At 39.8% G+C, this 250,859-nt stretch overlaps 2 protein-coding genes and 1 non-coding gene across 13 annotated transcripts; all 3 read left to right on the plus strand.

Annotated features, from left to right (window-relative positions):
- The first annotated feature begins 19,167 nt into the window (after positions 1-19,167).
- On the plus strand, positions 19,168-206,027 carry TBL1XR1 (TBL1X receptor 1). Of its 11 annotated transcripts, none has more exons than XM_031663566.1 (17): positions 19,168-19,600; positions 124,381-124,456; positions 143,588-143,706; positions 160,933-161,035; positions 172,067-172,212; positions 174,192-174,414; positions 175,301-175,433; positions 176,050-176,191; positions 178,668-178,731; positions 178,820-178,917; positions 180,031-180,091; positions 187,825-187,946; positions 188,105-188,179; positions 192,018-192,145; positions 193,231-193,396; positions 200,266-200,367; positions 201,232-206,027. In XM_031663566.1, the coding sequence occupies exons 4-17, from the start codon at positions 160,978-160,980 to the stop codon at positions 201,256-201,258; spliced, it is 1,545 nt and encodes a 514-aa protein (XP_031519426.1). In that variant the 5' UTR covers positions 19,168-19,600; positions 124,381-124,456; positions 143,588-143,706; positions 160,933-160,977; the 3' UTR covers positions 201,259-206,027. The 11 variants fall into 11 exon arrangements, with proteins under 11 accessions (XP_031519426.1, XP_031519424.1, XP_031519428.1 ...); XM_031663567.1 differs by lacking the exon at positions 19,168-19,600 and adding an exon at positions 20,232-20,381; XM_031663564.1 differs by lacking the exon at positions 143,588-143,706.
- On the plus strand, positions 94,971-95,074 carry LOC116273907. Its single transcript, XR_004182411.1, has one exon. It is a non-coding gene; the product is annotated as a U6 spliceosomal RNA (small nuclear RNA).
- LOC116273798 (putative 60S ribosomal protein L37a) lies at positions 115,361-115,770 on the plus strand. The gene has a single exon (XM_031663573.1). It carries the CDS (start codon positions 115,416-115,418, stop codon positions 115,692-115,694), a length of 279 nt encoding a protein of 92 aa, XP_031519433.1. The 5' UTR covers positions 115,361-115,415; the 3' UTR covers positions 115,695-115,770.
- Positions 206,028-250,859: the final 44,832 nt, after the last annotated feature.

The following is a 250,859-nucleotide window of genomic DNA, read 5'->3' on the forward strand; positions in this document are numbered from 1 at the left end:
TCTATTCCCCATTATTATTTCATGGACACCAGGGTTTTCTGTTAATAGAAAAGGAATCCACAGGCCAGACGAGGTGGCTCACGCCTGTAATCCCAGCACTTTGGGAGGCCAAGTTGGGTGGATCCCCTGAGATCAGGAATTCAAGATCAGCCAGACCAACATGGTGAAACCCTATCTCTACTAAAAATACAAAAAAAATGAGCCGGGTGTGATGGCGGGCGCCTGTAATCCCAGCTACTCAGGAGGTTGAGGCAGGAGAATCTCTTGAATCTGGGAGGTGGAGGTTGCAGTGAGTTGAGATCGTGCCATTGCACTCCAGCCTGGGCAAGAGCAAAACTCTGTCGTGGGGTCGGGGGGGTGGGGAAGGAATCTGCATAGCCTAGCTGTGCAAAAAGTGATCTGAATACTTCCTCTGCAAGGATGTATGTGCAGGAGTGTGTATGCACACACACGTGTGTGAAGAAGGTTGGCTGGCATGCGCCCCCACACCCAGTTAATTTTTGTTAGAGTGACAGGAGGTGAATGAAGGAAGGGTTAGTAGGAAACTTGCAACCTCTCTGGTCAAAGCAGACACAGACAAGGGATTCTGATTAGGGCTGAAAATCAGACCTGAGGTTCAAAGAGAGGAACTGCAAATTCAGTGAAAGCCTAGAAGAGGAAGGGGGAAGGCCAAGTGCAGGGAGAATAAGTGAGGAAGTACAGGCCAGAGAAAGTAGGACTGTTCAGATATCTGCACTGGAAGAGGTGACACGAAGTTCTGTCTCCAGGAAAATAGGTTGGCAAGATCCAGTTCAGAAGTAGGCTTCAGCCCTCTGGTTAGGATATAGGACAGGGCTTCCAACCACCCTCTGTCCGTGTGCTTCCTGGACTACAGGAAGGGCAACAGGAATGCCGTGATCAGGGAATCTAGGTAGAAGGAAGGCAGGGGAGGTGGTCCGGCCTCCCTCCTGGGGGCTTAGGATGAAATGTAACTGGATGGAGTAAGTACTGCTGGATAGATTTGAGGAAATATTTAGATTGGGAACAACCAAAACAAGTTTCAAATTCTGTTAGGCCCTGATGGTTTGGGGGAGAAAACACAGCCTGCAACAAGCTGGAAGCTTGCTTTGAGGTAGCTGAGAGCAGGGGAAGATTGGGCACATAAGGCCAGCAGAAGGGATTGGTACCTCAGTGACCACCAAGAAATTAGTCACTTAGGAGAACTAGGTCATTTTGGGTGAAGAATGACCTGGTTCATCATACCTTAGTGTATCTTTCTTGAGATCCCCACAAAATCAGAGAGCATTTGATTGGAGAAGGGTGGGAAGCAGTGGATTTCAAAAACTAGGATAATACATCAAGCCCTAGTGATGTGAAGAACGTGGAGAGGAAGTGTAGGTGGAAGCGAGTGAGTCATAAACAGTGGTTTGTGAACCTTCTGAAGACTGTCGACCACTTGGAATAGAACAAAGGCTGTGTACTGTTTCAACCCTTATTTCATATTGGCCCCCGCAAGTCATATTCTATAGCTCTGCAGGAACCTGATGTTTTTTTGCCCAAATTCTAAATGATTTATTTTATGAATGCTGAATCACAAAACTATGGTTGAAGAAAAGAACCTCCACATAAAAGAAATGAATCCCAGCAGGGTGTGGTAGCTCACGCCTATAATCCCAGCACTTTGGGAGGCCGAGGCAGGTGGATCACAAGGTCAGGAGATCGAGACCATCCTGGCTAACACGGTGAAACCCTGTCTCTACTAAAAATATAAAAAATTAGCCGGGCGTGGTGGCGGGCGCCTGTAGTCCCAGCTACTCGGGAGGCTGAGGCAGGAGAATGGCGTGAACCCAGGAGGTGGAGCTTGCAGTGAGCTTAGATCATGCCACTGCACTCCAGTCTGGGAGACACAGCGAGACTCCATCTCAAAAAAAAAAAAAGAAAGAAAAAGAAATGAATCCCTAACCTGTACCCTACATTTTTAATTTTCTCCCTCTTGTGTGTACCTGTGTGTGTGTGTGTGTATTATTATTATTGTGTTTTTGCTATTGATTAGGATCTATTCAGATATGTATTTTCATCACAAAACGCAAGGGGTTTTTGTTTTGTTTTTTTTTTTGAGGCGGGAGTCACTCTGTCGTCAGGCTGGAGTTCGGTGGCATGTTCAAGTCACTGCAACCTCTGCGCATCCCAGGCACTTCTCCTGCCTCCAGCGCCGATAATAGCTGGGATTACAACATCCACCATGCCCGGCTAATTTTTGTATTTTAGCAGAGATGAGTTTTCCACCATGTTGGCCAGGCCCAATCTCAAACTCGGCCTCGGGGCTGATCACCTTGGCCTCCCCAGAGTGCTGGGATTGCAGGCGTGAGCCTGCCATGCCACGGCAAACCACAGAGATTTGAGAAACTTTTAGGTCAAAACTTGAATTCAAATCCAAAGAAGCCAGCCCAGAGCCCTAAATACCATTCCTACTTTTTCTTGTAAAGAAATTTTTCAAATTCTCTGGCATATTTCTGTAAGTAATACAATACAATTTAATAAACTTTTGTTTTATAGTGGACCTTTGTTAACATCTGTATATGCTATTATGTGCCTCGTTTGATCAAATCAAGCTCATTTGAAGTGTTTATCCCGTCACAAGCTTGACCTGTCTCTGCCGATACAGTGTGAACTTTCCTTAACACTTAACTAGCTCAAATATTTCCTCTATAAATCCAGAATATAGGTATATAGATTTTTAAGTGCAAGACTATTCACTGTAAGAAACAATGTTTTGGCGAGGTGCAGTCGGCTCACACCTGTAATTCCAGCACTTTGGAGGGCCAAGGCAGGAAGATCATTTGAGCTCAGGAGTTTGAGACCAGCCTTGGCAGCATGGAGAAACTCACGCCTCTACAAAACAAACAAAAAATTAAGCCAGGCTTAGTGGCATGTACCTGTAGTCCCAGCTATTTGAGAGGAGGCTGAGGTTGGAGGGATCACCTGAGCCTGGGGAGGTGGAGGCTGCAGTGGTATGATTAAGCCTCTGCACTCCAGCCTAGGGACACAGTGAGATTCTGTCTCAAGAAAAAAGACAAAAAAGAAAGAAAACAATGCGGCGGTAGCGGTGGCTCAAGCCTGTAATCCCAGCACTTTGGGGAGGCCGGGGATGCGTGAGGATCCGAGGTCAGGGAGGTCGGGGACCATCCTGCTTAACATGGTGAAACCCGTCCTCTACTAAGAAATACAAAAATAGCCGGGTGAGGTGGCAGGCCTGTAGTCCCAGCTACTCCGGGGAGGCTGAGGCGGTCGTGAACCGGGAGGGCTTGCAGTGAGCTGAGATCCGGCCCTGCACTCCAGCCCTGAGAGCAAGCAGCGAGACTCCGTCTCAAAAAAAAAAGAAAACAATGCTTTACCACGTGTTAATTTAGGCTACAGAAATTGCTAGGGTACGGGGATGGATCTTACTCATTACTAATATTCTAATCTCACATTAAAAAAAAAACCTAACAGGCTGGGCGCGGTGGCTCACGCCTGTAATCCCAACACTTTGAGAGGCCGAGGCGGGTGGATCACAAGGTCAAGAGATCGAGACCATCCTGACCAACATGGTGAAACCCCGTCTCTACTAAAAATACAAAAATTAGCTGGGAGTGGTGGTGGACACCTGTAGTTCCAGCTACTCAGAAGGCTGAGGCAGGAGAATCACTTGAACCCGGAAGGCGGAGGCTGCAGTGAGCTGACATCACACCACTGCACTCCAACCTGGTGACAGAGTGAGACTCCGTCTCAAAATTAGTAAATAAAGAAATATATAAATAAATAAAATTAAAATTTTAAAAAAATTATAGTAAAAGGAATCCTAGGCCGGGCACAGTGGCTCACTCCTGTAATCCGAGCACTTTGGGAGGCCAAGGCGGGAGGATCACCTGAGCTTGGGAGTTCGAGACCAGCCTGACCAACATGGAGAAACCTCGTCTCTACTAAAAATACAAAATTAGCCCGGTGCGGTGGCGGGTGCCTGTAATCCCAGCTACTCGGGAGGCTGAGGCAGGAGAATCGCTTGAACCTGGGAGGTGGAAGTTGCAGTGAGCCAAAATCACGCCATTGCACTCCAGCCTGGGCAACAAGAGTGAAACTCCGTCTCAAAAAAAAAGAAAAAAGAAAACTCTTTTGTCCTTTGTCTTACACCAATAACCTTCCCCTGTATTCCATTACAAGTGGCCTCTCTGACACGTTAACTCACATTAAATGTATTGTAAAGTTCTTTTTTTTTTTTTTGAGACAGAGTTTCACTCTTGTTGCCCAGGCTAGAGTGTAATGGCGCAATCTCGGCTCACTGCAATCTCCGCCTCCCGGGTTCAAGTGATTCTCCTGCCTCAGCCTCCCGAGTAGCTGGGATTACAGGCGTGTGCCACCATGCTGGGCTAATTTTTGTATTTTTAGTAGAGACAGGGTTTCTCCATGTTGGTCAGGCTGGTCTTGAACTCCTGACCTCACGTGATCCACCCACCTCAGCCTCCCAAAGTGCTGGGATTATAGGCGTGAGCCACTGCACCCGGCCTTAATGTACTGTAAAGTTCTAATAAGTATTTGGAAGTCATGGCTTTCTGTCAATTCTCAGGTAAAGAAGTGTTTTATAAGTTCCCTCCCCTCCTCTCACCTCCTGGCCTTAAAGGCATTTCTTTTTGTTATTTAAGAATAGCTTTAGTGCTTAGTAGCTCAAATTTAAGGTGGGAAGAGAAGACTTTGGCCAGGCTGGTCTTGAACTCCTGACCTTAGATGATCTGCCCGCCTGACCTCAAAAAGTACTGGGATTACAGGCGTGAGTGAGCCACCACACCCGGTTTTACAACTGTGTATTCTTATTGCAAAGCCAGGCTCTGTAAAGATGGCATTTTATCTGAGAGTCAGGTTTACCAACAGGTAAAATTCTTCTTACTGAAGGCAAGCTCTTCCCGAAGACATTGAGATAATCCATTTTTGGCTACTAAGAGAGAGGTTGCTACTCCATTTTCCCTGGAATAGAGTAATGCTGGGTTTCATTGCTCTTCAATATTGTCTTGGACATCAGTTCCCAAATGGAATGTGGCATGAAACATAATTCTTGCAGAGTTGCTCATGCGTGCAGCTATGTGTGGCATAAAAATCCCCAGAGCAAACCTTCAGGTCGCCAAATAGTGTTAGTCCTAAAGTACCTCAGTGGAACATACCTCAAATTTCATGAAGCATCACCACAATCAGAACTTTATGCCCCTTTCCTCATCTGACTGCCTCTCTCATTGCTTGGGAGGCCCTACTTCAAGTTAAATGGCCAGCACTACAAGGGAGGGCAGGATTAGACTCAGGTAAAGTGGGGAGGTTTACAGATTATTTCTTTAGGGCAGAAATCAGCAACTCTAACCCATAGGCCAAATCCAATGGAAGCTGGAGCTCCGAATAACGTATATGTTTTTAAATGGATGGGGGAAGGGGAAGAGGGAGACAACAGAGAACGTGGCTTACAGAGCTTCAAATAGTTACCATCTGGCCCTTTACAGTAAAAGTTTGCTGGCCCCAGCTTCTGAGCCCTCACACCTCCCTTTCTCTGCCTCACGCCTCTTTAACCCCTCTTCATGCTCTCAGCTCCTGGTTTATTTACTCCACAATTAGAGGGAATCCTCCTACCCAAAGGCAAACCCATTGAACTGACAGCCTTTTCCCAGCTAGAGGGAGGGGCCGCTGTTCTGGTTCTTCTCCTTTTCCCCTGCTCACTTTCCCCTGACTATGGGGCCATGGAACAGAGCTGCCCTTCCCCAGGCACCCCGGCAGTGGGTATTGCAGTTCTCAGTGCCTGGGGGAAGGGGTTCCCATCAGCCAGGGGCTTCTGGAGACTCTTGTGTACCCTCTGCAAAAACATTGGAGAGCTCTGCTCCTTGGGTTAACCCCTTTGGGTTATGACACCTGTGGTCCTAAGAGAGGATTTATAAGAACTCTGGGCTCACCTTCGTGACCCATAATGCTCTCTGGATGCCAGCCCTTCAACAGTTTTCCTTCTCCCTTGCCAGGTTTGGATCTGTTTGTAGTATAGAGTGGTAGTTAAACGCATGACCTCATCTACCTAGAAAAATATCCACCTCTGACATTTACTAGCTAAGGAACCGTTGTCGTTTAATCCATGTGGGTTGGGTTTCCTCATCTGTGGAGAGGAGATAATAGTAGTCCCTACTTCATGGCCAGGTGTGGTAGTTCACACCTGTAATCCCTGCACGTTGGGAGGCCAAGGCAGGCAAATCACCTGAGGTTGACAGTTCAAGACCAGCCGGACCAACATGGAGAAACCCCGTCTCTACTAAAAATACAAAATTAGCTGGGGGTGGTAGTGCATGCCTGTAATCCCAGCTACTCGGGAGGCTGAGGCAGGAGAATAGCTTGCACCTGGGAGGCAGAGGTTGTGGTGAGCTGAGATCTTGTCATTTTATTCCAGCCTGGGCAACAAGAGCAAAACTCTGTCTCAAAAAAAAAAAAAAAACAAAAAAGTCCCTGCTCCAGGCTGCCCCGTGAGGTTTACATGAGTTAATCTGCATGAAAGTGTTTTGAACAAGTCCTAACACATAGTAAGTACTCAAGACAGTGCTAGCTCTCACTATTGTTTGGGGTTTTGAGGTTAAGCTATGTCCTGGCTGGTCTTGGCCCAGCTCTCCATATCCTTAGGCTATTATATAGCTCGAGGGGAGGTGAGCTCTCAAACTGAAGCCAGGCCACCCAATAAGGTAGGCAGAACTGTGAAACAGGTGAAATGTTAGGAGAGGTTTCCACTTCCCCTACTCTTTGTGTCTTCCTACAGAGAATAATGACTAAAAACACCTTGCTTTTGTATGGAGGTTATGATCTGCTTTCACAAACATTTAATTTGACACATGCAACAGCTCCAGTACATAGACATTACACGGCAGGCAACTGCAAATGTTGACTGAGGGAAATGAACTGTGGGCTGCCAATTTGCTGTATGATTGGGTGTGGTGTACCCTCTGCTCTCTGTTCTGATTGGTTGCATGGCATACAGAACTAGTCAGTAAGTATTTTGACGATCCACTCTGGAAATATGTTGTTAATGTTGTGCCTATTTTATCAGTGTGGAAACTGCGTTTCTCAGCCATTTGATGCCTAAGAACACACAACAGTGAAGGTAGTGTATCTAAAACCCAGTTTCTCTGGCCTATAATCTATCCCTGTGGCTGTTACACCTATTGCTAAATATGCACAAAATCAAGTTTGTTTTGTTCAGTGGCAATAATTAACTTAGTACTGGCATGCACTGTCTTCCTAGTTTGTTGCTCAGTGAAGACTCACAATATTAGAAGGCTATCTATAAAGGGGAGTGTCTTTGTTTTGTGTTGCTGTAACAGAACACCGGAAACTGGGTAATTTATAAAGAAAAGAGGTTAATTTAGCTCAGGATTCTGCAGGCTGGGAAATTCAAGAAGCATGGTGCCAGCATCTGCTGTTGAGGGCTTTCATGCTGCATCATAACGTGGAGAAAGGTCAAAGGAAAGTGGACACGGGGGAAGTAAAGCCCCGACGGGCATCTTTCTTTATAAAAACCTGTTCTTGAGAGAACTACTCCATTCCTCTCTCCAGGGAGAGCAAAAACTCACTCACTGCCCACAGAACAATGCAGAGCCATTCATCAGGAATCTACCCCCAAGAGCCAAGCACCTCCCACTAGACACCACCTTCCAACACAACCCATTGTGGATCAAATTTATAAACATGAGTTCTGGTGTGGACAAACCATATTCAAACCATAGCAAAGAGAAAGTTCTTATGCCCAGGAAGAGCTCTCTGCAGTCTTTGCGGGTTCCCCCTTTCCTCAGAGAACAAGTGATTTACAAGATTATAGGAAGGACGTGAGCGAGTACAAGCGCTCAGCAACTTTCCCTCTCTTTTTGAAGGAGCCTTGCCTCAGGACACATACTTTCTCTTGCCCTCTGCCCCTAGATAAGCAGTTTCCCTGGGAGGGAAGGGCTGCCTATGGCTAGGTAGGACAAGTTTAGTGGGAGGGAACTACCAGAAAGTCCAGCTGGGCATGATGGCTCATGCCTGTAATTCCAGAGCTTTAAGGGGCTGAGGTGGGCAGATCGTTTGAGCAGGAGTTCGAGACCAGCCTGGGCAACAAAGCAAGATCCCGTCTCTACAAAAAAATACAAAAATTAGATGGGTGTGGTGGTGCATGCCTGTAGTCCCACCTACTTGGGAGGCTGAGGTGGGAGAGTTTCTTGAGCCTAGAAGGCAGAGGTTGCAGTGAGCCGAGATCACGGCACTGAATTCCATCCTGAGTTACAGAATGAGACCCTTTCTCAAAACCAGGAAAAAAAAAAAAAAAAAAGTCCATTTGGTTGCATATCCAAACTTTGATCTTAAAAAAAAATTAAACACAAAAGATCAAGCAATAAAATAAAAACATTTTACCAAATAGAGACACAATTTACCAAACTGTGTTCCACAGAATGCAATCTTTGCATGATCTTGAAAGGTATGTCTTTAAGAAGTGTTCAATAGGCTGAGAAGATTTTTATTTATTTTTATTTTTTTGAGACAGAGTTTCACTCTTGTTGCCCAGGCTGGACTGCAATGGCGTGATCTCAGCTCACCGCAACCTCCGCCTCCAGAGTTCAAGGATTCTCCTGTCTTAGCTTTGTGGCTGATAAGATTTTTACAAAGCAAGATTTATCAGTCTTTTATATGCTAAAAAGCAGTGCAGACCTCTAGAAGGTGAATTTAACATTTATTAGCAGGATGTGGTGGTGCACAATCCCTGGGTGTTGTGGCCTGTAATCTCAGCTAAGCAGGAGGCTAAGGCAGGAGAATTGCTTGAACCCAGGAGGTGGAGGTTGCAGTGAGCCAAGATTGCACCACTGCACTCCAGCCTGGGCGACAAGAGGGAAACTTTCTCTTCAAAAACAACAACAACAAGGAAAATAAAAACACGTGACATTTCCCAAACATCCTTAATGTTGGAACCCTTTACTTCCAGAGGCACAGACTATGTGCCCATTATGAGTGGAACACAGTTTGGGAAATGCTGACATAAGAAAATGATAGTTGTTAGAATGGCTGTTACCTGACCAACAGATATTTGGGACAATCTCAGAAAGTGCATTTGGCTCACTTTCTAGAAGCTATAATAATATTGGGCGTGCGGTGGGGGTGGTTGCAACTGCAGAGCCAGCCACAGACATGAGCAATATACAATTAATTTATATAAGAACTGAAGGAGGAAAACATTTTTCAGGAGGAAAACAATACAAAGATTCAGGATAAAATGGAGTACTATACAAGTTGAGCTCAGTCATGTGTCTCAGCAATCTGGTAGGAGGGGTGCAAGTTCATATCATTTCCAAGCGGTGCAACCTGAATCTGTGGGCCTGAACTGTGGCAAGACCATCCCATGTGAAGGCAGGACCTTAGTGTTCCCACTGGCTGGCATGAGGAGGGTTCAGCACCTCTTAGCAGCTTTGAGAAAACTGCCCTGATGTCTGCATCTCCCGCCAGAACCCCTCAGGTCAATAAGCTACTCAGTCCACTGGAAAGGTGTCTGCTATAATCTGAATGTGTGTAACCTCCCAAAATCCATATGTTGAAATACTAATCGCCAAGGTGATGATATTAAGACTTGGAGCTCTCATGAATGGGATTAGTGCCTTTATAAAAGAAGCACGAGGGAGATTGCTTGCCCCTTTTATCATGTGAGGACACAGCAGAAAGGTGCCATCTATTAACCAGGAAATAGGCCCTGACTAGACACCGAATCTGCCAGTGCCTTGATCTTTGACCTCACAGCCTCCAGAACTAGAAGAAATAAATTTCTGTTATGTAGAAGTCACCTAGTTTATGTGCTTTGTGATAGCACTCCCAACTGACTAAGACAGCAACTCAGCTCACCTGGGCCAGTAAAATTATTTATTTAAGGCATTAGGATTTTTTTTTAGCCTTAGGAGAGCATAAAGTCAAAGAGATAAAACAAATCAAACCCATCACCTTACTGTATTTACTTATTTGTTTGTTTACTTGTCAGACAGGGTCTCTCTGCACCCAGGCTGGAGTGTAGTGGCGCAAACGTGGCTCACTATAACCTCGACCTCCCGGCTCCATTGATCCTCCCACCTCAGGCTCCCCAGTAGCTGGGACTACAGGCATGCACCACCACAGCCAGCTAATTTTAGTATTTTTTTGTAGAGATGGGATTTTGTCATGTTGCCCAGGCTGGTCTTGAATTCCTGGGCTCCAGTGATCTGCCCGCCTCGGCCTCTCAAAGTGCTGGGATTACAGGTGTAAGCCACTGTGTATGGCCACTACTGTTTTCACTTATGTTTAGAAATACTTGTGCATATTTGTATTTGGTATTTTAACTATTTGTAATCTTTTACATAATTTGACATTTTGGGATTTCTAAGAAGTTATCCTTGTGAAACCAGTTTAAAACACCTAAGTGAGAACTGTAATTTAGATTCGTGATTTTACGTGAAAATATATGAGAATTTTATGAAATCTGTAAACACTTTTGTAATGTTTAAGAGAACTTGATTCATAATATTTTATAATTTATCATATTTATGAGCATTACTTAACTACTTGTGATTCTTTTGTTTGTTGAGCAACTGAAGTATTTTAAAAAGACAGAATACATTAAATGAATTAATGTAGTTTAATAATTCAAGGAAATTTCATTAACCAAATTGCAAACATTCTCTTAAAAAAGAGTTAGATTTGTATCCTGAATTTCAAAGCTCAAAGGAAAACTAGGTTTTCAAATTTGTAATAAATGAAATGGAATTACTATATATTGTCTTCTTTGCCCACAAAACCCGTCTTCAAGAATACCCTATACCGGCTGGGTGGAGTGGTTCATACCTGTTATCCCAGCACTTTGGGAGGCCAATGTGGGTGGATCACCTGAGCTCAGGAGTTCAAGACCAGCCTGGCCCACATGGTGAAACCCTGTCTCTACCAAAAATACAAAAAAATTAGCCGGGCCTGGTGGTGTGTGCCTGTAGTCCCAGCTACTCAGGAGAATGAGGCAGGAGAATTGTTTGAACCCAGAAGGTTGAAGGTGCAGTGACCCGAGATCATGCCACTGTACTCCAGCCTTGGTGACAGAGTGAGACTCCCTCCGGCCCCCCCCGCCCCCCACAGAATACCCTATACCTGGGCCGGGCATGGTGGCTCACACCTGTAATCCCAGCATGTTGGGAGGCTGAGGCAGACAGATCACCTGAGGTCAGGAGTTTGAGACCAGCCTGGCCAACATGGTGAAATCTCGTCTCTACTAAAAATGCAAAAATTAGCTAGGTGTAGTGGCGGGCACCTGTAATCTTAGCTACTCGGGAGGCTGAGGCAGGAGACTTGCTTGTACCAGAGGGGGTGGATGTTGCAGTGAGCCGAGATTATGCCACTGCACTCCAGCTTGGGCAACAAGAGCGAAATTCCATCTCACACACACAAAAAAGAATACCCTATACCTAAATTGCCATGAGGCAGCAGGGGTAGTGATGGTGAGAGGGGTAGGGAGTGAGTGAGACAAAGGTCTTCCTTTCGTAATCAGTAGATACACTAATAGTATCAAAGCATGCAACAGATGGAATCCAACAGATTGATTGTAACTATGCCTGCATTCAGCAAACATTTTTCTAGATTCTAGCTTAAGATATGTGGGTCATATAAATGTGATTAAGATGTAGTTCTTCTCCTCAAACAGTTTCTCCTTTTTTCCATTTTGCATTTCTCTGCTCTTCTCATTCATTGAAGTACTTTTTAGCAAACACTTGAATTTTCCTGCCTTGATCTGCTTATTTTTATTCATTGGAAAAGCAGATACTACACTTGGCCTTGAGTTCAAATCCTTGTTTTGCCATTTGCAGCATGACCTTAGACAAACCACGTGTTCTTATTACTTCAGTTTCTTCATCAATCAAATAAAGATAATAATATTATTTACTCGTTATGGACTACATGTTTGTGCTTCTCCAGAATTCATATATGGAAACACTACCCCCAAATGGTATAGTATTAGGAGGTGGGGCCTTCAGAAGGTAATTAGATCACAGCCTACATGATGGGATTAGTAATCTTGTAAGAAGAGACATGAGAGAGCTTGCTTCCTGTCTTTCTGTTTTACACCACTTACACACAGCAAGAAAATGGTCAGCAGCACCCAGGAAGAGGCCCTCACCATAACTTGATCATGCTGGCATTTCGCTCTCAGACTTCCCAATTTCCAGAACTGTGAGAAATAAATGTGTGTTTTGTTTTTTTTTTTTTTTTTTGAGACGGAGTCTTGCTCTGTCGCCCAGGCTGGAGTGCAGTGGCCGGATCTCTGCTCACTGCAAGCTCCGCCTCCCGGGTTCACGCCATTCTCCGGCCTCAGCCTCCCGAGTAGCTGGGACTACAGGCGCCCACCACCTCGCCCGGCTAGTTTTTTGTATTTCTTAATAGAGACAGGGTTTCACCGTGTTAGCCAGGATAGTCTCGAACTCCTGACCTCGTGATCCGCCCGTCTCGGCCTCCCAAAGTGCTGGGATTACAGGCTTGAGCCACCGCGCCCGGCCTGTTTTGTTTTTGTTTGGTTTTTTGAGACGGAGTTTTGCTCTTGTTGCCCAGGCTAGAGTGCAATGGCGTGATCTCAGCTCACTGCAACCTCCGCCTTCCGGGTTCAAGCAATTCTCCTGCCTCAGCCTCCCACGTAGCTGGGATTACGGGCATGCACCACCATGCCCAGCTAATTTTTGTATTTTTAGTAGAGATGGGGTTTCGCCATGTTGGCCAGGCTGGTCTCAAACTCCTGACCTCAGGTGATCCGTCCACCTGGGCCTCCCAAAGTGCTGGGATTACAGGTGTGAGCCACTGCGCCTGGTCAAGTGTTTGTTCTTTAAGCCATCGAGTCTATGGTATTTTTGTTACAGCAATCTAAATTGACTGAGGCATTACCTTTTCAAGTTGTTGAGAAAATTAGAGACAATTACATATTAATATGCCTTGAAAAGGGTTGACAACATGCTTAATAAATGGTAGCAAATAACATTATGTAGTGGCTCATGCCTGTAATCCCAGCACTTTGGGAGGCGGAGGCGGGTGGATCACGAGGTCAGGAGATTGAGACCATCCTGGCTAACACGGTGAAACACCGTCTCTACTAAAAATACAAAAAATTAGCCGGGCGTGGTGGCAGGTGCCTGTAGACCCAGCTACTCGGGAGGCTGAGGCTGGAGAATGGCGGGAACCCAGGAAGCAGAGCTTGCAGTGAGCCAAGATGGTGCCACTGCACTCCAGCCTGGGTGACAGAGCGAGACTCCATCTCAAAACAAAACAAAACAAAACAAAAGCATTATCTATGGTTTCCGTCAATGTCCTTATGGTTAGAAAGTCAGCTTATGCTGACCCATGATTTCATATGTTTAGACTTTTTACTACATCAAGAGCAGAAGAGCACTGGAAAGAAAACATTTGAGGTAGGAGACAACTGAGGTGACAGAGAACTCAATGCTTTTTTACTTATATTCACTCTCTAGGTGATTGCATCCAGGCCCATGATTTCAAATATCATTGCTTTACTAATGAGTCTCAAAGTTTTATCTCCTGTTCCAGTAGCACCTCTGAACATCTGGCCACCTATTTAACATCATCATGAGGATGTATAATGGGCGCACCAAACGCTAAAACAAAACTCTTGATAGTCACCTCATAAACTAGGTCTTCTTCTAGCCTTTCCCATCTCAGTAAATGGCAATTCCATTCTTCTACTTGTTTGGTCTAAAATCTTGGAATAATTTTGTTGTTTTCTTTGTTTTTGAGATGGAGTTTCGCTCTTGTCACGCAGGCTGGAGTGCAATGGCGTGATCTTGGCTCACTGCAACCTCTGCCTCCCAGGTTCCCGCCATTCTCCAGCCTCAGCCTCCTGAGTAGCCAGGGTTACAAACGTGTGCCATGACACCTGGCTAATTTTTTTGTATTATTAGTAGAGATGGGGTTTCACCATGTTGACCAGGCTGGTCTCGAAATCCGGACCTCAGGTGATCCACCTGCCTTAGCCTTCCAAAGTGCTGGGATTTTTACTTGTGTGAGCCACTGTGCAGGGTCCCCACTTAAGCTTTTTAAAGTGTTGGGATTACAGGCGTGAGCCACCACACGCAGCCTCAGTTGGTCCTTTAAAATGAAAGGTGGTTCAAGTCACTTCTTTGCTCAAAGCCTCCCGGTGGCTTTCTATGACTTGAGAAGAAAAAGGCATCTTACTCCAGAATGCCAGTCACATAAGATAATACACTTTTACCTTGTTTAAGCCATATATATATATATATATATATTTTTTTTTTTTTTTTTTACAGCAGTCAAACAATAGCCTAATACAGACATATTTTTTGAAAGTCTGTTTGTGCTCCCAACCCTCACCCAATGTGGGACTGGAATGTAAGCCTCATGAAGAGTAGGGGCTGTTTTTGGTTCACTGAAACAGTGCCTGGCACACTACACATTCAATCAACACTGAATGAATGAGGAGCAAAACCATCAACATAATACTAGGCCTTGAGTGCTTCCCTGAGGAAGTATGTGGCTGGTCAGTATAAGTAAGTGATTATACGGTAACAAGCTGTGTGTGTGGTTGGTTTTCTGTTTTGACTGAATCACAATCGCAGGATACAACCTGCTATTTTCATTATCTGAGAGGCATAAATACTTGTAAGATAGTTGTATGTTTCTTTTGTAATTTAAATGAAGACTCTCAAGTAAAGTTTATTGTTGTCATACAAGCATGGAAAACTGTGACAAGGTTCACACTGATGAGGAAAGGTCACAAGCAACATGCTATGCATTGAAGGAGAAAAGCAGCTTGTGTACTGAGATCTCGAGATGTGTGGTTGGCATGCGCCTCATCTCGGAAGAACCACAGAGAATTGCACAAGGTAAGTCAAAATGAAACGGAAACATCACAGGGTATCAGCAAGATGCCTGGGGGTAAACGCTACAGATGTAAAGCCACTGAATTCCAGGGTGAGTAAAGAATATAAAATGAGTTATCGCACTAGGAGAATATTTTGGGTATCAAATGTCTTTTTTTTTTTTTTTTTTTTTTTGAGACGGAGTCTCGCTCTGTAGCCCAGGCTGGAGTGCAGTGGCCGGTTCTCAGCTCACTGCAAGCTCCGCCTCCCGGGTTTACGCCATTCTCCTGCCTCAGCCTTCCCGAGTAGCTGGGACTACAAGCGCCCGCCACCGCGCCCGGCTAGTTTTTTTTGTATTTTTTAGTAGAGACGGGGTTTCACTGTGTTCGCCAGGATGGTCTCGATCTCCTGACCTCGTGATCCGCCCGTCTCGGCCTCCCAAAGTGCTGGGATTACAGGCTTGAGCCACCGCGCCCGGCTCAAATGTCTTTTTTATACAGTTAAGTTTGTTTTAAATACTTTATGTAGATGAGCTAATGTAAACAATTGAAAACATCATGATGATTTAAAAATACATATAGTAATGAGACCCTGTAGTCCTGGGATTGAACCAGCTTAACTTTAAAAAATGTTTCATGTCTTGAGCAATGAAAGTTGCAAAGGTGTAGGCTATCTTGCCATGCCATACCCCTTTGGGAAAATATTACTGAAATAAAACAAGTCAGGATTTGTTTAGCCATTTTATAATACATATGTAACTTCTGATAACAGTTACTGGTATGAAATTTCTCTTCATTAAGTAATTAGCTAGAAAGTTCAAGAGATAACTTTTTTTTTTTTTTGGAATCAGAGTCTCGCTCTGTCTCCCAGGCTGGAGTGCAGGGGCGCGATCTTGGTTCACTGCAACCTTCCCCTCCAGGGTTCAAGTGATTCTCCTGCCTCAGCCTCCCAAGTAGCTGGGATTATAGGCACCCGCCACCACGCCCGACTAACATTTTGCGTTTTTAGTACAGACGAAGTTTCATCATGTTGGCCAGGCTGGTCTTGAACTCCTGACCTCAAGTGATCCGCCGGCCTCAGCCTCCCAAAGTGCTAGGATTACAGGTGTGAGCCACGGCATCCAGTAGAGAACTTCTTAATGTGTTCCTTTGCTTTGCAATTTGTTAATAACACAGTAATCTCTCCTTTCTAGAAACACATTAACATTTAATTCAAAGTGTAATGGGAGTTTTAGATTAGGACACAGTATTGAATATTAGTAACAACAGTTCCTTCTCTGTCCCTTCCTCATCCAGTGAGTCTAATCATTGCTTGTATTTTGGTGCAGCCCTGATCCTTTATGCTGGATATGTTGGGACAGCTAGGGGGTGATGGGACAATACATGTGATCTCTGAGTGATGGTTTATTTCTCTGAGTATTTAATGTTGAAGCCACACTGTTGTTTCAGATAGTTTCCAGAATATAAAATCAAAGGGATCAAAATGTGATGTGATTTAAAACCCCCTTTGCTGGAGGAATCAAGGCCTTTCCACATTTGGGTGCCCCCATTTTTTATGTTTGTTTGTTTAAAAGCACTCCAGGTCGCCGGGCATGGTGGCTCACACCTGCAATCCCAACACTGGGAGGCTGAGGCGGGTAGATCACCGGAGGTCAGGAGTTTGAGACCAGCCTGACCAACACGGAGAAACCCCATCTCTGCTAAAAATACAAATTAGCCGGGCGTGGTGGCACACGCCTGTAATCCCAACTACTCGGGAGGCTGAGGCAGGAGAATCACTTGAACCCGGGAGGCGGAGGTTGCAGTGAGCCGAGATTCCGCCATTGCACTCCAACCTGGGTGACAAGAGCGAAACGCCGTCTCAAAGAAAAAAAAAGTACTCCTGCTCTCTCTTCAATTAGTGTGATCCAACAGTGGTGAGTAAAGTACATTTTACTGCAATGAATTTATAAGTCCCCAGACTCGATGATCTTCATATTAAAATGCAGTCATTTATGCACAGAAATGTCTTGTAAACTATAGGGATATAAACAAATGCATGGATTATTATCATTGTTAGGAGGCTCAACTAACGCTGAACAACTTTAGGAGGCAGCTTGGTGTAGGGTATAAGAACTTCAGGCTGGAAGGCCTGATCCTATGAACCTGAAGGAGGGTGTCTCCTCCCTTGTGGAATAAGGGATAGAGGTCATTTAGGGGAAGGAGAAAGCGTGGGGTAGGCAGCTTTGAATATGACGCTTAAGAACTGTATGATTGAGAAGTCCTCATTCACTGAAAGTGGGGTTTGATTTTACGGTCACTGCTGTATGGAGAAGATCCGCCCGTGGTAGCACAATATGAAACTTAAAAAATAATCTAAGCCAATAGATATGTTTCATTGAGTGGCTCCACCGAGATGGTTTATTTATTGAAGACAGGGTATGTTTAGTGATATCTATGCCATTAATCAACTGAAAAAAAAAAAAAAGGAAGATACTATACTCTTCTCAATTCTGAAATAAAGTCTTCTGAAAGGTGTTAGTTTTGAGGTAAACAAGCCTCAGCTTTAGAAGCCTATTGAAATGCAAAACTTGCTTTGTGCGGTTTCCCTGTACACTCTGCATAGTGTTTTGGAAACCTGCAGTTATCTAAATTCCCATCAGGTGACATTGTTTAATCCAACATTCCCACTTTCATACATCAAAATAGCTCTAAGGCCACACCACTGATATGCTTTGAACTCTCTTTCTGGTGGTTGGAAGGGAGTTTCCAATCCCACTCCCTTTCCTCTGATGGTTTTCCTGCTCCCTGCCCCACTAGGTCATTCAGGAAAGGCCTCTGGCAGCTCCCCCAAGCAAGGGCTCCTGGGGGAAAGAGACATTGACCTTAGCCAAGAAACCACCTGTCTAATCACTGAACGTTTTAGGCCACCAGGAGTCCACACTGGTGCAAGTTACAAGTAATGTGTGTGTGTGTGTGTGTGTGTGTGTCGCAAAACTTTAGGCTTCTGATACTGAGAGGAAATGATAGTCGCTTTAAAGTGATCGCTACATCTATTTTCAAATATTGTGATGAGAGCAGGAAAACAGTACCCTTCACCTTTAAGAAAAAGCTGCAAATATTATTTTGCTTTGAAGGCAGTAATAACCGAAATAACAAAAAGGTTTCAAGTCGTATCTTAATTAAAAGGGTGGCTGCTTCTCCAGTCCTGAGCTTATATAGAGCTCTAAGAAGCGCCCCAGCCCATCTTTCTGAAAGTCTTAGAAAGATTACCACCCCATTTGCTTTAAAACCTGAAGTGCCTCCCTTCTTTAAAAACGACCCCCCTCAATCATACTGCCCACATTATCACTTATCAAAGGTACACTTTATAAACAGCCTTGCTGTGCTTCACACATGCAAAAAGTATACAAAGTGGATAAACTTCTACTGTGGATGCCACCGTGGAGGTATATGTTTAGTAAACATTTAGTTACATTATTTTATTTTTGTGAAATAAGAACTGATCCACCAAACCTTTCAAACAGACCCACCAGATGATAAATACCACCATATGCTTGATTCACAGTACATTTGGGCATAAACACTTCAATTACAGCTTTGTGTTTAGTATCAAAAATCCTTTCTTGTGTGCGTGTTTTCTCTCCAGATCCCGTGCTCTGGATCACATTTTGAAAGTCGCTTAATACAGATAAAGCACCTTTCCAGGTACGCTTCCGAGAACCATATGTATTTACGCACACAAAGGTGTGCACAGAGATTTTCACAAACAAATGTCCATATGATGCCGCGCCGCGCTCCCGCACATGCCCGCAGCGTGTGCGCCCAGCCCCCAGCGCCGCCGGGCCGCCCCCCGGACACGCGGAAGCCCGCGGCCTCCTTGGGAAACTTCGCCAGCGGCTCCACCCCGGCCACCGAGCGGGCCTCCCCGCCCCCACCCGTCTCGGGCCCAGCAGCCCACACCCGAGCACACTCAGGCCGGCCCGCGGCGGTGGGGGCGGGGCGGGGCGGGCGGCCCGGGGCCCCGAGGCGCCTTTGAGTGCCCGCGGGGCTCGCCTGATTTTTAAAAAGAATGCGCCGCACAGCCCAGCCCCCAGCGCCGCCGGAGCGGGCCGGGAGGCAGAGGAGCGCGGCCGCTGGAGCCCCCCCCCCCCCCGCCCCCGCCGCCGCCCCCCCCGCGTCCGCCCCGCGTCCCCGCCGCCGCCCCCTCCCCCGCGCACCCGCCCGCCCGCCGCGCACCCGCCCGCCCGCCGCCCGCCGGGGTTTGTTTTTCTGCTGGGCGGCCGCCGCCGCCGCCGCCGCCGCCGCGGGCCTCGCGAGCTCATTTGTGCCTGGCTGGTCCCCATTCCTCTCTCCCCAGTGTTGAGTGTCTGAGCCGTTGGCTGCTCCGAACCGTTTGGCTCTTTCCCTTAGTAACAGCTTTTACCTTCTGCCTCAATTCCTCTCCCCGCTCGCGCCCTTCCCCCGCGCGCCGCCTCCCCCCCGCCGCCGGCCGCGTGCGCCCCCGCCCCTCCCCCAGCGGCGGGAGCACCTCCGCTCGCCACCTGGGGACCCGCGCCGCGCTCCCCGCCCCCGCCCTCCCGGCGCCCATCCCCCGCGCCCTCCGCTCGCTGGGGTTATAATTGCCTCTCACCCCCCGGAGGGGTTATTTTGGGGGTGGTTGGAGGCGGTGGCGGCGGCGGCGAGGAGGGGAATTTCCTAGTGCCTCCATTCCCGGGAGGGGGGAGCGGCGTTGGAGGCCACCGTTTCCAGGTAAGCGCTGGGGGCCGGACCCCGGAGTGGGGGCGGTCGCGGGCCTGGGCGGGGGGCGCGGGCCAGAGGCGGCCGGGGGCGCTGGGCCGCGGGGGATGGGCGCGAGTGGAACATGCATTTTTCAACTTGGCCCTTGGGGGAACTGGGCTTGCGTGGGGGGAGGGAAGGCAGGGAGGGCACTTGGGGCGCCCCCATCCCCCCGTTTTCCTCTCTCAGGTTTCTTTGAAATGCTCACGTGCCTGCCCACCCCCTACCCTTTCCTGGTCTCGGGGGATCCTCACCCTAATTATGTTGTCCCCGAAAATGTGCACCTCGGCCTTCTCCCCCTCTTCCTCCCTTCGTGCATTTACACCCCCTTTTTGTGCGTGTGTGTATGAGGGGGGGGAGGCTTTTAGGAAAGGATTTGCAGCAAATTGAATCAAGGAGCCATCATGAGGCCGACTCCTTTATAGCCTATTTTTAGCAGAGGAGAAGGAGCTTTTCGGTGTATGCTATTTTGTGAAACCTCGGGCGGCAATGGAAATCTCCCCTCCCCAGGCGCGTCCCCGGCCCGGGCGCGGCGACCCCGGCCGGCGTGCTAGGGGCTGCGGGCGGCTGTTGGGGCCGCGCGTCCGGGGCGGGGGCGCCGGCCGGGGGAGGGGCGCGCGGCAGCCAGGCCTTGCTCCGGGACGTGTTTATTTGTAACTTAGTGCTTTCTATCGTCTTAAGGAGGTATTTGGTGGAGATTCTTTGAAGTTGGGTTCAGGAGTGTAGAATTGGCAAAGTTATTGTCAGCTTCCTGGTAAGTTTTGGGTGGCACAGAGTCACGTTATTTTCTGACAGTGTAAAGGCCACGTTGTGAGGGTGGTTTCTCGGTAACTTCCTCTTTGCAACCGATTTAATTTTTTGAACAGAAGCAGACTTTTATTTAAGTGGAATATTAATCTTAAATGGCAGCTCGAGGGAAGCCATCCATGCGTTAACGTGTTCAGTATTTTTGGAAGTTCTTAATTTGCTGAAACAGGCATCACTTCGCAGTGGTAACCGGGATTAAATTTAGGTTGTGAAAATGGTGTGTTTCATGTAAAATTTGGGTTGTGGCTTTGAAAAAATGCTCTCTTTGTTGGATTGTCTTAAGTGTCTCTAAGATAATTTGGTGATTACAAATGAGAAATGTTGGAAACTAATTAGAAATTAGGTGTTCTCAATGTCTGGAGTTTACTTAAAATCTTGGACTGTGCAGGCACCGGGGGTGAAGAGTTTTAGTACCTGTGTAATTTGCAGTTGACTTAGGAAAGTTTACTGTTCACTTTCTTGTTTTCCAAACAGGAACCGTATGCTGATCTAAACAAGCTTGTTAATAAAATGTAGTGGGTGAAAATGACAGGTTATTTTTAGTCTGAATTTTAAGACTGAATGGTTTCTCCACCCCCCACCTCATGTAATTAAGTGATCTTCTTCCCCCTCCTTTTTTTCCTAAAGGCTCCTTCTCCAATTTGGATAATAATAAGGCCCTCGTGGTGTCTTCATCCACTTACCTGAAACAACTTGGAATAAATAATTTCGATTACACGTTGAAGATAACAATGAGTGACTGTTTGGGTTTTCCAGTGTGATTCATTTTCATTTTTGTTAAAATAAGACCCATGCTACATTGATGTATTTTAGTAATGCTGACTTCCTGGGATTGTATGTTCTCACCATTTTAATAAGTTTATAGTCTGAGGCACCTTTGTCTCCCCGAAAACATGGTGTATGTTGGGTGGTGTCCTGGGAGTTGATGGCAAGCTTCCCAAATTGTTGAGAGTTCTAGAAATAGTTAGCATTTACCTGTGGGGGAGGGGCTGCAGGAAGAAACTATGCCTGAGAGCAGTTAGGCGTGTGATGTGTGATTAGGCTTCTTGCTATTAAATCCAGGTTTTCTTGTTTGGAATATTTTTTTTTTCAGCCCTATCCTGCACTGAGATGTACGTAATCACAATCATTAAATTCATAAGTAACTATTTTTTGACGTTTGAGTTGTTAGAATCAGACCTGCAGTACAGAAAAAATACTGAACTGTATGTGGGATGAAAACTACGTGCCTGGGAAAAGTTTTTCTTAGTGTTAAGGAACTCAATAAAGTGACATGTTAATGGCATAAAAATTGTTGCAAAGCTCACCGTCAGTTTATAAGACATTTTTCTTTTAACATATACCAGCTTTGGGTATTAATGTGGGAGACACTGGTGGTAAATGGAGTGGCCCCTTGCAGAGATGATGTTTTTGCGTTGGTTGCTTCAAGGAAGTGTTAAGCATTTTAGTACGTACGTCCAAGAATCTTTTTGATATTTGTATTCTCGACACCTAATTAAAGGTTTTGCATGATTATCATGACACCAGTCTCCCGAAAGAACTAGAGCTAACTGCTTCCTGTGTTCTAGGAGCCTTTCAAGCTAACATGTAGAAAGGGCAGAAGATAATATGAACATAGGGGTTACTGATAAAAGGAAATATATTAATAGACCTTTTGAACATCAACCTGTTGATTAAATCCATCAGTGCAGTATACATACAACCTTGTCAGACAAGTAGGTGACAAAGGAATCTCCCTTGTTTGTACAGTTTGTAGCAGTACTGTTACAAAGAATTTCTGACCTGACACATTTTGATGAAGTTGGTTGAAATAGTTTGTTGGGTTTGTTCAATTTTGGTGTCATTTATATAAAAAGAATAGAGAAGAATGAATGGTAGGAAGTCAGGGGAGAGGTATGGCAGAAACATTGGCATTCACTAGAACTTGTATTTTTCTAGTGCATGTGAATTGGACTCATTTCACAACATTTACAGTATAAGTCACTGAAATGCAAAAAAGGAAAGCAGCTAACATGAGACATTTATACTTTATGCTCAGACATTCTAGTGGTAGAGGAGGGCTAGGACTCTAGAGCTGTGTAGTAAAGAATTGTTGAGTATCGTTCAGTTTAGGTGCCACCAAGGTGGTATCTCATGCTCTGCCACCAATAGAAACCTGAAGTTAAAAAGAAAGGACTCTGTGAGAGAGCTGATACTGGAGAGATTTGGCTGTTTACCCCTGTGGGATTGGGTTCGGTAAGAGTGAAATTGATTGCCCTGTTACCATAGAGCCAGAGGAGAGGGACTAGGTGCTCAGGGCTATGCTCTAGGAGGTGTGAGGTGCTTTCTATGCCGTTTATACCCCAGGCTGATCCTATGAGGTAGGTAGTGTTGGGCTTTTTTTGTGGATGATGAAACAGAGGTGCAAATAAGTTAATTCACTTGTTCAGGGCCACAAAATGATTAAATGAACACTAGGATTCAAACCTGGGTCTGTCTTAGATGACTGAATCTGCGGAATTTTTCCCAGCTGTTTTGTTAGTCTTGATCTGTGTAGATACCCTTCCAAAACCTTGTGTTTCTGATCAAGTTTATGATCTATAGTTGAGCATCTGTACTAACTGGGTCAGGTGATTGCATGGTTAAATGAAATTCATAGAACTCATATCATTGTGTTGAACTCCCTAGCACTATTTAATAAGATGCAGTCCTGCTGGGCACGGTGGCTCACGCCTGTAATCCCAGCACTTTGGAAGGCTGAGGCGGGCAGATCACGAGGTCAAGAGATCGAGACCATCTTGGCCAACATGGTGGAACCCCGTCTTCTACGTCTCTACTAAAAATACAAAAATTAGCCAGGCATGGTGGCGGGTGCCAATAGTCCCAGCTACTCGGGAGCCTGAGGTGGGAGAATCTGGGAGAACCTGGGAGGTGGAGGTTGCAGTGAGCCAAGATCACGCTATTGCACTCCACCCTGGGCAATAGAGGGAGACACCCTCTCAAAAACAAACAAAAAACTAGTGTAGGAAAAATCATTGAAATCTTTGTGTTGTAGCATAGTGGTTACAGTGAGTTCAAACTCAGGCTCTATCCCTTACTAGCTGTGATGTTGGGGTAGTAGCTCCTCATGCATTTTATTTATTTTTTTAAATTTTTATTATATTTTATTTTTTTGAGATGGAGTTTTACTCTGTTGCCCAGGCTGGAGTGCAGTGGTGCGATCTCGGCTCATTGCAGCCTCCACCTCCTGGGGTCAGGTAATTCTCCTGCCTCAGCCTCCTGAGTAGCTGGGATTACAGGTGTCCGCCACCACTCCTGGCTAATTTTTGTATTTTTAGTAGAGGTGGAGTTTCACCATGTTGGCCAGGCTGGTCTCGAACTGCTGACCTTAGGTAATCTGCCCGCCTCGGCCTCCCAAAGTGCTGGGATTACAGGCATGAGCCACCACGCCCGGCCTTCATGTGTTTTAGTTTCTTCTGTGTAAGCGGACAGTCAACTTCATAGAGTTGAGAAGATTGAGTTAATATGTGTGAGGTACTTAGACCAGTGGTTGACATTCTAAGAACAATGGTTGACATTCTAAGCATCCTGTAAGTTTGAGTTGCTCCTGATAGGTTTGATTTTTGAAGTTTGTTTCTTTGTGTTACATTATATTTGCTTGTTATTTATTTTAGTAGGGGCATAATGTCACAGGAAGGATTTGATAGCTCCATTTCCTGAGTAACCTGTTTGAAGTAAACTTAGTTTTTTTACTCTTAAAGTTGTGGTTTAAGACTTACATATACTATGAATAATTTACATGATTGGTGTAGGTACAGTGGTGGATCTTTTGCATGCCTTTGTTGCCATTCTGTCATCTGGGATGGACTTCTTAAGCCTACTTGCACCAATTTAAACATGTTTCAACTTTCTTTTTTTTTTGAGACGGAGTCTCGCTCTGTCGCCCAGGCTGGAGTGCAATGGCGCCATCTCCTCTCACTGCAACCTCCGCCTCCTCGGTTCAAGATTCTCCTGCCTCTGCCTCTTGAGTAGCTGGGATCATAGGCGCGCGACACCACGCCCAGCTAATTTTTGTACTTTTAGTAGAGACGGGGTTTCACCATGTGGTCTCCATCTCTTGACCTCGTGATCCGCCCGCTTTGGCCTCCCAAAGTGCTGGGATTACAGGCGTGAGCCACCGCACCCAGCTTCAACTCTTTTTTTTTTGAGATAGTCTTGCCCTGTCGCCCAAGCTAGAGTGCAATGGCACGATCTTGGCTCACTGCAACCTCCACCTCCTGGGTTCAAGCGATTCCCCTGCCTCAGCCTCCCAAGTAGCTGGGATTATAGGTGTCCGCCACCACACCTGGCTAATTTCTTGTATCTTTAGTAGAGATAGGGTTTCACCATGTTGGCCAGGCTGGTCTTGAACTCCTGACCTCATCATGTTCCACCTGCCTCGGCCTTCCAAAGTGCTGGGATTACAGTCATGAGCCACCACGCCAGGCAAACTCTTTAAATAAAAAGGGAACTCTTTCAGGGCTTGGGTCCCGCAGAACCTAGGGTTTGCCTTTTAGGCTGTAGTGATTACTTTGAGTAGGTGGTTTTATTTTATTTTTTCTGACCTTTTACCTGTGTGTTCTTTTCATATTGTCAGCTGCTGTCAAGATAGTTGTCCTTGGAAGTACTGTTCCTCTATGAGCCTTGTCTTATGTTCACTTCCCATTTTTAACCATACTTAATTTAGCACTACTGTTTACTAATTGTCAAAGTTCTATGTATCAGGACTACACAGGTGCTTTGACAAGTACTGTGACAGTCTGAGTGCTGCTGCCCTGAATTTAACAGTGAGAAAATTGAGGCTTAGGTAGTGGGGGACAGAGCAGGAGTTTAGTCCCAGTTTGTGTGAATTCTAGGCCAGTGTTGTTACCTAGCAGTCTGTCTTCTCAATGAATGAATGGTTGTAGGTCTGGATTATTAAGTTTTTATTTGGTTGCCCTGAGCAACCTTTCTTACTCATTTTATCTTCTGTAACTACTGACAGTGTAATTTATTTAAAGTACTGGTTTCATGTTGTCAGTTCCCCTGCTGGAGAACCCATAATGGATTCTCTTTGCCAACTGGGCTGAATTTATATGCTTCAGTCTGGCTTTTAAGAAGGTTCCATTCTACCTATTCAGCTTTATTTCCCACTCTTCCCCAACTGGAATTCTTGCCGGCCTCTCAAATACTGTAGTTTTTGCCGTAGTCACTACTTTGCTTTTGTGCATGCTGTTCTTCCCTTTGTCCTTCTTATAGCCTAGTTGCAGTCCCCCTTCTTCCGTGAATCCTTTTCTGGCCATCCTGACTCAGGATATTTCTTCTCTGAGATTCCATTGCATTTAGTGAAGATCACAAATCCCATAACTGTTTATTTTTTTGTTGCCCCAACTACAATGTTACATTTCTTGAAGGGATGGACCTTTTTCCTTCTAGCATTTGGCAGAGTTCTTAATACCATTTTCGTGTTAAAATGGATTGTGAGGGCCTGTGTTAAAATGGGAGCAGCGACAGCCCTCTTCCAATGTCATGTGGCAGCATCTTCTTTTTGAGTTAGACCTTAAAAGATTTAGGTGTACTATAGTCACATTTAACTGTTCATTTGAATTTAATGCTGCCAGAGTTGCAAAGGAAGAAAAACTTGTTAGTTCTTAGAGTTAGATGAACATGGATGGTTTTGGCTGGGCACGGTGGCTCATGCCTGTAATCCCTGGACTTTGGGAGGCCCAGGCGGGTGGATCACTTGAGGTCGGGAGTTTGAGACCAGCCTGGCTAACATAAAACACGTCTCGGCCGGGCGCGGTGGCTCACGCCTGTAATCCTAGCACTTCGGGAGGCGGAGGCTGGTGGATCACCTGAGGTCAGGAGTTTGAGACAGCCTGATCAACATGGAGAAACCTCATCTCTACGAAAACAATACAAAATTAGCCAGGCGTGGTGGCACATGCCTTTAATCCCAGCTACTCAGGAGGCTGAGGCAGGAGAATTTCTTGAACCCAGGAGGCAGAGGTTGCAGTGAGCCGAGATCGTGCAATTGCACTCTAGCCTGGGCAACAGGAGCAAAACTCTGTCTCAAAAAAGCAACTACAACAACAACAACAACAAAACACGTCTCTACTAAAAATATAAAAAATTAGCTGGGAGTGGTGGCGCATGCCTGTCATCCCAGCTACTCAGGAGGCTGAGGCAGGAGACTCACTTGAACCTGGGAGGCAGAAGTTGCAGTGAGCTGATGTCGTGCCACTGTACTCCAGCCTGGGCAACAAGAGCAAAAACACGGTCTCAAAAAAAAAAAAAAAAAAAAAAGAAAATGGATGGTTTTGCCCTTTTAATTCTGGAATAGTAGCCACAGTATTGGGGGAAAACCTAGTCTAGTTAGAAATTGTGTCACAGTAAGTTGACTTTATCTGGTTATATATGTGTCAGGTAGTCAGGTATAATGATGCTTAAGATTTTGTACTTTTTTTTTTTTTTTTTTTTTTTGAGACAGAGTTTCACTCTTGTTGCCCAGGTTGGAGCGCAAGGGCACATTCTTGGCTCACCGAAACCTCCGCCTCCCAGGTTTAAGCGATTCTCCTGCCTCAGCCTCCTGAGTAGCTGGGATTACAGGCATCTGCTTACACGTCCAGCTAGGACTTTATTTTCTTAATCTGTTAGATTTTTTTCCCTTCTTATTTCCTCAGTAGTGTACCTAAGTTAAGATAGTGTTTTTAGATCTCATGGTTTTACAGCATTCTGACTGCACTGGAGTTTCATTTGAACCATTACTATTAATTTATTAACATTTAGTATAGGGCATATGTATTATACAATGTAAATGAGTTTAATTTACCAAAAGAATGTCTCTTAACCATCTCCCTTCAGTAAGTTTTTATGATAAGACTGTGCTGTATTGGTTCCAGCTAACCAGGGTAATTGACTATAAAGGCAACTAATTTGGTGTTACATCCTTTTGAAGTTTTAATTTTTTTTTTTTTTGAGATGGAGTCTTGCTCTGTCGCCCAGGCTGAATGCAATCTCGGCTCACTGCAGTCTCCGTCCCCCAGATTCAAGCAATTCTCCTGCCTGAGCCTCCCAAATAGCAGGGATTACAGGTGCCAGCCACCATGCCTGGCTAATTTTTTTGTAATTTTAGTAGAGATGGGGTTTTACCATGTTGGCTAGGCTGGTCTCGAACTCCTGACCTCAGGTAATCCACCCACCTCGGCCTCCCCAAGTGCTGGGACTATAGGCATGTGCCACCATGCCCAGCTAATTTTTGTATTTTTAGTAGAGATGGGATATCACCTTGTTGGCCAGGCTGGTCTTAAACTCTGGGTCTCGTGATCTGCCCGCCTCAGCTTCCCAGAGTGCACCCGGCCTGAAATTGTTATTTTTTATTTTTTGAGACAAAGGCTCACTATATTGCCTAAGCTGGAGTGCAGTGGCATCATCTTGGCTCACTGCAACCTCCACCGCCTGGGTTCAAGTGATTCTACTGCCTCAGCCTCCTGAGTAGCTGGGACTACAGGAACGTGCCACCCATGCCGGGCTAATTTTTTAATATTTTCAGTATAGATAGGGTTTCATTATGTTGGCCAGGCTGGTCTCCAACCCCTGACCTGGTGATCCACCCACCTCGGCCTCCCCAAGTGCTGGGATTACAGGTGTGAGCCACCGCACCTGGCTAAAATTTTTAATATTTATGTATGGAATGTAAGCTTTTCAGCATGATTTTCAATCAAACAAAATGAGTTAGATTGAAAGCTCTGCTTTCTGAGAGCTTAGATTTATAACTCGGAATTAATACAGACTGTAAGGGTCACGCTGGAAGGTTAATACATTTTAGTAAACATGGAGTGCCCAGATTCAGGAGATTTATATGAAATGAATAGGTTTGAGGGATAGGGAGGAGGAATACCTGTTGAACATTTAAACTGGGAAGCTTGCCACCTATTTTCCCCTTTATCGAAGGTTTTAGGAGGTAGAATTTAAAAACAGAAGAGGGAACAAGAGTCAGAGATGGTCATTCCAGTATCTTAATAGAGTAATTTCTTTTTTTTTTTGATGGAGGTTTGCTCTTGTTTCCCAGGCTGGAGTACAGTGGTGCAATTTCAGCTCACTGCAACCTCTGCCTTCCAGATTCAAGCAGTTCTCCTGCCTCAGCCTTCCGAGTAGCTGGGATTACAGGCATGTGCCACCATGCCCACCTAATTTAGTATTTTTAGTAGACGTGGAATTTCGCCATGTTGGCCAGGCTGGTTTGAACCTCTGACCTCAGGTGATCCACCTGCCTTGGCCTCCCAAAGTGCTGGTGGGATTACAGGCGTGAGCCACTGTGCCCGACCAGTAATTCTTTTTTATATGAAATTGTACTCTGGGCTGGGCGCGGTGGCTCACGCCTGTAATCCCAGCACTTTGGGAAGCCGAGGTGGGCGGATCACGAGGTCAGGAGGAGTTCGAGACCAGCCTGACCAACATGGTGAAACCCCATCTCTACTAAAAATACAAAAATTAGCCGGGCGTGGTGGCACGTGCCTGTAATCCCAAATACTCAGCAGGCTGTGGCAGGAGAATAGCCTGAACCCAGGAGGTGGAGGTTGCCGTGAGCGGAGATCGTGCCACTGCATTCCTGCCTGGGCAATAAAGCGTGAGACTTCCATCTCACACACACAAAAAGGAAATTGTACTCTGGAGTTTCAAGTTTTTTTTTTTTTTAAGTGTTTAAAATTTTTGATTACCTTAAAATGGTGGATTTTTTTTTTTTTAAACTTTTTAACAAACTAGATTATCAGTCTATTTGAGATCTTCAGTATTTTGTCTGAGATCTGATATGGAATCAATAAGTGCTTTTTTTCCTAGTACCTTTTGTGTTTCTCTTTTCTTTTCATTGTGTCTTTTTCAGCATAGTGGAGAGCAGGACATTGTAAAGAGCCAATCAGTGACTCAGTTTTTGAGTGGATGCTTTTGTTTTTTGTTCTTAGTTTGCATCTGCTTGAATGGGGTAGCATTTTAACATGGGTCTAATATTAAGCAAACAAGTATTTTTAAACCAATTCTTTGTAAAGCTAGGGTTACATGAGTAAATGTAGCTTCTATAAATGTGTGTTAAGATGATCAGATGAAATGTTACCTGAAGTTCTCTTATTTGTGCATATACTTGAATGAGTATACTCGATACTTCAGTTTCTTAAGATTCTAGGATTCTTTTTTTTTTTTTTTTTTTTTTTTGAGATGGAGTCTTTCTCTGTTGTCCAGCCTGGAGTGCAATAGCACAATCTTGGCTCACTGCAACCTCTGCCTCCCGGGTTCAAGCGATTCTCCCTGCCTCAGTCTCCTGAGCAGCTGGGATTACAGGTGCCCACCACCACACCTGCCTAATTTTTGTATTTTTAGTAGAGATAGGGTTTTGCCATGTTGGCCAGGCTAATCTCTAACTCCTGACTTTTTTTTTTTTTTTTTTTTTTTTTTTGAGACTGAGTCTGGCTCTGTGGCCCAGGCTGGAGTGCAGTGGCCGGATCTCAGCTCACTGCAAGCTCCGCCTCCGGTTTACTTATTCTTCCTCTGTTTCAGCCGCCGGAGTAGCTGGGACCGCCAGCTCGCTACCTCGGGCCCGCTGGGTTTTTGTATTTTGGCAGAGACGGGTTTCACCGTGGTTAGCTGTGATGGTCTCGACTTCCTGACCTTGTGATCCGGCTTCCGTCTCAGCCTCCTCCCAAAGTGCTGGGATTACAGGCTTGAGCCACCGCGCCCGGCTAACTCCTGACTTTTTAAGTGATCTGCCAGCCTCAGCCTCCCAAAGTGCTGAGATTACAGGCGTGAGCCACCGTGCCTGGCCAGGATTTCAATTTTATGAGTTTTAGGGGGATCGACGTGGAAGATTTTTTTAGAGTATTTAAGTACTAAAAATCTACAGCCTTTCATAGAATAATAGTCTGGAAAGTATGTGACATGAGCATAAGCAAACACCTTGTCAGTTGGGGTATAGTAATAGCATATTTTGGTGGTTACCTTCAATTGTGAATAGAACACAGTTTACAGGTTAGGGAGAGGTGTTTTATTCTTTTCCTTTAATTTGAACAGGCTCATTGGGAAGAGTATACACTAATCTTGTTACATTTTTGTTTAGTGGCTATCATATGTCATTAAACTCACAGTATAAGGCAATTGACTCATCTGCTTTGGGCTTCTGAAATAAGGTAATGAGAATAGATAATGAATTTCGTTATCCTTTTTTTCCTTTTTTTGCAATTACCTTTTTATGGGGTAGAACTTATTAAAAATAAGGATTTTAGGATACTATTTATAGCTGTAGCAGTGTTCCTTGGTATTCATTCATATAAAAATGTAACATGATACATGCTTAAGATTTTTCCCCTAGTAAAATGTTGGGTTTTCTTTAAATTACTGTACTTTGTCCTCTTTAGTAACTGATATACATTCGTAAAATTATAGACTGGGGTCAGGAGTACAGTCTGTTACTGTATTGTGTTCTTGTGCCAGAAAACCCCAGGTGTATCATGGGAATACATCTTTGACCTTGGACTTTCGTGAGTCCTGCTAGCAGAGGTCACTAGTATTGACACCTGGTGAGAGATGCCTTTGCGTGAATTGTTCTTTTATTTATTTATTTGTTTGTTTGTTTGTTTGTTTATTTGAGGCAGGGTCTTGCTTTGTCACCCAGGCTGGAATGCAGTGGTGTGAACATGACTCACTTTAGCTTCCAACTCCTGGGCTTAAGCAGTCCTCCCACCTCAGCCTCCTGAGTAGCTAGGACTACAGATAAGCAGCACCATGCCCAGCCAATTTATTTATTTTTAATTTTTTGTAGAGACAGGATCTCACTATGTTGCCCAGGCTGGTCTTGCACTCCTGGGCTCAAGCAGTCCTCCTGCCTCCCAAAGTGTTGGGATTATTGGTGTAAGCTGCTGCACCCAGCCAATGCTTCTTTTATATATTTATTTAGATTTGGTGTTTGATTTTTTGCTAATATTTAAAGGACCTTCTCAAAGATACTTTTAAATGAAAAGACAAAGGGTCAGAAAATACCATATGGTTGGCTGCTGTTTGTTTGTTTGTTTGGAGACAGTCTCGTTCTGTCACCCAGACTGGAGTGCATTGGTGTGATCTCAGATCACGGCGACCTCTGCCTCTTAGGTCCAAGTGGTGCTCCTGCCTCAGCCTCCCAAGTAGCTCGATTACAGGCTTGTGCCACCATGCTCGGCTAATTTTTTTGTACTTAAGTAGAAATGAGGTTTCGCCATGTTGGCCAGGCTGGTCTTGAACTTCTGACCTCAAGTGATCCACTCTCCTCAGCCTCCCAGAGTGCTGGAATTAGTGGCGTGAGCCACTGCCCCTGGCTGGTTGGCTGCTATTTTAACTTAAGGGATAGAAGACTGGAAAGGACACAAGCAATACAGTGTGTATGAGTATGTGTGTTTATATATGCTTGTCATGTGCTTAGAGTGACTAGAAAGCTGTGAAAGAGATTAATAACAATGGTGTTGGGGTGGGCAGATTATGTAGTCACATGTGGGAGAGACTTATTTTCATGTGTGATTTTTTGAACTGTTTATGTTTGTATTATTTTGAAAAAATAATAATTGAAAAATCGAAGCATCTGGTTAAGCTTTAAAAATCTTTATTTCTTTGGATTTGGATAGGATGGTCAAAAGAAAGGGGAAAACGATGTTAATTTCTCTTGTGCTTTTCAGTCAGTCCTTAAAGAGCTGAAACTGTTTATTTCTTTTTTTTTTTTTTTCCGAGACGGAGTCTCGCTCTGTGGCCCAGGCTGGAGTGCAGTGGCGCGATCTCAGCTCACTGCAAGCCCCGCCTCCCGGGTTCACGCCATTCTCCTGCCTCAGACTCCTGAGTAGTTAGACTACAGGCTCACACCTCGCCCCGCTAGTTTTTTATTTTTTTTAGTAGAGATTGCTCACCATGTTAGCCAGGATGGTCTCCATCTCCTGATCTCGTGGATCCGGGCCGGGTCTCGGGCCTCCCAAAGTGCTGATTACAGGCTTGAGCCATCACGCCCGGCCGGAAACTGTTTTGTTTCTGTAAACACTTTATTTTCTTTTTTTTTTTGAGACAGAGTCTCATTTGTCGCCTAGGTTGAGGCAGTATGCCGATCTCTCGCTCACTGCAAGCTCCTCCGGGCCCCGGTTCACGCCTATTCTCCCCTGCCCCTCAGCCTCCCCGAGAAGTGACCTCACAGAGCCTACAATCACACCAAGGGTTTTTGTATTTTTAGTAGAGACGGGTTTCACCGTAATCTCATCTCCTGACCTTTGTGATCCTCACTGCCTCCCAGTGCTGGGATTACAGGCATGAGCCACCGCACCCCGCCTGTAAACACGCATTTTCTATTTTTCCAGTTGGTGGCAGAATTAGAGAAGTCAAAGGATTAACAGTGTTGTTTCTTTGTTTCATGGACTATTAGACCAGTGATGAACCAGTGATGATTTTTTGACGGAGTCTCTGTGGCCCAGGCTGGATTAGTGGGACCTCGGCTCACTGCAAGCCCGCCTCTCCCGGTCTTCACCGCTCTCCTGCCTCAGCCTCCTGAGTAGCTGGGCACCCGCCACTGCGCTCAAGCACTTTTTTTTGTATTTTTAGCAGAGACGGGGTTTCACTGCGGTCTCGGGATCTCCTGGATCTTGTGATCCTCCCACCTCGGCCTCCCAAAGTGTTGGGATTACAGGCGTGAGCCACCGGGCCCGGCCGGATTTTTTTTTTTAAGCCACAGTCTTGCTCTGTCTTATCCAGTCTGGAGTGCGTGGTGCGATCTTGGCTTACTGCAGCCTCTGCCTCCAAGGTTCAAATGATTCTCCTGTCTCAGCCTCCCAAGTAGCTGAGAGTACAGATGTGCGCCACCATACCTGGCTAATTTTGTATTTTTAGTGCAGACGGGATTTCACCATATTGGACAAGCTGGTCTTGAACTCCTGACCTAAGGTGATCCACTGGCCTTGGCCTCCCAAAGTGCTGAGATTACAGGCGTGAGCCACTGTGCCTGGGAAACTGGTGAATTTTGAATCCTATCCAAGCCTGATACTTAGAAAATAATTTAGTGCAAACTTTAGGAGATTTTGGTTATCCAGAAGTACATACATTTTGTTTTATTTCAAAGGTATTGCTTTGCCAAGGGTTTGGACATTAGGTGAATATCGGGGTTCTCATAGTAGTTGATTTTAATAATTATAGTATTTGGCACAATGGAATTTGTGGAACTATGGCTTCTGATACTGCACAGATCCTCTCATGACTTACTTAGATGTATGTGTTATTGATGTCAAGATGACAGATACATTCGATTTTGATGCTATTTTTGGTTGCAGTTGGTGTCATTGGTAATTGTGTCACTTGCAGCTTTTCATTGGCTATTTAGTTTACCAGTAAAGGGGCTTGCCTTCTAGTTGTGCTTATTTTCAACTTCAGCTGGAGCAACCTTAGAGAAAGGGAGCACCTGTTTTTGTGCACAGAACTCTGCTCTACTGTGACTTGACACTAGCCTTCCTTTGAGGGCAGTGGCATGGCCCTCTTCTCAGCAGTAACAGGAGACGAGGTAGGAGAATCTTAGTCTCATTTTTGGCAGTGAATTCTCAGTATGTTACTGTGGTGAAGAGCTGGTCTCGAATTCCTGACTTCAGGTGAACCACTTGCCTCGGCCTCCCGAAGTGCTGGGATTACAGGCGTGAGCCACTGCTCCCGGCCGATTAGATGTTTCAAGAAAAAAAAAAAAAAAAAAGAAAAAGATTTGTACCTTTCTTAAAAATAAAGTTTTTTGGCCGGGTGCAGTGGCTCATGCCTGTAATCCCAGCACTTTGGAAGGCTGAGGTGGGTGGATCACCTGAGGTCAGGAGTTTGAGAAAAAAATTCACAGGATGTGGTGGCGGGTGCCTGTAATCCCAGCTATGGAGGCTGAGGCAGGAGAATCACTTGAACCTGGGAGGCGAAGGTTGCACTGAGCCAAGATGGTGCCACTGCACTCCAGTCTGGGTGAAAGAGTGAAACTCCGTCTCAAAAAAATTTTTGCTTTCTGGAATGGAATCTCTACTTTTCTCCAGGCAACACTGCTCTGGTTGACAACTGACAACTGCTTTGATCAGTCACTTCAAATATATGTGTTAAATTTTATACAAACGTTAACATAGATTCTCACTAAAAATCCATATGGCACAACACAGGGTATGTATACATGCAAAAATAACTGAAAGGTTTTCAGGAACTTATGCACACGTATTTTCTATACTCTTCATTTAAAAACATGCTTTTATAAACCTGAATGAATTTTATTACTTTTATTCAGCGAATTTAGAAAATACTCGTTCAAAGGAGTATAGAATTGTATTTTTCTACTTTTATGGATTTAGAGTCAGTCCTCGATGAGAAACATCGATGTTCTGAATGATAAAGCATGGATGAGTTACATTTATTGGTGCTAATGTCTTTAGGTCGTATTCTGAAGCTTTATGAGGATTCTGAAGTTCTGGTGCCTCGATTTTGTAAGGCATACATAAGAAGTAAGATACAAATGATAAGGAATTTTGATTGCTCTTAAAGGTAAATTTAGTTTTGGAGGGAAAAATCTGAACAGCTGTGGCTTAGGAACCCTGAATGCTTCTTAAAAAGGATGGTAATTAGAAACAGAAGAATGACCATTATATAAAGTTTCTTACATCCCATTAGAGAAGAAGTTTGGATAATTACATTGTTTTCAAAAAATTTACATGCTGTAACATGTTGCCTGCATGAAGTTACACTATTTGATTGAAGATTAAACATTAAGCCTCTTTCCGTGACAGTCTTAAAATTAACGTCCTCGCCTGTGGTGACCACTAGTCATCTGTTTCTAGCACAGGCTCTCCTTGATTGAGAGTTATTTGTTGCCTCATTTCACTAGGCAGATCCTTCCTTGAAGACAGGTGTCTGTCACCCATCTTGACCCTCAGCATCTGGTACAGTGCCTGGCACTCTTTAGCCTTTCCCTTGTTGAGTTGAATCCCATGAGGCTCTGACTGAGGTACAGGTTTGCTAGTACAATAGACTCTTGTTGCTGTTGTGGGTGATTCACATATACAAAACTGGAAAGGAGATACATCCAGTTTCACAAATTAATGGTGCTTTGGACTTACTGTGTTCCTGCTGTCAGAGTTTTTTTCTTCTTTTTTTTTTTTTTTTTTTGAGACAGAGTCTTGCTCTGTTGCCCAGGCTGGAGTGCAGTGATACGATCTCAGCTCACTGCAAGCTCTGCCTCCTGGGTTCATGCCATCCTCCTGCCTCAGCCTCCCAAGTAGCTGGGACTACAGGCACCTGCCACCACGCCTGGCTGATTTTTTTGTATATTTAGTAGAGATGGGGTTTCACTGTGCTAGCCAGGGTTGTCTTGCACTCGTGACCTCGTGATCCACCCGACTCGGCCTCCCAAAGTGCTGGAATTACAGGCGTGAGCCACCACTCCCAGCTGAATTTTTTTCTTTTTTTTTGAGACAGGATCTTACTCTGTCACCCAGGCTGGAGGGCAGTGGCACAGTCATCGCTCACTGAAGTCCTGACCTCCCTGGGCTCAGGTGATCCTCTCACCTCAGCCTCCTGTCTGGGACTACAGGTACATGCCACCATTCCCGGCTCATTTTTGTGTGTTTTGGTAGCGATGGGGTCTCACTATGTTGCCCAGACTGGTCTTGAACTCCTGGGCTCAAGTGATCCACCTGCTGTGGCTTCCCTAAACTGGTGGGATAACAGGCATGAGCCAGCGGGACTGGCTGTGCTGTAAGAATTTTGAGGGTCTACCCTGCTGTTTGGTTTTTGTCATCTGCAGAATCCTATTGGCTTGATAACAGTATAGTACTTCTAGGAGAAACAAGGAATATACTCAAAATGTGGGTAAAAGATTCAAAGACCTTGCTTGGCCTGACCGTAGCAGTTAAACCTGAATTGGGGTGTTGTTTGGACTTGCCCACTTCTTCCTGATATTTATGTACTCTGCAGTCTCTTTAGACCCTTCATCATGTGTTTCCTTTGTTTGTTTTTTTTCCCTAACTTGAACCCTTACTTTTACCTGATACTGAAATATGATTCTTGCCTGACTTTTTTTCTGATTCATGGTCTTGAATACCCAGTCCATACATCTACTGTTGCCCTTCTCTTTGACTGTGGTTTTCCCTCAGAGGTCAAAGGATGTGTACACTCTGTGCCCTTTGTCTCTTTAAACCAGTTGCACAAGTGATTCTGCGGCTCAGATTGGTTCTTTCCGACCTCCTCCTCTCCTGATCTGCTAGCATGGAATCTATCACGATCTAGTATGGGGACATCTTGTATTTTCCTATGTTTTCTTTTTTTTTTTTTGAGACGGAGTCTTGCTCTGTCGCCCAGACTGGAGTGCAGTGGCCGGATCTCAGCTCATTGCAAGCTCCACCTCCTGGGTTTACGCCATTCTCCCTCAGGCTGCCGAGTAGCTGGGATTACAGGCGCCCGCCACCTCGCCCGGCTAGTTTTTTTGTACTTTTTAGTAGACATGGGGTTTCACCGTGTTCGCCAGGATGGTCTCGATCTCCTGACCTCATGATCCGCCCGTCTCGGCCTCCCAAAGTGCTGGGATTACAGGCTTGAGCCACCGCGCCCGGCCATTTCCCTGTTTTCTACTGTTGAATGTAGGCTGGCAGGGGTGTTAGGTTTTTTTTTTTTTTTTTTTTTTTAAGGCAAAGTTTGGCTCTGTCACTCAGGCTGGAGTGCAGTGGCGTGCTCTTGGCTCACTGTAACCTCCACCTCCCAAGTTCAGGCGATTCTCGTGCCTCAGCCTCCTGAGTTGCTGGGATTACAGGAGTGTGCCACCACGCTTGGCCAATTTTTGTATTACTAGTAGGGATGGGGTTTCACCATGTTGGCCAGGCTGGTCTGGAACACCTGGCCTCAAGCGATCCACCTGCCTTGGCCTCCCAGAGTGCTGAGATTACACCTATGCCAGTTCAGGTTTTCATTTAATGACAATGAGTTGTGATAAGACAGAGTTGGAAAATATAGGAGGTTCAGTGTTGGAAGAAATAGGAGTAGGTGATGGCAACACTGAGTTGTCAGAGTGAGCTGGGGCAACATTCTCTACTTCTAGCTAACTGATGAAAATATCCAGGATAGCAGGTCTGGGGCCCGGTGCCATGGGTCATGCCTCTAATCCTAGCACTTGGTTGGATCACCTGAGGTCAGGAGTTCAAGATGAGGCTGGCCAACATGTTGAAACCCTGTCTCCACTAAAAATACAAAAAAATGCTGGGCGCGGTGGCTCAAGCCTGTAATCCCAGCACTTTGGGAAGCCGAGACGGGCAGATCACGAGGTCAGGAGATCGAGACCATCCTGGCTAACACGGTGAAACCCCTTCTCTACTAAGAAATACGAAAAACTAGCTGGGCGAGGTGGCAGGCGCGTATAGTCCCAGCTACTCGGGAGGCTGAGGCAGGAGAATCCCTTGAACCCAGGAGGTGGAGGTTGCAGTGAGCCGAGATCACGCCATCGCACTCCAGCCTGGTCAACGAGAGCAAAGCTCCGTCTCAAAAAAAAAAAAAATATCCAGGGTAATCTGAGATCTTGGATATTTAGAGACATATGATTGTGATGAGGGATCTTGGTAGATTTGATTCTGTTATCATTTGGAACTTTCCAGAGTAAAGGATGACGCCTTTGTCTTTGAGCCACTTTCTAGAAACCAATTTACTGTCAGAGAATATAGGATTTTCTTTTTTAAAACTTTGAACTTAAAATGATTGCAACAATATTTTAGCGATATTCTAAAAAATATTTAAAAATATAAGTTTTAGAAATTCGTTAGCAGATGAAAAAAACTCCAAGGATAGTAACATTTAAATGAGCAACATTTTCGTTTTCCTCTGAATGTTGTTAAAACAGACAAGGTACAATCAAATGGGGGGGGGGGAATGAACGTATTATGTGCTTTTCCCTTTTTTACCCTTTATCTACTTGTCTGTAGATTAAAGTAGGTATTTTTTTTTTTGAGACAGCGTCTCGCTCTGCCGCCCAGGCTGGAGTGCAGTGGCCGGATCTCAGCTCACTGCAAGCTCTGCCTCCCGGGTTTACGCCATTCTCCTGCCTCAGCCTCCCGAGTAGCTGGGACTACAGGCGCCCGCCACCTTGCCAGGCTTGTTTTTTTTTTTTTTTTTTTTTTTAGTAGAGACAGGGTTTCACTGTGTTAGCCAGGATGGTCTTGATCTCCTGACCTCGTGATCCGCCCGCCTCGGCCTCCCAAAGTGCTGGGATTACAGGCTTGAGCCACCGCGCCCGGCCCTAAAGTAGGTATTTTAATCTTTTGTATCTCTGGGCTCTGTTTCTTGTAGTGGGTAGCTTTTTTTGTTGTTATTTGTTTTGTTTTGAGACAGAGCAGGCTGGAGTACAGTGGTGCGATCTCAGCTCACTGCAACCTACGCCTCCGGAGTTCAGGCAATTCCCCTGCTCTAGTAGCTGGGATTACAGGCACGTGCCACCATGCCCGGGTAATTTTTTGTGTTTTAGTAGAGATGGGGTTTCACCATGTTGGTCAGGATGGTCTTGAATTCCTGACCCTCGTGATCGCCTGCCTTGAGCTCCCAAAGTGCTGAGATTACAGACATGAGCCACCCCGCCCAGCCTGTAGTGGGTGTGTTTTCTAATTCGTTGCTACTCTACTTGGTTTGTTCTCTTTTTTGTGTCAGCTATGCTGGTGAATCTGGCTGCCTTATTTATCTAGCCTCATTTGCGTTTCTTGCGTTTTCTTCCAGATGACTCGTGTATTTTGCTAGTAGATGTATTGGTTGGTTGGCTCCTTTGTTCTGACAAATCAACATAAAAGTGACTTGTTACAGTGAGAACTGGTAATGACAGGAACCATAACAGCATACTAATGGTCTTTGATAAATATGGTGAATGCACATGGTAGAATAATTTAAAGGCCTTGGTTGGAAGCCCTCCCAAGAGTAGTTTGCAAGTTTGAGGTCGGGTTTAGGAATAACTTCTGCAACCTTTAGCTTCACTCCTGGGAGAAACTTTGGATACATTTTACTTGCCTCTCTTGAGCTTCAGTTCCCATATTTGCAAAATGCCATGACTTATCTCTTAAGAATTTAGTTAGAATAAAATAGATACCATAAGTTAAAAGAATACTTGGTTGTGCTCCAACGTGTGTCTGTATCCGGAATAGGCTCATATGTAATTGGTAAATAGGAGAATTATGTCAGTACAACAAGGACATTGCTCTGGTTCATACGTGATTTTCCCCAACATATTCATGTTTTGCATCAGGTAACAATAGTCGAGCTCAAAGTGCATTAAGAGCTGAATGAAGCCATGGTGGCCACTTATGAATTCTTCCTGTTGGCCTAATTTGGCCATGTTTTTAGTCTTTGAAGTTTTTGGAAGGGCTTATTGTGCGATTCTCCCCCATCTCTTTGCAACTCCAAGTATTTTTGTGTGTGTGTGTGTGAGAGATGGAATTTTGCTCTTATTGCCCAGGCTGGAGTGTAATGGCATGATCTCGGCTCACTGCAACCTCCGCCTCCCAGGTTCAAGCAGTTCTCCTGCCTCCGCCTCCCGAGTAGCTGGGATTACAGGCACCTGCCATCATGCTCAGCCAAGTTTTGTATTTTTAGTAGAGACGGGGTTTCACTGTGTTAGCCAGGATGGTCTCGATCTCCTGATCTCAGGTGATCCACCAGCCTCGGCCTCCCAAAGTGCTGGGGTTATAGGTGTGAGCCACTGCACCTGGCTGGTAATCATGTTATAAAAGAAACCACAGCAGTTCCATGGGTGAAGAATATTTATACTGTACCCAATTTGATCCTGAAACCTTTTCAACAACTTGTCTTAAAATATTGACCCATCTCCTTTATTTTTCCAATTGATGGCTGGATTGCTGTATAATTAGGGGTTCTCCATGTTGGTCAAGCTGGTCTCGAACTCCTGACCTCAGGTGATCCGCCTGCCTTGGTCTCCCAAAGTGCCGGGATTACCCGCTTAGTAACTTTTCACCTGAAAGTTGTATCGTTATTAGGAACTTAATATTAAACATTTTTATTCACATTGCTTTTGTTAATATTTTGGTTTCAAAGTGGCATAGGGATGGTCTTCCTTTTCTTTTTTCTCATAAAATGCCTGTTACTTTTAGCATGTGACCCTATAAAGTGAAATTTACCAGGAATGAATATACTGTTTTATAGAATGCACAGAAGAAACATTTATACTTATTTAAAAAATCTAGTACTACGTTAGATGCCCAGTAAGTGTCATTTTTTTCTCTTTCTCCTTCCTCTAAGGGTTTTTGATCACACTCAGTATAAAGTTCAAACATCTTAGCCTATGAGGGTCCCTCCTCCCCAACCTCTGCTGTGTGATCTGGCCCCTGGCCACCTCACAAACCTTATCTTGTTTCACCTTGTTCACCGTGCCCAGCTCTTCCAGCTCCACACCCACTGAACAAGCTTATTCCTGTCTCAGCGTCTTAATTGCTTTGTTCTTTGCCTCATACTCTTCTGCCCTGAGATTGTTATATAGCTGATTCTTTTATGTCATTCACTCTCAGTTCCAATGCCAACATCTCAGAGAGGTTACACTGAAATTACTGCCCACCCGCGGCAGTTTTCAGCCATAAGACCCTTATTCTCCACGTTGCAGTTTTGTCTTTCTGAAGTAACTTTGATCATCGTTTTTTTTTTTTTTTTTTAACTTCCCTTCAGAATTTAAACTGCATGAGAACAGGGATGGGCTCTACTTTATGTGTCATTCTGTCTGCAGCTACCTAGAACAGGACCTAGCAGGTTCGTAATAAATACTTGAGAGGATTGTTGTCTTAGATGTGTTTTCATGATTAGCTGGTAGTCTTAAATGGGTTCATCCTTATAATTAGAATACTGGAAATAATTTATTAAAAGGTCAACATATAGGGACGGGTCAGAAGAGGTGGTACTAAATGTTTAAATTTGAAAGCTCAGGGACGTATGTGAGTGCTGTACTTAAAGATGACAGTCGAGTCAAATAATAGCAAAAACAGGTAAATGGATAATTGATGGACCAGTCTGAAAATGTGCTTTGTATTGATACTCATAAATGAGAAGTTAATGTTTTATTTTTATTTATTTTTATTTTTTTGAGTCTCACTCTGTCGCCTAGGCTGGAATGCAATGGCACGACCTCAGCTCACTGCAACCTCTGCCTCCTGGGTTCAAGTGATTCTCCTTCCTCAGCCTCTTAAGTAGCTGGGATTATGGGCGCGTGTCACAATACCCGGTTAATTTTTGTGTTTTTAGTAGAGATGGGGTTTCACCATGTTGGTCAGGCTGGTCTCGAGCTCCTGACCTCATGATCCTCCTGCCTTGGCCTCCCCAAGTGCATGGGTCAGAACTCCTTTAGTTGTATAATAGAAACCTCATGCAAATTTTTGGCTTAAGTTAAAAAGGGGATTCATTGGCATTGGCATATGGAATCCAAAAGTGGACTGAATGATTGGGAAGATCATTGAGTCAGCTGGGATTTAGGAGCAACCAGAACCAGACCCATTTGGATGCTACCAGTAATCTCTGTCAACAGCCCTGCTCTTTTCCATTTTTTAAAAACTGAGATGACTTCCCTTTGTTGCCCATGCTGGAGTATAGTGGTGTGATCACTGCTCACTACAGCCTTGACCTCCTGGGCTCAAGGAATCCTCCCACCTCAACCTCCTCAGTAGCTGGGACTACAGATGTGCCCCACCATAGCCATCTAATTTTTTTATTTTTTATTTTTGAGACGGAGTTTTTCTCTTGTTGCCCAGGCTGGAGTGCAATGGCGCAATCTCCATTCACTGCAACCTCCGCCTCCCGGGTTCAAGCGACTTTCCTGCCTCAGCCTCCCAAATAGCTGGGATTACAGGCATGCACCACCACGCCTGGCTGATTTTTTTGTGTTTTTATTAGAGATGGGGTTTCTCCATGTTGACCAGGCTGGTCTCGAACTCCTGACCTCCTGAACGCCTTGGCCTCCCAAAGTGCTGGGATTATAGGCATGAGCCAACGTGTCCGGCCCTCATTTTTTTTTTTGGAGACAAAGTCTTGCTTTCTTGCCCAGATTTGAGTGCAGTGGCGTGATCTTGGCTTGCTGTAACCTCCACCTCCCAGGGTTCAAGTGATTCTCCTACTTCTGCCTCTCAAGTACCTGGGACTACAGGTGAGCACCACTACGCCTGGCTAACGCTTGTGTTTTCAGTACAGACAGTGTTTCACCATTTTGGCCCGGCTGGTCTTGAACTTCTGTCCTCGGGTGATCCGCCTGCCTCCCAAGTGCTGGGATTACAGGTGTGAGCCACCTCGCCTGGCGGAATTTGCCTTCTCAAAATGATATACACAGTAAAAAATTTGATGCTATTCATTTTGATTTGCTTTTTAACATTCTGCTAATTTGACAAGCTAATGGGAACTGACATTTGAAGGCCTTTGTTAGGAAATTATCAGCAGATTCATTATACAAATTTAGGTTATGTTTTAATCTCTGAGGAATATAATAACCACCTCCATCCTAATCAAACTTTTTTTTTTTTTTTTTTTTTGAGATGGAGTCTCACTTTGTCGCCCAGGCTGGAGTGCAGTGGTGTGATGTCAACTCACTGTAACCCCTGCCTCAACCTCCCAAGTAACTGGAACTACAGGTGCATGCCACTGTCCCTGGTTAATTTTTGTATATTTAGTAGAGACGGGGTTTCACCACGTTGACCAGGCTGGTCTTGAACTCCTGACTTCAGGTGATTCACCCGCCTCGGCCTCCCAAAGTGCTGGGATTACAGTTGTGAGCCACCGTGCCCAGCCATAATCAAACATTTAAATAATATTATCAGTTAAGAAAATTAACCGGTGGCTCGCACATGTATTCCCAGCACTTTGGGAGGCCGAGGTGGGTGGATCCCCTGAGGTCAGGAGTTCGGGACCAGCCTGGCCAACATGGTGAAATCCCATCTCTATTAAAAATACAAACATTAGCCAGGCGTGGTGGCTCAAGCCTGTAATGCCAGCTACTCAGGAGGCTCAGACAGGAGAATTGCCTGAGCCGAGGAGGCGGAGGTGTCGCAGTGAGCCAATCGCACCACTGCACTCCAGCCTGGGCGACAGAGCAAGACTCTATCTCAAAAACAAAAAACAAGAAAATTAGCAAGTTACATATTCTGAACAACTTACTATTTTAATACTGCATCAGGTTACCAAAATAAGTAAATGGGTTGCCATGTAGAATAAACCTTTTATGACTTAAGAGATGTGTTTCTGGATTTCAGTTGCTTCATCTTTAACACATTGTGTTGAATCTCTGAGAGGTTTTTTCTGGACCTAATGCTCTTTAACCCTATTATTGCATATATAATTAAAAAATTAAGTGTGTTCACCCAAATTACAGGGAGTATGTACAATACTGATCTCTGCCTGCACTGGTTTTTCTTAAAACATTTGCGTTTTCCAGGCACCTTGTCAATTTTGAATACATTAGTCTTAAAATATTTTTTAGATATCTGAAGAGGAAACTTGTATTTTATTCATTAAACTTGCGAGTTCAGGTGAATTTGTTACATTCTGTTTCATGGAAGAGATCATTAAAATAATATCACCAAACACATTTTCGAGAATGATTTTTTTCCTTTAAAATCTTTATTTTCATGGTGTGATTCCTGAATGTCAAAGCCAATTCTTCAGCAGCTAAGCTCTTATTTTGCTTTGTCTTAGAAATTGTGTACTAAAAATGTTTGTTAAGTACTATGAGAAAATGTTACTTACATTTATAATCTTTTAAATATTAAAATAAGTTTCAGGAGCTGCTTATATTAAGTGCTAATTGAGAACCAGTGTACATTAAAATAATTTACCATAAAAAATAAGACAAGAGAAGAAGGCAAGTATCAGGGAGTAAAGATGCCAAACAGCTTTGTCTTTTCTGGCAAACAGTTTGGTTTATGTCTAGCATACAGTTTTTAAGTTGGTAAGTGATGAGAAGGAGCTAGAAATTGGTAAGCAGGGCTCATATCATAAAGTGACTTCTTTGCTGTGCCTAAGGACATTCCTCTGACAGTAAAGGGAACTAGTGAAGGATTTTAAACAGAACGGCAGGATTATGTTTCAGCCTTGGATATGTAGTATGTGAAGGATGAGATGAGGGTTTGGGAGGGAAGGGCCTTAGCTCTGGACAGGGGAGAAAGTTGAGCTGGTGGTAGTGTAATAGGTGTGAACGGCACCAGTAATTCTTGGAGTATTGCAAACTAGTTCATGTTTCTGAATTCAGCAAAAAAAGCAATTGGAGATTCACAAGAGAATGGTATTGAAAACAGCTAAGCATCCGGGTCTCCTTTCTGACTTGCTACTGCTTCTTTTTTTTCTGGGGAACAGGAGTAGGAAGATTGGGAGTTTGTTGGGATGGGGAATTAATTTGCTTCTGAATAACTAATGGACAAAAGCTAAAGCAGGAGGGTGTGCAATGGGGAAGTTGCTATTGAGAATGAAGCATCCTTTCTCATAATAACCTTTTTTTTTTTTTGAGACAGAGTCTCACTCTGTCACCCAGGCTGGAGTGCAGTGCTGTGATCTCAGCTCACTGCAAGCTCCGCCTCCTGGGTTCACGCCATTCTCTTGCCTCAGCCTCCCCAGTAGCTGGGACTACAGGCGCCCACCACCATGCCCGGCTAATTTTTTTGTATTTTTAGTAGAGACGGGGTTTCACTGTGTTAGCCAGGATGGTCTCGATTTCCTGACCTCGTGATCCGCCCGCCTCGGCCTCCCAAAGTGCTGGGATTACAGGCGTGAGGCACTGCACCCGGCCTGTCATCATAATAACCTTAACCAAGGGATAAGTTAATTAAGTTGGATGCTTATTTGAGAATAGTCACGTGAAAAATCAATTGGTATAAGTAGTTCATGAAGTTGCTAGTGGATGTAATTTTTGAATTTCGGGTTAGTCCCTTTTTCATATATTTTGACAACATTTCTTTCTTTTTTTTTTTTTTTTGAAACGGAGTCTCGCTCTGTTCCCCTGGCTGGAGTGCAGTGGCGCGATCTCGGCTCACTGCAAGCTCCGCCTCCCGGGTTCCCGCCATTCTCCTGCCTCAGCCTCCCGAGTAGCTGGGACTACAGGTGCCCGCAACCGCGCCTGGCTAATTTTTTGTATTTTTAGTAGAGACGGGGTTTCACCGTCGACTCGATCTCCTGACCTTGTGATCCGCCCGCCTCGACCTCCCAAAGTGCTGGGATTACAGGCGTGAGCCACCGCGCCCGGCCTTATTTTGACAACATTTCTAAAGATTTTACGTTAATATAAAAGTCATTAGAATCTCTTTGATAACATTGGAGTGTTAATCTGGATTAAATAATGTATAATTGATTATAGTTTAAAAATACTAACATTTGAAATAATTTTAGACTTAACAAAGTTGCAAAGATAGTACAAAGTTCCAGTGTACCCTCACTTTGCTTCCTCAGTGTTATAGTCTTACCTAACCATGGTGTATTTATCAAACCTAAGAAATGAATATTGATGTAATACTAAACTATTAGGTTTTATTTCGATTTCCCTAGTTTTTTTCCACGAATGTCTTTTTTTTCTGTTCCAATAGCCAATCCAGGTTCTCATGTTGCATTTGTCTCCTTAGTCTCCTCTGACCTGTAACAGTTTCTCAGTCTTTCCCCTTTTTCATGACCTGGACAATTTTAAAGGGTTCTGGTTTGTCTCATATTTGTAATGATTATACTGAGGTTATGGGTAGAACACCATAGAGTTGATGTGCCTGTCTCATCACATCGTACCAAACAGGGGGCACTTATTGGTAAATCTTATCTCTTGGTTAAGATAACGTGTGCCAAGTTCCTTCGCTCTGAAATTACTGTTTTTCGCTTCTCAGCCTGCTCATTAGTGAGTCTACTAATCTAGCCCTCATGCAAGGCAAAGGGACGTTAAGTTCTACATGCTAGAGGGAAAGCATCGAAAAATTTGTGGACATATGTTAAAATCACCATGGTAATTAAGAAATATAGTGTTGTGTTTTGTTTGAAATGGAGTTTTGCTCTTGTTGCCCAGGCTGGAGTGCAGTGGCGCGATCTTGGCTCACTGCAACCTCCGCCTCCCAGGTTCAAGCGATTCTCCTGTCTCAGACTGTGGAGTAGCTGGGATTACAGGCATGCCCCACCCCGCCCGGCTAATTTTGTTTGTTTTAGTAGATACAAGGTTTCTCCATGTTGGTCAGGCTGGTCTCAAACTCCTGACCTCAGGTGATCCGCCCATCTCAGCCTCCCAAAGTGCTGGGATTACAGGTGTGAGCCACCGCGCCCCGTCGAAGACATATGTTAAAACCACCATAGTAATTAAGAAATACTTTGGGGAGATACTTTGAGGCTGTGAAGATAGCCATTTTTTTCCTTGAAAGTTTTATCCAATAATTTTGGCATTCATCAGTGGATCTCGTCTGTAGCAATACTTACTATGGCTGTTCTCGTCTCTTCTCGTCTCTTCTCGTCTCTTCTCGTCTCTTCTCGTCTCTTCTCTTCTCTTCTCTTCTCTTCTCTTCTCTTCTCTTCTCTTCTCTTCTCTTCTCTCTCTTCTCTTTCTCCTCTCTTTCTTGAGATGAGGGTCTTGCCTTGTCACTCAGGCAGGAGTGCAGGGGCGCTATCATGGCTCACTAACCTTCAGCTCCTGGGCTCATGCGATCCTCCTGCCTTGGCCTCCCAAAATGCTGGGATTAGAGGCATGAACCACTGCATCTGGCCGATGACTGTGGTTTTCTAATGGTGTGATTTTTCTAGTTTCCTTATTCCTTTTTACATGCATTAATTGGATTTTCTTTTCTTTACAGGAGATTTGTTCCTTTTCTCCTGTTTGTTTACTTATTTATTCACTCATTCCATGATTTATGTCAGTGTGGACTTGTGGATATTTTTGTTCTTTGGTTTATATTATTTTTTTTTTTGAGATGGGAGTTTCGCTTTGTCTCCCAGGCAGGAGTGCAGTGGCGTGATCTTGGCTCACTGCAGCCTCTGCCTCCCGGGTTCAAGTGATTCTCCTGCTTCAGCCTCCCAAGTAGTTGGGATTACAGGCGTGTGCCACCACGCCCAGTTAATTTTTTGTATTTTTAGTAGAGACAGGGTTTCACCATGTTAGCCAGGTTGGTCTCGATCTCCTGACCTATCTGCCTGCCTCGGCCTCCCAAAGTGCTGGGATTACAGGTGTGAGCCATTGCGTCCAACCATTCTTTGGGTTATAATTTTTTAAAATTTTTTTTGAGACGGAATGTCGCTCTGTCGCCCAGGCTGGAGTGCAGTGGCGCCATCTCGGCTCACTGCAAGCTCTGCCTCCCGCGTACACGCCATTCTCCTGCCTCAGCCTCCCGAGTAGCTGGGACTACAGGCACCCACCACCACGCCTGACTAATTTTTCTTGTGTTTTTAGTAGAGATGGGGTTTCAATGTGTTAACCAGGATGGTCTTGATCTCCTGACCTCGTGATCCACCCGCCTCGGCCTCCCAAAGTGCTAGTATTACAGGTGTGAGCCACCGCGCCCGGCCAACAGCAAACTTTTATTCTAATTCAGGAGGTTGTGTCTTCATATGGATTTTATGTATGTATATATGTATTTATTTATTGAGATGGAGTTTCACTCTTGTTCCTCAGGCTGGAGTGCAGTGGCGCGATCTCAGTTCAATGCAACCTCTGTCTCCCGGGTTCAAGCAGTTCTCCTGCCTCAGCCTCCTGAGTAGCTGGGATTACAGGCATGTGCCACCACACCTGGCTAATTTTGTAGTTTGAGTAGAGATGGGGTTTCTCCATGTTGGTCAGGTGTGTCTCGAACTTCTGACCTCAGGTGATCCGCTTGCCTCGGCCTTCCAAAGTGCTGGGATTATAGGCATGAGCCACTGCGCCTGGCCTGGATTTTATAAGGTATCAGTATTTGCTTGTATGTGATGGTATAATAGTTTTTTCTTAAGGCTTTTGAACCACAGTTATTTACTCAGTGGGCTTCAAAAAGGTGTTTGCTACATGCCAGCATTGTTAGAACTAGGGATCCAGGGGCAGGTAAGACATGATCATTGGCTTGGCAACGGTGGCTCATGCCTGCAATCCCAGCACTTTGGGAGGCTGAGGTGGGTGGATAGCTTAAGCTCGGGAGTTTGAGACCAGCTTGGGCAACATGGTGAGACCTCGTCTCAACAAAAAATACAAAAATTAGCTGGGCATGGTGGTGCATACCTGTATTCCCAGCTACTTGGTGGGCAGAGGCAGGAAGATTGCTTGAGCTGGGGAAGTGGAAACTGCAGTGAGCCGAGATCACAACACTGTACTCCAACCCGAGTGATACAGTGAGACCCTGCCTCAAAACAACAACAACAAAAAAACCCATTGATCTCAAGGACTTCAGAATGTAGATGTGAGAAAGACCTTTTCCCCTGCCCTGATTCTGTTTCATTGAGTGCCTATTATGTGTCAGGCACTGTGCCATGTCAACAGGAAATAATAAGAGCTGGGTAAGCATACTACAGGCTGTTTTTAGGAGCACATGGGACGGGTTATTAACCCAGTGTTGTGCCAGGTGGAGTGTAGAGCAAATCTTGAAAGATGATTAGATCATTGCTAGATATGGGGATGTGGAGGGGTGGGGGAAGAAGGACATTCCAAAAAGAGGAATATCAATGGAAAGCCAGCCAGGGATAGTAATTTGTGAGTTAGGTCTAGAGGTAAGTGTTTGTGTGTGGGACGGTTGGTGTGGGAGTTGGAGGTAGTGATGACAGGATCTCAGGTCATGAGAGGCTTGTGGATAAGCCAAAGCTTTGGAAAGTTGAGGGACCTAGTGAAGGAATTTGAGTGGAACTGCAGTGTAATCAGATAATCTTGGCAGCACCTTGGGGGATTGAGGAGGCTCTTGTCATGATAGAGGTGAGAAGTGGAAGTCTTAACTAGGAACAGTGAAACAGTGGTTCTCGACTTGTGTGCATTAGAATCACCTGGAGGGCTTGTTAAAACACAGACTGCTCAGCCCTGCCCCCCAATTTCTGATTCAGCAGGTCCTAGACTGGGACCTGAGAATGTGCATTTTCAGCAGTTTCCCAGGTGATGCTGAAACTGCTGATATAAGGAGTATTTTGGAGCCGCTGGGTGCGATAAAGGGAGTGAATTAGTCGGAAGGATTTAAGTAAGTGGTCATTGTGGATCTCTTCATCTCCTGATCTGTTTGTTGGCAGTGCTTGTACATCATTTTCGGTCTTCATCTCATTTATATCTTTTAGAGCTGCTGACTTTTTTGACCAGTGAAGAAAGAGGGAGGGATTAGTGTTTGGAAACATTTATATGAGTATGTGTGCAATTTGTCCTGTGTATTACCTTTGGAAAAACTGCACCACTCCATTACTGGAAACTTTGTCATTTCTCTACTGAGCTTCAGTTATAACATTGGTTTTGTATATATGTAGTGCATAGTTTACAAAATGTTCTAATATGGTAGCATTATTTTGAATAGTTTCTTATTCTGTATATCTGTCATGATCTTGCTTTTCTTAGCTTTGACTCTTTAGTGTCTCCTGGAACCCTTGTGATCGTAACTGAAATGTAAATTTTATTGTTTTTTATAACTGTGAATCTTAACATAATGAAATAGTGCTTTTTAAAAAGCAGAAATAATTGTAAAATTCAAAGATTTATCCACTTTTGTGGCTGTAAGGTGATAATAATTTATTTCTCCTTTAGGCTAATGATTACAAAAGGTATAAATTCTAGATTTAAAGTCTAAAGAATTTATCCATGGAGTTTGGTCTTCGCTGATGTTGGAACATATTGAAGTGATAAATCCCCACTTTATCGCTATTGATTAATGAACAACATTAAGAAAATAATAAAATGTAATTACTGTTACCACCTTAACAACTGAAATGGAGTTTTCATTTTTGTAAATATGCGGTCAAGCTTTAGAGATTCAATAATCCTAAAATAATAAGAAAAAAAGTCAATCACTTCGTTTAAGATGATTGACTGACTAGAGGGTAGTTGGATTGCTAAGGCAAAGTAAGGATGAGCCAACATTTGTTTCCCTTCTCCAAATCTGTATTTTCCTATTATGGAAAACCTTAAAATGGCTAAAGATTTCAATGAAGTGAATACTTTAATTGTAAATCAAATAATGCAGCCTTTAGGTTTAATAAGTAAATGTAATTCAGAAGTGATGGACTTTTTATTTTAATACTTAAATATTTGCAAAGTATGTGTTTATTGTAGCATTAAATGTATACAAGTTTGTAGAGAGAAAAGTTCAGTATGTTCATTATGTTCACATCCTTTCATGAACACCAACTGAAGCAGTAACAATTGATTGTGAAATATGGTGTGTTTGGAGTCTTTAGAAAATGGTTCATGGCTGGGCATGGTAGCTCAAGCCCGTAATCCCAGCACTTTGGGAGGCCCAGGTGGGCGGATCACTTCAGGTCAGGAGTTCAAGATCCAGCCTGGCCAATATGGTGAAACGCCACCTCTACTAAAAATTAAAAAAATTAGCTGGGTGTGGTGGCGGGTGCCTGTAATCCCTGCTACTCAGAGACTGAGGCAGGAGAATTGCTTGAACACGGGAGGCGGAGGTTGCAGTGAGCTGAGTTTGGACCGCTGCACTCCAGTCTGGGCAACAAGAGCAAAACTCCGTCTCCAAAAAAAAAAAAAAAAAAAAAAAAGGGTTTATATATTTCCGTGTTTTCTTTTTTTTTTTTTTTTTCTTTCTTTTATTTTCTTTCTTTTATTTTCACGGTTTCACCATGTTAGCCAGGATGGTCTCGATCTCCTGACCTCGTGATCCACCCGCCTCGGCCTCCCAAAGTGCTGGGATTACAGGCGTGAGCCACCACGCCCGGCCTCCGTGTTTTCTTTTTAACTTGAAGTAGTAATATATTTCTTAGAATTTTGTGTGCCTAAATGAACACTTTAATTAAAAAAGGATTCATAAGTTATTTTTAATTTACCTATGACAGAAACCTAGTTTCTGTTATATAACATGGCCTAATTTCTATTGTTTATATGTTTATCTCATTACATGGAAGAATTTAGCTTAACTGAAAAGATGCTGAAAGTTTTTGGTTATTTCCCATTTATTATTTGAAAGTCCAGAGTAGTAATTATAAAACTTGTATTGGAGTTTTTGTCCTATAACACTTTAAGAGACCTAATCTTTTTTTTTTTTTTTTTTTGGGACGGAGTTTTGTTCTTGTTGCCCAGGCTATAGTGCAATGGCGTGATCTCGGCTCACTGCAACCTCCACCTCCTGTGTTCAAGAGATTCTCCTGTCTCAGCCTCCTGAGTATCTGGGATTACAGGCATACACCCCCACACCTGGCTAATTTTTTATTTTTAGTAGAGATAGGGTTTCTCCATGTTGGTCAGGCTGGTCTCGAACTCCTGGCCTTAGGTTATCCACCTGCCTTGGCCTCCCAAAGTGCTGGGATTACATGTGTAATCCCAGCAGTGACCCACTGCGCTGGGCCTAAGAGACTTAATTTTTAAAGAGCAGTTTTAGGTTCACAATAAAATTGAGAGAAAGACACAGAGGTTTCCCATACACTCTGCCTAGTGTCCCCCGTTATCAACATGCTGCACCAGAGTGGTACATTGGTTACAGTTGATGAACCTAAGTTGATATCATTATCACCCAAAGTCCATAGTTTACATTAGAGTTCACTCTTGGTGTTGTACATTCTGTGTGTTTGAAAAATGTATAACGACATTTGCATCTAGCCTTATAGTAGAGAGGATTTTCATTGCCCTAAACATTTTTTGTGCTTCACCTATTCATCCCTTCCCCTACTTCCTGGCAACCTTCTGGCTGCCTCCATAATTTTGCCTTTTCCAGAATGTCTTATAATTGGAATCATACAGTATGTAGCCTTTTAGATTGACTTCTTTCATGTAGTAATATGCATTTAAGGTTCCTCCATGTCCTTTCATGGTTTGATAGCTCATTTCTTTTTAGTGTAGAATAATATTCCATTGTCTGCATGTACCAAGCTTATTTATCAACTTTGACGTACTGAAGGGCGTCTTGATTACTTCCAAGTTTTGGCAGTTATAGATAAAGCTATTATAGACATCCATGTACCGGTTTTTGTGTGGACATAAGATTTAAATTTGTTGGGTAGATACCAAGGAATGTGTTTGCTGGATTGTATGGTAAGAGTATGTTTAGTTTTCGTAAGAAAGCGTTAAACTGTCTTCCACAGTGGCTGTGCCGTTTTGCAGTTGCACCAGCAATGAATGAGAGTCCTCTTGCTCCACATCCTCACCAGCATCTGGTGTTTTCAGTGTTCCAGGTTTTGACGACTCTAATAGGTGTGTAGTGATACTTCATTATTGTTTAAATTTGCATTCCCCTGGTGGTGTATGTAGTAAGTCCATTCTCACATTGCTATAAACAACAGCCTAAAACCGGGTAATCTATATAGAAAAGAGGTTTAGTTGACTCACAGTTATGCATGACTGGGGAGGCCTCAGGAAACTTACAATCATGGCAGAAGGGGAAGCAGGCACTTCTAACATGGCAGCAGACAAGAGAGTGTGAAGGAGGAGGAGGGGGAAGAACCCCATATAAAACCATCAGATTTCGTGAGAACTCACCATCATCAGAACAGGATGGGGGACGCTGTCCCCATGATCCATTCACCTCCCACGAGGTCCTTCCTTCAACACCTGGGGATTACAAGATGAGATTTGAATGGGAACACAAAGCCAAACCATATCAGTATATGATGTGGAACATCTTTTCACATGCATATTTACATATGTATGTGTTCTTTGAATAAGATTTCTGTTTAATATTCTTGGCCTGTTTTTAAAATAGGATTGTATGTTTCCTTATTGGTGAGTTTTTAAGAGTTTTTAATATATTTTTCCTTTATTGTATTTTATTTATCTCATTATTATTGTTACTATTTTTAGAGATGGGAGTTTCACCATGTTGCCCAAGCTGGTCTCAAACTCCTGAGCTCAGCTGATCCACCTGCCTTGGCCTCCCAAAGTGCTGGGATTACAGGTGTGACCAGGTGTGCCTGGCCTATGATCCATTTTTTTTGGACAGGCTCTGTTGCCCAGGCTGGAGTGCAGTGAGGTTGTCTTGGCTTCCTGCAACCTCCACCTCCCAACCTCAAGCAATTCTCCCGCCTCAGCCTCCTGAGTAGCTGGGTCTACAGGGGCATACCACCATGCCCAGCTAATTTTTTGTAGAGATAGGCTTTTGCCATGTTGCCCAGGTTGGTCTTGAACTCCTGGCCTCAAGTGATCCTCTTACTCAGCCTCCCAAAGTGGTGAGATTACAGGTGTGAGCCACTGAACTTGGCTCTGTGATGCATTTTGAGTTAGTTTTTCGTGAAGAGTGTGAGGGCTGAGTCTAGATTGTTTTTTGCATGTGGATATTTAGTTATTCCAGCACTATTTGTTGAATAGACTGTCTTTGCTCCATTGTATTGTCTTTGTTACTTTGTCAGAGATCCGTTTTCTATGTGTAGATGTATTCTGGGCTATTTTGTTTCACTGATCTATTTGTTCTTTCACTAATACCATATTGTCTTGATAACTGTAGCTTTTTAGGAAGTCTTGAGGTCAAGTAGGGCAAATCCTTTCACTTTGTTCTTCTGTCCTTCAAAACTTCATATAAACCTAAGACTTAAGTTTGTTGATATCCACAAAATTTGCTGGGATTTTGATTGAGATTGTGTTGAATTTGTAGATCAAGTTGGGAAAAAATGACATCTTGACAGTATTGGGTCTTTTATCCAAGGAAATGGAATATTTCTCCATTTATTTAGTTCTTTGATTTATTTCATCAGACTTTTATAGTTTTTTTCATATAGATCTTACCCATATTTTGTTAGATTTGTACCTAAGTAATGTAAATGGTAGTGTGTTTTTCACTTCAAATTGGAAAGCGATTGACTTTTGTGTATTAACCTTGTATCTTGCAAGCTTACTGTAATTGCTTATTAGTTCCTGGAGGTTTTTTTTTTTTTTTTTTTTGTCAGTTCTTTCAGATTTTCTGTGTAGACAATCATGTCATCTGTGAACAAAGATAGTTTTAGTTCTTCCTTCCCATTCTGTACCTTTTCTTATTGTATTAGCTAGAACCCATAACAAATTTTTAGATACTAAAAGGAAGGAAGGCATTAAGGTTAACTAAAATGTAGTACATTTGGCACTGTAAAAAAAATTTAAAAATCTTCAACGAACTCAAATATGTGTAAAAATATTTTAAAGTAAATATATTTTTTCCTACAATGCTGTAGAGTATTTAAAATTTTTAGGGGTACCATAGTCTTTGTAGTTCATAATCTCTATTCAGCCTAGCTCCAGAAGATGTGAAAAATGTCATTGAAATTTTGATAGAGATTTCATTGACTCTGCAGATCACTTTTGGTAGTATGGACATTTTAACAATATTCTTTCGGTTCATGAACATGAGACATCTTTCCATTTATTTGTATAATCTCTTTCAATTTGTTTCTTCAAAAATTTAGAAGTAGGCCAGGCGCAGTGGCTCACGCCTGTAATCCCAACACTTCGGAAGGCTGAGGCGGGTGGATCGTGAGGTTTGGGAGTTTGAGACCAGCCTGGCCAAGATGGTGAGACCAGCCTGGCCGAGATGGTGAGACCCCGTCTCTACTAAAAATACAAAAATTAGCCAGCAGTGGTGGCAGGCGCTTGTAATCCCAGCTACTCAGGAGGCTGGGACAGGAGGAGATGGAGATTGCAGTGAGCCACCATTGTGCCGCTGCACTCCAGCCTGGGAGACAGGTGAAACTCTGTCTCAAGAAAAAAAAAAGTAACTGAAAATAGGGAGTGATGTATAAATTAAGCTATTCAAGTTTTAACAATTTAGGGGCCATTCGAAGGTCTTTGCAGGAGGGAATACTCCAATAGCAAACATTGTGGTAGTTGTAAACATGAACAGTTTTTCATGTCAAGTCAGGGAGTCCTAACCAAGCCACAATAATGAATTTTACTCAGCTCTGGAACAAGAATTTTGAAATGTTACGTTAGTTGTTTCACAGTATGTTGCTGAGTGTATGCATGTACGAGATTGGTGTTAAAAAGGGTGTATAATCTGCTTGGCTTTCTCTGTTGTTGATTTGCTGCTAATAATTCTCTGGTTGAAGAAAAATATTTTCAGGAACATATTGGAAATGTATTTGAGGTGAGTAAAGGTGTATATTCTTTTTGTGCTTGGGTAAGAAGTACTGAGTTTTTATTGTTTAATTGTAATAACATAAATTTACTGATACATTTTGCATATTTATGTGTCTATCTATGTGTATAGAAAGTGATACATAAGAATTGAAGCTGATTACTGCTTCAGAAAAGATTTGTTGGCTAGGTAATATATTCACGTTGTTCACAATTCGTAAGTATTCTCTCCCCTACTGCTAGCCACCAAGTTACTTTCCTAGAGCCAACCACTGTTATCAGTTTTCTTTGTATCCTTCCAGTTATTATATATATATATATTAAAGTAATTAAGTGTATACTTTACACCCTCTCCCCAGTATTGTTTTAAACACAAATAATAGGGTACTAGTCACTTTGATGTGTTTTGCTATTTTTGCTTTATATATTTTACGTCTTCTCACATCCACACAGAGCTTGCTTGCTTTCTTTTTTTTTTTTCCCCACAGGCATCCGCCACCATGCCCAACTAATTTTTTTGTATTTTGAATAGAGATGGGGTTTCCCCATGTTGGCGGGGCTGGTCTCGAACTCCTGGCCTCAAGTGATCCACCCGTCTTGGCCTCCCAAAGTGCTGAGATTACAAGTGTGAGCCATTGCGCCTGGCCTCTTTTTTTTCTTTTTAAATGGCTGCAAGACATTTTACTGTATTTGGTACTCTGTAGTTTAACTAGTCCCTTTGTTGATGGATATTCAGGTTGCTTCAGTCTGTGGCTGTGGCAATGTTGAGTGAATAACCTTGGTGCATATACCATTCCCTATGCATAAAAGGATATCTGTATGATAAATAAATACTTGGAATTGCTGGGTCAAAGGATATGTGCATTTGTAAATAATTAGGGTAGCGACTGCCAGACTGACTTCATGAAAGAGGCTGTACCAGTTTATATTCCTGCTCTCAATGTGTCTCTGCCCACATTCTTGCCAACATAGTGTTACCAAATGTTTTGCTCTTTGGTAATCTGCTAGTGAAGGTATTACTTTAGTATCTGTCTTTTTTTTTTTCTTTTTTTTTTTTTTTTGAGACGGAGTCTTGCTCTGTTGCCCAGGCTGGAGTGCAGTGGCACGATCGTGGCTCACTGCAAGCTCCGCCTCCCGGGTTCATGCCATTCTCCTGCCTCAGCCTCCTGAGTAGCTGGGACTACAGGCGCCCACCACCACGCCTGGCTAATTTTTTTGTATTTTTAGTAGAGACGGGGTTTCACCATGTTAGCCAGGATGATCTTGATCTCCTGACCTCGTGATCTGCCCGCCTTGGCCTCCCAAAGTGCTGGGCTTACAGGCTTGAGCCATCGCGCCCAGCCTAGTGTCTGTCTTTCTAATTTCTTTTTTGTTTTGAATAAGATTGAGCATCTTTTTGTATATTTAAGTTATTTCTTCTTAGTGGACCATTTTATTTTGGGCTCTTCCGTTTTCTTATTGTGCTGTAATTTACATAAGGCAAAGTACACGCTTGCAGATGTATAACTCAGTAAACTTTCTTTTAGTTGAGGTATGATTCACTTTCAATAAAATGAACAGATGTTAAGTGTACTGTTCTGATGAGTTTTAACAGCTTTATCTGACCATGTAACCCACCCCAGTCAAGATTTAGAACATTTCCATCACTCAGAAATTTCCTCAGGCCCCATTTTGTTTTTCCTTATGTCCATCTTAGGCAATCAGTTTTCTAATTTCTGTTACCATAAATTAGTTGTGCCTGTGATTTTTTAAAATTAAAACATATTATCCACCCATGTAACTACCAACAAAATTGAGACATGGAACATTTCATGCCTTCCAGCAGGCAGGCTCCCTTGTCCTTTCTCCCAGTCAGTATCTTGCCCACCAAAGGTAACCACTATATTGACCTGTGTTCACTAGAGACTAGTCATGTAAATCTGTGCTTCATCATTGTATCAAGCAGTAGTTTCTTTTCATTGATACACACGTGCAAATGTAATACTACTACTGTCTATTTTACTCTTTGGACAGATATGTGGAGTTTTCAACATTGGGCTGTTCTGAATAAAACTGCTGGGAACATTCTAAAGCACTTAACATCTTTTTGCTGTATTAGAAATGGAATTGATAATAGGATGTAGATATATGTTTAACTTTAGAAACTGCTGTAACCATTCCTCAAAGTGATTGTGCCAGTCTACACTTCGCTAGCAATGTTTGTGAGTTCTAGTTGCTCTATGTTTTTGCCAACACTTAATATTTGTTAGTTCTTTTTTAGTTTCAGCTGAGTGGGAGTGTGTGGTATCTCACACACTCCCCAAGCTTATAATTTGAATTTCCTTGGTGACAAATGATGTTGAGAATATTTTCCTGTGCTTGTTGTTGGTACATGATTCTTAACTGGGTGATGGGTCTTAGGATTTTCTTTTTTATTTATTTTTATTATTTTTTTTTGAGACAGAGTCTCACTCTCACTGCACCCTCTGCCTTCCAGGTTCAAGTGATCCTCCTGCATCAGCCTCCCGAGTAGCTGGGATTACAACCCACCATTATGCCTGGCTAATTTTTCTATTTCATTTTGCAGAGATGGGTTTCACCGAGTTGGCTAGGCTGGTCTCAAACTGCTGACCTCAGGTGATTCACCCGCCTCAGCCTCCGAATGTGCTAGGATTACAGGTGTGAGCCACTGCGCGTGGTCAATTAGTGCCTTTTATGTAGGGCTTGACATTCTTAGTGCTGAGTTCAGAATCTTTTACTTGCATTTTATTCACTGAAAAGTGGAATTAACCTAACTGGCTCACAAGGTGAATAAAAATTTGAGATGTGTGTGGGAAATAACCTGTTTGCTGACTGCTTGTAGAAGTCTTTTCTTCAGTCAGGGTTTTGGGGAAAAGAACTTAGGGGGCATGTAGACTAGCTAAAAGAAAAACATGGAAAAGAAGTCAAGGACTGGTGCAGGGGTTATCTAAGATAATAGGCAAAACGGTCAGAGAAACAGGAAAACAAATTAGACTATAACAAATGGAAAATATGTTGTTATTTACTAAATTTCCAAAACAGAAACACAACAAACCTAGCTGTGTTTGTATACATTTGTGTGTCTAAGATTAACTGGCTTTGTTTTAGCACTTAATATATATTAATTTTTTTACATTTCTAGAGAGCGTTTTAGATATTTATTTATTTATTTATTTATTTTGAGATGGAGTCTTGCTCAGTAGCCCAGGCTGGAGTGCGGTGGCGTGATCTCGGCTCACTGCAAGCTCCACCTCCTGGGTTCACGCCATTCTCCTGCCTCAGCCTCCCAAGTAGCTGGGACTACAGGCGCCTGCCACCATGCCTGGCCAATTTTTTTGTATTTTTAGTAGAGACGGGGTTTCACCATGTTAGCCAGGATGGTCTCGATCTTCTGACCTTGTGATCTGCCCGTCTCAGCCTCCCAAAGTGCTGGGATTACAGGCGTGAGCCACCGTGCCCGGCCTATGTTTTTTTTTTTTTTTGGAGACAGTTTCACTCTGTCACCCAGGCTTGAGTGCAGTGGCGTGATCTCAGCTCACTACAACCTCTGTCCTCTGGGCTCAAGCAGTCCTCACACCTCAGCCTCCCAAGGAGCTGGGACCTCAGGTATGCACTACCATGCTTGGCTAATTTTTGTATTTTTAGTAGTGATGTAGTGTCACCATGTTGGCCAGGCTGGTCTCGAACTCCTGACCTCAGGTGATCTACCCTCCTCAGTCTCCCAAAGTGCGCGGATTACAGGTGTGAACCACCACACCTGGGCTAGAATGTTTTAGCTTTTTATAAACATGTTTTATAATTTAGGACTGAGTTTCAAATAATAAAAAATAATTGAGAGCTTGACGAAAAAGAATTTATTGCAAAGTATCCCGTCAAACCCAGTGCAAGTAATATATCCTGCAAATGGAAGCAGAATGGGAACTATGGAAGTTCTTTTTTTTTTTTTTTTTTTTTTTTTTTGAGACAGCGTCTCGCTCTGTCGCCCAGGCTGGAGTGCAGTGGCCGGATCTCAGCTCACTGCAAGCTCTGCCTCCCGGGTTCACGCCATTCTCTGCCTCAGCCTCCCGAGTAGCTGGGACTACAAGTGCCCGCCACCTTGCCCGGCTAGTTTTTTTTTGTATTTTTTAGTAGAGACGGGGTTTCACCATGTTAGCCAGGATGGTCTCCATCTCCTGACCTCGGGATCCACCCATCTCGGCCTCCCAAAGTGCTGGGATTACAGGCTTGAGCCACCGTGCCCGGCCTGGAACTATGGAAGTTCTATGAAGATTGTTCGGGACATTGTCTAGATTCTTTTTTTTTTTTTTGAGATGGAGTCTCGCTCTGTCGTCCAGGCTGGAGTGCAGTGGCGCGATCTGTAAACCCCACCTCCTGGGTTCCCGCCATTCTCCTGCCTCAGCCTCCTGAGCAGCTGGGACGTCCAGCTAATTTTTTGTGTTTTTAGTAGAGAAGGGGTTTCACCGTGTTAGCCAGGATGGTCTCGATGGTGACATCATGATCCGCCCACCTTGGCCTCCTAAAATTCTGGGATTACAGGAGTGAGCCACCACGCCCGGCTGGATACTTCTTGCACGCCCGGCTGGATACTTCTTACATTGTTTGCAAAGCAGCTAAATAAGGCTTCCAACAACTCTTTAATTTACTTGTTATTTGTCTGAGCTTCTTGAGAAAGTACTGTTATTTTGTACCCTCTTGCTCCATTTTTCCCACTCTTTATTGGATTAAGTAATGTGCTCAGGGTTACATGCAAGTCTAGCTCTCTAGCCTTGCTCTTCACCACTACTTTATATTAAGTTAAATGAAACTATGGGGTTAAATGCATTAATGTGGTGGTATTAACGACCTTACCTATTAATATAGCTTAAAAGTTTTTTAAACAAATAGACATCCTAAATTTTACTGCAAAAAAGTAACATCCTTATGAAGATGCAAAACTAGTGTCTTGAAACACAGGGGCCAGCATTGCTTCACTTGGAAACAGTGGCCATCATTAGTCTTTGCTAAGCCCTGTGCATCAGGTGGCAGCAGGGACATTACTGACTTAGAGAGGACTTTCGTAAGAGCTGGTACTTCGTAACACTTAATGCTGATTATAATTATTTACTTGGATGACTTTTTTTTCTTTTCCTACCTGATTTTTGCACACTGACATCTTTAATGCTTCAGAGGGGTGCTATAAATTTGGTGCTTATTTTAAGAAGGAAGAGAGAATGGATATAAAAACTCATGCTGCTGAAAATGTGATGAGAATTTTGTGTCTTGGTTTTTCAAGTAGTTATTTTGACCAACCTTGTCATTTATATGTGTATAAATTATATATATGGACTTTTATATAGTATTTTAAATCATACAGTTCTCACAACAGCATTGAATGTGCTTTATTTTAAAATAGAGGGCCCTTATTTTATAAAATGTATACTCCAATTGTGCTATAAGTGGTAATTTACTTACCATTTTTAAGGTAATCTTTTTAGCATTAGAGAATTGATATAATTTCAAGTAGCTGCTTCATTCAGTATTGGAAGTGAGCGATTACTTTCCTCAGCAGCAGGATAATCAACCTCAGCTTTTTAAGCCTACAGTAGAAACTGATTTCTCTCTTTTTTTTACCCGTTGAGAAAATCCAACTGAGTTCCACATAAGTAAAAATCATCTTTACCACTGCAGGAATTAAAAATAAAAAATCTTCTTGTTCTTTTTACATTTTAGGAGAATTAAAACTTTCAATAGGGTATCTCTGTATTGAGGCTCTTTTAATGCTAATAATTTTAGAGACCGTATTGTATTTACTATAGCTTAGTTTTAGAGGTGGGAAAATATGTCCATTTAGTGGCCTTAGTAGTTTAATGTGCTCCCCAGGATGGATGTTTTCTCTTCTTGATTTATATTGTTTATAGAATGATATCTCTTTAATATTACTTGAGGGGCTGGGGAGGTTAGGTTAATTTCTTGGGTTTATATAGCCTTAGGGCTGTTAGTAGTGTCCAATTTTCTTTAATCTAGAGGTGCTCAACCAGAATCCCTAAAGCCCCACAGATGATTTTCTAATCATATCTATATGCAGGTCTGTCAGCTTCTTAGCTCCTCCTGGTTACTGCTGCTGAAATGTCTCCTGGGAGCAGCACCATAGCAACAGGATTTTCAGGATCTAATATATAATATGAAATTTAGGAATATACTATAGGGATGAATGGCTCTTCTGTCAGTTGTAGCCTTGTTTTAAATTCCTATATTGGCCGGACGTGGTGGCTCACGCGTGTAATCCCAGCACTTTGGGAGGCCGAGGCGGGCGAATCATGAGGTCAGGAATTCGAGACCAGTCTGGCCAACATGGTGAAACCCCGTGTCTACTAAAAATACAAAAATTAGCTGGGCATAGTGGTTCACACCTGTAACCGCAACTACTGGGGAGGCTGAGGCAGGAGAATGACTTGAACCCAGGAGGGTGGAGGTTGCAGTGAACCAAGATTGTGCCACTGCACTCCAGCCTGGGCGACAGAGCAAGACTCTGTCTCAAAAAAAAAAAAAAAAAAACCATATATTTACAGTGGAATTTGCGGGAGTTTGTTTGGTTGTTTTTTTTTTTAAAGAAATAATGTTGTAAAAAGTGTCCAGTTCTCCCGTGGTAAATGCTTTTTATTTCTGTAGTCATATAGATTGTTTTACTGAAAACTTCCGTGGTGGGACTTTAAGATATATGAGATAGGTAAGTTGGAAAACTGTGAGGCTATGAGCAAGTTGAGGGGGTGGGGGGTGAAACAACGAAAATAAAATACAAGGATAGTATTTATGATCTTTAAGCAAACTTCATTGGGCTACACTTTAAATATGATAAATGCAGTGATTTGAAGTGTATTTGAATAATATACAGATGTATATACCTGTGCAACTCCCACAATTTAAGACAAAGGTCATGTTTAAAACTGGAAAAGCTCACTTGTTCCCAATTGCAGTTAGTCCCCTTTGGCACCCCCATCCCAGGAAACCGCTAATTTGCTTTCTAACAGTACAGATTAGTTTTGCTTCTTGAGAAATTTCATATGAATGGAATTCCATTCTATTTTGTGGTAGGGAGAATAAAGACCCATCTAAGACATCCATACTCTAATTCCCCGAACCTGTGGTTATTTAACCTTCCATGGCAAAAGGGATTTTACACATGTGATTAAGAGCCTTGATGCAGAGAGTATTGTCAAGGCGATCCTCATTTAAACAAACGAGGTAACCTATAACTCAGAGTGTTTGGAATTGAGTAAATGTGCCCTTTCTTTATGTTAAGTTCAGAATTTTATAGTACTATATGCTGAATCATGCCAGCAAGTCTAATCTCATCATACAGATCCTTAAAATCTGTAGTGAGAGGGTGATAGGACTAATGACTGCTGAAGAATGGTCAGAGATGCACACAGTTGTTGGCTTGGAAGATGGAGGACGAGGCCCTGAGCCAAGGGAATGCTGGTGCCTCTAGAGTCTAGGAAAGTCAAAAGACACGAATCTCTTTAGGAGCCTCTGGAGAGGAATTTTTTTTTTCCCTTTTTGTTTTTTGAGGTAGGGTCTCATTCTGTCACTCGGGCTGGAGTACAGTGACACAGTCACAGCCCACTCCAGCTTTGACCTCATGGACTCAAGCAGTCCTCTTGCCTCAGCCTCCCAAAGTGGGATTACAGGTGTGAGACACTGTGCCTGGCCCAGAGAGGAGTGATTACACCAGTTTACACCTTCATTTTAGCCCAGTGAGACCTGTGTCAGACTTGCAACTTACAGAACTACAGATTAACAAATTGTGTTGTTTTAAGCTACTACGTTTATGGTAATTCATCACCTAGCAAGCATAGAAAGTAATACATACAGTGTGTATTTTGTGCTTGACTCCTCCCTCCTTGAATTGCCATTTTGTTGTGTGGATGTAGCACAATTTTTTGTCCATTCCCAGTTGATGGATATTTGTGTTGCTTCCAGCTTTGAGCTATATTCTAGTGTATAGTAGTATATGGAAACTAGTGTTTCCTTGTGTTTTAGTTTTTACTTCTTGAGGACATTCATACATCTTTTTGTGAACTGTTCAAATATTTTGCTCCTTTGAAAATTTGGGTCATATGTCCTATATAATTGTAGTGGTGTTCTTTTTTATATTCTAGGTACAAGTGTTTTGTTAGAATTATATATATATATATAATGTGTGTGTATATATATATGTGCATATATATAAATGTGTGATATATACACACTATATATATATATTTTTTTGAGATGGAGTCTCACTCTGTCCCTAGGCTGCAATGGTCTTGGCTCAAGTGATCTTGGCTCACTGCAACCTCTGCCTCCCGGGTTCAAGGGATTTTCCTGCCTCAGCCTCCCCAGTAGCTGGGATTACAGGCGCCAGCCACCACACCCGGCTCATTTTTGTATTTTTAGTAGAGATGGGGGTTTTGCCATGTTGGCCAGGCTGGTCTCAAACTCCTGACCTCAGGTGATCCGCCCTTCTCGGTCTCCCAAAGTGGCTGGAATTACATAGATTTCTTCTTCAGTATATGTTTTGATATTTCATTCCTTTCATGACCCCCCCTTTTTTTTTGTAGAGTAGAAGTTTTACATTTTCATGTATTCTAGGTTTTTTTTTTTTTTTAATGGTTTCTACTTTTTTTGTTATAAGAAAGTTTATCCTGTATTTCTATTTAGAAGTTTTAGAGTGTTAGCTTTTAGATTAAAAAATGGTTTTTTTTTTTTTGAGACGGAGTTTCGCTCTTGTTGCCTAGGCTGGAGTGCAATAGTGTGATCTCGGCTCACTGCAACCTCTGCCTCCCGAGTTCAAGCGATTCTCCTGCCTCAGACTCCCGAGTAGCTGGGATTACAGGCATGCGCCACCATGCCTGGCTAATTTTGTAATTTTAGTGGAGACTGGGTTTCTCCATGTTGGTCAGGCTGGTCTCGAACTCCTGACCTCAGGTGATCCGCCCTCCTCCCAGGGTGCAGGGATTACAGGCATGAGCCACTGCGCCCAGTCAAAATTGATTTAATTTTTGCATATGGTATTAGGTAAAAGTTGAAGTTCATTTGTTTTCCATGTGACTATTCAATTGTTTTCATACCATTTGTTGGAAAAAAGATAAAAACTATATTCCTTTTGGAAGTCCTTAGTATCCTTTAAGATCAGATTTTGTTGTATATTCACATTATCTATAGACAATGACTATTCTTTTTTTGTAATTCATACACCTTTTGTTTTCCAAATTAAATTTCTTTCATAGATACAGAACAATATAGATTAAAAAAAATCTTTTCTTGAGTCATTTTTGGTAATTCATGTCTTTGAAAGGAGTTTTGTTTCTTAAAGAATTTATTAGCTTAATATTCTTTCAATTTGGAGTCTGTGGCTATGTTGTTTTATTTTTCATAATTCACAATATAAATTTTGATCAGTTTAGTGAGAGGTATCCATTTTATTGACTTGTTCAAAAGACAGTTTTCTTTCAGTGCCTTTTCAGTATTGGTGTGTCTGTTTTCTATTGCATTGATATTAGTGCTTTATTAGTTTAATTTGCCCTTTTTCTAGCTTCTTAAACTTAGATCAGTGATTTCAAATTCCAGTTTTTTTGTGAAATAGTGCACTTAAAGTGTTGCTTTAGCTGCATTTTACTATGTTTGATACGCTCTTTTTTCATATAATTCAGAATGATTTTTAGTTTTCATTTTGATTTCTTCTTTGAGCCTTTGTTTACTTTAGGAATATGTATCTGGTTTCAAATATTTGGTAACTTTGTATGGGACTTTTCTTTGTAGCCAGAGAAAATATTCTGTGATTTAAATCATTTAGATTTGCATCTGTTTTGTACTCTGCGTGTGATCTCTTCTGTTAATGTTTTATTTGCACTTAAAAGATTTTGTATTGTTTTTATTGGATGTTGTTTTCTCTAAATACAAGTCCAATTTGTCAAGCGTTGTTTAGATCTTCTGTGTTAGTACTTTTTAGTTTTATTATTTATAGAGAGATGGGTGTTAATCTCCAACTCTAAATATAGTTTACCTATTTCTTTTTTAAAAAGTTCTGTCGGCCAGGCATGGTGGCTCATCCCTGTAATCCCAGCACTATGGGAGGCTGAGGCGGGCATATCATGAGGTTAGGAGTTTGAGACCAGCCTGCCAACATGACGAAACCCTGTTTCTACTAAAAAAAACAAAAATTAGCTGGGCATGGTGGCGGGCGCCTGTAATCCCAGCTACTCAGGAAGCTGAGGCTGGAGAATTGCTTGAACCTGGGAGATAGAAGTTGCAGTGAGCTGAGATTGTGCGATTGCACTGCAGCCTGGGGAACAACAGTAAAACTCCTTCTTTAAAAAAACAAAACAAAACAGTTCTGTCAATTTTTAGATTGCAGATTTCCAAATTAAGGTGTTAGGTACACGCATTTAGAATTTTTATGTTATCTTGATGGATTAACCACTTTATCATTAAGAAATGTTCCTCTTAGTCCTTGCTCTAGAGTACCTTGTTTGATATTAATGTATTAATAATCAGATTACACCTAGAGCTTCCTTGTGCTTAATTTTATCATGAGATACGTTTTCCATTTTTTATTTTTCTTTTCTTTTTTTTTTTTTGGAGACAGAGTCTCTCTCTGTTGCTCAGGCTGGAGTGCAGTGGTGTGATCTCCACTCACTGCAAGCTCCGCCTCCAGGGTTCACTCCATTCTCTTGCCTCAGCCTCCCCAGTAGCTGGGACTACAGGCGCCCCCCACCGCACCCGGCTAATTTTTGTATTTTTAGTAGAGATGGGGTTTCACTGTGTTAGCTAGGATGGTCTCGATCTCCTGACCTCATGATCCGCCCGTCTCGGCCTCCTAAAGTGCTGGGATTACAGGCGTGAGCCACCGCGCCCGGCCTCCATTTTTTATTTTTCATCGGTTTTCATAGTTAACATGGGATTATTTTAAACAGAATATAGTTGGGTTTTTGTTTGTTTTTAAATCCAGGCTGATAATGGGATTTAGATAATTTGCACTTAACATAATTATTAATGTGGTTGAATTTATACCATATTGATATTTGTTTTCTATTTGTCTTATCTGTTCTTTTTATTTCTTGCCGCCTTGATTAGCACTCCATATTATTTCTACTTGTGTCTTATTAGCCATATACCTTTTTGTTTACCTTTTTGAGACAGAGTTTTGCTCTTGTTGCCCGGGCTGAAGTGCAGTGGCGCCATCTTGGCTCACTGTAGCCTCCGCCTCCCGGGTTCAAGTGATTCTCCTGCCTCAGCCTCCAGAGTAGCTGGGATTACAGGCACGTGCCACCACGCCCAGCCAATTTTTTTAGTAGGGGGTTTCATCATGTTGGCCAGGCTGGTCTCAAACTCCTGACCTCAGGTGATCCACCCGCGCTGGCCTCCCAAAGTGCTGGGATTACAGGCGTGAGCCACTGTGCCCAGCCCTTAATGGCATACTTTTTCCATTCTGTGTTCAAGTAAAATTGTAGCATTTCACATATTGTGTTAGATTTTTTATAGTATGCATCTATTTCTCCCTTTTATGTACTATTTTTGCTGTACATTTTGTATGCTATAAACACTGGGTATTATTTTTACTTTAAACAGTTAATTACCCTTTAGAGGAATTTTTGAAATGAAAAGTCTTATATGTGCATGAATATTTACTAGTTCTGGCACTCCACATGCCTTTGGGAAGATCGAGGTTTTCCTCATGTATCTGCTGTTTTCTTTCTGCTGAATAACTTCCTTTAACACTTCTTCTAGTCAGGTCTCTTGGTGAGGAATTCCATCAACTTTAGTTTGTCTGGTAGAGTCTTTGTTTCCCCCTTCATTTTCAAGGATATATTCACCGGGTGTAGAATTATGTGTTATCTTTTTACTTGAGCACTTTGTTTTATTTTATTTATTTATTTTGAGACACTATTTCACTCTGTTGCCCAGGTTAGAGTGCAGTGGTGCGATTTGGGCTCACTGCAGCCTCCACCTCCCGGGTGATTCTTGTGCCTCAGCCTTCCCAGTAGCTGGGATTACAGGTGCACACCACCACGCCCAGCTAGTTTTTGTATTTTTAGTAGAAATGGGGTCTCACCATGTTCATCAGGCTGATCTCCAACTCCTAACCTCAAGTGATCCACAAACAGTGTGGTTCTGTTGGGTAGTGCCAGCTTAATAGGAATGTGAGCTAGAATTGCAAAAAAATCTAAGCAGGCTTTTAGGAAAGCTGTGTGGAAAATGGAAAGAGAGCAAAGGGAGATAGAAGCAATAATAAAGTAATTAGGGATAATCAAGAACAAAGTGAATGGGCTATCAAATTCTGAGATCTCTCTGAGAATGATGGTTAGAGAAATCTATATAGAAAATAAATAATATATGGAGATATGTAGAACCCAGGGCCAACATTACTTGAGTAGTGAGGAATAAATATGACAGCTATCTGCAAAAAGCTAAGCAAAAGGGTGGGGCAGCCGAGCACAATGGCTCATGCCTGTAACCACAGCATTCTGGGAGGCCGAGGTGGGCAGAGCATGAGGTCAGCAGTTCGAGACAAGCCTGGCCAAAATGGCGAAACCCCATCTCTATTAAAAATGCAAAAGTTAGCCGGTCGTGGTGGCGGGCACCTGTAATCCCAGCTTAAACCCAGGAGGCAGTGGTTGCAGTGAGCCGAGATCGCGCCATTGTACTCCAGCCTTGGCAACAAGAGCAAGAGACTCTGTCCAAAAAAAAAAAAAAAGGTAGGCCTTAAATTAGTCAAGTACTTACTTGGCCCTGGGGAAACTAATGAGAAGATAGCTCTGGGAGTGAACAGTAAAAAGTATAATCTAAAGTGAATGTAGCAACTTAAAATGTTCTGTGGTCTGAAAAAGAAGGGTGACAGCTGGGAGCATCTTTGGAAGACGTTTTCAACATAGCCAGGCTGAATAATCTAAACTTTTAATTTGCTCTGATCATAATTTATTTCTCATTCACTCATACTGTTACCCATTTGAATCAACTTGGAACAAATTGTATTTAGTAGCTGTATTTAGGACAAAAGAGTACAGTTTCTAATGGGATTTTTTTTTTTTTGAGACGAAATCTTGATCTTGTCCCCCAGGCTGGCGTGCGATGGCGCTCTCTCGGCTCACTGCAACCTCCACCTCCCAGGTTCAAGTAATTCTCCTGCCTCATCCTCCCGAGTAACTGGGATTACAGGTGCCTGCCACCATGCCCAGCTGATTTTTGTATTTTTAGTAGAGACAGGGTTTCACCATGGTGGCCAGGCTGGTCTCGAACTTCTGACCTCAGGTGATCTACCCGCCTTGGGCTGGGATTACAGGTGTGAGCCACCGTGTCCAACCGGGAAAATTCTTTCTATCCTTGGGTAATGAAAAATTACTCTGAGATTTCACAGTGGCTGAGACAGAGAATATACCTCAGGTGTTCTGGAGTACAGCTGGTTTCACACTCAGCCTGTTTGTCATTTTATTGTGTAAACCAGTGGTCCTCACCCTTTTTGGCACCAGGGACGAGTTTTATGAAAGACAGTTTTTAAACGGACAGAGGGTAGGGGGGTGGTTTCATTAGGCATTAGAGTCTCATAAGGAGCATACAGTCTAGGTCCCTCAAATGCGCAGTTCACAATAGGGTTCACGCTCCTGTGAGAATCTTAATGCTGCAACTGATCTGATAGGAGATGGAACTCAGGTGGTAATGCTGGCCCCACTGCCATGGACTGGTACTCGCAGCTTCAGCCGGGGGTTGGGGACCCCTGGTGTAAACCATCACCAACTAAGAAAATCAACTGCAACTGTTTTAAATACTGCTTTTGATACACCCTGGTAATGTTAAGCTATGCTGAAACATAAATACTTGAAAAATACTTTATGAGGAGAGGTGGTTCATTGTGAAAAATGTGTGGCTCTGAGAATCATAGATTTGGCTTTCTTCCCAGCTTTGCTTTTATATACCACGGTGACCCTTCACAAGTGACTCAGCCTTCTCTTCACCACAGCGGTGCCATCTGTAAAATAAAGGAGTTGAACAGCATGTTTAAAGTGTCTTCTTCTGTGATTCTGTGGGTTTTTGTTTGTTTTATTATTACTAGCTTTTCTGTGCTACCTGAGAAACAAGTATATTACATATAATTATAACCTTATTTGCAAGAAAGAATGTTTTAAGTTGTGAACAACTCGCCTTCCAATACACTGAGGTCCAATCTCAGATTCTTACACGTTCCAGTTTGTGTCTTAATTTTTAAATGAAGGTAAAATAAAAAGCTTTGTGACTGTTTCTCCTTGTTAATTAATACCTCACTCTATTACCTTCCCAGTTTACCTTAACTGGAATTATGTCAGCATCCTTAGATAATTACTTTCTGTTAGCGCCTTCTCAGCTGTGTGGCACCTAAACAGAGGCCTATACAGGACATTTTTCCACACAGAAGGTCATTTTGGGAGTTGAGGATAGTCAGGTAGAGCTGGGAATACAACCAAGAAATGGGAAGACAAATTTTACCACATTAAACTATGTGACATGGAAAAACAGTACCTGAATCTGAGGACTTCAAAGAGACATTATACTTTGTTTTGTTTTCCTAGGTAACTCAGTCTGTAGTTGCTGAAGGAGGAGGAAAGGATTGGACACTGGTCAGTTTTCAATTTTAGTGACCTGATAGCTTTTGATCTCTGGATTTCGGCATGCATGAAGGCATCTATCCTGCTAGGAGCATTTCATAGCAGCTGCGCATTCCTGTCGTCTGGCTTATTTTGCTGAGTTTTAAGGATTTGAGGACTCTGTACTCTGTTAAAATATCAGCCTCTTTGACACCACACTGTTTGTTCCTCTGTTGTATTCTTGAATACCATTCCATGTGTCTCTTTAAGGCCAGTTAGTTAATTAAAAAAAATCTTTCTTACTGCTGGGCTTTTCAGTTTCTGGGAAAGACAAATGATTAGGAGGGTGCATTTGGCTCTTGGTTGACAACATCTTGATTGTTCTGAAAACAACCCTTTTTGACACTAAATTCTAGTTTGATACTCTTGTTTGGAATCAGATAAGAGAAAAAAACGGGACTTTGGGGTTTAATTATAGAGTAAATTTTATAGTACGCTACATATGGCGTGTTCTCAAAGTAGATAATCTGGGATGATAAATATATTAATATCCACTTTCAGATTTGTTTAAATTGACATTTCCTTAGAATAATTTTAGAGCAGAGGTCAGCACACTCTTTATGTAAAGGATTAAGGGTTAGATGGTAGATACTTTAGGCATGTACTGTTATGAAGCAGCCATGGATAGTATGTAAATGAATAGGCACGGCTGTGTTCCAATATCATTTTATTTATGATACATTGAAGTTTGTATGATTTTCACAGTCCCGTTGTGCCCCCTCTGCCCCCCCCCCCAACCATTTAAAAATGTAAAAATTATTCTTAGCTTGTGGGCCATAAAAAAGCAGGTTGGATTTGGCCCATGGGCTATCATTTGTCAACTCCTGTTTCGGAGCAGTGGTGATGAGTTTTGTTTCAGTTGCTTGCTTGTACTATTTAAGTGATTAATTGTAGAATTAGTATAATATAAAATTAGTTAAAAAGCTTTAAAATATAAGTAGCCTATTAGTAAATTAGCCATTTTAAACCCCAGTTTTCTTATATGTAAAATGAGAATAAGTTTTATAAAATATGTTCTTCATTATAAACAACAGAATTTACCCTGGCTACTGTAATCAGAGTAGGGAATATTAAATATTATTAAAGAATATTAGGTGGTTCACAGAGTCATTGGGGAGTGCTAGAGATACAGATTTAAGTCCAAGCTTCTGGGAACGTTGCCAGAAACCATGCTGCAGAACTAGATTTGAGAAAGCCAGGGACAGTGAACACTAAATACGCACTCAGTTTGATTGAAGATGCTACTGTCATTGTCTCTGGTGGTGTTCCATTGACAGGTACTCTGCCTTGCAATCAGTGGGAAATGACTAGCATTGGCCGTTGCCATCATCAAAAGCCAGATGTGTCTGCCGTCTTGGAACTGAGCAAGGAATGGAAGCTCTGCTCATTGCTTCCTTCCAAATCAAGGTCTCCTGGAGTTTTTTTTTTTTTTTTTTGAGGGAGTTTTGCTTTTGTTGCCCAGGCTGGAGTGCAATGGCGCGATCTCGGCTCACCACAGCCTCTGCCTCCTGGGTTCAAGTGATTCTCCTGCCTCAGTCTCCTGAGTAGCTGGGATTACAGGTGCCTGCCACCATACCTGGCTAATTTTGTATTTTTAGTAGAGATGGGGTTTCTCCGTGTTTGCTAGGCTGGTCTCAAACTCCTGACCTCAGGTGATCCACCCGCCTCGGCCTCCCAAAGTGTAGGGATTACAGGCGTGAGCCAGCGCACCCAGCCAATTTTTATTATTTTTATTTTTTTCTCGAGTCTTGCTCTGTTGCCCAGGCTGGAGTGCATTGGCGCGATCTCGGCTCACTATCATCTCTGCCTTCTGGGTTCAAGCGATTCTCCTGCCTCAGCCTCCCGAGTAGCTTTGAATACAGGTGTGTGGCACCATGCCTGGCTAATTTTTTGTATTTTTAGTAGAGACAGGGTTTCACCATATTGGTCAGGCTGGTCTCGAACTCCTGACTTCGTTATCCACCTGCCTTGGCCTCCCAAAGTGCTGGGGTTACAGGCGTGAGCCACCGTGCCTGCTGGAAGTTTATTTTTGAGATCAAAGAGTATGCCATGTCTTTAGCCATAAGGGAAGCTGGGAATTTTACATTCTAATTTCTAGTTTAGAGAGTAAGTAGATTTTAGAATGTGGAAATATCCACAAATTAAAAAGTTGTTTTCAAACTTTTGATGGATGTCCACAGCAGTAAATACTTAACTGTCATCTATCAGCATGTATACCTCCTTTTGTACTTAAACTTCCAGCATCCTTAACTAGCTGTCATCTAAAAAATGTACAATTTATAAAAAGTTTGTGTTCTATTCTAAATTGGTGAGAGTTGGTTATTTAGTTCCTAAAATTGATTCTTCATTCAGAACAAAAAAATGATAACTAATGAACTTGTTTCCAAGGTAGCCAGAATAAGGTTGTTGACAAAAGCTGAGTGTCTGCTTCACAGAGCAGAGATAACTTTCTTAATGGTGGAAAGATTCTGAGTGTTATCATCTTGCTACCAGGTAGCTTTGTCCCCTGTGAAATGTGGTACTGTTCGGTGTGGAGGGGAGAGGACCTCAAGAGTTAATTGTTGCTTATAGTAGATCACATTATTCAAAAACAGTTGCTTCCCTTCTTTGCTGACTTCTCCCTACAGGACCTCTTACTTATGGGAGGAGTACTTGCTTGTTCCTGTGGACATCAGAATTGGCCATGGAACTTGATTTGGCCACTGGAAGATGAGTAGAAATGATTATTTGTCATATCTAAGCTGAAGCCTTATTAGGAGCCATTGCATGAATGATTTTTGCTTATTTTCCTCTGCCCCAAGAAAAACGGGCCAGATAAAGGCTATTTCTTTTGCCAGATTCCAGAATGAAGAAGATACCTGTAGCCAACTTGTAGCTGACAGCAAAAATGAGAAATACGTTTTGCGCTGTCGAAGCCAAGACCTTTCAGAGTTAAAACTAATTTAATAATCATAAGTACTTACTTTCACTGTGTTGACATTTGCACTTTGCCTCAACAATGATGTTTTGGAAAACTTGCTGGTTAGGAAAAAATCAGTGCAGTTTCTTCAAACTATGTTCTGCGCCACCATCACCACATACTTACAGTAAATAAAGTTTTACTTGGTGGGGCATGGTGGCTCATCCCTGTAATCCCAGCACTTTGAGAGGCTGAGGCAGGAGAATCACTTGAGCACAGGAGTTTGAGACCAGCCTGGGCAACATAGGGAAACCTCGTCTCTGTAAAAAAACCAAAAATATTAGCTGGGCATGGTGGCGCGTGCCTGTAGTCCCAGCTACTTAGGAGGCTGAGCTGGGGTGATCACTTAAGCCCAGGAGGTTGAGGCTGCAGTGAGCCAAAATCACACCATTGCACTCCAGCCTGGGTGATAGAGTAAGACTACATCTCTTAAAAAAAAAAAAAAAAAAAAGTCTTAAGAATGTTCTTGATGAAGCAGTAAAAAGTATTAATCTAAAAAAATCATTATCTGAATCTGAATCTTTTTAATGGTCTTTGTGATGAAATGGGAAATGTTCATAAAATACTTATGAATGCAAAAGTATGATGGTTTCAGAGGGAAAACTCGTGGGCATTATTTGAGTTATGAGCAAAACCAGCCTTCTTTAATTTTCGCTTGAAACAGTGACTCACTATGGTGATTCTGACATGAGCATTTGAAAGATATTTTCTCAAAGTGAGCTTCTACTTTAAGGCAAACAATGGACGGTATTTGTTGCCAATGATAAAATCAGATTTCACGTGAAAGTTTGAGTTTTGGAAAATTATTAGACACTGTGAGCTTGATAGCTTCCTGTTATTTAGACTTTTTCTGGTGATCTTGGTAAAAGTAGTAGTGAATACAATTTTTTTTATTTTTTTGAGATGGAGTCTCGCTTAGCTGCCCAGGCTGGAGTGCAGTGGCATGATCTTGGCTCTCCACAACCTCCGCCTCCTGGATTGGAGACCAGCCTGGCCAACATGGTGAAACCCCATCCCTACTAAAAATACAAAAAATTACCTGTGCATGGTGGTGGATGCCTGTAGTACCAGCTACTCGGGAGCCTGAGGCAGGAGAATCGCTTGAACCCGGGAGGCGGAGGTTGCAGTGAGCCAAGATCGTGCCGTTGCACTCCAGCCTGGGCTACAAGAACAAAACTCCCATCTCAAAACAAACAAAACAGATCATATGAAAGCCAGAAAACTGACTTAACCTGAGGCAGTATAGTGAAGATGTACTGCTGTACAAGCCAAATGAAAGCAAATTGCTTCTGAAATTGTGTTTGTAGAGATAGAAAAACCTTTGCCAGAATGGTAGCAGCATACCGGGTACTGGGCTAGGCAGATCACATTTGAATACCAGCTCTTCCTTGTAGTCATTAAGATTAAAACACAGTCATCCTTTAAAAATATTTGTTTTCTGTATTAGCCAGACAATTGTATTAAGTAAGTATCTGCTAGGAATTGCAATCCTTGCATCTTTCAGTTCTTTGACAATTCTTTCAGGAATGCAAATTACTTTTGTTTGGAGGGAGAGCTCCTAGGATCTCAGTCAGACTTCCTGGTAAAAACTACCTGATAAAAACTACCCTGCAGCTCCACCTGTCATGGCATCAATATGGGAATTTTGTCAGTTGGAAAACTAAGACTGCCCTTTGCAACTATATGTTCAACACCTGCAGAAGATAACCAATAAATTGGAAGGGTTAATCTACTGTGATAAATGGACTTTTGACCAAAACTTTATTATTTGACCACTGTCATTCCTCTTTCTGACAAATATGCCACATTGGTGCTATCTAGGTCTTTTAGAGATTTAAGAGTTAGCTTTTATAGTCCCAGAAAGGTCTGGGTGTTTCACTTTTCAAGTGCATGGTTACCTTAATAAGTGGCTGTTGATCTTTGAGGAAAGCCAAGAGGGAAATCACAGTACTTGTGATGTAATTATAGAGCTTTGTGTAAAGGGTACCTTGCCTTACTGCTTTCATTCTAGAGGCTCTGCGAACTTTGAGAGGCTGTTATTTTTCTGTCTTGGTGGCTTATGTCCCCCTTGTCAGGTCTCTGTATTCCATACATACTTGTTTAACCCAGAGTAGGAGGTAGCAGACTTTTTCTATAGGGGGCCAAACAATGCAGTGCTGTCGTTGTAGTGCTAAAGCAGCCATAGATAGTACATAAATGAGCTTTTCTGTTCCGTTAAAACTTTATTTACTAAAACACAGTGGGTCAGATTTGCCTCCGCTTGTAGTTTTCATACCTCTGGTGCAGATCACGTAGGATTATAGTGGAATGTCTTTATGTTACGGTTTTAGGGACTTTCCAAGGTTCCTGCAGACAAACCAGTGTGATAACCACTAGGTTCCTGTTCTTTAAGCTTGCCTGGTACCACTTGAAGTTATAATTAAACAGTCAACAAAATCAGACTGTGCATTTGAGTTTTGGTTTTAAAGCTTTAGAGCAGGGGTTGGGAAACTGCAGTCTGCAGGCCAAACGTGGCCAACCTGTTTTTTTGTTACCCACAAGTTAAAAAATATTTTCCACAATTTAAAATAATTGAATAAAGAAGATAAAGATTATTTTGTGACAAGTTAAAAGTTATATGAAATTCAAATTTTCATGTATAAAGTTTTATTGGAATACAGCCACATTGATTAATTTATGTATAGATTATGGCTGCTTGCTTTTTTTTTTTTTTTTTAGACGGAGCCTGGCTCTGTCGCCCAGGCTGGAGTGCAGTGGAGCAATCTCGGCTCACCGCAAGCTCTGCCTCGCAAGTTGATGCCATTGTCCTGCCTCAGCCTCCCGAGTATCTGGGACTGCAGGCCCCCGCCACCACACACAGCTAATTTTTATTTTTTAATTTATTTTTTGGTGTGTGTTTTTAGTAGAGACGGGTTTCACTGTGTTAGGCAGGATGGTCTTGATCTCCTGACTTCATGATCCGTGCGCCTTGGCCTCCCAAAGTGCTGGGATTACAGGCGTGACGCGCTTGGCCAGGTTATGGCTGTTTTCACCTCACAACTACACAGTTGAATAGTTGTAACGGAGACCTTTGGCCTTGGAAAAATTGCTCTCTGGCCCTTTACAGAAAAGTTTTCTAAACTTTGCTTTACAGGATGGAGAACAATTCTTTAATGTTGCACTTAGTAACTGCCTCTTTCTTTGTCAGTGCCATGAGTCAAAAATTTATGCTGAGGATATGTCACTTTGTGTTTTTTTTGAGACAGAGTTTCGCTCTTGTTTCCCAGGCTGGAGTGCAATGGTGTGATCTCGGCTCACTGCAGCTTCCGCCTCCCAGGTTCAAGCGATTTTCATTCCCCAGCTTCCTGAGTAGCTGGGATTACAGGCATATACCACGATGCCCAGCTAATTTTGTATTTTTAGTAGAGACGGGATTTCTCCATGTTGGTCAGGCTTATCTTGAACTCCCTACTTCAGGTGATCCACCTGCCTCCCAAAGTGCTGGGATTACAGGCATAAACCACCATGCCCGGCCTGAATATGTCACTTTCTTAACTCCAACACCGTTAAAACAGTCATCCCCACCCCACTGCCCTTGTATATCTGTGGCATGACCTTCATGGTTTTCTACCAGTATTACTTGGTCCCCAAAGCCTTGTTTTCTTTAGTTACTTCATTGCAGATGGCCACAGTTGGTGATTTTGTTAGAGCCTGAATGGACTATCAGAGACCCATCTTATATTACTAACTGTACCCTCACTGAATTGAAACCTAAACAATTGGATAATATTCTCAGATTCCCATTTCCCATTACCTTGAAAGTTTGCTCATTTATCTACTTCATAGGGTAGTTGTATTTTTTTTTTTTTTTTTTGAGACGGAGTCTTGCTCTGTCTCCTGGGCTGGAGTGCAGTGGCTGAATCTCAGCTCACTGCAAGCTCCATCTTCCGGGTTTACGCCATTCTCCTGCCTCAGCCTCCCGAGTAGCTGGGACTACAGGTGCCCGCCACCTCACCCGGCTAGTTTTTTGTATTTTTTAGTAGAGACGGGGTTTCACCGTGTTAGCCAGGATGGTCTCGATCTCCTGACCTCGTGATCCGCCTGTCTCAGCCTCCCAAAGTGCTGGGATTACAGGCTTGAGCCACCACGCCCGGCCAGGTAGTTGTATTTTTAATGAGATAAATATTATCTAGTATTTTACTCAATTTTCGCCGTGCATAGGCACTGAGCTAAGTACTTTTCACACATAACAAAAAATTTAATTTCAAAGATTAGCTGATAATTAAAGTGGTTGACATAAATTAATATCTTTTGCCTATAATATTCCTTCCCTTTTTTTTTTTTGACTTGTAGATTTTCATTATTCACTGTAGTTATGTTCTTTATAGTTAGTTGCCTCGAACACTGAATTAGCAAATACTGAGCCATCGCTCCTACGGGAATATACAGGGTTAGGTTCCTGTAGGCCTCGGTCAAAACATTTTTATCAGCTGGTCAGTAGTAACTTTGTGTGTTTCTGTTTAAAGATACCTTACTAATATATATTTTGTTGATTGATTAATATTGCATTTAGAGTCAGCAGTACTAAAACTCATATGAACAAAGCTTATTTCCCACACATATTTTCTCCACAGCCTTCTTGCGCTTAGCAATACTAGATAGCCCTAAGCATAGTGATAAAGTGCTATTTTAAATAGTGAAATGACCAGCAGAAAGCACAAACATTCACAAATGTGGCACTAAATAGACCACACAGAGGACATTTGCTTACAATATGATGGCTGAAACAAGGCAGAATGCTGTCTTTTTTGTCTTCAGGTGGATAAGTGTGCAATGGTCACCTCAGATTCTTCACCATTTTATGCATGTTCGCATATGACTGCAAAAGTGCCGCAAGTATTAATTTTGGTGCAAGCAGGCAAATTCATAAATGTGAAATCCATGAATTGGTGAGGATTGACTGTATTTCCGTTAATGCCACTAATTTATTATTGTAAATTTATTATTTTTAAATTTTTATTTCACTTGCTTCTTAAACTTATTTATTTTAATTGTAAAGAGACATAAAAATTTACTATATTGTTAAAAAATGTATAGTTCAATAGTGTTAAGTAAATTCCTACTGAGGTAGGAGATGGGACTCGACTCCAGAGGTGTGGCTTGGACTTTGCACCAGATTGAAGACTAACTGAAGCAGAGACCAGGCGAAAACACCTCTCCATAAAGACATGCGCCCCAGTGTCATGTCAGTTTATCATTGCCATGGCAACCCCTGGAAGTTTCTGTCCCTTTCCATAACAATGACCCAGAAGTTACCATACTTCTAGAAATTTCCGCAGAACCTATTCTTTAATTTGCATGTAATTAAAAGTAGGTATAAATGTGACTGCAGAACTGCCCCTCAGCTGGCACTCTGGTCACACTGCTTATGGGGGAGCCCTGCTCTGCAAGGAGCAGAACCTCTGCTGCTGCTTCCACAAAAGTTGCTGTCAAACACCACCGGTTCACCCTGAATTCTTTCCTGGGTGAAGCCAAGAACCCTCCGGGGCTAAGCCCCAATTTTGCCTCTTGTCTACCGTGCACCGCAGTCAGTCTCCAGTGTTCTTCATCCTGCAAAACTGAAACTCTGCCCATTAGGCAACTTCTCATTCCTGTCGCCTCTAGCCACTGGCAACCACTATTCTTATTTTCTGTCTTTATGAATTTGAGTATTATAGGTACCTTATGTAAGTGGAATCATGTAGTGTTTGTCGTTTTATGAACTACCTTAATATACTTAGCATAATGGCCTCACAGTCATCTATATTGTAGCATGTGTCAGAATTTCCTTGCTTTTTAAGGCTAATATTTCATTATATGTATAAACCATGTTTTTTTAATCTGTTGATGGACACTTTGGTTGCTTCCGACTTTCTGCTGTTGTGAATAGTGCTGCTGTGAACACGGGTGTACAAATATCTCTTTTGAGATCCTGCTTTTTTTTGGTCCACTAACAGTTTATCTTTTATATGCCATACATACACGTTGTAAAAATGAGTGAAGCAACCAAATGGAACAGATGTACACTGTAAAGTGATATGTTGAAAGTTCTTAGTTTGAGCTCATTCTATTCACCAAATACAGCTGTTGTTAAGACTTCAATATGTAACCTTTCAAATGTGTTTTTATGCACTTTCAGTGTACATAAAAATGTGAAAAAATTTAATATGATTTATATGTAGTTTAATAACACTTGAGATCATATGCATACTGTTCTGTTGATAACCTAATACATTGTGTTATTCATGTAAATACAAATGTATTTTGTTCTTAACTTCTACCTGGTATCCTGACTGTGTACCATAATGTTTTAGAAATCAAAATTAGTTTTTAAATTATTTAAAAGTAATGCATTCATGCAGCAGAATCTCCAAACAGGATAGAATGGTATGAAGAAAACTAAGACTTTTTCCCCTATCTCCAAGTTTTCTAGAGGCAGCCACTGTTAATAGTTATTTCTTGCTTGCTTTATTTTAAATGATAAATTATACTAAAAAGTGTATTAACTATGGGACACATTTCATTTGAAAGCTTTGAGAAAATTAGTGCATTTATTCTTACTTACATTTTCTTTTTCAATTTAAATATATTATTTTTACAAGATAAGGATTAGAGCAGGGATGTCCAATCATTTGGCTTCCCTGGGCCACAATGGAATAGGAAGAATTGTCTTGGGCTATATATAATATACACTAATGATAGCTGATGAACTAGAAAACAAAATTGCTAAAAAATCTCATAATGTTTTAAGAAAGTTTATGTGGGTTGGACAAGCTTGGATTAGCGATTGCAACTATGTGGTTTTGAACCTACTTTTTTCCTATAGGATGATTTTTAAAATTGAAAAACAAAATTATTGTTATGACTGTTACTTATGAGGAAGGAAGTAATACTGTGATTTAACTTGCTATTAAAGGAGAATCTTCCACTGTCAGTGACAAGAGTATACCTCTTATTTTCTTTTTCACTTGTTACTTCTGGTTCATACTCAGATGCCACTGTTTGTTCCATGTCATGTTGTGTTTTCTTGGATTCCTTTTTTGTTTTGCTGCTTTACCTTTTCAGTTTTTTCATATAAGTAAAATTTCAGTTCTTGAATGTCTGAAAATGCTTTTATTTTTGACTCAGTGGCAAATCTGACTTGACAGCAATGCTTTCAACCTTTTTGATGTCACAAATTGATAGAAAATGGTAATATTTGTGTGGTGGATGAGACTGCTTGTTGCAAAGGCCTCTGGATGCTCAACTGGTAACCTGTTGGCAGCACACATGTTGGGGAAGCTTTGAGTTATAGGAATGTACTTTCAAGGTATTTTCTTCTTTTTTTGAGATGGAGTCTCACTCTGTCACCCAGGCTGGAGTACAGTGGCGCCATCTTGGCTCACTGCAGCTTCCGCCTCTGAGTTCAAGTGATTCTTTTGCCTCAGCCTCCTGAGTAGCTGGGACTACAGGTGTGTGTCTAATTTTTGTATTTTTAATAGAGACGTGGTTTCACCATTGGCCAGGCTGGTCTTCAACTCCTGACTGGGTGATCTGTCCACCTTGGCCTCCCAAAGTGCTGGGATTGCAGGCGTGAGCCACCACACCTGGCTGTTTCAAGGTATTTTTCTTTTTTTTTTTTTTTTTTTTTTTTTTTTTGGGTCTCGGTTTGTCTTCCTTCCTGGGGTGCAGTGGCGCGATCTCGGCTCACTGCAAGCTCCGCCTCCTGGGTTCACGCCATTCTCCTGCCTCAGCCTCCAAGTAGCTGGGACTACAGGCGCCCGCCACCACGCCCGGCTAGTTTTTTGTATTTTTAGTAGAGACGGGGTTTCACCATGTTAGCCAGGGATGGTCTCGATCTCCTGACCTCGTGATCCACCCGCCTCGGCCTCCCAAAGTGCTGGGATTACAGGCTTGAGCCACCGCGCCCGGCAAGGTATTTTTCTTGTAGAACTTGGTGGACACTGCTGTATTGTCTTCTCGCACCCGTTATTTCTGATTAGAAGATGAGTGTTAAGGTGATCCTAGTTTTGTTCTGGAAGCTTTCTTGGCATTCTGAAATTTTACTGGCGAGAATCCCGTTATAGGTATTTTTCTTTTTTTTTAGTGTTACTCTGTAGTTTTCAGTTTGACAACTGAATCATTCTTCAACTCTTCGAAAGTTTAGCTTGCCCCTCCATCTCTCTCTGTTGTTCACTTTTGGATGTCTTATGTTGTAAGTGGATGGTTGGACTCTCTGGATTGTCACATTTTCATTTTTTTCTTACTATATTTTTGGTTTTTTGCTTTACTTTCTGGGAAATGTTTATATTCTAGGCAAATGAATTTGGTGTTTAGTTATGTCCCATTTTGTTACACAGTTGAGTTTCTTAATGCTTTAAATTTTTTTTTTTTTTTTTGAGATGGTGTCTTGCTCTCTTACCCAAGCTGGAGTGCAGTGGTGTGATCTCAGGTCATTGCAACCTCCCGTCCTGAGTTCAAGCGATTCTCCTGCCTCAGCCTCCCAAGTAGCTGTGGCTACAGGCGCGCGCCAGCACTCCCAGCTAATTTTTGTATTGTCTTTTTTCTTTTAGTAGAGACAGGGTTTCAGCATGTTGACCAGGCTGGTCTTGAACTTCTGACCTCAGGTGATCTGCCTGCCTTGGCCTCTCCAAGTGCTGGGATTATAGGCGTGAGACACCACTGCTGGCCAATGCTTTACTAATTTTATAGCCATTGCTATGTGTTCTCTTCTTAAATGTGGCCAAGGTTTTGTCTTGTTTTGTTTTGTTTTTAAATCTTGCAGTGTGTTTTTTGAGTCCCTGTGAGGACATTAATGAGAATTAAAATATGTTTGTCTGTTCCATGATTTCTGTATGTTCCTCTTACACCTTTTATACTATTAGGTTTTGGCAAACTTTTGGTACATCTTGGTTAGTGTTGTTAAAGTATGTTTCTGTTGCAGTATGTGTAATGGTTCTTTTTCTATGAGGCTTCTCTCTTGAATAGTAGTTTTGGTGACCAGTTCTGTGAAAGGGGGTCAGGTATGGACCAGCAGTGCTCCTTCTAGGGAGTATGGGTGAGGAGTCAGCAGGCACATGCTTGGGTTACTGTGGTATCTTCAGTACTTCCAAGGAGCAGTGCTTTGGTATATTTCATTGAAATGATGAGAGATCCCTTCCTCTTTCCCTCCTTTTTCTCCCTTTTTGCTTCCAGCTCCTTTTATTTCTCTCTCAGCATTAGAGGTCTGGTGTTGCCTTCATCTTTCTGTTGTACTGTTCTCTTCTGCCTGGCTGCTCTCATAGAAAGCCTTACCGGGCAACGATGCCTACGTTTTTTTCCTCCCAGACAGGATCTTGCTCTGTCACCCAGGCTGGAGTACAGTGATGTGATCATGGCTTACTGCAGCCTCAACCTCCCAGGCTCAAGTGATCCTCTCGCCTCAGCCTCCCAAGTAGCTGGGATCACAGGAGTGTGCCACCACGCCAGCTAATTTTTTTTACTTTTTATAGAGATGGAGTCATACCATGTTGCCCAGGCTGGCCTCACACTCCTGGGCTCAATTAGTCCTCCCACCTCGGCCTCTCAAAGTGCTGGAATTGCAGGTGTTGGCCACTGCGTCCAGCCAGTACCCACTTTTTATAGAGATTCTTTCTCTGGCTTTATCCTTACCTTTAAGAGCTACCACCCATCAACATCTCTGTTCACAGGGTCAGAGGATGGGGTCGTCTCTCCAGAATGTGGGTAATGCAGTGCCCTGATGAAGTACCATCGTTGTTTCCTTCTCCTTGTAGTTGTGATTAGTATATAACTTGGAACTTCTTTAGTGCGGCCTTGAAAAGACTTTCTTGTCTTATATGTGGGTTTTTTTCTCGTCAGTCTGTTCTACTTTCAACCTGACCAAAATTCTTTAGAATTTATCATCATCCAGTGACGTCTACTTGCTTTGCAACAGTGCTATTGTTTCATTTTATCTTTGAGACAAGGTCTTGCTCTGTCGTGCAGGCTGGAGTACAGTGGCATGATCATGGCTCACTGCAGCCCCAACTTCAGGCTCAGTTGATCCTTCTACCTTAGCCTCCCTAGTAGCTGGGACTACAGGTACTACCACCATTCATGGCTAATTTTTGTATTTTTTTTTGTAGAGACAGGGTTTTGCCATGTTGCCCAGGCTGTTCTCGAACTCTTGGACTCAAGTGGTCCACCTGCCTCAGCCTCCCAAAGTGCTGGGATGATAGACCTGAGCCAAGGACCCTGGCCCGTTATTTCATTCCCTTCATTTTGCGTGGGGCTTTGGGAAGGAGGAGCAATAGATACCTTTGTCTGCCTTAAACTGTAATTGGCTCATTTATGACTGCAAATGTTCCCAAACATGTCTCTCTTAAAAAATGTTTGATTTTGTTTATTTTTAATTAATTAACTAATTCATGTATTTATTTTGAGACAGAGTCTTGAGTTCTATTACCCAGTGGAGTGCAGTAGTATGATAACAGCTCACTGCATCCTCAACCTCATGGGCTTAATCAATTGATCTTCCTGCCTCAGCCTCCAAAGTAACGGGGACTGCAGGCACACGCCACCACGCCCTGCTAATTTTTGTAATTTTTGTAGAGATGAGGTTTTGCCGTGTTGCCCAGGCTGGTCTCAAATTCCTGGGCTCAAGCAGTCCACCCGTCTTTGCATCCTAAAGTGCTGGGTTACAGGCACAAGCCACCATGCCATGCCCGGCCATGTCTTCCTCTTAATGTACATTACTTCTTTAGTATGTGGTGCCTTAGAAGAATTAATCAGTCATCTTCCCCCAACCCCTATAACATATTAATTTTAATGTATGCCATAAGGCTTAGAGCTGTTTTCTGGGCTTACGGCCTGTTACAGAAGTAAACATGCATAGTCATTGTCATATTGCTTGCTGTCACTTGCTGAGTGCTTTTTATGTATATAAGGTTATACATGTGAGTGAGGTCATCTTTTTTTAAAGACAGTATATGTTGGAAGATATTTATCTAATCACTCATGAAAATGGTCAGAAAACTGATAAAATTGAGTAATTATCTTTAGTGAAGCATAGTAAAGCTTTTTGAAACATTTTGAAAAGGATTTAGTAAAAGCCCTGAGGGAAGAGAGTGAAAGACAGGACCAGCCAGTTCGTTTTTCTTCTTTGCTGTATTAAGGATGTACACTGTAGTTTTAGGGCACACTTTAGAAGGGGAGAAATATGGTACTTATGCTCCAAATGTTTTACACAGCACCTTTTAAACCCTGTTTATTTTTGATAATGTGTAGGACATTAATGATAGATTTTACTACTCAAATGTTTTAAACATCAGGATTTTGATTAAAAATTGAGAGGATGTCCAGGCATGGTGGCTCATGCCCGTAATCCCAGCACTTTGGGAGGCCGAGGAGGGTGGATCACTTGAGGTCAGGAGTTCGAGACCAGCCTGGCCAACGTGGTGAAACCCTGTTTCTATGAAAAATACAGAAATTAGCTGAGTGTAGTGGCTGACGCCTGCCTGTAATCCCGGCTACTTGGGAGGCTGAGGCAGGAGAATCGTTTGAATCCGAGAGATGGAGGTTGCAGTGAGCCGAGATCCACACTTTTGCACTCGTGCCTGGGCAATAGAAGAAAAAAATAAATACATAAATAAAATTGAGAGGATATGTCAGTACTTACAACAGTAAGGCAGTGCTTATGTCTGTGGCTTTTGGACTTTTGGACTGTGATTCACAGTAAGATACATATCTCTGCCTTGTACGTATATGTATATAAAACTGAAATTAGTTTCATGAAACAGTATTTGCCCTTCATATGATGCACTCATATTGCATTCATTAAAAAAGGATATGGCTCACTAAATTTATTTTATGATCCACAAACTGATTGTGACCTGCAGTTTGAAAACCCCTGATTTTAGATACTGATCTGTTGGAATAAAGGGAAGATGGAGCGATTTGGATTCCAGTAGATCTTGGTTCTTCTAGCTTAACAGTTTTAGGTAATTTCCTTAATTTGGAAGGAATAGAAAGCACTCGGGTTAATCCCAGAAGGCCAATTCCAGCCCTCTGGGATTAACCTCCAGAGTGCTTTTTATTTACATGGTTTTTTTTTTTTTTTTTTTGAGACGGAGTCTCGCTCTGTCGCCCAGGCTGGAGTGCAGTGGCCGGATCTCAGCTCACTGCAAGCTCCGCCTCCCGGGTTCACGCCATTCTCCTGCCTCAGCCTCCCGAGTAGCTGGGGCTACAGGCGCCCACCACCTCGCCCGGCTAGTTTTTTGTATTTTTTAGTGGAGACGGGGTTTCACCATGTTAGCCCATGTTGGGATGGTCTCGATCTCCTGACCTCGTGATCCGCCCGTCTCGGCCTCCCAAAGTGCTAGGATTACAGGCTTGAGCCACCGCGCCCGGCTATTTACATGGTTTTTTAAAAAAACCTTCCGCCTGAATGTAAATGCCAGTAGAGCAGGAATCTTGTCTTTGTTGGAAGATGTCAGTGATTTCATTACAGTTGCTTATTTTTGCGGCTGTTAGCTGAAAATATCATCTTGTTAGCTTGGCTGTGATCACTAGAAATATATACAAAGTGAGGCCTTGTGTGGTGGCTCACGCCTGTAATCCCAGCAGTTTTGGAGGCCGAGGCGGGTGGATTACCTGAGGTCAGGAGTTCGAGACCAGTCTGGCCAACATGGTGAAACTCCATCTCTACTAAAAATACAAAAAGTAGCTGGGCGTGGTGGCGCACCTGTAATCCCAGCTACTCAGGAGACAGAGGCAGGAGAATCACTTGAACCCGGGAGGCGGAGGTTGCAGTGAGCCGAGATCGCACCACTGCACTCCAACCTGAGTAACAGAGCAAGACTCTGTCTCCAAAAAAAAAAAATTATATATATATATATATATATGTACACACACACACACTGCCTTGCAGTGCCAGGAGTGATACAGATAGATATTTAATAATTAGAAGCCTTTTATTATCGTCATTATTTTTAATATATACCAGTTACTAGATTAAGTAGGCTCTGAGATTCAACTTTATTCTTGCTTTTAGAGAGACAACATGCTATTACTATAGAGACATACAGACATAACTGCCATACAGGGTGAGGTGGATGTTAGTAGAGTATGTAAGAGGTATTGTAACCTAAAGGAGGAAGTCAGGGTAGGGAAATTACAGATGTATTCCATATTTAAAAATTTTAAGGAACAGAATCTCTTAAATTACCACCAGCTAAATGGGGTATTTCTTTAAGGAAGCATAAGGGGGAAAGACCATAATTATCTTAAAGCTGCAAAGCCAAGTGTTTCAGGAAATTGTAGTACTGTTTTGCCTATAACTGATTGTTTTCACTTTCTGGCTTCATGGATAATTGGCATGTGTTCTAGAATGTAGCACATTCTTAGGGACTGAATTATCATGTATTCCCCTTAGTAGCGACAGTACTAGGCTTCCAAATCTAGTATTCTGCCATAATTCTGTTTTCTCTCTTTCTCCCTGCTCCGAATAGACCAGGCTTTCCTCTGATCTATGGTTCCTGTTTGTTGCTATGTGACTTGTGCTGACCTCTTTCACAGTCTTGGTTCCTTGACTCCAGGTTTTTTGTTTGCAAGCAACAGAAATAGTCTAGTTATCTGAAGCAAAAAAAGGGAAAGATGGGGAAGTTCATTGAATTAACGAAAAACAGAGGAATAAAGAATCTAGGTCGTGGACATCACAGTGGGCTGATTTGGCAGTGGTTAAGAATCAGTTTGAGTTATTTTCCTGTATAATTTCTCTCTCTTTACATTCACATATCTAGGAGGCTGTCTGATTTGGCTAGCTGGAGTTACGTTCCAGGCCTTTGCCCGGGGAATAAAACGGCACTGTGACTGAAAATTCCAAGACTGTGCAGAAGAAACTATGTAGTTTCTCTAAAGCAAAAGCAGAAGACTAAAAACATTGGACGTCCAATATATAGCGTTAACATGGAGTGTTACTTTTTTTTTTTTTCTTTTTTTGAGGCAGGAGTCTCACTCTGTCGCCCAGGCTGGAGTGCAGTAGCACGATCTTGGCTCACTGCAACCTCTGTCTCACCCTGCCCAGTAGCTGGGATTACAGGCGTGTGCCACCACGCCCAGCTAATTTTTGTATTTTTAGCAGAGATGGGGTTTCACCATGTTGGCCAGGCTGGTCTCGAACTCCTGACCTCAAATGATCCATCCGCCTCTGCCTCCCAAAGTGTTGGGATTACAGGTGTGAGCCACCATGCCTAGTGCATAGAGTGTTACTTCTGTACATATATGTGTATATGATGTAGAATAATATGTAATGTTACTTCTGTGTGTGTGTGTATGAGTGTAAAAAGTGAGCAGAACTTTGATGCAATGTGCAGTGAAAGCTCAGGGTGTATATCTTGAAACTATGTCATATTGTGGGGGGCGGGTGGTAAATACAGATAATGTCAACCCACGGATTTTGGATTCATTTATTTATTTTATTTATTTTTTTTTTGAGACATAGTTTTGCTCTTGTTGCCCAGGCTGGAGTGCAGTGGTGTGATCTCAGCTCACTACAGCCTCTGCTTCCCAGGTTCAAGCTATTCTCCTGCCTCAGCCTCCTGAGTAGCTGGGATTACAGATGTGCCCCACCATGCCTGGCTAATTTTTTGTATTTTTAGTAGAGACAGGGTTTGGCCATGCTGGCCAGACTGGTCTCAAACTCCTGACAGGTAATCCTCCTGCCTTGGCCTCCGAAAGTGCTGGGATTACAGGCATGAGGCACTGTGCCTGACCAATTCATTTATTTTAAGTAGTGAAATTACTTAATATCTCAGAACATTCTTTCTGGAGGTAGTGTATGTATGGAGGTGAGGGTGAAGGGCTGTGTGAGCAGATACAGGCAGCAAGAACAGTAAGAAAGCTATTGGGTTGAAATCTGAATTTATAAGGCTCTGTGTGATCTGCCACTGCCTACCTCTGATTTAATTTCCTACCGTCTGTTTGTTGCTTGCCACTCTGTAGCCACCCTTACTTTTTTGGGAGTCACACTTGTTCTTGCCTTAGAGCCTATGCAGTTGCTGTGGTTCTCTCTGCTTAGAATTCTCTTAACTTCTGGTTGTCACTTTGTTGGATTCTTGTCGTTTGTACCTCATTTCATGTTCCCCATCTCTTTCCTGGCCATGTTCTCTAATCCCATTTTGCCTCAATGGCTTTTCGCTATCATATCATTTGATTTTATTTTTTTAACCACAGTTATTACAATCTGTTAACCTTTTTTTTTTTTTTTTTTTTTTTTTTATCTCTGTTAGCAGTGACAGACAAGGTTTGATTGCTAAGGAAAACTCACATGATCCAAAGTAACAGTGCTCATCAATCTGTGGTTTATTGCTGAAAAACGATACTTAAAGCAAGTGCTTTCAAGTTAGGTTGCACATCACAAGCAAAGGGTGCCTCCCATCAATGGGCCTGAAGAGGCTGAGTGTGAGGTTCAGTTGTAGGGCCATATGGTTATCTTTCTTTCTTGGATCAGGGTCACTGATGTGTGCAGAGAATACCTTGGAACCAGGGATCCCACAGTGGAGTCTCAGTGGGGCTTATATTCCTGCTGGCCACATAGGCGTATTTTTGCTGCATAACCAGCCTTAATGGCAGAAACCTCTAGGGGCTCACCAAAACCAGGTGCAAACCATCAGTCTCACTGTTAACAGTAAACAATGCTGACAAGACGGTGCAGACAGGCCATAGCTCATGGGATTCATGGTTTCAGAGCAACATTATTAATCAGTATGTTTCATGCTTTGACCAGGTATGAGTGCCACGCCAATACCTCTCTTATTTCAGGGATATACACAGGACAATTCCAGCCTTCTGGGAGTGCTTTTTGTTTCCTTTTTTTTTTTTTTAAACTTCCACTAGAATGTAAATGCCAGTAGAGCAGGAATCTTGTCTTTGTTGGAAGATGTGATGATTTTGTTAATGTGTTTAAGATTTGACAAAGGATATTCAGGGCCGGGCGAGGTGGCTCATGCCTGTGATCCCAGCACTTTGGGAGACCAAGGGGAGTGGATCACTTGAGGCCAGGAGTTCGAGACCAGCCTGGCCAAAATGGTGAAACCCTGTCTCTACTGAGAGTACAAAAATTAGCCGGGCATGGTGGTTCATGCCTGTAATTCCAACTACTTGGGAAGCTGAGGCGAGAGAATCACTTGAACCCGAGAAGCGGAGGTTGCAGTGAGCCGAACCAAGATTGTGCCACTGCACTCCAGCCTGGGCAACGGAGTGAGACTCTGTCTCAAAAAAAAAAAAAAAAAAAGATATTCAGAATGACAAAGTGTTTTTTCCATTTAGGGTTTTTTTTGTTTTTTTGTTTTTTTTCTTTTCTCAACTTTTAGGTGTGGGGATAAGTATCTTTGGAAGACTAGGCACTTTATGCAGTGTTGGGCTCAGGCAGCAGTGAGTGTTAAGGAATGGGTATAAAAGTGAGTGTGATTCTGTTCCCCATCTTGCTATTTCTTTATTTTTCTTGGACTCTCAGGGGTCTTTATGATTAGGCAAATACCTTTTGACTTTGTGTGTGTGTGTGTTGCTATGTGTCTTTGAACGAAGAGTTAGGCATTCAATATGTTCTTTTTGAAGTGTCTCCTACACTTGACATGGATTCCCCTGATTTGCTGAAGAAATTCTCAATATATTCTCTGAAACCTAGTTTCTGTTGCCATTGTGCTACTGACTGCGTGATAAGCCTCAGTAAGTTTAAAGAATTTTGTTTTTTTGAGACGGAGTCTCACTCTGTCACCCAGGCTGGAGTGCAGTGGCGCGATCTCGACTCACTGCAGGCTCCGCCTCCCGGGTTCATGCCATTCTGCCTCAGCCTCCCGAGTAGCTGGGACTACAGGCGCCCGCCACCGCTCCCAGCTAATTTTTTTCTTTTTTCTTTTTAGTAGAGATGGAGTTTAACATTTTTTATTATTTTAGAGACAGGGTCTTGCTAGGTTGCCCAGCCTGGTCTTGAACTCCCTTGTCTCAAACAAATCCTCTTACCTCAGCCTCACAAGCAGCTGGGACTATAGATGCAAGCCTCTGTGCCCGGCTCAGTAATGTAACCAATTTCACGGTACCTCTAAACCCCAAATATGGTGGCCTTTTTTTTTTTTCCCCAAAACATTTCTAGATGGATCTTTTCTGAGGAGTTAATTGTTTTAGACTGGACTCTGATCATCCCTTTACAGGTCTATTTTCGCCTCCCTTTCAGGTAATTATTTTTTTAACTTGTTTTGAACACTTGAGCATTTTATATGGTTCAAAACTTAAAATGTACAGAAGTGTGTACAGCAAAAAACCTTTCCACATCTGTCCCCTAGCCACTTGGCTCACCTCTCTGGAGTGACAGGTATTATTAGTTTTTTATGTGTCCTTCCAGAGATGATGTTACTATATACAAAAAAGTATGTAACATGCTCTCTCCCAGCATATTTCCCAAAAACTTTGTAGAGCATTATATGCACTGCTTTTATTGCCTGACTGTCCTTCCTGGTGATCATTCTCAAATCGGTGTCTGAAGAGGTTCTTCATTGTTTTTTTTTTTGTTTTGTTTTGTTTTGTTTTTTTTACGGAATACTATTTTATTGTAATATCACCAGGCCCCTGTTGATGGAGAATTTGTTGTTTCTTTTTCTAATGCAGCAATGAATAGCATTGTATATAAGTTATTTTGCACGTGTGCAAACATTTTGATGAATAAGTTCCCCACAGTAGAATTTCAGGGTCAAAGGATATGTGCATTTTTATTTTATTTATTTATTCTTTTTCTTTTTTTTTTTTTGAGATGGAGTCTCGTTCTGTTGCCCAGGCTGGAGCACAGTGGCGTAATCTCGGCTCACTGCAACCTCCGACTCCTGGGTTCAAGCGATTCTCCAGCCTCGGCCTCCCGAGTAGCTTGGACTACAGGCGCGCACCACTACGCCCAGCTGATTTTTGTATTTTGAGTAGAGACGGGGGTTCGGCATATTGGCCAGGCTGGTGTTGAACTTCCGTCCTCAGGTGATCTGCCCGCTTCGGCCTCCCAAAGTGCTGGGATTACAGGCGTGAGCCACTGCACTGCATTTTTAAATTTCACTGCCAGGTTGTCTCCATGGAGGTTGTGGTTATTGATACTCCTACCACCAGTGTGTATTATAACACTACAGAGTGTTATAAAGCTTTTTATCTTTGCGAAACTGGTAGATAAAGAAAGATATCTTGTATTTTTTTTAAAGATATGCTTTTCATTATGATATGCGGAATACATTAAAAGGTACAGAATACAGATGGTGAAGTTCACAAATTGGACACACCTGTGTAACCAATATACCAGTCATTACTCTATCCCCAGCCTCTGGAAAGGTAACCATTATCCTGACTTAGAGTATCTATTCATTATTCTTGTATTTCATATAATCATACAGTATGTGCTCTTGTTTGTGGCTTGTTTTTCTCAGCATTATAAGAGATTTATTTTGCTGAGATTCATCCAAATTGTATCAGAAGTTCTCAGTGAAATCTTAATTTGCATTTCTCTTGCAGGGAGGTTGAGCACTTTTTAATGTTTTAAGCCTTAAAATTTTTATTTTCTATACGCTGTTTAAATTTTGTATTCTTGAGTGGGAAATCATTTTCTTATGGATCTTGTTACATGTAAAGGAAGCTGATTGTCTTGGATATGAGTTGTAGTTGTTTTCTTCATCTAGTCCTGCCTCTTGATTTTGCATATGATAGTTCTTACCATAAAGGATTTTTAAAAAAATTGTAATATTATTTTTTGTGACCATTTACATTTTTTCTCAATTACTTGTTTTCTCCTGTGGGCCTACTGTCTTTTGAGCATCCCATAGCCCTTGTTAGATTACAGTTTAATGTCATTAAAGTGCAAAAACCATCTCTAAAAATGACTGCTGAACATGAAATTTGAATCGTGTATAAATGGAGTTATAGAAGAAATAGCTGATGGGGAGAATGTTGCGAGTCTTCACATGCAGCTGGAGAAGCTTAGTGAAGGCGAATTTGTGGACATAAATGTACATTATGTCCAAGTGGTTGTGATGACAAAGACGATGGCCTCATAGGAAGTGTCACTGGCCAAAAACTCTCAGAGATATTTCAAGACATTGAAAATGCAAGGATAAAATGTTAGAAGCTTTAGAGAATTGTGAAAATGCCCCCAAGAAATTTCCCCAAGAAATAGAAAAGATGTTTGCTCTGTGTCATAAGTGGCCAAGTGCAGTGGCTCAGGCTGGGTGCAGTGGCTCACGCCTGTAATCCCAGCACTTTGGGAGGACGAGGTGGGCAGATTGCTTGAGCTCAGGAGTTCTCAACCAGCCTGGGCAGCATGGCACAACCCCATCTCTACTAAAAATACAAACATTAACCGGGCGTGGTGGGATGCGTCTGTTGTCCTAGCTACTTGGGGGACTGAAGTGAGAGGATTGCTTGAGCTTGGGAGATTCAGGCTGCAGGAAGTTGTGTTTGTGCCACTGCACTCCAGCCTGGATGACAGAGCAAGACCCTGTCTCCAAAAAAGAGGAAAAGATGCTTGCTCTCTGTGTCATAAGTTATATGAGAAGAAAAGTTGCTATTCAAAGTTCTCGATAAGCTATTTACCAAGAAATAAAACAATTCACGTCGGTTCTAGTGTTTTAGATTACAGTGTACTAAAAGAATGATTTTTTTTTCCCCTTTTTTTCCTGAGATGGAGTCTTGTTCTGTCACCCAGGTTGAAGTGCAGTGGTGTGATCTTGGCTTACTGCAACCTCCACCTCCTGGGTTTAGGTGATTCTCCTGCCTCAGCCTCCTGAGCAGCCAGGACCACAGGTGTGCACCACCACACCCAGCTAATTTTTGTATTTTAGTAGAGACGGGGGTTCACCATGTTGGCCAGGCTGGTCTCGAACTCCTGACCTCAAGTCTTCGGCCTGCTTCAGACTCCCAAAGTGCTGTGATTACAGGTGTGAGCCACCACGCCCGGCCTGTTTTACAATATTTTGATTATACATTGATAACTGATAGTAAACATTTTTAATATCTTGATGAAATTTTTAAAAGTAATGGAACAATTCACACTGATTAAGATCACCTTGTTCAGTTTCAAATCTTGGTGATTTTTACAGTCCCACACTACCATCCAAAGTGTGAACTGCCGGTATATGTTTAAACAAAAAACTTCCCAAACTCCTTAAAGTGACTTAATAGTGTTTCAGGCAGTGATTTCTTCGTTGTCTTTTCTAACCTTCAGGTCCATCACAGATTAACTAGAACTGCGTGTTTGGTATGCTTTTCTTGTACTTAGGACTTGAGTTTCTGGAGCTGCTATAGATCTCAGTTCTTCCCTAAATTGCCAGGTGTTGATACTAGTAGTCTAATGAGCTATGTGAAGAATAGTACACAAGATAGCAAGTAACAACAATGATTGCAATTCAAAGTATTTCTTGAGCACCTGCTGTATACCGGGTACTGTGTTTTTAGGTTTTGGAGATAAATAACATTAGGTCCCCTGTGTTTTTTTTTTTTCTTCACACTCTATAAAAGGGCAGACAGATTAAAGGATAGTAGAAGGAGTTATATCATAGAATTTTTAATGATACTGAGAATTACAGATAATTTTAAACACTTTTAACATGTTGCAATTCTGTGCTGTTTTATATAGTGTTGGAGATACCATAAAAGAAATGACTCAAGGGACTTGGTGGGAACTAGATATACAAGTTGAGCTTCTGTATGTAGGTCAGGTGGCAGTCTGTTGAGATATATACCATAACACAAAGGGTTTTTTAATGTAAATAATACATTATGGAAAGAATTATACTTGGGCAGCAGGTTCTACGCTGATTATAATCTATGGCAGATTACTCTTTAAAACAATCAAACTTTTGTATTGTTGAGTGCATTTTATGAGAAGAGAACTATAGGTTAGTTCACCAACTGAAGAGTTACACTGTTTTTGCTGAAACTGGGTTTTGCTGAAACTGCCTTTCTAATGTTCTTATTCCTTAAGCCTAAACTTACGTGGTTAAATATTACAATGGAACATTATGTACAGTCTTTGAAAAGGATTTGATTTGGACATTTCTTTGTAAAAGCTTGACTTGTGCCCCCGCTTTTTTTTTTGCTGAAAATGGGGGATGAAATCAAGGCTATATTGATTTTAATTATTTACTACAGACATATTTATCGACTATTTATGGAGAGCCAGTGCCAAGAATTCTGAGGGATATGAAAATGCCTATCAGTAGGCTACCATGGAACTTAGGTTAGTAGGTGAGAAAGTCTTGAATGTGAATAGCTAAACAAGTAATAAAAGTTGGCAGTGTTTAATGGTTGTTACAAGTGATGACTTAGGTTCAAAGGAATAAGCAGTTATTTCTAGCTGGAGGAATCAGAAGGCTTCATGGATGCAGGACTTGAAAGGCATCTTATGGGCATATTAGTAGAAGATATACTAATTGGAGCAGACAACACTGGGAAAGTCCTGATGATTTAAAGCTTCTCTGATGTAGCTTACATAACTGATGTTTGGCAAATGATGTTTAACAAATGATTGGATTGTTAATATTACCAGTTTTTGGTATTAAAAAGAATATTGTTGTGATAGATGATTCAGGAGAGTATTGTAGTTCTCAAAACGTGATCCTTGGCAGCATCAGCATCTCCTGATAACTTGTTGGAAATGCAGATTCTTGGCTGCATCCCATATTTAGCCGTTGAGTCAGAAAGTGGTGTGGGTTCCAGCACCCTGTGCTTTAACAGGTCTTATTTTGATAGAGGCATTTCTACTTAATGACTATCTTTTTAAAAATGCGGTAACTGATGCTCACTTTGGCAGCACATATGTTAAAATTGGAATGATACAAAGATTAGCATGGCCCCTGCACAAGGATGACACACAATTTTACGAAGGTTTCATATTTTTCATTACACACTGCATGCCTATATCAGAATGTCTTGTGTACTTCATAAATATATACACCTACTGTGTACTTCAAAAAATTAAAAACAAAATTAAAAGAAATGTATGTATCAACTTCATTGGCTAGTAATGATTAATAGCCCATTCCATAATTTGATTAAAAGTCATTCCTTAGTTTACTATTTGAAGTATAAAATCTTCGTTAGTTTGGAGGGTAATTTTTTTACTTGGAAATTTGAAAACCTGGAAATTGAATAAATTAGTGAGGTATTTTAATTGTCTTGTCAGTGAATCATAAAGAAAATTGCCAGCACTTCTCCATGGCACATCAAGTATACTGGCTGTTGCCTTCTAGAATTAAAAAGTGATTATTGTAGTCATTGGTGTGTGTGTGTGTGTATATATATATATATATATATTTTCATATATATGAAACATGTCCTGATATATTTTTTTATTCTTGTGAAATAAAAGACACTTGTCAGTTTTATACTAAATTATTAAAATATCCTATTAATTCATTATTTCTAATGAAATGCTAATAATTGAGGAACTGCCAGACTGTCTTCCAAAGGACTGCATCATTTTGCATTTCCACCAGCAGTGAATGAGGGTTTCAGTTTCTCATCTTTCTCATATCCTTGTCAACCCTTACAACCGTTCTTTTGGTGACTGCCATCCTAATGGGTGTGAAGTAGTACCTCATTGTAATTTGGTTTTGCACTTCTCTGATGGCTGGTGATGTTGAGGATATTTTCATATTCTTATTGGCCATTTGTATTTTACTCTTTGGGTTATCTGTTCAGATTTCAAAATTGACTTTATATTGAGTTGTAGTATTCATATATTCTGGATGCAAATGATATGATTCATATCTGTGATATGATTTACGAAACTTTTGTCCTGTTTTGTGGGTTATCTTCACTTTCTTGATGGTGTCTTTTGAAATGAAAACATTTTACATTTTTATGATCTCAGTTTATTGTTTTTTTCTTTTGTTTCTTGTACTTCTGGTGGTATATCTATGAAACTGTTGCCTAATCCAAGGTCGTAAAGATTGACCTGTATGTTTTCTTTGAAGTGTTTCAGAGTTTTAACTTTTAGTTCTATAACCCAGTTTGTGGTAATTTTTTAGATGGTGTGAAGTGGGTTCTAAATTCATTTCTTTTGCATTTAGCAGTCGTAACACCATTTGTCAGTCTCAGTTACAGTGACAGATTTTTATGAGTTTTTATCTAGACTTTCTAGATTTGAGTTTTACTACTCTCATTGCATTGTCAATTAAGAGAATAAATTTATTAAGTATTGAAGAAAAAGGTGCTGTGAGTAAAGCACTGTGTTCCCTTTTAGGTGTCTTTAAGGAGAAACTGGAATAGGTTTTTGAAATTGATAGGTCACAGATTTTAAAAATGAGAATTAGAGAATGGAAGAAAGGCCTTCTAGTAGCTTAAAGATTTTTCATTTCAAGCTGAGGAATTTGTTTATTTAGCCCTATAGCATGTAAGAAATAGTTATAGTCAGACATATTTAAATTATAGAGAAGAATGATTTTTCAAATAACTACTAATGGAACTGTCTAATAACTTGGTAAACTAGTGCCAGTGATTGGAGGAGCTCAAGTGAAGTTGAATGATGGGTCATTAAAAGTACAGAAATGATTTCCGCGTTGAAAACAAAGGTTGTTTACAGAGTTCTGGGATTTCTAGTTAGTCTTGTGACTATGCTAGGATTTCCAGTTTCTTTCACATTTGTGAAGGTTTTCTGCTTGGGATCCATCCTTCCACAGAATTCTGTCAAGTTATTGGAAGGAAAGTGAGGGAAAACAGGAGGTTATTGTCTTGAAGGATTAAATGATAGAAATACTCCAGTTTTTGATTAGCTAACGTTATTATGCCTTACGCTGAAAATTGGTCTCATCACTTGATCTAGTTCTTTTCAGTTTCTTTAGTTCTTTGTTCTCTAAGTAACACAGTGAAGAGTGAGAATGAGAGACTGTAGCAACAATGACTGTTGAAATAAGAACTAAACATTAAAGTATCTAACACCAAATTTGTGCATTGTTGTGGTTTGTAGATTGTGAATTGAAGAAAGCTGTGTGAATTGTAGGAAAATGTAAATCATGATAGTGTAAATGGAATTCGTCATTCTTTCATGAAAATAAAGTTAACTTTACTGATTCAGGGAATTATGTTCTTATTTTGTAAACGATCCACTTGAAGAGTAGATGGTTCAGAATGTACTCAGGAGAAAACGTGCTAGTGCATATTTGTACTTTTGTGATGGGTATGTTTGAATCATATGTTTTAAGGTTTGGAAAAATCTGATTATATAATCTGATTGAGGCAAATGAATGATATCAGTCACCTGGTTTTCAGGGAGAATAATTTGAGAATCTTTTAGCTGTAAGGCTCTCAAACTTCAAAGTAAAATATTAATCAAAGCAGAATGGGAAGCGTGAGAAAATTAGATACATTTTTTCTTTGAAGTGAGAATTTTGGAATAATCTTTTAAATAGGAAAACCTTTTTGAGCTTAGCTTCTTCCATGTTTAAAATATTTATCTTGTTTGCCCAATTGTAGGGGTTTTCTCTGTTACAGATTTGAGCATAGTCTGAATCTCCTTGGTTGGAAATAATTGGCTCGAAACAAAAGCTTCTTAACAGTGATGTTGGTGTAGCTATGTATGCCCAATGAGTGATGTAAATCAATTAATATGAAGATGTTATATAACTTTTTAAGACTTGAATTTTAAACTTTTGTTAATGTATATACTTTATTGTTAAGAAGGTAAATACTGTTTTAGTATGATACAAGTTCTCCCTTGAAGTTACTGTACATTTTTAAAAAAACTATTACAATATACTAATCAAGATTTTCTTTTTGTCTGTTTTTGAATGGACCTCTTAAAGATTGCTGCTGTTCACAGGTTTCTCTGCAGGATTCTTACAGGAGTTAGTAAAAGACTTCTATTTCCCCTCCTCTCAATTAAAAGACACAAGACACATATGTGTGACACAAGACAAAATGTGGGTACAATATTGTTAGTGATGTTTGGTTTTCTGTGGCTGACTTTTTTCTTTTTTTTTTTTTTTTTTTTCTTTTTTTTATTTTTTGAGACGGAGTCTCGCTCTGTCGCCCAGGCTGGAGTGCAGTGGCCGGATCTCAGCTCACTGCAAGCTCCGCCTCCCGGGTTCACGCCATTCTCCTGCCTCAGCCTCCCAAGTAGCTGGGACTACAGGCGCCCGCCACCTCGCCCGGCTAGTTTTTTGTACTTTTTAGTAGAGACAGGGTTTCACCGTATTAACCAGGATGGTCTCGATCTCCTGACCTCGTGATCCGCCCGTCTCGGCCTCCCAAAGTGCTGGGATTACAGGCTTGAGCCACCGCGCCCGGCCATGACTTTTTTCATAATGTTTAACAGTTCTATTACTTGAATTTACAGAGGGATTAATTGTGCTAAAAAGTACCTCCATATTCAACTGTAATAAGCCACATTATTAAAACACTTTTGGAGTTGGAAGATAAATATACAGTTGATGCTAATTGTTTGGTATTTGTGGATGAGCCTGAAATGACTAATATTAATCACGAGTCCTTTCTGCACTTATGTGTGCTTTGATTTGCAGCTATATCCACTGTTGTTTAAAGAACCTGTTGCTCTTTGCAACTGCCTTATTTAGCCCTATCTGCTAGAAGCCATTGATCCAAGAACTCTGCTTTTCCTCACACTCGACTTTAATAGCATTATGAAAGCTAGCCCAGTAAAATTGAATTTCCAGCAGTGTGGCTTCAGTGTTGGTGGACTTGCAGTATTTTACGTCAGATATCTTCTAGTGCGCAGGAGGTCAACTTAGTATAGAGTAAAATTTGACATCTGTGTTAGAGGCAGGTCTCATGATAATTTTAAGGGATTTGGGTTATTTGCAGTTTTCGGGGTACATGCTGAACTTCTTGATGCTCTTCTCTTAGTTCTATTACATCTCCTCTTCTACAACCCCAGTCAGATGTGACATTCTTAACTGAATTCCTAGATGCTTTGACACAGCCTTACAGTGTTTTTATCTGTCTTATATAACTTGTATTAGAGGAGAAGGGAATATTTTAATTGTTAACCTACTCTATAGTACCTAACGGAATGTATTCCATTTAGTAAACACAGTCTTAAGTAATAAGTAAATTTAACAGTAATGTTCAGAAGCAGCATTTTGGTGAATTAATCAACATTGTACAAGTATACCTTAAGTATACTTTGAATGAATAGAATAAAACGTTGCTTATTAATACTTTAGATTTCAACACTTCATGGTTTCACCTTCACATCAGTTAATTGGAATGCTGGGATCATCCTAAATGTATTTATTTGTAGGATTGGGACGAGGGTTATTCTTGCATTGTGATTCTTTCAATCCCATTCTCTCTAGGACTTCTAGTAATTCTAGGTTTCCAGTAATTAATGGCTCTTTTTATTGGAAGTTTCATGGATTTTGTTTTTAACATCTTTAGGTAAGAACATTCTAAACCACTTGTAGTATCTAAAAGGTGTGTCAGACCTGAAGGTAGCCTTAATGGAAGCAGGCTTGCCTTCCCTAAACCTCACAAGGAACAGCCTCGATGGGATTGTGAGTTTCATTTCCCATGTGCCAAAAAGAGGTGGAGCTCAGAGCCAGTGATGAAAGGTGCTACATAATCCTTTTAGACTAAAAAATTTATGCTAATTACCAGATAAGACCTTTTCCCTCAGGGAGTTGAGTATTTAACGAGAAAGTTAATGCAGGTAATTTGTAATCTGCATGAATTTAGTCTGGCTAAAAAAAAAATGCACATTGTTTGGAAGGGAGGCTAATGTTTGAAAGAAAGACGTGTATGAAGTCAAATTGGGACTTATCTCTAGAGGAGATAGCCTGTGAGTAGGCTATGGAAGGGAAAAAAACATTGACATCCAGCAAAATTTCTCCATGAAGGACTTTATTTTTAAACTTTTATTATGGCAAATTTGAAAATAATAGAAGAATAATAAAATGAATTATTGTATCCTTTTGCTTAGCTTCAACAGTTATCTGCATACATTGAATTTAGTTGTCATGTTTCTTGAGACTTTAATCTGGCATAGTTCCTCAGCCTTGTCTTTTATGACATTGATGGTTTTAAAGAACATTCCTCAGTTTATGTTTGTTTCCTGAGGACAAGATTTATATTATGTTTAACTGTGATTTTAAAGGAATGAAAATGATAGAATTCTATGACAAGCTGTAGGTTATAATGGAACTAATTCTGGACCAAGAATCAGTAGTCCTGAGTCCTGGCTCTTAGAAAGGAATTGTAATATTCAGTATTTAAAGAATGTAGACTTTGGAATAGTGACACTCAGCTATTAAATCTCAGCTCTTTTGGGTAGCTGTTGTGAATAATTGTATAAATTTAAGCAAATTGATTAACATTTTGGGGCCATTTATAAAATATGACCAATAAATTCCTGCCTTTTCAAGTTGTTGGGAGTAAATGAGATAACACGAAGTACAGAGATGCTACACTGTGTGATAGTGATTAAAATACTGTAAATTTGAGCTGGTCCAAAGGTAGTGAGTTACCTCAATTGATTATGTAATCAGTAACAGATCAAACTTGTTCTACTCTCTTCCCCCACTTTTCACTATTGCACTTGACTAGTCTAAAAATAAGACATAGTACTTTTGGAAAAGAGGAAAATCAGTGAGTTAAAGCTGCCAAAAGGAAGTTTCAGTGGAAAAGGTTCCACATGACCTTTGATTTTAAGGATGGATTGACTTTGGATAAAATATCTAGGTGTGGAGAATCCATGGGAAAATCTTAAGTGTAAGGGGATATAGTCAGATTAGTGTGGGAAATAATGTTAGAGTGAGGAAGTTAGAAGAATCTTGGGAGTTAGAGTTTGAAGGTCTGGGTTGTAGTCCAGCCTTTGCCATTAGCTGGTTGTATGATTTGGAGTCAGTTTTTTAACCTGCTTAGACCTTGCTCTGTAACACTATAAAATGACTGGTAGGTTTTCAACATTCTCTAGGGAAGAGAAACATGCTGGTAAGACAGAGTAGTAAGGGAAAGCTTTTATCAGGAAGGAGGTCATCTGCATCTTGAAAGGTAGGCAGCCTCTAGATAGGAGAAGAGGAAAAGGGGAAGCCATTAGAAGAAGAATGCCGAGTTAAAGAAGGCACAACTGGAAGTAAATACCTATTGTATCACAGGGAGGAGTGCATGTTTGAAAGTAACGAGAAGTTAAGGTTATCGATTCTGTGCTCCAGAAGTAGGCTCTATATAGTTACGTTTGCTGTTTAGAGTTGATGCAGTTGGAAAATGGCCCTCTTATTTAAATAAAGGTTGATGAGACACCTGCTAGAGTATAACTAGATTCACCGTATGCAGTATTTTTGGATGAGCGAGTCCCCAAGGGCTTTCTGTTAGCGAAAGGAGGATATCCCAACTCTCTTCTCCCTGAAATTTGAAGTAACTAATACCAAGGGCAACGGTTGTATTACAATAAAATGACCGTATCGAAAATGGGTGAGGTTAGTATAGACCACTAATTCAATACACAGGGCCAAGAACTCTTTGGAATGTTTCTTCATGTCATGTGGTTGATTCTGGAGCTTCTGGAGACCACACCATACGAGTATGCCAGTTGATCATGGAAGAACATTAAATGGTCACAGTATGATCTAAAATAATCTGCAAAATTGGTAATTGGTGCTGGGATCACCAATGGTAATTGGGTAATTAGACTGGGATCCAGACCAGCAGTGTATCACAATGTAGTGAATGGTCATTGTTTATTCAGCAAATTTCAACAATTTCTGTCATGGAGCAGTTAAGAAACAAAGACAATAACCATTCTATGTAGGTTTCTCTGCCTCAGAATTCAAAACCCCCTTTGCCCCAGCTTTCATGTCTATTTCTTTATCTAAACAAAATCAAAAGAAGCCCTAATTATATAGGAATCCAGCCATCGACTGGAAAAATAAAGGAGATGGGACCATATTTTATGACAAGTTGTTGAAAAGGTTCCAGGATCAAATTAGGTAGGGTGTAAATATTCTTCACCTGTGGAACTGCTGTGGTTTCTTTTCTTTTAAAACCTGATTATCAGCCAGGTGCAGTGGCTCACACCTGTAATCCCAGCGCTTTGGGAGGCCGAGGCGGGTGGATCATCTGAGATCAGGAGTTGGAGACCAGCCTGGCCAACGCAGTGAAACCCCATCCCTACTAAAAATACAAAAACTAGCTGGGTGTGGCAGCGGGTGCCTGTAATCCCAGCTACTCGTGATGCTGAGGCAGGAGAAGTGCTTGAACCTGGGAGGCAGAGTTTACAGTGAGCCAAGATCATGCCACTGCACTCCAGCCTGGGGTACAAGAGTGAAACTCCGCCTCAAAAAAAAAAAAAAAAAAAAAAAACCAAAAACAAAAAAACTCCTGATTATCCAGGTGTTTCTTTGTTTTTATGAGCTTATACTTTCTGTAAGTCCCATTTTTCTTGAGTTATTATGTGGAGCTGCTGTCTGGTTTGCAGACAATATGCCTGAATGGTTATAATGCTAAATCGTAAGTATCTCTTGATTTTATAAAAGTTCAGTTTGAGAAATCGAAAAAATAAGACACTTGCTATATATAATACTGTATTCATTTTGTCTGTATTCCTCCACTAAAATGTAAACTTCAAGGTGATTTCTTGATTGTTGTTCTTAGCACCTGAAATGGAGCATGGCAAATAGTATACATTCAGTAACTAGTTACTAAATAAATGAAGAACTATGATATTTGACAGCTTTACATGCAACTAAGCCTAATAAAGAAGAGAATTCACAAATAGATTCTCTTTAAAGTCTTCCTAATGTTTTTTTTTTGTTTTGTTTTGTTTTTTTTAAATTTCAATTTCCTTTCTTCTTCCTTCCGTTATGGGCTTTGTTTTGATCAGTGAGAGGGTGAGTGTGAGAAGCTGCATTTTAATTTTTCAGGAATCTAGTCATGCCTTTGGATAAAAATACCATGGTCACACTTTTAGCTGTGATGAGAAAAGGGCCTCATTAGGTCATTTTGAGTCATTAGGCTCAATGTTAAAGCTCCTTAGCGATGAGGGCTTGAAGGACGTATAATTAATGTTTGTTCACAGTGCCTGTCTTTAAATAGGCTCTTAAATGAGTGAATGAATGAATCTTCAAGAACACTTCAGAGACTTTGAAAAGATTGGATGATTTTGAAATAACAGACTCTGGGATCTGGACCTTCTATATTGGTGTGGAATAGAACTAGTTTCTTAGAATGTAGGTAGTCATTGCTCGAGCTTTCCACGAATGTATCCTGAGTTTCTGGCTGAGAAGAGTGGATAAAGTAAGTGAAGTGAAGAAAGAAAGTCACAATTCATACACTACCTATAAAACATTTATAAAAGGCCATTGGCCCTATATTCCTGGTTTCTAATTTCTTACTACCTGCCATAGACTCCCGGTTTCTGATTTCTTACTACCTTGCATAGTATAAAAATAGCAAATTGAGGGGGTCAGAATATTCAGTGGTTATTGGTTGACATTTTTTCCTTTTTTCCTTCCCATTGAACCCATTCTACTCTTTAATACTGCTTCTTTGCCCTTGGAAAGAAATAGCCAGTTTTACTTTATATTTCTCCCAAGCAATGGCATAGAAGTAGAGTTTATTAAAGCTCTAAGTAAGAGTGGTTGAATTCTTTCAAATTAGAAGAGTAGTCACTGTACTAGTGGAATTTGAAGTCAGACTGAATCGAAGTGTTGACATCTTCATTACTGCACTAGAAAAGATGCATATTAATAGAATTTATAGAGCACATTAGATTTGCCTGTGTAGCAAACAATCTGGGAGACCTGAGAGCTTATGCTGCCTATAAGGAACTCTGCTGAATGGGAAACTGGTATTTTCTATGGCTGTTTTAAAATTATTTTGATGTCATATCTAAAAGGGAAATTTTAGACTATGCAGATAATTCAGCAATCTGCATGACTTTCAATACCAAAATAAAGGTACTATTTTAAAATACTGTATAATTATGGAGCAGGCTTAATGGAAGCCTTATTAAATTTACCCATTATTTGCTGTTGCTGAAAATATCTTTCCCAGGAATTCAGTGTTGCTATTCTAGGCAATAGTTTCATTGCTTCGCAGCTACTATTTGGAAGACAGGGAACAGGAATAATAATACTAGACTGATGTTTGTTTAAATAATGTACATTTGATTAATCTAATACCCACTATAGATTATTGCTTGTGATGTTAAAAATGGGCATCATTTCTTCGAAGCCATAATCTAGACCCATTCCTGCAAATTCTTTTTTCTCCCCTCTCTTTTATATTCAGTATTTATTCTAGAATTGTTACCCCGTTTCAGAATGCCAATAGCAGTGTGTTTAGAAACAAGGTCATGTTGTTTTTATAAAACAAACTGTTTAATGTTCATAAGCACACAAAATAAAGCACTCTGGACTTTCAGACTGGGTGGATTAAACCTATATTTGAAAATACATAGACAGCTTCATTATAGTGACATTTAAGGGACATCTGTATTATTTCAGATTTTATTCCCGCCAGTGTTGGGATGCCAGTAGAGCACATTTGTCTTTCCACCATCTTGGGGTCAGACTCATAATGAAGAGTATCCCTGCTTATTCTAATTTTCTGAAGTAGTCTGTTCAGTTTTCTAGCATTCTACTTAGTTATTTATAGATCAGTGAAGGAAAAATAACCGTAAGCCTTTCTCAGTCAACTTCAGGCTATTGATGCCTCTTTTTCTTTTATGTAGTTCTCCTTTGCCTTCCCAGTTACTCTATTTGACCTGGAATAATCAACAGGATCAAAATAAAACCTTGCACCTGAAAAGAGCAAAACTTAGAATGTGTTTTAAAAGCAAAGGTTGTATTTTTAAAATTTTGCATTTGTTACAGAGTACCATTGTATTAAAATGAGCTTCAAGTGTTTTACTAAGATGTGGTCATTATGAAAATGTGTTTAGGTAATACGGTATTTCACAGTGAAGTGTGGTTGTTAAATAATTGTTCATAGTTCTCATTCTTTACCATTGGAACAAAAATTATACTTCCAGTATTCTGAACTTTACAAATGGTTTGCATTAGGCTAACATTTATCTTAATTTTTCTTGAAATTTATTTTATGGAGGAGTGGAAAACCATCTATGCATCTATTTTATCTATTTATTGTCATTGATTACCTGTAGAGTAAGGTCTTCAAGGTCTTCATTTTAGCCACTATCCCTTGTGTTCTCCAGTCATTGTTCTGGGCATTCAAGTTACACAGCTGGATAAGGCATCTTTCAAGATACATACCTTCTAGTGAAGGGAGACAGGCATATAAAATGAATATCCACAGTTGTTAGTAAAGCTTAGGTAGGATGTGAGTGATCTAAAATTTAGCCAGAGGATACAGCATATCCAAAGTCTGCTAATGTATGAGAAGTTTGGGAAACTGAAAACATACACATGTCAAGTTGCACCCTAGAAATGGAAGGTCGTGGTGCTTAGTGCTTAGTTGGAGGAAATGAGGGAGGAGAAGGAGCCGTATCTCTAGTTTGGCTGACAAGTTGGGTGAAAATGGAGCTGTACACTAAGATAGGAAACACGAGAAGAGGAACAAGTTTGGGGTGGGAGATGAATTAAATTTATACATAGAAAATTTGAAATGCGTTGTATGCCATGGGTTGGGGGAAGAATGATGATGTCCAATTGGTTTCACATAACTAAAATATTATTTTAAACAAATTGTGAGACAGGAAGTTACTGTTTTTCAAAATTCCATTGTCCTTAGTGCGATGAATTCCATCAGGTATGCCTCGGTTGAAAAATGGCTACTACTGCAGGAGGCATCATATTTAAGCAGGAAGAAGTGCTGCATCTGTTCTTTATTTTCAGGAAAGCAAAAGCCTCCCCCAGCCTCCTCATCCCCTCCCTAGCGGACTTCTCCTGAGGTCTTACCAGCCGGAACTGTTCAGTGTGGCTGCCTCTGGCTGCAAGAAAGGTTAGGAAAGCAAGTATTTATCTGGACATGTTGCTGCTTTGAAGAAAATTAGAATTCTGTTAGCAAGGAGGCTGAAGGCATCTGAAGAGTTGTTATTTAAATGAATAGTTAACTAAACAGTACCTCAACAAAGAAAACCTTTATTACCTCTTGCTTCACAACTAAAAAAACAAAAGCTTTATTTTTATATGTCAAATGACGTTCAATTATAAATTTTGGGATGCATTAAAAACAATTCGGGCTTTAGACCTCAAAGTTGCAGGGGAAGAGAGGAATAAGGAGTGCGGATAGTGTGATTGAAGAAGGGTCAGTAGGCAACATAGAGAGATTTGGGAAGAGTTGACCAAAGTGTGGTTGTGGCGGACCAAGGAGGCAGAGGAAAGAGGTGTGACTCTCAGGCTTTTGGTTGGGTAACGAATAGCAGTAAGCAGCACAATATGACTACGGTAATGACTAGTGCTTTTGTGCCTTTCAAGACTTTTTGGTAAACTTCCAAAAGGAGGAAGATAATGTATTTTAAAATTTCAGTCTCTCTTATAAATACTAATTATATAAATTAGGTAAATTTGACCTGAATGATCAGATGAAGTTCCTGATTTTTATATGTATCAGTTTTTTTAACAGTTGAATCCATATAGTATTGCAAGAAGTAGTTAGTTGTATGAGAAACACTATAGGTCAAAAGTATTTGGAAGCTGGGTCAGGTAGATGGTTAAAAAGTGTACTTAATTCATTGGTTGATGGCCTTACATCGTACTCTGGTGGGGGCCCAAGATCCTTACTGTATGGACTCCATCCTGCCCGTGGCACTGAAGCAATAAGACAATATGGATGTAGACCACCTCACTCCTCCATACAGTGATACTTTAATTAAAAATCATTATTATTATTATTTATTTTCAAAGTGACAAGGTCTTACTCTGTTGCCCAAGCTGGAGTGTAGAGGTTTCATCATGGCTCACTGCAACCTCAAACTCCTGGGCTCAAGGGGTCTTCCTGCCTCAGCCTCCCAGGTAGCTGGGACTACAAGTGCATGCTACCCTGCCCAGCTAATTAAAAACAGTTTTTTTTTTTATAGAGATAGGGTCTTGCTGTGTTCCCCAGACTTGTCTTGAACTCCTGGGCTTAAGCGATCTTTCCATCTCAGCCTCCCAAACCACTGGGATTACAGGTGTGAGCTACCGTGCCTGGCCAAACTTTTTTTTCTTTCTTTTTTTAACCTTTTCAGTTTTAAAAAAGGGACAGAGAACACTGTGTTTTTATCATGTACACCACAATCTTTTGAAATTCATAATGGGTGTAGTGGCTCACACCATAATCCCAGCACTTTAGGAGGCCAAGGCAGGAGGATCTCTTGAGCCCAGGAGTTCAAGACTAGCCTGGACAACATTGTGAGGGACCCGTCTCTACAAAAAGTTGAAAGTTAGCTGGGCTTGCTGTCACACACTTACAGTTTCAGCTACTTGGGGGCTGAGGCAAGAGGATCTTTTGAACTTGGGGTTGGGGAGGTGGAGTTCAAGGCTGCAGTGAGCTATGATTATGCTGCTGTACTCCATCCTAGGCAACAAAGCACACACACACACACACACACACACACACACATATATATATATATATATATATATATATGTGTGTGTGTGATATGGGTCTTGCTTTGTTGCCCAGGATGTTGTGTGTGTGTGTGTGTGTGTGTATGGTGAAATCTAGTGAATTAACAAATGTATTACCTCATGGTTACCATTTTTGTGGTAAGAGCATATAACATCTACTCTACATTTTTCAAGAATTATGTCATTTTTAACTCTAGTCATCTTGCTGTATGATTGATCTCTTGAAGTTTATTCTTCCTAACAGTAATTGTGTATTCTTTGACCAATAATTCTCCAGCTTTTCCCCCCTTACTACCCCCACCTCTACTACTTTTTCTACTCTCTACTTTTATATGATCAACTTTTTTATATTGCACTGGGTAAGATCATGTGATAGTTGTCTTTCTGTGCCTGGCTTGTTCACTTAACCTGATGTCATCCATGTTGTCATATATGGCAGGATTTTATTCTTTTTAATGGCTGAATAGTATTCCATTTGTGTATATGTACTCCATTTTCTTTATTCATCTTTTTTTGAGACGGGGTCTTACTCTGTCACCCAGGCTGGAGTACAGTGCCATGGTCTCGGGTCACTGCAGCCTCTGCCTACCAGCCTCAAGAGATCCTTCCATCCTTCCACCATAGCCTCCCGAGTAGCTGGGACTGCAGGCACGTGCCACCATGCCTGACTGATTTCTGTAGAGACGGGGTTTCACCATGTTGCCCAGGCTGGTCTCAAACTCCTGGACTCAAGCCATCCGCCTGCTTCGGCCTCTCAAAGTGCTGGGATGCTGACATGAGCCACTCTGCCAGGCCCCATTCATCTGTTGCTGGACACTTATTTCATATCTTAGCTATTGGGAATAGTGCTGTGATGAACACGGAAGTGCAGACATCTCTTCAAAATAGTAGTGATTTCACTTTCTTTGGGTATTTACCCAGTAGTGGGATTACTGTATCATATGGTGGTTATTTCTGTTTTTAATTTTTTTAGAAACCTTCATATTATTTTCAGTAATGGCTGTACTGGTTAAATTCCCACCAACAGTGCGTAAGGATTCATTTTTCTCCATATTCTCACCAGCACTTCTTGTCTTTTGTCCTTTTGGTAATGCTTATACTGACTGGGGTAAGATAATATTTCTTTTTTTTTTTTTTTTTTTTTTTTGAGGCAGTCTCCGGCTCTAGCATGAGCTGGGAGTGCAGTGGGGCGATCCTGGCTCACTGCAAGCTCTGCCTCCGGGTTTAGCCATTCTCCTGCCTCAGCCTCAGTAGCTGGGACTACGAGCACCTGCCACCTGCAGCCCTGGCTAATTTTTTGTATTTTTAGTAGAGGCGGGTTTCGTGTTAGCAGCCGGGACAGTCCACCGATCTCCTGACCTCGTGATCCGCCGATCTTTCGGCCTCCCAAAGTGCTGGGATTACAGGCTTGAGCCACCGCCCCCGGCCCGGTAAGATAATATTTCATTGTAGTTTTGATTTTCCTGATGATTAGTGATGTCGAACATTCTTTCATATACCTGTTGATATTCCATGCGAAACTCTATTCAGGATGCTGCCATTTATTTATTTTATTTAATTTTTAAAATTATGAGATGGGAATACCTATATGTTGCCAGGTTAGTCTCAAACTCCTGGGCTCAAATGAGTCTCCAGCCTTCACCTTCTAAAATGTTAAGTTTACAGGCATGAGCCACTGTGCCTGGCCATTTTGCCCATTTTAAATATTAGGTTATTTGATTTTTTGTATTGAGTTGTCTAAGTTCTTTTGGATATTATTTACCAGATATATAATTTGCAAATATTTTCTCCTGTAGGTTATTGTTTTTCTTTGTTTATTTCTTTGCTGTGCAGAAGCTTTTGGTTTTGTGTAATACCACTTGTCTGTTTTTGCTTTCGTTGCTTGTGCTTTTTGAGGTCCTATCCAAAAAAAAAAAATCCTTGCCCAGACTGCTGTCAGGAAGCGTTCTCCTGGGTTTTCTTTTTGTAATTTCCTAGTTTTTACACTTAAGTCTTTAATCCTTCTTTTTTTGTTGTTTAATTTTTGTATATGGTAGAAGATAAGGGTCTACTTTCATTCTTCTACATGTGAATATTCAGTTTCCCCAAAACCATTTATTGAAGATACTGTTCTTTTTCCACTGCGTATTATTGGCACCTTTGTCAAAAATCAGTTGGCTGTAAAAGTGTGGATTTACTTTTTTTTTTTTGAGACGGAGTCTCGCTCTGTCGCCCAGGCTGGAGTGCAGTGGCCGGATCTCAGCTCACTGCAAGCTCTGCCTCCCGGGTTCACGCCGTTCTCCTGCCTCAGCCTCCCTAGTAGCTGGGACTACAGGTGCCCGCCACCTCGCCCGGCTAGTTTTTTTATTTTTTTAGTAGAGATGGGGTTTCACCGTGTTAGCCAGGATGGTCTCGATCTCCTGACCTCGTGATCCGCCCGTCTCGGCCTCCCAAAGTGCAGGGATTACAGGCTTGAGCCACCGCGCCCGGCCTGGATTTACTTTTGGGCTCTCTCTATGGTATTCCATTAGTGTTTGTGTGTGTGTATAAGTGTGTGTGTTTTGAGACAGAGTTTTGCTTCATCATCCAGGCTGCAGTGGCACGATCTCAGCTCACAGCATCCTCCGCCTCTGCCTCCCAGGTTCAAGCGATTCTCCTGTCTCAGCCTCCCAAGTACTGGGACTCCAGGCACATGGTACCACGCCTGACTAATTTTTGTATTTTTAGTAGAGACGGGGTTTCACCATGTTGGCCAGGCTGGTTTTGAACTCCTGACCTCGTGATCTGCCCGCCTCAGCCTCCCAGAGTGTTGGGATTACAGGTGTGAGCCACCGCGCCCGGCAGGTCTTTGAGGACTTTCACAAAAAGTATGCTCATACTTTTCTTTTTCTTGAAAAGTAGAAATTTGGCTGGGCGCCTGGTTACTTGTTTTTAAAACAGGGACAATAATATGTACTGTACAAAATCGTCAGATTTAAATGATACTGAATGTGTCAGCAATGTAGAGTTTAATATTAATACTCATTTTGTCACCTCTGATAAGAACATTTAACCACTTTTGGTCTCAATCTCTATGCATAAAACAAAGGGGATTGAATGAATGAGACAGCTTTTCTTTAACTGTCCTATGATCAAAACAAGTTTTCCATGCTATTTAAAAGATACTTTAGGCCAGGTACCGTGGCTTATGCCTGTAATCCCAGCACTTTGGGAGGCTGAGGTGGGTGGATCACCTGAGGAGAGGGGTTCTAGACCAGCCTGGCCAATATGGCAAAACCCCGTCTCTTCTAAAAATACAAAAATTAGCTGATCATAGTGGCATACGCCTGTAATCCCAGCTACTCAGGAAGCTGAGGTGGGAGAATCGCCTGAACCCGGGAGACGGAGGTTTTAGTGAGCTGAGATCGTACCAGTGTACTTCAGCCTGGGCAACAGAGTGAGACTCCCTCTTAAAAAAAAGAAAGATACTACGATACTTTAATTTGATTTTGTATCTGTGTTGTCTTATTTCTCAGAAGGCAGGAGATACTTTCTTCTTTCGTTTCAGGGCCTAGTTCTTATTTTTTAAAAGGCTTCAAAGGATCTTAGCATTCAATCCAGTAAACCCAGTCATTGCTTGTTGGCATTGAGTCTTAGGAGGCTTAAGTTGTAGGCCTAAGACCATTGGTACCCTAGAGGCAGAGTTGGGATGAGGACCCAGGTGCACTGTGAGTAAAAGGTTCCCCAAACCCTTTCTCTTTCTGTGAGTAAATGACGTTGGTTTAATGTTTAGCTCTGATTCATCTGAAATCAAAAGTGGAATGTTGGCAACATTAACAGCCACCATATAGGGTATGGCAAAGAGATTCCTGACACATGAACTGCATCTGGTTCGGGAAGGTGTGGTGCATTCTTAAAACTGTGCATATCCTTGGTGGATTGAGTGCCCTGGAAGATACGTCCAGGAGATGCTTATAAGATGATAGTGGGCCTGGCGCAGTGGCTCGTGCCTATGATCCCAGCACATAGGGTGGCCTAGACGGGCAAATAACTTGAGGTCAGGAGTTCAAGACCAGCCTGGCCAACATGGTGAAACCCGGCCTCAACCAATCCTCCCATCTATTTTGTCTCTACTAAAAATACCAAAATTAGCCTGGCATGGTGGCATGTATCCGTAGTTCCAGCTACTCGGGAGGCTGAGGCAGGTGAATCGCAGGAGGCAGAGGTTGCAGTGAGCGGAGATAGCGCCACTGCACTCCAGTCTGAGCAACAGAGCAAGGCTCTGTCTTAAAAAAAAAAAAAAAAAAAAATCGTAGTGGCTTCTCAGTGGAACTTAGGTTTGTCTAACCTAGGGTAACTTCTGCAGTGTCTGTGGATTCTTCTTTGCATACCTACCTGGGTAATGATATGATGATGGTGGTGATAGTAGGGAGAGGTGCAAAGACAATAGCTCCTGGATTGCATGTCCTCCTCCTGTTGTGTGACTGGCGTGATACTACCCTGCTAGCCTTTCCTGTCCTGTAGCTTTCTCGATGAACACATGCCAGGTGTGGCCTACTTAGGTTTTGTGAATTTGTCTGGTTGAGTCTGAGTTGTTAGAGCAGTTCTTTTCAACGGATTGATTTGCTTGACGTGAGATCAAGGGGGTGAAAATCATACACAACACATTTTCATCCTCTTTGTGTGAAAAATACTTTCCTCTTCTGGACCCTATCTGGAAGAAGTATTCCTTAGACAATTTCTGGCTTCTTTTCTCTCATGAAGAGGAGGTAAGATTTTGCCCTCATACTTTTCTGCTTCCCAAAATATCCCTCCCTGTTCTCATTAAGTTCTGACCACTCCTTTCTCTCATCTCATTTAATTCTTACTCATATCTAGAATTGTGCTGTAGGTACAATAGTAGGCACAAGTCATAGACATACTGTCATTTATTCCTGTACTTTTGCAATAGAAGGTATTGAAAAAATACAGCTCAGTGTCTTTATGGTTCTAGCTTTATGCATTTTCACAAGCATTTCTCCTTTGCCTCCTCTTTGTCTTCTGCTGAAGAATAGTGAACACAGTAGGGGAAAAAAACCATAAACAAAACCAAGACCAGGGGTTCTTAAGCATTTTAAGAAGTTCCGGTTTGTGTTTTGTTATTTTTACCTAGTCAGGCATTTTAAATTCCTAATGGTGGGTATATAGCCCTAGATACATTTAAGTATTTGCTGGATATTTACAAATTGAGTCTGTTGCCTAAACTGTAGAAGAGCTTAAGTCATTAGATTTTCTATTTTGGTGACATTTTTCTGTTTTTCTGTATCATGTGTCTTAGAAAAACTTGGAAGTTCTTTGCTGTTAATTTTGTAAGAATGTGTGTATGAAAATATTTTGACTCAGTAGACTCTGGGCAACAGTTAAGAATTTCTTTGATTTGGCATATTTTCTCTTCAGCATTTGATAGCTTTTATGATGGCCTCCATATACAACCTGTCATTTATAATGCCTGATAGGTCTCCTAGGAATTGTAGCTTCACAATATATAGGAGGCATCAGGCACAAATAGATACTGCAGAGAAACAATTAGAGTAATTAAAACAATGATGTATTTTGTGAATAAGAAAGTGTTCTAGGTGTGGCTTCTAGTAGTAAGCTGACAACACCAAGATATAAGGCACATCTTCATACATCATTGCCTGTACACAGAACATCGAGCATACAGGATAGCTTCCTGAGTATCTTGCTGTCTCTCAATTGAAATACAAACCAACTCTGGCTCTGACCATCCTACTTTAATATTGCAACCCAGGGGTTCCTCTTTCCCTTTCTCTTCCCCCCAGCTTCCGAATCCCTTTACCTTGCTTGGACTTTTTCTTTTTTCATAGCATTTATGATTGTAACCTTACACCTGTTAATCAAAAATCTGCTGGAATTTAAACTGTGAGAGGGCAGGGGTCTTTGTTTTATTTACTGATGTATTTTAGTAAGTTTTGTTCCTAGTGTTGGTGAATTAATAGTAACTTGATGTTAAGGGCTAACTTTTAATGTTAACAATCTCTAGTAGAAAGATTAATTACAATTTGTTTTTTCTTCCTTCTTCATTTCTTTCCTCGCCTCTTCTTTCTTCCCATAGTTCTGTTGTCTGCTGCAGGACAAATCTTACAATCACTCCAAAATACAAAAACAGAACAACCTTCTATTTAATCTTGGAGATGAACATAGGCTTTAAATTACATTTCTTCCCATTCTCTTAAAGGAGAGTCAAGCTTTCTTCATAGTTTGTATTTTCTTGAGTAACTAATGCATTTCTAATGGTGAGAGTTCATTTAGTGTGCAGATTCTTTGTTGCTGATTGAATCTTTGGTTGCTTTGATACTCAATTTATGTTCGATTAAAAAATTGGGAAAAGGTATGAAATTGACAATTTTAAATGTAATTTTGTTTATAGATTTATTAACTTGTTTTTAAAAATTAATTACGAATATACAATTTACTTGTGTTTTTCCCCACATTTATCTGTGAATTATATTACGATTTAGGATTGTTAGAAAATGTGAAAAGAAAACATGTTTGATGATAACATTTTCGTCCCTATTATAGAGGGGATTTTTGGTATCCAGATATCCTTATCCCATCAAAAAGCTAAATTACAAGCTCATTTTCTGTTAATTTTTAAGATGGGCATAACATTTCTTCTCATCACTACTTGGTGAACATTAGGTACTATTGCCCCAACTTATGGCCAGTGTTTTCTCTTTCTTCTTTCCTTCCATTTGCTCTGGCAAAGAGGATGCATTGCCAGGACCGCTGTCTGCTATCCCAGTGTCTTTATTGTCTGTTTCTTTGTTGTTTGCATTAAAAAAAAAAATAGTTACTGTTGGTATTCTTTAAACTCATGGAAATCCATAATTCAAACAATTTGTTTGCTTAGGGAGTTGATTCTTTTTGTTGTCTTTTAATACTATACTATTTTTAACCTTTTTGCCCCCTTTTAAACTGTACATGCAGTTATAATTAACTGATATTTATTAGTATTATTTCTATGCAAAAATGCCTTTAGGCATTCAATAGGATTATAAATCCTAGTTTATTTTCTTTACAATAAGCCAAACACTGTGTTCATACTTGTTATCAAGCTGTCTAATACACTATATAGATGAAGACACTGCTTGCTTACGGTTGTATGGGTATGATGTGAAAGAGCTGAGTTTTTAAACAGAACAGAAAGCCTTATTCTTTCCATTCTTACCCCACTGTCTTTTAAGTTTCTGAAGATGGTAGAGGAATGTTGAAGTTTAATGCTTAATATTTTCTTGTTGAACTTCATTATTATATATAGTGCCACATAAGATATTATGTTTGAATTCCCTAGAAAATTTCCTTTTCATAGAATGGTTATATATTTTTAGTGGGCAGTGTTTAAATAGTGTTTGTGCTTGGTCCGTTGACTTATTTGATTTAAAAAAAAGTGTTTACCTCATTTAACCTAAAAGCTTCTTTGCTTTATCCTGAATCTGTAGAAATTTGGATGGTTCTGGGTATTGCTTTAGAGTCAACAAACTATGAGCTGTGAACCATATCTGGTGTGTTATCTTTTTTTTTTTTGAATAAATTTTTATTAGAAAGAGTAATGCCCATTCATTTTTTAATGTATTGTCTATGGCTACTTTGCTCCGTTATAGCAGAGTTGAGTACTAGTGACAGAGACCAAATGGCCTGCAAAATAAAAAAATATCTACTTACCTCTCTGGGCTCGGACCTAGTTCGCGACGACATGGCCAAACGTACCAAGAAAGTCGGGATCGTCGGTAAATACGGGACGCGCTATGGGGCCTCCCTCCGGAAAATGGTGAAGAAAATTGAAATCAGCCAGCACGCCAAGTACACTTGCTCTTTCTGTGGCAAAACCAAGATGAAGAGACGAGCTGTGGGGATCTGGCACTGTGGTTCCTGCATGAAGACAGTGGCCGGCGGTGCCTGGACATACAATACCACTTCCGCTGTCACGGTAAAGTCCGCCATCAGAAGACTGAAGGAGTTGAAAGACCAGTAGACGCTCTTCTACTCTTTGAGACATCACTGGCCTATAATAAATGGGTTAATTTATGTAAAAAAAAAAAAAAAAAAAATATCTACTTACTGGCCATAGTTTGCCTTAGACCGTTGCGTGCTAATGGCTGAGAAGATGGAGTAGTTGTAATCAGATAATCTCAGTTGGTGTTTTATTATCATAACTTGGGTGGTGGGCAGAGAGGGGAGCAGTTTTCTGTATTGAAATAAATATATTGTGTATATATATATATATAATGTTAAGAAAGGTAGTTTCCTTTCTTTCATGATCCCCGGGTGGTGGTGTATCTGTGTGTGTGTGAACCAGAAGTGGCTCCTGAATGGGTCACGAAGATAACACAGCTTGTGTTTGCTGGTTCAAATGTATCATTTTAAGCTTGGTGAGCAAGTTGAATTGAAAGCATTTTGGCAAACCAACACCGGATGAGAACTTGGCATTCTCCAGAATTAAGAATATTCCACTAAAAAAAAACCCCATACAACCTTGATTTCATAAAGGAATGTATTTTTGGCAGCTGTTTTGATTGGAATGTGGTAGTTAAATGAACAATTTGTTTTAATTTACCGAAGGAAAAGCATTTGCTGATATTGTCTAGATTATGCCAACTTTCAAAATACGAAATCAGAGAAACTAAGTTTAAAGCCTTTTTTCACATGAATCTGTAAGGAAATGTTTTTAGTGAGGACACATAAGACTCTTTGAGTTCATCAGTAGTGGATAAATAGAAATGTAACATTTCAGAATCCTGAACCTAACATCTAGTTTAATGTAAGTATATGTTTTTTCTTTGTGTCCAGTGTACTTCAGAATGACCTTTTTAGTTTAGTAATTATCTGCTGACTTTTTTTTTTTTTTTTAAAAGAGGTCTTTTGCGTTCTGTTACAAAGTAAATATTGAAGATGTTTAGTTGTGAAGTGTGTTTGAAGAACTGCTTCATTGAGAAGGTGTTCATTGTCACTGCGAGGTTATGCTACTCAGGATGACTGCTATGTTTGGGCATACTCCAAATCTGTTGTAATTTAGAAGTTTTATAAATGATAATTTTTTTTTTTTTTTTTTCAGTAGTAATGCTGTTGTGTTAACTCACAAAAAGACATAATGTAACTGGACTCAGTAGCCTTACAGGACAGCAGAATCTGAATGGGCAGTTTGTGTCCTGCACAGAGGTAGACAGCCAAGGGAGAAGTGGGCACTGCAGTCCAGGCCACGCTGTTTCCCTGTTAATAGACTGTCTTCACAGAGGAAGGAGCTTCCTTCATAACAATTTATTTATATTATTTAATATGTATTACATCTTTTTCCTATGCTGGGCACTGATTAGCACTTTTTATTCCAGTCTCCTCACTTATTTTACAGATGAAAAAGCCAAGGCACTGAGAGAGGTTATCTAGTTACTTAGGTCATCTAGTTACTAAGAGTCAGAGCCAGGGAGTCCCAACCCCCGTGTGGCTCCACAATTCCAGGCTCTTAACCTCCGATACCATATGGCTTCCTTTTTGTAATTTATTCTGCTAGAGTCTAATTTGCACAAAGGTACCGCAGAAGCTAGTGCTGGTGCTGATAATTACACTTGAGTGCTAAGTTAGAAAGGGATGAGGCGCACATAGAACAAACTTCAGCTCATTTGCCTATGTGCCCACTAGAACTTCCTTGATGAATCACATATCCAGGTTTTGTTTGAACATTGTCACTGATTTGTGCGATGGTTTTGTTTTCTCTTATATTGAATAGGAAAAAAATACCTTTCTATAACTTCTGCCTACTACTTAAAATTTTGTCACATGTAGCTGAGGCTCATTTGGGCTTTATGTATTTTTATGCATTTTCTTCTTCTTTTTTTTGTTATTATGTTTTGTAGTCTTTTTAGCCCTCTTTCTGTTTATGGTGTCTTCATTATCATTGTCCTTACTTTTCTGTTCATTTTTGGGAGACAGATTGAGTTTATCTTTTGTTTGTCATCATTAATCTTAAAATTAGATTAATAAAGAACTTAGTCTCACATAGTATTAACATATTTCTCCCTCTAGTTCTGAACACTTCTCACTTTGCAATCTAGTATTTGAAAGAAGTGACTCTCCTGCCTTAGATTAATAATTAGAACCTGACTAGTAAAATTTTCCATCCTGTCCCCTCCCCTGTCCCCCCCCCCCCCCCCCCCCCCCCCCCCCCCCCCCCCCCACCCACCCAGTGGTTCTCAGTCCCCATTGGAATCGTACACATGCGCACACACACCTACACACTGACACCCATACGCCCAGTGGTTCTCAACCCCCATTGAAACCCCCCAGGGTTGGTGGGGAGGATTTTAAATGCAAGTGATGTAGGTCCTACCCTAGACCAATTACATCTGAGTGAGGGGCTCACCACGTCATAGTTAGGTTCTAATCTGGGGCATTTCTGTAGGACAGAGTTAATCAAAGACTTAGTCTTCTTGGCAGAGCTGCTGTTATTTTTACTGGAAATGTGTTGTTCAACTGAATGATTTTTGTGTTGTAGCCTAATTAGCTATTCAAATTTGTAATACCTTGAATCAGATATTCAAACCTTAGGAAGAGTGAGAAATCTAGTAAGATGTAGGAATGTCATTTTTCTCTTCTAACTTAAGTGCCAGTGTACCCACCTGTGTGGTCTTAGGCAACAAAGCTTCATTTTTTTTTTTTACCCCCATGTATTATTTCTTAGATCCTCATTGCTATTTCTGCTGGTCCCCCACCCCGCCCCCCACACTTGTTTCTTTCTTCCAAACTACTTTTTTAACAAAGGGTTTAGCAGCTGTCAAACTTCGTGTAAACAAGAAAACAGTGTCATATCTGTGATATTTCAAAGGCACTGTAAATTACACCATTAATTTAATAACTTATTTTGGAGAAAACAGTTATATTTACACATTAATGCTGTACTCACTTAAAAAAAGTAACTTAAAATGATCCATACATTTTTATATTAGTTTTCAAGTATCCATAAATTTGGAGTGTAAGCCTTTTCTCATGTTCAGCATCCCTATCACTGAAGGTTTGTGAACCGGAAGCTTTCGATGTGTAGGTGTTAGTGCCAAAATAATAAACTTGACATATTAGCATTAGAAACTGTTCAAAACAACCTTTAATTTTAAGAACTCTGTGGGTCATTGTAAGAGAGTTTTTGCTATTTTTAATTGCATAGCTTACCCAGTGATAGACAAATTTAGAAATACTTGATAGTTTTTTTGTTTTATTCTTGCACAATAGTTTATTTTTGTATAATCTTAACATAAAATTCAATTACATGTGATGTTACCGGTGAAACTAACTCAACTAAGGTAACAATTAGGTGATTAGACACCAGTGTATGTTTAATTCGTTTTCTCTTTATGTGAGTATGTGATCTTGAGAATAGCTTATCTTTAAAAATGGAGTCAGATAACTTTTGAATCTGTTTTCCCCAAATTGCTTAAGTAACAATTGGAAATGAAAACATAGGCAGTAATTGCAAAGCTGTGCATGATCTGACAGTGAGTCTGATCTCAGAGTCACTTAAGATATCCCTGCTGTTATAGCTCCTTCTGCTTTTCACCTGCCTTACCTTCTGGCTGTCTGGAATATTATCTGTATGTGTAAATTCCATGGGAAATGAGGATGGGGTGAGGACAGTGGAGGATATAATGCTTAAAGGCTTTGATGTATGCGTAGTATGTTGTTGGAGATAACATACTAACATTCCTTTTTGTAAAACGGATTAAGAAGATTCAGTTGAAACTCTGATTTACAAATATGTATTAATCTTTTCATTAGAAGGTAGTACTGTTTTTGTTTTTTCTTAATTGTGCCTTCAGTCATGTGCTAAGCAATTTAATTTGAACTTTTTCTGTGATTTTTCCTGGGAGTTAATTTAATAAAAATCTTTCTAAGCAGAGTCAGTTCTGGTAGGATTCTCATATATTTCTGTCTCTCTCTTCTTTCTTTCTCCTTTTGTGTGTGTGTGTGTGTGTGTGTGTTTTGTTTTGTTTTTTTGGGAGACAGAGTCTTGCTGTATCACCCAGGCTGGAATGCAGTGGTGTGATCTCAGCTCACTGCAACCTCTGCCTCCTGGGTTCAAGTGATTCTCCTGCGTCAGCCTCCTGAGTAGCTGGAATTACAGGCATCTGCCACCACACTTGGCTAATTTTTGTATTTTCCCTAAAGATGAGGTTTCTCCATGTTCACCAGGCTGGTCTTAACCTTCTGACCTCAAGTGATCCACCCAAACCTTCTGACCTCAAGTGATCTCCCTGCCTAGGCCTTCCAAAGTGCTGGGATTATATTTTTCTCTTAAATCATGGGATGACTTTCCCAAATTCTGTACGTTAAAAAATTTTTTTAAAACTTTTTTTATAAAGGATACCAGATATACTTCCTTGAACTTGTTACTGACCACTAGGTTCTAGATTAGAATGTTGCTACCTTAAGTAAGTATTTATTGTGTTTGTACCTTCGTCTAGGAAAAGGGCCCGTAATGTCCATTAGCTTTTCAAAGTTATCTATAAATTAAATAAATTTACTTCTAGACACTGCAGTGTAGTATTTTTGAAGAGCAGTCAAAATATATAATTTGCTGTTCTAGAATTTTTGCATCTTAAAAAAATCTTCCTAATTATGCGTAGGTGGCAGATCTTAGAAGATGTCTGCGAAGTCAACAGTGTCTTTCTATGCTAAAAGCCTTATTTAAAATTAATCATTTACTTTAGATAAAATGCTTTGAAATACATTTTTGGAAGCAAAGCTTTTTGTTTGGAGACAAAACACAAACCCTGCAGCCATTTATTTTATTACAAGAAGTAGAGTAAATAGATTCAGTTTATGTAGTACACAAAGGAGGTGATAGTTTTTACACCAATAATGTGATTGATCATGTACTTCTTGAGTTTTTTGTTAATGATAGAAGATCAACCTTTATTGGTCACCTTCTGGAAGTGGTATTAAAATTATTGGTATAACCAAGTTCTCTCAAGCATTTTCAAAATAATCCACTGCTGAGTTTTTCCTTCCCAGTGTGATTTATTTGTGCAGTAATTCAGTCTCTACTGCATTTTATTTTCAAATATGTGTAAATTCATTCCTCAATATCTAGATATTTTAACATTTTATCAACATGTATATCTTAAGAACCATGTATGTTCAAGGCACTATTCTTAGTTCTGTTGGGAGACAGCAAGATGATTACATCAGTCTTGGGTCTCCAGAAATTTGATCAGAGAGGCATGATGAAAGAATAAGGCACTATGCAGTTGTGGAAAGGGAGATATGTTAGGCTGGGGCTCATTTTTCTCTCTCTGGATGGTGGGGTGGATAATTAATGGAGGAAGCTGATTTGGCCTGATCTTTGAAGGAGGGATATTGTGAGCAGAACCATAGTCAGAAGGACATTTCTGGTGAGGAATGAGGAATGTCATGGCAGCCAAAGAGTGCAGATAAGAGAATCACAGTGATCTGCTGTGATGAGATTTGAGAATGTTGAGTAAAAGTAGAAACGTAGGTAAGACAGGATACGCCTGTTTTGGACTTGAATTCCTTTAATACAAATAGTTTGAATACACATTGTCAGATTATGTTAAATGCACCTTAAGTTTTGTAATTCCTTTGTAAAGTATATCACTATATCTTTTAAAATTTAGGTATTTATTTTAATTACGAGATGTGCTTTATAAATGCATTGCATGATGGCTAGGACATAGGTCAATGAGTTGACTAGGAAAACATCTTAAGAGAGAAAAAATATAGCCCTGCATATGTTTCTAGAAATTTTCCAGATTAAATTGCATGTGCAATTGGTATACCATTTTTCATGTATTTATTCATCCTTTAAATCCTAGAATCACTTTTTAACCATGTCATCAACTATTAAATCACTATTGTGGTCTTTCTTCTTAAAGACTTGTAGTATTAATAGGAAAAGCTAAATGAATGAATGAAGACAAAGGTAGAGAAAAAAATTGCATCTAAAACCAAAATTGTAAGAAACAAGAACATGGCAGAGCCAATACTTAAACTACAAGAATGAACTCTTCACTTACTATGATCTAATCATTTAATAGATGTATGAAAAAATTAGCCATTATCATGGCTGGGCATGGTGGCTCACGCCTGTAATCCCAGCACTTTGGGAGGCTGAGGTGGGCGGATCACCCAAGGTCGATACCAGCCTGACCAACATGGAGAAACCCTGTCTCTACTAAAAAATACAGAATTAGGCGGCCATGGTGGTGCGTGCCTGTAGTCCCAGTTACTCAGGAGGCTGAGGCAGGAGAATCGCTTGAATCTGGGAGCCGAAGGTTACAGTAAGCTGAAATTGTGCCATTGCACTCCAGCCTGGGGGACAGAGCGAGACTCCATTTCCAAAAAAAAAAAGAAAGAAAGAAAATGGCAGAGCCAATACTTAAACTATGAGAATGAACTCTTCACTTGCTGTTATCTAATCATTTTATAGATGTCCGAAAAAAATTAGCGATTATCAAGAAAGATATTTGAAATGTAGATTATCCCACGGGGCGCAGTGGCTCACCCCTGTAATCCCAGCACTTTGGGAGGCCGAGACGTGTGAATCGCTTGAGGTCAGGAGTTCGAGACCAGTCTGGCCAACATGGTGAAAACCCGTCTCTACTAAAAATACCAAAATTAGCCCGGTGTGGTGACTTGTACCTGTAGTCCCAGCTACTCGGGTGGCTGAGACCAGGAGAATCACTTGAATGCAGGAGGCGGAGTTTGCAGTGAGCTGATATTGTGCCACGGCACTTCAGCCTGGGTGACAGAGTGAGACTCTGTCTCAAAAAAAAAAAAAAAAAGGTGCAATATTCACTATTGGTATTGATGAGCTTTGTTCTACGATTAAGTTTTACCTTAAGATACTAGCTAATGATGTAAAACTGTCATTAAGACATTAAGGATGTAGAATGTTATGAACAAAAATATAGCACTGTAAGTACATTGTTTATCTGCCTTTTACTTATATTGGGAGTTTTTTTTTTGTTTGAGACAGAGTCTCTATCACACAGACTGAAATGCAGGGGCATGGCCATCTCGGCTCACTGCAGTCTCCGCCTCCCAGGCTCAAGCAACCCTCGTGCGCCAGCCTCCCGAGTAGCTGGGACCACGACCTGTGCGCCACCATGCCTGATTTTTTGTATATTTGGTAGAGATGAGGTTTTGCCATGCTGCCCAGGCTGGTTTCGAACTCCTGAGTTCAAGCGGCCCGCCTCGGCCTCCTGAAGTGTTAGGATTACAGGCATGAGTCACTGTGCCTGACCTCTTATATGTGTTTTAAAATATAAGTAGTACATGTTAATTATAAATAAATTGAATGCATGTATGCCAAAAATTTTTGTGACAAAAGTGCTCTGTTGATTTTTAGATAACAAGCAGCCTTATGTAACTTTAGCTCAAAAATTGACAAAAACTTTATTTTGAAATAATCGATGTTCATAACAAACGACCTTGAGGTAAACAGATTCTAGTGGTATCTAGACATGATGTCTAAAGAACATTTCCTCAGTCCATGCTAGAAAAGACCTATCAAGTAGCTCACAAGTGCCTCTAGGCAACAAACCTTGGGGGCTCATGCCTATGCCCTGTTTTGAAGCCACAGGGATTGGTGGGATAGTGTAAGTGGCATAATCATCATTTACTTAGTTATCTTCTTAACTTTACCTAATTGGTGTAGGAGCTAAACCTCCCATATATTATAGTAAACTCCTTTCTGTGGTGTCAGCTTGATTTTACTCTTTACGAAATTGTACTCCATGACGGAAACTGTACTGGTCAGTGTTCCAACTAAGCGTCTGCTCTGACATGGTATGTGAAGTATAACTTTTTTTTTTTTTTTGAGACGAAGTCTTGCTATTGTCCTCCAGGCTGGAGTGCAATAGCGTGGTCTTGGCTCACTGCAACCTCCGCCTTCTGGGTTCAAGCAATTCTCTTGCCTCAGCCTCCCGAGTAGCTGGGATTACAGGCACCAGCCACCATGCACGGCTGATTTTTGTATTTTTAGTAGAGACAGGGTTTCACCATGTTGGTCAGGCTGGTCTCGAATTCCTGACCTCAGGTGATCCGCCTGCCTCGGCCTTCCAAAGTGCTGGGATTACAGGCGTGAGCCACCGCGCCTGGCCATGAAGTATAACTTTTTTATTTACACAGAGGGTTTATGGAATATAATATGCCCTGACTTAGCAATTGAGAAAACTGGATATGCCCTATAAAATACGTAAAGTCTAAAGAGATCAAAGTTAGTAAGTTTTGATTGAAATTGTTTCTAAACCAATGACATATTTTTCTTTATTATTAAACAGAATATAGAATGCAAGTTTATGTCATTCTTGGTGGCCCATGGTTTTAGATTATGAACATACTAATTGGACCTTAATACAGTAATATTTACGCGAGTTGAGTTGAATTGTGGTGAGACCACTTGTGCAGGTTAATCTCTTTGAGTCTCATTTTATTCACTATGCCAACCTCTTATGAACATTCTAAAGACTTGCCAAGTATTAAGCACTCAAAAGTTGCTGCTGTTGTTTATGATAACAATTACTTGAGGGAGAAAGAAATTCACTGGTGGGGACTTTAAAGAATATTTCAAACATGTAACATTTGGTATGGAAAATCTTTTAAACTGAATTTGTTTTAGGGCACATTGAATACTTTACTTTCCTTTTCCTCAGCATCAACAACAGCAACTTGTGATTGGCGGTGACCGGATATTCAGTTGCACATCCCCACATCAATGCACTGCCAATGGTAAGACTCTCCAACTCCCAATGTCAGAGTGTTTATTATTCTCTTGTTTTTAGAATCTTTTGCGAATTTTGAAAGTTTCTCACAATTTGACAAAATACATGTGTTCCCAAGCTAAGTAAGTGTTTTTTTGTTTTTTTGTTTTTAATTTTTATTCTTTTTAAATATATGTAATTTAAGTTACTTAAAAGTAACTTTTGAATATTTGGTAAAGGAAAAATTGCTACTTTTGAAAATTTCTCTTTTCTTTTCTTTTCTTTCTTTTTCTTCCTGTTTTGAGATGGAGTTTCACTCTTGTCACCCAGACTGGAGTGCAATGGCGTGATCTCGGCTCACTGTAACCTCCGCCACCCGGGTTAAAGAGATTATCCTGCCTCAGCCTCCCAAGTAGCTGGGATTACAGACATGCGCCACCACGCCCAGCTAATTTTTTGTCGTTTTAGTAGGAGACAGGGTTTCACCATGTTGGCCAGACTGGTCTCAAACCCCTGACCTCAGGTGATCCTCCCGCCTGAGCTTCCCAAAGTGCTGGGATTACAGGTGCAAGCCACCGTGTCCAGCTGAAGATTTCTGTGTTCTGTACTTTTAAAAACATCTTAGCTACAGTCATCAGGATGAAAAATATTGTTATATCGTGATGGTCTTGTGTTTTGTCAAATGAACTATATTTTGTGAATAGTACTTTCTTGTTAGAAATGCAACAGTGGCATTTTGCTCTTCTATTTTTGTCCATCATTTCACTAAAATAGATTGTTTTTGTGTATTGCATTTATCTTAATATTTTTTAGTTATGTGCATTTAAATGGCTAGGATTCTACTATTGTAATTAATCATTTTAAGGAGAGTCATTCTTATCTATTTGAGAGGATTTTTAAGAAGTCTTTCACTGTAGAATATAAATGGCAATCATTTGATATAGCAGAAAGACTACTGGACTCTGTGAGAGCTGGCATTTGCTTTATTTCCTGAATATACTATGAATCTTTGACTTTTGGCAGGTACTCTTGTAAATCTTAGATGATGGAATTGGACTTAATTTCTAAGGTTTATTCTAGCTGTATGTCAAGTGCTTATCATTGTTAACTAGAAGAGTGATTCTCTTTTAAAAAATAATTTCTTACCAAAATAATATTGTTGTTTATTTTGGGGATCAATAAATAGAAGAGAAATGAATTTTTACTTTTTTTAAGAATTAAATAATAACATCTTACATTTATAAATATTTTCTGTAGTTCATTACCAACAATTTTATTTTTACTAAATTAGGGAGGCAGAGAAACTGATTGAGGTTTATAGAATTTGGTGGGAAATGATGTATCATTCTGAAAGAAAAACTATTAAAAGTTGAGAACCAGAATAAGTGGGTAAGATACTTGTGAAAATATTCCCAGAAATAATTCCTATTGGAGATGGATTGTTTTCAGTATGTTGATAGGAGGAGGATTTTCTCTGTCTAAACTCTTCTGAATACCTGTTGGGAAAAAAAGGTTGACCTCTTCCTTTCCCTGTTCTTTTCCTCTCTCTGCATCCTCCTCACCCTCCTCCCTTTCCTCTCCTTCTCTCTCCTTTTTCTTTTCTCTCTCAGGGGTTGATAGGAAATGTTGAAGAAAATAACATATTCCCCACCCCCCAAGCCAAGCTTTACCTAGCACAAAGGATGACATGTTTTTTTGTTAATTTATAAAGCACTTGCTGGGGTCCTTGGGTTGCTCTGGTGACTCATTAACCACTAAATCTGCTGTTTCCCAGGGAGCGCTAGAGTTTCTCATGAAAGAAATACATCCATGGTAAATCAACTTTGGTATTTGGAGTGTCTGCTCTTGACTTTTTGTTCACATGAAGTTTTTGTTCAAATGAAGTTCACATTTGAAACCTGTTACTCTTCTTTGTTGTCGGATCCTTAGTATTTGTGGCACGTCTCCCTTGGCAATCAGACCAGTTGGGTATCTGAGATACAGGTGCCTATCCTTAAGTGAAAGTTTTTATGTGCTATTCACAGACTGGTTTTATAACTGCTCATAGACTGCATTGTAAATTAGAGCATCCCAAACATGTTTGTCAGTTTTGTTGAAAATCTCTGAAATCATTTTAATATCATCACAGAAGTTTAAGTGTGTATGCATGTGTGTGTATGTATATATGTATGTATGTTAGTGTGTGTGAGAGATGAAGTAGACCAAGATTACAGCAAACTTGTTGACAGTCTAGCTAAGGACACTGAAGCCATTTCTATATATTTGGCCAGATGTGCTAGTAAATTTATAGGTATTGGTTCAAAAATGGTGTGGTTTTCCCATGACCCTCAGAAATGCGATAACATTCTGGGTTGAACCTGTGCTGTGTAGTATGTCATATTTATTTTCTCTGAAAATGCCAGAATGCTTAGTGGGATTATATACAGTTACCTCTACCACCTCCCTACCTGCCCTCAACAGTGTTTTTTTTCTTTTAAAATTTAAAAAAGTTGATATATAGTAGTTGTACTTATTTTACGGTGCATGCTTTGATACTTGTATAGATATAAAATGATCAAGTTAGGATAAATGGGATATCCAACTCCTCAAACATTTTTATTTCCCGTGTTGATCATTGTTCTTGTTAAAATAATATGAGGGATTCATAACATCCTTTTTTGCCTTCACCCTTCTTTTACCTAGACACAAGTAATTTTAAATCTAATCGCACCTTATGGCCAGGTGCAGTGGCTCATGCCTGTAATACCAGCACTTTGGGGAGGCCGAGGCAGGTGAATCACTTGAGAGATCAGAAGTTCGAGACCAGCCTGGCCAACGTGGTGAAACCCCATCTCTACTAAAAATACAAAAATTAGCCAGGCGTGGTGGCGCACACCTTTAATCTCAGCTGCTTGGGAGGCTGAGGCAAGAGAATCCCTTGAACCTGGGAGGCATAGGTTGCAGTAAGCCACTGCACTCCAGTCTGGCTGGCTGAGACACCATCTCAAAAAAAAATTTTTTTTTTGCACCTTAAATCATGATTTATAGCTGCTTTCCTGTATCAAATGTTTCATAACTACTTTTTTGTAATTATCTCATATTGCATTAGTAGGACCCATTGGCCAGCAGGTGTATATTATTATTTTGACTTTTTATTTATTATTTTTTGAGACAGTCTCACCCTGTTGCCCAGGCTGAAGTGCAGTGGCGTGATCTGTGCTCACTGCAAAACCAAAACTGTATACCCATTAAACAGCACCCACCCTCTCCCACCCCCCTGCAAGTTCCCAACACCCCACTCTCCTCCCAGCCCGTCCTCTGGCAACAACCCTTTTATTTGTTTCTGAGTTTGCTAGATACGTCATATAGGTAGCACCATATAGTATTTGTCTTTTTGAGATTGGCTGCTTTTGTTTAACATAATGATCTGTATTGTAACCTGTGACATTATTTCCTTGCCTTTTTTAAGGCAAAATGAAATTCCATTGTATGTACATATCACATTTTCTTTTTTTTTTGTATTTTTTTTATTTCAATCGGTTTTTGGGGAATAGGTGGTGGTTGGTTACATGGATAAGTTCTTTAGTGGTGATTTCTGAGATTTTGGTGCACTCATCACTGGAGCAGTGTATACTGTGCCCAAAGTATAGTCTTTCATCCCTCTCCATCCCCCACCCTTTCCCCCAGTCCACAAAGTCCATTGTATATTCTTATGCCGTTGCATCCTCCTCATTGCTTAGCTCCCGCTTATGAGTGAGAACATGCAATGTTATGGTTTTCATTCCTGAGTTACTTCACTTAGAATAATGGTCTCTCATTCCATCCAGGTTGCTACGAATGCCATTATTCCATTCCTTCTTATGACTGAATAGTATTCCATGGTGTATGTACACATACCACAATTTCTTTATCCACTTGTTGATTGATGGGCTGTTTCCATAGTTTTGTAGTTGCAAATTGTGCTGCTATAAACATGCGTGTGCAAGTATCTGTTTCGTATAATGACTTCTTTTTCTCTGGGTAGATAGCCAGTAGTGGGATTACTTGATCAAATGGTAGTTCTACTTTTAGTTCTTTAAGGAATCTCCACACTGATGTCCTTAGTGGTTTTACTAGTTTACATTCCCACCAGCAGTGTAAGTGTTCCCTTTTCACCACATCCATGCCAACGTCTATTATTTTTTCATTTTTTGATTACAACCATTCTTGCAGGAGTAAGGTGGCGTCACATTGTGGTTTTGATTTGCATTTCTCTTATTTTTAGTGATACTGAGTATTTTTTCATGCGTTTATTGGTCATTTGTATTTCTTCTTTTGAGAATTGTCTATTCATGTCCTTAGCCCACTTTTTTTTTAATGGGATTATTTGTTTTTTTCTTGCTGCTTTGAGTTCCTTGTAGATTCTGGATCTACAGAATCTTTGTTGGATGCATGGATTGTGGAGATTTTCTCTCACTCTGTGAGTTGTCTGTTTTCTCTGCTGATTGTTTCTTTTGCCGTGCAGAAGCTTTTTAGTTAATAATTAAGTCCCATCTTAATTTATCTTTGTTTTTGTTGCATTTGCTTTGGGGTTCTTGGTCATGAAGTTGTTGCCCAAGCTAGTGTCTAGAAGGGTTTTTTCAATGTTATCTTCTAGAATTTTTATGGGTTCAGGTGTTAGATTTAACTCTTGGATCCATCTTGAGTTGATTTTTGTGTAAGGTGAGAAATGAGGATACAGTTTCCTTCTTCTGTGTGTGGCTTGCCAGTTCTCCCAGCACCATTCATTGAATAGGGTGTCCTATCCCCACTTTGTGTTTTTGTTTGCTTGGTCGAAGATCAGTTGACTGTAAGTATTTGGCTTTATTTTTGGGTTCCCTGTTCTGTTCCATTGGCCTATATGCCCATCTTTATACCAGTACCATGCTGCTTTGGTGACTATGGCCTTATAGTATAGTTTGAGGTCAGGTAATGTTTATGACTCCAAATTGGTTATTTTGGCTTAGTCTTGCTTTGGCTATGTGGGCTCTTCTCTGATTCCATAGGATTTTAGGACTGTTTTTTGTATTTCTGTGAAGAATGTTGGCAGTATTTTGATGGGAATTGCATTGAATTTGTAGATTGCTTTTGGCAGTATGGTCATTTTCAAAATACTGATTCTACCCATCCATGAACTTGGGATGTGTTTCTATTTGTGTCATCTGTGATTCCTTTCAGCAGTGTTTTTTAGTTTTCCTTGTAGAGGTCTTTCATCTCCTTGGTTAGCTATATTCCTAAGTATTTTATTTTATTTTTGCAGCTATTACAATAGCTGTAAAAGGGAGTTCTTGATTTGATTCTCCACTTGGTCACTGTTGATGTGTATATTAATTTTGTATCTTGAAACTTTGCTGAATTCATTTTATCACTTCTAGGAGCTTTTTGGAGGAGTCTTTAGGGTTTTCTAGGTATACAATCATATTATCAGCAAACAGCAACAGTTTGCCTTCCTCTTTACCGATTTGGATGCCCTTGATGTCTTTTCTTGTCTGATTGCTCTGGCTAGGACTTCCAGTAAGTACTGTGTTGAATGGAAGTCATACCACATTTTCTCTATCCATTCATTTGTTGGTAGACATTTGGGTTGCTTCCACCTTTTGGCCATTATGAATAGTCTTGCTTTGAACATGGATGTGCAAATCTCTTTGACATGTTGATTTCAACTCTTTTTAGAACTGGAATTCTTTTTGGGATCTCAGAACAGGGATTGCTGGATCATATGGTAATTCTAGGGTTCCCCCCCGCCCCCTTGAAAAAGTTCTGTACTCTTTCCAGAGCAGCAGCACCATTTTACATCCCTACCAACAGTACAACAGGGTTCTACACACTGGACATTTGCTGTTTGTTTGCTAGTGCCTATCCTAATGGATGTGAGGTGTTGACAATAATTTAACACTACCAACTGTCTACTTAGCTTTGATTTTTCTGAACTACTCCTAATATGTTTTTACAGAATCAACAAAACTTATACATTACATTTGGTTACTGGGTATAGCTTATGCTTCTACCTATTTTTTCCCTTTTATTTGTCCTGTGAAGTTTTCTACATTCTCTATTTTATTTATTGGATTCCTATAGTATAAGGTTAATCTTTTCCTTATATTGGTGGTTGTAGCTAACAGCTTCATCTAATTAATTAAGATTAATCTAATCTTAATTTAGGTTTTTTTCCTTTATTATTTTGAGAGGTTGGGGTGGCAGAATATTTCACAGGTGGTGCTAAATATAGATGGAATATCTCTAATCTGAAATGCTCAACATCTGAAATCTTTTGAGCACTAACACAGCACTCAAAGGAAATGCTCATTGGAGCATTTTGGATTTCACATTTTCAGATTGGGAGTGCTAAACTGTTACACTGCAGATATTTCTAAATCTGAAAAACTTGTGGTCCCAATCATTTTAGATAAAGGACACTCACTGTATGCTTGCATAAAGAAGCACCTAATGTTTGTTTTTTATTCCTGACAGTAGGCGACATTAATGATCATTCCTAGAACCATTATTTCCATGAGGGCAAAGAAAATGTTGATATTCCAGTTATATCAAGCTTTTATTATATGTAACATTTCTATAAAGAGAAACTTTCCCTAACAGATATTTCATTACTCTGTGGCACAGATTGCACAAAGGCATATGAAATGCATGATTCTTTCCTTTATTTACCAGTTTTCAAAGTACTGAGTTGTTTCCTGGAAGCCTTTCTAGGGTTCTTGAATACCTTTCTAAGTAACAAGTGAGGATTTTTTTGAGTTATTGTGAGCTTTTGGATTTAAGCATTTGATATGTTTTATTGCACTGTAGTTTGTATTCTTATTGATGTCATTCCCTTGGCCAAAAGAGCCTTTTCAAGCTTACTTCTGAGTCTTTTTTGATGTGACTCTAGTATTCTCTCTCTGGTAACTTCCTTGCTTTCTGACAAAATAAGATGTTGGCCAAAGCTCATCTTGTACGTGTCCTTTGTTGGTCCTCAGATCAGCTATGTCTCTAAGAAGTCCTGATTCCTTTTAGTGAAAAAGAATATTTATATATTTATGTTATGTAATATGCAATAGTTAATATGTAAACATAATAGAAAGTAATATATTAAAAAGAGTATAAAAAATAGAGTACATGTACTTTATAAGTACTTTAAGTACATGTAAATATAAAAATAAACATAATATAAAATTATACATATTTTTACATTTATAAATGTATATTTAACCAGTATGAGTAGTGACTATCGTTTTCATTGTTCTTTTTTTGTCCACGTCTCAGTGGGATTACAGCTAAGTATTACGTTTTAAAGTAAGTCCTCATGTGTAATCCGCCCCCTGCCCACCACCAGTTTGATACATAGTTGGGTCAACTTGTCCTTTCTCTCCCCTATCTCCCCAATTCCTGCTCCCCTTCCCCTTTTCTTCTTCTCTTCCCCTCTCCCTCTTTTCTTTTTCTCTCTTTTCTCCTTTTCTTTTCAACACTGTGTCATTCAGTCACCCAGGTAGGAGTGCAGTGGCGTGATTGTGGTTCACTGCAGCCCTGCCCTTCTGGGCTCAATTGATTCTCCCACCTCCACCTCCCAAAGTAGCTGGGACCACAAGTGCGTGCCACCATGCCTGGCTAATTTTTTTTACTGTTATGTTATGTTATGTTATGTTATGTTATGTTATGTTATGTTATGTTATGTTATGTTATGTTATGTTATTTTGAGACGGAGTCTCGCTCTGTCGCCCGGCTGGTGCCATTTTGGCTCACTGCAACCTCCGCCTCAATCGTTCAAGCAATTCTCCTGCCTCAGCCTCCTGAGTAACTGGGACTACAGGTGCATGCCGCCATGCCCAGCTAATTTTTGCATTTTTAATAGAGATGGGGTTTCACCATGTTGTTCAGGATGGTCTCTTTCCTGACCTCGTGATCTACCCGCCTCAGTCTCCCAAAGTGTTTGGATTACGGGCATGAGCTACCACACCTGGCCAACTTTTTTTTTTTTTTTTAAAGTAGAAACAGTGTCTCCCTGTGTTGCCCAGGCTGGTCTTGAACTCCTGGGCTCAAGCAATCCTCCTGGCCTCAATCTGCTAAAGTGCTGGGATTACAGGCCTGAGCCACTGTGCCGAAGCCAGGCCAATTTGTTTCATTTTATTTTTAGTATTTAGAATTTAAAATATTTGTTTTAATTTTGTTTTATAATCCTAGGAAACATACCACTTCAAAGTGAGATACATTCTTCCTCCTTTTGTAAGTAACCAAGTTACTTACAAAAATCAAACTATTTTTTATTTATCTTGCTCAAATGTAAACAAATACATACGTATTCTTAAATATTCTGGAGATCACTTCATAGCAGGACGTAGATATAGTCTTTTTTTTTTGTTTTTTTTGTTTTTGAGACGGAGTCTCGCTCTGTCGCCCAGGCTGGAGTGCAGTGGCCGGATCTCAGCTCACTGCAAGCTCTGCCTCCCGGGTTCACGCCATTCTCCTGCCTCAGCCTCCCGAGTAGCTGAGACTACAGGCGCCCGCCACCTCGCCCGGCTAGCTTTTTGTATTTTTTAGTAGAGACGGGGTTTCACCCTGTTAGCCAGGATGGGATATAGTCTTTATTCATTGTTTTACAGCTGCATTCTACTCTGTTACACAGATAGCTATTTCAAGAGTGGAAGTTTTTAGATAGCATGAAATGTGGATGTCAATTTGCCAAATTCCCTTCTGTAAAGCATTATGCCATCTTATGTTCCTTCCAGCAATATATGAGGTTCCCTTTTTCCCTTTGATATGTATTTGTCTTTTAATCTGATAGGTTAGAAATAGTATTTCACTATGGTTCTAATTTGCATATTTTCATTTATTTTATTTGCTAGTTTATTTTGGAACTGTTTGCATATCTTTTTCTTTGAACTGTTCCAAAGATAGATTCTTATTTTGCAGAAAAGTCTACCAACTATATTGATCAATCCCTTGAGCCCTTCTATTTCCTCTTGTTCTGATTGTATAGTCATCCCACAACTTCTAAAAATTAATTTGGTTTAACAACAGGACTCTTCCACAAAGAATGGAATGATGCTGAGCAGTTCTCATAGGTTTGATTCCTGAGGAACCAGACCCTTGATTATAACCCTTTGTTGGAAAGGTGGATCTAGAAAGTTCCTGTGGGGAAGCCAGAAAGGGAAAAGGAGGCTGATACCGAGTGCCTGAAAGACTAATATTTTTGTGCAATTGGAGTCAAATCATGTGGCAGCCTCGGGGGACAGTGTAGAACATGTCTGTTTTTCCACCCAAGGGGCAAGGAACCTGGGTTACTTTGTCACCTAACCCCCATTCCTTAGTCAGCGAGTTAGGCTTTGCAGAGGGCAGGGCAGCAGCTCCTGACCTGCTGTTTGGCCTCAGGGTGCTTTGCAGTAAAAAACTACCCAGCTGCTCAGGAAAGTAGAGTGATGAGGGAATGTGGGCTGGGCCTTGCCGGCCTCTTCTGCATCAATGAATATTCTAGTCTACTGGCAGTTACATTTCTCAGTGTAATTAGTAAATCACCTCTTTCACTCATAAACCGCCCTGCTGTATTTTGTTAACATCTCTTATCTCATAACTTGATTATTCTTAACCGAAAGAAGTTATGACTTGCCAGACTGAAGACAAGACCTCAAGGAGTTGTGACCCTGCCAACAGGTTGCTGCCAGGAAAGAGTGTGGTGCATAGCGAGGAGTCAGTGATTATTACCTACTTATAAATGTAGCATCCGTAAATTAATTGGTTCTATTTACTGTAGGAAAGTTTATTGTTACTATTTTCATTTTTAACCTTTTACCATCATGATTCGGAAGTGGCATTATTAAATGTGAAGAAAGAATGACATTGTCACATGATATCGTGTGAACCATTTTCATTTCGTTGAGAATGTATGCCTGTCATTAGAGGCTGAAGTAACTGACCCTAAAATGGAAGCCGTGAAAGACTGTGGTATCACGTGAAAGGCAGAGAAAGCTTGGATTTTTACATGGATTTAATCTTTATACAGGTTGAGCATTGGTTATCCTAAACACTTGGGACCATAGTATTTCAGATTTCATATTTAGTTGGATTTCGGAATATTTGCATATCTGTAATGAGATATCTTGGGGATAGGATCCAAGTCTAAACACAAAGTTCATTTATGTTTTATATACTCCTTATATATATAGCCTGAGGGCAATTTTATACAGTATTTTAAATAATTTTGTGCATGAACCAGAATTTTGACTGTGACTTGTCGTATGAGATCAAGTGTGGAATCTTCTGCTTGTGGCGTTATATCACTGCTCCAAAAATTGCAGATATTGGAACATTCTGGATTTTGGATTTTTGGATTGGGGTGCTCAATTTATATTAACTGTAATATAGGGAATTAGTTCACTATTAATGGTGAATTAGTATTTTTATTTTACAACATTTTTCATGTTTCAAATAATTTTGCTGTCCTTTCTATAAATTCTCAGTGTAGGCACTATTCAACCAGGAATAAAATACTAGCTCTCTTATCTCGAGAAACACAGAGTAGTGTGAGAGCAACGGCATACACCCACAATAGAGGGATAGATGTTTAACACGGTAATGTTAAAACAAAAGGTGTCCTATCACTGAATATTATCTGGCTGACTTTTAAGTTTCCTAATTTTCTTCGGGTGTACTATATTAAATTTGGTCTGACTAGATTTTGACTATTCGTGGTTGGACAGCATGGTCCAGTATAACCATAAAACTGGAAACCGAAGGCCATTTCTTATTTCAGTGGTATATTGAAGCCATTTGAAGACTTCCCCCCTTCCCGTTCTTTTTTCTTTTCATTCATCCATCCATCCAGTGGATAATATTGCATGATTTAAACAAAAATTTTTGCTTGAGAGACAAATTAACATAATAAAGTTAGTTTGTAAAGGACAGGAACTTCTAGTTTTATACAGGTTCTATTGGTTTGCTTCTTCAGCTTCTGTCCTGTTTCTTAAGCCAGTTAATTTTAGTTATATCTTTTCATTTTAATCCTGGTTCATAGGAACAGATATCCTTCCCCATGCCTATTTTCTCTCTTTTCCTGTGATTTACTAGCACCCGTAAGGAGGGTCTTTAAAACAAAAAGGTTGGAATGCTAAAGTTCTTCCTTCACAATCCTCTATATATTAGGCATTCATTTCCTGTCAGGTGTTTATTTGGATCATTTTTTATTGCAACCTGATATTTTAAAAAAAGTGACTTAGAGCCTAAGGGCTTGTGATTATAGAACAGATTACATAGAGGTACTTTAAACGTGTAAGGGAAAAATGCCCAAAACCGTTTTGATTCGTTTAATTTTTTTTTTTTAACTGAATGAATGAGTGAAAATCAACCCCAAAATGGAAGGGTTAGTATAGTTGACCCTTGAACAACACAGGTGTGGACTATGTGGGTTCACTTTTACTTGGTTTTTTAAAAATAAAAATTAGATCTAGTATGCCTGCCTTTCCTGCCTGTCCTTCCACCTCTTCTACCTCTCCCACCCCTCAGACAGCAAAACCAACTTCTCCTCAGCCTTGTGAAGAGGATGAGGACCTTCAGAATGATTCACTTCCATTTAATGAATGGTAAATATATTTTCCTTACGATTTTTTAAATAACCTTTTCTCTAACTTCTTTTATTGTAAGAATACAATATCTAATACCTACAACATGTAAGATGTGTGTGTTTTCGTTATTAGTAAGGCTTCTGGTCATAACTAGGTTGTTAGTAGTTAGGTTTTTGGGAGGTCAGAAGTTATATGTGGATTTTTGATTGGCTGGGTTGACACCCTTAACTCCTGCTTTGGACAAGGGTCAACTGTATATGTTCTGTCATAGAGAGGTAGTTATCTTACTTAAATATTGCTGTAACCATGTAAAGTTGTTAGTATCTGTTTTATTGGTGAGAAATCCATTATTTTTCTTAAAAACAATTGTGTGTTCTAATTATAGTAGAGAGATGAAAATTTATTTCAGAAAACAGACTTCCATTGCTCCAACCCTATGCCATGTAACAGGGCAGACGCTTTCATTACCACCTGAACATACAGCTTGTGTATGTATGTATGTATGTAAGACAGGCTACCCATATTGAGACACCTTGGCCCTTGTTTGCTATTGGCTCCCCTCCCCCACCATTTCACTTCTATACTTAGACTTATCCAATATGGTAACCACTGGAAATACATAGCTGTTGAACACTTGGAAATATGACTAGTCAGAATTGAGATGTGTTGTAAATGTAAAATGCATGCTGGATTTTGAAGACTTAATTTTTTTGTTTTTTAAGTAAAATATCTCAATTTTAAAATATTGATTATAAGAAATTATAATATTCCAGATATATTTGGTTACATAAAATAATATTAGAATAAATTCTGCCTGTTTCTTAACTTTTTCATGTGGCTACTAGACAATTTAAAACTTACGTGTGTGGACTTGGCCAGTGCTAATATCTGGGGAGACTGGAATGACTTTTTGAGGGTTCCTAAAATTAGATATTGGGACTATGTTACAAAGCTAAGTAAGTTCTATTGAGTTTAATCCTCATTTTACAAATGAAGAACTAATGTTTAGAGAATTGATTCCATTACAGAACCAAGACTTGAACTGTATCTCCTCATTTGCACTCCAGCATTCTTTTAAATTTTGTGTAACACAGATTATATAGAGGTGAATCATGAGAGTTTTCAGTGGACCTCAGGCACCCATAGAATAATAGGGTTGAAAGCATCTTGATAATGACAGGTCTCTAGATTTTTTTCATTACTTTTGAGAGCTAAAGGCATTTGTTATTTTGGGAAAATTTTCTTTTATTAAAACTTAGAATTTTATTATCATCTATGTTGTAATCTCTTATTCAGGAAGATCAAATTTTTGCTATCATTTTTCTATACTTCCTATTGTCTTAGAATTTTTTTACCATATTTTTTCAATCATAAAGTTTCCATTTGGTTCTTTTTTTTATAGTGTCTACTTCTGAGAACTTGTCTTTCGTGTCCCTTCACGGACATCTTTGAGAATTCTGACACCTGGATCATCTTAGGATTCGTATCTGTTATTTTCTTTTCCTTTGAGAATGATCAGATTTTCTTCATCTGTACCATTCCTAGAGAATGTCGTTGTTTTTAAATGAAAGCAGGCAATTAACATCCATAGGCTCAGACTCCCAAATTCTGTGGCACCCGTGGGCAGTGGTTCCAATGTCGGTTCAGTTTTCAAAGTCTTTGCTAAGCTACTTTGAGTCTGCTTCCTGAATGAGCCTCTGAGGAGTTAGTATGGAACCTGAAGGTGATTTGTGCCTTCAGTTCTCAAGACCTTTGTAGTGCTTCTTTAGGTATGTTCCACATGCACATCTTGGGATGAATTTGGAACTTGTGTTGGTTCATAGGAAGAATTACAGGATCCACTTCTCCAGTTCTCTCTTAGGGATTTTTTCTTATGCTCTTCAGTTCCTGGAGGCCTCATTTCTGGTTTAGTTTGGCTTTTTTGATTGAAAGAAACTGGCTCAATCTAGCTGGTAAGCGTTGCGGGGAACACCAAAAAAGTAGGCCAATTATAGTGTTGAACAAGTGTGCTCAGAAGAATAGTAGAGAGTTATAATTCCACAAATGGAGTAGGGGCTCCTATGGAACAAATCCTCCCACAGATAGTAACTACAATCTCTGGACAACATATGAAAAACAAACATTATGAGGACACCCTAGAACAAACCTGAAACAAGTAGAAGCCAGACTGGATTGGAGTCTTATGAGAATGGCGTTGGAGTTTCCTGTTATTGACAGATCTTTGCCTGGGGACAAGTTCCCTTTGGCAGAGGAACTAGAGAATTGTTCAGAACTAACGCTGCACTGCAGAGTAATGGAGTCCAGCACGGGGAAGGAGGAAATCCAGGAAGAAAATACCCATAGAGGTGGAGTACCAAATTTGGTTTATAAACTCTGCTAAAATATGGGGTTGACCCCTAAACTGGAAACCATTCAGGTGTCTATAAACCAAGAAAATGGATTATCAAGTTGCTGTATGTGTACAATGGAATACTACTAAGCAATAGGAAGGAACCAAGGCGTTGATGTCTGCAGCAACTTGGATTAATCTCTAAAACATTATGCTGGCCGGGCGCGGTGGCTCAAGCCTGTAATCCCAGCACTTTGGGAGGCCAAGACGGGTGGATCACCAGGTCAGGAGTTTGAGACCAGCCTGGCTAACACGGTGAAACCCCGTCTCTACTAAAAAATACAAAAAACTAGCCGGGCGAGGTGGCGGGCGCCTGTAGTCCCAGCTACTTGGGAGGCTGAGGCAGGAGAATGGCGTGAACCCGGGAGGCGGAGCTTGCAGTGAGCTGAGATCTGGCCACTACACCCCAGCCTGGGCGACAGAGCGAGACTCCGTCTCAAAAAAAAAAAAAAAAAAACATTATGCTGACTGAATGTAGTCTTACACAAAACAAGCCATCATATGTGATTCTATATATATGATGTCCTAAAACCATACAGACCTCATCTATTGTGCATGTGGGGTAGGGCAGGCAAAACGAAGTTATGAAGGGGAAAGATGAAGAGGTTGGCAGGTGGTAGGAATGAGTGGTGAGGAAGGGGATTAAGTGGGGAAGTGCATGTGGCAGCTTTCTAAGGTGTTGGCAAATGATTCTCCGGCCTCAGCCTTCCGATTAGCTGGGATTTACAGGTGCCTACCTCTAGGTACAGCTAACATTTGTCAAAACTTACTAGAGATGGGGTATCAGCCATGTATACGTCCATTGTATTTTGTGTAAGTCTTTTCTTCTTTTCCCTTCCCTTCCCCCTTCCCAAAGTGCTGGGATTACAGGCATGAGCCACTGTGCTCGGCCAAGTTTTTCCTTTAAAAAAAATAAAATAAAATAAAGAAAAAACATTACTTGATGGGCAAGTTGCAGTATTTATCGAAGTATACTGATGACTGCAAGTTCTTTGAATAGATGTATTAAAACAAATATGAGGAAATGTTAATTTTAAATTGTAGGTGGTAGCTATGTGGATATTGTTTTCATTTTTTTCTGTATGTTTGAAAATTTTCATAGTAAAATGTTAAGAAAAAATGGAGACCAGTGGATGGTATTTCTCGAAGTCAGGTTCCTATTAATATGTTGTTGTTTTTTTTAATGGCATTCATCAAAATTCATTTCTTTAAATTTGAAAATAGTTTGAAGAGCTCATCGGTAACATTTTTCTGCTGGTGCATTAAGCTCTGACCTGCTTATGATGCAGAAAGATAGAGAAATATGAGTAAATAAAAGCACAAGACAAAACACACATACTAACTTGATCATTTCAAAATGATGTAGCAAAGGCTAATTAAGGTCATTTCTAATACCTACATTTGGAGGGGATGGATACGCAATTAGACTATGCTCAGATTCAAGTGATTAATGGGAGATGGAATTCATGGAATTGCTAATTTCGAACACGTTTTCGAAAATGCTATGGGAGGAAATTATTTTATTTATTTATTTAGAGACGGAGTCTTGCTCTGTCATCGCCCAGGCTGGAGTACAGTGGCACAATCTTGGCTCACTGCAATCTCCACCTCCCAGGTTCATGCCATTCTCCTGCCTCAGCCTCCCGAGTGGCTGGGACTACAGGTGCCCACCACCACGCCTGGCTAATTTTTTGTATTTTTAGTAGAGATGGGGTGTCACCATGTTAGCCAGGATGGTCTGATCTCTTGACGTCATGATCCACCCACCTCGGTCTCCTGAAGTACTGGGATTACAGGCATGAGCCCCCGCGCCCGGCCACGGGAGGAAATTTTTTTTTTTTTTTTTTTTTTTTTGAGACGGAGTCTCGCGCTGTCGCCCAGGCTGGAGTGCAGTGGCCGGATCTCAGCTCACTGCAAGCTCCGCCTCCCGGGTTCACGCCATTCTCCGGCCTCAGCCTCCCGAGTAGCTGGGACTACAGGCGCTGCCACCTCGCCCGGCTAGTTTTTGTATTTCTTAGTAGAGACGGGGTTTCACCGTGTTAGCCAGGATGGTCTCGATCTCCTGACCTCGTGATCCGCCCATCTCGGCCTCCCAAAGTGCTGGGATTACAGGCTTGAGCCACCGCGCCCGGCCGGGAGGAAATTATTAAGAGTTTGTTTCCACTCTCTTAATTGACCAATAGTCATTTGTGGAGTATGGCTTAGGACACTTTTTTAAGTGTGTTGTATTTGTTTAAAAAAAAATGCTGTATGATTTTTATGGTGGAATTATTAGCGAGATTGGATTGATTAGAATTTATTTTAAAATATAATCTCTTTGGAGGACGAGACAGATGGATCATGAGGTCAGGAGATCGAGACCATCCTGGCTAACACCGTGAAACCCCGTCTCTACTAAAAATACAAAAAATTAGCTGGTGTGGTGGCGGGCGCCTGTAGTCCCAGCTACTTGGGAGGCTGAGGCAGGAGGATGGTGTCAACCTGGGAGGCGGAGCTTGCAGTGAGCCGAGATCGTGCCACTGCACTCCAGCTTGGACGACACAGTGAGACTGTCTCAAAAAAAATACACACACACACACACACACACATATACACATACATATATATACAATATATATAAAATCTCTATCTTAGAAAAGTTGTTGGATTAAAAAGCACTGTGACAGGATTTTATGGTTCTTTCATAAAGTTTTGAGATACAAGTATAGTCGTATTAAAATTCAGTACTATAACATCCAGTGTTATGCATAAATATTATAAATACTGGTTCATTTTCTGGCCGCTGTTAATTTGCTGTTAGGAAAGTTATTCTAATAGCCTCAATTTTTAAATATATATATCAGATTAAATTGTGAGTGGGGATGAGAGAAAAGTAAAATATTGATATTAAAATATAATTTGTAATTACAAGATATAAGATTTTTAAATTTATTTCACTTTCTGGTTTTTTTTTTGGAAGCACTTCAATTTTAAATTCATTTTAGAACATAACATGAAATTACTTGATGTTATAATGATTTGATATTTCTCTAGAAACCAAAAATTTGGACTTCATTTTTGGTCTTTTTTTATCACTCCAAATGTATTGCAGTAATTTTTTTGTTTAAATCACTATTTGTATATATTATAACTTTATCAAAGTAAAACTGCTATGTTGCGCCTAGCCCTAGTCATTTTGTTGTAAGAATTCTATATTACTGATATCTAAATGAGGCATTTTGGTCTTTGAGAAAATTGTGTTGTGTGCTAACTTTGGAGATGGTAGAATTACAATTGTGTGTTTATGCCTTCTAGATAGAAATTTAGTGATGAACAATCGAGTGGATTTCACACTGTGTACCAGCTAGTTATTTAAACATCAAATTATCCTTAACTTCTAATTTTAGTACCAATGTCTTCCTAGAGGAGAATATGTTACCCAAACAGAAACAATAGTTCAGTTAGACTTAATTTTTTGCAGGAGCTCATTTACATCTGTGTAATACTGACTAAAGACTATAACGTATAATACTGTATGTATTATACATAGTAATATATATACTATATTATACAGTACTGTAATTATACTGAATAAAGATAATACTATTGTAACAGAGATGAGGTCTTGTTATGTTGCCCAGGCTGGTATAGAACTCCTGGGCTCAAGTGATCCTTCTCTCTCAGCCTGCCAGAGTGCTGGTATTAAAGGTGTGAGGCACCACAACCCACCTGTTATTAAATATCTGAATGTTTAAGTCTCTCTGAAAAAAATGATGGACAAGGTAAGGTAGATGGATAAAATTGCTGAAAACAGCTCATGATCAAAATGGAACCCTAAAGAGTTATCTGTATATGATTGCGATTTCTGTTATTTGCCATCATAATACCAAAATCAAAATGAAAAATACATTTAATGTAAATGAAAGTTTTGCTTCAAAGATATCTATCTCAGAAACACATTGATACTACATCCATCTTAAGACTGGCCAAGAACAAGAGAGAAATCTTATTAATGATTCTGAATGTTGTGTTAGGAGGTACTGTGTATTGCCAAGGTGAAATGTTCAAATGACTAAGTAGTGGACTTGCATGTATGCCAAGTTATTTTATAATCACTTTAGGTAATTTGCATTTAAGAAAAACTTTAAAAAACAAGGTTTTTCCATTGCATGTTTCATCATATCTTTACATCCTTTAAAGTAGATTTTTAAAGAGCTTCTTGATTGTAGAGATATGTTTACTGGTTCTCATATCCTTGAAGTGTTAAGTCTGCCAAGTAAGAATCTTAGCATCAACATAAGCAATGAAGTATAAAGGAATAAAGAAATACAAAGTAGAACATCAGTTGATCTTTGAACTTTAAGCTAGTTGTTAAATTTGTCAGACCCTGGAGAATTTCCTAGAACCAGGCAGTTAATTATATTTAGGAAATTAGTTAGAAAACCACAGATTTTGAGGTACCCAGCACCTATTGTTACCGATAGGTGTTTGATTTCTTTCAGTATAGAAAACTTAAACATGGAGACACTGTTTTTTAAAAAATGTTTCTGTGTGTCACTAAAAAAAAGTTTTTTTTTCCTTTCAGTTAGCTTTATTGTCAGAAGGAGAAGCCAGATTCTACTTTGAGAGAACCAGAAAAAAATATTATGAGTAGGGAAAATATGCTCATCAACACAGAAGGATATCACAAGCATACTTATTGTTTTATTGCATGTTAAATTTAAATAGTTTAATTTACTCTAATCATTTTTCTTGTCATTTTATTCTTTGTTCAGTTATTTAATCCGGGACAGTTATGGGCACTTTATCACTTAAAGTAAGTACTAGCTCAAAGGTGTGCTATTTTCTAGATTTACTTGGGCAGCCTGGCCAAAGGTGAATTAGGTCTTTTCGGGCCATAATTTGGGTTACTCGTTACTAATTCAGCTTAGATGATAATGATTAAGCCTGATCATGGTACTGAGGCTGATAAATTCTAAAAACCTTTCTAGTAGTTAAAAGAAAGCAGTTGCTTTTTGCAATTTAAAATTTTATGTCCTTTTTATTGAGGACATAATTATGTCCTTATGAAAATTATTTTCAACCTTGTTCCTTACTGCTGTTTCCAGTGTTAACAGTTAAACCTTACTGTTAACAAACATCTTACATTTGATTGATTCTTCCTAAATTCATCTTTAGGATCACTCAAGTGTTAAAGCTAGAGGGGCCGTTTCATATTATCTAATTCAGTACCCCCATTTTACAGAAGAGGAAACTGAGGCCTTGGACTAGAACAAAGGTCTCCTGACTCAGTCCAGGACTCTTTCTGTTACATCTTGCTGCCTGATATTTGTCTTTATGGAACTCAGCAACATCACATACAGGGTGAGCTTTTTTTTTTTTTTTTAAATGAACACATAAAGTGATTTGCTACCCTCATTAATTACTAGTCCTCATTCTTGTCTAACTCTTATTATTTTCCTTTTCTACCCATATTTATGTTAATCGATTATATAGACCCAAATACTTGTGACACGTTTTTATTTTGCTGCTACCTCTTCTTGATGTTTGACTATTATTTTTAAGAGTTAAACTTTCAGAGGATTTCTTACCAATGATGACTGCCATTTTATCAGGCACTGTAGCAACAACTGATTAAAATGTGTAACAGAAATTATTTGTAGAATCTGATTTTTAGATTAAAAAAGTTAATTACAAATAAGTTGAAGAGTGTGGATGAGATCTAAGGAGCTATAATACTGGATACAAAAACTTTTTTTTTTTTTTTTGGTGAAATACCAACATCCCAAGAAATAATCAGCCAACAGTGTGATATAACTGCTATTAAAATAGCCTATACTATGAATGCATGGATTTATGCATATTTATCTTTTAGGTTATTGTGTTGTTTTCTTTATCAGTACTCAGGTTGGCTCCTGTATCCTTTTGACAAGTCCCTAGCAATTTTTGGTAATTTTCTTGCTTTCTGTTTTCACATGATATTACAGGTTTATGTGGTTTTCAAGGGCAACTCAAGGACTTCTTTTTTTTTTTTTTTTGAGCCGGAGTCTCGCTCTGTTGCCCAGGCTGGAGTGCAGTGGTGCGATCTTGGCTCACTGCAAGCTCCACCTCCCAAGTTCATGCCATTCTCCTGCCTCAGCCTCCCGAGTAGCTGGGAACACACATGCCCACCACCATGCCTGGCCAATGTTTTGTATTTTTAGTAGAGACAGGGTTTCACCGTGTTAGCCAGGATGGTCTCAATCTCCTGACCTCATGATCCACCAGCCTTTGCCTCCCAAAGTGCTGGGATTACAGGCGTGAGCCACCGTGCCTAGCCTTTCTCCAGTTCTTACAGTAAGTTCATGATTACAGGTTATAGGACCGAGGTGTCATTTTTACCCCTGCATTAGTCCAGGTTCTTCAGAGAGGTGGAAAAAAATGTGTGTGTGAATTTACTGTGGGAATTGACTCACGTGCTAATGGAGTTTGAGAAGAGCAACCTAGGTTGTCTACAAGCTTGGAGAAAACTGGGGAAGCCTGATTCAGTCTTACGTCTGAATGCTTCCTAACCAGGGAAGCCTGTGTTATAACACTCAGTCTGAGGACAAAGACCTAAGCACCTGGGGAGCTGCTGGTGTAAATCCTGGAGGCCCGAGACCAGAGAATATGGAGTTCTGAGGTCCAAGGGCAGAAGAGAGGTGTCCAAGCCCCATGAGGAGGAAGGTGGGAGGGAAAAAGAGGGAGAACTTGCCTTACCTTTGTCTTAACTATCACAACCCCTTACCTTCCATTTAAAAAAAAAATTTATGAATGTTGCCTGTCGATTAATTTTGCATTTGTAAAAGATCAGGAAAATACAAAATCTAACAGCTTAATGAAAATCAACACTTTTTTTTTTTTTTTTTTTGAGATGGAGTTTCGCTCTTGTTGCCCAAGCTGGAGTGCAATGGTGTGATCTCGGCTCACTGCAACCTTCACTTCCTGGGTTCAAGTGATTCTCCTGCCTCAGCTTCCTGAGTAGCTGGGATTACAGGCGCACACCACCACATCTGTCTCAAGTTTTGTATTTTTAATAGAGACTGGATTTCACCATATTGGCCAGTCTGGTCTTGAACTCCTGACCTCAGGTGATATGCCCGCCTCAGCTTTCCAAAAGTGTTGGGATTACAGCTGTGAGCCACCACACCCAGCCCTACATATTCATTTTTAAAAAAATCTGTTGCTGGCCAGGTATGGTGGCTCACGTCTGTAATCCCACCATTTATTAAGGCTCAGGTGGATGACTGCTCTAGACCAGGAACTTGAGACAAGCCTGGGCAACACAGCATGACCCTGTCTCTACAGAAAATAATTATAACATTATTTTTGTAATTAAGGTGCACACGCCTGTAGTCCTAGCTATTTGGATGTATGAGGCAGGGGAATCCCTTGTGCCCAGGCGTTTGAGGTTGCAGTGAGCTTTGATCGCATGACTGCACTCCAGCCTGGACCACAGAGTGAGATCCTGTCTCTTAAAAAGAAATAAAAAATCTGTGGCTTTATGTCACTGAAATAACCATGGTATCAAACTTTGTAATTTTAGGGTAAACTAAGGCACCATGGCTTAACTGCTGTGAATGCTGGATAAATTAGTTGAGTTGGACAGAGTACCACTGTCATAATCACACAGACACTTTACATCACATAGATAAATATTAAGGTTTTTGGAATTTTTTATTTAGTTTAAGTATTCATCAGCCATTTTAAAGCATCCCTTGTCACCTGTCAGTTAACTAATTGTGATTCAGATGAACTAAATCAGGGATCTATGATAGAAATATTTATTTGACTGTAGTTTTCCTGGAAAGATATCTGTGTGAAGACTTGTAGATACTGTTTTATTTTTTATTTTTAGTTACCTATTTTTTTTTGAGATGGAGTCTCGCTCTGTCGCCCAAGCTGGAGTGCAGTGGCACGATCTTGGCTCACTGCAACCTCTGCCTCCCGAATTCAAGCAGTTCTCCTGCCTCAGCCTCCCAAGTAGCTGGGACTACAGGCACTTGCCACCATGCCTGGCTAGTTTTGTATTTTTAGGAGAGACGGGATTTCACTGTGTTAGCTAGGATGGTCTCGATCTCCTGACCTCGTGATCCGCCTGCCTTGGCCTCCCAAAGTGCTGCAATTATAGGCATGAGCCACCATGCCCAGCTGACATTGTTTTATTTTAATCAAGGCAAAAATTGTATGTAAATACTGCTTGACTTATACTTTATTTTTTTGAGCTGGGGTCTCACTCTTTCGCCCCAGCTGTAGTGCAATGGTGGTATAATCATACCTCACTGCAGCCTCAAACTCCTGGGCCCATGTGATCCTCCCACATTATCCTCCCCAGTAGCTGGAGCTTCAGGTGCATGCTACCGTACCTGACTAATTAAAACCAATTTTTTTTTTTTGGGGTAGATACTGGGTCTCCCTATGTTGCCCAGAGCTCAAGTGATCCTCCCGCCTCGGCCCCACAAAGTGCTGGAATGATGAGTGTGAACCATGCACTCAGCCGGATTATATTTTATATGCTGGAGCATGAGAGCTATGTTTTATTATTTATGAAAGCTTAAAAATATATTTGAATAATGTTTTAGGTGCCTTATAAGATACAGGCTGCTGATTTGTTTTGTTTTGTTAAAAAAGGCAAAAGATTTATTCATTCCGAAGAGAAACCAGAGTATGACAGAGTGCTTTTTAAATGCTTATAATCTGGTAGTGGTTGAAAAAATATGCATATTAAAAGGTGACATCATAATAATGTTAACACTTAATAGGTTATAAGTGGCTTTTGCACGCACTCCCACCTGTGAGGTGTGTAGATTAGGTTTTATTCTCTTTCACAGTTGAAGAAACTGGGGCTCCGGGAAGTTAAAATGACTTGATATAATGTCTTAATGTCAAAAGCCAGTAGCATTAAAAGGAAAATGTCAGCGTTCTGACTTCTGGTCTAATAATCTTTTTACTGTTGTCCAGTTTTGAGAAGAGTAGTAAAACTGCACTTAGGGATACAGGAGGAAAGTAGCCAGACATCTTTAATGTTGATATTTGAATAGGTATCATAAAGATACAATATTTGAAGAAGAATAGACGAATTTCAACAAGTGCAGTTGAAACAACTAAAAGCAAAAAAGTGGAAGTTTGTGGTACATGTTAGAATGATACCAATATACTCACTTGAAGAGTAAAGTGCATTTAAAGGTGGTACTGTATGGCTAGATAGGTACTTTGGAACCATAGAATGGAGAACTTTGGAGACTCTTAGGCTATTGTAATAATACAGGTGATAGGTACTGTAGAAAGAAAGACGTGGCTGTAATAGGTGTTGGATACATTTTAGAATGTACAGAGTTTTAAAGCCTCATTTGTATTATGTGAATATAAGTTTTTTTTCCCTTTTCTCAAGGACTCCATCTCACTAAAATCCCCAATTTTCAGGTGAGATGTAAAGTAAAAGTTAAGTATTTTTCCTTTCTGAAAATTTTGTTTTATGATGGATTTAACATAATTTCTTACCTGCTTTATATTTATAAAAAGTTTCAAGTTAATAATACTAATAAAACTATTATTATAAGACTAACAAAAGCAGTTTAAAATTTCTTTGTGGTTCTCTTCTGTCCTTAGATTATATTCCCTAGAGATGAGTGCAGCGAAAGCACTCTTGTAAGGTTTGTTTTCTTTGTTAGTAGACAGTTTTACTGTTTTTACAGTATTAGAAGGTTCTTTGTCATTCATTTTGTATGTAGACAAGGTGGGTTGACTGGGACTGTCTTCCAGTTGTCTGCTCATTTGGAGAGCCAAACTGTTGAAGAAGGCCCCATACAGGACATGCTCACTGAGCAAGAGAGCTGGCAGACACTTGTAATGTCTCTTAAATCTTCTGATTGGATATAGTGTGTATCACATCTTCTGGAATTCCACTGGCCAAATTATGTCACATAGCCGAGGTCCATGTTGCCAGGAGGGGGATGAATAACTCTATTGCAGGGAAAAAGAGCGCTTGAATTCTGAACCAGTAATACCTTCAGCCTCCTCCAGCCACTAAAATTGGTTGTTCCCATGTGTCAGTGCCATCATAGTTACCGTTATTAGTGTTAGTTTTGTTTTTGTTTTAAGGGGATTCTCTGATAACCAAGGTAGACAGATGACTGGAGGTAAGAGGAAAAGGCTTTTGTTACTCTTGTCTATACCTGTCTTCTACAGCACGGAAGGGGCAAATGATGGAATCTGTATGTGTCATCCCAGGCTTTCTCAGCTTAGTATAACTATTACAGATTGAATTGTATCCCCCTAAATTCATAAGTTGGAGTCCTAACCTCCAGTACCTCGGAATGTAATCTTATTTGGAAATAGGGTCCTTATAGAGATACTCAAGTTAAAATGGGATCATTTAGGTAGATCATAATACCTTATGATTGGAGTCCTTATGAAAAAGAGAAAATTTGGGCACATACAGAGGGAAAATAGTATGAAGACACAGGGAGAACATGGCGAAGTGACTAGAGTGATGCATCTACAAGCCAAGCTCTATGGTCTGAATTTGTCCCTCCAGAATTTATGTTGAAACCTGATCTCGATTGCAGTGGTATTAAGAGGTGGGGCTTTTTTGGAAGTAATTAAGACATAAGGGCTTTACCGTCAATGAATAGAATTGTGACCTTATAAAAGAAGTTGAAGGGAACCCCCAGGCTCCTTACACAGTATGAGGAGGACACAGCCAGAAGGCACCATCTGTGAAGCAGAGAGCCTTCACTAGGCACTATATCTGCTGGCACCTTGATCTTGGGCTTCACAGCCTCCAGAACTGTGAGAAAAACTTCCATCTGAGGTGTTTTGTTTTGTTTTGTTTTTCAGTAGCCCCAGTGTACTAAGACACCAAGGAAGCTAGGAGAGAGGACTGGAACAGACCCCTCCTTAGCACCTTCAGAGGGGATGTGGCCCTGCGAACACCTTGATTTTGGACTTCTATAAGACAATAAATTTCTGTTCTAAGCCTCTTAGTTTATGGTACTTTATTGTCACGCTAATTTAGAACTTTGCTAGAAAGCACCTTTAAATAGAAGTTTGGCAGCCAAGGCAGGAAGAAATGAGCTTGAGGTTAGCCTATTTTTTTAACCTTTATTGCATAAATGAGTAGTCTAGCTGCTAAGTAGATGCAGGAGGAGGGGTCTGTCTGTTTAGATTGAGAAACATACCTTCAAATCTGTTATCTTTTTCAGCCTGAAAAAGATAACTTGAGTTAGTTCTAAGCTGGAAATCTGTACTGAACCACACAATACTAAGTTTTATAGTTGATGAGTGGGGAAGTTTCAAAAGCTAGTAGATATTATGAATTGTTTCCCCACAAAGATATGTTGAGGTGCCAACTCCTAGTACCTGTGAATGTGACTTATTTGGAATGGAAATAAGATCTTTGTAAATCACGTTAAGATTATGTTATTAGCATGGGCCCTATTCCAGTATGACTGGTGTTTTTATAAAAAGAGGGAAATTTGGACACAGACAACACACAAAGAGGAGAATGCCATGTAAAGACTCAGACACAAAGCAAGTTGGCCATGTGAAGATGGAGGCAGAGACCGGAATTTTGCTGCTACAAGCCAAGGAATGCTGGGTGCTACAGAAGCTGGAAGATGGATAGAATGACTCTCTTTTAGAGACGTTGGAGGGATCGTAGCACTGCCAACACGGTTCACTTCGGGCTTCTAGCCATAGAACTATGAGACAATTAGTTTCTGTTGTAATTTTAAGTGGCCCAGTTTGTTGTAGCTATCACAGTAGCTCTGGGAAACTGATGCAGAAGGACGTGGATTTTGAGAGTACTTTGTGGTCTTTGGGCCTGTTTCTCTTACATTGTTACATTTTGTACAGGTTATCAGAATATATTTAGTTGGATAAACCACAAATTCCTAAACTGTGTTGTGTACAGTGTTCACCTTCACGTTTTAAAAATATTAAGGTACTTACTATTACTCAAGTTCGAGAAAGATTGAGTTAAAATGTATTTATGTCTTTATTGTGATATAGGTAAGTTCCTTGGAAAGCAAAACATTAAGCTATTATTCATTAACATTTTGTTATATTAGGTTCAGCCTGTCACCTAACTGGCTTTAAGGAATGAAATATACTTGGTGGCGGTGAGGGTTGGGAGGTAGTGTAGAAAACTTGGAATGTAAGTCTGTTCGAAGAGGGCAGTGGGCTCCGTTGATGTTAGAATGTGGGGGATCAGATTTCGGGCTTGGGAGAAGGTGGGGATGAGGAAGTTGTCAAGGCAGAGAGTTTAATTAGTGAAAGAGTGCTAAATTTTGAGGTGGTTGGTCAGGAAAAGGTTGATCTAGGGAAAGGGTTGGTAGAAGCATAGGGGAGAGCTGTGCTTAGTCACGTTTTCCCCTAGGCTTAGGCCTCTTCTTGGCAAAGAGGTTGATCATGGCTCATATGCAATGATTTTGGAAAGAAGAAAAGCCCTATCATCTTATGCTTGAGTATCTTCTAATATATACACAACAATTATTGATATGGTCAGGAATAGCAGTGTAAGTGTAAACTAGTTTCTTGGTATTATTAAACACACGTGCCTCTCTATTCTCTAGCTCTTTCACTCCCTACATCTCCTCTGTTCTTACGTGTCCTCAAGGTACACAGGGACGGATATGGAAACTGTACCAGGTATAACTTGGAAATCTGGCTATAAAGAATTTCAGATTTTTTGCCCAGCTAGCCCTGCTCCCTTAATTCCTTATGTAGCAAACAAGTTGAGTATATAATAAATCAATTCTCCAGTACCAAAGCACTGCATTCTTTGTTGCTATGTATGTGGTAAAGAATGCTACCCCATGTTTGGAGTCTGGAATGTGTTTTCTTGGGAATTAAATGCTGCAAGAGAGAGACTAGTTTCCAGTTTTGGTTAGAAGGAAAGGGATTGCAACCCTTTGACACCTTCTACAATACTAGTGATGAGTCTAGGCAAAACACACAAAAACATGCTGAATCCCACCAGAAGGAAAGACAGTGGGTTGCGGTAGCAGCTTCCACACTCCTCTACACCTTCTCCTAGTCAAGTTTGGTAGCAAATGGAGTGAGTTTGGCTATGAAGCCTACTCTTCACAGTATTTATTGTTTCTTTATATTAGGGACAGAGTCTGGCTCTGTCGCTCAGGCTGGAATGCAGGCGCGATCTCAGCTCACTGCAAGCTCCGCCTCCCGGGTTCGCGCCATTCTTCTGCCTCAGCCTCCAGAGTAGCTGGGACTACAGGTGCCCGCCACCGTGTCCTGCTAATTTTTTTGTGTTTTTAGTAGAGGTGGGGTTTCACCGTATTAACCAGGATGGTCTCTATCTCTTGACCTCGTGATCCGCCCACCTCAGCCTCCCAAAGTGCTGGGATTACAGGTGTGAGCCACTGCGCACGGTGGATTTCTATAATGTTACAGTGTTGAGGGCCTAGAACAGTGGCAGGTGTGTAGTGTAGTACTCAGTAAAACATTTGTTACATGCAGGATAGAAAAACTAAATTTAAGTAAAATGATTGAATCTTTACAAATAGAAGTCCATTTATAGAAGTGTAGTCTCAGAAAATTTATAATTTTAATTTCTCTAATATGTTTTGGAGTTAGTAGATACCATGTGTTATATCAAAACTAGAACTTTGGTACGCTGATGTTTATGGCTTTTTATTTTATTATTATTATTTTTTTTTGAGACAGATTCTCGCTCTGTCACCCAGGCTGGAGTGCAGTGGTGCAATCTTGACTCACTGCAAGCTCTGCTTCCCGGGTTCACGTGTGTATGGCTCTTGTTCACGTGTGTATGGCTCTTGTTCACGTGTGTATGGCTCTTAAGTACCTTTTTTGTTTATTAAATATAAATGTATTGAATAATATGTATTCCAACATGAACACAACAGAAACCAAACTAAAGATTTAGGTTGTGTTAAAATATGACCGATACTGTGGGCTAAGGTCTCAAACATTTTGGTCTTAGGGCCTTGTTACAATCTTAATTTATTGATGGTCTCAAAGAGCTTTTGTTTATGTTATAGTTATCAATATTAACTGTATCAGATATTAAAATGGAAATTTTGTATTACTTACTAATGCTTTTTTTTTTTGGAAATCCAACTCTCTTTGTCACCCAGGTTGGAGTGCAGTGGTCCTATCTTGGCTCACTGTAACCTCCATCTCCCGGGTTCAAGCAGTTCTCCTGCCCCAACCTCCCAGGTAGCTGGGATTACGGGTGCATGTCACCACACCCGGGTAATTTTTGTATTTTTAGTAGAGACAGAGTTTCACCATGTTGGCCAGCCTGGTCTCCAACTCCTGACCTCAAGTGATCCACCCACCTCAGCTTCCCAAAGTGCTGGGATTGCAGGTGTGAGCCGCTGCACCTGGCCATGTATTCTTTAAAGTCGGTTTCATTTTATTCATTTGCAAGAAAATGTCTGCCAAATCCCCAGTCTGAATAACTATATTGTCGTTTCTTCTCTGAAGTATAAACGTTGTTCCATGAAAAAAGTGACTAGTGTAACTTGCAGTTCAAACAATTGCAGTACTGTTTTTTGAGACAACCATTATTTTAGTATGCAACAGAAGTGCTCTATGTTTACTTAGCACTTTGTTACGTAGCATATTAAAAAGATACGTATTTGAACATTAAGATTTTCATAATATTACTTTTTCTGCTTCATTCAAGGATATTCTTCAGGGATTTTTTTTGTTTGTTTTGAGTCCATAGTGGTGAAAAATACAATGACTACTAGTAATACCATCAGGTCTTGATTCGTAATACTAAGGTGTGAGCAGTTTTACCCACTATCGCTTTGTAACGTTGGTGGTAACATTGGTGCAAATGCCAATGGAGTGAAAAATGCAAGTAATATCCTAGTAATACTATAAAAATAATTTTGACCTCACAGATCCCTTAAAAAGTCTTGGGAACTCCAGGGGTCTATGGATCCCAATTACTATGCTAAATAAAAAGTTGATCACATTTTGTCATGAGTATAACAAAATACCATATCTGATTTTAAGTTTTGAACACCTTGAACAGCCTTAACAGTAAAGTACATTGCTATGTGTCTTTTAAGAAAGAATCTTCTAAGAAGATACTATTTTATTAAGAAATATTAAGAGTTAACTTTGCAGTTAGAGACTGTAACTTGACTGGGTAGGGCACTTACAGTAGGGCCTCAGTGTGGTTATGGAGTGATGTACTTCTCCTCTCCCCAGTCCGTGTGCCATGTGGGCTTTTTTGTTGCTTGTTTTTTAAATAGTACATTTTATATGACAGTACTGCCAACTGTTTTCTCTCACCCTGTGAAACTGACCTATGAGACTTTCATGGTGGATTTCTCCTAGTTTTCAATAAAAGTTGGAAACCTGCTCCAATTTATGTCAATTATCTTTACTTCATTTTCTTTTCCCTTTTCCTTCTTGGTTTACTTAGCTGAGTTGTGTGTGAGTGCACATATGTATGTGTCAATCTGTTAGCTGAGTACTAAAGTTAGTTTGCGTCATCTTCACTTGATTTGAGCAAGCATTTATGGGGGATGGATGTTGATCTCTTTACAGTTTATTATTTTTTTTAAACTATACCTCGATTCTTGATGTGTATCAATCACATATTTCTGCTGCCTGAACAGTCTTTTGGACATTTTTACTCTTGACCTTCCAGAGAATTGACTGAGTGTAACCAATCCATGGACACATGTTTTGATTTACTTACTAGTCTGAGTTACTTAGGATTTTTTTTCCCTCATGAGGAACCAAGGAATAACCACATCTTCTTTCTAATATACTGTTTCATAAGCATTACTATGGGTAGTATTTATTACTCTGGCCTCCTTTTCTCTTTGTTCTTCCCATACTATTTGAGTTTTAAACAGAGTTCCCATCTATTCAGGTGATTAACTGGCGATTAACTGTCCTTGAAAAGCTTTAGCATGTGTTCCACTCTTTAAGATTCTCAGAACATGTCTGTTCCAAAGCTAGAATGAGAAGTTTTAGTTGAGAAAGTTTCATTAGCTTTCTATTGTAATACTGATTCCTATTCAGACAAACTCAGTTTTTTATGCTAGTGAGAAGGACTGACTTCTTTATTTTAGTTTATTTTTATTTTTGTTTTTATTTTCATTTTTGAGACGGAGCCTCACTCAACTGCCCACGCTGGAGTGCAGTGATGCGATCTCAGTCTCCTGGGTTCAGGTGATTCTCCCATCTCAGCATCCCAAGTAACTGGGATTACAGGCACCCGGCATCATGCCCAGCTAATTTTTGTATTTTAGTAGAGGTGGGGTTTCACCGTGTTGGCCAAACTGGTCTTGATCTCCTGACCCCAGGTGATCCACCCACCTCGGCCTCCCAAAGTGTTAGGGTTACAGGTGTGAGCCACCGCACCCAGCTGATTTTTATTTTTTATGTCTGACTTTCTGATTCATTCCCAGACTGATATTGCTTTACCTTAAGTTCTGTGACTGATCACTGCTCAATTGTTGAAATCCCAGCGCTTTGGGAGGCCAAGGTGGGCAGATCACGAGGTCAGGAGATCGAGACCATCCTGGCTAAAATGGTGAAACCCTTTCTCTACTAAAAAATACAAAAAATTAGCTGGGCGTGGTGGCGGGTACCTGTAGTCCCAGCTACTTGGGAGTCCTCAGCTACTGAGCCAGGAGAATGGCAAGAACCCGGGCGGCGGAGCTTGCAGTGAGCCGAGATCGCGCTGCTGCACTCCAGCCCGGGTGACAGAGCAAAACTCCATCTCAAAAAAAAAAAAAAAAAGAAAAAGAAAAAGAAAGAAAAAAAGAAAAGAAAATGTGTACCAGAAGTAGTATGACCTATCTTGTTATCTGTTAGTGTTTTCGTTTCTTGTCCTTCTTTGTTTCCCTGTTGATGTACCTTGTCGGTAATATTATTCAGTTATTCTACACACATTATTTCCTTGGATAATGTATTTTTATGTTTTAGAAGGATCTTAGTTATAATCTGTGTAAATAATCACTTTTATACATTTAGGAAGCTGAAGTCAATGTCTGGGCAATAAGGCAGCTCATCAGAGGTCTTTTGTGTATAAAAAGAAATAAATTTGTAGCTATTGACACTTGGACTTAAATCAAAGTTGACTCATATAATGGATGCTAGTTTACTGCTCTCAAGCCTCAAGAGCTTTGTTGAGACTTTTAAAAATTGCCTAATTGAGATTATGAGTCAGTGTTCCCTATCATCAAATAAACAACAAATATTTTTGTTTTTTGAAAAAGTATTTTGTGAAAACCATTCTTACCTGTGGGCTGTACAAAAATAGGTGACAGGTTGGATTTGACATACAGGCTGTAGTTTGCAGATCCCTGGCTTAGATCACAATGGAAACCAATTTGATACTAGAAGTCTCAGTTAACTAATGAATAATTGATTTGGTGTGTTGTCTTCCTTCCTTCCTTCCTTCCTTCCTTCCTTCCTTCCTTCCTTCCTTCCTCCCTTCCTTCCTCCCTTCCTCCCTTCCTCCCTTCCTCCCTTCCTCCCCTTCCTCCCCTTCCTCCCCTTCCTCTCCTTCCTTTCTTTCCTGCTTTTCCTTCTTTTCTTTCTTGTCTCTTTCTTCCCTCTTTCGTCCAGGCTGGACTGCAGTGGCACGATCTCGGCTCACCGCAGCCTCCACCTCCCAGGTTCAGGCGATTCTTGTTCCTCAGCCTCCCGAGTAGGTGGGATTACAGGCCCGTGCCACCACGCCTGGGTAATTTTTTTTGTATTTTTTTGTGGAGATGGGGTTTCATCATGTTGATCAGGCTGGTCGCAAACTCCTGACCTCAGGTGATCTGCCCGCCTTGGCCTCCCAGAGTGCTGGGATTTTTAGGCGTGAGCCAACATGCCCAGATGGTGTACTGTTTTTTAATGTCTTTATATGTTGGTATTTATAAAGGTTGATAGGTCCTAATAAACATCGTGTGCAATAGGTACTTAAATATTTCTTAATGAGATGAGCTTACTCTTTTCCCCTTTCCTAATTCTTGGAGATGTCTGTCTGACTCTGTTTTTGGTCTTCTAATGTATTTTTTAGGTCTATAAAAACGCTTTCTTAAAAATTACTTCATGACCTCATACTCTCGCGTGGCTTGCAAGGTTCCTGTATACAACTCTATAACTTAAACTGACTCAAGTCTTTGAAATTTAGAAGTGGAGGAGACTGTCTGATTCAATTTTCTCATTTTATAGATGACACAGAGACCCAGAAAATTCACATCACTTGTCTAAAATCGTATAGGCCATCCGAGATGTTATTTTTAATTTACATCTGAGCTCTGGATTCCAATGAAAAAGAGAAGGAAAAGTAATTTAAGTTTGTCACTTCTAAGTTATAATTATGCTTAAGTTTTGGACTAAATTATGTTTGTAAGATAAAGTAATTTCGATTACACATTTGACTTTGGAGCGTGCAAAGGGTGTCCAGATCTCTTAAAAATGTGCTATAGGTAGGAGATTTAAGAAGATAATCTTATTTCTTTCTTTCTATCCATAACTCTTTCATCGTGTTTTTTTTAGTCATTTAAATTTAAAATAATGTAATTGGGGATCACAGTTGGGCCCTGGCTTCAAGAATGGAATCAGAAAAGAATATGCTGTCTGTCATGATTGAGGGTGACGTTGAAGGTAGTATTTAATGTGTAGAAGGACTAAGAGAGGATTAAATATTTGGAGCAGTAGTTGTACAGCGAGTATATGCTGAATTCAGTTTTGTGATGCTGAAAATGCTGTACATATTCAGTTCACTGAATGAGTCATAGCTGGATTGCCTCAGTAGTCCTGTGTTTTTGTAATATTTGCTGAATTATTATCTATAAAGTTATGCAGTTAGATGATATTTCATGGTGAACATTTACAATATTAAGTGAAGTTTTGAATATAGCCACCAATTGGCTAAATATTAAGGCTAATTTTGTGTTTGCTTTTGGCTACTTTGATACAGCTGTGGTTTAAGTAGTTGATTGTCTATAAGTGATTGGAATTGTAAATAAAAGCTTTTATGAGTATACAGGCGATTTCTGAGAGGAGGAAAGTTACAAAGATCTAATTTTTGGGAGGATCTCAATTACTATTTAAGAATGAGTAAATATGATCAGGTAGAAGATACAAATAAATGCTTTGTGAATTTATGAAGTGTCTATTTTGAATATCCTGTTTATTTAATAACCCATAAGCTTTTTGAGGGCAGGACTTCATTTATTCATAATATACTCTTCATCAGGCCTGATACCTGGGTGGTAAAGTATAAAGATTGGATGAGTGTCTCAGGGCTGTTTTGTGACCTAGTTTAAAGACAGTTGTTCTAAAAGATACCATAATGGAGGAATTATAGTGGTAAGTCTTCTTGTGTACCCATTGAGATCCAATTCCTAGTATCTAGTACTCGTGCAGGCAGGTGAAGACTACATCACATTCTAGAGCATTCATCTGGCTATATAAATAAACCATAATGGACAAGTTCTGCAAAGCATTATTTAGTCCACTAATGAAGTAGTGGCATTTTCTCTGATTTCACTCTTTGGCACATAGGCTTTTACGTTGTTTTACAAGTAGGCCTTTCAAGGTCTTTTTCCTTTAAAAAACTTAGTTTTAATTGCCAGAAACTGATATAGCACTATAATCAATTAAATAATCAGTTTATAGCAGTTTGGACAGATAACTTTCCTGCTCTCATTCAGTATTTATTATGACTTAAAAGTATACCAGCAGTATATATTTATTGAAATTTTTATAAGCGATAATTTATCATTTTGATTTGTATTTTTCTTTGCCCTGGAATGCATTAGGTGGTGTTGAAGCATCACTTATTACTAGTTTCAGCTGGGAAATTGATGGCCTTTGCTAATCAGAACCAGCATTGTGAAAAACCTTTGCAGGCGTCCAAGTTTTGGACTGAATGATATTAGGGGAGAAGAATACTTACTCTGTTTTCTTTGTTAGTCTGTCTCACTTGGATTCCACCTAGCCCATCTCATTTTGGGAAATCCAAAAAATAAAATAGTTGCTAATTGTTACCTGTGACAAACATATTCATGATAGATCAAATTATGATTTAATTTCTTGTAATTGTATCATGGTTGGGGTTGGATGTTTTGTTTTTAAAGTCATTCAGTTCAGCGTGCCTTCAGAATTGAGTGAGTGCCTGCTGTGTGTGTTGAGCACAATACTGCACCTTACTGGTGGTTAGGCTAAAGTTGAGCAACGTGTCCTCCAGAGCGTTCACCATCTAGTGTACTGTAGTACTTCTAGACCAGTGCCCTGGGCCAATATCCTCAAAGGAGTATTTGCCTTATCACTACATTAAGCATGTAGTAAACATTCAGGTTATATAAAATTAATTGTGCTCTTTGAATTAACTTTTTTGGTGAAGAGGGTACCTTTTCTTTGGATGAAGATGTTATAGTTGTCACTTTTCCTTGGTGGTTTCCCATCTCAGTAATTGACAGTACCAGCCATTCACTTGTCCAGAGAGAAACCTTTGATTCTTTCCTTTTCCTCAACTATGCCTCAACTGTGCATCCAGTCAGTTACCATTGAGTCTACCTCCTCAATATTTTTGGAACCCCAGTGTTCCTCTGTGACAGTCCAGGAGTTAGTCTTCTCCTGGATTACTGCAGTATCTTCCTAATTTGGCTCCCTAATTGCCCCTACTCCAATCTAGCTTCTTTATAGTCTGTGCTTCTCCCTGCTCTTCCTGAAACTGTTTAATGGATTTGTTTTCTCTTAGTGCCACCTTGAAGGTCCTCCTGAATATAGTTTCTGCCTGCATTTCAAGCCTTACTCGCCTCTGTCCTCACTCAGCCCTTCCACACCTGCTGCAGCTCATGGGATGCTTCTGTTCACTCCCTCCCTTCCCCGAGCACCCTTGTTTTCAGGCCCCTCCTTTAGTCTGAAGACCAAGGACACTTCTTCTAGGTATATTCCTAGACTGCTAACTTTAGTTAGGGCTTCTTCTGTGTGTGTCCACTAGAAAATTGTTATTGCCTCCCATTTGTCTGTCTCCCTGTGAGATACAAGCTTGATGGGTAGTACTTAGTCACCACTTTCTCCACAATTTAGAGCAGTAGCAGTTTGTCACATAGTAGCCTACTCAAATGCTTGTTTTTTTTTTGTTTTTGTTTTTGTTTTTTTTGAGATGGAGTCTCGCGCTGTCACCCAGGCTGGAGTGCAGTGGCCGGATATCAGCTCACTGCAAGCTCCGCCTCCCGGGTTCACGCCATTCTCCGGCCTCAGCCTCCCGAGTAGCTGGGACTACAGGCGCTGCCACCTCGCCCGGCTATTTTTTGTATTTCTTAGTAGAGACGGGGTTTCACCGTGTTAGCCAGGATGGTCTCGATCTCCTGACCTCGTGATCCGCCCGTCTCGGCCTCCCAAAGTGCTGGGATTACAGGCTTGAGCCACCGCGCCTGGCCTCAAATGCTTGTTAATTTGTGATTTTTTTTTAATCTGTTAACTACTTCATAAAGAAATCCATGATGTCACAGGACAACCGGTATACTTCCACTTTAGATATTTCTTTATACTGAATAGATGTGAATATATCATTTTTAAAGAGGAATCGGCAAACTACATTGTGGACCAAATCTAGCTCGCTCTCCTTTTATAAGGATCACAAGAAGGGTCGTTACATTTTTATAAGTGCCTAGGGAAAAATAAACAAAAGAAGAAGAATACTTTATGATACAATGATATTATGAAATTCAAATTTCAGTGTCCATAAGTTGAGTTTCATTGGAACACAGCCATACTCGTTTATTTACATATTGTATGTTGCTGCTTTTGTACCACACAGCAGAGTTGAGTAATTGTGACAGACTGTATGGTTGATAAAGCCTGAAATATTTATTGTCTGGCTCTTTATATAAAAGTTTCCTGACCTCTCCTTTAAATCATTTCTGTGACTTGAGAACAAATACAGATGTATTTATCTATATTAAATATACTTGAGTCATGCCTCAGTTATTCCCCCACTTCATGTTCAGGATTTAAGTATGTCCAGTAAGAGAGCATCATTTGAGTTTTGGGAACTGTATTCCAGCCTATCTCATACATACCTAGAGCTTTTTGAGCCTTGAACATTACAGATGAGATGTTGAGAAAATGGAGACTTCATATCCTCCCAAGTTTCATAGACAAAACTGGAGTGGATAACTCATGGTTATTCCCCACCCAATGGTCTTTTCCCAAGTAACTAATATTCTTTTTTAACGAAATCAGTCTTCTTGCAAATAACTAACATTTTTTATTTTTAAAATTTACTTCTTTTTACAGTTAAGGATAAAAATTGAGCAACTTTTTATGCTACTTGATAAAATCATTAAAATATTATGCTAAAGCCCTCTTAAAAAGGTTGTTTTATTTTTGCCAGTATGTTACTTTGAAGAAAAATAGCACCAGCCATGTTTTGGTTGTATTATCATTTTACGACTATTGGAAGTAACTTTGTCAGGGTTTATTGTTAGGCAATGTAGAACCTTCGTTTTACATCATTTAATAAAATCAAATGGTTTTTACAACATTGTTTACATCTTGTTTAAAAATATTTTACTGAGAAAATAATTAACTTTGTTTTATTTTTAGGGTTATATCCTGTGTTGTGACCTCATGGTTTAAGTGGGAATAAAGATGAGTATAAGCAGTGATGAGGTCAACTTCTTGGTATATAGATACTTGCAAGAGTCAGGTGAGTACTTTTATAAAGTAAATAGGCCTCAAATTATTTTAATATTCTCAAAATAATCTTTTATGCATTTGAAATTTGTATCAGTCCAAACCGTTGAACTTTGTATGTTTCCTTAATCTCTGGACTGCCATTTTAAAGCTATGTTTTACTGCATGGTTTAACTCTCTGACTCTTTCAAATATGTTGGAAACAAGGCAATTATTTGTAACAGTTCGGCTTTCACTGTTCAAAGACCATTTTTAAAATTTGTTATGAGGTGAGATTATTGCATATGTTTAGTAGGAACGTAAAAACTTTTAGCCACCATCAGTTTGATAATGTGTATCCAGAATCCTCAATTAAATGTTGTTGGTCCTAATTGTAGTTCGTATTTTGGAAATTCACAGTATTTTCCTAGAATGCTTTCAAAATTATTATCCGAATTGATTAAGTGTATCCTTGTTCTGAATTGTTATTATTGTAATGGGAGTAATTATAAATAGAAATCATTGAAAGCAACTAATATTAAATCAATCAGTGATCTTCCAAGTTTTATTGATAGATAGAAGGAATACTGCAAGGGAAAATGTGGATGGGTTAAGCAAAAATTTAAAAGTAGAAGAGGGAACACGGTTGGGTATGGGTGGAGGTATAGGATGATGAGAAAGGTTAATTGCAATAGAAGTACCGATTGCTACTAAAAATGAAAGCATTTGGTGGTTTCAAATGTCATGGTCTAGAGATTGAATTTTAGAAATTATACTGTAAAGTTACTGTAATGTTTTAGTAAGGTGAGGTGCCCCGTAAAAAAGATAACTTTGGTAGTCGAGTGTGAGGGAGGATGGAAGGATGAAGTAGAGGTCTGAGCTTGTAGAATATTGAGCCCCCAGTTTATGGTTTTGAGACTTGAATCATTTTTCTTGTGTGGCATAGTTAGTTGTCCTTTCCTATGCAAGGAATACAAACATGCTTTCGATCTGAGAGCCTGTTGCTTGCTGAGATTTTCCCAGTTGTTCTTCGGTGCTGAGCATTTTTTTGGGGTAGAGGTTTTCTATTCCCAAGACGATCACTGCCGCTCTCTGAGATGTAACAGCTGTGAAAGTGATGTCCAGAAGGACAGGGAGGGAAAGAGAGATTAGTATCCAAGCCCACAGAGAATAATTTATAATGAGGCTTCGAAGTTAATAGCTCCTGTTTTGTTTTCTTTGTTTAAACTGGTAGACTGGTACTGAAGGCAGATCTAAAAGACGACTTCCAAAGAATGTTTTGAATAAGATAAAATGATTAATAAAGTGAAAAAGTAGTAACTAGTGATTGTTACATATGTAACCTGTAAACAAGTTTAACAATTTCAAATTCTTGTGCTTGAAAATTGTTATGTAGTACTTTCAACCAAAATGGAAAAAAGTTTTTTGGTTAGAGCAAACTCTGCTTTCTGCTTTTAAATTTGATCACCTTTTAAGCCAGAGCTTTGAGACTTTTGGACACTGGAGCAAAAACCATGTGAAGGATCAGTAGATGGGAAATATATTGTAAAGGCTTGTTGGTGTATGGTAAAGACATACAACATTTAGGTTGAACCATATAAAGTTACTGCTTTTGGAAGTTAGAAACAGTTGAATAGCTCAGCAGTACCTTGTGGTGGTGTTATTGAGAGCACTCATATTTTTCCTTTTCTAAACAAAAGTCCACAAATTGATACTTGATGTTACTGTAAGAAAACAGTAAAAAGGAGCAATAAAATAATATTCTCGTTTAATTTCTGAATAAGTAGATTAAATATTATCAAAAGTGTGTTTTTGTTTTGTTTTGTTTTGTTTCGTTTTTGAGGTGGAGTTTCGCTCTTGTTGCTCAGGCACCTCCTGGATTCAAGCGATTCTCCTGCCTCAGCCTCCCGAGTAGCTGGGATTCCAGGCATGCACCACCACACCTGGCTAATTTTGTATTATTAGTAGAGACGGAGTTTCTCCGTGTTGGTCAAGCTGATCCCAAACTCCCGACCTCAGGTGATCTGCCAGCCTCGGCCTCACACAGTGCTGGGATTACAGGTGTGAGCCACAACACCTGGCCCAAAAGTCTTCTTCAACTTGCTTTTCTTCTTAGAGAAGAAACCCTTCTAAATTACATATTTTAAGGTGTTTTATGTTGAAATAAACATAAAGCAAAAATTTAAAAAAATTTGTATGGTAGACTGATATATCAAGTTCTCCATGGTTGTTTAGTATGTTCTTAGGTGTGCTTTGTATATTCTTTACAAAGTTTTAGACTTTACAATGTAGTGGCGATGCTAAATCACATTTCTAAAAATGTGAACACCAGTCTCTCGGTAAAAATTGTAACTTCGCATTTACATTATGATTTATAGGGAAAAATCAGACTCAACTGATGACATTTTGACTTATGGCAGTTTTCTCGGTACTGCAACTTGCCGTAAATTTAAGAACTGCTTATGTAAGAGTTCTGAAGTTTGGTCCTCTGACTGCCTGCATCAGAGTCACACTGGGGCCTGGGAATCTGCATTTTACAAATGCCCCAGGTGATTCTTTTGGCTTAATAAAGTTTGAAAGCCACTGGTCTATATTAGTTGTAGGACAATTAGAACTTGACAAGAAAATTGACAACAGGTATTTAGCATATTCACAATATCGTGACAGAAAGATTATGCTGAGTATCAAGATAAAGTAGAAAGCATGGAGTGTACACCTGCTGTAGTCTGGGCTATGAGAACATATCCCAAAGAGGGGGCTGCCACCCAAAGTGTTTATTTGTGTTTGTGGGTCAGGTGGAATCATGAGGTAGCAGAAATAATGAGGCATTTTTATGTCTTAAAGGATGCCATGAGATTCTTATTTGAAATTGCATCCAGAAATAGGATACGGAAGAGAGTTTGAGAATGTTATAGTTCTGTGAACTCAGCACAGGGTTCAGACAGAACCCAGAATCTCACCCATAACAAATGCTCATAGTAGCTTTAAATCTGGGCACTTGCCACTTATTCCGAAAGCTTTTTCTTGGTTCTGATCTCCAATTATACTAAAATATGACTATTTTTGCAATAGATCCTAATTCAGAATCATCAAGTACAGTAATGTCTTCTCTGGGTTGTTTTGGGGATTCGTCATATTTGTCACCACAACCTACAAATGATATACTTATTGAGAATTAGTCATTCAATATCTAAGAAATACGACATAAATTACTCTTAGGTTATAACTATGTCTCTTGAAAGATCTAAAGTAATACTGAACAAACTGGAATCTTTATACTGCTGCTTTCCCTGCAGTAGAGCACTGAATTGGATTAGGAGATAGCAGAAAAGGAACATCGTGGCAAAGGAAGGATTTGTGCAGAGACATTCAAAGGACTGGTTTGTGAAGACTTCCAAAAAGGAAAAATAAAATTTCCCCTGGCCTGTCTTATTATCTAAAGACTGTCCAAAAACACGTTGTGAAAGTTTTTATGTTTTGATAAATACGTGGTTTAGTAATACTGTTTTTCTATAAGAACTTTTAACATTTGTTCTCTGCATATTGTTCAGTGTTGACTGTGGTATCTATCTCCAGAGGGAAAATCACTTAAATTGTTTTAAATGTTTTTTACTGTTGTCATTACTAGAAGATAGTATCTGTTGAAAGTTTCCCTCCTCCTCCAAAATTACATAAATTCTCAGATTCATTTTTTTTCACTTACAAAATATGTTGCTGTGGAGAAGGGATTTACATTGTGATATTCAGCCTCAAATATTTGATGGACTTCTCTGTTTTAAATAAGCCATCCTTCGGACTCATCAAAACTAAAGAAAAATATATTTATTGTAGGGTTTTTATTAACTATTGTAACTTTTTATTTTTTGCAATTTTATCACTAGAAAGTTCACCCTATGCAAATTTCTTTGGTCCTCACCATTCTGCCTGTTTATGAAGTAGACTTCCCTATTCAACAAATATTTCCTAGGGAATAAAATGATTTTTTTCTTTTTAGAAATGACTTGAAAATTGAGCATATTTGATATAGTACTGTAAGTAATGATTAACTTGATTCAAAAGTATTGTTCCTTTAATTAGTGTTTGCCCAAGGGCATTAATTTCATTGCCCTAATAACTTATCTAGCAACCATATGCAGATAAATACTTAGTGGTACATGCTAAGTTGCATAAAGTAGAACCTGATACAGTGTTAATTTTAGAGGCACTAAGGTGGTTTGGACCTTTTAATCTCTCCCCCACCTTTTGCGTCACCATCGACTCCTGTGGTTATTTGCAGTTGTGGTTTTTTGTTTTTTTTTTTTTTTTCCTGAAGAAATAGTTTCTGGCAATTATTTTTGAACTTTCTGACACCTGTCTTTCTTACAAGAAAACCTCTTTTCTATAAGAAGATGTCATTTTATCTTGCTTCAGTTGTATATTTGCTTTAGGGAAAGAATTATTGATACTAGATTTAACTATTACATGTCTAAGAGCTCTATAACTTCTCCATTTATATTGTACTTGACTGTTGGAAGCTATGAAACAGTCACATCTTATAATTGAAAGACTAACTGGAATTGCAAAATCAAAATGTCCTTATTGCTAAAATGAGTAACTTTCTAGATAGTGATTCTGAATATTATTACTTTAAAAAAATTTATTTAAAAAATAACTGATGTTGCATACTGTCTCCATTTATAGGAAAGATAATATATAAGAAGGAAATATATACAATCTGTATTAAGGGTTCTCTAGAGGGATAGAACTAATAGGATATGTGTATATATGAAAGGAAGTTCATCAAGGAGAATTGACTCACACAATCACACGGTAAAGTCCCACATAGGCCGTCTGCAAGTTGAGGGGCATGGAGGCCAGTGGTGGATCAGTCTGAGTCCCAAAACCTCAAAAGGAGGGAAGCCGACAGTGCAGCCTTCCATCTGTGGCCAAAGGCCCGAGAACCCCTGGTAAGCCACTGGTGTAAGTCCAAGAGTCCAAAAGCTGAAGAACTTGGAATCTGATGTTCGAGGTCAGGAAGCATCCAGCACAAGAGAAAGATGAAGGCTGGAAGACTCAGCAAGTCTAGTCTTTCCTATGTTCTTCTGCCTGCTTTATCCTAGTTGTGCTGGCAGCTGATTAGATGGTGCCCACCCAGATTGAGGGTGAGTCTGCCTTTCCCAGTCCACTGACTCAAATGTTCATCTCCTTTGGCAGTACTCTCACAATTTTATCACGGAACAATAGTTTGTATCCTTCAATCCAGTCAAGTTGACACTCAGTATTAACCAGGATGATATATAAGAAGGATGATACCTGTAGGCTTCAAGAGTTTGGTTTATGAAGGTTCTCCTTATCTCTCTTGCACCCTAGCTCCCTCCATTTTTTTCCCCCTAACTTTTTCAATGGGATTTTCTGTCTCCTTAGAAATAAAGGCCTTGTACCATACCATTTTTTTTGAGATGGTGATTATTACTTCAAATGTTGTATTTGTTTGTAAGATCACAAGTCAGAACCATAGACAATTATTTTTTAATTTAGACAACATGATCACAGTAGGCACAAACTAACCTTTATGTATAACATTAAAGCTCTGACCTGTACTGCCATGTAACGTATAGCACTTTCTTACATTTTTTTTGTTTTATTGTAGCAGTTTCACATTAGCCCTGTAATGGCTAATGAATATTACAGTGCAGTTTCTTTGTTGACTCAGATAAATGTAACTGGGCCATTCTGTCCTGCGTACCTTATGCCCAGTGCCATTTATAAACAGACATTACCAGTGGATTCAATGGAGTCAGGTTAAAGTGGTTATCAGTAATGTGCTTCTAGGCATGAAGAACTGCACTGAAGAGAGCTCAGCGTCTGGTATGTCCACCTTCAGTCTGCCTTTCAGTTTTTATTAGTAGATGACCAGCTACAGACGTGCAAGTAGGTATATAGTTTTGTTTTATAATCACATGTAATATAGAATAACCTTGATTTTACACACATGGTTGTATCCATGACTAATTAACAATAAACAGCAAGCAGTTGTCATAAATGCTGATAATTACAATTCTGTTTCTTTCCCCAAGTAAGTTTTTCTCCTCTTTTTGTAAGCTGAATTACCATTTTTTGCTGACGCAGGACATTCATATTACACAGTCCTGCTAACACACTTATCAAAGGACAATGGCCCTTTAATAGTTGTCAAACAGAGAATTTGTTCAATGTTAATTAGCATTTTTTTGTTTGTTTTTTAGGACTAGCCAGCATAGCGAGAGTATAAGGAAACATGTAAATTGCTTTTGGCATTATTAATTTGTATAATTTTTTTGGAAAGCAATTTGGCAGTGACGAAAACCTTCTTTAAAATGCTTATATCCCCTTCAGCTTTTGAGGGAATCCATCCTAAGGAGAGAGAGAGAGAAAAAAAAAAAACACATTGTACATGGCAAAAGCCTATACATATAGATATTTGAGTTAAGATTCTTTTAAAATAGTGATCATTGGAAAAGTTCAAAGGTCCAGCTATGACATGAATAATTTACTGGCTGAGTATTACGATGCTATTTAAATTATTTCAGAAAGTATTATTTATTTAAAATGTTCATAGTTACATGTATTTTTAAGGGCAAAATTAGGGCATGAAATTGTATGGCTAGTGTATAACTACTAGGTCTAGCTCTTCAATGACAAAGATCCCCTGTGTCATTTTTTTCCCCATCCTGTTTACCTTTTCTAATATCTGGATCTGTAGGGCAGAGTTGGAGTCAAGGAAGCATTGGATGATGAGAACATGAGTATAATTTTGCTAGGTTTTTCTGACTTGAAGCTTAAATAGGACCTTAGATCAATCAGATGTTCATTTCAGATGCAGTATGTTGTGGTCATATTTAAGCTTTGCCTTTTTCACCAGTTTGTCTCATCTAGTCATCCTGTACCATAACCTTGGTGTTCAGGGTCCATTTTCTTATTCTTGTATTGCCTATTTGCAAGGTAGAGTTGGCAGGCTCTATACGACTAACTCTCCTTTGAGAACACAGTCCCTAACATTCTTACAGAAAGCACTTCCTGAAACAAACAATCTATAGAAAATGGCTGTTTTGTGATCTCATGCGTGCCACCCCACTCCCTACCAGCTGCCGTTGCTTGTCTCTGTCACTGAATGACTATATACTTCATGTGTTTCAGCCTTATTTCTTTCTGGAGTCTCTCTTCTACTCCCTAAATCTCAATACCCTAGTCAGTGTTTAGAGTACTTGATTACAGAGGCACTATCAGATTTGCTCTTACCCTTGGAAAGAAGGGATGCTATTTTAGATGGTCATGCCGGATTCTAACATTTAACAGATTTAGGTGGTCTCTTTTGCCTCCTATTATATAAATCAAAAGCTGTCCCTGGAAAAAGCCTTTTCTGCATGTATATTTACAGATAAATGGAAATAGCTTCTGGCACGAAACTAGTTCAAGTTTTAGATTTTTCCAAGGAAGACTTAAGTCATATGCTTTTTCTGGAGTCACAGATTTTTTTGATGTGCCAAAATACATTATAGTATAATTGCATTCTAATTTAAAAAATGTTTATTGAGTACTTGTTGACTCAGGTAATGTGCTAGTTTCCCAGAATTAAAGGATTACTAGACATAAACCCTTTTATCAGGATCCCAGTCTAGTAGTCACACAAAGGCAAACAACCATAGCCACAGAGGTGATAACCAGTGTGGTAAGTGCCACACGTAAAGAAATTTCAGGATCAGCATAGGAGAGACTGATTAGCCCTGGTATAGTGAAAGAGGATTTCACTTCCATTCGATAGGAGAAAGGGCAAAGGAGCATATAAGGCTCAGAGGCGTGATATATAACACAGTATATTCAAATTATATCTATTTGCCACCACTTGAATTTATGGTGTAATGGGAGTGAGACCGGGGGGTGTGTAGTATTGAGATGAGACTGGAGAAACAGAAGAGCCAGATTACAAAAACAACTGTGTGCCATAGTTAGGCATTTGACCTTTATTATGAAGGCCAAGGGAATCATTGAAAATTCTCAAGCAAGAAGTGATATGACCAGTTTTTTGTTTTACAAGTAATAGTCTAGCTGTAGCTTGGCATATGTACTGAACTGAGGAGGAGGGGAAAGAAATGTATATAGCAAAGTGTAATGGGGACTAAACACAGATCTAGCAGAAAAGGTAAGGTGATGAGCATATACAGATGGTAGAGTGGTAGGATTTGGAGTAGAATGGTAGGATTTGGTAAATTGTCAAATGCCAGGGACCGAGAAAGAACAGGGAGTTAGGAATGACTATGACTTTCAGGTGTAGTGAAATGAGGTCAGAGGTTTCTAAGGAAAAGTAGTTTTAGGGAGGGGAAGAAGAAAAGTAATTTCAAACATCATAATTTTAAACTGCTATGTAATGCCATGGCTAGAAATAAATAAAATATTCTAGTTGAAAATAACATTTAAGCAGAGCGTTTAAGTGTGGAACTTCTCTAGGGTAAACATTAATGAGAAGTGCCAAAACAATGCTAATGACTACTTCAGGGATGTTTTGTTGCTATTTGAGAGCACCGTAAGTACATCTGCAGTACCTTGAGATGCATGTAAGCACCTGTGATAGTTTTTCTCCTGGTCTGACAGAACAAATTCAAGATATCTGCAACATTCCAGCCAGAAATTGGCACAGTTCCACCTGCAACTCTTAGGCTATTCTTGGACGTATTATTACTTTAAACTTAAACTCTATAAGCTAATTAAATAGAGTCTAAATTGAACAATTTTGACTATTTAAATTGCAGCCATGAATAAAGTGTACAGAAATCATGTACTTCAAACAAATTTATAAGCATTACATAAGTCAAGACACTTTGAAAACCTTGGCAGTAAATATGGCAGTAAGATGGCTCATTGTTTCATGCACTGTGTAACCACTTTCCAGGACCCTGAGTTGAAAACAAAAGTCGTCTTTTACTTTCTGTCAGGAAACAGGAGTTCACTCTCTCCCTTAGCTTTATCCTGGACCATATTTTAACTGTTCAAGAGGAGTAGTAGAGTCTCTGAATGAATTTGAATCTGTACTTTCTCATTTATTAGTTGTGTTTTTCCATTAGATTATAAAATAATACACTTACATGTTTGTGCACAGTATCTAGCGTATGGTATAGGCCCTCCATAAATGATGTCTTCTGTCTCAAAGTTTTCTTAAATCTCTTAAAGTGCTTGGCTGTTTGGCTGTTTTTACTATGGATGATTTACTGTGAATTTATTCAGGGAGGGGGTATATAATTGAAAACAGGAATCTCCAACCTCACTGCTTAAGGATTTTACTGCTGTGTCTCTCATTGTTTCTCCCCATCCTCCCTCATCCTTATTCTGTTTTCTATCTTGGTGATCTGAAATCTACTCATATTCTGGTAGTTGTGGGTTTCTTGATAGGGACAAATCAAAACGGTGCTTCCCCACCCCCTGTCCCATTGGTATCTTTCATAGCTATCTCTGTGAGTTCAGATTAAGGTGAAAATTATAAATGCATTTAATTATGATCTTGCCTATGGGCAAAATCAGGGGCTGAAATCAAGGTCTTAGAGGGAACATTTTTCCACTTACCTTTTCCACTGTGGGTTAGATGTTGTGAACATAATGGGTTAGGTGTTCCAAAGAGAGAAGGTGGGGGTTATAAGGAAAATCAACTTAGGTGTACTTTGACTATCAAATAACCAAATTTTCCTAGCCACATGCTGTTTGTGAGGCCACAGTATTTTATACTAGACTGTTTATCAGTACCACAAGGAATATAAGAGTGGAAGCACAAAATCCAAAAAAGACATGTACTAAACACTGAAAAACCAGACAGTCTAGCCAACAGAGATACTATATAGATTAAATCAGTTTAACCAAGACCCAAAATAAGCCCATATTTATTTCCTTTATTTAGTATAAGTGTTTATTAATATTCTGTATTACATGTACAATTTAATTGAATTGTTTAATATACTTTATAAAAATTACTACTTTAATGATAAATTGTGGTTACAATTTCACTAAATAACCATCCTTGGTTTATCAGCTTATTAGAATTTTACCTTTGAATTTTGACTAGATATGCACAAAAAGCAAGGCCAGCATAAAGAGATTTTTATTAAGTAAGTGCTTTGGTTTGAAGTATTTCAAGTTAAAACTAAGTAATTGCTAATGGAGACCTATAAACCAGATATTCATTTGCTAGCTGTTCATTTCTTAAATATTTCATATAGATGAGTTATTACTAAGTGGCAAAGAATTGGTATTTTTCAAAGCACTTAATTCATACATAAAATGGTATTTAACCATTATGATTTTTTACTATTTAAATTTATTTTTAATTAGTTTTTATTAGTTTTCCTAAGTAGTTTCAAAGAGCTCCAAAATACTGAATTTATCAGATGTTTGACAGTTTATATGTAGAAATTTAAATACTTCAGATTTTACCCGAGTGCTAGATTGCTTTAAAGACATTATTGAATTATAACTACATAGTAGTTAACAATTACATGAAGTAAATGAAGATCATTCAGAATGAATGAATTCCTATTTAAAGCATATTATGTGTACCATTTTTGAGAAATGCTGAATACTTGAACTGGGATGGAAGAAAATTTGAAATAAAGTTCCTTAATTCTAGATGTAAAAAATATTAAAATATACTACAGAAATATTAAATGTAACAATCTATCTTGGCCTGATTTATCTTAAGTGAAACAGTTGAATTACATGATTTCCAAAGACTTGTTTTACCTTTTAAGTTTGACGCTTTTTGTTAAGAAAAGTTGTGTACTATGACTACATTTTAGAAAATTTGAAGCTATATAATCAAGTATTTACTAGAAATTTTAAAGAGTGCATTAAGTAATTAAGAGAAAAAGAAAATATGTAAAGGCTGACATGTTTACACACACACACACACACACACACACACACACACACACGACCTTAGCATACTGGTCTGGGATTTTAAATGGGTAGAATGGGATTTCGTAAGATTATAGCGATCTTTTTTGTGTGCCATTTAGCATGTTGCCACTAGGAAAATAAATTCTCATGCCTTTTCTTTTGTTTTTAGGATTTTCTCATTCAGCATTTACCTTTGGTATAGAAAGCCATATCAGTCAGTCCAATATAAATGGTGCCCTCGTCCCACCTGCTGCATTGATTTCTATCATCCAGAAAGGTCTACAGTATGTAGAAGCAGAAGTTAGTATTAATGAGGTAAGGAAGACTTACTTCAAGTACTAATTTTTACTCTTAAATATGCCGTTAAGTCAGCTGTCTTGCTTGCTTATTCAGTATTCTGACTTTAGCTTCACAGGGGTAACAAAAGTGCAGACAGTTCATCCCTAATGTAGTAATCAGGTTGCACCGGCAAGGTGTTGGCGCCTAGTAGTTTGTTTGCCTTCATCTGTTTTTATAAGTAAACACTAAGAAATAATTTTTATTAACAGCTTTGTGCTATGGAATGCTAAGATCATAATTATTGGCCTGAAAATTGTAAATTCTCACATTATTTGAATACACCCTAATTTAAACCAGTTTATAGTTGAAGCCAACTCTGGATGGTACTGCCGATCTAAGGACTACATGTGAGTAGTTTGTTTGGCTTAGGTGTCAGCATACTGTGGCCCATTAGCCAAATGCTGCTCTCTGTTTTAGTAAATAAAATTTGATTGGAACACAGCTACACTCATTTACATATTGTCTATGGCTACTTTTGGCAGAATAGTGGTTGCGACAGAGACCTTATGGCCTGCAAAGCCTAAATTAATATTTACTGTCTACTCTTTTACAGGAAAAGGTTGTAAACTAGACCCCTGGTCTAGTTTAAAATGTTGTTTTTGGTTTTGGTTTTGTTTTGGGTGTGTGACGGAGTCTTGCTCTGTTGCCCAGGCTGGAGTGCAGTGGTGCGATCTCGGCTCACTGCAGCCTCCGCCTGTTGGGTTCAAGCTATTCTCCTGCCTCAGCCTCCTGAGCAGCTGGGATTACAGGCACCCATCACCACGCCCAGCTAATTTTTGTATTTCTGTAGAGACGGGGTTTCCCCATGTTGTCCAGGCTGGTCTTGACTCCTGACCTCAGGTAATCTGCCCACCTCGGCCTCCCAAAATGCGGATTACAGACGTGATCCACCATGCCCAGCCTAGTTTAAAATTTTTGTGTATAGTGTGGAGCTTTTCCCATTACTTTTATTTCAGAGATTAACATGTTCCACTTTTGCGAGTATTTTTTAAACTGAAGTATCCATGATTTCTGTATCAATGATTATTACTAGAGTTAGAAATTACATAATATACTAAAATGGATTTTTTTGTTTCCTCAGCTCTTTGAGTGAAAATCCACTAACACAAAACTAAATTTTTTCTTACGACGTGTGTAAATTTGTTTAGTATCTTTATAAAATTATTTATAAGTTAAAATACTTTCTCCCGTTCCTCAAATACTGTGTTACAATTGCAGTTCAGAAACACTGCAAAAACGTGCAGTGTTTTTGCAGCTCACATTACCCTTCCATGACACTGTAGATTGTCACTGGTACGCGTTTACCAGTTTAAGTGAACGAGACTTCACAAATGCATGCTCCCAGCTAATTTGTACTCATTGTGTTTCTGACTTGCTCTGTGTTTGTGTCTCTTCTTGTGCTTACTTGGAGAACTCTTTATTAGGAACTTCCTAATATCAATAAGTGGAGCTTTGGAAATTTCAACAACTCCCTAATATTCAAGAGCACTATAGCTCATGAAGTCTATTTCTGCTTTAATATTTGAATCAAATCACAAGAAACTTTTTAACTCAAAGTTTTTAGTTTTTTAAAAGAGATATTTACTATAATGGGGCACCAGGCCTTTGATCATTCTATGAGCTATTCCATATTGTTTGTTGCTTTGACTAACAGAATTTCAGAATCTAATTAATAAACCTTTTTATCAGCTCGGCCTGCATCTTTCAGCTCTATCTGTACAGCTCTATACTGTAATAATAGTGTGAACTAAATAAAAAGGAAAATTTAAGCAGTCATTTCCAGTTGCTGCTTATAGTTTCTTTATTCCGTCCGGACTTCTTATATGAATTCAGAAAGTTCCTCAAAATGTTTTTCTAGGAATGAAGATTTTCATTTCATTTCTGATTTTGTATAAATACAAATAACTTTAAATATTGCCTTTGATTTTTCTTCTCTCACAATTTTCCAAATCCAGGATGGTACCTTGTTTGATGGTCGACCAATAGAGTCTCTGTCCCTGATAGATGCCGTAATGCCTGATGTAGTACAAACAAGACAACAAGCTTATAGAGATAAGCTTGCACAGCAACAGGCAGCAGCTGCTGCAGCTGCCGCAGCTGCAGCCAGCCAACAAGGATCTGCAAAAAATGGAGAAAACACAGCAAATGGGGAAGAGAATGGAGCACATACTATAGCAAGTGAGCTCAGACAAGAATTTTTTTTTTTTTTAATTACATGGTTTATTTTTTAAACTTTTAATTCGGGGTACATGTGCAGATTTGTTAAATAGAGGAACTCATGTCACAGGGGTTTGTTGTACAGACTATTTCATCACCCAGGTACTAAACCTAGTGCCCAATAGTTATTTTTTCTGATCCTCCTCTTCCACCCTCCATCCCCCAGGAAGGTCCCAGGAGATAAGAATTTTTAAAAATTTATTCTCAGAGGAAATATATTTGCTTTAACAGACTGTCCCATCTTCTATGCCGAAATAATTTCATCTGTTATTTGCACCAACTTGTTTTCTTAACTTGTATCACACAGTTCAGATTTTTATTCCTGAAGCTCCAAAAAGCTAGATTTACTTTTATTTTCTTTTTAAAATATCTAGAAGCCCTTTTCCCATCATTAAATGAATTTTTGTATCTACATTTGATTTCTAAATGAAATTGTAATACTAGTTATCAACAAATACCATAGCGCTCTGACATTGAGATAAAAGGCAAGTCATGTTATATGAATGATATCAGCAACCCCTACTGGCAGAAACTCAGAATAGTACTGGTAGACATTATGTTTAGTTCAAACCATTTTATCGTTTTATCCATGTTTAGGTCTAATCATTTAAAGTCTGCATCCCACCCCCACCCCCATCCCTCTTAAAAAAAAAAGTATGGTCAATACTTAATTAAAGGTACCAATTTATTTTCTATGTGACTAAGACTGTGTAGTCATGTTCAGCTTAACTTGATAATGTTAACCCTGTATGTGATAAAGGAAGGTATTTGCTAGTTAAGAATTCACCCATCCGCCATGTTGTAATACTGCCTAACTGGAATTGCTTACTTGTTTTTCACGATGCAGATAATCATACTGATATGATGGAAGTGGATGGGGATGTTGAAATCCCTCCTAATAAAGCAGTTGTGTTGCGGGGCCATGAATCTGAAGTTTTCATCTGTGCCTGGAACCCTGTTAGTGATCTCCTAGCATCAGGGTGTGTTTCTCAAAGTGATACTAAAATGGCTTTTACAAATATCTTACTGAGCATTTTATAAACATATGCATTATTCAGGTTTTCTGTTGTTGCTTATTTGTGGCCATTTTGTCTCTGTAAATGTTTTATTCCTTCATGAAGTAATTGTAGAATTTTTTTATTTTATTTATTTATTTTTTTTTGAGACGGAGTCTCGCGCTGTCGCCCGGGCTGGAGTGCAGTGGCCGGATCTCAGCTCACTGCAAGCTCCGCCTCCCGGGTTTGTGCCCGCCACCTCGCCTGGCTAGTTTTTTGTATTTTTTAGTAGAGACGGGGTTTCACTGTGTTAGCCAGGATGGTCTCGATCTCCTGACCTCATGATCCGCCCATCTCGGCCTCCCAAAGTGCTGGGACTACAGGCTTGAGCCACCGCGCCGGGCCAGAATTTTTAATTAAACTTACTGTTTCGAGAACGCTTGGGGGTCCCAATGTGTAGAATGGGAAAAATACTGGAAATGAAAATCTGTGATAGTTTAGTTTTTATTTGCCTTATTAATATTCAGATGTAAATATGTTGCCTTGATTCTGATAGTTGAGAATGTCATGAGGATTTAAAATACATTGCATACTTTTATAGGTCTGGAGACTCAACAGCAAGAATATGGAATCTTAGTGAGAACAGCACCAGTGGCTCTACACAGTTAGTACTTAGACATTGTATACGAGAAGGAGGGCAAGATGTTCCAAGCAACAAGGATGTCACATCTCTAGATTGGAATGTGAGTATCACTATATCCATGATGGATATAATTACTAGTATACCTAACCCTCAGAGCCTCAGACTCATGGCAGGGTTTGTCTATTTGTTCAGAATTTGGGGTTTTATTAACTAGTAACAACAAACTGGGAGTCGTCACCTGCCAGCCCTCTCCTCCACTGTGGTGTTAAAGACACAAACTTGCCTTAGACCAGGGTACAATGTCCAGCTCTTTAGTGTATCCCGCAGCATCTCCTTGGTTAAATTGTTACTGTTTACTCTGTACTTCGTTTTCCTTAAATGTCAAGTAGATCTGTGAAAATGGTACCTAAATATTTGAGATAATAGGCGAAAATTCTTACCATAATAACAAACAACATACTAAATCCATAACAACCGAGTTCTTAGTTGGGGGATAAAAGAATTCTATGTAGCAGGAAACATGTTCTTGTTTTTCTCTTTGTTCTGTGAACTGTTACAACTTTATTACCAATTTCCTTTTAGGGATCATTAGTCTAGATAATGTCTAAATTTTATTCCCACTGTAGGAATCTTCTAATTCTCTGATTCTATGTATGATTCAACATCTTTCAGGACAACTTGACTACTCCGACTTACAAAAAACTTTCACTTCATTGTTGATAAATTGTCATCGTTTAGTTGTAAATAATATCTCTTACCTCACCCTGCTAGCCCCTGCCCCGCCCCCAAACCTCTTAGATATATTTCAGCATTGCAAAGAATATCTCACGATAGTAGTTCTTCCTCAGCAAATGAATGTTCTTTTCTCTTCTATTTAACAACCTTTGTGGGCTTTCTAAAGGATCTTCTAATTCTTTTCCCGAGGAATGAGATCTATCTTTAAAATCATTATTCCCACTAAAGTTCTCAGTTTCTGTGACATGTTTTTTCAGAAATCATAACTGGGTATTTTTAGCATTTTCTTCCAAAATTGCCAGCAGCATGTTTACTCTTCCCCTCCGTATGACAATTCTAAAAATTCCAAAGGGGTTTAGCACATTGTAGTATTATTTACTTGTAGGATCAAGATAGAATTATTTTCTTAATATAGGCCCTTATTGTATCTTAGTTCAGACATCTTATAGCTTTCTTATGCTACCTGGCCCACTGGTCATGTTAATTTAATGAAATTTACAGTTTACACTGAAAAGGATGGTTAATGAATGAATATTGGTGTGTTCAGCTTGGTAGTTCTGAACTGCATTTTATAGTTTTGAAAAGTGTGGGCTTTTTGAAAATGTGTTAATCACGGTGAGCTTGGAAAACATCATCCTCGATTAATGATTCTTTTTCATGGCTAAAGCAAGAGAGCCTGTGAGATTTCTCATCTTTAAAGTATTCTTTTCCTAGTTGAGCAGTTCATGAACTAAAACATTTAGGGACTGATAGTTTAGAGGAAACTTAACATTGTGTAGAATCTGGAAATAAGCTTTTACTGTTGACTTCAACATGGCTCCCCTTCTTCTTCAGATAGAGCCCTAAGGGATTGCCATGTCTTAGCAGAACTGAGTCTGCAGTTCCCAGAACCAGCATTTGTTTTTGTTTGTCACTTAGCCATACTCCTAAAATGGCTTGAGAGATGTGAAATAGGTGATCTTGTTTTGAATGCCCTTACCAAAACCCATCAAGAATATGTCAAGTAATGCAGGATTTCATTCTCCAGTAATGTTTAGTCATTCTAGCAATAGTCTGTTTACTATAATCTGTAACTTTTGCATTTGCATAGAGTTAGTTAGATCTGTCCTTTTATTACACCATTCATCCAGGCAAGGCGCATAGCAAGGGAATATAAGTTGAGAGAAATTTATATGGACTTTTCCTCCGGTAAAGTAGGCAGTTATACTTACTTCATTAACTATAAAGTCAGCCTGCGCTCTTTTCTGGCTCTTTTGCTTGTGTTGCTCTTTTTATTGGCAAATATTTCATAGTGGGAAGGGATTAATAATAGAAAGGAACATTCAAATGTTTAAGAATCCGATCATTTGAAACAATGATATTGTTTGGATCATACATACACACTTTGTTTTAGACAGTCAAGGATTTAGAGGAATGGCCATATAAAACCTTCTAATCACATTTTAAAGTTTTCCTTTTTTTACTTCTAATAAATCATTCTAAGATTATGAATTTGATGTTCGCCCCAATCCACTACCCTACCTTCATTCTTAGTTGTGTGAGTCTGTGAGACTACTTTGGGCATGCATGAGGCGGGATGATGTAGATCCTGGTCCAGATCTATTACTGTCAGTTGTTGAGCTTTGGATATAAGGCCCCCGTACAACACTAGCTTCACAACAGTGAAAGGGTTTCATAGGCCTTTAGTGGCACTCACAAGTAGGCAAAACTGGCAAGTTTTGAAGCAGAGAATGTCTTCATTCTCTTCTGTACCTGGGATTTAAACATGAGATACTTCAACAACAATTAAATTATAAACCGTATCTAGATTATATAATTAAAGAAATGTTTTTCTCTGGCAGAGTGAAGGTACACTTCTAGCAACTGGTTCCTATGATGGGTTTGCCAGAATATGGACTAAAGATGGTAAATGAAGCATTTTCCTTTTTATTTTGTTGTTGATCTGAAGTTAGAAAATTTAAAGTAATGTTACTGTTTTTCTTTTGAATTTTAGGTAACCTTGCTAGCACCTTAGGGCAGCATAAAGGCCCTATATTTGCATTAAAATGGAATAAGAAAGGAAATTTCATCCTAAGTGCTGGAGTAGACAAGGTAAAAGCTCATTAAGTTCTGTAAAGGTGAATGTATTACAGGGTTTAATTGAAAGCAGTGTTTTGTCTTAGCTGCCAATCACATAAACATTCCTATTTGGGAAATTCAAATATGAATTTATGATAGAAATACTTTCTTAGGTCTATCAGCTCTTTCCTGAATCTACTTATCAAAATGTTTTTATCCTTTTATCTGTGTGAACACTTTTAATTTTAGCTGGAATTTGAGCCATAACCAATGTCATACCTCCTGCACTTTTTGCTTCCCTTCTGCGGTTTCTAGTTAGTCTCACCAGTGAACATGGCTCTGGAGTGAATCCATGGGAAATTCTAGAGCTGGTCTGTTAGCCAACTCCTGGTACTTAAGTGATGCTAATATGAAATGCAGGATCTGTCTAGTCTTCATCTAACTTGGCTGGTGAATATAGATGAATTGGAAATACGACCTTCTTCCTCCTAAATAAGGGTTTAAGATTATCTTAATCCAGGAAGGGACATGATAATAATTGAGTGTGGTGTCAAAACAGGGAAGTGAAGAGAAACTGGTTCACTCTTTATATTCAGAGAGCAATAAAAAAAAGTGGCAAAAGGGGAAGAAAAGTGAAGTAGGCTGGGAAGGAGAGAGATTGAGTCCTGTTGATAGTCACTGCCACTATACAATACTTGAGGTTCTTGCTGTAAGTATTGCCAAAATTCAAAGCTGCCTTTTTGTGTAAATATGAGCCTTTAAAATCTTTCAATATTGAGAACTGATTGCATTGTTAACCAAAAACTTAGTCTCTTAGTAAACATCTATATGAATCTTACTTTAATGTACTATTGCAATGGAGTTTTTAAAGCAAAATCTAATACAATGCCTCACGCTTTGTAGATTGCCAATAATTGTTATTTGAAGTAAGTTGACCGAGCAGAATCATCAGGGAAAAACCAAACTACTTAATAGTCATTTGCTCCGAAAGTGGAGTATAGCCTTGTGGTACTATTTGGGATAAAGTGTTTAAAATTAAATCCACTCTGACATTGCATATTGCTTTAATACAGTTAGGCATATAATTTACGCATCTGTGATAAACTTCTTTGCATGAGTTTATTTTTCTTTTCCTTTTACTCTCAGACTACAATTATTTGGGATGCACATACTGGTGAAGCCAAGCAACAGTTTCCTTTTCATTCAGGTAAATTTCTTATAATTTACGTAAAAGCTGGAGCTTGCTTCTGTTTTTTTTAACAAAACTTCTAACAGCATATAATTTATTTTAAATGTTGAAATATCAAGTATCAGTCTTGTTACTAGTCCTTTCGAGAGTTGATGTTCCATGACATTCAGACTCTTAATTGTCAGAGGATCATCAAACGTTTTCTGTGAAATACACCATAAATAAAGCATTTGCAGCCTGGTGCAATTAGGGGTGGCATTATTTAATGGAAAGAACATAAATTTTTGAATCAGAAAATCTAAGTTTGAATGTCAGTTCCACTCCACTTAAGAAGCATTAAGACTGAGAGAGTCACTTAACCTTTCTGAGCCTCCTTTTCACTATCTGTGAATGAGGGATAATAATAATAATAATGCCTATTTGTTATGGGGATAAGACTAAATGATATACATGAAAATACTGCATAGACTCCTGTAGGTTTAGGTATTGTCATTTTCTCATTTTGGATCGAGGTACCTGAGCATCTGTCTACCTGAAGTGAACAATAGACTTTCCCAATGTTATTGGAATGTTGGTGGCTTAGATGGATTTCTCTTTTAAGAAATACTCAGTCTGGTACTTTTATCTGATTAATCCGACCTCGAAAATAGTGCTCCGTCCTGCATGATATACAGCTACACACCCAGACATTCAGCTTGAGTAGAGAGCCAGGCATATTTTTGTGCCTGCGCTCCATTTCAGCCTAGAACCTTTGCACCACTTTTCAGTGAGTTTCCTGACTGCAGGAACTAAATGATGTTAAACTGGAACAAGATACCCAGTGGTTTTAGTATTACCTGATTTAGCTGTCTCTCTGATTTTGTTGTGCTGGAAAAAATTTTAATTTGGAGACTGACTAAAATAATAACCCTGGTTCTTCTCAAATCTTTGATGACATCCTTTTACAAACAGCCAGTGGCACAGCATCAACTTTAAACTGGAAATTTGCAACTTCAGGCATTTTGCTTTTTTTCATTCTTTGTTTAGTGTGCCTAAACAAGCAAAATAAGGTGCAAAATGATTTTTCTGTAGTATCTGAATAAGTTTGCAAACATCGTTAAACAATTCCACTTGATGAACGCTCACCACTCGAATAAGCATTTACACACATTTTTGTTCACCTGTTGTACTTCCTTTTCACCTTTGCTTCTAGTTTTCAGAATTCTGTCAGGCTTCTGGCTGTTAATCATAAAAATTTCTCATACATCCTAGGAGTAATGTAAAGTTGAAGTATGTTTATGGTACTGTTGCTGGGTACCATATGATTAGTACCAACTCTGTGTTGGAGATGATGCTCTTTCTGTCCCCTTTAGTCCTGACTACAACCTGATGAGGTACATAGTATGAAAGTATTTTTATGAATAAATAAGCTTCAGTTTACCCATCGTATTCTTTCTTACCATACTTTTGTTTTTAAAAACAGTTTTATTGAGGTACAGTTGACATAAAATGAACTGTATATATTTTACTTGAACAATTTGATGTATTTTGACCTATGTATACACCATTGAAACTATTACCATACTCAGGATGATGAATATATCTGTTAACCTTCAGACATTTCTTGTTGTCCCTTAGTAATACCTCTCTCCCATCCCCAGAGATTAGATTACATTATATGATTGGAATCATAAAGTACATACTCTTTTTTGGTCTGTCTTCATTCATTCTGCATAATTTTTAATTCCTGCAATATACAAAATATATCTTATTCAACTGTTTATATTATCAGTAAGGCATCTAATCAACAGCTGGCTATTAGTTGGTAAGATTTTGGGGATTCAAAAAGCTATATGCAGATTTCCAACTGCACAGGGGGCTGGTGCTCCTAACCCTCACATTATTCAAAGATTAATTGTATCATATGTTCAAAAAGCTAAGTAGAGACACAGAAGATGTCATTAAACTTCTAGAGGCAAAAACAATATGTGAGATGAAAAATGCCCCGATAGGATAAACCACAGATTTGATGCTGCAGAAGAAATGATTTACGACCTTGGAGGCTGCATAGAATCTATCCAAAAACAGAGAACATAGACTGGAAAAGAGGGTGGGGACAGAGCATCAATGAGTTGTGATACAACTTTGGACAGACTAATACCTAAGTAGTCAGAATCTTAGGTAAAAAGGTAGGGAAGAGGGGCAGAAAATAAAATGAAGTATTTAGCCCATTTAATATATCACCTCAAGGTAGATGGTGACCAGTTAAAGGTGTGCACTGTAAATCCTGAAACCACCACTAAAAATAAAGAATTACAGGTAAGAACCCACCAAAGGAGAAGAAAATGTCATCATAAAAAATATCCAATTCAGATGGAGGTAGAAATACAAAAAGAGGAAGAACGGAAGAGATAAACAGAAATACAGTAAATTTAAATGTAACCTTATGACAAAGCAAATTAAGTCTAAATGGCCTAAATATTAAAAGGCAGAGATTGTGAGATTAAATCAACAAGCAAGACTCAACTATATGCTGCCTATGTAAAATAGACTTCAAATAGAAAAACATCAATAGACTGAAAATAAAATGATGTGAAAATGTATACCATGCCATCACTAATCAAGAGACAGCTGAAATGGCTACGTTAATAGACAAACTAGATTTCAAAGCTCAGAAGATTTACAGGGAAAAAGGAGGTTATTAATACAATGTTAAACAGTCAATTCAAAACATTTTAAAATGACAATGCATTTAATAACACTTTCAAAATGTATGAAGCAAAAAATGATGGAGCTTCAAAGGAAATAGAAATTACGGGGCTTCCAATTACTGTTGAATATTTCAATATTCTCTCAGTAATTGATGGAATGAGAAGACAGGAAGAAGGAATTAAGTCTGTAAACGATTTGAAGATTATCTAGTAACTTGACCAACTAAATGACATTTATAACAACAATGGAATTAAATTAGAAATCAGTATTAGAAACATCTCTGGAAGAGCCCAAATACCCAGGAACCCGCACTTTTAAATAACTCATGGGCCAAAGAAGAAATCAAAATTAAGTTAGGAAGTTTTATATTTGACTACAGATTTTATGAATTGATAATATATTAAAATCCATTGAATTGTATACTTTAAACAGGTGAATTGGTATGTGAATTATATGTCAATAAAGCTTTTTAAAAATGAAGTCAGTAATAAATGCATCCTTCTTCGCTCATAGGTTTACTCCTTCTCTTTTAAAATTACGGAGGCTACATGGGTTAATGAAAGTAAATCAGAACAGGGGTGGATTAGACAAAAATTTTAACTTTAGCTCCAAGATTTTAAAAAATTGTATAATTGGGAAAATTAAGTTTTCTTAGCCTCTTACGTGTAAAATGAGACTGCTGTTAGTGAACACACCTGTCTCACTTGTCAGGTACATAAAATTTTTTTTTTTAATGTTAGAACTTTCTTTCTAAAAAGCTTGTACTATCAAGACTCATTTTAGGAATAAATATAAAATAAAGAGGTATGTGTTCTTTGATTATATCAATCTGTAAGCACTGTATTTTATGAGGCAGGCATATCACAGAAGCATTAATCACACAGCTTACGTTGCAACATTTCCTACATCTCAACAATCTTGATTTGGTTATGTAGTTTGTTTTTTTTTTTTGTTTTCTTTTTATGAACCTAATAGCTTATTTGTTTTAATGCTGGTTTTTTTTTGTTGTTGTTTATTTTAGCCTCCTCTCTAACATTTTGCAGGCTGCCCTGTATAAAATTAACACCTCTGGAACATCCTGACGGATATTTGGCCTTCTTAATAACATTTTAGTGTATCTTTAACTGTCTTCTAAATCAATTAGATTTTTCAGGCTTCCTTCCCTTCCCCATTTTTTGCACTTGTTAACAATAGAAAGATTATTTACCAAAGAAACACTAAAATTTTTAGAATTGTATTTTAAGTAATAACATTTAATGTTAAAATGAAAGTGCATAGTAGTTACTGAATTAGCTTCCATGGAGGAAAATGGAGTGTAAATCATACAGACACTCCAAGAAAGGGAATTTAATACAAAGAAATAGTTGCAAAGGTGTTGGGAAGAGTGAAAAACTAAGGAATAGGAGGTAACCCAGAGACTAATTGAAGGAAGTCTAAGACTCTAGAGGAGAAGGCAGGACGTGATTGTCCCATAGGGACTGGGGTGTAGAGAATAGGCTGCCTGGCAACACTCAACACCCAGTCTGAAATGATGGCAATCGTGCCTGTCGTCTTACTACTCCTGACTTTAGACTCCTCACTTTGAATTCCTGACAATGTCTTACATTGTATGAACCCACGTGGAAACCACTAGGCACAGGAACCTGGGAAATAACTTAAAATAGCCCTCCTGCGGAGCTCGCAGTGAGCTGAGATCTGGCCACTGCACTCCAGCCTGGGCGGCAGAGCGAGACTCCGTCTCCCTAAAAAAAAAAAAAAAAAAAAAAAATAGCCCTCCTGGGTTTCTCATCCTAGCAGGGCAGAGTACAGAAAGGAACGAATGAGAGTTGACTGCCAAATGAACAGGACAGTCATCCACATTGCTGTCAGAAATGGTGATACACACAAACAGAGGCAGAGTTCACACATCATGCTGATAAAGTTGGCACATATTTTTGTTTGCTAGTTGATTTAGGTTGGGTTCTCCCAAAAGGCAGGCCCTGTGCCAAACATTTGAGTGACGTGACTTATTGCGGAAAACCTCTTAGGAGAAATAAGTGAAGAAATATGGGAAGCAGGATGGGGGAGTGGGAAGAAGCCAAGGAAGGAAGTGATCGCTGGTGAAGAAAGGCCCAGTCTCAGCCTGGTGCAGAGGGGAGCTTGCACCTCACGTTTTTCTTACATTGAACCAAGGATGCTAGGTCTTTAGATCTCCCCTCCTTCCCTCCTTCCCCAAAACATACACAACACCAGCTTGGATACATGTCTTCTAGGGAGGACGCAGCAGCAGAGCAAGGCAGTTCTGTGAAGTTTGTCCCTGGCAGCCTTTAGCAGTGAAGCACTCAGCTGGGAATTGTACACAGCACAGGCAAAAAGGCTTATGGGCAGGAAAACCAAACACCAGCTAAAGCAGTGCTGCTTCATGACTAGTATAAAAGTGCAGCTTACAACGTACTCAGCCTGACAGCTCTGAAGTGTGGTTTTTGATTGTGTTTATTTTGTTGGGAATTCTCATAATTTGAAATTTTGTATAAAAGGTGAATTTATGTTAATAATTTCATATGGCACTGTGTTTGTTAAAAAGTTGACTGAGGGAGGGTTAAATGTTTTAAATATAGTTATTCGAAATTTCATATACCCTCCATAGTAAGTTCCCATTAAATATTTTCTTTCCAATCTATTTCCTTTATGAACTTAACTCAATCCAAGTGGTGTCCTGATACCTAGTTTTTCATTATAGAAATATACCCAAAACTGTTTTAATGTCTGGTCATATTACTACAATTAGCTTCTTTGTTCTTTAGTACATAGTACTTTTAGATTTGGGGCTTACCTGATTTGTCTTTCGCCAGGCAATGAAATCAGTTTCTCTTTCCTGTTATCCTTTGTCCTTTTTTTAAAAAAGTCTCCGTATAGTTCTGATTAAAATTTCCTTTCTGAGTTCTAAATGCTTTAAATCTTCTTTTTGCATTCTTTTTACTTCTCCTATCCGTAGTTAACAAGTTCTTATGCATGACGTATCTCTTGGCTTATAAGTTTAACTGCTGAAGCACCTGTTTATGTTTCATTTTTAACATAGCCAGTTACTGTTATACTTGGATATACGCAATGAGGGAGTTTGTGGCTTTGTTTTCCCTTTCCACAGACATCTCTAATCTCCTTTATTAAATGCTTTGTATTTCTACTAATTAATATACATAGCTAAACTTTTTGTTTTTGTTTTTTGAGACAAAGTCTTACTCTGTTGCCCAGGCTGGAGTGCAGTGGTGCAGTCCTGGCTCACTGCAGCCTCGATCTCCCCAGGTCAAGCAGTCCTCCTGCCTCAGCCTTCCAATAGCTGGGACTGTAGGCATGGACCCACTACACCTGCTTAATTTTTTATTTTATTTTATTTTTTAGAAATGAGGTCCCACTCTCTTGCCCAGGCTGGTCTCAAACACCTGGGCTCAGGTGATTCTCCTGCCTTCACTCCCAAAGTGCTGAGTCACACCTGGCCACACAGCTCAACTTTAACCCTCTTGTTTTTCTCCTTTAGTTTTTTCTTTAAATTAGGGTTGATAAACTTTTACTAAAGGACTTGAAAGTATTTTAGACATTGCAGGCCATAAGATCTCTGTTGCCACTAGTCAGCTCTGCCCTTGTAGTGAAAAAGCAGCCATAGATAATATGCAACTTAATGCATTTGTCTGGGTTTCAATAAAACTCTTATTTATGGACACTGAACTTTTAAATCTTACTTCACATTTGTATGTCTTCCTTTGATCCCCTCCTCCACCCTTGCAATATAAAAGCCATTCTTGGCTCATGTGCCATAGTTTGCCAACCCCTGCTTTAAATGCAGTGTCTTTGATATACTTCTGTTGCTTAACCCAGTTACTCGCTTAACCCAGTTACTCACTATCATTACCGTAATCTGTGTTGCTAATTACGGAGATCCTTTGCACCTTGCAGCAGGGGAAAAGGATGTTCAATAATTTCAGTGCTAAACTCGGGCAAAGTATTAAGTGCGAACCTGGTTTGGGGCTTTGGAGGTTTTTAATTCATTGATTTTAAGGGGCATTTGCTTTTAACAGGTGTTTGACAAAAGTTGCTTAGAAGAAAATTATTTGGAAATCATATGCCGTATTCCATTTGTTAGTTGAGTAGATAATAATGGGAATGATACATATTCAGTATAACACTTGTCTGACTCTTGTAATTTACAAAGTACTTCCACATACATTACCTCACCTGGTCTTCACCATGTGTACTAAGGATAAAGATAGTACAAGTTTAGTATCCCTTATCTAAGTGTTTGGGACCATGATTGTGTTGCACTTTTTATTTATTTTTTTTTCTGATTTTGGAATATTTGCATATACATAAGGCAATATCTTGGGGATGGGACCCAAGTCTGAACATGAAATTAATTTATGTTTTACATACACCTTATAGCCAGATGGTATCATTATATAGTATTTTCACTAGTTCTGTGCATGAAGTAAAGTTTGTATTAAGTATTTAATGTGTGGAATTTTCCACTTGTGGCATCATACTAGCATTCAAAAAGGTGGAGATTTTGCAGCATTGTGGATTTTGAATTTTCAGATTGGGGTACTCAACTTGTGTGTTAATCCTCACTCTAGATGAGGATATATCATAAGAGGTTAAGTGACTTGCTTGTGTCCACTAATTAGGCAGTGACACAACCGAGGCTTCTTGTCCATTGAGCACTCACAGATTTTAGAAATGAAAAGCATGATATCTTCACGTTTAATTTTATCATTTTATAAAAGAGAACCCAAGACCCAGTGCTAGTAATTTACGGAGCCAGCTCTCAGGGACCTTCATCTCCCAGTTACTAGGCCAGTGTACTTTCTTTTAGGGCCTGCCTCACCTAGAAATAACTAAAATGAAATTTGTTAATACTGTTATATATAGATACCTTTATTTTAATTTTTTCTTAATATCTTAAAAAGTATAAAGTAAAATGTTTAAGTGCCTATTAGTGTATTTTATTAGTCAACAATGTTTCAAAGCTAAAACTCTTGGATTTTAGTACATGTGGAATAAATGCAAACCTTACATTTGTTCTTTTGCAGCACCAGCATTGGATGTTGATTGGCAGAGCAACAACACCTTTGCTTCTTGTAGTACAGATATGTGCATTCATGTCTGTAAATTAGGACAAGACAGACCTATTAAAACATTCCAAGGACATACGGTAAGGAACCTTTTTTCCACGTTAAAGTGGTCGTGGTTAACAAGTAACGTTTCAGAATAGTTTTTAAAACATACATAGTTTTAAAGTATGTATGTTTAATGTTCAAATAGCTACCCAGTCTATACAATGAAAATGTGAATATTTGCTGTTATTTTTAGAATGAAGTAAATGCTATCAAATGGGACCCAACTGGCAATCTCCTGGCCTCCTGTTCTGATGACATGACTTTAAAGGTAATTTGCTTAGTAGGGAGAAATGGGATGGGGTGTCACACACTATGATTGCTCTGACTGTTTTAAGATCATTTAGAATGTGTCTCTTACATTGAGTGTTTATGTCTGGATGAAAACTCCGACATTTTAAATGGCTAACCATTGGTTTTTAAGTTTTATACTTTCTTTTCTGAAATACATAAAACTATTTGAATGTAGCAAATTATATTAAAATGATGGCTTATGATACAATGGGACTTTTATGATACCCTGTTAGTTAGGGTTCTCCAGAGAGACAGAACCAATAAGAAGATGGATGGATGGATGGATGGGTGGGTGGGTGGGTGGGTGGGTATGTGGATAGATGGATGGATGAGAGATTTACTGTGAGAAATTATGTGAGAAATTTTTATTATGTGAGAAAAATTTATGTGAGAAATTATTTACTGTGAGAAATTATGGAGGCTGAGAAGTCCCACAGTGTGCTGTCTACAAGCTGGAGACCATGAAAGATGGAGGTATGGTTCCATAGCCAGAGAAGGAGTGCCAATGGTGTAAGTCCCAGTCCAAGAGCAGAAGACCAGTATACCAACTCAACAGTCAGGCTGAGGCAGAGAATTCTCGCTTCCTTGGCGTTTTTGTTCTGTTTAGAGCCTCACTGGACTGAGTGATGCCGCCCACCCCACCCCCACATTGGGGAGGGCGGCAGTCTGCTTTTCTCAGTCAGCTAAGTTAGCTTGTCTCAACTGGAAGTACCCTCAGACACGGCCGGAAATAATGTCTAACCAAATACCTGTACCCTGTGACTCAGTCAAGAAGACATATAAAATTAGCCATCACCAATAGTAAGAAAGGTCGTGCTATAAATTGTCTTCACCATTAGAAAGTCATATGTTGATGCAATTAGAGGTTATTTGCAATTAAATTTATTTGCATATGTAAAGATTTGACTAATAAGTACTCAAGATCTTTGTAGCATTCGTGGATTTGATTGAACTTCTTTGCGTTGTATTAATTTGATTTTGCTGTGGTATGAATATATATTACCATTGCTGGAAAACTGATATATAGCAGAGAATCTCTCAGTGAGGGAGCTTAGTTGACATACGAGCATCCACATCTCAACATGGATCTGTTTTTCTTGTTGTGTGACTAAAAGCAAAACTGCTGTCTTGCACCTAAGCAGATCTAAGCACACCAGATTCCTCAGTTGGGGAAAAAAGCATTTTGAGGTAAAGAACAACCTAATACTTATTTCCAAAATAAATGAAGCTTTAAGCCCTCTCCTGCAACAGGTAATCTTCTACTGAAAACAGTTTTATCCTTGACTTTGCAGTACCAAGGACTGCAGATGTGATGGCACTTACAGATACGAAAATCTTGAGGGAAAACTGCTTTTCCTGCTACTATGAACAGATTAAATTTATCCTTGGGAAGCTTGTGAGGTTTTCTCCCTTAAGTATCTGCTATGTTTTTAGTTAGACAATTCTTAAGTCTGGGCTCCCTTACAAAATTGCTAATAGTAATACTTTTCTTAATGCTTTCATCTTTGGCTTTTCCTTATATGTACACGCATTAATGCTTACAACATGAAAAAATTTATTCTGAAATTGTGTGTGACACATATGAGGAAATGACAGAAGGGTAATGTCCAGAGAGCCTTGTGCCACATATTGAGTTGAAGGTGGAGAAAAGTTAAAGCTAGAAATTGTCAAGAGTTTTTCTTCATCCTAAGAATGTTTAAAGGTCATGAAGGATTTTAAAGCAAAAACTAGGGTGGATGGATAATGTGTAATGGGCTGTTTTCTGAGGAGAGGGAATGCCAGATGGAATGAGGTGACGATGAGTCATGTGAGTGGAGGAGATAGGTGGGACTGATGCTTGGAGAACTGTAAGCTCAAGATTAAAAACTGGGAATTCTTAGCAGATAGGTGGTCGTTAAAATCCTTGGGCATGGCCGGGCCTGGTGGCTCACTGTTGGGGTTCAATCAGTCTGGTGGGAAAAATATTAGAGACAGTTATAGAAATAGACACAAATCTTCTTGGAAGGCCGAGAAGTAACTTCAGTAATCGATCTGGTTGAATGCAGCCTGGTTCCTTTACCTTGAGTTAAACAAATTAAAGTAGTAATAAAGAAAGGCAGACTAGTTTACCTAGCTAGCTTGTTTACTTATATAATATTAAGACTAAGCTTTGATGTACCATGGGTTCTTAAGTGCGTTTTACTTGGGAAGTCCCCAATGTCAGTTACCCTCCAATGGTGTTGACTCAAGCCTGTATGAATTAATCTTACTGAATAAATGCGAGTCTCACCAGCTGATCAGGGCCATGGTTGCAACTGTTCACAGAACTCTCCAGGGAGTCTATAAGTGGCTCAGACACCCTCAGCTGGACTGGCAAAACAGAGTATCTGTGTGTTAGTGTACTTTATTGATCCATCGCTGGTTCAGGGTCTGCGGGGACCCCAGCAGCTGGTACCCCCATGAGAGGCACGTTGCCACAGCTCATACCTATAATTAAAGCACTTTGGGAGGCCGAGGTGGGTGGTTCACCTGAGGTCAGGAGCTCAAGACCAGGTTGGTCAACATGGTGAAACGCCATCTCTGCGAAAATACCAAATTTAGCCAAGCATGGTGGCAGGCGCCTGTAATCCCAGCTACTTGGGAGACTGAGGCAGAAGAATCACGTGAACCTGGGTGACGGAGGTTGCAGCGAGCCAAGATAGTTCTGGGCGACAGAGTGAGACTTGATCTCCAAAAAAAAAAAAAAAAATTGGGGCAGGGACAAAACTGTGTGGGTAGTGCAGAGAGTGAGAAAAGAGGGGAGCTAAAAGAGTAAGTCTTCAGAAACTTAAATCACCAAATCAAGAGGAATGAGCTTTCCAAAGGAAACTGAGAAGGAATGACAAGTGGAAAAAGAAAGTACATAGAGAAAATTATTTCAAGGGAGGTAAGAGTTGAGAGTGGCTACAGTATCAAATTCCATCAATTAGATCGAATGAAATCAGTTCTGAAAACATGTCGTTCAGATTTATTTTACTTGGGGTCGTAAATACACCGAAACACTGTGATGCTTCATTATCTTGTAATGGTCATGTCACGGAAATGTAAAGTTGAGCTAATTGTTTTCTTGGTTGGCCCTTGGGTTTGGGGTGTTGTATGTGTTTGTGTTAAGGAGATACTGTAGGACCTACCATGTCTTTATTGAGTGATTTTTTTTTTTCAGAAATACTCTTCATGTTTATTTCTATTAATTTTTGCTCAAAAATAATAGACACTTGAAATCTATATACATAGGCATATTTTCATCTCAGGAAAGGCTTATTCTCTACTTTGACTACTTTTGTCTACTTTTTTTCCCTACTTTTCGTCTTTTCATTTGAACTTTATTTCCTATGTTACTTTTTATGGTTCTCTGTGAGTCATCATTATTTGTAAGTTGGTTATTTATTTTCAGTTCTCCATTGTGAAATTTTCCTGATTCTAGAATTCTAAGAGCAGTTTATGATGTAGATCTTTTACTTAAAGGACAGTGTAAAAACTGGACCTTCAGCATTTTAGGATTTTTACCTTATCCAAAGTAATCTCTGAACAACTATAGTTAATTCAGTCTTCAAACTTCATAATAGTGAATATTTTTAAAGGGCTTAAAGCTAACTTTTTTTTTTTTTAACAGAGATGCAAATATTAAATATATTCTATTGCATTTCAGTTTCTTTGTAAATACTCTTTTCTATCATCGTTCTGGTTATATCACTCATATTTTAGACTGTCCATATAATATTTTAAGTGTCAAGATAATATTTTAAGGTACTAATTGTATGGAAAAATAATTATATACGTTTTTCTTTTTTGTTTAGATATGGAGTATGAAACAAGACAATTGTGTCCATGATTTGCAAGCACATAATAAAGAAATTTATACTATCAAATGGAGTCCAACAGGACCAGGAACTAATAATCCAAATGCCAACCTTATGTTAGCAAGGTGATACTTCTGTTTTATTCCTCCTTTTATGAGTTTTCTACAAATACAACTTCTAATAAATATGACAGAAATTTAGGGAAGGTTTCATCAAGTGGAAACTTTTTTTTTTCCTAATTGCAGTAGTTTTTGGTGTACAGGTGGTTTTGGGCTACAAGAATAAATTCTTTAGTGGTGATTTCTGAGATTTTAGTGCACTGGTTTTGCAAGGAGTGTAGTGTACCCAGTGTGTAGTCTTTTATCCCTCACCTCTCTCTCAATCTCCCTACCCCTACCTCCAGTCCACAAAATTCATTATATCATTCTTATACCTTTGTATCCTCATAGCTTAGCTCCCACTTACAAGTCAGAACATGATATTTGATTTTCCATTCCCGAGTTATTTCACTTAGAATGATGGCCTCTAGCTCTATCCAAGTTGCTGCAAAAGACAATATTTCATTCCTTTTTATGGCTAAGTAGTATTCTATTGTGTAGGTATACCACATTTTCTTTATCCACTTGTTAGCTGATGGGCACTACGTTGGTTCCTTAAGGGAAATCTTTAAACACTGGGTTTTATTATTTCAAGTTATAATGATATTTTATATTGAAATAATCAAATATTGACTGATACCAAATATTGATGAAAATCCAAGCAATTGAGGCATAGCAAAATAAAGTGTCTTTAGTATCTTTAGAAAAAAGACAAACGGAAAACTGTGGTCACTTCAGTGTTCAAAACCATGCGAAACAGGGATTATTTAGAGAAAAAAGGAATACAGTAAATGAACACATTTATGTTTTCTACTCCTGACTTGGGAGATTCCTTTAAGGGTTTTTTTTTGTTTTTGTTTTTTGTTTTTTTTTCCTTGTTTAGCTTTTAATTTCTAGAACACTTGCTCTTCTTTCTGAATTTCATTTATTTATTATTTTCTTGTCACTGATTTGAAGCTCACAGAATATTCTTCCCAACAGTCCAATCGGTCTGCTTCTCATAAAGAATTTTGGCTATTTTAGATGTGGCTGAATATGGAGGTTGGGGTGGAGGCAAGGCTGGAGGAGTATTTCCTTACTTATAAATTAACTTTCTTTCCCTCCCTTTTCAGTGCATCCTTTGATTCTACTGTTAGGTTGTGGGATGTAGACCGAGGGATCTGCATCCATACCTTGACAAAACACCAAGAGCCTGTGTACAGTGTAGCTTTCAGTCCTGATGGCAGGTATCTGGCAAGTGGTTCTTTTGACAAATGTGTACACATCTGGAACACACAGGTATGTCTCCATTATTTAAATGGTCAGGTACTCTTGAATTTAGGTAGAAACATTTGCCTATACACTTTCCCCCACCATTTGCTTGTCATTCCTCTTGTGGCATTAATTGAATTCTTGGTTTTAGAGTAAGATAGAAACCAATTGAAGTTATGTCTTTATGGAGACCGGAATTTTGAAATGGATTTAGATCGTTTGTTTTATTATTTATTATTGTATTCTTTTGTTTTTTTCCAACAGTTTTGTAGATATCAAATGTGAATGTTTAGGATGTATTTATTTACATAAATGACAGATTTTATTTTTCAAAATAGTTGTCTCTGAAGGAGCTATATATGAGCAGTAAACATCAAAGGACCAGATTTTGTGGCTGAATGCAATAATTTATAAGAAAGAAACTTACAGCTATGTTACCTTTTCAGGTAGTATGTATAGTGTTTGAGAGATTCTTAAAAGTGGAGAAAACAGCCTGTTGCTTTCAATTTTTAAAATCTTCTCAGTGTTTCAGTTTTTATGCTCTATGTACTGTACTTTTTTAATAGCAGTCACTGGACTCACCCCTCCTTTCAGTTATCAGATCTTTATTAGATGTAGTGCACACATAATAAGTTATTATGGTCTATTTCTCTTTGTGTAGGTGTCCGCCACCATAGTTCATCTCACTAATTAATTTTCATAACTTATTTTGAAGATTTTAAAATTATTTTACACATTCGTACAGTTCAGAATAAACCTCAAACCTTATATAAAGGTATACACTGAGAAACTTTGTTCCCATTTCTGTCTTCCTCTCCTGCTGGTAACAATTTTTCTTAGTTTTTATTTTTTCCTAACTTCTTTTTATGAATAAAAGCATTGTGCTTTTTTCATTTTACACTACCACTGACAATATAAAAAAATGTTTCACCTCACAGTTCTATCCTTTGGTGATAAATGGTATTTCAGCATAGTTTTAAATTTGCATTTTCTTAAGAATGACATTAGGAATTTTTTTTTATGTATTTAAGCATACTTGTTAATTTTTCTGTGACTGACCATGTTTTTTTCCATTCTTTTCAACTGGGTTATTCATTGTCTTTGATTTCTAGCAGAACTTTATGGACTAAAAACTAAACCCTTTGTAATGTGGTTGCAGACTTTTGCTAGTTGAACAAATGATTATTAAGCCTGAATCTTACATTACATTTTAATACAATTTTTAAATATTTATTTTTGTTTTTCTTTAAATAGAGACAGGATCTTTCTATGTTGCCGGGGCTGGCCCTGAACTCCTGGGCCCAAGGGATCCTCCCACCTCAGCTTCCCAAAGTGCTGGGATTACAGGAATGAGCCACTATGCTGGGGCTTCTAATAAAATTTTAGGCTGCATATGTTGGCTCACACCTGTAATCCCAGCACTTTGGGAGGCCAAGGTGGGCAGTTCTCTTGAGGTCAGGCGTTCAAGACCAGCTGGTCAACATGGTGAAACCCCATCTCTCCTAAAACTACAAAAATTAGCCAGGCGTAATGACACAGTAGTCTCAGGTACTCGGGAGGTTGAGGCAGGAGAATCGCTTGAACCCAGAGGTGGGGGTTGCAGTGGGCCAAGATCGCACCACTACACTCCAGCCTGGGCAACAGAGTGAGACCCTGTCTAAAAAAAAATATTAAAAATAATTAAATAAAAATGTTTTGCTTTAATTTTTATTATTACTTCCTTACCTCTACTCCCATATTTTCTGTCTTCATGAATATATGCCTGTGTTGGATATATTCTGTAACTATGATATATATGCTTTAAAAACTCTTTCCTAAATTTTAGTTTAACTTTGTGTTTGTGGGAAGACACTAATCATGCACCCAACTAACCTTTTTTTTTTTTTTTTTAAATATGAAGTCTCGCTCTTGTCCCCCAGGCTGGAGTGTGATGGCGCGATCTCGGCTCACTGCAACCTCCGCCTCCTGGGTTCCAGCGATTCTCCTGCCTCAGCCCCATGAGTAGCTGGGATTATAGGCATCTGCCACCACACCCAGCTAGTTTTGGTATTTTTAGTAGAGATGGGGTTTCACCATGTTGGCCAGACTGGTCCTGAACTCCTGACCTCAGGTGATCCACCTGCCTCGTCCTCCCAGTGTGCTGGGATTACAGGCATGAGCCACTGCACCCGGCCTCACCCAGCTAAACTTTTTAAACTGAACAACAGTTACAGAGCTGGTGAAAGTGAATCTAAATCTAAATAATATAATTTCGACATATTTTCAAGTTAGTATTTGTTGATTCTCACTTTTAATAATTATACATTTCAAACAGAAAATAATATAACACTCATATGCCTACTGCTCAGATTTAATTGATAAGAACATGTTGCCACACTGTTGTAAATCTCTTCCTTCCTATTTTTACCTGATAAAATGTTGTAGATACAGATAAAGTGTTCATCTCCATTTTCCTCTTCCTTCCTAGAGGCTATAGCAATCCTGAAGAGAGTGCCTGTCATTCCCATGATAAATGATATATACTACTATTTTCTGTGGTAAAATTGTAATTAATCATGCTGTTGTGAATTTTCTATTGTATATCTTTTCAAGCTAGTGTTTTTTACCACTTTTTTGAACTATCACATTAATACTTGTATTTCTAGAATGATGATTTATTTAGACAATTCCAGAGTGTTATATGAATATATTAATGTATTCATTATATATTATTTACAATACATTAATATATTCATTAATATATACATGTTATGAATATATTATATAATATATAATTAATATATTAATCTATTCATAATATGAATATATTAATTTTCAAATTTAATTTCCTATTGGGGGATTTGAAAATATACAGCATTGCTGAAACATCTTTACACGTTTCCTTGTGCACATGAATGAAAGTTTCTTTTATGAGAATGCTTTTATATATGTATGTATACACATACACACACCGGTGCATGGCATATCCTGTAAGTGGAAATCATGGCCCATAGGGTATATTTATGTGCTTGTGCCAAACTGCTCTTCAATGTGCATACACCCATTTACACTTCCAATTACAATATTTAGGATTTCCCATTTTCCTTTATCCTTAGGTTATCAGACTGGTAAACATTTTTCCAATTACATGGATATGAAGCATTTTTTTTTTTAATTGCATTTTCTTGATTATCAATGAGTTTAAATATCTTTTCAAATAGTTATACAGCTGGACTTCAGCATTTTAATTCACCACCACCACCGTTTTTCAATTTTTTTATATTCTATACTGATTAGTGTTCATTATGCATTCTGGGTACTAATCCTTCCTGGTCATATGGATTTCAGTGATCTCCCAGTACCACCTTCTTTCATTTTCTTCATGTGGAGTGTTATCATGTACATGGTTTGTGGGGTTTTTTGGTTGTTGTTTTGTTTTCTCTTGAGATAGGGTCTCACTCTGTCACCTAGGCTGGAATGCAGTGGCAGATCAAGGCTCGCTGCAGCCTTGACCTTCATGGGCTCAGGTAATCCTCCCACACCAGCCTTTCAAGTAGCTGGGATCACAGGTGCATGCCACCACACCCAGCTAATTTTTGTATTTTTTTTGTAGAGACCAGATTTCGCCATGTTGCCCAGTCTGGCCTCAACCCCCTAGGCTCAAGGAAGCCACCTGCCTTGACCTTCCAAAGTAATCCTGGGATTACAGGCATGAGGCACCATGCGCAGATCATGTGGAAGTTTTTAATGTTAATGTTTAGATGCTATTCATCTTTATCTTTTTTTTTTTTTTTTTTTTTGGGAGACGGAGTCTCGCTCTGCCGCCCAGGCTGGAGTGCAGTGGCCGGATCTCAGCTCACTGCAAGCTCCGCCTCCCGGGTTCACGCCATTCTCCTGCCTCAGCCTCCCGAGTAGCTGGGACTACAGGCGCCCGCCACCGCGCCCGGCTAGTTTTTTTGTATATTTTAGTAGAGACGGGGTTTCACCTTGTTAGCCAGGATGGTCTCGATCTCCTGACCTCGTGATCCGCCCGTCTCGGCCTCCCAAAGTGCTGGCATTACAGGCTTGAGCCACCGCGCCCGGCCATCTTTATCTTTTTAAAATTAATTGTTTTTAGAGATGGGGGTCTTGCTGTGTTACCCAGGCTGGACTCCTGAGCTCAAGAGATGTTTCACCTCAGCATCCTGTGTCTACTGGGTCTGCAGGCATATGCCTTGTGCCTGGCTGGATCTTTCTTTTTTGATGGCTTTTTTTTTTTTTTTTAATAGCTTAATTCATTTTTCCTTAGAGATATCACTGAGGTCTGATATTTTTTCATGAAGTATCTAAGTTTTATTCCTTTACATTAATGTTTTTAGCCCCTTTGGAACTGATTTTTATATATGGTGTGAGGTACAGATATTTCCATTTGGGCAGTCAGTTGTCTTAGCACCATTCATTGTCCCCTTTCTGTTTTCATAATGCCACTTATTTCATACACCCAGTTCATGTATATGCGATTTGTTTATACCTTCTTTGTTATTCCATTTGTATATTTGCCTTATCTGAATCAATAGCACAGTTTTAACAATTCTCACTTTATAAATCCCTCTTGTTATTGTTCTTCAAAACTTTTTCTGTTCTTGCCACTTTAGTCATCCGTATTTCCAAAACAGCATACAATTTTGGGTTTTGTTTATAAGTGCCTTGAATTTATAGGTGAAATTAGGGAAAATTGTTACTGAGTTTTATCACCCATAAATATGTTATACCTCCATTTATTTGTCTTTTATTCCTTCAGTGAAGTTTTATAATTTCTCTGAGGATCTTTTTTTCCTAATGTGTTTTGAGGTACCTTATGGTTTTTATGTTACTGTGAATGACCTGTTTTAAAAAATATATTCCTTTTATATACTAGGTGTTGCTCACATTTAGAACATTTTCAGTGAACTCATTTAGTCCGTTGTGACAAAATCAATTTTAATGAAATTTGGGCATAGAACTGTAGAGTGCTAATGGAACATACAACAAGACATTTAAGGGCATTTGACCAACTGTTGATACTATTTTGTTTTCACTATTGTGTACCAAAAGTCTTACTTTTTCAAAGTTTGAAAATAGTAAAATAGTGGATTTTCAGTGCAGGAGAAAGTTATTATCCTATTGTTATATATACATCTAGGTTTTTTGTTTTCCCCTTTCTTGCATGATGAATTGCCTAAGCATTTGATGAGTAAATTGTAGAAGTCTTGTGCCAGCATACATACAAATTTGAGGTAGATGCCGACGATCCAAGCCATTGGCCTTTTTAAATGTCTTAGCTCTGCCTTGTTGACCATAATGTTTTGGTTCATTATAGCCCAGTTCAAGCTTAGAGATTGGTAAGTGCTTTTAAAAGAAAGTTGTTTGTTTTTTTCATCTCAAGTTGACTATAGATTGAATGTCTGTAGGTTGACTATAGATTTTATTTTTTTTTATACCTCAGCAAACTTTAGATTTTGTTGTTTCTACTTTTTTCTCTTCTCATTAACGTAGATATTTAAAGCCTGCTATACTTGAACTTAATCTCATCAATTATGAGAAATTTTAAGTAAACAAAGCAGTTGGGCCTTCCCAGCCTGATAATCGGTAGCAATGTGTCAGTACCAGTGCATCTGTGATTCTGTGATTTGTGCCATGTTACCAGGCTAAATTTGAAGAGGAAAACTTGGTCAAACATTCTTCCAGCTTAGTTGTCATCTTGGATAGGCTGAATGGGAGATATTTGCAAAGTGCATGATTTGTTGCCATGTTGTTTTACGTAGATCTGCCACCTCTAGCTTGACTTCAGGTTACCATAAAGCTGCAGAGGTCACTTTTCTGATTTGTCGGGGCAGAACACCTGAAGCACATTTTTGAGTTTTCACAACAGGACCTCTGATCTTTGTCCTGCTATGTTGACTGGTTTCATAGAAGAATATGTTTTTGTACTGAGTTTTAATTCTTCAGTGGCAGCTGAATAATAAAATAACTTTGTTACATTTATGATTCAGCTTAATTAATGATGACATTGTTAGTATTCCTGCCTGTGTTTTTTGTTTAAACTTATAACATCTTTCAAGAATAGTGTACATATCTGGCTGGGAACTGTGGTGCATGCTTATAATCCCAACATTTTGGGAGGCTTGGGTGGGTGAATTGCTTGAGGACAAGAGTTCAAGACCAGCCTGGGCAACACGGTCAGACCTTGTCTCTACAAATAATTTTTTTAAAATCAGCTGGGCATGGTGGCATGCACCTGTAATCCTAGCTACTCAGGAGGTGGAGGCGGGAAGATCACTCTAGCCCAGGAGTTAGAAGGTGCGATGAGCTATGATTGCACAACTGCATCCAGCCTGGGTAACAGAACAAGACTCTGTCCAAAAAAATAAAAAAGGAACGTACATACATTATTTTAGCTTTTTTTATAATCCCCTAGCTTAGGAACTGGTCAGTAAATATAGAGTGAATAACAGACTTACACTGGAATTATCTTTATTAGTTTGTTATACTTCTCTTTAAGAAGTTCTGTCAAAGAAATTCTGAATTTATTTTGTTTCTTTACATGTTAACTAGACTCATGTGTCATTTAGCAACAACAAAAACTTATTTGATAGACTGAATGTTTACTTCTAGCTATTGTTGGCTATGTCAGAGACCAGATACCTTAGCCAAGAATGGTTATCAACACTGGAGAAACTGAATATGTGTGTGAGTAATCTTTTGAGAACAGGCTGGTATCATCTTTTTATAAAGGGATCATATTACACTTCTAGAATTTCAGAACTTATTTTGTATAGTTGAAGCTAAGTCCCTCCTTTGATTGCTAGAAATAAGGCCATGTAATATTTTTATTTCAGCATTTGGATTTATTATAATATGTATTGTGATTTTTAAGATTTTGTTTTTCATTCTTTTAGACAGGTGCTCTAGTTCACAGCTATAGGGGAACAGGTGGAATTTTTGAAGTTTGCTGGAATGCAGCAGGAGACAAAGTTGGAGCCAGTGCATCAGATGGTTCAGTAAGTATAGTAAAGTGTTTCCAAAGAGGGTGTGGGTGGGTATTCACATCAGAATGCAGCTTATTGTTAGTGATACCAAAGTTTTGTTTTGTTTTTTTTTTTTTTTCAAAATGAATTTTAAGGTATGATACTGATTTTTTTTTTTTCCTGAGGCTGTAAACTTCTCATGTGCGTTGGATTTAAATAATGTAAACCAAATTTAGGCTGTCCTTACCAAAAGAGTACCTTATAATCTAGAAATGGACAGTTATTTTTAATGTGAACCTTCATTTATGAAATTAGGTATACCAGAGTAACATTCTGAGAAGGATTGAAATTTTTAATGTGTATTTCTTCCTTCTCCTCTTCACAGAAGAGTTTTTTTTTTTAGCTCAGGGAAGGCAGGACTAGAGGTAGTTGGTTCCTGTGTTGAGGAATGTGTGATACTGGAAGATTTTCAGAATGAGGTTGGCCAAGTCTTTACAACAATGCAAATATGGCTTCCAAAGCTGCAGAAGTAACAGAAGATGGGAAAGGGGTAGCTATTTACTGACGCTGTAGCTGAATATAATACGTGATATCTTTCATTAGGGTCCAATAGATAGGAAATGGTTGTTTTGAGCATTTTCTCCTACCTTTTTAATCAACAGAGTATTAAAAATCCTAGCCATGGTTCTTCCCCCATAGTTTGAGCTCATGGTTGTTCTCTTGACCTGCTTAAATCTAATTTCTGTCAGTTAACCGCTCATTTCCATGATTATCATGCTTTACCAATTTTATAAACTTGGAACTAAGAAACATTTCAAATTGTACTATAGAAAAGTTAAACATAAAATGTACAATAAAATTCTGAATACACTGGTTGATTATTCTAATTTCTTACAGGTTTGTGTATTAGACCTTCGGAAATAGCGCTACTAGTTGGAAGCCATGGACCGACTATGAATGTGTACATAGCCAAAATGACTGTCCCTGACCCATGTACTGCTATAGTCCCACTTGAACCATGGCCAGTCCACTACAGCCAAATCTAAAAGAAATATATACATAAGTGTATATACACAAAATTGCACCCTGAAGATGACAGAGTTTTGTCACAGCTTGTGAATTCTGTTCACCAAGTGCTGGAATCTAATCTGCTGTGCCCCTAAAATAGCATTTAGAAGTTTTGGATATGAAAAACAGAAGAGAGAAAAATATACATTATAAAAGCAGAACATACATGTACCAGTTTTTGGATACTAAATGACAGCCTTGTTTCTCCCCTTTGAATCAGCAGACACCATGGATTATATTCTTTTTTCCCTTCAGTAGTGAGCAGTTTGTATGTACAGAGAAAATGGACTTACAGAAACTTGCAGCAGTAGTTTGTTCTTGCTTTAAAATTTTGTTTTTGGTTTAGATTATGGATGCATGAAGTAAGGGAGTGAATCAGTTTCTTGTTTATATTTTTTTCACCTTTTAAACAACAAAAAATTCTTTAAAATATTTTAATGCATTCTTTTGAAGAGGTAGATGTTTGGTACATTTTATGGCTCCCAGAGCATATATTCAGTTGGTGCATGTTGTGGAAGGGGGAATTGGAAATTAAATGAAAACCTATGACTTTGGTCATGTCAATCTGTAAGACACATCAGTAAAAGGGTATTATGCTCTGTTGGTTTTGTTTTTTTGTTTTGCTTTTTTTTTTTTTTTTTCTGTTTTGTTTTTTGGTGATGTGGCTTAAATGCAATAGTTTCTTTTTTGGGACATATTTCTGCCAATTAAAGACTAGAAGGGCACAATTTTTTTTTTTAAATTACCATAGAGAAGATACATTAAAAAAAAAAAAATCTTCTGATGTTTTGTAGCCATAACTAAATTATGGTAAAAGTGTGCACTATTGTGAAAAGGAGCAAAGTAGTTTTGGGTTTTTTGTTGTTTGTTTGTTTTGCTTTGTTTTTTAAGAGATTAAAATGTTTCTGGATAAGGATTAGCTTCTCAAAGTGTCCATCATTCTGTGTAGAAGCTTAAATATGTAAATGTAACCAACCTCCAGTATTAAAAATCTCTCATGTTGTTTTCTTTATACAAAGCAAGATAACGGCATATAACACTGCCATTACATGGCAAAATGTTTGCTACCTTAGTTTAAAAAACAATCTCAAACAAAAGACTTGCTTCAAGGTGTTTTTAAATAGCAGTGATTCAGAATTTTTTTTATGAAAATATAATTGCACTAACCTTCTTCCTGCTGCTCTGATTCTGCATTTGTGGTACTTGTGACTACGTTTTTTCAAATATAGATCAATTTAAGCTGCTAATTTTTTTTTTCAGTAATCACTACTATATCATGTCTTTTACTCTGTTTATAATATCAAGTATTTTCTTAAAGATATAGATATTAAACCTTGTGCTCATGCAAGTTAGAGTAACATATACAAATGATTGCATGAGGCCATGTTTATATGTGTGACTAATAAGGCTTGTCATGATTAACATAATCCAGGTATGTCATTTCTGAAGAGAATAGTCATCAAATTTATATCTCAAAGATTTTAATTAAGGAATTGCTTATTGTTGAGCTTAGCAAATTAATAACACTATTTCTGTCACTAATTATTTTGAGGCCTTTTAGTACTAAAATTTTAACCTGTGTTCTAAGTTTAGGTAGAAACTGATTTAACCCAAGTAATGCAGCTTTGATTTTCAGCATTTGTTGCTTTGCTATTTTTACAAAACAGCATTGATTGAAGCAAGTCTTCGTTTTACTAAGGTAGGGTAGCATTTGCTATTGGTAAAGAGAATAGATACACTTAATTTCACAATACATTGTTATATGTACCCCAGTTGTTGTTAGTGGGGACTATGATACTGTAATAATATTTTTAAAAATTTACATCCAGAGAGGCAGTCATTCACGATGGTTTTGTGCCAGCTCTTTTTAGGGTTTTGGATCACATTAGAGATATTTAGAACATATTACCATGTGACTTACGTAGGAAACCTAATATGCTGAATATCTGGCACTTGAATTCCTGCTTTTATTGCTGGAGGTCCACATCTGTGGTTGACCTCTGTTACTGTTTAAAAAAAATAAAAATAAAAAAAATCTGTGCAATAATTTTAAAATGTGCTCCCAGGAATAGACACAAATGTTTTGAGTATCTTTTAAGCTGCATTTTCCTTTAGCGATGCATTTGTCAATTGCACTGAATTTAAATCTGAAAGTCAGAGGTGATTATTGATAGTACTTTTGTATTTTGATATGGACAGTTTATTCATTTGCATACAGTTATTGACTTTTTCCCAGCTGATTAAAAGATAGTCAAGAAATTCTGCAATATAGCTGCCAAAATAGACAGCTACATTTTTATATTGTCATCTTTTCTGGTGTTTTTGTTTTTTTTTGTTTTTTTTGTTTTTTTTTCTTTAGCTATTTTACTTAAGCATAGTAGCCACAATAGGACATATAAAAGATTATAAATACAGAGCTTTATTATCCTGACGTCTTGGGTCTTTTAAGTATACACTTTTCTGAAAGGTATCCATTTTGTAGGCTTGGGTTCTTCATGAGCATACGATTGTTTATTTTTGCTGCTGTTCTCAACATCATCATTGCCTGCTGATGTGCCACGATGCTGCTCCAATAGACAGAAATAAGATTGTCTTTAATTTGAGCAGTAACATGATTGCAAGAGACCAAGTTTCACAGCTTGTAAAGTTCTGTATTTGGGATTCTTGCTTATTTTTCCGCCTGTGTTTTTCTGAGAACTTATTCCTGATGATCAATTGAATCCAGTAGTTTTTCTATGCTATTTGTTGTTGTATAAGCTACTGTAAGAAACTTACAAGGAAATATAGAAAAGAAAACTTGAATGAATACTCATTGATTAAAATGGAATAAAGAAAGAGCAGCTGCCACTTTTAAACAACATAAAGGAATATCTTTTTTTTTTTTTTTTTTTTTTGCCTCCGTGTAGGAAATCCCATAAGTTCTTATATTTGTTCCAATTCCTATTTCCTGCCATTGACCAGGTAACATCATTGACTTTCAAATGACTTTTAGAAGTGGTAACTCTTAATTTCCTAATAGATGTTAGAGTGTATTGAATTCTGTTTTAATTATTCTCTAGGTAAGTATGTTTTAGGATTAAATACCTTTTACAGATACTGAAAGTGCCTCCTTTTGTGGTGTAAAAAACAAATTATGGTGCAAAAAGTAATCACTAGATTGAATTACATGAAGGTTTTTTGCTTTTTGACATAAGAAAATGTCAAGAGAAAGGCCAAAGATTTGTACTTTTTCACTTACAAAGCACTCCTTTTTCCCTTAAACTCCTTTCTGTCAAATTAGATTTAATGAGAGAGTACTATTTTTAAGGAGCTATCTGTTTATGTAGAATGATTTTGTTAAGAGTGATGTAAACTATTATTGAGTAGAGGCCTAAAGAGGACTGTGCATTTTTGCTATTTAAAGGAATCACAAATGATCATACTTAAGTGAGCAAAAATGACAAGTTTTACTAGATAAGTAGAGAAACAAATCTCAAATGCAGTGCTACAATTTTCATTATCTTAAGCACATTGTACATTTCTACAGAACCTGTGATTATTGTCGCATGCTAAGGATGGTACTTGCATATGGTGAATTACTGTTGACAGTTTCCGCAGAAATCCTATTTCAGTGGACCAACATTGTGGCATGGCAGCAAATGCCAACATTTTGTGGAATAGCAGCAAATCTACAAGAGACCCTGGTTGGTTTTTCGTTTTATTTTCTTTGTTTTTTTCCCCCCTCTCCTGAATCAGCAGGGATGGAAGGAGGGTAGGGAAGTTACGAATTACTCCTTCCAGTAGTAGCTCTGAAGTGTCACATTTAATATCAGTTTTTTTGAAACATGATTCTAGTTAAATGTAGAAGAGAGAAAAAAGAGGAAGTGTTCACTTTTTTAATACACTGATTTAGAAATTTGATGTCTTATATCAGTAGTTCTGAGGTATTGATAGCTTTCTTTATTTCTGCCTTTACGTTGACAGTGTTGAAGCAGGGTGAATTAACTAGGGCATATATTTTTGTTTTTAAGTAAGTTGTTTCATGATGTTTTCTTTGGAATTTCTGGATAAGTTCAGGAAAACATTCTGCATGTTGTATCTAGTCTGATGTACTTATCCATCTCATTACAAACAAAAACGCAGACTGCATTTTGTAGCTCTGTAATCCTTGAATACAGAAGTAAATTTTCTTCTTTCCTGACTTTGACATTGTAGCTATACTGTTTCCATTTTTATTTTTACAAATCCTTTGGGTCTAATTCTGTGAGCCTACCTATAGCACTGGATTAAAATGTCTGCATCATTTCTTTAGTTATCCAGTTAACTTTAAAACTGTTGTAAAAGTGTAAACCAGCCCATGACAGTTTTTTGTACATGTTAAAGAACTTCATTGTTCAGTTTTCATGATTATTGTATAAGGAAGACTGATATAGATGTTCTATGCTGTCCTGGACCATGTTAATTACACTTACGATGTATTTTGGTTCCACATCACAATGATTTGTCCCCAGTGACCCTTTTATCCTTTCTAGGCACATTTTTTTTTGTTGTTGTTGTTGCAGTTCCCCTTTGCATTGTATTGCTTTGACAACTGTAATTTGAATCAGATCTGAAAGAGGTCCAGAATAAAATATATTTTGATATTATGTTGGCTGTGTACATATATAAAACCTTTGATATCTATGTAGTTTGTATAGCCTATTTACTAGTCAAGAGAGAGGGATGGTATTCTTGTTTACAGTTTCTTGTTTACATTTTAATTGCTTTTACTTCTCCAGTGTTCTATTGTAGAATAAACCTTTTTGCTCCGAGTTAGCCTTCATAACCTATAACATGTTCATTCTCTCTCATACTGGTATTACTGATTATAACTGCCATCAGAACCCAAACCACTGTTTTTCATAAACATATTGTTTCCCAAGATATATACTTTAAAGTAAGCCCATAATAAAATTACAAATTTTACTATTTTTACTACTACTTGCAGGAGATAAGATTTTTTTAAATGAAGGGGTTATTTACTATTTTTATTAAAGTATAATAGAGCATCTAATCAGCTAAGGGATTGTAATTTTTAATTCTTTTGAAAAATCAATATTGTATTTAAAAGGCGTTATTTCACATAAACTAAAAGAGACCTTAGATACATTTGTTTGCTTAGCCACACGATTGAGCACAAAACAATGTGTAGAGGTGTTGAAGATTAGGACAGGAGGCTCAGCTTCCTCAGTGACCTTTTTTTGCTTCACAACAAGCCAATTATAGTTGAATCATTTTCTCTCTTAGCTAGTTGTTATTACAAACTTTATAAGAAAAACAACTAGACACCTTCTAGCTTTAATTAATACCAACTCCTTTAGAGTTAGAGACTTTTTTTAAAAGAATCATTGAGCATATTTTCTCTTTCATTTTTTAAGAACTTACACTCTCCAGGTCTTCTGTTTTTCCTGTTTATTAAACAGAAATAAATGCAAGCATAGTTTTATGTTTTACTAGAAATAAGCCACTGCAGTTGTTAGAACTGACATGCTTTCATTTTCAAGGGGTTATCTTTTATTGCATGGCATAGATTGTTAATAATATCCCGCATTGTATACTTTTCCAAAAAGGGTTGGATTCCTAAGGATTAGAATCCTTATAAACTTGAGGGAAAGCTGAAATTAATTTGAACAATAATAGAAGGGATTATTTTTAATTTCAGTTATACTTTACAATGAATTAGATTTATTACCTAGTATAATCCATAGCAGATCAGATCAAAGTTTACTGTTTTACCAATATATTCATTTGAAAAAACACAGTGGAGGAAAAGACACTATAGATGGTAGTTTTATGGTGCTTTTCTCTACTGTACCTAAAGTGCTTTGTCATCAGTGAAATGTTAACCCTATGCTACTTTTTCTGCATGCTGCTTAAATGTCATCTCAATGATTAATTGTCCTAACTTGTAATATTTTTGTATTAAATTTTTTTAGGAGTTCCTTGTAATTTCTTTACAATTTAAAAATATATTAAACACAAAGTGTTTAGTAAAGTACAGAAGACAATTACTAATGTTTCTTGGTTGTTGGATTTGTATGATCTATTAGGCAGACAATTTATATTTTAGGAACTAAGACCAGTGGGGTGGAATCTATACCAAAAAAGGTATCACAATCCTATTTTTTTTTAAAAAAACTTTCTAACATACTAATCTAATGTCAGAACGAGCTGCCTTAAGAGATGCTATGCTGCCAGAAAGCTCTAAAGCATAGGTTGGATGGCCACGGGGCCGGGCTACTTTGGAGAAAACAAGTACTGCCGGAGCACCTCAAATAGACTGTTGCATTAAAAAATCTAGTCACATTGAACGTCACAGTCAGAAATCAGACTTTTAAAAGCAGGATCCGCTTCCAGGATCTCTCACATTCAATATAGGGGATTTTGAAAAATCTACACATTACTGAAACAAGACCTTTTCCGTAAGCTTTTATTGGTTTAATTTACATACACTTGCTGGACCGGGTCAATTATCTGATTTTCCAACTTGGGTCCATGAGGAACAGTGCTTCCCCGTAGAGGGGGGGAATAGCTAAAACTCCTAGCACAATGAAGAGCTGCCATTTGGGATGGCCTAGAGTCATCAGGTAATTCAGTTAAGTTTAATATGACATAAAACTTGTTGAAATACTTCAGTGTGTTGGGAATAAACTGAAGTTGGACAGATTTGTTGTTGAAGTAAATGAAGTCTGATAAATCAAGAGTCGGTTAGCGGTAAGTTCATTCTACTTCTTAAATGATGTTGGTTAACTTGGAGTGTGCATTAGAATCTTTCATGCCTTGTCCTACCCGTTGTCCTACCCATTGACCAATATGGTAGCACAAGGTAAGTGTGTTTCTTTTCATATGCTTGTTTGGTTTTGTGTCATAGATAATGTGGGAGGCGGTTGTCACTGGCATGTGGTATATTTACTGTAGAGCACATGCTGGTTAAAGAATTTTAAATGCAAGGTATAAATAATAAATTTTCATTTTCAAACTCCCAACCAAGTCCTTAGTGGTATCTACTGTTAACAACTTGACATAAGTCCTTCTAAACATTTTCAATACATACTTTAAACAGAAAAATACAGATGAGATCGTAATCATTGAATTCAGAAACTCACTTTTTCACAGAAATTATCAGGGAACATTGTCCTTTCCACTATGTATAAGTATTTCCCTAAGTATAAGTATTTCACTAAGTATAAGTATTATACTACAGTATAAGTATTTCCCTATACTGTAGATGCAGAATATACTGTATGGTTTAATAGAGCATGAATTCTGCCTGACTACCTGGGATGAATCCAGACTAGCTGCTTAGCCTAAGGAGTTGCTGTCCTAGTTTCCTGGTCTGTAAAATGGGGATAATGATAGTTACTTATCTCATTGATGAGTTATGAGGATTACAAAGTTAGTGTATCTGAAGCCTTTAGAGAATGGTGCCTGGTTGTATAAAGCACAGTATGTATTACCAAACATTTTTATTTCTAATGGTCAGATTTTATTGTACACCAAGATTTAGCCCCCTATAATGTAAATTTACTTTTTCACCGTTTACTATTACAAACAATGGAGCAATAAAATATTCATAATTACAGGACAAATACAACAGTCAATTCTGATGTACACCATTTAATACACACTTCAAAGATTCTTTAAAACTCACTTCCCGGCCGGGCGCGGTGGCTCAAGCCTGTAATCCCAGCACTTTGGGAGGCCGAGACGGGCGGATCACGAGGTCAGGAGATCGAGACCATCCTGGCTAACACGGTGAAACCCCGTCTCTATTAAGAAATACAAAAAACTAGCCGGGCGAGGTGGCGGGCGCCTGTAGTCCCAGCTACTCGGGAGGCTGAGGCCGGAGAATGGCATGAACCCGGGAGGCGGAGCTTGCAGTGAGCTGAGATCCGGCCACTGCACTCCAGCCTGGGCGACAGAGCGAGACTCCGTCTCAAAAAAAAAAAAAAACTCACTTCCCTTGGCCGGGCATGGTGGCTCACGCCTGTAATCCCAGCAATTTGGGAAGCCGAGGTGGGTGGAGTATGAGGTCAAGAGTTCGAGACCAGCCTGACCAACATGATGAAACCCCGTCTCTACTGAAAATACAAAAATTAGCCAGGCTTGGTGGTGCCTGCCTGTAATTCCAGCTTCTCAGGAGGCGGAGGCAGGAGAATCACTTGACCCCGGGACGTGGAGGTTGCAGTGAGCCGAGATTGCACCATTGCACTCCAGCCTGGGTGACAGAGCGAGACTGTCTCAAAAACCAACAACAGCAAAAAACAAACCTTGCCTTCCAGCCATTTTCTAGCACTAACAGCATATTATTTCAAAAGGATCCACTTAAGAATTTGTAGAAGGGAGATTTTCTCTGAAGAATGCTTTGTATGTTTACAGGAAAGAGAGTAGACCTGTAAGTAACAATCTGGGTTATGGGTTAGCAGAAAACAACTAAATTTTTAAGCCTATCTTCTTTAGCATTTAATGACTAAATACTAATGATGTGATGAAGATTTTGTTAAACATGGATGAAAATTTTTCGACTGTAGATTACGCACAATGTACAGGCTAAATCCAATTATAAACTCTATGGAACTACCAGACTTTTAATAGCACATGTTAATATTGCTGGAAGCCAGATTGCTGGTCTGTTTGCTGAATTAGCAGACATTTGAATTTTTTTGTAGGGCTTTTTAAATTTTAAGACCACTTTCACCCATTTTGCCTTTCTGAGTCCTGAGTCCTCTTTTCTTTTTGATTCAGCAAATATTTGTTGAGTAATGTTTTCTAAGAAGTGTGTCTGGCACTGGATGTATGGTAGTGAGGAAGAAAAAGGCTCTCTTCTTGTGAAATGCAACTACAACAGAAGATAGTTTATTGAGCGCTGCATCAAAAAGAATTGAGTTGAAGCCCGTTGGGCGCCGTGGCTCACGCTTATAATCCCAGGCCTAGCAAGAGGCTGGCGGATCACCTTGGGTCAGGAGTTCGAGATTAGCCTGACCGACATGGAGAAACCCCATCTCTACTAAAAGTACAGAATTAGCTGGGCATGGTGGTGCATTTCTGTAATCCCAGCAGAATAGCTTGAACCTGAGGGGTGGAGGTTGCGGTGAGCCGAGATCGTGCCATTGCACTCCAGCCTGGGCAACAAGAGCAACACTCCGTTTCAAAAAACAAAAAAAAAGAATGGGTTGAAGCATATGAAGTTACTTTTTCTGAGTCAGAAACTGCCAAACACAGTTTCAAATGGTTCAACCTAATCCCAGGTACTGTGTTTGCAAATGGCACGGGGTACCTAACAACTTGAGTTTTGATCCCTCACTCTGTGTCCCCCGACACCCTCTTTGTGATCCACATTACAGTTGTAATTACATGTTTTATGTCTGTCTGCTAGTGGTCACTATTATAATTTTAAGTAGTTTGTATTTACACCTTCAGTTACTATTTTAAGCAGTGTCCTTTTTTTTTTTTTAAATACTTTTAAGTTCTAGGGTACATGTGCACAATGTGCAGGTTTGTTACATATGTATACAAGTGTCATGTTGGTGTACTGCACCCATTAACTCGTCATTTACATTAGATATATCTCCTAATGCTATTTCTCCCCACTACCCACTCCCCACAATAGGACCCGGTGTGTAATGTTCCCCTTCCTGTGTCAAAGTGATCTCATTGTTCAATTCCCACCAATGAGTGAGAACATGCGGTATTTGGTTTTCTGTTCTTGCGATAGTTTGTTGAGACTGATGGTTTCCAGCTGCATCCATGTCCCTACAAAGGACACGAACTCATCTTTTTTTATGGCTGCATAGTATTCCATGGTGTATATGTGCCACATTTTCTTAATCCAGTCTGTCACTGATAGACATTTGGGTTGATTCCAAGTCTTTGCTATTGTGAATAGTACCGCAATAAACATGTGTCTTTATAGCAGCATGACTTATAATCCTTTGGGTATATCCCCAGTAATGGGATGACTGGGTCAAATGGTATTTCTAGTTCTAGGTCCTTGAGGAATCGCCACACTGTTTTCCACAATGGTTGAACTAGTTTATAATCCCACCAACAGTGTAAGTGTTCCTATTTCTCCACATCCTCTGCGGCACCTGTTGCTTCCTGATTTTTTAATGATTGCCATTCTAACTGGCATGAGAGCGTATCTCATTGTGGTTTTGATTTGCATTTCTCTGATGGCGAGTGGTGATGAGCAGTTTTTGATGTGTCTGTTGGCTGCATGAATGTCTTCTTTTGAGAAGTGTCTGTTCATATCCTTTGCCCACTTTTTGATGGGGTTGTTTTTTTCTTGTAAATTTGATTGAGTTCTTTATAGGTTCTGGATATTAGCCCTTGGTCAGATGAGTAGATTGCAATAATTTTCTCCCATTCTGTAGGTTGCCTGTTCACTCTGATGGTAGTTTCTTTTGCTGTGCAGAAGCTCTTTAGTTTAATTAGATCCCATTTGTCAATTTTGGCTTTTGTTGTTGTTGCTTTTGGTGTTTTAGACATGAAGTCCTTGCCCATGCCTATGTCCTGAATGGTATTACCTAGGTTTTCTTCTAGGGTTTTTATGGTTTTAGGTCTAACATTTAAGTGTCTAATCCATCTTGAATTAATTTTCATATAAGGAGTAAGGAAAAGATCCAGTTTCAGCTTTCTACTTATGGCTAGCCAATTTTCCCAGCATCATTTATTAAATAGGGAATCCTTTCCCCATTTCTTGTTTTTCTCAGGATTGTCAAAGATCAGTTGGTTGTAGATGTGTGGTATTATTTCTGAGGGCTCTGTTCTGTTCCTGGGTCTATATCTCTGTTTTGGTAGCAGTACCATGCTGTTTTGGTTACTGTGGCCTTGTAGTATAGTTTGAAGTTAGGTAGCATGATGCCTCCAGCTTTGTTCTTTTGGCTTCGGATTGTCTTGGCAATGCGGGGTCTTTTTTGGTTCCATATGAGCTTTAAAGCAGTTTTTTTTCCAATTCTGTGAAGAAAGTCATTGGTAGCTTAATGGGGATGGCATTGAATCTATAAATTACCTTGGGCAGTATGGCCATTTTCACAATATTGATTCTTCCTATCCATGAGCGTGGTATGTTCTTCCATTTGTTTGTGTCCTTTTTTATTTCACTGAGCAGTGGTTTGTAGTTCTCCTTGAAGAGGTCCTTTACATCCCTTGTAAGTTGGATTCCTAGGTATTTTATTCTCTTCGAAGCTATTGTGAGTGGGAGTTCATTCATGATTTGGCTCTCTGTTTGTCTGTTACTGCTGTATAAGAATGCTTGTGATTTTGCACATTGATTTTGTATCCTGAGACTTTGCTGAAGTTGCTTATCAGCTTAAGGAGATTTTGGGCTGAGACAATGGGGTTTTCTAAATATACAATCATGTCATCTGCAAAGAGGGACAATTTGACTTCTTCTTTTCCTAACTGAATACGCTTTATTTCTTTCTCTTGCCTGATTGCCCTAGCCAGAACTTCCAACACTATGTTAAATACGAGTGGTGAGAGAGGGCATCCCTGTCTTGTGCCAGTTTTCAAAGGGAATGCTTCCAGATTTTGCCCATTCAGTATGATATTGGCTGTGGGTTTGTCATAAATAGCTCTTATTATTTTGAGATACGTTCCATCAATACTGAATTTATTGAGAGGTTTTAGCATGAAGGGCTGTTGAATTTTGTCAAAGGCCTTTTCTGCATCTATTGAGATAATCATGTGGTTTTTGTCTTTGGTTCTGTTTATATGCTGGATTATGTTTATTGATTTGCGTATGTTGAACCAGCCTTGCATCCCAGGGATGAAACCCACTTGATCATGGTGGATAAGCTTTTTGATGTGCTGCTGGATTCAGTTTGTCAGTATTTTGCTGAGGATTTTTGCATCGATGTTCATCAGGGATATTGGTCTAAAATTCTCTTTTTTTGTTGTATCTCTACCAGGCCTTGGTATCAGAATGATGTTGGCCTCGTAAAATGAGTTAGGGAGGATTCTCTCTTTTTCTATTGAGTAGAGTAATTTCAGAAGGAATGGTACCAACTCCTCCTTGTACCTCTGGTAGAATTCAGCTGTGAATCCATCTGGTTCTGGACTTGTTTTGGTTGGTAGGCTATTAATTATTGCCTCAATTTCAGAGCCTGCTATTTGTCTATTCAGGGATTCAACTTCTTCCTGGTTTAGTCTTGGGAGAGTGTAAGTGTCCAGGCAATTATCCATTTCTTCTTGGTTTTCTCGTTTATTTGTGTAGAGGTGTTTATAGTATTCTCTGATGGTAGTTTGTATTTCTGTGGGGTCAGTGGTGACATCCCCTTCATCATTTTTTATTGCGTGTATTTGATTCTTCTCTTTTTTTCTTTATTAGTCTTGCTAGCATTCTGTCAATTTTGTTGATCTTTTCAAAAAAGCAACTCCTGGATTCATTGATTTTTTTTGGAGGGTTTTTTGTGTCTCTATCTCCTTCAGTTCTGCTCTGATCTTAGTTGCCTTCTGCTAGCTTCTGAATGTGTTTGCTCTTGCTTCTCTAGTTCTTTTAATTGTGATGTTAGGGTGTCAATTTTAGATCTTTCCAGCTTTCTCTTGCGGGCATTTAGTGCTATAAATTTCCCTCTACACACTGCTTTAAATGTGTCCCAGAGATTCTGGTACATTGTATCTTTGTTCTCATTGGTTTCAAAGAACATCTTTATTTCTGCCTTCATTTCGTTATGTACCCAGTAGTCATTCAGGAGCAGGTTGTTCAGTTTCCATGTAGTTGAGCGGTTTTGATTGTCTTAGTCCTGAGTTCTAGTTTGATTGCACTGTGGTCTGAGAGACAGCTTGTTATAATTTCTGTTATTTTACATTTGCTGAGGAGTGCTTTACTTCCAATTATGTGGTCAATTTTGGAATAAGTGTGATGTGGTGCTGAGAAGAATGTATATTCTGTTGCTTTGGGGTGGAGAGTTCTGTAGATGTCTGTTAGGTCCGCTTGGTACAGAGTTGAGTTCAATTCCTGGATATCCTTGTTAACTTTCTGTCTCATTGATCTGTCTAATGTTGACAGTGGGGTGTTAAAGTCTCCCGTTATTATTGTATGGGAGTCTCTTTGTAAGTCTCTAAGGACATGCTTTATGAATCTGGGTGCTCCTGTATTGGCTGCGTATATATTTAGGATAATTAGCTCTTCCTGATGAATTGATCCCTTTACCATTATGTAATGTCTTTGTCTCTTTTGATCTTTGATGGTTTAAAGTCTGTTTTATCAGAGACTGGGATTGCAACCCCTGCTTTTTTTTGTTCTCCATTTGCTTGGTAGAACTTCTTCCATCCCTTTATTTGGAGCCTATGTGTGTCTCTGCATGTGAGATGGGTGTCCTGAGTACAGCAAACTGATGGGTCTTGACTTTATCCAATTTGTCAGTCTGTGTCTTTTAATTGGACCATTTAGTCCATTTACATTTAAGGTTAATATTGTTATGTGTGAACTTGATCCTGTCATTATGATATTAGCTGGTTATTTTGCTCGTTAGTTGATGCAGTTTCTTCCTAGCATCGATGGACTTTACATTTTGGCATGTTTTTGCAATGGTTGGTACCTGTTGTTTCTTTCCATGTTTAGTGCTTCCTTCATGGTCTCTTGTAGGGCAGGCCTGGTGGTGACAAAATCTCTAACCATCTGCTTGTCTGTAAAGGATTTTATTTCTCCTTCACTTATGAAACTTAGTTTGGCTGGATATGAAATTCTGGGTTGAAAATTATTTTCTTTAAGAATGTTGAATATTAGCCCCCACTCTCCTCTGGCTTATAGAGTTTCTGCCGAGAGATCTGCTGTTAGTCTGATGGGCTTCCCTTTGTGGGTAACCCGACCTTTCTCTCTGGCTGCCCTTAAGATTTTTTCCTTCATTTCAAGTTTGGTGAATCTGACAATTATGTGTCTTGGAGTTGCTCTTCTCAAGGAGTATCTTTGTGGCGTTCTCCGTATTTCCTGAATTTGAATGTTGGTCTGCCTTACTACGTTGGGGAAGTTCTCCTGGATGATATCCTGAAGAGTGTTTTCCAACTTGGTTCCATTTCCCCCATCACTTTCAGGCACACCAATCAGACATAGATTTGGTCTTTTCACATAATGCCATATTTCTTGGAGGCTTTGTTCATTTCTCTTTACTCTTTTTTCTCTACACTTGTCGCTTCATTTCATTCATTTGATCTTCAATCACTGATACTCTTTCTTCCAGTTGATCGAGTCGGTTACTGAAGCGTGTGCATTTTTCACGTAGTTCTCGTGTTATAGATTTCATCTCTATCAGTTCTTTTAAAGACTTCTCTACATTGGTTATACTAGTTAGCCATTCATCAAATCTTTTTTCAAGGTTTTTAATTTCTTTACATAGTTCCTCCTTTAGCTCTGAGAAGTTTGATCAACTGAAGCCTTCTTCTCTCAACTCGTCAAAGTCATTCTCCATCCAGCTTTGTTCCGTTGCTGGTGATGAGCTGCGTTCCTTTGGAGGGGGCGATGAACTCTGATTTTTTGAATTTCCAGCTTTTCTGCACTGCTGTTTCCCCATCTTTGTGGTTTTATCTGCCTTTGGTCTTTGATGATGGTGACGTACTGATGGGGTTTTGGTGTGGATGTCCTTTCTGTTTGTTAGTTTTCCTTCTAACAGTCAGGACCCTCAGCTGCAGGTCTGTTAGAGTTTGCTTGAGGTCTGCTCCAGACCCTGTTTACCTGGGTATCAGCAGCGGAGGCTGCAGAAGATAGAATATTGCTGAACAGTGAGTGTTGCTGTCTGATTCTTGCTCTGGAAGCTTCGTCTCGGGTGTACCCAGCCGTGTGAGGTGTCGGTCTGCACCTAGTGGAGGGTGTCTCCCAGTTTGGCTACTCAGGGGTCAGGGACCCACTTGAGCAGGCAGTCTGTCCGTTCTCAGATCTCAACCTCCGTGCTGGGAGATCCACTGCTCTCTTCAAAGCTGTCAGTCAGGGACATTTACCTCTGCTGAGGTATGCCCTGTCCCCGGAGATGGAGTCTACAGAGGCAGGCAGGCCTGCTTGAGCTGTAGTGGGCTCCACCCAATTCGAGCTTCCCTGTGGCTTTGTTTACCTACTGAAGCCTCGGCAATGGCGGGCACCCCTCCCCCGGCCTCGCTGCCGCCTTGTAGTTAGATCTCAAACTGTTGTGCTAGCAATGAGGGAGGCTCCGTGGGCGTGTGACCCTCGGGGCCAGGCGTGGGTATAATCTCCTGGTGTGCTGTTTGCTAAGACCCTTGGTAAAGCGCAGTATTAGGGTGGGAGTCACCCGATTTTCCAGGTGCTGTGTGTCTCAATTTCCTTTGGCTAGTTAATAGAATTCCCTTCCCCCTTGCTCTTTCCAGGTGAGGTGATGCCTCGCCCTGCTTCAGCTCTTGCTGGTCGGGCTGCACCCACAGACCAGCACCAAGTATCCAACATGCCCCAGTGAGATGAACCTGATACCTCAGTTGGAAATGCAGAAATCACCCGTCTTCTGTGTCGCTCACGCTGGGAGCTGGAGGCAGGAACTGTTCCTATTTGGCCATCTTGGGCGTTCCCCGCCATTGATTTCTTAACCATGAAGGGTAAAGAAATGAAGCACTTCACGCTTCCTCTGAAGAGGTTCACTTTGATTTTTACTTTTTAAACTCAATTGGCGTATTTTTGCTATTACTGTTGTTAAATTCAGCAACTCAGATGTTGGAATACATTGTGCCAGCCACCATCCCTATCCTCAAACTCTCATCCCTGTGAAGTTTCCAAAGAAACAGTATGTTAATCAGAGTACCTCTTCGTTAATTAGCTACATGAGCCACTCCTGTCATGCTGTTCAACTCTCTAGATAGAGGCTGGTTTGGTTTTGGATTTAGGGCTTTACCAATCAAAAGCGTAGCCCATTTAGCTTCATCTGGAAACTCTGGAAACCATCTCAGGTTTCATACAAGATCCTAATCAGAAGCTGCCTTGACAAGCTCTCCCGGCGAATTGTATGCACATGAGAAGAACTAGTTTAATATCTAAGTCAAAATAGAGGATCTTCTGCTTCTCTCTCCTCCACATGTATCCTGAATTCCTTGAGACTAGCAACAAATCTTGAAACTACCATAAATAACAGTTCTTACTAGGGGTAAAGTAGAGGAAGAAGTCCCCAGAGGGAACACAGCTTACTGATTCCGACATGGGGTGGGAAAATGCCTAGAGTATTAAGTGGCTTTAAAGGGGTCTCATGAATGATAGTAATCTTGCGCATATTAATAATGTCACTATCAGCATCTAAGTCTCTGACCAACTGATCACATTAACCAGATGATCTTGGGTGAGATACCCTCTCTCTGCTTGTGTCCTTGACAGTAAATTGGAGATTCATAATTACCTGCCTCATACTGTGAAGAATAAATGAGACAGTGCATATATTTATTAGTCCCATGCTTAGTACAGAGCAATGCATGTGATGTATAACCGTTTTCATCCCTGGTCGTGGAGGATGCTAGGATGACGTGAGGAGCAGAATGTCCCATTCCCTTGTGGTGGTCTGTAGCCACAACTGTTAATGCTCAGTTTTATATTGCAGTAAATTCATCACTGACTTTGAGATCACAGCTACTTCATTCCTGAGTTCTTCATTTGGAACCGTCTTTTTGTTGAATAGACTTCATTTTCAGATAGGGCTAGTGAGCTCTGCCTTCCTTGAATCCCTGCATATTTGAGACTTCTGGTCTTGCCTTACACAAAAATGAATACTTGACACAACTGTTATTTTAGGTCACGTTTTCTTCCCCTTATAACTCAGGTGGTTAATACTAAAGTGTAAGTCAAGGACTCCCAACAGGAGAGTCAGTGATATTCTACCCATGGCCTACTGAAGCAGAATGTAGGCAGAATGAGGAGCCGAAATCTGCACTTTATGCCTGCCCTCCGACATTGCTAATGCGCGCTAATACTGGGGAGCCACTGCTGTGCTGTCCCGCTGTCTTCTGCCAGTCACTACTGCTGTGGAGATGTTTGAGCCCAACAGAGCTTTTTCCTCCGCATAATTTTTTTATACCTAGATTGCCAAGGATTCTTTGGCCTTGAAATTCAGTAATTTCTCAGAATATGCCTAGGCATTGATCACTTCTGAAGCTGTCTAAAGCAGTAAAGCCTTTGTTCATGGTTTTTGTTTGTTTGTTTGTTTTTTAAATTCCTAAGAGCTTGCTTATAATTCTGAGTATGTCTTTGTTTTTTTGTTGTTGTTGCTGCTGCTGCTGCTGTTGTTGTTCGGTTTTTTGGAGTCTCAGTCTGTCTCCCAGGCTGGAGTGCAGAGGTGCAATCTCTGCTCACTGCAACTTCTGCCTCTGGGGTTCAAGCAGTTATTCTGCCTCAGCCTTCCAAGTAGCTGGGACTAGAGGCCTGCGTCACGACGCCCGGCTAATTTTTGTGTTTTAATAGGGATGGGGTTTCACCATGTTGGCCAGGCTAGTCTCAAACTCCTGACCTCAAGCAATCCACCTGCCTCAACTTCCAAAAGTGCTGGTACTATAGGTGTAAGCCACCGTGCCCGGCCTCTGAGTATGTCTTTCAGTAACACTTTATTGACCCTACTGCAGGCCCAGCTGAAGTGAGTAACCATGAATGCGCAGTGGCACCAAGTTGCACTATTGTGATTTTTTCCCCCACTAGTGCTTACGAGGCATGGGGAAGTGGATGTCTTAAATGGTCCCAAGACTAGCAGAAATCCTAGTTGTGGAGCATTTAACAGTCGACATTTTGCAAGGGAGGTACTCTTAAGTACTTTGTGGGATGGGGGGCAGTACCTCTAGTCAGTGAGGATATCCCTGGAATAGGTATGCATAATGTTTGTAAGTTCAAGTTTCTCGTCTGTCTGGAAGGATTTCCATGTCTAGAAGGAACCAGCTGTGGCCTAGCTGAAAGGCAAGGGCAGCTGGCTGAAGTCTGAACTGAAGTATGTCTAGCGTGTAGACTTCCTGGGTAAGACCGGAAGCTCTGCTGCAATGCGAGGGCCTATGAAAAGGGTTATAAAGTTAAGGATGCTCGAAGTTGAGACTTTTGTGGTGCTGGGTTGGTTTGTGGCATGCTGTTAGATAGAGGCAGCAGAGGGGTGGTCTTACAGGAATTGTGAATTTCTGTAGCGGAGGAAGGCTTGTCTCTTCTCCACATTCAACCACATTCTTTGAAATTCATGGATCTCCTGTAAGGTTTCTTCTCCCTTTTATTCATGCATTTGCCTCTTCCTGGAGTACCTTCTCCCCTCTTCATTTGCCTCACCCTCAATCAAGTGAGTGCCTCAGACCAGTACCTTCCTACTTTTTGCCCACTTCTTTCTGTTTCTGCCTGCAATCTGAGCAAAGTGCCCATTTCCCCCTCAGCTCTGTTTATAGAATTGCTTCTTGTGCTAGCTCTTTTTTTTTTTTTTTTGTTGGAGACACAGTCTCGCAATGTCACCCAGGCTGGAGTACAGTGGCACAATCTCAGCTCACTGCAAGCTCCGCCTTCCGGGTTCACACCATTCTTCTGCCTCAGCCTCCCGAGTAGGTGGGACTACAGGCATCCGTCACCATGCCTGGCTAAGTTTTTTGTATTTTTAGTAGAGACGGGATTTCACGGGATGGTCTCGATCTCCTGATCTCATGATCCGCCCATCTCGGCCTCCCAAAGTGCTGGGATTACAGGCGTGAGCCACCGCGCCCAGCCCAGCTACTCTTTATTTGAGTTTCTGAGGGGTAAAGACTGTCATACTTAACCTCTGGATCCCCAGAGCCTAGCACATTGCCTAGAAAATTGTAGATGTTTGATTAATTAATTTGAGGTGTTACCAAGAAGGGGGAAGGTTGCTATCAAGGGGATGGATGATAAAACACCATATAATTAGGCAGTCTTGGAAAGTACATTGTAAAAATGAGAAGGTGGCATACTGTAGTGAAAAAAAGCATCACTTTTTTTCTTAGGGATGTTAGCCTGAACAAGTTACTTTACAGCTGAACATCAGTTTCTTATTAGTAAGAAAATATTTGTGTAAGATATCTTGCTTTTGAGATGGTTTTAAGGATTAGCAATTATGTAAATCCAGCACAGTGACTGAATAAATTAGCTTTTTATACATGGTGTGATGATTATTACTAGTTTTACGTTTATAAACATGCCAGAATAAACTTTTGACAGGGTGATTTGTTGAAAACAATTTGTTGTAATTGGATTTACAAAGCAGCACTATTATGGATAGGAATGCAGAAGTAGTTTATTGAACAAACCGTTCTTAATTTTAAATTATTATGGAACATCTTAAAATATATAATTGTTTTTTGCATGCAACCTAGCTGGGTGATAATGGTGTGTGTGTGTGTGTGTGTGTGTGTGTGTGTGTGTGTGTGTGTAGTAATCAGTTCGTTTGTGTTACTTTATCTGCAGTCTTTTCCCTCTTGCCCTTAACATCTATCAGTTGTTTTTTTGTATTGTCAAGAATTAGAAAATGCTCTTTTAAAAGCAACTCTGTGCCAAACATCCATTTTGTAATCTATTATTTATAGAAAAACAGCAGAAACTGCATCAATATTAAGAACCAAGGTTTTAAAGGCATAGCATTTCACATTTTCTTTTGGCTCCTGTTTCAATTACCTCACGAGGCTTCAATTTTTAAAACATTAGTCAAGGTCAAAACAGCACTCTACTTTTCTGTTCGTGTTTGACCATTGTTTTTCTGGCATAGACCTTTTGTTCTACGTAATTCTTATTTCTTATGGTATTAATATGTGTTATAGAAAATTTCAAAGTAAAAACATTTGGAGTGTATGTGTCCACACACGTGTGTAAGAGAAAATTACAGGTGTAAATTTTTTCTAGCTTTGAGCAGAATTGTTAGGTGCTACTAAATCTAGGCAAATAAGCCATTTCTGTGAGAAATAGGGCTTTCTAGAGACAGCCTAGGTGGAGCAGGTAGCATAAGTGAGAAAGAAACTGAGATGTCACTGAGATGTTACAGTTAGTATTGTAGCATAACCTAGCTAATACCAATTGATATACTCTCCATCCCAAAGCTGACCCACCAGGATATTCTCTCCACATAATGTTCTATACAGCTACATAATGTTCCAGACACTTTACTCTGCATTTATAAGCAAACCAATACGTTTTGTTTTAACATAAAAGAGATGATACTAAACATGTTTTTGTGTGACTTGATTTTATTTAGTGTATTGAAACAGTTTTCCATGTATTTATTTAAAAAGCTTTGAGCTCTAACATAAAATATACATTTAAATTGTGCAATTTCATGTGTTTTGGCATATGTATATGCCTGTGAAACAGTCACACTTAATGAACATATCTGTCTGTGAAACGATTACACTGAAGAAAATGAACATATCTTTGCCAGGCGCGGTGGCTCGTGCCTGTAATCCCAGCACTTTGGGAGGCCGAGGCAGGTGGATAATGAGGTCAGGAGATCGAGACCATCCTGGCCAACATGGTGAAACCCTGTCTCTCCTACATACAAAAATTAGCTGAGCATGGTGGCAGTTGCCTGTAATCCCAGCTACTCAGGAGGCTGAGGCAGGAGAATCACTTGAACTCTAGGGAGTTGGAGGTTGCGGTGAACCAAGATCGCGCTACTGCACTCCATTCTGGCGACAGAGTGAGACGGAGTTTCGCTCTTGTTGCCCAGGCTGGAGTGCAATGGCGTCATCTCGGCTCACCACAACCTCTGCCTCCCTGGTTCAAGCTATCCTCCTGCCTCAGCCTCCCCAGTAGCTGGGAGTACAGGCATATGCCACCACGCCTGGCTAATTTTGTATTTTTAGTACAGACAGGATTTCTCCATGTTGGTCAGGCTGGTCTTGAACTCCCGACCTCACGTGATCCGCCTGCCTCAGCCTCCCAAAGTGCTGGGATTACAGGCATGAGCCAGCACGCCCGGCCAAAACCATATCTTTTATCTAGCTTTGAGCAGAATTCTTAGGTGCTACTTCACAGTCTGCTCAGTTCAGCCTCCATCCTTGACTCCCATCTGCCATAGAAGGCCCAGCCAGCGTCTCAGTCCTACTCCACTCCAGCACTATAGTTGTAGCAGGTTTCCTGCTCATCCACGTCTACGTCTACCCTTTAGTAGAAAATAACCTATCAATCCAAACCTTTACATTATGTCTGGGGACGATTACTACCTTATTTACAGCAATCTGTGTTCCAACACAAAATGATATCAAAAAAAAATGTAGCATCCTCCACCTCAAGCCAGTTAGGCCTTATACTCATCACAATTGGCATTAATCAGCCACACCTAGCATTCCTTCACATAATGTGGAGCAATAGACACTGGAGACTCGGAAGGCTGGGGGTGGGTGATGGAGGAGAAATTACTTACTTAATGAGTACAATGTTGGGGTGATTGTTACACTAAAACACCAGACTTTCTCACTACAAAATACATTCACACATCACAACTGCTCTTCTACCCCTTAAATTTATAAAAATAAACATATATGTCACCTTTAAAAGTTTCCTGTTGCCTTTTGGGAATGAATTCCTCTGTCCCAACCCTACCTGTCCTGCCTCACTGTTCTCAGACAACCACTGGTTTGCTTTCTGTCACTGTAGGTGGGTTGATGTTTTCCAGAACTTTATGAAAATGGAATCATAGTTTACTCTTCTGGGAGGGAACAGTCTGGCTTCTTTCACTCAGTGTAATTATTTGGAGATTGATCCATGTTTCGTCCATCATTCCTTTTAGAAATGAACTACTGTTTGCTAAATATTCTGTTGTATGGATGTACTGTAAATCATTTAAGCAATAACCTGTTGATCAACTTTTGGATTGTTCCTACTTTTTGGGCCCTTACTGATAATGTTGCTGTGAAGATTCATGTACAGGTCTTATTTGTGTACAGGATATGCCCTTTCTTTCATTTCTCTTGGGTAAATACCTAGAAGGAAATACTATGTGTATGTTTATTTTCTCAAGAAACTTGTCAAACCTTTTTTTTTCTTTTTTTTTTTTTGTGGAGATGTTTTTTTTGTCGCCCAGGCTGAGTGTGAAGGCACAGTCGCAGCTTCTACCTCCCCAGCTCAAGCGTTTCTCCCACCTCAGCCTCCTGAGTAGCTAAGACTACAGGCACGAGCCATCACACTCAGCTAATTTTTTTTTTTGTAGAGATGAAGTCTTGCTGTGTTGCCCAGGCTTGTCTAGAACTTCTGGACTCAAGCCTTCTGCCTCTTCCTCCTAAAGTGTTGGTATTATAGGCATGAGCCACTGCGCCCAGTCTTGCCAAATTGTTTTCTAAAGTTGTTGTACTACATACTATTTTACATTTTTCAACCAACAATATATGACAGTTCTTGTTGGTCTTTGTCCTCACCAACTTGGTATGATCAGTCTTGAGAAAAGCATGTCTGTTATAAATCTAAAATTATTCAAAGAGTTGCAAAGATAGTACAGTAAGTTCCCTTATATCCTTTAGCCAACATCGCCTGGTAGTAATAATGTTTGGTATACTGATCAAAACTAAGAAATTAACATTGGTGCAATACTTTTAACAAAGCTGGAGTTTATTCAGATTTTTCCAGCTTCTCACCAATGTCCTTTTTCTGTCCCAGGATCCAGTTCAGAATATCACATGGCATGGGGTCATTATGTTTTCTTTGTCTCTTTTCCATTTGTGACACTTTTTCAGTCTCTTCTGTTTTTTATGTCCTTGTCAATTTTGAAGAAGTCTGGTCAAGTATTTTATAGAATGTCCCTCAAATTAAGTTTATCTGATGTTTTCTCATGTTCAGACAGGTGTTAGGGGTTTGAGGGAACTCAGACTTTGAATGTCCTTCTCATCACATCATTACAGGAGGTGCATAACATGGTTTATTATTGGTGACTTTGATCATTTGGCAAATGTAGTGTCTGCAGGATTTCTCCACTATAAAGTTACTGTTTTTCTTTTTCCATACTCTGTTCGTTAGAAGATGATTTTTGAATTTCAGCCCATATTCAAGGGAGAGAAATTGAGCTCTACCTGTTGAGGGTAAGCGTATCAAACATCTATGGATGTATGTTAAAACCACGACAGTAATTAATACATATTTTGGGAGGATAGTTTGAGGCTCTACAGATAACCTGTTTCTCCTTCAAGCATGGCTCTCTAATTTTCACATTCATAAGTGAATGTTACCAGCATCAATTATTACTGTGGAGTTTTAATCATAATTTTATATTTTCCTGTTCCCTTTTACATTTTTAGAGGCAGGGTTTTGCTCAGTTGCCCAGGTTGTAGTGCAGGGGCACAACTGTAGCTCACTGTAGCCTCCAGCTCCTGGACTCAAACGATCCTCCAGGCTCAGCCTCCTGTGTAGCTCAGACTACTGGCATGCACCACCATGATCTCCTTGTGTTGCTTAGGCTAGGCTGGTCTCCAACTCCTGGCCTCAAGCAATACTTCCACCTTGGCCTCTGAAAATAGTGGGATTTATTGTTTGTCATTCTTTCATAAGGAAGATTTATCCCCTCATTCATGTTTTTTCAGTCATTTATATCAATGCAAAGTTTGGGAATCCCCAAGGCCACCCTCACTTCTGACACTAGCTGCAAACTCTGGGGTCCCCAAGACTACCCTCCAGTTCCATACTTCTCTAGAAGTGTGTACAGAACTCAGCAAAGCCATTATACTCATGGTTATGGTTTCTTACAGCAAAAGGATACAGATTAAAATCACCCAAGGAAGGAGGCACAAAGGGCAAAGGCCAAGAGACACCAAGTGCAGAGTTTCCAGTTATCTTCTCCCAGTGGAGTTATGCGGGCAGTGCTTACCCCTCCTAGTAATTGTGTGGCAACACACATGGTACTGCCAAGTAGGGAAGCTCTTTCAAGCCTTGGCGTACACATTTTATTTGGGCTAGGTCACATATATGTGTGCGTTTCCAGCCTCTCCTCAGGTCAGAGATTGAGCCTGATACCCAATGGCTTATGGTGGCCCTTGACAATTCACCTTGTTAACATAGATTACATGCCAGGTCCCAACCCCTCCAGGTAAAAAAAAGACACTCTTATTGGGCAGGGTATTCAAGGGCTAAGAGGGTACTTCCCAGGAGCTGAAGGCAAAGGGTGAAACTTTCTTTAGGCAAGGCTAATTCTTTACTGAACTATCAGGATAGAGTCATGGATATTTATTTTTTTCTAGAGGTTAGAATCTAGTCCTAAAGTTAGGATACTTATTTTGTTGCTCACATTATAACTTCTTTAGCCATTGAGAATTCTTTCAGGTTGACTCCTGTATCCTTTTGCCATGCCACTGTCCTTTTTTAAAAGCACTTTGTTACTTTCTGGCATTTGAAAATACTCCACGCTCATCTAGTATTTTCCAGGCCTCAGTCATAGATAAGCCATTTCTTTAAAGACCTTAGATTCTTTAATTGGAGAATGGTATTTAGACACCAAGATCCAGGCTTTAGGTGTGTTCATTGCTCCCGAGGTATTGCTTCTAGGTCCCCTCATATATTTATGTATACTTATATATTTATGTATACTTGACCTATATATACTCACATATCTCTATTTCTCTATTTCATAAATATGCATTCTTGTGATATTGCAAACACTAATCCCATGCCACACAGTTCATTCTAGCCTTCCACCCGGCTTACCTGTCACTTCTTTCTTGTAACTTGGCTCTCATTTTCTACAGTTTATTATTTGTTCAACTCTAGTATACATTTAATATAGCTTCAGAGCTACTAACCTATGCTTGTGTCAAAAACAAATTTACTCCAACTGGAGTACAGTCTTTTTCATATAATACGAATTTTCTGTACTAGGCCATTCTTGCATTGCTATAAAGAAATACCTGAGACTGGGTAATTTATAAAGAAAAGAGCTTTAATTGGCTCATGATTCTGCAGGTTGTACAGGAAGTATGGTGCTCTGGCATCTGCCTAGCTTCTGGGAAGGCCTCAAGGAGCTTTAACTCATGGCAGAAAGTGAAGTGAGGCAGGCACTTCACATTGTGAAAGCAGGAGCAAGGCAGGGGTTGGGGGGAGGGACCCTACAGTTTTACACAACTAGATATCATGTGAACTGAGAGAGCTCATTTATCACCAAATTGATGGTACCAAGTCATTCATGATGGATCTGCCCCCATGAGCCAAACACTTCCCACTAGGCCCTACTTCCAACATTGGGGAATTACATTTCAATGTGAGATTTGGGCAGGGACAAATATACAAACTATTTTCTTCTGTCCCTGGCCCCCTTAAATCTCCTGTCTTTCTCACATCACAAAATACAATAATCTCTTCTCAGTCCCCTAAAGTCTGATTTCAACATTGACTCCAAAGTCCAAAGTCTCATCTGAAGATGAGTTCCTTCCACCTGTGACCCTGTAATAACTTATTTACTCCCAAGATACAAGATACAGTGGGGGTATAGGCATTGGGTAAACATTCCCATTCCAAAAGGGAGAAATTGGCAAAAAAAGAAAAAAGAAAAAAAGTGTTACGGTCCCCATGCAAGTTCAAAACCCATCAAAGCAGTCACTAAATCTTAAAGCTCCAAAATAGCCTCCTTTGACTCCAAGGCACACTGGTGCAAGAAGTAGGCTCCCAAGGCCTTGAGCAGCTCAGCTCCTGTGGCCTTGTAGGGTTCAACTCCGCAGCTGCTGTCACAGGCTGAGTGCCTGAGGCTTTTCCAGGCAGAGGATCAAGCTGCCAGTGGATCTACCATTCTAGGGGCTGGATGATGGTGGCCCCTTTCCCACAGCTCCACTAGGTAGTACTCTAGTGCCACTTGGTGTGGAGACTCCAACCCCACGTTTCCTCCCCACACTACCCTAGTAGAGGTTCTCTGTGAGGGCTCTAACCCTGCAGCAGTCTTCTGCCTGGACATCCATCCTTTCCCATACATTTTTTAAATTTAGGGCAAAGGTACCAAGCCTCCCTCACTCCTGCTCTCTGTGTGCCTACAGACTTAACACTATGTGAAAACTGCTAAGGTTTATGGCTTTCACCCTGTGAAGTGGTGCCCTAAGTTGCATCTGGACCTCTTTGAGTACAGGCTGGAGCTGGAGTGGCCAGGATGTGGAAGCAGTGTTCTGAAGCTACACAGGGCAGTGGGGGTCCCAGGCCTAGCCAAGAAAACCATTCAGTCCTCCTAGCCCTCAGGGCCTATGATGGGAGGGCTGCCTGAGAGATCTCTGAAATGTGTTTAAGGCCTCTTCCCCATCGTCTTGGAAATTAGCACTTGGCTCCCTTTTATTTATGCCGATATCACTAGCAAGTGGTTGCTCCACAGCCTGCTTGAATTCCTCTGCTGAAAAAGATTTTTCTTTCTCTGCCATATGTCCAGGCTGCAAATTCTTCAAACTTTTATGCTCTGCTTCCCTTTTAAATATAGATTTCCACTTTTCATCATTTATTTGCTCCCACATGTGAGTATAGGCTGTTAGAAGCAGCCAGGCCACACTTGAACACTTTGCTGCTAAGAAATTTCTTCTGCCATATACCTTAAATCATCACTCTGAAGTTTCAACTTCCACAGATTCCTAGAGCAGGGGCACAATGCAGCCAAGTTCTTTGGTAAGGAATAATGTGTGACCTTTGTCCCAGTTCCCAATAATTTCTGATTTCCATCTGAGACCTTGTCAGTCTGGACTTTACTGTCCATATCACTATCTGCATTTTGGTCACAATCATTTAGCCAATTTCTAAGAAGTTTGAAACTTTCCCTCATCTTCCTGTCATTTGAGCCCTCCAAATTCTAACAACCTCTGCCCATTACCCAGTTCCAAACCAGTATTAAGTTACTTAGATTAGTGCCTTTTCTTCTCACCCCTTCAAAGAGGTTATGTCATGTAATTGTAATGTAATTGAATTCATTCTTCAGTCTGGATTTCATTCTGACATTTTAGTTGAATTACTTTTTAATTCGCATGTAGTAAAATTTACTCTTTGTGGTATAGATTTTGATGGGTTTTGACAAATGCATACAGTCATTTACACATCAACCACGAAAATACCATAGAGAAATAGTTCCATCGCTGTAAAAATTCCTGTGTGTAGCCACTTTGTAATCATCACCACTCTTTCAACCCTCAAACAATCATTGGTCTATTTTCCACATAGTTTTGCCTTTTATATGTTGTCATATAAATGAGACAATGTATAGTTTTTTAAGTCTGGCTTTTTTTCCATTTCTAAGATGGATTCATGATTCATTCATTTTGTTAGATGAATCAAAATTTATTTTTATTGCTAATTACTTCTCCATTGTATGGGTATATCACAATTTATCTATTTACTTGTTGAACATTTTGGTAGTTTCCAGTATTTGGCAGTTATGGATAAGGTGGCTATAAATATTTATGCATAGGTTTTTGTGCAACCAAAAGTTTTCAGTTTACTTGGGTAAATGCATAGGAATGGGATTGAGAGGGAGGTTGTATAGTAGGTATAACTAACTTTATAGGAAACAGCCAAACTGGCAAAGTAGCAGTACCATTTTTTTCATTCTCATCACAATTTAATGGGAGTCTGTTGCTCCACATCCTTGATAATATTTGTAATTGTCAGGTTTTTTTAGTCCATTCTAATAGGTATGTAGTGGTAGCTCAATGTGGTTTTAATTTGCATTTTCCTAATGATTAATAATGTTAAGTTTTCATGTCTTTACTTCCCAGCCATATATCTTCTATGGTGCAGTGTCTGTCCAGAACTTTTGCACATTTTTAAATCGGAATTTTTTCTTTTTTCTTTTTATTGAGCTTTGATAGTTCTTTATATATTCTGGATACAAGTCCTTTATCAGATACTTTTGTTTTTGTTTGTTTGTTTTGTTTTGTTTGAGATGGAGTCTCAACTCTGTTGCTCAGGCTGATGTGCAGTGATGTGATCTTGGCTCCCTGCAACCTCTACCTCCTGGGTTCAAGTGATTTTCCTGCCTCTGCCTCCCAAGAAGCTGGCACTACAGGCATATGCCACCACGCCTGGCTAATTTTTGTGTTTTGGGTAGAAATTGGGTTTCACCATATTGACCAGGCTAGTCTCAAACCCCTGACCTCAAGTGATCCACCTGCCTCAGCCTCCCAAAGTGCTGGGATTACAGGTGTGAGCCACTGCACCCAGCCTGGTTTTTTTTTAAATGGTGTTTTAAAAAATTATTTTATTTTATTTAGAGACAAGGTCTTGCTCTGTTACCCAGTCTGGTGTGCAGCAGAGTGGTCATAGCTCACTGCAACCTGGAAGGCAACACTTGCACATGAGTGATCCTCCTGCCTCAACCTCCTGAGTAGCTGGGACTACTGGTGCATGATACCACACCTGGCCAATTTTGTAATATTTTGTAGAACTGGGGTCTCACTATATTGCCCAGGCTGATCTTGAACTCCTGACCTCAAGCAATCCTCCTGCTGTGGCCTTCCAGGTTGCTGGGGTTACAGGTGTGACTCACCATGCCCAGCCTTAAAGGTGTCTTTCAAAGAGCTTAATTTTGATGAAGTCCAGTTTATCATTTTTAAAGCAATCAACATTTGGTGTTATGTCTAAAATATTTTGCCTAACCAAAGTTCACAAAAGTTTTCTCTTATGTGACTTACGGATTTCAGTTTTACTATTAGGTCTGGGATTCATTTTGAGCTAATTTTTGCATATGTTGCAAGATATGGCTCAAAGTTCATTTCTTTGCACCTGGATATCCAATTCTTCCAGCACCATTTGTTGAAAAGACTCCCTTCTCCACTGAATTGCCTTTGCACTTACTTTGTCAGATTTATACTTAAATATTTTATATTTTTAGTATAGGCAAATTACAATTCTAAAATTACAATTTCCAGTTTTTCACTGCTGGTACATAGAAATACAATTTATTTTCACTGCTGGTACACAGAAAGACCTATTCTGCTGCCTTGCTAAATGTACTTATTTGTTCTGATAGCTCTTTTAGGGTTTCTTTTATTTATTTTATTTTATTATTTTATTATTTATTAGTTATTTATTTTATTATACTTTAAGTTCTAGGGTACATGTGCACAATGTGCAGGTTTGTTACATATGTATACATGTGCCCTGTTGGTGTGCTGCACCCATTACCTCATCATTTACATTAGGTATTTCTTTTCTTTTGGAAGTTTCTATACAGATAATAATGTCATCTGTTGATAGACATGGTCTTATTTCTTTCTATAATCTGCATGACATTTAAAACACTTTTTTTTTTTTTGGTCATGTTGTACTGAATAGGACTTCTAGTATAATATTGCATGGAAACGGTCAGAGCTGATATCTTTATGTTTTTTTCTGATCCTGAAGGACAAACATTCATTCTTTTGCCATAAGGTATGATGTTACCTGTAAGTTTTCTCTAGATGCTTTTTGTGAAGTTGAGGAAATATTGTTTCTAGTTTGTTGAATATTTTATTATGGATAAGCGTTGAATTATAAACGCTTTTCTAACGTGCATTGAGATAATCATATGGTTTTTCTTCTTTAGTCTGTTGATGTAGTGAAGTATATTGACTAATTTTTGAAAGTGGAACCAAGCTTATATTCCTGGGATAAACCCCACTTGGCCATGATGTACTGTCATTTTTATATGTTTCTGGATTAATTTGCTAATGTTTTGTTCCAGGTTCATGAGGAATGATGTGAAGTTTTATTTATTTACTTTGTAATGTCTTTGGTATCAGGATAAGGCTGGCTTCATAAAGTGACTTGGGTAGTGATCCTTCCTTTTTTACCCTCTGGAGGGTTGTGTGTACTGTAATTAGTATTAGTTCTTCCTTAACTACTTGGGAGAAATCACTGATGAAGCCATCTCAGACTAGATTTTGTTCTGTTGGAATGTTTTTACCATGAATCTGTGTCTTTAGAAGATTTAGATTATTCATGTTTTCTATTCTTTCATAGTTTGTGCCTTTGAAGGAATTTGTCAGTTTGCCCAAGTTTTTGAATTTATGAGCTAAGGTTATTTGTAATATTAAAGACATTATCTTTTTAATGTCTTTAGGGTCTAATAGCTGCTTTTTCAATACGAAATTGGTATGGTGTCCTTCCAATATTGGTAATTTGTGTCATCTCTTTAAAACATCTTTCAGACTGCTAGAGGTTTATTTATCCATTTTATTGCATTTTTCAAAGAACCAGCTTTTGGGTTATTTTCTCTATTGTTTTCTATTTTCAATTTGATTAAGTTTTTGATCTTAATTATTTCATTTCTTCTGCTTGCTTTTGGTTACATTTGCATTTTTTTCTAGTTTCTTAAGGTTTTAGCTTCAATCTTTGATTGGAGGCTCTTTTTTTTTTTTTTTTTTTTGGTTTTGGTTTTAATGCTATAAGTTTCTTTTCTTTTCTTCCCCCCGTCCCCCCCCCCCCTTTTTTTTTTTTTTTAGATAGAATCTCCCTCTGTTGCCCAGGCTGGATTGCAGTGGTGTGATCTCAGCTCACTGCAGCCTCCGCCTCCTGGGTTCAAGCAATTCTCATGCCTCAGCCTCCTAAGTATTTAAGCGATTCTCATGCCTCAGCCTCATGGGTAGCTGGGACTACAGGAGTGCACCACTATGCCTGACTAATCTTTGTATTTTTAGTAGAGACAGGGTTATGCCATGTTGGCCAGGCTGGTCTTGAACTCTTGACCTCAGGTGATCTGCCTGCCTTGGCCTCCCAAAATGCTGGAATTACAGATGTGAGCCATTGCGCCCAGCCTACATTGCCTTCTAAAGACTGCTTTAGCTATATCATACAGATATTGATAAGTTGTGTTTTTATTTCCATTCAGTTTAAACATATTTTATAATTTTCTTTGTAACTTTTTGCCTAATGGCTCTTTTTGTAATGTGGGTTTTTTTCCACATTTATTTTTTTTTTAATTTTTAAAATTTTGTTTAATTAAAAAAAAAAAAGAGACACAGCATGGTACTGATATAAAAATAGGCATACAGACCAATGGAACAGAATAGAGAACCCAGAAATAAAACCCAAATACTTAACAGCCAACTGATCTTCCACAAAGCAAACAAAAACATGAAGTGGGGAAAGGACACCCTTTTCAGCAAATGGTGCCGGGATAATTGACTAGCCACATGTAGGAGAATGAAACTGGATCTTCATCTCTCACCTTATACAAAAAAAGCAATTCAAGATGGATTAAAGACTTAAATCTAAGACCTGAAACTGTAAAAATTCTAGAAGATAACATTGTAAAAACCCTTCTAGACATTGGCTTAGGCAAGGATTTCATGAGCAAAGACTCAAAAGCAAATGCAATAAAAACAAAGATAAATAGCTGGGACTTAATTAAACTAAAGAGCTTTTGCAAGACTAAAGAGCTTTTGCAGGACAAAAGGAACAGTTAGTAGAGTAAACAGACAACCCACAGAGTGGGAGAAAAATCTTCACAATCTATACATCTGATATAGGACTAATATCCAGAATCTACAATGAACTCAAATCGTAAGAAACAAACAAACAATTCCATCGAGAAGTTGGCTAAGGACATGAATAGACAATTCTCAAAAGAAGATATACAAATGGCCAACAAACATATGAAAAAATGTTCAGTATCACTAATGATCGAGGAAATGCAAATCAAAACCACAATGTGATACCACCTTACTCCTCCAAGAATGGCCATAATCAAAAAATCAAAAAACAGTAGATGTTGGTGTGGATGTGGTGATCAGGGAACACTTCTACACTGCTGGTGGGAATGTAAACTAGTACAGTCACTATGGAAAACACTGTGGAGATTCCTTAAAGAACTAAAAGTAGAACTACCATTTGATCCAGCAATCCCACTTCAGGGTATCTACCCAGAGGAAAGGAAGTCATTATATGAAAAGGATACTTGCACACACATTTTTATAGTAGCACAATTCGCAAATGCAAAATTGTGGAACCAACCCAAATGCCCATCAATCAAAGAGCAGATAAAGAAACTGTGATATATATATGATGGAATACTGCTCAGCCATGAAAAGAAATGAATTAACGGCATTTGCAGCAACCTGGATGAGATTGGAGACTATTATTCTAAGTGAAGTGACTCAGGAATGGAAAACCAAACATTGTATGTTCTCACTGATATATAGGAGGTAAGCTATGAGGATGCAAAGGGGTAAGAATGATACAATGGACTTTGGGGACTTGGGGGGAAGTTTAGGAGGGGGGCGTGGGATAAAAGACTACTAATAGGGTGCAGTGTATATTGCTTGGGTGATGCATGCACCAAAATCTCACAAATCACCACTAAAGAAATTACTCCTGTAACCAAACACAACCTGTACCCCAATAACTTATGGAAAAATTTAAAAGTTTTAAAACTTTTATTAATTTTTAAAATTTTGTTTAATTAAAAAAAAATAGAGACAGGGGCTCCCTATGTTGCCCGGACTGTCTTGAACTCCTGGGCTTAAGGGATCCTCCTCCCTTGGCCTCCTAAAGTGCTAGGATTACAGGCTTGAGCCACCAGGCCCATCCATAATGTGTTGTTTGACTTCCAGATATTTGATTGTTTTCCAGAGGGTTCACTTTTTGATCTCTCACTTAATTTTGTTAGGTTTAGAGAACATACTTAGTATGGATGCAGTTATTTTGACTTTATTGAGGTTTGTTTTATTACCCAGAATATAGTGTATCTTGGTGAATTTTCCATATGTACTAGTAAGAATGTATATTCTCCTGTTGTTGGAATGCTCTGTGTCAGGTCACGTGGCTGACATCTAGCTGATTTTCCATCTACTTATGCTATTGATTAATCTGAGAAGAGTGTTGACATATTTGAGTGAAAGTCTGGATTTGTCTGTTTCCCCTTTCAGTTCTATCATTTTTTGCCTCATGAAGGCGTTTTGTTCGGCACATACATAGTTAGGATTCATAGATCCTATGCAACAAGTAAGTCCTTTTGGCCTCTATATCCTTCAGACTCATTTCAAAATCTCTAGCTCATGATAAAAAAACCATTGGTGTATGGAAAGAATATTTAAGTTGGATTGATCAGAAGCCCTGGCCCACTGCCGCTTCTTTGCCACTTAGTAACTGTGGCAGAATCTTTTGCCCTCTCTCATTTTCCTCATCGAAAATAATTAGGATTATAATGCTTACAAGATTCATATGAGAATAAATACAAAGTAGACTTGGAAAATACTTGTTACAAAGGCACGATTAAATATTTGTTGAACTTAGTACTTGCAGACACTGCCTGCTCTCTCCTCCTCATCACTGCTCTCTCTACCCTCCTCTGCTATGCCAGGGAGCTTGCAATTTCTGTTTCTCAGACTCTCTTGTTATCTGTATTCCTGGTAATTCTGCTAAAAGTAGAGGTAGCAGTGGGAGAATGGAATCTTGGAAGAAGACAGAGCCAGTCCATTTTTTTTTTTTTTACAATCTACTCTCTCAGGCAATGGTGCAGCCACTGTGGAGATTTCATACATGAAAATGCTGAGACTGAAACTCAGGTGTTCTCACTACAAATTTTGCAATGTTTCCCCAATATCCCATGTATTCATTTTCTATGACTGCTGTAACAAATTACCGCAAACTTATTGGTTTAAAATAACCCAAATACATACTGTTCTATAGTTCAGAAACCCAAATGGGTCACACTGGGCTAAAATCAAGACCAGACTTATTTACTCTTGCTAAATATGTCAAAGCCAACTAATTGACGAAGTATAATTTAAGCTTGGTCTTTTATTATATTCTACAGCTGAAAATCCAAGGCTGGACTAAAAAATCAGCAGGGCTGTATTTCTTTCTCCAGTCCCTAGGAGAGAGTCCATTTCCTTGCCCTTTTCACTTCTAGAGGCTGCCCACATTCCTTGGCTCATGACCTCTCCCTCTGCATAGTTACCAAAGTTGAGTCCGGTCCTTCTCATACTGCCATATCTCTGGTTCTCCCTCTGTCTACTACCTCTGTCTTAACTTTAAAGGACCCATTATTTACGTTAGGCCTACCTGGATAATCCAAGATAATCTGCCTTTTTTTTTTTTTTTTTTTTTTTTTGAGACGGAGTCTCTCTTTGTCCGTTGCCCAGGCTGGAGTGCAGTGGCGGGATCTCGGTTCACTGCAAGCTCCGCCTCCCGGGTTCACGCCATTCTCCTGCCTCAGCCTCCTGAGCAGCTGGAACTACCGGCGCCTGCAGCACGCCCGGCTAATGTTTTGTATTTTTAGTAGAGACGGGGTTTCACCGTGTTAGCCAGGATGGTCTCGATCTCCTGACCTCGTGATCCGCCCGCCTCGGCCGCCCAAAGTGCTGGGATTACAGGGGTGAGCCACTGCGCCCGGCCAATCTGCCTGTTTCAAGGTCAGTTGACAAGCAACCTTAGTATTTCCCTTTGCCATGTAGTATACCGTGGAGTGTAAAGCCGCTCCATCTTGGATGCTAGTTCTCCACGTTGGCTTCTGATTAACCCCAGTTCCAGGAAGGCCTCTAAGGTTTCCAGTGTATCTGTACCTTGTGTAAGGGCAGGTACTTAATATAAATCAGGCCCTTAGATCAAACAACCTTGATGTTAGTTTATTTCAATTGTCCTACACATTCCTTCTAACTTCCTCTTAACTTACAAAAGTCTGGGGGATAATGGTATGGGCATCCACTATCTTATCTCACCACTGCCTGAGACACAAATATCGCTTCCATTCATAAGTCCCTATTAAAGGTTTCTTTCTAAGAAACTAGATTTGTCAGCCACTTTCTTCAGCCTGTCAGCTTCCTTGGGCTTTGGCATAGGTCTGCATATACCATAATCACAGGTTCCAAGGATTAAGATGTGGACATATTTAGGCAGATGGGTCATAATTCTGATCCCACACCCCACTGTATCTCTTTTTTTAAGCTTTTTTTTTTTTTTTTTTTTTTTTTTTTTTTTTTGAGACAGAGTCTCACTCCATCACCAGGCTGGAGCAATCTCAACTCACTGCAACCTCTGATTCCTGGGTTCAAGCAATTCTCCTGCCTCAGCCTCCCGAGTAGCTGGGATTATAGGCGTGCACCACCACACCCAGCTAATTTTTGTATTTTTAGTAGAGATGGGGTTTCACCATGTTGGCCAGGTTGGTCTCCATCTCGTGACCTCGTGATCCGCCTGCCTCGGCCTCCCAAAGTGCTGGGATTACAGGCGTGAGCCACCGCGCCCGGCCCACTGTATCTCTTTTTAAAATAGCTATTTAAAGAAGATGAAATATTGGGCGGATGCGGTGCCTCACGCCTGTAATCCCAGCACTTTGGGAGGCTGAGGCAGGTGGATCACCTGAGGTCAGGAGTTTGAAACCAGCCTGACTGACATGGTAAAACCCTGTCTCTACTAAAATTACAAAATTACCGGGGCATGGTGGCACATGTCTGTAATCTCAGTTACTCAGGAGACTGAGGCAGGAGAATTGCTTGAACCTCGGAGGCGGAGGTTGCAGTGAGCCAAGATCGCGCCACTGTGCTCCAGCCTGGACAACAGGAACAAAACTCCATCTCAAATAATAATAATAATAATGATGATGATAATGACATATTGAAGAATACAGGGTTAGAAGTCACTCTTGCTACAACTACTAAGCAACTATTGTTATTGCTGGATAATATTAAATGATAATGAGCTATGCCCACTTTTTCGTTACATTCTGGCTAGCAATGTTTTCATTGTCTTAGGAAAGGCATATGGCAGAGCAGAAAGCAGAAATATTCTCTAAGTCTTTCTGAGTTTTGCTACTCAAAATCTCAAGTCCTTAGGAGGACTTGGTGGATTTTTTTGACATGGTAAGAATGTGACAAAGTAACATGAAGGTGGGAAGATTTTCTTCAGACATTAGGTCTGCTGGCAAGGGCTGGGGAATACTTTGGAAGAGATACTAAAAAGAAGTTGTGGGTTCCAAGATCAGAGAAGACTATTTCCTGCTTCCAGGCAATACCACTGTGAGGAATGACAGTAAATTGTGTCTAGTCAGATGGGACTTTAGAGCTAAGCAAAAGATTTCATGTCTCAAGAACAGCTTAGAAGTAGCAGAGACTCCACAGTCCTAAAAAGGCCATAAATTCAGGAAAGATGTGCTAACTGGTTGCACCAATAAAAGATTATCCAGAAAAACACAGCCCTAGAGCTCTGGTACCACCCAAGGGAGGAGGGCAATGGAAACCTCATAAAGTCCTAAAGCATTTGTAAAATCTGACCTAGTAGAATAGGATAGGCTGAAGGGTAGCTCAAAGTCTGAAATTAAGTTTTATCAAGAAATCAAAGAAAATTCTGTATCTTTAACACTTTAATTTGTTGAATGGCACTCACACCTGGTACTTTGTACTTAATTTACCTGAAAGTAATTTTTTTCTGCTGAGTTCACAAAGTAAACTGTTTCCATGTTCAACAGTGTCGATGAAGAGTAAGAATAATATTCCTCTTAGCAATCCTATGACAAATGAAACTGACTTAAAAATCTTCAACTGCCAAATGTAAGTCCAAATGTACATTATGTGGTAATCAGTTGGTTTTGACACATTTTAGGTGGAGGAAATAGTTGTCAGGAAGATCCAGGGAGATTTCATCTAAACCTGCTTAAAAATCTCCCCCTTAAAGTCTAATATGGTGACTTGATAACATTTTTATGAATGCTTTACTTTCCCTTAAAAGAAATTCTCTAAAATTGCTTTTTGATAGGTAATGACAGCATTTTAAACAAATAGCCTGAGATGGTGTGGCTTCATTTTCAATACTGTGTTCCAAAATGAAATTAGAGTTCTTCAGAGTAAAGATTATTTCTTGAATATCAAATTTAACTGAGGGAAAGTAGAAAACATCTTGGTAAATCTCAACTGAATGATTTGGGATTCCTCTGTACTAAGGAAGTAAGCTGATAAAGAAGGTGCTGTCTATAGGCAAATATTTTAAATGAAGCCTTTGGATGCCACAGCCATTACAAATACAGGTGCTCCATAACTTTTGAAGGGGACACCTCTGGATAAACCCACTGCAAGTTGAAAATATCATAAGTAAAAAATGCACTCAATACACCTAACCTACCAAACATCATAGCCTAGCCTACCTTAAACATACTTAGAACACTTACATTAGATGTAGATGGGCAAAATCATCTGGCAACACAGTACACCATACAGTATCCATTGCTAACCCTCCTGATCACATGACTGACCAGGGGCTGTGGCTCACTGCCACAGGTGTTGAATGAACAACTTCCTGAATAAATGATGAATGAACGAATTAGACTAGCTTTGTATCACTTATACGTAAAAAAGTACCTGGTACGTGGGTTGGTAGTAAGCCTTTAGGTTCAGTGAAGGAAAGAACAGATAAATGAATAAACTAAACATGGCAAATCATGTGAGTAAGCAAGGCTGGGTCTTTGCTATCTTTATGAGACTGAAATTGCTGTATGCTCAAAGCAGCCGTTCACACCTGCACCAGTGGGGCATGTTTTGACCCATTTACCGGGCAGTGGTCTCTAAAGGAATGAAGTGAAAAGGAAGGAACGTTTGGATTTGAGTCAAGGTAGCTTTGTGCATTTCACCAAACTTCTCAGAAACTACCCCAATTTGTGGTGTGAGAACCACAATACTGACGTCATAGGGTTGCATTGGGGATTAACCAGATTTATACACTGGGTATGCCACACTCTGCAGATGTTAAATATTGTTATTTGTTTGAGAAAAACAAAAGTTCTGGGATTATGATGTTGTGTATCTTTTCAGAAAAAATAAACATGAAAGTATCTAATGGTTTTGTTCTTGAAATTGATATTTAATTAATTTGGATCAATTGATTGATTTACTGGGTTGTATTTCCTAGGGGTTACTGTTATGCAAATTCAGTAGAATTGTGTGTTCCCATAAATCCACATGATGTCATTGTCAGTCTCCCTTTATTACTCTAAGCTATCTCTTACTCAAAGTCACTTAGCCAACTTCCTAAAAACTTTGATAATGGAAGAAAAGATGAATCATGGTTATCATCAAGATAGGCTAACCTAGTTGCTTTTGGGACTTCAAACCATTTTCCATTAGTAGCTTCTCTGGGCATTGAGTAAGACAATGAGAACAGTAAATTACAAAATAATGACAATGCACTAAGGATAAAATTAAAAATAGATTTTACATAAATATTTGAGATAGGAATGTAAATGAGACATCAAGATTGTGAGTTTAAAGACCTAAGAAGAGTTCATGCTAAAAATTTTGAAGTATTTTGATGAGAAAGTTAAGATGATAAGTTATATTCTAATGATCTTCAATCATCTTGGCAGAAGAATTTTAGAATTGAGAGGGAATATATAGATAATATTTAAACACAATTGCAGCATTTTTTTTCCATGGATGGAAAGACTGAGCCAAGAGAGGATAAGTAACCTATCCAAAGTTGAACAACGGAAAGTAAATAAATGAAGAACAGGGCGGGTCTCTGCTCCCTGTTCCCAAAGAACTTTCTCCCTGTCTCATTTCCCCTCAAGCCCAGAAAAGTCTGCAGCAGATCTGGAAGGAAAGCCCTCATCTTCCTCCATTGTTCCTCCATTTCTCTAGCAGAAGCTACTGAAGACTGAACTTTCTTTTCTACCTTTTACTTCCTTAGCAAACTCTCTAAATTCTGTAAGGGGTTTAAGACTTTTGGCTTAAAGAATTCTCCCCTGAAACAATGAATATGCAGCTGACCTGACAACACATTTAGAGGGTGAATGGTGAGAAAACAATGGGGGCTGGAGGAGAATTTTGGGAAGCCTCTAAATGTTCCCAGACAATGCCCAGCCAAAAACTATATGCCATTCATTACTGAATGTAGGGACATAGGCCTAAGTAAATGAGCAATTAAAACACATCCTTACTTATCCAAATCCTAGAATGTATCACAGGATGTTATAATTATTCTCTTAGTTTTACTCCAGTATTTATTTTTGTTCTGCTTATGTCCCTTATTACTTTCTCCAAGATCCTTTAAATGTTTCCACCCCAGACTTAACTATTTGGACAAAGTATGTATCCAAATTGGAGTGTTAAAAATAATGGAGCTGTGGCCGGGTGTGGTGGCTCCTGCCTGTAATCCTAGCACTTTGAGAGACTGAGGCAGGCAGGTGGATCATTGGAGGTCAGGAGTTCAAAACCAATGTGACCAACATAGTGAAACCCGTCTCTACTAAAAATACAAAAATTAGCTGGGAGTGGTGGTGGGCACCTGTAATCCCAGATACTCAGGAGACTAAGGCAGGAGAATTGCTTGAACCCAGGAGAAAGAGATTGCAGGTGCCTCCCAAGGTGAGCAAAGATCGTGCCATCACACTCCAGCATGGGCAACAGAGACTCCGTTAAAAAAAAAAAAAAAGAGCTGAGGCAAGCAAAGCAAAACTCTATTCCTTCTTTCCGTCACCTAAGAATATGCATAGGTTTATTTACCTTTTCTATGAAAGAACACCCTCATTACAACCCCTGATATGGGATAATATTAACTTGTATAAGAGGAAAATGATATCTCTTTCCATACTTTCTTTTCTGGCATTATTATTTTACCGTTTTCCAGAAAGGACAAAGTAAACAGCTATAAATACTCACATGCACTTAGAAGTACATTTCATTTCTTTTTAAATTATACATTTTGTTATTTTTAATTATCAAGTTCAATATTGCAGCTTATAAAGTTCTTGGGGTTTTTTTTCTTTTGTAGAAAATATCATCGTCACTTAACATCCTTCATTTGTCTGTTCATTCATGCAGTCTCACTCTGGCAGCTGTTGGAGGCAGATCCCTTCCTTGGGAGGCACTTGTATTGTGTTTATGTGCATATTAATGAAACTACAACTTTCCTATTCTAACCTAAACACTTTGCTGCTACTTCAGCTGATTATGGCCCTGGATAACTGCCACAGTGAATCCCGTATTTAGTGGAAACAAAATATATTGATGACAAACATGTTTCTTATCAAAAGTCAAAAAGATGGATCTGAATTCAGATTGTGCAGTAAAAACAAGTATGTAAACTCATTATACAGCCAAGATGCAAATTTACTGAGCCTGGGAAAAATGATGAGGACAGCTTCAAATCTGAAGGAAGAGGCAGCGTCAGGCCTCATTATTATAAAAGCTTGGCTAGAAAATAGATTTTTCAGGACATGCTTGTGTGGAGGTGAATATTAAATCATCAAGTCTCCCGGGAGGTGGCAGAGCGCGTGAGTGCCCGGTGAATGTGGTGGAGCAGCTAATGGGCTGGAATCACTGAGATCATGATTGTCATTCCTCATTGTGCTTCCATGCCAGTTCTGCCTAATCAGATGATTAAACCAGTAATTTAAGGCCATAGATTTTCTCTTTATATGGTCTACATGGCTTTACAGTTAAAAAAATGATTTTGTTTTGACATATTATGCACCTAATCTGTTATGTATTCTATGCATATGGATGTCTTAGCCCAAACCAATTCTCTGGGACTACACTCAGGCAGAAAGAGAACACATAGGCGAACCCCTAACTTTCTTGGAAGTCCTACTTGAAAAGTGACTTCTGTGATAGGTTAAATTGCCTCCCCCAGAAGTATCCATGTCTTAACTCTTAAAACTCATGAATGTTAACCTTAGATGACTAAATCTTTGCAGATGTGATAAAGTTAAAGATCTTGAGATGAGAAGATTATCCTGCATTACCTGGGTGGGCCCAAAGTGCCATCACATACATCTCCTTATAAAAAGGAGGCAAGGAAGATGTGACCAGACAGAAGAGGAGAAGGCAAAGTGACCATAGAAAAAGAGAATGGAGTGATGTGGCCACAAGCCAAGGATTGCAGCAGCTACCAGAAGCTGAAAGAGACAAGAAACGGATTCTACCCAGGGGCCTCTAAAGCAGGGGTCCCCAGCTGCCAGGGCTGCACAACAGGAGGTGAGCAGCAGGCCAGGGAGTGAAACTTCATCTGTATTTACAGCTGCTCCCTATTGCTCGCATTAAGGCCTAAGCTCTGCCTCCTGTCATATCAGCAGAGATACTCATAGGAGGCAAACCTTATTGTGAACTGTGCATGTGAACTTGCACACTCCTTATGAGAATCTAATGCCTGATGATCTGTCACTGTCTCCCATCACCAGATGGGACCATATAGTTGCCAGAAAACAAACTCAGGGCTCCCACTGATTCTACATCATGGTGAGTTGTATAATTATTTCATTATATATTATAATAATAATAATAGAAATGAAGTGCACAGTAAATGTAATGCACTTGAATCATCCTGAAACCATCCCCCTGTCCCCAGTCTGTGGAGAAATTGTCTTCCACGAAACTTGTCCCTGATGGCAAAAAGGTTGGGGAGCGCTACATCTAGAGGATGTACAATCATGCTGACATCTTGATCTCAGCTCAGTGAAAGTGACTTTGGACTTCTAGCATTCAGAACCATGAGATAATATATTTCTGTTGTTTTAAGCCATCAGATTTGTGTTCATTTGTTACAGCAGCAGTAGAAAACTAATACAGCTTCTGGCTGGGCATGGTGGATCACTCCTGTAATCCCAGCACTTTGGGAGGCCAAGGCAGATGGATCATCAAGGTCAGGAGTTTGAGACCAGCCTGGTCAACATGGTGAAACTCTGTCTCTACTAAATACAAAAATTAGCTGGGCGTGGTAGCATGCACCTGTAGTCCCAGCTACTCGGGAGGCTGAGGCAGGAGAATCGCTTGATTCCAGGAAGCGGAGGTTGCAGTGAGTCAAGATTGCACCACTGCCCTCCAGCCTGGGACAGAGCAAGACTCCATCTCACCAAAACAAAAACAAAAACAAACAAAAAAAAAAAAAAAAAGAAAGAAAAGAAAAGAAAAAAATAAAACTAATACAGCTTCCTTCAGGCAGCCTCTGCTGACTTCTCAGTTTGGTTGGTTGCCTTTCCTACAAATTGTTTTAAAGAGATGGAATCTCACTCTCGCTCTGTCACCCAGGCTGGAGTGCAATGGTGCATCATAGCTCACTGCAGCCTTGAATTCCTGGGCTCAGCAGATCCTCTCTCCATAGCCACCTGAGTAACTGGGACTACAGGTGCATGCCACCATGCCCAGCTAATTTCTTAAAAAGAAATTTTTTTAGAGACACTGTGTTGCCCAGGCTGGTCTCAAACTCCTGGCCTCAAGCAATTCTTCCACCCCTGGAAGCAACTCCCAAGTTGCTGGGATTGTAGGAAGAAGCCACTGCATCTGGTCATTTCTTACATATTTTGACAGCATCCAGTACTAATAGCACTGCGTAGTAACTTCTTGTTTCAAGGCCTTTTTTTCCCTGCTGTTAGTTCTGAAAATATAGGGAGGGAGCTTCTTATTATAAGAATAGGCTTTAGCATTGTGTTTGGCACATGGTAAATACTTATTAAATAACTGATAAATTTAAATGTGTTGACTCAAACTTTCAATATTTAAAAATTGACATCTCGGTTTTCTAGAAGGGGTTGGTGTGTGCATCTCATTTATTAAAAGTCATGGCCAAAACCACAATTACCATCCTAATATTTCAAGGCCCAAATTCCAAAGTTTCCCAAACAAGCTGCTACTTAAGAAAAAAGCAAACAAAACCTGTTGGAAATTAGCCTGTTTTTATTGGAGAACTGACATTTGGGAAATAATTTTATGTTAAAAAATTCTGAGGCCAGGTGCAGTGGCTCACGCCTGTAATCCCAGCACTTTGGGAGGCTAAGACAGGTGGATGACTTGAGGTCAGGAGTTCGAAACCAGTCTGACCAACGTGGTGAAACCCCGTCTCTACTAAAAATATAAAAATTAGCCAGGTGTGGTGGTACGTGCCTGTAATCCTAGCTACTCAGGAGGCTGAGGCAGGAGAATCACTTGAACCCAGGAAGCAGAGATTGCAGTGAGCCGAGATTGCGCCACTGCACTCCAGCCTGGGTGACAAGAGCAAAATTGCATCTCAAAAAAAAACAAAAAAAAATCTGAAAGTGTAAAGAAGTAAACCTCTGGGTTTGAGTAGTAAAACTGTACATATACTTGGCTTATTTAAAGTCTTTGTTGTTGTTGTTGTTGTTGAAATGAGGTCTCACTCTGTCACCCAGTCTTGAGTGCAGTGGCACCATCACTGCTCCCTGTAGCCTCAACCTCCCCAGGCTCAGGTGAGCCTCCCACCTCAACCTGCCAAGTAGCTGGGACTACAGGTGCATACCACCATGCCCGATTATTTTTTTGAATTTTTAGTAGAGACAGGGTTTTGCCATATTGCCCAGGCTGGTCTCAAGCTCCTGGCCTCAAGTCATCCACCTGCTTTGGCCTCCAAAAGGGCTAGGATTACAGAAATGAGCCACCATGCCCAGCCTAAAGTCTGTTATCTCCTGTTTGGTTTTTGAATTGGTCTCTATCTCATTCTGCCTTTCTTATCTCATCACCAAAAGGGTGAAGTTCCACCTCCATAGCGGGACAATCACTCTAAAGTTTAGCCCTGTCTGCTTTCCTATCTCCCACTACTCACCAGCACAGAAACTTCTCTGCTGCTAACCAGAAGTGGTGACTGTCCCAGGTCACAATGTGTTGTTTTGTTTCATTCTGTTCCGCTGCTCAATCTTTTTCACCTGCCACTTTTTCTACCTTCAAGGCCATTTTCTCTTATCTCTGCTTACCCATACTCCTCATCCTTCAAGGACCTGATCAAATGCCACTTTTATACCACTCCAATGTTGAGTAATTTATCAGAAACCTGATAGCACTGAACTGTACTACATATTTTTATGTTGCTAAATGGTGGGAATCTTTTCATGTGTGAATTCCATATTTTCATTTGGCATAGAGATGAAGGTTAAAAGTTTGTGCTGTCATGTTGCTTAAGATTGATGTTCGGTAAATACTGTATGATAAATTAATAATGCACAGCAACCACTTGAACAGTCTAAGATGGTTTGCTGAGTGCTCAGGAGCTAAATCAAGCATGTTCTAAGTAGTATTGTTTGGCTAAAATGTTGAGTAGTTGGTCTCATAGGATGCAGCATCCACATTCTGACTGAAGGAGATTTCCTTCGCATTAAAGTTTTTTTAAATTAATATAAGCTGAGTCTGACATTGAGTTTACTTAATAAAATGATTTTATGTCCAAGTGCAGTGGCTCACACTTGTAATCCCAGTACCTTGGCAGGCTAATCCCTTGAGCCCAAGTGTTCTAAACCAGCCTGGGCAATATGGTGAACCTCCGTCTCTATTAAGATTACAAAATTTAGCTGGGTGTGGTGGTACATGCCTATGATCCCAGCTACTTGGGAGGCTGAGTTGAGAGAATCACCTGAGCTTGACAAGTGATTGCACCACTGCACTCCAGCCTGAGTGACAGAGGCTCAAAAAAAAAAAAAAACCAAAAAGTTTTTGTAACAAAATGACCATATATAAGATAAAATACAACTCAGACTCTATGAAATATGCCAATATAGTTTTATCTTTGTCTGGTTGTGGCCATAGTGTCCAGACTGCCCTTTGGGTGCGACTTTGAATTCACCGAAGGAAATGGAAGTTATCACTGTTAATCATCATGGGAAGAGGTAAATTCTGGGATAGCAACAGGTGGGGACTAATAAGGGAAGGGCTTCCTTACATGGGAATGAAGTGGACCCAAATGTCTAGGCCTGAAGAAGCCTGGAGTGATTTTAGGGATGGGACTAATGTATGTATATATATATTTTTGCCCTAAGTTATTACAGATACAATTGGCAGAATTTACAGCTTTCTTACAGAATTTTGTCAGTTTTCCTAACTCCTTCTGAGGGACCAGTACCCACATAATACTCCCTGGCATTTCCTCTGTTCCTTCCATTACTCTTACAGCACTAATTTGGTAATCACAGGACATGGGCAAAGTTGATATGTACAATTGATAACTACTTTCTAGCTAAAAGAGCAGCTGCTACTTCTGGACTTTGTTTTCCTCCATCTTCCCATAGGTTGGTATATTGGTGTTATGTTTACCCAGCTCCATCATAAAGGACAAGGCAGAGCGATAGATGCAAAGAACATGGGGTTTCTAAATGAACTCCTGGAAAAGAGCTACCGCACCAGCTTAGGCCTGCTAAGCTGTTACATGAGAGAAGAATAGAAGTCAGTCTTCTTTTTTTTTTTTTTTTTTTTTTAGATGGAGTCTGGCTCTGTTGCCCAGACTGGAGTGCAATGGCACAATCTTGGCTTATTGCAACCTCTGTCTCCCAGGTCCAAGTGATTCTCCCACCTCAGCCTCCCGAGTAGCTGGGATTATAGACTAATTTTTGTATTTTTAGTAGAGACAGCGTTTCACCATGTTGGTCAGGCTGGTCTTGAACTCCTAACCTCAGGTGATCCACCCCCCTCGGCCTCTCAAAGTGTTGGGATTACAGGTGTGAGCCACTGCACCTGGCCTTTTTTTTTTCTTTTTTTTAAGATTGAATCTTGCTCTGTTGCCGAGGCTGAAGTGAAGTGGCATGATCTCGGCTAAAATCCAGCAGCTGGGATTACAGGCAGTGCCACCACACCCAGCTAATTTTTGTATTTTTAGTAGAGATGAGGTTTCACCATGTTGGCCAGGCTGGTCTCAAACTCCTGACCCCGAGTGATCCGCCCTCCAAAGGGAATCTTTTTGAAGTCACATATTTTTGGTGTTTTTGTTTTAGCAATGTAATTATTATTCCAGCTAATACAGATATTGGTACCTAACATTATAAAAGCCTTCCCTATGTGGCATTGCTTGAGATATTGACAATTAAAAAATGGATGTTGCAGATATCGGAAAGCTGATGAAGCTTGTAATGTCAAGGCAATATTTGGTAAAATTGTCATCTGCAATTACTTGGAAAGAAGGCCACATGTCTAATTGTGAGCCCTAGGGAAAGCAGTCAAAAAGCCAGAATATTTGTATGTTGGCTGCTCTTTGTTGCTTTCCATGGGTTATTATAAGAAAGAAATGAGCCCAGGCAAAAACTGACCAATTTGCAAGAATAGCTGGAAAAAAGGAGAACCACGTGGTTCAACTACTCTGAATCCCGCGAAGGTGGGAGATAAGGTGTTACTAAGAGTGTTCTTCAGTGGCCTCTCATCAAAAGATTCCCAATCAAACCAGGGTGTTAGATTCAGCAAAAAAGATCAGATTGAGCCTGTTGTGTCAGATAGCCTCAAGGGAATTGCCTGTGACGTGGGAAGAGAGTGACGGTTAAACTCTGAAGCCAGAAAATAAGGAGAGTTTAAGAAGTATGACCAGTAAAGATACTGTGGGTGGTTATTGACACATTAAATCAGACCTGAATCCAATAGACAAGAAACCTACCATGTATTTGGGTAAATGTTATTGCCAAGCAAACCACAGTTCTGTTATTGTTCAACCTAATACAATCCTCAGGCTTTTAAAACTGCACTAGTAGGAAGTAGTGTGAAAGGAGCGGGGCATCCCTGAAGGAAGGCGTAAGGAAGGAATGTTTCCAGACTCAGATGAGGGCACGGAGAACAAGGGGCAAGGCAGAACCACTCCAAGGTAAAGCTACAGACTTAGGTGACAGTGGACAAGGAACTTCCTCCCAGAACCCAGAACTAAATACTAACCCCAAGGAAAGTACTCCACATGCGGGGCAAGGCCCTTTTTAAATAAACCTCCACTCCTGTTCTGAAACTTGCCTCAGTCTCTTTTTCTGCTTTATTCCCCTCAGTCGAATTCTTTCTTCTGAGGAGGCAAGGACTGAAATTGCTTCAGACCCATGGGGATACCGGCAGGATCTCTTCCACCTCTAGCAGGCAAAACTCCATCACTAATGACCAGCGGCTGATGCGTATTTTGTTTCTCCTTTTTTCCGAGAAACTTTTTTCTACTGTGTGTATCCAGTCTCATCCATCAATGTTTATTGAAGATATGGGTACAGGGATGGGTGGAGGCAGGGGAACGGTTGGGGAGGGAATGGGTTGGTAACTTGTTCACTGGGAGACACATCCAGGTTTGGTGCAGGTGGCTGCATATTGCCCAGATATTTTGGACTTAAAGTTGGGTGCAATAGCCAGATAGGATCCTGGGCTGTCAATTTTAGGGGAGAAGTTGAGTGTGTTCTGTGTGAGGGAGAGAAAGGGAATGCACAGTACAGTTATTTGAGTGATCAGAGTGTGTTAAGAAACTGCTTATTCTCCAGCTTTCTTTCCAGCTGGATGTGGACTTATGACAAATTTTGGCAAATAGGAAGTGAGCCAGGCCAGGCTCGATAACTGATGCCTGTAATCCCTGCACTTTGGGAGGCTGGGGTGGGTGAATTGCTTGAGCTCAGGAGTTCGATACCAGCCTGGGCAACATGAAGAAACCCTGTCTCTACAAAAAATACAAAGATTAGCTGGGTGTGGTGGCACACGCCTGTAATCCCAGCTACTGGACAGGCTGAGGTGGGAGGATTGCTTGAACCAAGAGGGTGGAGGTTGCAGTGAGCCGGGATTGTGCCACTGCTCTCCAGCCTGGGCAACAGAGTAAGACTCTGTCTCAAAACAACAACAACAACAACAACAACAACAAAAACAAAAACAAAAGAAAGAGAAAAGAGCCAAACTGATATGTATACTATGTATACCACTGAGGTACTTCCTACTTAAAAGACAAGTATCTGTCTCTGGATTTTGGCTGTAATATGGATGTCATGACAATTTAGCTTTAACAACATAGGTGAGGACAACATCCTTGGGGATGGTGAAGCAATGAGAAAGAAGCTATGTCCCTGACCTGTATAAGTTCCTCCAGCTCATACTGTGAGCCAGAACTTTCTTATTTAAGTCACTGTATTTTGGGGACTGTTTGTTACAGCAGCTTGATCTTCATCCCAGCTCAATATACCTCTTATTGGCTTCCTGTATAATATTGACTGTTATGGATTGCACAAGGCTAGTTTCTTACTGTGCTAAAGAGTTAGATGTCTCAGTTGATTAAGACATGGACAATTTTCTTGTAATGTTACCTGAGTGGCAACTGCCACAGTTACAGAAAATTGGTGATCATTCTTGGACATGATTTTGGGAGTGTTGGGGTAAAAGAGAGTGTTGAAGCGGTAAAGCCCCTGTAATCCCCCTTGCCATGATTCTCATGTTTGGACCCTGTATCAAAATAATAATAATAATACAACATCACTTAAATCCTGCTTATGCCAGCTCTCTCTTTGGTTAAAGTCCCCTCACAAATGTCTATACTGTCCTTCTTAGCAAGGAGATGTCCCAATAATGAAATCATAGGGAAGTCAGTGGGATCTATCAAAACAACTCCTGTTAGAGGTGGAAGAGATCCAGCTGGTATCCCCATGGGTCTGAAGCAATTTCAGTCCTTGCCTCCTCAGAAGAAAGAATTCGACTGAGGGGAATAAAGCAGAAAAAGAGACTGAGGCAAGTTTCTGAACAGGAGTGGAGGTTTATTTAAAAAGACTGGCCAGGTGCGGTGGCTCACGCCTGTAATCCCAGCACTTTGGGAGGCCGAGGCGGGCGGATCACGAGGTCAGGAGATGGAGACCATCCTGGCTAACACCGTGAAAACCAGTCTCTACTAAAAATACAAAAAAATTAGCCAGGTGTGGTGGCGGGCGCCTGTAGTCCCAGCTACTCCGGAGGCTGAGACAGGAGAATGGCGTGAACCCGGGAGGCGGAGCTTGCAGTGAGCCGCGGTCATGCCACTGCACTCCAGCCTGGGTGACAGAGCGAGACTCCCTCTCAAATAAATAAATAAATAAATAAATAAATAAATAAATACGAAGACTTTATAACAGGAAAGAAAGGAAAATTCGCTTGGAAAAGACCCAAGCCAGTGCCTGAAGGTCCGAGAGAGAGGAAAAGAGATTAAAAAAGAGGCCTTTAACCGCGATCCTAAAGCTTCATAAGCCGGCTTCTTTCCCTTGGTTCTTCCCTTAGGAATGGCTTCCCGCATGCGCAGGAGTTCCTAACCTTTGGAACTGAGCATGTGCAGTGTGCTTAGGCCCTTACACGCATGCCCATCTGAGACTTTTTCCCTTTTTCCGGTGGTGGTTGCCCCAGAACATCCTACTTCAGCATTTTGTCCCTTAACGTGAATGAATGCCCAAGAAACTGCTTCTCCCTGGGGCCTGCATTCAATTCACACTTTTAATGTTAACAGGTGTGTACGCTCAGGAGATTGCCTCTCCATGGCTGCTGAATTACCATTTTTAGAGAGGCAGTGCGATCATTGCAAACCATCCCCCGACATTCCTAGTGGATTGGGGAGAACGCTGGCCTGCCCCACTCATACCTGTCTATCTACCTATAACATTCCCAGTTTCACTTCTCTTCCTCTGAATGCCTCCAGCACCTTATTCTTACCTTTGTTCTTAAGTATGAGAATATGACATTAGTGAAAGCTCCTTTGCAAAAATTGTAGTAATGAGAATATTATGATAGTGAAAGAGATCTAATCTAACCAACTCCGATCTTGCCTTTAACCTACAAACTGCATTTAATTATTCCTGGTGTTGGGCCACTCTCACTTTGGGAGACATTTATAGTTTAAATGATAATAGCACTTCCCCTAAACTAAACTGCCTTTGTAAAGCTAGTAAAAGACTACCAGGTTGGGAGCAGGAGTGGAGCCTGAATATGCT

The sequence above is a fragment of the Papio anubis genome, chromosome 2 (genome assembly GCF_008728515.1).
Source record: "Papio anubis isolate 15944 chromosome 2, Panubis1.0, whole genome shotgun sequence".
Classification (NCBI taxonomy): Eukaryota; Metazoa; Chordata; class Mammalia; order Primates; family Cercopithecidae; genus Papio; species Papio anubis.

What these genes read in the sequence shown, in the direction of transcription:
- TBL1XR1 (XM_031663566.1), top strand. Translation starts at nt 160,978, where the DNA reads ATGAGTATAAGCAGTGATGAGGTCAACTTCTTGGTATATAGATACTTG. An exon ending in CAGAAGTTAGTATTAATGAG is followed by an intron (nt 172,213 to 174,191) that starts GTAAGGAAGACT and finishes TTCCAAATCCAG; the next exon opens with GATGGTACCTTGTTTGATGG. An exon ending in GCCAACCTTATGTTAGCAAG is followed by an intron (nt 192,146 to 193,230) that starts GTGATACTTCTG and finishes CTCCCTTTTCAG; the next exon opens with TGCATCCTTTGATTCTACTG.
- LOC116273798 (XM_031663573.1), top strand. Translation starts at nt 115,416, where the DNA reads ATGGCCAAACGTACCAAGAAAGTCGGGATCGTCGGTAAATACGGGACG.